Source organism: Lissotriton helveticus, chromosome 8 (assembly GCF_964261635.1).
Source record: "Lissotriton helveticus chromosome 8, aLisHel1.1, whole genome shotgun sequence".
In the NCBI taxonomy this organism is placed as follows: Eukaryota; Metazoa; Chordata; class Amphibia; order Caudata; family Salamandridae; genus Lissotriton; species Lissotriton helveticus.
This window is the reverse complement of record NC_136069.1, coordinates 1,394,899,270-1,395,187,627: the sequence shown is the minus strand read 5'-3', so window position 1 is coordinate 1,395,187,627 and position 288,358 is coordinate 1,394,899,270. Positions and strand designations below refer to the sequence as shown.

Here is a 288,358-nt window from a genome sequence, read left to right as displayed (position 1 = left end):
CATTAGGTAGGTGTGGTGTTGGACCGTGCAATATTTACATGATGAACTTTGACCAGTTAATGATATAGCTAGATGCCTTACCGTATGCGGTGCAGACATCTAGAAGGGTATCAATGGAGCGTGCAGGGGAGGCCATATATAATAGGATATTGTCAGCATATAGGGAGATACCATCTTCCCAAGTATCTGTCCATCTAAGGCCCCTTATCGTTGGCTCCCACCGTATCCAGGCCGCCAGTGGCTCTAGGACCAGCGCGAACAATAGGGACGATAAAGGGCAGCCCTGGCGCATACCTCTTTCTAGAGGAAAGTCAGCAGATATGTGGCCGTTTGAAGCCACATGCGCCATCGGTTTGGTATAGAGCAGCTGTACCCAGGAACAAAACTGTGGTCCAAATCCTAAATGACGTAATGTGGCGAATAAAAAGGGCCAGTGCACCGTATCAAATGTCATATGTGCATCCAATTACAGCACTACTGCCAGCTCTTGCAAATACTCTGAGCGCGCCAATACCCTGTGCAGCCTTCTGAGGTTCAGTGCCGTGCTCCTGCTCGGCATGCAGCCTGACTGGTCTGGATGTAGGAGTTTAATCAGATGTGGGGTTAGCCTGAGCGCCAGTATTTTGGCGAGGATTTTAGCCTCGGCATTTATAAGGGAGATAGGCCGATAGGAGGCAGAGACATCCGCCGGCTTGCCAGGTTTCAGGATAGCCACTATGGTGGTGGTTCGCTGGTCTAGCCTCTAGTGCCCGCACCTCTTCCGGGGACAACCTGGGCATATCGAGGTCTTGTATGTATGTCATAGCCTCATCTACTGAAATGGTGGAATGTGAGGTATATATTTTCTGGAAATGTCACGCCAGTGTCTGCACTATGGCGCGTGGGTCTGTCGAGGAATCCGCCCCCCCAGTATCAAGCCGTGCTATCCATCTGTTTCTCTTTTCCCGTTTATCTAACCAGGCCAATAATTTCCCCGCCTTGTCGCCGACGTCATATATTTTGTGTCGCTGGTTCAGTATGTGTTGCTTGGTCAGTTCTGTCAAATATCCTCTGTGTCGTTGCTGAGCAAGGTGTAAGGAGTGCGTCGTATCAGGGGTCGGGTCTCTACTATGCTGTACGTCTGCTGCGGTCAGGTCTGACTCTAGAGCTTGCAGCTCCCTTTGTCCCTCCCTCCTGTGAGTTGTGATGGATGCCAGAGCGTGTCCCCTGATGACCGTTTTAAATGCTTCCCACAATACAGTGGGGGAAGCAACAGGTCCTTTGTTTTCCTGAAAAAAAGTGTTTAGTCTCATCCTTGAGTCCCTTTCTTATCTTACGGATTTGCAGATATCCAGGGCGTATCGGGTAAACTCGTTTCCGTTGTTGCTGGTGAGTGGTATATATAAGCAATATAGGGGAATGGTCAGAAATACCTCTCGGTCTGATGTCCACACTGTCTACCTGGGAATGGCCACCCACTAAACGCAGGAAATAATCTATTCTTGTGAGGTTATTATGGACATTGGAGTAATAGGTGTATTGGCGCTCTGTGGGGTGGTATTTCCTCCATATATCTGTCAACCCTAGCGCTTCCATGAAGCTTCTAAGTCGTGTTGTGCCCGTCGGAGCTACGCGTGTAGGCAATCTGTCCATGGAATCGCTTGCTGCCATGTTAAAGTCCCCCCCCCAAAAGTAGTAGCCCTGGTGGCAACCCCAGCAAAATGGCACTGAGATCAGGGAAGGATATTGTGTGTAGTGCGGGTGGGATATAAACTGACACTACGTTTAGGGGTCTGCCCTCCCACAGCGCGTTTATTTCGGCAAATCTCCCAGCATTATCAGTTGTAACTTCTTTTACTATGAGGGGAAACTGTTTTTTAACTAGGATGCCCACCCCCCCTTGAGCATGACGTGAATTCTGAGTGTACCATCATTTTATAGCTCCACCTATCCATTGCTTTCGTGGACGTGCCCGTCAGGTGCGTCTCTTGCAGTAGTATTATCGCCAGGCCGACTTTTTTAATGTAGTGTAATACTAAACCTCGCTTGATTTTGTCACCCAGACCACGCACATTCCACGTGAGCACTGCAAGGGACGGTATCATGGTGGTTGGCCCTCCCGCTGCGTCATTCTGTATGTCGTCCCCCATTATGGTAGTCAGTAGATCCGATATTCCTAGTGATTCGTAAGAAAGTGTACCACCAGTGTGTCCCTGCGATCGCTAATACTGCATATCCTGCTTCATATATAACGAAAATATAACAAACACAACAAATCAAGAAACATTCCCAGCCCCCCCTCCCCCTCCCTGCCTCGCGGACCCCAACGTGCCCGCCACCCCAACTCAGCAAGGCTCAGGCATTTTTTTAAGACCAAATGGAACTATCAAATAAAAATTGACCAAAACTTGTGCATCCACATTACTTCAATGGCTTGATGGACTTCCTCTGGTAATAATGAGTATTCAAAGCAAGACATGCAAACTAATAGAATTGTCTCCTAATGAGGTGTTGAGAGGGAGAGCCATGCAAATTCCTACCATTCTGGCTCCTGCTCTTGTGAACTTCACAGATAATATGGTTCTGGAATACTGCATGGGGTTGGCTGATGTGGTACGTCCTATCATCAGGTCAATGCTTCTACTTCAGCTGAGAGAGAGTCTCCACTTCATGACCTGAACCCTGGTAATTGGGTTTGTAGTGTAGTTCCTATATTCCCAATAGGATCTGCGCACTGGAATAATATAAACAGCAGTGTAGACATAGGACTTAGGTCGACTAGGTCTCTACTGACTATATTAGACTTTATTAGTTTTGCCAGCTAGCTCAGAGGTCACTGGAAACTTTCTCAAGTAAACAAGGAGGAGTTTAACTTCCCTGGATAGACAAGAAGGGATTAGCTTCTGACAACCATGAACATGACAACTTTGCTCCCTCAGAATAAAGAGTGTATCTCTAGAGTCGTGTGAAAACAATAGACAATTATTTCACTCAGTCAATCGTGCGTACTTAGTTTCACCAGAGTGCAGAGAAATAGAGAGACGGGCGTTTTCAATAAAAGGTGTTATTTATTGAGCAGTCTTCTTTCTCATGCAAGAGAAATGAATTGCCACAATTGCAATACTTATCATAAAGTAAAGTGCGTACAGTAAAAGGAGTATTATGAAATAATACTGTAAAAGCATTGATATGGTTCCTTAGCCATATGATACTTAAAAATGGATAAAATATATACATACATAAAAACATTGACTAACGTACTCAACTGGTGCTTCTAATCTACGCCTACCCCGGTGTACCTGACCTAAGCCTAATACGTGGGAAGGAGTAAGTAATTTGCAGTTTAAGTTAAGTTGGGTTTTTGCCAAGGATCTGAATCAAGAATTCTCTTAAGGGTTTAGTCAGCTCCGTACCTTGGTTCTTAGAATGAAGGAGGTCTTGTATCTCTCTCTCAGGACTCGATATCCCAGCAACCCGCAAGGGTGGCTGGAAACACCGGAGCTGGATTTTCTCGGCTGGAGAAAAAGACAGCGTCTTCCTCAGTGCGTCAAAAGGGAGGGGCGGCTTCCTTCGGCTCCTCGCATCAGCTGGGCTTCCGGGCAAGTAGATAGCCGCTCTGCTCCAAACCACCGTGTGTTGGCTTAAGGCAGCGTTGGTATATTTATACCTGAAAGGTGCCGGGTTTGACGTAAGGTTGGACATAAGACGTCACCAAGAACTAACAGTTCTTTCTGACTCTAGGAGTTCTTGTGCAAATCAAAACAAGAGCAGGGGGATTTGCCGTGCTGCTGGAGGCTTGGTTTGTTTAAAGAACGCGTTGTACTTTCTAGGAGTCTAGGGGAGTAGCCTTGCTGTATTTGGACTGCATGGGCTATTACTAAATATGAATATGATTCTTATGCCTTTATAAGGATACTATTTAATATAACCAAATAAGGGCATAAATCGGGAATATCGAATTAGGGTCCTAGATAGAAACACAACACCCACTCCACGAATTAATGTCCATCATTACTAAAAACTAAGCAATATTAACATAATCGATGCATGTGTGTTTTCCAACCCACCCCAAAATACAAATTTCGCATTTGAAATGGTATATGGTAAATACACGAAAAATGAGTATTGGTACTGTACGCTTTTCAAGCAGTGTTATCATTCAGTTAAATGCGTATATATATCAGCTGAATGAATTGCAAAAATTACACATGAAATGGCTCTGAATACAGAAAAGAAGGTCGAGACCATTCCATCCCATATTTATACAATTGCTGTACATATGCTAGAGGCTGAGGTAAAATATTGTCTCTAGAGTTCCTAAAAAAGAAGCTCTGTTCTCTAAGAATAGTTCTACTTTAAGCAGAGTACTTTGTGCCTGAAAAAAAAAGGGTAAATATTTTGGAAGTTAGAAAAAATAATTTCGCTCTTAAGGGGAAAAAAATAGTTCCAATTGTTTTCAGTAGCTTGTGTTTATCAAAAAACTGAAGGCCGAATTCAGAGTTCAAGGAACGCTGTGTGCTCGTTGTTTTTAAAAGTTATTATTTTTGTTCCGGGGAGAACATCATTTCAGACAGGCTTGCAAAAAATTGGTCTACAACATCAGGTGAAAGTTCGACCAAGTTCGAAAATCCTGAAATTGTGCATATGTGAGAATGATTGCTATCATAGATGTCAGGATCAGCAATGCTCACAGAAGGTGGTACCTGTTTGGTGCTGCTTTCCTCTCGTACCTCACCGCCACCTACTCGTAGAGGTGAAGTCTCAACGAATGCCGTCATCAGAATAGGTAACCGCTGGGGACAACACGATGCATGAGTCGTTACCGGACCTTGCAAGGTATCTATTTCCATTGGTACTGCTGATGGTAGTGTAAGACAGACGTCCAACACGCATTCTCCTCCGCATAGCAGACATTGAAGTACAGGTAAGATGCAATCTTGCCAGATAGGTCTGAATGAAAGAAACCATGTTGCACTTAGATCTCTTAGCCGGGCTAATCTGAGGACTTTAGTGATGCGGTCCCGGTAGCGTATAGCTAGGATCGTTTCTCCCATCGTTGCTGGAGTTTTGTCTGTGGCTTGGCTTGCCATATCGGAGCAGAAGGATCAAAAATAAAATTCCTGCTACTAGTCCCAAAAGTAGAGGCAGACCGCTGAAGACAGAATGGACAAAATTCTGAAAGATGCCCAGAACTGTTTCAAAGGGTGTTAACAGTCCCGAAAAAATTGTCTTAAATACATGTGGGATGCCACTGGTATCAGACATGTTTAAAATTTGGCTTAACATTTCTACAAAATGTACGGGGCAATTTGTTGATAATAGGGAATGTATCTCTGCTGCTGTCCTTGCAACTTGCAGATCATAAGTCTCTTTGGACGAGGTTAAAGGCACAGTTGTCTGTAAAAGAATGGATTTTATTCTGCTTAAAGTATCAATTCGAATAGAAGAGATATTCAAATAAGGCCATATTGCCGCCTCCATGTCTGGATTGCTGTTTGGATACAATACTTGCATACAGCAAGTGACCATGGAACTAACGCTCACGAGATAGGCTTTTCCTGGCACCATGCCACAACAGCTGTGGTCACTTATTAGAACGTAGCTGCCGTTGGAAAGCTGTCTGAAAAATGGCTCTATCTGTGCTGCAGGAGTGCCGTGCAGGTGACATGAAAGGTTATTTGAAGACCCTTCGCAGGCTCCATGCAAGTTAATACCTTGACACAGGAGTGTACCGCTTAGTGATTTTTTACAATTGTTACCACTAAGAAATACCTCTTTTTTCCCTTCACTATAACATTTGTGTTTATAAGGTAAATTCCATGTTGACTTGATGTATCCTTTACCCAACCTTTCATACAGGCCTGCTGGTATATATTGTTGGCAATACTTAAACTGGAAAGTTGTTATTGGGATTGTAATCGTTCCATGTATTATCCATTCAATGACATGTCTTTCTGACATTGTCAATGGTAATCTCTCAAGTTTTTCAATGCTCAGAATCGTATAGTCTGCTCCTTTTTGTGCCAAACTGATTTGTTTATCAGTAAGGTTAAAGATAGAGAATAATGACGTTGTGTTGATTAAACGCCATGGCACGTAGCCTGAACGCAGATTTTGCAACGTCCAGCCAAGCTGTACAATAGAACGTAATTGGGACTGACCATGTTGTAACATTAGTAAGTCTTGCTCTATTATATTAATAGCAGATGATACAATGCTGTCCAGTTAATATATTCTGGAGGACAGAGTCGTTAACCCATTGTCCACTACAGAAAGTGATTTTTCCAAATTAATACGATCAATTTCTCGTATTTTTTCAGCTGTTTCAATTTGTGTTACCTTCCAAGCCTCGTTGTAAGCAGCGTATATACCGGCGTATATGAAACGTTTTTGACTCTGTTTGCGTGGTCCCAGTATGAAATCACGCAAGTCAGCACCGTCTTTAAGTAAAGTCAAGTGTTGCTTAATTTCAGCCAGTGTGGATTTCTGTAGCCATTCGAGGCAGAGTTTCCCTACACTGTATGTTGTAACTATCCCTGGATGTTGTCTCTGGGAGTATCTAGGGTCTGGCCTGGTCTGTTTAAACCCCTGTATTTTGTTCAGGACTCTATCTTGACAGTTATTTGTGTCTGTGGGCCAGATCAACCATTTTTGGTGTAAAATATGGGATACGTCTATCTCCACATCTGTAGTGCTATTATTATCAGGTATGGGCTCCGGAATAGACGGTTTATTTAAGTCTTTTATCTTGGCTAGACCAAGACAGGTTGTTTGCTGAATGGTGTCATTCAAGAATATTAATTGTTCTGGGATCATGCAGGCTCTAAATAATGCTTCTAAACCTTGGACCTGCCATTCTTTTGTACCCCAGATGGTTTTTGTTTCAATGTTGTTTTTCCAGAATTCAAAACCAAATGTAGTCATTTTTTCATAAAATGTTTCAGAATAAATCAATTTAGTATTTGTCAACATTGTTTTCATTCCTGTCTTATTTAACATTTTAAAATAGAACGTTTCTGCATCACTTGTGTTAAACCCTGAGAAATATGGGAATTTCTCATAAAATGTTTTCGAGCTGCCTTTAGGCGGTGTTGCACAATGTTCCCATTGGTTATAATTAAAAACATTTCTTGGTTGAGCAGTTATATGCAAATAGTGATGACCAAAATGATTATAACAATATAACTCTTCATAATTTGATGAACCCTGTAAATAATCATGTTCTGTGAATTTAGCTGACATTACTAAATCTGACATCATATTATTAATATTTTCAAAGTCCCAATCATCAGAAAAACTACTTGGTTTTACAAAGTCACTTAACGAAACCTTGAACTCGTGTGGATATTTCAAGAGCTCAATCGGGCCATAAATTTCATAATCCGTTTTGTCCCATGCTACCCCACCGGGTATTGGATTGGCTGTGATGTTCTCTGGTGACAGTTCTCTTTTTGTGATGTGAGAGGATGTGTGAGGCTTTAGGACCAAGTTGATGTTCTGGCTTGCTGTGTCCATTGTACTATAGGTTCCTTCAATGAATTTTCCCAAACAAAGAACCATGATGAGCCAAAGCAGGAGGAAAAGTACACCTAACACAATCCAAAATTCAATCCATGGAGAAATCTGATAGGTTTCTTTGAGTTGATGAAAGAGTTCATTTACTTTGTCTTTGAAAGTTATTGTTGCTGGCGTTTCTTCATGTTCACTTAGATCTTCAGAAAAGTCATCGAAATTGATGAAGTAGCCAGATACAGTTCTGTCAATTGTTGGAATTGCTTCCGGATTTTCATTTGTCTTTGGATTTTTCTTTGTTTCATTAGCATAGTTTGAGGCTACATCGTTGTAGACAGGTGTTTCTTGATGAACTGTTGCAATTTGGGTTTCAAGAGGCACAAGTTCCATGGCTTTGTTGCATAGTCCTTTTTTATTCACTGCAGGTTTATCAAATGTGATTAGTCTCTCAGTTTGAACCTCTTGGATTGTAGCAAGATTTGGTCTTCTACTATTTCTTGGGAGTCCACTGGGCCTACTACTTATTATTGGCCACATGATTTTGGTTTTACCATGTCGATGGATACAACTCGGTTCCTCCTTTTTACGAGCTATTCAACTTTTTTTCTCGAAAAATGAAACTAAAGAATATTTCTGATTCGAGCATATGGGATAATTTCTATTCACAGGAAACTAAATCATTAATTAGTGGCTGTTTCTCTCAACACTTATAGAAACATGGACTGCAATATAATATCAGAGAAGTGGAGTAGGATGTTAGGGACCAATATTACCCCGGCTGTAATTAGCTCATCTCTTCGTAATATTAATAATTTGGTCTCATCGTCAAGTTTAAGATTGCTGCAATTTAAAATAACCTGTATGCTTTACCATACCCCAGAAAGAATAACCAAATGGGCCTCGAATAGCATATATAGTGAACGAACTAAGTGCCCCAAATGTGCGTTGGTTGCCGCAGATTTGGTGCACATATTTTACACCTGCCCTAAACTTTCAGAGTTTTGGACATCTTTTCAGAATATAATAACACTGAAATTAGGGAATATACCCCCCTTAGATCTGCGTTAGTTATGTTAGACACTAATGGTAGGAATATCCAACACAAATCCTTATTTACTATTATGGTAACCTGCGCTAAACTTATAATTGCTCGCGCTTGGATCTCCCCTAAACCCCCACACATAATGGAATGGTGGTCTCTCCTTAATGAAATTCATAGTATGGAATTAGCGCTGGCTAGGCTTAGGGGTACTAAATCTCTAGCTAAATTCAATAAGATTTGGAGGTCTCATATTTTAGTTTAAAAAATCATGTTTAATCTAGATCATCATTGTCTTCTGTTTTATATGTGTCAAGATACATGTATATATTTTGTTTGGATCTAACAAGAATTTTGTCAAACGATCTAATGCCAACCTAACGTTAACCTTGTAGACGTCTTGATTATTTCTTCTAATTTGACTCATTTTTGTATACTGTTGGTTCTTGTGTTGCTAATAAAATTTTTTTTTTAAAAAAAAGGATATTTCAAGAGCTCAATCGGGCCATAATTTTCATAATCCGTTTTGTCCCATGCTACCCCACCGGGTATTGGATTGGCTGTGATGTTCTCTGGTGACAGTTCTCTTTTTGTGATGTGAGAGGATGTGTGAGGCTTTAGGACCAAGTTGATGTTCTGGATTGCTGTGTCCATTGTACTATAGGTTCCTTCAACGAATTTTCCCAAACAAAGAACCATGATGAGCCAAAGCAGGAGGAAAAGTACACCTAACACAATCCAAAATTCAATCCATGGAGAAATCAGATAGGTTTCTTTGAGTTGATGAAAGAGTTCATTTACTTTGTCTTTGAAAGTTATTGTTGCTGGCGTTTCTTCATGTTCACTTAGATCTTCAGAAAAGTCATCGAAATTGATGAAGTAGCCAGATGCAGTTCTGTCAATTGTTGGAATTACTTCCGGATTTTCATTTGTCTTTGGATTTTTCTTTGTTTCATTAGCATAGTCTGAGGCTACATCGTTGTAGACAGGTGTTTCTTGACGAACTGTTGCAATTTGGGTTTCAAGAGGCACAAGTTCCATGGCTTTGTTGCATAGTCCTTTTTTATTCACTGCAGGTTTATCAAATGTGATTAGTCTCTCAGTTTGAACCTCTTGGATTGTAGTAAGATTTGGTCTTCTACTATTTCTTGGGAGTCCACTGGGCCTACTACTTATTATTGGCCACATGATTGTGGTTTTACCAGGTAGATGGATCCTTTTTACCAGCAAGGGGCGGTAGTACAACTGATCTTGTTCCGCTGACAGCTAAGACAGGTACTGCTTTTCTGTAAGAAGGCCCAAATTCCTTCTTCACCGCGATCTTTTCTCTGACAAGATCCCCAATCTTTGGAATCCAGACAGGTCTTGCTGGGACAGGTGGGTTTTCTTCAGTGGCCATTGGCTTTAGCTTTATATTACTCAGACTTCTTCTTGTTTCATTTAAGTCCTGTAAAACAGCCAAACGGTTTTTGATATCAAAGGCTTTTTCTTCTACCACTGAAGTGTGACTATCTAAGTCCTGGATATGCATTCTAGTACCGAACAATAGTTCGTAGGGAGTGAGACCTTTTAGAGAATTTCTTGGCAGATTGTTAAGACTACGTTGGACACTTGTTAAATGTTTGACCCACCAATCACCCGAACCTAATACCCTCGCTGTTATAGATTGCTTTATGTCCTGGTTTTTTCTTTCCACTACCGCATTTCCCTCAGGATGGAAGGGACAAGAGTACCGCAATGCAATGCCCATGCTGGCCATGGCCTCCTTGTAAGCCCTAGAGCTAAACGCAGGACCCTGGTCAGAATGTAGCATGCCAATTGCGTATATGCCGATAAAGACTCGCAAATCTTTTATAACAGTTCTGGCGTCAGCCGAGCGCTGGGGCCCGCATTTTAAGTGAATCTAGTCTTAATATATATGAGATCGCGTTTCTCCTGCTGGATTTTTGCGTATAGATAGCCTTATGCTTTCTAATAGAGGTATCCAGGCACTAGTCTGGTCCGGTTCACGACTGCGATCTCGGTTGCAGTCTGGACAATCCTTTGCAAATTTGTAATGTTGCAAGTTCATCCCCGGCCACCAGTATTCTGATTGTAATTCTTTTAGAGATTTCACGATCTCTTGGTGCCTTAGACCCAATCCCATGTGTGCGTCTGCTATTAAAAAGACTCTCCTGTTCGTGTTTGGAATTACTCTGTCCCCCACTCCAGGGATTTGAGCAAAAGGAACGGAGTTTGCATCTATTATGTATGTATAATTGAGTGGATAGCCGAGAGGTAATGCTGCATAGTCGCTTTTTAATGAGGCTTTTGCCGCTAGCATAGTTTCTCCGTCTATGTATTTTTTAGAACACTTTTTTGTGGCTACGGAAGCCGGTTGGACCGCTTCCGCTGTGGCTCTGTTAGCCAATGAATTCCCTGCAACGTGAACGCCATCATGTTGATGACTCAGTGTATGTATCACGTGAGTCTTTTGTAGTTCTTTCTGCAAAAGAACTACCTGTTCCCAAAGCTTTTTATGCTTTATTCTGGCACCTGTGTCATCTTTGTAACCATTTTGAATCCAGGTCTGTATGTCATTATTGTAGGACTTGACGCAGAAATGCGAATCGCACACTATTAGTGTCGGGAATTCACGATCGGCATTTTCAAGCGCCATCTTTAAAGATCTTATTTCAGCTCGCTGAGTTGAACAGTTTCTGAGTGATTCAGTTTTGGTGACTATTGGTCTGAATTTACCAAAGCGCCAGCGACCTTTAACAATCGCGCATGCTGCGTCGTAGGATTTTTTCTCTACATCGTAGTGTTGTGCAAATCTGTCCATGTAGATTACACATGTGTATTGTTCGAGAGGCAGAATTTCGATTGCCAGAGGATATTTTTCTTCATATTCTATATTTTCTAGTTTTTTCATTTTCGGGTCAAAATAGTATTTCATGTCTTCTGCAGCAAGAGAATTTTCCATTGTATCTATTTTGGATCTAATGCCACTGCATTCAGATTGCGTGGGCTTGTTAATGCCTCAAGGGCTGATTCTGCTGTTAAAACAGTTATTCTTCTGCCTTGGGCTTGGGCTCTTTCTTTTGCAGTTTGAACCGCTATTAGAATTTTTTCAGTAGAACTGAATTTAATTTCAGCTTGTGTGTACAAACGTGATTTGTAAGCTATTGGTACCATTTCTCCCTCATGAGAGGTTAGGTATGTGAATCCGCATCTTCCTGCGATGACTCGGATTACAAGGTTGCGTATGTTTTTTCCGAGTTTGCAATTTTGTTTTAGCTAACATGTCTGTTTGCAATGATCTTAAAATTTCTGTGAGTCCAATTGATTGGTTTGAAATCAGGTTTTATTAATTCATAGAGAGGTTTAACCCTCTCTGCATAATTTAGAATGTATGTTCTTCCGGAATTCAGGAAACCTAGTATTGATTGTAAATTCTTCAGCGTTTTAGGTGCTTCGAGTACAGCACACTTCTCTAAGAAGTTATCTGCTAGGCTTTTGCCTTCACTTGATAATTCATATCCTAAAAACAGGACAGTTATATGGGCAATTCTTGACTTTTTAAAGTTGAATTTGTAACCCTCAGCTGCGAACCCAAGTATTATGGTGTTCACTCTTTTCAAGTGTGTCTCCAGGTCATCATCTGTGAGATAGATGTCATCGACATACGATAATGCTTCATCATCATATATTTGTAGTAACTCTGTCACTCTTGCTGAGAATAATCCTGGGCTATTCTTGAATCCCTGTGGGAGTCGACAGAAGTGTTTTTGCGACCCCATTATTGAGAAAGCGGTCAAATACCTGGTTTCAGGTGCAATTTTTTGACAAAAGAAGCCATTTGTCTAATGTCGTTTTATATATTTTGTCTAATGTCATTTTATATTTTTTGCGCACGATGTTATTCATTAGTGCTGCACTGTGTGAGTTTTGTACTGCAAATGTTTTGCAGCAGGAGTTTAGGTGTCTGTAGTCCAAAACTAGGCGATATGAATCATCCGGCTTGGAGACAGGAAACAAAGGATTGTTAATTTGTGAGGTGCATGTTTCAATCACCCCCTGATATTCAAGTTGATCTAAGATCTCCCTGACTTGCTTTTTAGCTTCTTGTTTAACTGGGTACTGCCTTTGTGCAGTGGGTTGATTTTTTAACTGGATTTTATGGTGAGGAGAATCCTCATCCCATCCTACATGATTTTTATACAATGCAGGAGCTTGAGCTACTGCCCATTTTCTTGCTAATGTGTATTTTTTATGAATCGGAATATGATTTGAGAAGGCAGGTATAATCATTTCTTCGCCATGAGGGCACTTCCTGACAAACTCTGGTGGCCAGTCTTTCTCAGCCAACAGGATGTCATAGCCTTTCGAAAGGTTATCCCAAAGGAGACCCCTTACTTTCCTAGTCTTGTCCCCCTCTATACGTAATGTTATTTTGTATATTTTATGGGGTTTGCTAACTCTGGTGTCTGCAGTTTCCACTTGAATGTACTCATTCGTGTCCACTGTCTCCAGAAGATTCATCAGGATCTTGCGAGCTATGGTCACTTCTGCTGCGCCGTCTAGCATTGTCTGGGCCCACTCTCCGTTTTTTTCAGTTGTGTCCTCAGTATCCTCGGCATGTTTTATTATTTTAATACTGGCTACCTTCTTTCTTGGAAATTGTAATTTTTTACTTTGATGAGCAAGTTCATTGTCTTTGGACTTGACGTGCTCTTCCTTGTGTTCTGACCGTCCTCTTCTTTCCGATTTCTGTGAGGAAGTCTGAAAAGATCGAGAGGGACGTGTATCAATATCTTGAAATCAGTCAGGTTTTCTCAATTTATCCCTATCTCTAAGGTTGTATCTTTTCTCAGAGGGCTCCCTCTGGGGAGACTTGCCACCTCGTTCTGGAGATCTATCTCTCAGTTGAGGAGACCTTCCTCTGGACTGGAATCGTTTTTCTCTGGGAGTGGATTGTTTATTTCCATCCCAACTCTTTTTAGGAGTGTTTATATTATTTTTAATAAATGTTTTTTCAGGATTTTCAAGTAGTTGGGGTTTTACTGGTTTTCCACCCAAACTATCTCTACCTAGTTCCTCATAGGATTTTTCTATGATTCTGGCAAGATCAAAAGGTTGTTCTGCTATATCTGTTTCTTTCAATTTCTGGCAGATCGCCACAGATGCTGCTTCTCCTTTTATGTTGGCTAATAATATAGCCGAGACCTGCTTGAAGTCTTTCAGTAATTTCATACCCAGAGTTAAAGCAGGTTCTGGACCGTATTCATTTTGAATCTGTCTTAGCACATCTGGTATTACCGCCATAGACGGAACACCATGTGTTTTTGTGTATATCGAAGCAAAGACTGTGCCCCAAGTGTCACAGTCCTCCACATGTGGTGTGATCCCCATTGGAAGACAGATAGTCAGAATTCTGTGTTTCTCAGTAGGTGTAGTATCAGGAAATACTGTCTCTATTTGAGTGATTTTTTTGTGCTAACCAGAATGGAATTTGTTCCCGTTTTGCAGGTATTTTGCCAATGGCTGATTGTATATTTTGTGGTGTGATTTTATTTGTGTTCCCCTGGTGAGGGGTGGTGTGTGGAATTTTTATTGCTGGTTGGACTGTTGAAGTCCGCATTACATATTGGACTAATTGTCTATGTATTTTAATTAGCAATTTTAGCTGAGTTAAAAGTTCCTGGTCTGACATTGTTTCAATGTCTGGATGTGGTGTGTAGCTGGCTAAAACCGGTCACGTGGCTCCTGGTCTACCTAGTGGAGCCTGGTGATGTGATTGTGATGTTTTAGGGCGCCATTAAACCAGAGCAGGTGCTCTTGGTAAGTTAGTGGGATTTCAACGTCCTCGAAAGGAGTATATTCATCCGGAGGTTCCCCTATTTTGTAATAGTGGAATTCGTGTGTCACAGCGTGTGCTGCTGGAAAATTTATCCATGAATAGAATACCTCTGTCTGACGATATTCATGGGCCTCTACCACGAATATGACTGTACCACCTCGTGGTGATAATCCATTTTCTATAAGTTTTTTAGTTATAGTTCTTCTTACATTTACCGGAATGATTATAGCATTCGGGTCTTCATCTTGGAGACTTGTGCCATCCGCTAGGCGTTGAGCTGCTAAAGCTTCTTTCTTCGTCACCTTCCGGCATTTTACTGACAGAACGTTATTTTTTTTTTGTTGCAGATCAAGTTTCAAGGGAAACAAAGATTAGGTGCACAATATTTTGGAACACTGTATCCTTCAACGTTGACTAAACCAAAAACTAATACATAGGAATCTCTTCCTACTAAGTTCCGGCGGATTTTAACCTTTTACCCACTCCAGACGTCTTTTGGAGTTTTTACGGGAAAAGGGGTCTGTGTGAAAAAGCACGACTGAGTTACTCTAATGTCTTGCGTTAAATTATCGCCTTACCAAACGTTGGGCACCATGTAGTGTAGTTCCTATATTCCCAATAGGCTCTGCGCATTGGAATAATATAAACAGCAGTGTAGACGTAGGACTGAGATCGACTAGGTCTCTACTGACTATATTAGACTTAATTAGTTTTGCCAGCTAGCTCAGAGGTCACTAGAAACATTCTCGAGTAAACAAGGAGGAGTTTAACTTCCCTGGATAGACAAGAAGGGATTAGCTTCTGACAAGCATAAACATGACAACTTTGCTCCCTCAGAATAAAGAGTGTATCTCTAGAGTCGTGTGAAAACAATAGACAATTATTTCACTCAGTCAATCGTGCGTACTTAGTTTCACCAGAGTGCAGAGAAATAGAGAGACGGGCGTTTTCAATAAAAGGTGTTATTTATTGAGCAGTCTTCTTTCTCATGCAAGAGAAATGAATTGCCACAATTGCAATACTTATCATAAAGTAAAGTGCATGCAGTAAAAGGAGTATTATGAAATTATACTGTAAAAGCATTGATATGGTTTCTTAGCCATATGATACTTAAAAATGGATAAAATATATACATACATAAAAACATTGACTAACGTACTCAACTGGTGCTTCTAATCTACGCCTGCCCCGGTGTACCTGACCTAAGCCTAATACGTGGGAAGGAGTAAGTAAGTTGCAGTTTAAGTTAAGTTGGGTTTTTGCCAAGGATCTGAATCAAGAATTCTCTTAAGGGTTTAGTCAGCTCCGTACCTTGGTTCTTAGAATGAAGGAGGTCTTGTATCTCTCTCTCAGGACTCGATATCCCAGCAACCCGCAAGGGTGGCTGGAAACACCGAAGCTGGATTTTCTCGGCTGGAGAAAAAGACAGCGTCTTCCTCAGTGCGTCAAAAGGGAGGGGCGGCTTCCTTTGGCTCCTCGCATCAGCTGGGCTTCCGGGCAAGTGGATAGCCGCTCTGCTCCAAACCACCGTGCGTTTGCTTAAGGCAACGTTGGTATATTTATACCTGAAAGGTGCTGGGTTTGACGTAAGATTGGACATAAGACGTCACCAAGAACTAACAGTTCTTTCTGACTCTAGGAGTTCTTCTGCAAATCAAAACAAGAGCAGGGGGATTTCCCGGGCTGCTGGAGGCTTGGTTTTTTAAAGAACGCGTTGTACTTTCTAGGAGTCTATGGGAGTAGCCTTGCTGTATTTGGACTGCATGGGCTATTACTAAATATGGATATGATTCTTATGCCTTTATAAGGATACTATTTATTATAACCACATAAGGGCATAAATCGGGAATATCGAATTAGGGTCCTAGATAGAAACACAACAGGTTCATAAGAAGAAGCACGTTCACAACTCATGCTTAGAAGGGCTTTTGAAGAGGCCCTTACAAAGTGATTCTTGTCACCAAAACTACTATGAAATGCGCTGGACTGCCGAACAGGATACATGCCTTTCATACCCAGAGTGTGAGATGAGAAGAGGAAGAAGCGGAGCCAACATCCACTAGCTCCTCAAGGCCATCTAGGTTTGAGATTTCTGAGGCATCCGTAGAGGGAGAAGAAGACCAATCTGAAACCTCGCAGTCCCCTAAAGCAGAACATCAACAGTAATGAGAGCAAAATGTCAGTACCACTATTACAGTCACGACTAAGACACCAGACTCTGGACTAAAACTATGCTTTTGCGGAGATAGCAAAAACTCATGGTCCACTGAGTCAAATCCATTTGCATCAATTACACATGAACAAGAGAGTGACGCAAAAAGAGGAAGTTCTGAAATCGAATCAGCTAAATCTGAGCCAGAATTAACCAATACATCACAGAATCGAACATTAATGGAAGAAGTCTGGATAAAGACTAGGCGAAAAAGACTGGTGATAGCTACTAAAAGACTAGAGAAAATTAGTTGGTAAGTGTTAGAAGTAATCACCAAGAAACAAGGTCAGAACTCAGTAACTTCTTTATTGGCCATCCACTCTCCTCAAACTGACTGTGCAAAACCAACATTCTAAGGCAGTCTCTCAAGGGAGAGCCCTCAGGGAAACAGGAAAAGGGGAGGGCAGGGTTGTACCAAGTGGGAAGAGAAAGGGAGAGAGAGATTATAACACACCTCCCTTATTTACCTAATTCAAAACACTGCTATATTTGACAACTTTATCACAACTCCACAACTGTCCATTCTCCAGAAGTACCTCATTGTTGAAGGTTTTGGCCACATGACAAGAAGGGTAAAATTTGCTTTGGCTGTGTAAGTCTTTTACACTCCTCTTGACCTGCACCATGTCACCTACCCTCCATTCAGGAGCTTTGACTCCATTCTTTTTATCGTACCACCTCTTGTACTTGCCTTGGAGACATTCCACCTTCTTACCAACCTCTTCGGGATTAGAACCCACAGCCCCACCATCACCCAACCACATGTGGTTCAACTAAGTGCAGGGTTCTCCTTTTCTGAGGGCAACAAACGGGGAAACCACTGACACAAGATTGGGTCAGGCGTGGTACGCCCATAAACAGTAACGGAAGGATGATTCTACCTCATGACCATTTACTATAGCTAACTGTAAGTGTTCTTGTATTAGTCTTTTGGCCCTCTCAACTAGGCCATTTGCCTTGGGGCAATAAAGCACAGTTTTTTCATGTTTGATGTTCAAATTTGTCAAAAAGTCCTACATCTGTTGCGATGTGAACTGTGCCCCATTGTCGGTGACCAGGGTAGATGGTATCACTTCCTTTGAGAAAACGTCCTTCAGAAAGTCTAGGACTGTTTTAGTGTTGGTGCAATGGACACATTTTTGTGTGATCCATTGGGCTGTGTAGTCCACCAACACCAGCATGAATTTTGTTGTACATCCCTAAGTTGTCCATGGGTCGAATTATGTCCATGGCAAGTTTACTCCATGGTTTGAGAGGTACTTTGACAGGAGACAATGAGGCTTTGCATGTGGTCTTAGATTTGTCACTTTTGGCACAACTGTGACAGTCCTTCACCTGTTGTTCTACCATAGTGTCCATCCTGGGGAACCAGAAATTCACTGTATTTCAGTTTTTGTCATGCTCTGCCCCAGGTAACCCTCTTGTGCCAATTTCACGATTCTCTTCCTCAGTCCTTCCGGAGGTACAATTCTATTCTGGCGGTACACTTTCTCTCCTATAGTGCTCAGTTCGAACCGGACTTCCCAGAAGTCTCTGATCTCTTCTTCGACTTCACTGTGCTTGCTGGGCCACCCTTCCACCATTATCTCCTTTAGCCTGCCTAACCCTCTATCTTCTTCCATGCCCTTTTCCCATTCTTCTTCCGTTAGGGCAGGGTCTGTTATGGCCATGATAGGACTATCTAGCATTTCCTCTGGTGGTTCCGCTTGCAACAGGTGTTCTGGACAGATTATCTGCAAATTTGTTATCACCACCTGGGACATACTCCACCTTGAAACAGATGTTTTCAAGGTCCAGCATCTATTTGCATATGCGGGGTGTACTGTGTTCCATGCCTTTGACAGTAAATATGAACATGAAGGGCTTGTGGGCAGTGCAGATTGTAAAACTTAAACCCCAAAGAAAGAACTTAATGTGTTTCACCACCCAGAAGCATGCCAGAGCCTCCTTCTCAATGACCGAGTAGTTACTCTCAGCCTTGGTAAGGTACCGGGAAGCAAAGGCAATTATCCTTTCCTCTTTGCCATCCCTTGGCAAAAGTGTAGCCCCCAGGCCCTTGTTGGAGAGAATGGTCTTTTTCCTGGGATCAAAGGTACCTAACGCTGGAGAATTGATAATTTCTTCTTTCAAGGTATCCACCATGCGCCTATGTTGGTTCTGCCGCTCAAACTCCTTTTTTTTTTTTTTTTTTTTTAGAAAGGTCCCGCAATTGTTTGCATTCCCCAGCAAAATTCTTAATGTACTTGGCCATGTATTCCAGTAACCCCAGAAAGGATTTGAACTCTTCCATATTCTTGGGGTATGGGGCGTCCCTCACTGCACTCTGCAAGGTGTGCTTTGTCCTAAGCCCTAAACCCATTCTCAGAAATGGAGTGCCCAAGGTAATCCACCGACGTCACTCGGATTTGACACTTGGATTTCTGCACAGTCAACCCCGCATCCATCAACTTCTTGAAAGACGTCCCTGAGTGTTTGGTCGTGGGCCTCAGTGGTTAGTCCGTACACCAGGATGTCTTCCTGAAAGCACATGGTATGATCCACATCCTTCAGGATTTGGTGCATGATCTTCTGGAAGACCGCTGCGGCGGATGCCTGGCCGAGCGGCCTCCTTTTGAACATGTATGCTGCGTGTGGGGTTATGAATGCAGTGAGTGGCCTAGAGTCGGGGTGGACATCTACTTGGTGGTAGGCCATGGAGAGATCGATGACACTAAAGTATTTCGCCTGTCCCATGGTACTGAGCATTTTGTTTATGTTAGGAAGTGGGTATCTTTGGACCCAAATGTTTTCGTTAAGACTCCCCAAGTCCCCACACAAATGAATACCTTCTACCAGGGCCTTGGACGCGATTACAATGGGTGCCAACCACTCAGATGTTTCAATAGGTTGTATGAGTCCCATACTGCACAATCTGTTCAATTACTCCTCGAAAGGCTTCCTTGTGCACGGTGGGTCTGGCATTGCTTTTGAGTTTGATCTTGTGCTGGAAATCATGGAGAAGGCCTAGTTTTCCCACAAATAATTTAGGGAACTACTCACATATACTAGTACCAGATTGGATGTCATCTGTCAAGAGCACTTGATCTTGGTTATTGGGATCCAGTATTATGCCTAGCTCTTTCTGGTGTTGCCATCCCAACAGATTAGATCCTGTCTCCACAATGTAAACCTTCCCCACTGTGCTCCTCTCCTTGAAGTCAATGTGCGTTTCTTTGATTCCAACAAGGGGTATGGGTTCTTTGGTGTAGCCTGTAGACGAGATGTCAGGTTTCTTTAATGTGATACCTCTTACCTGTCCATGCTCACAAAATCAGTATGGTTCAATAGAGTAAGCAGGGAACAGGAATCAGCATATATGGTAACAGCTTTTCTATTGTGCAGTACATCGCATTTGGGATAGATTACGTTTATACTTCCTATCATGTCCTTTAGCTGAAAGACATATTTCTTTTAATTGGGAATGACACATATAACATCCTTTACCCCCACCTTTTGGCATCACCTTCTCTGCACACTCTTGGGAAATGCCCCCTTCTGTTGCACTTCTTACATGTGACACTTTTGGCTGGGCATTGGGTATTGTTGGCTAAGTGATTGCTGCTGCCACACCTGAAACATCTAATATTCCTTTAATTTATTGGAGATTTGTCGTGCAAACCTTCCTTCCCCATGACTTTGCAATTTTTCACTTTTTTCTTAACTTTCCTGTACATTGGCTACAAGATCAGTAGATGATTTAATTTCTTTGATGCACTTGGCAATGTGTTCTACTGACTGAGCAATGGCAACTGCCTCCCCGAGGCTGGGGTTCTTGGCTAACAGTTTTTCCTGTATGCGCATGTTCTTCATGAAACGTACTAGCTGGTATCTTATAAGAGAATCTGTGAGGTTGCCAAAATCGAATAATTGGCTTAGACCCCTCAGTGCTGCAATGTAATTAGTTACTGTCTCTTGTTTCCCTTGCGACCTACAGAAGAACCTGTGGTGTTCTAACACCACGTTGATTTTGTCCTCAACATGCATTTCCAGTTTGAGCACGGTACTGGCAAAAATGTCTATTGCCTCTACTCCTCCTTCTCCCTCATTTTCAGGTTCAGGCAATGTTTCATACATTTTCTGCCCTTATACCTCCGAAATATGTATAAGGATATGCTGTTTTCACCGTAGTGAGAAACATCCCCCCCCCCACCCATGTCAATTAATTACGATTCAAACAATTTGACCAAGTCCTTCCAGCACATCTCAGGCTCTCCATTCCTATTTAGGAAAGACAGGGGTTGGCTCATGCTCGCCGCAGCCATCATCGTGCAGTAAGGGGAAATAGGCGCTGGCCAAAATCTTTTTAGATGGCAAGAATGGGCGGAAGTAGGCTGAGTTCACAGCAAAATTGACACAAATGTAGTCCCTAACAGTCACTGTGACCCCCAAGCACAAAAAACAAAGCAGAGAGGTCCTCCCCCTGGTTGACTTGAAAGAATTGACAACTTGAAGGTCGTAGGCTAGCATGCTCAGGCAGGCTCTACTACACCTAAACTACTGCACTTCCGATATTGTGAACTGCTAAGGAGGTAGAAGAGTACTCCCAGGGCAATGAGAGCTTATGTACGCACAAAATGCAGGCTCACCTCTCACTGACCAAGGTCTTGTGGGGTGGTGCTGTCCCACACTGGGCTGATTATTATGACCCGTTAACCCCAGGCATGTAAATCAGTGGTTGAGGTTGTATATGATGTTTCACAAATCACCAGATAACACATGCCAGGAAGCAGCCGTAGGAGTACGAAGAATAGCGGTAAAGCACTGATTCCTCACCAACAGTGAATTCAGTGAAGGTGAGTACGCCCCCTCCAGTTGGCTTCAATATGTTGACAGGGATGCGGCTCCGCCTGACACCTGCACACCGACAGGGAAGGCCACTGTGTGCACACGTCAGGAGAGATTGGTGTCTCCAACGTACACCATGCAAGAAGCTTGAGCTGAGAGGAATCGACAGGAAGGCTGAGGAGGATGACGATACCTCCTCAACCCACCTCCACTGAAGTAAAATCTTGCCCAGCACAAGAGGACAGGGTGTACACCACCAGACTCACCTGCTCTGAGGGGAACAAAGGGTCGGCTGACTGCTGCCGAAGCAAACTCCTCGCAGCATATGGCAATCCTGTCAGGCGCCAGAGGGTTCTGGTGCACAGCTGTTGAAATGTCTGTGGCGTGGCAAGAAATGCAGGATACATACAGTTGGGCAAAGAACAACCATGAGCTGTGAACCGGAGAGGTGGGAAAACTGTCCGGCAGCCAGGATCTCAGTACTCACAACAGTGATGGAGCGGAGAGGCTCAGGGCACGTTTTCTGAAGCAGGTGAACAGTGGGATTTCCAGACAAGGCAAGGAGCATATACCTCAATCACAGATGAGCGATTGGCACACTAACCACATGTGGAGCACCAAAGAAGCAATCCTCGATCGCACCGGTGAATGAAGGCAGGCAGGACCACACAATGGTATCACCTCCACTGCAGGTCAGTTCCATAGACTCAATGTTATTTGACTGCCTTCCTCTTCCCTGCGCACTCCCACAGCTGCAGATGGAGAGAGCACACAAAGGGGAAATGGCAAAAACTGCCCCCTACACAGTAGATCGTCGTCAGTGTTAGAAGTAATCACCAAGAAAGGAGGTAAGAACTCAGGCAATTCTTCTTTAATGGCCATCCACTGTCCTCAAACTGACAGTGTATCGTCAACATTCTAAGGCAGGCTCTCTAGGGGGAGTCCACTGGGAAACAGGGAAAGGGGTGGGCAAAGTTGTACCAAGTGGGGAGGGAAAGGGAGAGAGAGACATAACAGTAAGTTAGGATGTTAGGAAGTTAGGCAGGATGTACCCCATCAAGAATTCATGTTTATTGCAATGACGTTGAGCCGGTTTTGTATTGCAATGGCATGGAAAGACCCTAATCCTCCATCATTTCAACAATGGCTCTAAAAATTATTAGCTATTTATACACAGGAGAAAGCTCTGTACGAAAAAAAAAATGCGAGGGCAAGGCAGCTTGGTAAACGGGTTTGGGCCCCAATTGAAAAATGGAAATAAAAGCTAGATGATTAACTCAACAGGGGGGATAGAGATGCTTATTTAGATGGGATTATAGTTGGTTGTGCTGATATTGTTTAATCCCCACTTTGTATGTTTTTCTTCTTTAGATCTCTCAACCTTTCTTTTTTGAATATTATTTTCATATTATTTTTCTTTTTTAGCATCTTGTTGTTTGGTTTAAGATATTAAGTCTTAATTGAAGAATATTTGTTGTATTAGATATATATATCGAATTGATTAATTGTTTAAACAGTTTTTTTCTCTGATGAACAATACAAAAATATATATATATATATATATATATATATATATATATATATATATATATATATATATATATAAAACAGTAAGTTAGAGGAACATTAACTTCTGAATCCACAAGATACTGACAACCAGAGCCAAGCAAAAATAGCGAAGAAGAGGGAGTAAATTGCAAGTATTTGGGTTCTGATTGGACATACTTTGCCAGAACCGACATTGAATCTAACAAGTGTCTGACTGATATTGACGAACCTCCTTGTGCTCAAGACAAAATGAAAAGGGCTTAATTTGTGCAAACTGTTTGCAAAGTCAAAGGGGACAAATAGATAGATAGGTTAATGGTCAGAGGACTATAGAGCCATTAAGCCTCTGGTTGACATGGAATAAAACTCGTGGCAGATTCTGAGACAGGGGAGTGACAATAGGGTAGTTGTAGTTATTCATAAATCAGTTCAAAGCAGGTCAGTTGGTAAAGCCTCTATTGGCACAGCAAATATTCCAATACAGTGTACTTCAAAATGTCCAACATTCTATCGTGTTCAGCATATACATTTCAGAGCATCACTCCATTAGCATTTGGACTAGTTGTGGGACATTGCTTCTCTACTTTGATATTGTGAGTATATGATGAAATTCTTTATGCCTGTGACTGACTTGATTACTACTAACCAAACCATGCATGATTTAACATGCAAGATCAGTAAAGAGAAGAGTATTGTTTTGTGGATGAGCTAAACAAAAGAATAAGGCAAGGCAAAGAGAAAGAAAATACAAGAGTGAAGACAGATCTTGAAAAGGGGAGGCTTAAAGAAAATCTACAAGATCCACTCCTTGAGATTGTGTTGACCGCTTCAAGAAAGTAACTTTGTGCATGCTGAGCAGACAAGAAGGGATCAAGACTGTTAAAGTAGTCTGACAGAGCGAATGTGAGCACAGGTATTTACTTAAAGGAACCCTTTGCTGAACTAGAGGTAAGTATTAAATGTGTGTGGTAAGTCAGCTTACTTTCAGCTGCCACAAAATTGGGTAGGTAGTTGCTATGCAGCATTAGGTTTCCCCAGAATCAACCACACTAATGAGGTAAATTTACAGATTGATTGCTATATAAAACAAAGGAGACACCGCTTTATACAGATGCTTAGCGACATATTTGGAATACTAATACCATCTGTAAGAGTTACTTTAAATGATGTAAAGATCAAGAAATTATCAACCTTGGTGGACAGGCTTTTCACTAACACCGCATATGCACTACCTGATAGAATTGCTTGCTATGATTATTCAAAATAGACTTGCACTAGACATGCTTCTTGCAGAGGGAGCCGGAGTTTGCAAGGTAATTAATGCTAGAGAATGTTGTGCTTACATCCCTAGGATAGATAACCACCTTAACAGCTATGTTGCAAATGTGACTAATGTTATGCATGAATGAACTGAATTTGAAGAGTCAGGTGCCTGGGAAGGATTAGGCCCTGTATTTGGGTCTAAAGTAAAGGAATATGTGACATTACAATGCAGTTGTTAGACCGTGGTACGTTGCATCACAGTTCTTACAACGCAAGTCGTTACAACGATTTGCGCTGGACTTAGGAATAGTATGATTTACTATTCCAACTCCAGCCTATGTAACAGTAGGGAAGGTGTTGGACTAGTAAATACTATTCCTTAGTGTATAGCGCCATCCACCGCAAGTCGTAACGACTTGCATTGCAAGGATAGCAACATAAAACATAACACCGTGTAACAACCGCATTGTAAAGGTCGTTCATCAAAGAAAAGGGATTACCTAAAACAGGTGAATTATTAGGAAGTGTAGGCGGAAGAATACTAAAAATGCTTCTAACTCCTATTTTGGTTATACTAATCGGCATTGGATGTGTGCTTTTCTTTCTGCAAGGAATTTAATCAAATGGTGGATTATATTAGGGGATCAAGAAGCTGCCAATAACAAGAGGAAGGAAGTGAAAGAGACTTGATGTAAAGGTTAAAGAAAAACAAAGCAAACTCTCTGATACCATGGAGTATACCATGAAGGAGTTCAAAGAAAAGAATCCAAAACTGATGAAAGCTGTATTGTCATAAAGTCTTAGCTGTGATGATGTAGAATTAATCAGGGTGGGGATAGTGGGGGCTGCTTATTTGAATCATGGTGCTTAATGTATTAGAGATAAAGCTTATGCTAACATAAGCCAATTTCATGCTGTCTTCCATCTTGCCGCTGCTGTATTCTTTACAGTAATAAAGAAATGTGTGTGAGCTTTGCACTTAAGGACTGCGGGTTTACCATTCTTACTGAATGTGATGTACTTAATCAAGGACAATTTAGCTGTCCTAGTCTGCATTATATACTTTGTATCAACTCACGTTACCTGAATAGACTCTGAGAACCTCTGAATCGAATACATTAGTATTATGACAGAATCTTGAAATGTATTCTGTAGTAAAATATTTCTTCTTGCTTGTTCCCCATCGGTGCACATACTGGAAGCCATGTTCTTGTGTAGTGAATGTATGAAATCCTTTGTCTAAAGGCCTATAAAAAGGACCTGTGTTTTCACTGCTGAGAGCTTTACTTTTCACTTCTATAGAAATGAATCGATGCTGAATTTTCTACTGAACTTTAGCCAATTCAGTCAGTCAGTCAGTCAAAAAGCTTTATTCGTCCAAAAGTTGGCCATAAAATCACAGAGAATAAATACAGTCACAATTGATAACAGATAAAATGATCAAATCGACATATTCCCGCTACAGAATATATTAAAAACACAGCAGCAGTGATAAAAAATAAGTGTGGCCATACCAATTTCTGGAGAAGTTAAGGACTGAATATATTCTAAACCTTCTTTGTATGAACTAAAGGGCTTTTGCAGGAGAATAGGACATAAAAAACGAACCCTTAAAGGATGATACACAGTGCAAAATTGCATAAAGTGAGCGGTCGATTGACTTCAAACAGTATCAGGGACATTTAAAAGAAGAGGCAACCCATGAGCCAGCCAGAGGAAAAACAACTAAATGATGCATTACATTTAGCCTCAACCTAGTCAAGTAGAACCTGTGCTGTGGTTTGACAAACCATTTTAGGTATGGTTCAGTGCCAGAGACATTAGATATTTGCGTACAATTCATAATAGTACTTGATCCAAGAGACATTTGATCCACACCTCTTCACTATCTATGTCCTTAGTCTGTGATCCTATATTTTCAGGGAAGTTATATAGCATATTCAAATCTAGGGAGTCAAAGACTTTTTATTTAACCATAGGCCAGCCATGGGATGGCAATCCTATTATCAAGATTTAAACAGTCTTTCAGGACTTCCTTGGAGAAGCCAGCCCTCGGGGAGGTCCAAAGCTTTATCCACAAAAACAAAATTGCTATTGTATCAGTTCTTCTATAAAACCAAACCTCCCTTTTCGTGTGTGTGATAAAACTTTACGTGTATTTGGGTAAAGCTAAAAGTCTGGCTAAAAAATTGTTTTCTACCGTCTGTAATTTCTTAGAGGCTGTAAAACCCCACACTCCTACTCCATAAACAGCAAGAGATAGGCACTTACTAGTTTACAACTGGATCATTTCCTTAATCAGTTTGTGGCCTAGTTTTTTTGCAAATCTAAATATCGCATCACAGTCAGACCCCATCTTTAATATACCCTGATTAATGAAGGGTTTTCATGAACATTTTGCACTAATTGAAATACCCAGGTAGTTAAAATTGGATACTTTCACAACTGGTGTCCCACCAATAGAATGGTTTTTAGATTTTGTGCATTTAGGACTGCATGTCATTATATACGATAGTTCACCTTTAGACTTAAATTGGTCATAAAATCACTTAAACCATTAATAAGCTTTGGAGGTCATTTGCTGTTAGTCCCAAAATAACAGTATCATCCGCATATAAAAGAACCGGCACAGTGCGGAAGCCAATTCTAGGGAAGCTTTGTCAAGTGAATCAGTATAAAATAAAAACAAGGGAGGGGTCAAGTTATTTGTATTATGATTTATATGTTAACCTAATTGATGATCCAGCTTCTGCATTTCTGTTTTTGATTCCTTAATAAACATTGGCCTGTGCTTATCATTCGTATTGTGAATGGCACAGTTTTATTATGATGAGAGACTTTATAAGCTAGTGACGGGTCCAGTCATGAAAGTCGCACAGGAACTCTACTGCTCCAGGTCCAAGTAGTTGGCGTACCTTGGGTAAGCAAATGAGAGGTGGATTTGAGAAATTATTTAAATATGGGTAGTTATAGTTAGGGTTGCTTATCATAAACAAGGCATTTTTTGGTTTTGCCTACCCAGTGCTTGGTAAGTCTTTTGTATTTAATGTAAACAAATCTTAAAAGAGGCTTAGAACCAGCCCAATACTTACCGGAACTTACCATTCATTGATTCCAACGTTGCTCTAATTTACTTCATTCTCAATGCCCAGCACATCATCTGCACGTCGTGGCTGGAACTTGGACCAAGTACACCTCCCGGTCACTAGCCACTGGCTACTGGCCAGTGTCCTTCCACTACCAACTAACTCAGAAGGTGCTTTTGTTTAGCATTAATGAACAAGACCTCCATATGAGTGCTCATATTTGTCATCTACCTGCACCAGGACATTTAACAAGCCTGTGTTAAATCCTCTATCCCAGCTTCCTCCCCATGGCCCCGGTTACTTCTCCCATTGCTGCTCCTACACCCCCAATCCTGTGTGCCTTCTTTCGGTAGCATTGGTCAGCTGTCTCCACTTAATATTTCCCCCTTTTTGTATGCATTTTAGTTTAAACATGACCCAAAGGTATCAGAGTGGCCCACCCTGTCATGTAAACACACCACCCTCCACCGTAGTTTGAAACAACACAGGATTTAAGCCATCACATCCTCCTCCCTGCCCCCGACGTTCCTCGTGGCCACTACCCACCTCCCTCACATCTTTTTAATTTCCTTTAAGGGACCTTCATTTTTATTTACTTAATTTATTGGGAGCTTTTATGTAGTACAAACTCATCCCAAAGGTTTTGGTTTAATGCTTTAAATGAGCACTATAATATATATATATAAAATATATATAAAAAATAAAATATATAATGTAAGTAACATTATACAGGGACACATTTTTATTTTTAAAACATGTTGCACAGCAGCTCTGACTCAGCCAACGTTGTCTGCGTCTTATGGGTATTTGTTTTTTAACTTGAAGACATGATGTCTGAAGCGTTCGCACGAGTCTTTTTTTTGAGTGCTAAGGCCCTTTCACATTCTCAGTGGTCATTTGAGCAAAACATGAGGCTGGCCCATTCTCAGAATACGTGATCAACCAGACCACAGTGATATCCGTGCCGCAATCTGATGTATGGGGGCAGGAGGGGAACTACAGTGATTAAAGTAAGGGATTTAGACACAATTATCACAATTATCAATAAACTAAAGAACTACAAACAAAACACTTTCTGTGTGTACTACAAAACTTAAAGAAAGCATGATCTGATTAAGCACAATCAATCATTGAGCCGAATGGCTATCTGGGTGAATACCAGCCAAACATTAGACCCAATAGAGGCAACAAGACCACCTTGCTTAATGTTTAACCCTCTACCTTAACTTTCTGGACATTGGATGTCTGGTTTTGCTTATGTTGCTGTGCTCGTAAGCAGCCTTAACCCCTTCGGTGCTCAGGACGGCCCCCGGGGGCCACCCGAATCCCTCCCGCTCTCTATTTCAATTTCGCCCGCCCAGCACGAAAATTTAGCCAGTGCGCAAGGGGTTAAAAATCATAGACCACGGGGTCCATATTAAGAGAGTAGAGGAAGAGGTTGTAGTGTCAGAGTTTATAGCAGTAGAGTCCTCGATAGCACAACCCCAGACGTAGCATTCTTCACCGAAACCTGGACCAACACCACCTCGGGACCGGACATCGCCATCGCCATCCCCCAAGGATACAAGATCTCCAGGAAGGACCGCCCCATCCACCCAGAAGGAGGAATCGCCATCATCCACAAATCCAGCCTCCGCCTGAGCACACTCTCTGACGAGTCCACAGAACTGATGGAACACCTTCACTTCAAGATACTGGCCAGCCCCACCGCCGCCCTCCGAGGAACCCTCATCTACCGACCCCCTGGACCCCGCGGACCCTTCGCCAACTCCATTACGGACATTATCTCCCTGCAGGCCATCGCATCCACCAACTACACCCTGCTGGGAGACCTCAACTTCCACCTCGACAATCAACTGGACCCCAACACCACATCCCTCCTGGACAACCACCACAACATTGGACTCCGCCAGATCGTGACCGAGCCCACGCACTCAGCAGGACACACCCTCGACCCCCTCTTCACTACAGGAAACTCCATCACCTTCAGCCACACCACCGAACTCCCATGGACCGACCATCGTTGCGTCCACTTCACCTTCAGAACACCCACCATCCACAGACACCAGCACCTGCTTCCACAAAGAAACTGGACCAAAATCACTGATGACCAGCTCACCTCCTCACTCAACAACTCCACCCCAACCATCGCGGAAAACGACGACCCCAACACCGCAGCCCGAACCCTGCATAGATGGATCTCGGACAGCACCAACAGCATAGCCCCCCTCAAGAAAAACAACAATACCCGTGCCAAGAAAGCCAGATGGTTTACCACCGAACTTCGAGAGTCCATGCGCACATGCCGCCGCCTCGAAAAGGCCTGGAGAAACACCAAATCCACAGAAGCCTACAACAACTTCAGAGCCGCCACCAACGCCCACCATCAACTCATCAGAGAAACAAGGAAAAAAGTGATTGAAGACAGAATCTCCACCCACGCACACAACAGCAAAGAACTCTTCAGCATCATCAAGGAGTTCGCCCAACCCACCAGCGAGTCTACCGACATCCCTCCCTCACAAGACCTCTGCGACAAACTCAGCATCTTTTTCCACCACAAAATCAAGAGCATCTACGACAACTTCGACGAAGACAACCAACACACTGAACCCTCACCAACCACCCCCGACACCCGGAAACCAGCGATTGATGACTGGACAGCACTCACCACCGAAGACACACTGAAGACAATGAAGTCAATCCACTCAGGGGCCCCCACAGACCCCTGCCCCCACCACATCTTCAACAGAGCCGCCAACACCATCGCACCCATGCTCCGCCAAACCATCAACCGCTCCCTGGCGACCGCCTCATTCCCCGACGACTGGAAACACGCCGAGGTCAACCCCCTCCTAAAGAAACCCTCAGCGGACCCCACCGACCTCAAAAACTACAGACCCATCTCCCTGCTCCCGTTCCCAGCGAAAGTCATCGAGAAAGCCATCAACAGCCAACTCGCCACATTCATTGAAGAACACAACATCCTCGACTCCTCCCAATCCGGCTTCAGAAAAAACCACAGTACGGAAACCACCCTCCTCGCCGCAACAGACGACATCCGCACCTTACTGGACAAAGGAGAAACAGTAGCCCTCATCCTCCTCGACCTATCAGCTGCGTTCGACACAGTCTCCCACCGCACCCTAATACGCAGACTCTACGATGCAGGAATCCAGGACAAGGCCCTCGACTGGATCTGCTCCTTCCTCTCCAGCAGGACGCAGCGGGTCAGACTCCCCCCTTTCCTCTCGGACCCCACACCTATCACCTGCGGAGTCCCCCAGGGCTCCTCCCTCAGCCCGACGCTCTTCAACGTCTACATGGCTCCACTTGCCCCCATCGTCAGAACCTACGGACTCAACATCGTGTCATATGCAGACGACACCCAGCTCATCCTCTCCCTATCCAACGAGCCCAACACCGCCAGACGCAACTTTCGAGAAGGCATGGAAGCCGTCGCCAAATGGATGAAAAACAGCTGCCTACAACTAAACACCAACAAAACAGAAGTACTCATCATGGGCCCAAACCCCGACGCCTGGAGTGACACCTGGTGGCCCACCGCCCTCGGAAACCCGCCAACCCCCACAGACCACGCACGCAACCTGGGAATCATCCTGGACTCCAAGCTCAAAATGGACCGCCAGATCAACTCTGTCTCATCTTCCTGCTTCCACACCCTCCGCCTCCTTCGTAAGACCTTCAAATGGATCCCCCTCGAACACCGAAAGACAGTCACTCACGCCCTGGTCACCAGCAGACTCGACTACGGCAACGCACTCTACGCCGGAATAAACAAAAACCTCATCCGCAAGCTACAGAACATCCAGAACGCCGCCGCAAGACTGGTCCTCAACCTGCCAAAACACTGCCACATCTCCCAGCACCTGCGCACACTCCACTGGCTCCCCGTCGAGGCGAGAATCACCTTTAAGATGCTCACCCACGCACACAAGGCCCTCCACGGCACCGGACCAGCATACCTGAACAGCCGACTCAAATTCCACGCACCCCAAAGGACCCTACGATCAGCCCAGCTTTCCTACGCTGTGGTCCCCCGCACCAGAAAGACCAGATCGGGAGGCCGCTCCTTCTCCTTCCTCGCGGCCAAAGCATGGAACGCCCTTCCGCTCCACCTCAGACAGACAACATTGCTCCCCATCTTCGCAAGAAACCTCAAAACCTGGCTCTTCGACAGACCCCCTCCTTGATGGAATGGAACCTGCACCCCCCCAACCCCCCCCCACCCCTAGCGCCTTGAGACCCTTACGGGTGAGTAGTCGCGCTTTAACAAACTCCTGATTGATTGATTGATTGATATAAACAGGCAGTTTACATTATTTCTACAAAAAAGGGATTCAGAGGTGGAGAAGAGTGGCTGCATGTCAACTCTAGAAGAGGTTACCAATGGGGTGAGTCAGATGCCAAGCTTGTTACTCTTACTTTTTAATGCCCCTCCGTGGTCTTTGGTCAACCGTAGGATAAAATTCTTCCTCTACACAAGGATTACCCAGGTGGTGCATAAACCTTTCGAGCCAGAAGAATAGTGGATGACATTTTCAGGTTAAAACCAAAAGGTATTGGGGTGCTTTACATGAGCACCACTTAAATTACACTGGGGCATTTTCATTTGTAAAACACGTTGCACAGCAGCACTAGCTGCTGTATAATGTGGCTTCAAGTTTTATTAAAAAGCACTATGACGTGGCCGGAGTTGACCACATCATAAGGTTTTTAAGCCATGTTGCACAGCAGCTCGCACTACTAACTGTCTAACTAAACATCAACAAAACAAATAGAATTTTCAAAGGAAAAAACCTATGACTTTGCCAATGCTAGTTTGGTTTGCTAATTACTTTTGCGCCCTTTGACAAATCTTCACAAAACTTTCCTAAAAAATGCAAATTTTCTTCAGCTCTGTTGGGATCATCTATCAAGTGGGTTCTGCTACAGCAGCGGCCACTCCATTAGGGTGGAAGAGCGCTGTCCCTTGCTCCGCCATCACCAGCAAATAAAACGATTATAAAACAGGTTTTAAAACCATTTTATTATAGTTTTATTTTAATCCCCTGGACCAGCACCCAGGACTCTGACGAGTTTTGGGGGCAGGTCCAGGTGATGACAATGTGGTGGGGGAGTGGCGTGCACTCACTTCACTGCGCATGAGGGTTTCGCTGGCCGTCTCAGCTGGACATTGCCGCCGTGCCAATGGAAGCCGTGGGGAAGAGCTGAGCACCGAAAGGAACCGCCGGGGAGTGGACTACAATTTCCATCTCCCCCAGCCACCGATTCCTGCTTCCGCCAGCCCTCCCTCCCCACCTCAAATAGTGCATCGCGCACCTGAGTCTTTATACTCACCGCCTGTTGCTGCTGACCTATGGGGGTCCACAGGAAGAGCTGGACATTGCCACCATGCCAAGGGAAGCCGTGGGTAAGGGCCGTGCACCGAGACGCACTGCCAGAGAGTGGACTACAATTTCCATCTCCCCCGGCCACCGGTTTCTGCTTCCTGCTTCCGTCCGCCCTCCCCACCTCAAATAGCGCATCACGCACCCGAGTCTTTGTACTCACCTGCCTGTTTGCTGTTGACCTGAGGGGGTCCGTGGGAAGAGCTAGACATCACTGCTGTGCCAAGGGAAGCTGTGGGGAAGAGCCGTGCACCGAGAGGCACCGCTGGGGAGTGGACTACAATTCCCATTTCCGCCGGCCACTGGTTCCAGCTTCCGCCCGCCCTCTCCACCTCAAATAGCGCATCACGCACCTGAGTCTTTGTACTCACCTGCCTGTTTGCTGTTGACCTGAGGTGGTCCGCCGGAAGAGCTGGACCTTGCCACAGTGCCAAGGGAAGCCGTGGGGAAGAGCTGTGCACCGCCGGGAAGTGGACTACAATTCCCCTCCCCACCAGCCAGTGGTTCCTGCTTCCTGCTTCCGTCCACCCTCCCCACCTCAAATAGCACATCGCACACCCGTGGCACAGAACGTGTGCTGGGACACGCCCTGGTCAAGGGCGGGCCCGTCCATGCCTGTGTGAATCCGGAAGAGGCTGGGCCCCCCCCTAACTCCTGCTACTCCGGCTACTCGGGGACTTAAAAAATAAGGACTCGGAGCTGCCTCAAATAACCATTGGAGCAGGGGACACCAAAGATGGGTACGCGCAAAGCTGCATCACAAGTAACAGGGGGCGCAATCACAATCGCAAACACTCTTGACTCCTTCTTAGTTAGGGCCGCAAGTGCCCTATCACACAAAATTGAGCTTACAGAGCGCCGGTTATCATTTGAGGAAGGTAAAAGATCTGGGCCACTATCATCATCTCTTTTGCTCCCCAGACCCAACTAATAGATGAGCCTGATCTCAGAGCTACCCCTAATTCGTCCGCAACTGTGATATTGATCGCGCCACCCCAAAGAGATTCCCCCAGGTCCAATGAGTCAATTATTATACCAGTGGTCAAGAGGAAGCGGAATGTAGTGAAACAGCATCCCAGAATGACATGGATCACATGAGCAAACAAGACCCGCCAGGACGCAACAATATCAACAGCGCTCCCTGTGGGGAAAAATTTTATGTCAGGGGTATGTGAGGACATGATACTTAAATTGGAACAGATGGTCAGTTCCTTACTTAATCCCATAAACTGTAGACTGGGTAAAAATGAGGAAAAGATAGAGCTCCTTATTAATGGGTGCGTTTCTTCCACCACGGGAGGCCCTCTTATGTGTTCATCCCACCCTCTTATAGTTGAAAGCGCACCCAGGCTTTCGGGGGATCCAGCAGGGAACTCAGATGGGAGAGAAAGAAACTTAAGGCTGGTTACCCAGGCCCCTTGCTCAGATACTACGTTACCACCTACAACTTCAGCATATTCCCTCCCCTCCACTTCTCCCTCTGCGTACAGACATAATCAACACTGTATAACTACAAAACACAACATCCAACCGGGTTACCAAAGTCAATGTACCAACATTGGGAGGTGGAGAAGGGTGGGGCCGGGAAGAAGCACAACCTCAGAGAATATGCTGGTAGGCCCTAGACTTATCCCCCGCAGCGCTCCCTTACGTTTTAGTTCTGGCCAATTTCCCCCCTTTAAACAGGGGCCAAAGGGTAAATACGGAGCAGTTACTGAATAAAGTTGTATATTGGTTCAATATCAATCTTAAAAGTCAAGGCCAGTGGGGCACTAGCTTGGATAAACAGATAATACTGGCTAGAAGGGTGGGTTGGGTGGGCCCTTCTCCCAAAGATATCAATGGAGACTGTGTTGTTGTCAATTTTAACAACCAGTACGTTGTAAGAAGCCTGTTGAGAGCCTTTACAGACCTCCCTTTGATCAATACGCAGATCTCTGTTTATCCCTTAGGGAGATTTTACAGTGCCATACCACGCCCGCCCCCACGTAGTTTGAGATTGCTGAGTAGTCCCCCGGGCCCTCCTTTCTTCCCATTATGGGATCCCTTTGGCCCTTTCAGACTAAGGCAAAGACTTGAGACATACAATAGATTCACCCCCCTGTACGATCTTGAGGCCTGCGACGGGCTACTCGAAGAATCAGGATTTTTAACCTCCACTAACGAGCACTCCTACACTTCTGTCGCACATTTCCCTAGAGGCCAAACAAAATCACCTAGGGGGACACTAGACGATAATTTATCTACTAGTAACACCCAGGAGCATCGTCTCCAGTAAACCAGAGGGCTAAACAAAAGAGGGGGATATATTTATCCACGTGGAATGTGGCAAGCCTTGCATCAAAGCTGGACAAGGAGAAGTGGTTAGCGCTATGGCAGGACTGAGACCTAATTTGTCTTCAGGAGACGTGGGCCTTGGACCCAATATTAATAAATGGTTATCGATCCTTCCAAACCTTTGCAGTTCCCTCCCTGGCTGGCAGACCGAAAGGGGGTCTAGTAACCTTAATTTCAAACACGCTATCTATTAAGGTTATTAAAAATGAAAACCCCTCGCCGTATTTTGTATCTTTTGACCCTTGAAGGAGGTCGCCACCAGTGTTGGATATTAATAAATTACTATAATAGCAATTTTGGCGACAGCATGGGGCTGATATAGACTCACTGGACATAGAACTTTAGAAATTCACAAGGTCTTTTTTGTGCAAAGAACTCCATGTCATATGTTTAGGTTACTTTAACTCCCAACCATGCCCTAACTCATAGGGCACGGTATGTGGCTTGGTTGACATGGAGGGAGACCCATTAGTCCATTTAATACACCATATTTATGGGAACACTTTAAATAGGTTCTTAGCCTCAAGGAATTTGGAAATATATAACAAAGTAGACGTGGGAGGTTTGGAAAAAACTTTCTTTCGGGTCCTTCTAATTCCACACTAGATTTTATAGTTGCAACCACTAACTGCCGGGGACATCTTTACCACAAAGACACCATATCATCAAACTTTAGTGACAATTAAGCATTATTACTTGAGTTTTCTGGACATGAAATCCTCCCCCGCCAAGTAGAGAGGGCCACAAACCAATTCTGGCCAGGCTAAACGGCTACCAGCTAAAATGGGGTAATATAGACAAGACCAAAATTATCCAGGAAGTTACGACTAATAAACTGAATCTGATCACATATTGTTTGGACTTGGCTACTCAATCAGATATTCTTTTTAAAAAAAATATTTCTATTGGTATATTTCACGCTTACAACATATATTGCTCAACGCTTTTGTTTAAACAGGGGTCCCAGCGCATGTGGCTTAGCTGCTGGTTGTATAGTTATTCCGTGGGACATATATGCCTGAGCGTCCCTGCCTCTCTACCGTACAACATATAACATAAAACATATACCCATTGGCGCTTGCTAATTAATAATTTCATGAAATCCTTCAGGAAATAAAACTAGCAGTGTTTGGGAGTAAAACTAACATGGTAAGACCGGAAACACAATGGTTCAACAAGACTTGTACCTTGGCCCTAAAGAACCTTCGTGGGGCCCTGAAAGCATTGCCCAGAAACCAACCACAGATCAAGGAGTTGCAATTGGTCTATAAGGGAGCTTGTAAAACACGGGAAGCCGAGCTAAAAGATGAGGCATGGGAAAACCTGGCTAAAGCTGCATCCCATAGTGGCAGGGATTTTTGGAAGACGGTGGATGGAGACACATGGTGGACACATTTTGCTGTGATTTTTGGAAGCTTGATTTCCCTAGAGGATGAACCCCACATCCCTCAGTGACCCCCCAAGCATATAACCTTTAACCTGGAGGAAATCCCCCTTGCACTCAACAAATGCAGCCGTGCCAAAGCACCAGGGCCGGATGGGGCCCGATCGATTTCTTCCTAGAACACCAAGACCTATAGGCCCCTTTGCTAACCAACATATTTAACGAAATCTCCAAGTCTGGCCCACCTCCATCATGGAGACCAGCATTATAGTGCCAATATATAAAAAAAAGGGGGCAAATCAAATGCCCAGAATTATCGCCCTATTTCCCTTCTGGATTCCAACGCAGAACTTCTGGGGCGTGTTTTACTTAATAAGTAAGAAGACTGGGCAAGAGAAAACAACGTCTTGATGCCTTCACAATATGGATTCCAGAAGGGTAGAGGCACTATTGGCCAATGTCTAAACTTAAGCTTGATTATCTCCAACTATACTAAAAAGAAGAAAGGGAATATATACATGGCCGTGATGGGCATTGATCCCAGGCTGATCGTTGTTATACGGCAAATGTATTCAGAGGCAACAGCCTCAGTCCGTTATGGAAGGGACAGGGAGTGCACCAGATTATTTGGGATTATGAGGAGTCAGGCAAGGTTGCGTCCTCGCCCATTTCTTATTTTCACTTTATACAAACGGAGTGGAAGGAGTCTTGAAACATTACCAACCCTGGCTTACGTGGACAACGCCGCCCTGATAGCCAGGACAGGTGTAGCATTGCAATGCCTAGTTGACACCTATGTAGGCTTTATGTCATCTATGGACCTTAAGGCCAATGAGTCAAAAACATTCATCTTAGTCTCAGGGCTACCACCACCAAAAAAATTCTGTTGTTCCACACTGGAACTCGAAAATTAGCTGTTGAGGAGACCTTCTCATACCTAGGGATTTTTTTTACATCAGACAAACCTGGTCTCACATGGTGGGTAGTAGAGCCCAAACATTGGAGCGCACTATGGCGGCAGTCGCTGGTTTTGTTAAAAAACTTGGTTCAAAACCCCTAACAATAAAAAAGATCTTCATTGCTAAAACAATCTCGGCAGCTACTTATGGGGCAGGGGTTTGGGGCACAGCACTAACTGACTCCTTACAGAAGCTGGAGATTTTTTTTTTTTTTAAAGGATGGCCTCCCTTCCTCCCTTTTTCATTCTCAAATCATGTCACTCACTAAGAACTGGATATACCCTATGTGTCTGACATGGTGAGAGTGGCACTGATCATGCTGTGGCACTCAGTATGGAATAGGGACACAGAGGAGCCTAACCAGACTATCATATTAAATTGCCTCTCACTGGACAAAGCTCATACGATCCCCTGGTTAGAGTACGTTTAAATGACTTTGTACTCACTAGGAGTCCCTGATCTGTACGTAAACCCCATCTCATGTACCGGGTTTCCTAAGAAGAGGTTAAAGGCACTATTTTGGCATACCTTGCATTTGAAAGGGAGGAGTCCCAGAAGCTAAAAACTACTGTGAAGACCTATTACTCGATTCCACTAGTGCCTGATGATGAATATTTTTATCTGGATGCTGTAAGGAATCTGCAGCCTAGGTTTATTCTTTTAAGGTTCTGCTTTAAATTTAATCTCTTTAATGCTAGGCTTTCCCTCAAAACAATACACTCATAGTGACATGAAAACCTGCCCATGCAATAATCAGCCCAGTCCAACCTTCACCTTTCCTTCTTTTGCCATTTTTTAAGGAGCAGAGAGCCAGATAATTATACCTCTTTTAACGCAGTAGAGTTTTAAGCAGTGCCACGTCGCCCTGTTCTATCTTAAGAAGCTTTATGATCCTTTTGTATGTTTCTGTGTAGCCTCATTTCTTTGGGCAGTTAAACGAAGGAGATGTTTATTAGAAATAGAAAGCTATGTCAACACTTAGCCTTTAACCCATTTTGCCTCTTTGAACACAATATTATGGCATTTTGGGGTTTGCACATTACCTATGCTTATTTTCTGGCCTTTTTAAACTGTTAGTTTTTAATAACTCTAATTTAAATTCACCAGTTTTTAAACTTCTGTATCTATGAGCTAACTGGAAACCTGCAGAGCAGCATCTACCTTTGTATTATGTCCCTTGCACAAATAATATATGCCTGAGACCAATGCCTGTTGATCGTTCACAGCAGTAAACTAGATTCCCGCAGGTAACAAAAAACTGTAGAGGTAAGCACAATAGTGCTTACCACATGGAGGTCCACTTAGGTGATCCAAGGGCTAAAATTAATTGATTTCACTGGAAATTACCAATTGGATAAGCAAACGCTGGCTAACCAAATGGGAGGCCTTTTTTTCCCTTTTTAGCGCTTGGACGCCTCAGGGCAGCAATTCGCGCTTTACAAAACGCATTTTCATTTCATTTCATTTCATGATCCACGTGGCGAGACACGTACCTGTGTTGGGAGTGAGTAGGAAGGCGATAAAGAAAGTAAACGGACCACGGGTAGTGTGCCTATCGGAGCATTCCGATTGGCCCAGGGAGGATTTCTTCCCTTGGCCCATCTCGATACCACTGGAGCATGCACTCTAATTGGCTGCCAGCAACATGAGAAAAATGTTGCTGGCAGCTATTAGAGGACTCCGGGTCTTATCCCCCTGTCCTGAAGTTTAAAAGAAAAAATTGCATAAAGGGGCCAAGTGGCAGCGTGACTTAGATGGACAACCTTGGGGCCAAATAAAAAAGATATAGTACATTTTCCTACAATCCTGCAGGAGTCCAACGGGATCGCGGTAAAATAATAAATACATTCTGACTGCCAATTTTCAATATTTATATCGGGAGGGGGTGTCAGTAGGGCCTCCGTCCTCAAACTATTAAGGGTCTCCTATCCGCTAGAGCCAAGTATATTTAAGGAGCGGAGGCCAGTGGTGGCCCCCGGAACCCCATCCGCTAGGGTCAACTCTCTGAGTCTACATAGGCCCCCTGGGGCCCCATCCCACTGGGCTAAATGCAAAAACAGGAAAGGGGGTAGCACAACCACCTACCCAAGACTTAAAAAGATATTGGGGACCCCACATCACAGGGCCATAACATTAAAAGGGAGGGGTTTCACAGCCCCCTCACTGAGCCATTAATGGCCCCAGGGACCCCATCTCCAGAGGCCGGCTCACTTACTGTGTCTTAGGGAGCCCAACCCTGGACACAGTAGTTACACTGCCCACTCTACTGCCGGCAGTGAAGCATGTGTTTGCTCCCGTCTGGCAGGACCATTTTTAAATTTCCTGCCAAACATGAGAAAACACTAAGGGCCCAATTACGATGCCGGTCAGACTCCTGTTGCGGTGAAGTAACAGGTCAACAGTTGGTCAGTGGTCCCAACTGCCAAATTAGGATGCCACCACCGAGGAGGTGGGCGGAAATATGCCTTTTTGCATTGAGGCTTGTGCTGCAGCCCAGAAGAGGGCCGCAGCACAAGCCCCAAAGCCAAAAGGCATTTTTAAACATTCCTGCACCATGTGCAAGGCACAGGCTTCATAGCAGAGGCCGGAGGGAAAGGAGCCCTGCTAGGTGCCTCCAAAGTCAGTTTCCGACAGCCTTTTAATAGCGTTTGGACAGCCATTGAAAGGCCATCAGAAAGGGCCATCAAAATCTCTATGGCAGTGCCTGAGCAGGCACCGTCCTCGTTGTATGGATTACATTCTGACCACTGGGCGGACAGGCTCTTTGAGCCCATTGGAACTGCAGCAGTCGGTCCCTCACCCATGCAGTCGGACTGGCCGCATTGTAATGCGGATGTCTGACCGCTGCTTCAGATGTTTGTGGGACTGACACGACATGCAATTGGTGTTGGTCCCACTGACATTGTAATGAATATCTAAGTCTGCTCCCAGCTGGCGGGAGATTTAAGGATGCTCCTGACGGCTGGGAGCAAACTTGTGTTCTATTCGCCTGCCCGCACTGGTACTCAAGAGAAGGGCTGTTGCCCTGAGCACCATGACACATAAGGAGCGCCGACCCCTTATTGGTACTGCTCGCAACCCCTATATGCCAGGTGGGAGGCACAGAGAAAATTGAAGACCATCGACCTGATGCATCACTGTGACTAGATAAGGGCTGCCGTCCTGTGCAGTGCTTGTGCCATGAAGGGGGTGTCACCCTGTGTGTCACTGTTCACAACCACCGGTATGCCAGGAGGGCAACCGTGGTGAAGGGAAAGGCCTGTCACCCCAAGGAAACATGCAGCCATGAAAAAGGATTGGTCCGTAACCAGAGGAAGAAGAGCAACAATTCCACTGCCCAAACCCAGGGGCACCCAAGACCTGCTGTCAGATTCTGGAAGCCTTACAGTGTGACTGGAGGAGCACCATGGAAGCCTGCCGCCCCGACCACACCACTGCTGATCTAACATCCAGTGACCCTACAGGTCAGGATCAGATATGCAAGCTTAGATGACAATGCTTCATTACCAAAGGGCACGAGCCAACAAACATAATTTTTACTGATTTGTTTCTATAATTGCCACTTGTCCTGTGTGTAGCACCCGAGGGCACCTACTAAATATAGTAAGAAATCTACACATGTAAGATAAGAAATGAGTAGTTACTTTTAAAGTGCAAAAAACGACATAAGGCATCTTAGTCCATAATTGACTGACAACATTGGATAAAATAGAAAGGTAATCAATAAAATCGATGAATTGTAGTGTGCTAAGGATAAAATAGTCTCGTCCTCAGTGCAGCCAGCCTGAATGGTGCTGAGGATGAGACCAGCTCATCCTTAGCCCTCAAGGAGGTAGGAGCCTTCTTAAACATGGAATGAGCCTCTATTTTGTGGAGGTCAAGACAAAGTGCATTTGAATTCATATCTTTCTTTATCCTGATTGAATTCCTCAAGCCTTTCTGGTGAAATCTGAATACTGTCAGGAGAAAATTGCAGCGTATGGTTATATATGACTTAATTGATGGAGTAATTTGAGGCTTCATGGTGGAAACGGTTTAATCTTTTTGAGAGGTAATGTGAGGGTGTCATCAGCTGCGCTTAGGAGAGTGTTATTCTAATGGAAACTTTTATTAAAAAAGTATGCGCTATGTACAGTCAGATTGCGTACTGCTAAAAATATACTTTTGTTATACTTTTTAAAATAAGGAGTTGCATATTCACAGTCACAGTATGACCTTCAGGCACAATAAATACACATGTCACTATTCCCCAGTGCACCAACCAGGATTCAGTTGTGATGAAGCAAGGTTTAAAAAAAACATAATATATGACACATTTACAGATTTAAGCTAAAAGTGTACATTGCGCTTGGTTCCTGATAGTGACGTTTGCGAGGCCCCTGTCACAAGAGAAAGAGGTTCCAGTATATACCCTCTCTCCTTTTTTTGGAAATCCTGATGTAAATCGTTAATTGAAGTCTTTTCCACGTTAAATAGCAACAGAAGAAACTTCGTATTGAAACTCTTTGAGTGAAGCATATTTAGAAAAGTCAAACGGCACAGGATATCCGTGGGAGTCACACTACACAGATACCGCCACCCTTGGTGGAGAAGAGTGGAGCCTAATAGTTGGACAAAAAGAAATGGGGTCCAACATCAGTTTAGGCAGAGAATAGCCAGACCTATACACTGGACAATAAATGTACGGCAGACAGAACAACACACACGTCAGCTGCAGTGAACTGCAAGCCAGGGAAGCACTTCTACATGCTGGCATAAAGATAACGTCTAGATTCCCCAATATTCACTTGTGACATATCGACACGTTACTGTGTACATCACTATACATAATTAAGGCCCTGAAGAAGATGGATATTAATTACTAGATCCATCGAAACGTAACGTAACATCCCAGAACTCAGCACAAAACTTGAGGAAAGCAATTATCCCCTCTGTATTTGCTCTTTTGTGCTTGATTAGTGGTTCAAGGGGGTGTGTCTGATTGCTGAAGTGAGAATGTGGCATGATTGTGGAACGCTTTTGTGGATGGGATATGTCTGAAGGGGAAGAGATGTGTTGTATCAAATGAAAATATCAATTAATAGAAGCTGTACAGAACAATGTCTATCATGTTGAGATGACAAGATGCTAAAGTGTTTGAAGATATCTATCGAGAAATGTACAAGCAAGCAACTATTGAAAATATTTTTGTAAATCATGTCATGTTGAAAGAGGTATAAATATATATTTTTGTAACTAATACTTTAAAAAAACAACAACAAAAATGAATTTTTATTATAAAAAATAAATAAACAAATGAAATCTAAATTTGTCATATGTGTTGAGAGATACATTTCTTGGTTAGTTGCCCTATATTCTCCAAGTAGAAATGAGAATACACTAGTAAAAGGAATATAGGTCAGGTGGGAGATTGTCCTAGTGACTATATTTACATTGCCGCGTTAAACACAGGAATGCTCGAAATTGAGATAAGTGTAGTGGAAGCACTGTAAAAGAGTGCTTTGAAATGAAAAATGAAGAAACATATACACAACACAATACCGATACATTTAAAAGAGTTGCACTCATAAGAATACTTATAAAAATGTTGTTTATTGGCATTTGCTGATGAAATAATGTGCTATTGATAAAATGGCCTAGTGTTTCTATTGATTTCAATTAGAATGCGTCATGTAGAAAAGTCGGTGCAAAACTGAAAATACTAGTTAGGAACTTGAAATTTAAACTGATAGCACTAGTGATTCTATAGTTTATAAAAAGTTCAAAACGATTTTTGTAATATGAACTTTAAAAATGATAAACTCATGTGAAAGTGGAGGAAGATTGTAGTACGCTATTTTTACACCTAGGCTTTTTCAAGTGATAATACTTGATAAAAGTTCTACTATATTTTCTATAAAAACGATTTTTTGCATTATATTTGATATTAATTTAGAGCTTATTTCATTTAAAATGTGCTCTTTCTCTAATGCCGACTCATTCATTGGCCTAATGCAATGGTTATTTTGCAGTTTAGTAAACTGCTGCCTTATTTGTTCAATTACATGTGAAACACTCAATGTTCCTAAATGTTTCTTTAACATTCACAGTGAAATGGTCTTGTGGGAACCAGCTTTCCAGCTGCTACTAAAGGCCTAAACTTGTCACTGTCTCACTCACCTGCACATCCAGTTAGTTCTGCCCGAAGGATGGGATGATAATTCGCACCCTCTCTTACACCTCAATCCCCACTGCACAGCTGACAGCGATATGCAGTAGAGAAAGAAGCCCAAGGGAAGGGGGAAGTGGATAAAATAACAAAAGAGAAACACTGCTCCTCTTGATACTCTGGACTCTTCCTATCACTCTGCCTTCATCATTTTAGAGCGAGGAACGTCTTGTTTGTGGAGCGATGTCTTTAGCAGAAGAAATGAAAATAGAATAACCATTACTTATCTGCCTGTGTTTGTAAAAAGCACTACACAATTAACACAAAGCAGTTACACAAGTCACATCAAGAACAGTCTAGGTATTAATGTACCTCTCTCATCTGGCGTTTTCAACGTCACCAGATAGGGCGCTTCAGGGAAGATATATTAGTCTCTTTCCTAAAGAAACTTGAACAAAAGAAAAAGAAAACACATAAAACTAACCATACAGTCTACATGACAAAGTTCTGAACCTTAAATGTCTCTGTTCTTTGCTTACTTTTCTTATCACCCTGATAAGATGTCCAATAATAAAATATCACATATGAATTAACTATATTCACAAAGTCATATCGCTTCCAAGGCAATACCCAGCAAATGAGTTATAAAGGACTGTTCAAAGTCACTTATCCACAGTCTTGTAATGTCTCTTCCAAACTCTGTTAGAACGTGTTTCACGCTGTCTTCAAATCCACATTCGCTTTGTGACAAATTGTGCTTTGCGCTTTTTTTTTTTAAATCAGGATAATGTACTTACAATTAGATGTCCTCTTATTCGGAGCTTTAAATTTTACCGTTCTTTTGGTTTCTTTTCTGTTTTGCAGGGTGCAGGAATCGTTTCCGGGTCTCCAGAGGACGGGAGCCGGAAGGAACAAGCCAAAAAAGGAAGAGGGAGTCTGTAGCCGAAAGACGCAGGGAAGATAATGTGGTCGGGGACCTAGGAGCTTCCTCGCCGAGGATCGCTGCAGGGGAAGTCACCAGGTAAGTTTCACACGACCGCAGAAGCTGGATTGCAGGTGAGCCGAGCCGGAAAACCGAAGACGAACACAAGCGCAGACTTGTTTTCTGCGCTGCCTTTTATAAGCGCTCAAGGGTGGGGTCAGGTTTCTGCACGTGTAAACGGCGGAGGAAAGCTCTCCGTTTACACGTGAGGCACAGCTTTACCTAAACAGGATTATGGCTGCTGTTTGAGCCTTGGGACCAGGTGCCATACAAAGAGTGAGCAAGAAAAGGAACATGATGTTTGCTCATTAAATACAAAAGCATCCATTTAAAGGATGTGCTGTGGATCGTCTAAAACAAAACATAATATATGTACTCCTACTGTGCATAAGTACATGAACAAGAATAAATAATAAAATAATAGTACATGATACATGCCTAATTAATGAGCGGTAAAAGGACAAGCTCTTTGCCGATAACATACCCTAACAGTCGCTCCCCTCAAAGGCTCCACCACAGGCCGTGGTTTAGTTGGGTTAGCAATATAAAAACGTCTAAGAAGTCTCGGGGCATGCACATGAGATGCTGGTTCCCATGAGTTTTCGGTGTCATCATAACCTTTCCACGCAATCAAGTAATACAAATGTCCTCTCAGCCTTTTTGCGTCCAAAATGCGTCTCACTTCATACTCTAAATGGCCTTGTATTGGGATTGGTGGAGGGCGTGGTTCAGGTCTGGTTTGAGGGTTATAGGGTTTAAGCAAGGACAGGTGAAAGGTTGAATGTACTGGGAAGTCAGACAAGTCAAGTTTTACTGTCACCGGGTTAATAAGTGCTGTGACGGTGAATGGTCCTACAAATCTGGGTTGCAATTTACGAGGTCCATCAATATTCAAATTCTTTGTAGAGAGCCAGACTTTATCCCTTACCTGGTAAACAGGAGCCTCTGTTCTATGCTTATCTGCTTGTTTTTTCATTCTAGTCTTGTACAGAACGAGGTGTTTCTTGGCAGTTTCTTGGATGTTTGATAGAGACTGTAATCGTTCAGTAACTTGCTCTTGGATGATATCCTTGCATGAAGAAGAATGGCATGCAATGTGTTGCCGAGTGTGTAGTATTGTTATAGACAAATCCTACCACAGGTAATGCTTCTACCCAATTGTCAGTGAATTCAGTCATGAGACACCTTAGCATTTGCAACAACGTCTGGTTTAACTTTTCAGATTGTCCATCAGTTTCTGGGTGAAACTCTGACGACAATGCTGCCTCTACCTTTAACTTTTTACACAAGGTTTTCCAAAATTTGGAATTAAACTGACTCACTCGATCTGACACTATCTTACTCGGCAATCCATGCAAGTGTATCACTTCTTTAATGAAAATGTCTGCAAATTCTACGGAAGTTGGTAACTTTTGTAAGGGGACAAAATTAGCCAACTTAGACAAGTAATTAATCACTACCAAAATAGTTGTGCACTTATTTACTGGTGGTAGGCCTACCATAAAATCTACACTGTTGGTGTGCCAAGGGGAGCTTGGAATGGGCATAGGTTGTAAAAGTCCTGCAGGGGCCTTATGCAAGGTTTTTTGGCGAGCACATGTAGGACAAGCTAACACATATTCCTTGATGTCTTTTTCCATTGTTGACCACCAGAAGTGTTTACGAATGTTTGCTAAAGTTTTCTCCCACCCTGGATGACCTGCTAAAGCTGCTGAATGATGCCACTGCAGTAACTGGTTTTGTAATTCTATGGTAGGGACATACAATAAAGACTTATGGTAAAACAGCCCTTGTTGAATGGTGTTGTGTGTATCTTTCAACCAGTCTTGTACTTGTACCTGTAAATGCTCTTCATATAGTGTTTGAAGAAAGTCTTATTGGAGGGTTGGTGCTACAATTTTTTGAAGGGGTATTATCGGTGGTGGATTCTCTTTTCCTGAACTCAACTCGGTGGTGTGCCCATACCTAGAAAGTATATCTGATTGGATCTGTTGAGTACCAGGCCTGTAAGTGATTACAAAGTCAAATGTGCTAAAAAAATGTAACCATCGCATTTGACGCAGGGTCAAAGCCTTTACCGAACTAAAAAACTGTAGATTCTTGTGGTTACTAAAAATAGTGACTGGGAATTTCGCACCCAACAGATGATGTCTCCACTCTGTAAAGGCTGCTTTTATTGCCAGAAGTTCTCTTTCTGCCATAGTGTAGTTCTGTTCGGCAGGTAGCAATTTTTTAGAATAAAAGGCTATTGGGAGTAGTTGACCATCCTTTGGATCTCTTTGAGAAAGAAACCCACCCACTGCTACTTGGGAGGCATCTGCTTCCACGAAAAATGGAAGATCAGGATGCTTTAACACCGGGGCTGATGTAAATTTTTGTTTCATTAACAGAAAAGCCTGTTCAGCTTGTGTATTCCAATCAAAGGATTGTCCCTTCTGCAATAACTTAGTGATGGCTGCCATAGTGTCTGCAAAATGTGTAATAAACCTTCTATAGAAGTTTGCAAACCCTAAAAATGTCTGCACTTCCTTAACAGAAGTGGGTGCTGGCCAATCATTGATTGCTTTTACCTTTTTGTCGTCCATTATGATACCTTGAGGGGATAGACGATACCCTAAAAAGTCCACTGTGTTGGAATTGAACACACATTTTTCTAATTTGGCAAAGAGACGGTGTTCTTGTAATTGTGCTAAAACTGCCCTTAATTGTTGTAGGTGTTCTTCTTGATTTTGTGAATAAATAAGGATATCATCAATGTAGACAATAACGCACACATCCCAAAATTTGTGTAAGACCTCATTGACAAAAAATTGGAATGCCGCAGGTGCATTACACAAACCAAACGGCATTACTGTATATTCAAACAGACCGAACTTAGTCTTAAAGGCTGTCTTCCAGTCATCATTCTCCTTCACCCTTACCAAATGGTATGCGCCTCTCAGATCTAATTTGGTATACACTGTGGAATGCCGTAATTGGTCTAAGAGGACCGGTATTAACGGAAGCGGGTATTTATTCTTTATGGTGGCTTTATTAAGTCCTCTATAGTCGATGCAAGCGCGCAACAAACCATCCAGTTTCGGAATAAAAAAAGAGGAGAGGAGATGGGAGAGGTTGAGTGACGAATAAAGCCAGAGTGTAACAAGTCATCCAGATATGTTCGTAAGTATTTTGTCTCTTGCTCAGTGAGAGCATACACTCTACTGTTAGGTAACGGAGCTCCAGGTATGAGATCTATCCGACGATCGTATGTCCTATGCGGAGGCAATACACTAGCCTTAACAGGGTCAAAGACATCCTTATAGTCAAGATATTCTGGAGGGACTGGGACTTCTGCTGATATACTAGTTGACGCACAGTGTACTACTGTTGAAAATTCTTCTACTGCCTCTTGATAACAGCCAGATTTACAGTAAACTGAATCCAAGGTTATTGTTCTGGTTACCCAATTTATTTTTGGGTTGTGTGTAACTAACCAGGGTACACCTAATATCAAACCAAACGTTGGAGTGTCTATCAGGTCAAAATTTATCGTTTCCGTATGACCGTTCTGACAAACCATGATGATTGGACCAGTCTCTTGAGTGATTAAGCCCGAGGTTAGTTCTGAACAATCAACTGCACAAACAGTTTCCGGACATTTTTTCTGCTGTAAAGGCAAACCTAGAGTTCTGGCCAGCTTATTGTCTACAAAATTGCCAGTGGCGCCAGAATCAAGCAAGACAGGTAAAGTATGTCTAAGTTGGGTAATTATTATTAACACAACCTGGGTGAAAAAATGTCGTGGAATATGAGGGACAATGTAAGCTACATGATTTGAGGTCTGCTTCCAATTTTTCCTCGAACAAGGGACCTCCTTCTTTATCGAGGTTACTCGTTTTTTGCATCAGGAGAAGTGACCTGTATGGTATTTATTTTCTGGGGCACTTTAGGTTTAATAGGACAGTCTTTAGCAACATGTCCAGGTTTTCCACAATAAAGACATAACAGGAGTTTCCTCCTTCTGTCTTTCTCTTCCTTGGTCAAAGGTGCTCTAATGGTGCCAATCTGCATGGGCTCAGGATCAGGCAATCTGCTTTCTACTTCCTTCTTATCATGTTTTAAAACAGTAAACCGTATATCTGTTTTTACCTTGTCTCCTTTCCTTTCTCCTAACCTGTGTTCTAACTTTACAACTAAATCCACAAAATCGGAGTAGTCAGTAGGAAGATCCACAATGTGCGCTAGAGCGTCCTTAAGATCATCTCTCAACCCCTTGTAAAACAAGGACGTACGTTTTTCTTCAGGCCATTGTGTCTCAGTGAGTAAGCGGTTAAATGCTGTAAGGTAGGTTAGTAAATCTTTATTGCCCTGCTTTAAATTCAGCAGTTCATTGTCACTACCCTGCATGTATGTATGTTTAGCAAATAGTTTAGTCATGAAGGATGTTATCGTCCCTGTCCACGTATGGGATAGACCAATTAGCCGCTGTGCAACCTAAATAAGAAAGGACAAAAGCCACTTTAGTGGCATCATTAGGAAACTGCTGTGGTTTACAAACAAAATGCAATTGGCATTGATTTAAAAACAAATGGAACTTGTTACTGTCCCCATAAAAGCGCTCTGGTGCTGCTTAGGGTACCGCTTGGGGTACAGTCACCGTCATTTCCACAGGGGACGGTTCGGAATTGGTATCTTTAGATCTGGCGCCTAATTTACTAGACTCTCTAGAACTAGAGAGAAAAGATTTTCCCCAAGGATTATCTCGAGGCTTATACCATTCTAAATCTTGTCTTAGGGACATGTTTTCATGTTTTAACTCCTTAACTTCCATTTTTAATTGTTGCAAAAGAGCGGTTAATGTCTTATTTTCTATTGTATCCTCATCTAATGCTTGCGCCATATCTTGCACAAAGATTGTTTCTGGGTCTCCTCTAACGTCCATCGTTCGAGCAGAACTGATGTGTTGTGGGCTTGTGTTTCTGTCACTGTCTCACTCACCTGCACATCCAGTTAGTTCTGCCCGAAGGATGGGATGATAATTCGCACCCTCTCTTACACCTCAATCCCCACTGCACAGCTGACAGCGATATGCAGTAGAGAAAGAAGCCCAAGAGAAGGGGGAAGTGGATAAAATAACAAAAGAGAAACATTACTCCTCTTGATACTCTGTACTCTTCCTATCACTCTGCCTTCATCATTTTGGAGCGAGGAACGTCTTGTTTGTGGAGCGATGTCTTTAGCACAAGAAATGAAAATAGAATAACCATTACTGATCTGCCTGTATTTGTAAAAAGCACTACACAATTAACACAAGGCAGTTACACAAGTCACATCAAGAACAGTCTAGGTATTAATGTACCCCTCTCATCTGGCGTTTTCAACGTCACCAGATAGGGCGCTTTAAGGAAGATATAATAGTCTCTTTCCTAAAGAAACGAACAAAAGAAAAAGAAAAACACATAAAACTAACCATACAGTCTACATGACAAAGTTCTGAACCTTAAATGTCTCTGTTCTTTGCTTACTTTTCTTATCACCCTAATAAGATGTCCAATAATAAAATATCACATATGAATTAACTGTATTCACAAAGTCATATTGCTTCCAAGGCAATAACCAGCAAATGAGTAATAAAGGACTGTTCAAAGTCACTTATCCACAGTCTTGTATCTCTTCCAAACTCTGTTAGAACGTGTTTCACGCTGCCTTGAAATCCACATTCGCTTTGTGACAAATTGTGCTTTGCGCTTTTTTTTAAAATCAGGATAATGTACTTCCAATTAGAAGTCCTCCTATTCGGAGCTTTATATTTTACAGTTCTTTTGTTTTCTTTTCTGTTTTGCAGGGTGCAGGAATCGTTTCCGGGTCTCCAGAGGACGGGAGCCGGAAGGAACAAGCCGAAAAAGGAAGAAGGAGTCTGTAGCCAAAAGACGCAGGGAAGATAATGTCGTCGGGGACCCAGGAGCTGCCTCGCCGAGGATCGCTGCAGGGGAAGTCACCAGGTAAGTTTCACACGACCGCAGAAGCTGGATCGCAGGTGAGCCAAGCCGGAAAACCGAAGATGAACACAAGCGCAGACTTGTTTTCCGCGCTGCCTTTTATAAGCGCTCAAGGGTGAGGTCAGGTTTCTGCACGTGTAAACGGCGGAGGAAAGCTTTCCGTTTACACGTGAGGCACAGCTTTACCTAAACAGGATTATGGATGCTGTTTGAGCCTTGGGACCAGGTGCCATACAAAGAGTGAGCAAGAAAAGGAACATGATGTTTGCTCATTAAATACAAAAGCATGCATTTAAAGGATGTGCTGTGGATCGTCTAAAAGAAAACATAATATATGTACTTCTACTGTGCATAAGTACATGAACAAGAATCAATAATAAAATAATAATACATGATACATGCCTAATTAATGAGTGGTAAAAGGACAAGCTCTTTGCCGAAAACATACCCTAACAAAACGTTGTAACCTTTTTCCCATTGTAAGGCCTATGTGGACTTTATGGAACAATACAGTTTATTGAAGACCATGATGCCAATTACACAGCTATTCGCCTACAACCAATGGCCGGCAGAAAGATGAGCATATGTAAGATAGTGCACAGATGTTTGCCTTCAACCCCGAGGCCAGCAGCGAGGAACAGCCATTTTAAAAACATTATAAACAAAAGGAAAATAACCAATCCAATGCCCTCTCCCTCCTCCCTTCCCAGCTCCTCTGCATCTAGCCTAAACACCATTACACATGTGTCCAGGGCACATCTCTCGTTTCTCATGACTAGCAAGGGAATCCATCTTGTAGTTGCAAATGTCCTAGGTAACATTCTGTGAATCGAAGCACATAACAGTCTTCCATCAGAAGTGTGATGCTACATCACTAGAACGTTTACAGATACTTTATAAAAGAAGAAACCCCAAGTGAGTGGCAACGAAAAAACACTTGATTTTTGCTTCTTGATGAACAGGCACTATTCTGATTTTTCCTACTTTGAGATCAGAACGTTGTGCTGATCGAGATCGATTCTTGATGATTTTCGAGAATCATCTTTTACTTTGTGAGCTGTTAGACAAATGAGCAATACTTCTGCCCTTGATGGTAGTGGGACTCTAACTCTGTGAATTGATTTATTTGATAATCATTCTTTGAAGCTTGGTCTAAATGTTTAGCATTATATTGCAAGCTGTGATAATTTTGACCGGATTACTTAAGAGTGCTGATTGACATGAATTTTGCACCTTTAATAGAATAACCAAATTAATTTGATATCGTCTGTGCCTTATTGAGTCTAGGTGCTTCTTCCATTGAAGCTGTGCTATTTTTCTCATGATTGAAATGTGCTGTAGGGAGAATCAGCAAGCTATACATAATATCATGATCTGCTGCTTTTATTCTGTGTAGCTGTAGCAGAACTTTTGGTCTGCATAATTCTAGTATGACAACTTCTTTAGGAGGTTGGGCCTTCCTATTGCAATACTTTATTTCTACAGCTTGGTTTTGAGAGTGGTATACTTAAACCTGATTTCAAATCAGGTTAGATGTCACCTCATTGGACAGCTAACATGATGTTTTGGTGACCCTAATTTCCACCCCTCCTATCGGTGGAGAAAGATTCATCAGAAGATTATTGCCTCTGTGTTAAATGGAAATGCTGGAGATTGTCTAATCGTAAAAGGCCCAGTACGGTTAGAGTTGTAAGGAGAATAAGAGTTCAGAAAACTTTTACCACACTTGCGCTACAATAGTTGTGCGATTGTCATGTTACACACACCGACATCTGTAATGATCTCATTAGCCAACTGAGTTTTGATCACATAAAAGAATGCATTTCCTACCGATTTCTTCAACTTGTTTTTTTCTTTTATTTTAAGGTGCATGCGTTATATTCTATATGTATTCACCTGTATGTGAATGGCCAACAAAATAGCTGCACATTATTTTGTTCTGTTTTAGCCACTGCTCTGGCCCTGCACCCACTGTGAAACGTAAGCTCTCAAATGTATAATGGTACTATACACTATGTAAAGACTTGAAATGAGAATATCTAAAAATTACGGAGTGTTTGCTTAATCAATTCTTTATTTGGGAAACAAAATATATATATAAATAATCATAATGCTCGCATTAATTTGGGAAAACAGAACGTTTAACAATGACACAGAAGAGACGTAGAAAGCAAGAATGGGTGGGGGTTAATTTTTGGGTAAAGTAGTGCAATACAAGAAAACTATAAAATAAATCTGATTTAATCATTTTCCGTAGCGTTTCTTTCCTTTAAACTTCCTATACGTTTGGTCATATGTTCCGGCATTCTCGCGCCTTTTCTTCTCCACACTGCTGTCACTTTCATTTTTACTGACTTGCAGCTTCCTTTTCCTTTTGCGATTGTTGTGGGCAAGTGGTTGGAATTCATGTCCTCTCTGGGTTTGATGCACAGTAGAAGTAGGCCCGCCTACAATATCGAGAGCCGCATTTGTGTAAGGGGGCGTGGGCCACATGGCAGAAGGCTGTGGTACCATCTGGAGATAAGGCTGTTGGGCCACTGTCCCGCAATGAGGAGTAAAACCAGTTTTATCCTAAAGCAGAAAAAAATGATAACGTTTGTATCTGAAAAACAGTTTAAATAAAAACACTGAAATATGATTATGAAGAAAAACAATATCTCCATCCCTTTAAGCCATTGTCATTTACATTTACCCAGGTCGTTTGTAACATTGTTCAGTATGCAACAGTAAAACATACTGTGTGCATAATGTAAACATACATTTGAAAATACCACAATATTTAAAGTACAGTAAATAACTGGAGCTAGGCGTCACAAAAACATTGACATGGTGAACAGCGCTTGCTTTTCATTTTTAAACTTACACTTTTTACATGGACATTTGGATTTTCAGGCATAAATGGGGAAAGAGGGACATCTATGAGAGTTGCATATTGGCATAATAAGAAGTAATATGTAGTGGAAGCGGGTGAAATGCAATGCGGCATACAGGGAAAGGGGCAAATTTACATTTAAAGTTGTTTGTAGTAAAATATTGATGCAAGTAGACCAAAGCGATTCAGGGTGGTGGCAGGAAGGCGGGAAACTAGAGCCAAATTTCGGGGGAGGCTGAAAAATATTTCGGGGGGGGGGGGGGGGCTAATTATTCAAAACCTAGACAAGAGTGGCTGTAAAAAGGGGTGAACACACAACAAAAGCCTCATTTACAACTAAAAGCCTCATTTACAACTAAATGGTCTTCTAAAGACCTGTTAAGTACTCCGCTCTGGCTGCAATTAGATGCTCACCAGGCCGCGAAGCTGTCTTCACCCGGGCTGACACACATGACGGGCGGGCGGGGGAGGGGGGAGGGCAGAGGGCTGAAGCCCCGTGAGCCCAATGGGTGTTGCGTGCCTGGTGGCAGGAAAGATCACTAAAATTAAAGGTGAGTTGATAAACTAGGAATAGAGCCACTAAAATAATGCGATTCTGCATCCGCTGTGTTTTCCACATAATTATGGATTTACTATACTTGCCACATAATTCACTATCTGCTACATAATTTGCTCTTTTCAACAAAACAATGGCTTCTAACTGGAAACAGAACAAAATGTTACACAAAATCAACACACCTTTGCCACACCATAGTAATCTTTTGGTTTGAAATTATAGTTTTCAGGTGTAAACTGGTACTAAGATGAAACAATAGAGTTTTGGGAAGGTTCCGTTGTCTGGCCTAGGGCGCCCATGAGTAATAAAGAGATGCAAGAGAAGAAATACAAATCATTCAGGGTAGCACTTAGAATCCTCTTCCTTCATGCTCACTGATGTGTATAGCTGCAAGGTCAGTAGCCAGAGTACCAGTGCATTATCTCTAAGATTATGAAGATAGTTTAGGGAATTCAGAAAGCACAACATTGATGGCTGGAATGCCTGCAAAAGTCTCAACTAATTAAACCAGAATTATTTGCTTGCTATGCCATTTCAAACTCTGACCAGCCATATGCAAATAAGCCTTGATCATACTCCAATAGGAGCGTGCCAGCCGAAAAGGCCATATAAGGTGCCTTCTGAACAGGAAAACAAGCAATTCCAGACCAGGTCTGACAAGGTCATGCCTCATCAGTGAGGTATAGCCTTATTTGTGTAGCACAGTAAGCACAGAACATGTGTCTGGGCATAACTGTTGCAGAACAGAGTGGCTGCACTTGTTGTTCAGAGTGGCATACTACAGAAATGTTGTTGCCTCTGACTGCCTATTCATGGCCACCTGAAAGAGAATACAATTATCTTACCGAGAAACCCTCAAGGATGTGGGGCGTAAGTGTATTATGTTATTCATTACAAGACTTGACTTTTTGGCATCCCTGATGCTTTGTGATATTGACCCTCCCCAAGATCGACTGAGCTTATGCAGCCACATTTATTGCAGCTTAGCACCAGGATGCTCCTTTGGGAGTGGCAGTGTGTTCTACTGTACAAGTATACCATACATTCCCACTGCTGAATATAGGGAGGGGGCATGAGTCAAAAGAGAAAAGCAACCTCCTCCCTCAGCAATGGTAATAAATAGCATATTAATTAATATGCCTCTGCTTATGTGGTTTATGCCATAATGTTCTTCCATGGGCTATGGTTAAAAACCTAGCTATTGAAGTAGAGTTGGAGCACAATCTCATTGTATAGGCTATATTGTGAGTCAATAGTTACCTAGGGTCTGATCTAATTGAAGAACCAGTATTAAAGAAATGGGATCTGACCTTTGCACCATAATCATAAATGCCTTAACTTTAACTTATTGAAACACTAGCTTCGGAAAAATGCTTAACAGGACACATTTATTTCCACTTGCAAGGCATAAGTATAATTATATTATATATATTATATTGCAACCTGATGAAGATAGAGGGACATATAGCGACAGCAACTTGGCATACAATAGCATATATTCTGATGGCTTTCTGGCACAGATATTATGATGGAACATTAAATAACATGGGGAGCGTTATTTGATGTATATCATGGTATTATGTCTACAGTCATAGGACCCTTAGTACTCAATTACTTCAATAATCACAGATTAAAGGTTTGGGTGAAATGGAGATCCAACTATGGACTAATGGACACCATATGTGAATTTGCATGTACAGATATTCCCTCCTAACACTCCATCACACCACATAGTGATCACAGCATGTTTATCTACTAGAGGAGCCCTTCATAAGAAAAGGAGGTCTTCTCAAAGGCTGGGCGAATTCCACAAGATAGCGGACACTGGGATGATCTGAAACTGTCAAGTGGGTCCTCCTACTCCAGGAACACCCTCACTGGAAAGTGGATTGTTGCGCATGGTAGTTTCATCATACTCAAACCTTCATTGTATATGCCGTTCCCTTATCAATGAAATTATCTTCAGGAACACACAGCAGAGACTATTGTTCCAAGCAGCACACAAGGGGTCTGCTTTCTCCAAGGACCGATGTAGGATGAGGACATCGCTGATTTGTAAGGTAAGGACCAATCTACACCAAAGCAATGATGGGTTACACAGAAATTGGTTAAATTTTCAAGTTCCTTGAAGTCCTTTACCAATGGGTGAGTAGCGTCTCATCTTGTCATGTCAGGGTCGCCAGCACACAACATCCCTCGAGTAAAACAAAGCCAGATTGAAAGATTGAAGCACCAACTGATAAGAACTCAGATGACAAGTATCGCTTATCAAGAGAGCTGGAGAAGATGAGTATGTCATCCAGTTGGATATTACTAAAGAGTGTAGCAAATCCCCCCAAAATATAATTAATGAAGTGTTGGAAAGCTGCAAGGGCGTTAGAGAAAGCAAAGGGCATCAGTAAATATTCAAAATGCTAATAATGGTTTTTGAAGAAGATTTTCCATTCATCTTCTTTGTGGATGTGGAAAAGATTAGATGCTCCTCCTAAATCATGCTCTGTAAAAATGTTGGCACCTTGGAGTTGGTCTAGCAATCAAACAGAGATCTCATTTAATATGCAATAGCTAATTCACAATAGTTTAAGTAAGGCTGGTACTCTCCTCCAGGTTGCAGGATAAAAAGGTAGGACATCCTGCAGGAAAAGTGGAATGACTTATAAATCTCTTATTAATATTTCCCCCAAGATATTCTTTCAGAACCTGATCTTTGGTATTTATTGGATAAATGTGTCCACAAGGAATCTTCGCCTTTGCCTGAAGCCAATGGTTCAACTGTAGGATCTGCTTGCAGGTAATGTATACGCTCCTTTCTTATTGACAGTATCATAATAACCTCTATAAGACTCCAGGATTTGAGAGGTTCAGTTCTTGTCATAGCCAAACATGCTCCTTGCAAAAACAACAAGGTGATGGATGGAATGCTTGAATTGATCTCAGCCACTTTAACGTATTCAGGCTGCTTTCTCTGACTTAATTCCAGAATCAGTTAAACATTGATACACCAATGAAGAGGGCGTTAGCTCTAGCGCCTGCATTTTACCGCAATTATGTTGGGTGGGATGAGGAGTTTCCTCATGACAAAATCCCATTAGAAATCAGTTTCTCAACCACAGAGACAGTACCTAATAAAGCTAAAAAACAAGTTAGGGAAATCCTAGAACAACTTGAATACCAGGGTGTAGTAGAACATTGCACCTTGTGCATGAATAATCCCTTGTTTCTGGCAATGAAACCGTACAATTCATACCGTCTAGTCTTAGGCTACAGACATTTGAAACACTTACGGATGGACATTTGTAGTACAGAATGCACACAAAGCTGCACTAATGAAAAACATTGTGTGGAAAAAATACAACACAACATTAGATATCCAAAATGGATTTTTCTGCCAGAATATACCACCTGGAAGCAGATATCTGACTGCACTCTCACAGGTAGTTTCACAGCATACATTACCTCAAGGGTATAAAGAACAACCCTGACCTGTTCTCAACCAGGTTAACAGATTACTTTAACATTTTGAAGAGGAGGCATTGTCCCGAGTAGATTAAATTTATCTGACGGATGATGAATTAATGGAACACTTGGCTAAAGTGAACCACATAATTCTTCGCTCACCTGGGTTACAAATTTAAATAAAAAACTGCCCTCCTCAATGCCCTGTTTCTTGTCAAGTGAAGGAAAAAGCCTAGCTGTAAAAAAAAAATTGAAAATGTGAGCCTGCTCCAACCTCCTACGACTCTGAAAAGACTACAATCCATTTTAAGATTCCTAAATTTTGGCAGAACATACATTTTGATTTACGCAGAAACACCATTCTACGACTTGATCAGACTTGATTTTATAATCAACCATCAGACACAGGAACACACAAACATTTTACGTCTCGTACAAGCTGATATGATTGCTTCCAAACATTTGCACACATGTGTAAACACAACTAATCTGGTGATCTGCATAGTCGCTCAACCCACTGGGTACACCTAGATCACTTTTGATTAGGTGATACAGTACCCATTGCATATAAATCACATTTGTACACAAATGCTGAAATGCATTTTGCACCCCTTGAGAAAATTCTCAGAGCAGTACAGACTGTGGTAGCGAAAGAGCACTAGCTCAGTATAAGGGAATAATTATTGTTACCCCTGTAATGACCGTAGAGGCCCGTTACTAAAGCAAGTGTTCAAACGCTTTACATCCAAGATGGATTCAATGAGCTAACTAACTCTCTCACTGTCACAGATAAAGACTACAGATTTGATTCTACATTATAAACACAAGCATTCCAGCGGTACCAACAAGAATATCTTCAGACTGAATGAAATAATGACTCTAGATTGATAAGATTAGATCATCTCTATTGCCTGATTTGTTCAGCCTGCCGTAGGGAAAAGACGCCAATATTCTTCGGCATACGCAATCGGAAAGGGGCACATGCATGACGGAAAGTTCCGTCCTGAACAAACACACACACATAGTCCCTAGGGGATTGTACAGTGCAGCTGGCCAAAGTCCAAGCCCTAATACTGGTGCTTCAAAGTATGGATGTCGAATTCCCCACACTTAGTGTGCGAATCATACCATGTGCGAATAATACCACTGTGTCCAGTCCAATAATGAATACCTTTACTATTTGGCCAGAATGGATTTGGAGATTCCAAGGGCTGCACAATCAAGCACAAGCTTCATCAACGTGTTGGCGTTCACGTTGAAGGGAGTTCCATGGCTGATGAAGCCGCTAGGGAGAACAGTCCGCACTGCTGCTGTTCCTGCAATCACTCCTTCTAGTACAAGATTAGACAGAGACATAATAGAGGCTGTCAATGCTGCTGAAAGGCTTTCCACTCAATTACTCCTGCAAGTTAGATGTACAAAACATTCCATCTGCTCAGATTCCAGGAGTGGGGTAGAGAGTAATACCAACCACTGATCGCAGATTGGGACTGATACTAGTCGCATATGAGGGGCTGGGTTCGCAAACACAGGGGTTCCTGCTACAGCCTCACTACTGAAGCAGCACTATTGGTGGCCAGGTGTAGCAAAATAGACCAAGGACTTTGTCCTTGAATGTGACATCTGTCAAAAGAAGAAAGGCTCAACCACAGCACGTCCACCTCAGACACCTCTATTGAACTCAGACAAACCTCCGACATTTGTTTATTTGGATCACTGCAGCCCCTTACACTCAGATGGGGCTTAAAAGTACATCTTGGTGACAGTGGATTCATGCTCTAGATTCCTGTAGGTTTGGCTTCAGCGCTCAGCTGACGCTCAAACTGTTTTAAAGGATTTGCGAGTCTTTATCAGGACATAAGAAATTGGCACACTACATTCTAACCGGGGCCTGCCGTTAAGCTCTTGGGCTTCCAAAGAAGCCATGGGAAAAGTGCTGTCTTCCTCCCTTAAAATCCAGAGGCAAAGTTGTTAGTTGGGTGGAAAAACCGTGACTTAAAGCAGTCCTTGACAGCAAGGGTATTAGGCTTGGGTGGCTGCTGGGTCAACCACCTATATGGGGTCTAGTAGGCATTTAATAACATGCCAAGAAAATCCTCGAGGGAACGTCTTCCTTATGAACTCCTGTTTGGTGTGAGAATGTGGGCACCAGACCTCAATAATGTCAGTGCAGTGGTGGCGGAATCACCATCTGACATCAATGAATGTTTGGCTGTTTTACAGGAACTCAATGAATTCCGGGGCACTCAAAACAACATCCAAGTAAAACGCATCACCACTGGAGGAGTGAAGGTCATACCGGCAAGAGCTACCAGAGTCCCAAAAAGATTGGGAACCTGGTCACAGAAACAATTGTGGACCAGAAAGAATTTGGGCCATCTTACAGAGTACCTGTAACTGTCCCTGTCCTGGCTGTCAAATGTACTAGAACTGTACTTCTTCTGCCCCTTTCGGTCACAGAGACAAAAGGTTTACCTCCTTTGATCTGATCAAACCACACTATGTGGCCGATTGTCAACAGTAGGCCGCGTGGGCTCCCGAGTTGCTGCCGCACTCCTCTCACTACCGTTTAGGAAGTTCAGATGGAAGTTTTAATAACTACGGAGATTTCCCTCTCCAAAGAGAAGGTGTAAACGACAATGAATTATTACTTCTTCCTGTTGAAACAACTATAACTGTACAATCAACGAGTAGAGCAATCTCAATTCTAAAAATTGATGACGTCTATGTGAAAATGCCACAGATCGATTCATCTCCCAGTTCTACAAAACCTGCTGAGCTGCCAAAAATGGACCAGTCGGCGTCTGGCTACTTCGTGCATTATGATGACTTCTCATTGGATTCAAGTGAACCTGAGCTGCGACCATCTCCTTTCAAGCTACGAGTGTATGCCCTCTATCTTTGAAAAGGGAGGTCTCCTCACAATCCGTTAGGGGACGAGGAGAAAAACAAATGTGACAAATGACAAGAAGTCCCTAGTTGGCCTATAGATCAGGCAGAGAGGGAGATTCCTCAGTTAGAATGACAAGGGGTGAAGGGGAGGGAGGGGGAAGCTAATTAGCCAGCAGATGCCATAACCACATGAAAAATAAATCACAGATATTGAGGGAAAATTATAAAAACACAATTCAAACCACAAAGTGTATGTACTTGTACAAATTTTTAATTCACGATATACAAAAGTTAATATACAATACCAGTTTAAAAAAACATAAAAATGTACTTGTAAATGTACATGGGTGCAAAAGAATAATTTAAAAACACAAGAACACAAGTTGTCGACGCAGCGTTTCGGTTTCTATGATTTTGACCTTCATCAGGACAGGGTTTCTAGAAGAAGAAACATCTTATTTAGAAAAGGTTCTATTACATTTTAATCATCAGTTTGTTCACACATTATTAACATTAAAAGACCCATATTATCTGGCATGATTGCTTGACAAGTACAGTGTCACATTTTTCCTTTAACATAGGTGGGCACATTTCCGCCTCTTTTATTAAACATGTGGTATGGTCTTGGGGGGAAACCAGGGGGGAGGGAACCCTTGGAAGGCTAGGGTTTATAGAATATTACACAAACCCAGTGATTGAAGTAGGGGTAACACATGACTAATAATGTGTTGTGGCCAGTTTTTTAATAATTACTGGAGCAAGTGGTGGTTTACGAATTAACTGCCGTTACAAAAAAACCCATAATGATGCAGTTGTACCAGTACCTTTGGAAAGGGAAGACAGGATCCTCTCTATTGGGTTCTGTATACGTGTTGTTGCATCCAAACTTTTGGAGGCACGTTCCCTTGAGTGATGCGGTAGTTCTAAAAAGAATATTTGTATTTATCATCTCAGGTCATCATAGGGTTTACTGCTACGGTATTAAGACAACCTGAAGAATTACCTTTACAGTTAGTCTTATTGGTGTATCCTTTGGTTCTATTCACCAATGAGATGGTTCAAGTGTGAACTCTGTAGTGGCTATCTTCATCAATTAGATAGTCTCTGTCGGAGCCCTGTGTTGTGGCAGAGAACGGATAGATATACTGTATGATCTCTCTAGTAATATCTCGAGAATTTCTAATAGGAACAGTATGTTCGATTACCTTAAAAGAATTCGGTATTCCTGGTATACGTGTCGATATAAAACGTTACTCAGGTTGATCAGATGGATCTCTTTAGAGGTTACTCTCTTCAATTAGTAATGCTCTGTCGGAGTCCAAAGGCGTCCACTGTATTGGGAGAAGCCATATATACACTATTTAATTAATCCTGGTTTGGAATGATTTAACATGTCTATAGTACTGAACTTTTATTCTAATTACCTTATTTCTTTATGGAATGAAGTGGGAGAGTGCAGGTAGCCACCGATAATTCATTAGTCACTGGTCATTTCTGGAGAGAGGGTGATGGACACCAATTTAATGATTTAAACACTGTTTATATTCGCTTACAGGTAAGATAAGAGTCTTACCTGTAAGCGAATATAAACAGTGTTTAAATCATTAAATTGGTGTCCATCACCCTCTCTCCAGAAATGACCAGTGACTAATGAATTATCGGTGGCTACCTGCACTCTCCCACTTCATTCCATAAAGAAATAAGGTAATTAGAATAAAAGTTCAGTACTATAGACATGTTAAATCATTCCAAACCAGGATTAATTAAATAGTGTATATATGGCTTCTCCCAATACAGTGGACGCCTTTGGACTCCGACAGAGCATTACTAATTGAAGAGAGTAACCTCTAAAGAGATCCATCTGATCAACCTGAGTAACGTTTTATATCGACACGTATACCAGGAATACCGAATTCTTTTAAGGTAATCGAACATACTGTTCCTATTAGAAATTCTCGAGATATTACTAGAGAGATCATACAGTATATCTATCCGTTCTCTGCCACAACACAGGGCTCCGACAGAGACTATCTAATTGATGAAGATAGCCACTACAGAGTTCACACTTGAACCATCTCATTGGTGAATAGAACCAAAGGATACACCAATAAGACTAACTGTAAAGGTAATTCTTCAGGTTGTCTTAATACCGTAGCAGTAAACCCTATGATGACCTGAGATGATAAATACAAATATTCTTTTTAGAACTACCGCATCACTCAAGGGAACGTGCCTCCAAAAGTTTGGATGCAACAACACGTATACAGAACCCAATAGAGAGGATCCTGTCTTCCCTTTCCAAAGGTACTGGTACAACTGCATCATTATGGGTTTTTTTGTAACGGCAGTTAATTCGTAAACCACCACTTGCTCCAGTAATTATTAAAAAACTGGCCACAACACATTATTAGTCATGTGTTACCCCTACTTCAATCACTGGGTTTGTGTAATATTCTATAAACCCTAGCCTTCCAAGGGTTCCCTCCCCCCTGGTTTCCCCCCAAGACCATACCACATGTTTAATAAAAGAGGCGGAAATGTGCCCACCTATGTTAAAGGAAAAATGTGACACTGTACTTGTCAAGCAATCATGCCAGATAATATGGGTCTTTTAATGTTAATAATGTGTGAACAAACTGATGATTAAAATGTAATAGAACCTTTTCTAAATAAGATGTTTCTTCTTCTAGAAACCCTGTCCTGATGAAGGTCAAAATCATAGAAACCGAAACGCTGCGTCGACAACTTGTGTTCTTGTGTTTTTAAATTATTCTTTTGCACCCATGTACATTTACAAGTACATTTTTATGTTTTTTTAAACTGGTATTGTATATTAACTTTTGTATATCGTGAATTAAAAATTTGTACAAGTACATACACTTTGTGGTTTGAATTGTGTTTTTATAATTTTCCCTCAATATCTGTGATTTATTTTTCATGTGGTTATGGCATCTGCTGGCTAATTAGCTTCCCCCTCCCTCCCCTTCACCCCTTGTCATTCTAACTGAGGAATCTCCCTCTCTGCCTGATCTATAGGCCAACTAGGGACTTCTTGTCATTTGTCACATTTGCCCTCTATCTTTGACTGAAAAAGACATGCTTTGTTGCTCCTTGGTTACATATCTCAAATACAATTGGATTACTTTTACTGTTCCTTTGGATTTGTTTGGTAACAGTCTTTTTCCTACTTCTGAACAGACATTATCTGCCAGGACGCTCTGCAGTACAACTTGTGAACTTGGTTCTGAAACCTCAAGCATCATTGCACCGTGAGCTTAGGGTCCTGTCCCTGGTGAACATTAAAGCAGATCTAGTTCCGGAAGGAATAGTATGGGACAGGGTATGGTATGATGCGTATGGTCCTACTGAACAGTTATAAATTCCATATTTCTTTAAAATTTTGTTAAATGATATCAACTCTAGTACTTTCTCTGATGATTGGGACCTTGAGACTGCACAAATTGTAGGACGGCACATCTAACTTTGGCGACATGTCCAGTTATCAACATTATAGTCACCATTTCTTACACAAAGCTAGTATCCTATGCACTGTTTACAATTAAACTCAATGGGAGCACTTCCAAACACCACCAAAAGGTAGTTCAAAAACATTTGCATAAACGTTTGCTTATTTTTCAGGTTTTGACATCAGTCACTGCCTCTTATTATACGCTTGCACCTTTACCTGCAAAGAAAAATATGCTAAACACCAAGCTGATATAATCTGCTTCCTTTATTTCCCAACTGTCTGTAGAAGGTTTCGACTTTTGGAAGAACACCATGGACACAAATTTTGTGGGGAACAAAATATTGGCACGGTCAGGGAACTGAGCCCTTATTTTGAGCGTGCCTCATACAACATCAAATGATTTTTCTGAATAAAACAGTGCAACAAACTTCCTGTCTTGGTATAGCCAAGATAAAGCATTTGAACACACCAGTGTGGATATATTAGATCCCATGATATGTAATGGTTCTTTTATTTCATCAGACCTCAATTGGAAGAGATGGGTGGTTTGGCCTTTGGACACTAATAGGTGCCAATCTAGATTCCTGGGTAACACCGAAGGGTTTAGTATCAATAGGCCTGATCACCATTATGTACAAACAGAACACTCTGGGGTGGTGACATCATAAAGTGTTGGGAAGTAGTGCCTTGATTGGACAAAAACCTCAACACTTTCTCAGGTGAATCAACACTTCTTTCTGATGACATGGATCTCAGGAATTTTCTATTAGTTCCCCGGAACCCATGTCAAAAACGCTTCTTGTATGGAATATATGAGCTGCTGAAAATTTCTCAACAGGAAGCTGGTATTTTTGATCTGCTGCAAGAAGGTCCACCGAAAATAGTCGCTAGTACAAAAAGAAGAATCGCTGCAACCGTATCAAATAAACACACGGTTGTTCGTGACCAACTGCGAAAAGGTACAAAGAATATTGTCACGAGTGTAAAGAAAACTATTATATGTCAACCGCAGTGGTGTCCTTCACTAAATCAGCAAGCTGTAATGTCCGTTAGTGAGGCACTTGATTGTGGAGTGGTGAAAAAGCAAAAAAAGGCCTGACCATGATACGTCTGTCGCCTTCTATGGCCACGAGCAACTGTGTGTTTATCTGATACGGTTGCAGCGATACTTCTGTTTGTACTAGCGACTATTTTCTGTGGGCCTTCTAGCAGCAGATCACGAATACCAGTGTACATTTCACCTCAGTGGGTGTATTGGGAAAGCCAGACCCAATATATGAACGCTTTGAGTTGACACCAGGTTTTCAATCACACTAGTTGTCCGTTGTGTAGTGGATCTTCTGCCTACAACACTGATTCTGTGCCTTGAGAAAGTCTGAGTACAGATGTGTACAAATGAAATACATGTTGGCTTCTTTGCTAGTTGGGAATTTCTTTAACATCAATAAAAATAATTTTTCAATGGAAGGTGTGTGTGGATTACCTCTTAAGCCCTGCACAGGATTGGATAAATTATACTCGCCTTATGATTATATGAATCAAATATCTTAGATTATGATGAACAAATGTCCAATACATCTATTTTGGATTTATTTACATTAATATGGGTGTGCTGTATTAGCTTTCTTTTCGAAAATTGGAGTTGTTAATTGTACAGCCATGTAGTAAGAAGTCTTGTAATAAACAAACCACTTATTAGTACTAGGGCTATTGCCATTCAATGTTGAGCCTAGCAGTTTCCTAGTTTCTTTGGGCAGTTACATAAAGAGCGCCCTCCTCCTACACAATAGAGACAGTCCTATTTATCTTTTTCTCTGTCTCTCATTCTCAATTTATCAATTTGCATGGGTTCCTCCTGAGATGTTACATGAGGAGATTCGGGACTCCATTCTTTTGGATTAATCTGAAAAACATTTTGGTGTTCTTAATATTTCTGTTAAGATTCTATCTACACCTATAAATCACTCAATTCATTCAAAGCTTCATGGCAATTTACACCCGAGCTGGAGAATCTTTCAATTCTTCTCAAATGCAATAATAGACAGCAACAGCACCTTCCCTTACCCATCCAGGCTATCTCAACCAACAATTGATATCTGAAACCAAATCGCAGTGGCCTTGCTTAATCGTTAATAACTCCACAAAAGCACCCTATTTGGCTTGCCTCTTGCTAAATATAGTCTTAAAATCTTTCAGAAACAAGCTGTAATTCTGAAGGCAAGAATATTTATTGACCAAAGGGATAGCTGCAGCCGACACATGACAAAATAAGAGACTTTGCCTAGACAAGTCGTAAATACTGTGGGCAGGAAAAGAAATGTAGGGGACACTGGGTACTGAATGTAGAAAAGATGTGAGGATCACCACCATATTTCTCTGACGGGGCCATTCCTCTATTGCTACTATATCCTGCACCACCAAGCCCACTCATTCCACCGCCCAGGGACAAGATATTTCTGATAGCTGTGGGGGAAATAGAAGTGGTGGTGGTAGTACTGGTTTGGAAAGCTGAGGTGCTTCATTCATCTTGAATTTTATTAATGGCCTGATCCACTGCCTATAATAGACTCACCTCTAGCCCCATGAGGACCACTATGATATGGCGTGGCAAATCGTCATAAGTTGAGGCTCATTGTGGTTTCTCAGGAGAGAAGATAATCTGCCTCTCTCCCTAAGACAGGACACCGTTGATGTGACTTGGAACACTCATGAAGAGAACAGTACCTCAGATTGACCTGTAACACTCATGAAGTGAATACGAGCGCAAGGAAAAGAGGCATCAGGCAGCATAAACATAGGTGATGTCCTTATGGCAATGCAGCTCAGCATGTCACCAGACTTCACACAGAACCAGTAGACCTTTGGGTTTCTGTATTGAAAGTATAAAATACATTACAATCAGATCAATAATAATCATTCACTCCAAAGCCCAAAACTAAAGATTTGTGCTTACAAGGATTGGGTAAGGGAAGTGCTGTAACTATCCCCCCAGCTACCAGTATGTAGCAAGAAGATGGGCAAGGGGGAGGGCATCAGTCAAGAGGGAGTTCTGCCTTGGAATCTTCAGTAAATTAGTCAAAGCAATTGAGGATCGCCAGCCAGAGACTAGCACAGGACTATTTTTTATTTATTTTATTCGATTTATATAGCGCGTTATAACCCAGGGGTCTCTAAGCGCTTGTCCGGTAAGCACAGCAGAAATCCTAAAAGGGCCCTTCCCTGGAGTTATAGCCCACCCCAGGCCTTCTGGAAAAGAACGGTTTTCAACTTCTTCCGGAAGGACAACAAATTAGGTTCCTTACGCAGATCCGCCGGTAGATTATTCCAAACTGCTGGGAGGGTATTAGAGATGGCCCGACCACCCATTGTCGCCAGTCTGAAGCGTGGTTGGAAAAGAAGGGTTGCTTCCGCAGATCTTAGCGCCCTACCCGGTTTGTATGGAATCAGGCGGGTCTTAATATATCTTGGTGCCTTGCCATAGAGCGATTTATGTGCAATACATAACCCCTTGAAGAGCACCCTCTGTCTTACTGGGAGCCAGTGCAGCTCGCGCATAAGTGGGGACACATGCGTGCTCCTGGGTTTCTTATGAATAAGCTTAGCGGCGTCATTCATCATCACCTGAAGTTTGTCCAAGAGTTTTTGGGGCAATCCTAAATAAAGCGAATTGCCATAGTCCAACCTTGCTAATATCATTGCGGACACTGCTCGTCTCAAGGTGGAATAGGACAATAGTGGAGCAATTTTCCTAAGTTGCCGGAGCAGGCCAACACAGGTTCCTACCACCGTGGTGATTTGCTTCCGCATGGAAAGTTTATCATCCACATGGATGCCTAGGCTTTTTACTGCTACTGCTGGCTCCGGGGGCGGCCCAAGTTCCCTAGGCCAGAACCCGTCGTGCCATGGATTGCCAGCGATGGTAATAGGTAGAACCTCCGTCTTGTCCGGGTTGATTTTTAAGGAGTTCAGCGACATCCAATTCGCTGTATGCTTGAGAATAGTTTGCAGATTTGCTGACGCCCCAGGAGCATTATCCATTTGGATAACGATTTGAGTGTCGTCAGCGTAGTTATAAACCTGACAATCCATTTGATTAAGGAGTGAAATCAATGGTTGGAGGTATATATTAAATAACAGGGGCGACAAAGCCGACCCCTGTGGCACTCCACAGGAAATTGGTGTTGCATTGGAGAGCAATTCTCCCAGCTGAACTCTTTGTGTCCTCCCTTGTAGGAAAGAAGCAAACCAGGCGTGGGCTGTGCCCTGGATGCCGAAGTCCCTCAGCCGCGACAAAAGTTGTTTATAACACACGGTGTCAAACGCCGCGGAGAGGTCTAGCAGCACCAGGGCACCAGGTATCTTCTTGTCTGCCCTATTCCTGAGCTCATCCACAATTGACAGCATGACCAGTTCCGTGCTATGATTCGCACGGAACCCCGATTGATTTGGTTCCAACAGATCGTTCCTTTCTAGATGGTCAGAAAGATCGGACAGAACATGCTGTTCCAGCACTTTGGCGAGGAAAGGGATCTGGGAAATAGGCCTAAAGTTTTTTAGGCATTTCACATCAGCCCCCCGTTTTTTTAGCAGAGGGATCAACCTTGCCTCCTTAAAGGCTAAGGGAACCTTGCCTAATGCTAAGGATGAGTCCAAGAGAGTCAAAACCTCCTCTTCTATTCCTGGCATAGCCAGTTTGAATACTTCAGGGGGACAGGGATCAGCCTGGGAGCCGGACTTAACTCGCCCCATAAGCAGGGACAGTTCTTCTTTCGTGATGGGAGGAAGAATGTCCAGAGATTTGTCCACCAACTTCTTAGTCGACGTAGACTGTGGGGGGCAGGCATGTATGGGAGTACAGGCAATTTCCGAAATAAGGTCTTTAATTTTGCTAGTGAAGAAGTTCTGAAACCTCTGACAGTCCTCTAAAGTGAACTCCGGCCTTTGTTCTTTTACTTTCCTGAGTTCATTTAGGACTTGAAAGATTTCTTTCTGAGGGTCTTTGGCTGTAATGATCCTTTCCTCATAGAAATCCGCCTTCCTAGCTATTATTGCCCGTTTATAATTCGCTAATTCTAGCATGTAAAGACTTCTCGCCTTAGTATCGTAGGCTCTGCGCCAAGCTCTCTCCGTCTTGCGTAGAGCTCTCTTCTTCTCCCTTAAAGAGTCATTGTACCAGGGAGACCCTGGGCCTCTGTTTACTAAATTGACCCTGCGTGCTGGCGCCACATAGTCGGCCGCCCTTCGAAGTCTAACATCTAGATTACTACAAAGAGCATCAGGATTCTCATCTTGACGGTTCTGAGATGGATTAGCTAAGAGATGTGCCACCATTTTGTCTCCATTGATGTTCTTCCATTTCCTCACCAACCTCTGGCCTTCTACAGGTTTTGTTTTTTGTGGGTTCATCAGGAGATCTCCCTTCAGTAGATGGTGATCCGACCAAACACACGGTCGCGTGATCGTTGCTCCCTGTACCGGTAGTGACGTCCACACCAGATCAAGCGTGTGACCTTTCACATGTGTCGGCCCCTTTACTTGTTGGGTTAGACCTAACGATAATAATGCCTCATCAATGTGGCTAGCCTGCCCTTCTCTTGGGGTAGTTTCCCAATGATAATTAAAGTCTCCCAAAATGACCAAATTATCATATCTCGAGCGCAGGTCCTGCACTAATTTCAAAAATAGGTCCGGGAACTCCGGCATAGCCCAAGGAGGACGATACACTACCAGGACAGTCAAGCAATCTGTCCCCAGTCTAAGTTTAACACCTAGAACCTCCGCCCCACCCAAATTTTCTGCTAAGATTGTTTCTCCCCGCATGCGATCAGCAAAGAAAAGTGCCACCCCTCCACCTCTTTTCTCCCCCGCTCTATTACAGTGTAGGACCGAGAAATTTGCCGGTAAGGCAGCCACAAGATCCGGTAGCGAGGAATCCTCCAGCCATGTCTCCGTAATTCCCAGCCATCAAACTCTCCGTCTTGCAACAATGAGAACACCTCTCCATTATGTTTTTGGAGGGAACGGGTGTTTAACAACCCATAATGTACAACCGTCGCTTTATGGGCAAAAGGAAAGGACTACAAGGAAACAAAGGAATAGAGGAAATTGGTAGAACCCTGCTTAAGAGGAAACTATCTGCAGAGGGAACAGGGTTAACAGAAAACACAAAAACCCTGACTGCTGTCCTTTTAACTGGCACCCATAGCCAGGGAGGCGAAAGCAGTTGTTGAGTCCACTGACCTGAGCTTTGCAGGCCCAGCTATAAAAGCCATCCTAGTCTCCACTTCCCTGTCTCCCAGAGCTTCCAGATGTGTGAATGTTTGTGCCACTGCTGTAATATGCTAGGGCATTAGAGAAACATCCTAATTTGCTGCAGGTGTTTTTCACTAAACCGGACCCCTGGGGAAAATCATGAGTCCGAAGCTTATTCTGGACACCTCTTGTCTCGGACACCTCAGGCAGACATTGTAACTGTGACACCATTGCTATTAGGTTGTATGATGAGTGCTATACCAACCAACAAATATAAGCTTCTTTCTAAGGTGGGTTTATGCTTATGCACAATCTTGGGTAAGGGTGCTCCAGCAGGTCTAAATCTATGTGGGCACCACAGGTGTAGACTTGCTTTGGAGAAAGCCACAGTCCCACCGTTTCCACTTGCTGGAACTTGTGTAGCTAGAACACGTTTCCTGTGTTCCCTGTCTACCTAGAACAAGTTTCCTGTGTATGAGTACCAATTCTTTTTCTATATTTCTTCCCTATTACAGTAAATTATAGCAGTCAGAATATGTCTGAACATGGACGACCCCCCGTTCTTCATAGCGTGTGCTGAAAGGAAATCACAAAGTAAGCATGTGATATTAAAATGCTGCTAGCAGGGCATGATCAAACATTTACTAGAGTATGTGCATGGCAGCTGTCAAATGGAGCACTGGCATGCTGCAAAGCAGGTGATCTGTACATAGTGCCTGTAAGAATTCGGGTTGTTGGTTGACTGAGGTGTAAGCCCTGGTCAATCGCCAACCACAGTCCTTGTCAGGGTAAGTCACAAGCAAACCCTAAATTGACCTCTGCTCATCTCCCTGGCAGCATGGCACAGAGCAGTCAGGCTTAACTTAGAGACATAATGTAAAGTATTCGTGCAACACTTCAAACAGTAAAAAAGTGAAAATCCACCACAAAAGGAGCCCACAACAGATTTTGAAATATACAATAGGTGTTAATAAATTAAACAAGACCAAAATGACAAAAATCTAATGAATAGAACTGGAGATATTTAATTTTAACGATTGTAGTGAAAAAAGTACCAAAAGGTACCAAGTGCCAATTGGGGAGATCCAGTTGTGCCAGACCAGAACAAAGTCACAAGTTTAGGCCAACCATGATGGAGTGCAGACCGGCTAGAGGGACCCAGTTAGGCCAGCTGAAATATCTTCAATCCTGTTTGCAGAAGGTTGCATGGATCCATGACGAAGATGCGCTGTGTAGCCAAAGCGATAATCCGGGTCAGATATGTGGTGAGGCTGCGGTGCAAGGTAGTGTTGCGTCAATGCCAAGGATCCCGTCAACAGGGCTTGGGATGTGAAGTTCCACATCGGGGATGTGGCGGGAAGTTGGCAAAGTGTTGGTTCTGAGGGGCTGCGATGCGGAGCCCACCGTCATTGACGGAACTGCTGTCGACTAGAGATGTGAGGACCTGGGTTGGCATGCATCACTGGGCGATGTGTCAGTTCCGAGGATTGCAGTAGACGATGCAGGTCTTTGCAACGGGTACCATCCATGCTGCAGCGGCGATGCATCAGTTCTGTTCAGGGATGTGCTACTCAACCAAGTCAATGCATTGGTTCTGCTCGGGAAAGCGTCGCTTAGCAAAGAAGATGCATAGTTTCTGGCAAGCATCGTAGGCCCACTTCCCAGGGTCCAGGACTAGGGGTCACCATGTGTCAGAGTAGATTCACAGATGGCAGGTGCATGGTGATTGGAAGCCTATTTTGTCACTGAGGCTACAGATCAGGAGGCCAGACAGCTACCACTGGGAGTCACTTTCGCTTCTGGGTTCAAGAGATGCAGGTCTAGTCCTCACCAAGGCAAGAGGTCCCCAAGTCAACACAGCAAAACAACTGTGCATTCCAGCAGAGTGGCAGTCCTTCAGCAGCACAGCAGCCCTTCCTCTCAGAGTATCCACAGGTCCAGAAGTGTACTATGGTGGTGGTGTCTGAGGTCCTTTTATACACAGTGGTGTCTTAGAGAGTCTTGTTGAGTTAAATGTATTACTTACGAAAAGCACACATTTGGATTGTCTCATGCAAGTAACATGATTGCAGATCATGTGGTGGCATGACAATGCAAATGTGTGCTTTTCCGAAGTAATCCATTTACCTCTACAGGACCGTCTAAGGAACAGAGTGGCCCATCTTGCATTGATGGCTTTGTCTAGGGATACTCTTGTATGTATAGGTGTGACAACTCTCTCCACACAATACAAAGGTGTACTTCTTCAGAATAATTTGTTTACCCCACAGGAACTGTCTGACTAACCGAGTGGCCCAGCATCCATTGTAGACTCTGTCTTGAAGTATTCTTGCAGCTATTGCTTGCAGGAGGCTTTATTGAATGTCCCAAGATTCCATGGTTTCTAGGAAACTTTAGTCAGACAACCCCTGTTCTGATAAGACCTGAACACTAACAGTTTGAAATGTTGACATCCTCTCCCTAAGTTGCTTTCAAAACATGTTATGATTTGTCAGGAGATAATATAAATGAACAGAATCTTGGGATCTGGTCAGTGTCTTGTTCTATGTTGTATATATATTTGTTAATTTGTCGGAGTACAGAGTCCTCTTCACTAATTTGGATACATACTGAAATGTATATTAAACTTATACTAAAAATTTGAAAGTCATCATGATAGAAGATATTGCGTCCTGTACCCTTTTTTCAATAACATTGACTATGATACAAGTTCCTAATTGAGTTTTCACCCTTTCAAAGCAAAACTATAAGTGTTTGGCTTATTACTTTGGGGAACTTAGGCAGTATTCCCCAGCAACCCCTAAATATTCTCTGCTGATGATGAAGGAATCCCGAAATACTGGTGTCTAGAGATACAATTTCGAAAGACGACATTTGCTGAAGAATAATATGAACTTTGAGTGAAAAGCTGAACCACAACTACCAAGACGCTATGGGGTAATGGCGCACTTACATGCAAGCAGTGCGTTCCTACCCACTTTCACTGAGGCTCTTGTGAGCCGTCCCTAAGTTGACAAGCTTTGGATCGCCTGCTCGCTATAATTGGATTATACCTAAGAAAATTGCCAGCTCGTCCAAGATCTTAGGCATCTTCTTACTTATTGTGGCATACTAGCGCATGGTAGTTAAAATAAATATATTAAACTTTTTTTGTGTTGATCAGATATTATTGCGGACAAGAACGAGAGCAAAAGGGGGTGTCCTGTCACCACGATTCCTGAGAGGGTTAAGAGTGTTGTGTTCTGGGGTCTCTAATCACTTGTTCATCTGTGAGTGAGTAGGGGGGGCAAGTGAGACACTATAATCAGTCAGTGACAGGCTCATGGGTACCAAGATAGTAGGATGACTCAAGACCCTGCCTACTATGGTTCCATGGTCCCAAGCACAGTTCTGTGACTTCGCAGAATCCCTGCAACATGGCGCCGCCAACGTTTGCTCTGGTATTAATTTGCGGGACCTCCGAGTAGTGCTTATGCCAGTCCACAATACCCTTGCACCTTTTCCCAGAGATGTCCATGTGTGGGGGTTTTGCAGCCTTCCACACAGTACTTCAAAACAACTCTTCAACCTTGCATCATTGTTTAACATCTCCAACCATTTAGAAGGTGAAACATTTTAAATCCTATTACTGCTGGTATCACAGAGGTCAGTAGCAGCCTAAAGAACACTCTTGCATCATCAACATCCTCACATTCACACCGAGATTAGGATTAACACTGAAAAGATATCCTAATAATTTTGTACTCAACCTAGCAATTCCAGCTGTGGTTTTTATCTAAGCTTTTCTATTCAAAATGTTAACTAGTTGGTGACGATCAGTGCATAGCATGAACACTTTGTCCCACACAAGGAAACAACATTTAATAACAGCCCACTTAAATGTTAGTAACTCTTTTTCTTTGACTGAGCATCTGGTATCTAGCCATCTGACCTTGAATGGCTGCCAAGCCTTTATCACTTTCTTCTTGGGACAAACCACACCAGCCTAGACATTTTCTTCAAAATTCCCTCAATGGTACCTAATTACAAGCAAACCCATGCATGAATTATTATTTTTTCTAAACAAATTTGATTAAAGATTTCAGATCATCTTACATACATTCTTGTAAATTTAGTGTGGCTGTGCAAAGCCCACATATATGGTAGTAACATTCGTACAGAAGCGATATATCAGATCCTACAGTTGTGCACATTCATATAAGCAGCCTTCTTCACTAATTTACTAGCTCTCACCCCTGAGGCGGAAAGCCGGGGGACAGCGTGTGACGCTTTTAAGCATTCTTTTTTTAAACATTGTGCACTATCGTGTATTTTATCCTGCATCTGTGTAGTACTCTGTGTGGCACATTGTAACTGTCTGGTGCTCTGTGCTAGCCCAGCCTTACCTTTCTGTTCTCCTCTCCCAGCGCAGCGCAGCGCAGCAGACTACGTGCTGACGCTGCGGGAGAGACTCGCTAGATCCGCCATACTGGAGGGAGGAAAGGGTTGCAGTCCAGTTGCTGGCCGCATCCCGCCCTCCCTGAGTACTTAAGCCGCATTTTAGTGCGAGCGCGCACACTAATTTACTAGCTCTCACCCCTGAGGCGGAAAGCCGGGGGACAGCGTGTGACGCTTTTAAGCATTCTTTTTTTAAACTTTGTGTACTATCGTGTATTTTATCCTGCATCTGTGTAGTACTCTGTGTGGCACATTGTAACTGTCTGGTGCTCTGTGCTAGCCCAGCCTTACCTTTCTGTTCTCCTCTCCCAGCGCAGCACAGCAGACTACGTGCTGACGCTGCGGGAGAGACTCGCTAGATCCGCCATACTGGAGGGAGGAAAGGGTTGCGGTCCAGTTGCTGGCCGCATCCCACCCTCCTCCACACTGGATAAAAGGACACAGTCTTCCTGTCCGTGCAGCGGGCGGGTGCAGCGGGCGTGCCGGCGGTGCGCCGAAGGCACGCCAAAGGCAAGCCCATCTGTGCCCGTCCAGGGCCGGAAGGGGCTAGGGGCCCAATTCTCTGCTCAAATTACCACTGATGCCCTGAAACCGGTCAGTTATTCCAAAGACCAGTTAATAAGTCTCCGCCCTCCCACCCAGTGAGCCTGTAGTCATACGCTGAACGTTGATAGCTTACCCCTGATTTGTGAGACTTGCCGGTACAACCCAGTTAATAACACCACTGTAGAGGGTAAGTCAGAGTCTTTGAACATGCTACTGATTAACTGTCGCTCTCTTAGGAAGCATAAGCTGGATATTTATGACCTCGAGGTGGAAAAACAACCAGATGCACTCTTCCTGACCGAGACTTGGCTGGATGCAGAGTCCAATCCAGATATATTGGAAGCACTCCCGCAGGATTATGGGATAATAAGACTACACCGGGTCAAACAGAGGTGAGGCGGTATTGCCATTATTCATAAACTGGATTTGTCATGCACTTTAGAGACAGTATTAATTAAAGAATGTGAAGCTGCTCTATTTACTATAAAATACCGCCATAACAGGGCTATTAATGGCTACTTGATTTATCGTCCGCCAGGTAGGACGTCGCCTTTTTTGGACAGGCTGATGGAAGTAATTGCCCATCCTGCACTACGGTATAATAAGTTCCTCATTTTGGGTGACCTCAATTTTCATATTGAGGATGAAAACGACAAGGAAGCTCTAAGTTTACTTGCATCTTTAAAAATGTTCAATCTTAACATTCAATCCCTGATTCCTACCCATAAAGCAGGTCATCTGTTGGACCCGATCTTTGCCAATTGGGAGGGGGTGGCGGTGCAACCCCCCAGTAAGGTACTATGGTCAGACCATTTTCTGGTGGAGTTCACCATCCATGGGGAGTCCAAACTATTGTTTAGTACCAAACCGATGGTATGTAAACGTAGGCAATGGGGGAAAATTAAGCAGGACGAGTTAGAGCTGGCTCTAAAAAGAGGCAGCCCCCACTAAAAGATAGTGTAGACGAAGCTTGGACAGACTATGAAAAGTAGCTGTCAGGAACTTTAGATGAAACTGCCCCGTGGACTACCAAGGCCCCAGCGAGGTGCTCGAAAACAGCTCAGTGGTTCAATACTGACTTAAAAGCATTTAAAACGGAATGCAAAAAGTTGGAGCGCATTTGGCGCAGTAAATATGAGGAGGTGGCTAGACTCAATTATAAAAAGAGTATAAAGAGTTATCATAAACTGATTAGATCTACTAAGCGCAACTTCTTAAAGAACAGAATTGAATTGGCTGAGAACTCTACTAAAGAACTCTGTTATTTACAAAGAACTCACCTCATTGGAGAGAACTATAGCTCCTGATCTGCACTCTACAGATATGTGTGAAGCTGTTGCTGATTTTTTTGTGCAGAAAGTGGACAATATATATAAAACCTTTCCAGAGGTACTGGTAGAACCCCTTAGGGACACCTCCACCAGTAGTGAGAGGACTACCAACGGGTGCCTTAATCAGTTTGTGGTGCCCAACACTAGGGAGTTGCTGAATATTATCCGCAGCATTAAATCTGGCTCCCCTAAGGATGTGGCTCGCCCCAACGTCCTCAGGAATAAAGCCGAGCTTCTGGCGACTCATATAGGCCTCATGGCGAAACAGTCTTTTCTAACAAGCCACATATCCCAAGACTGGAAAATATCGCAGGTCATTCCCCTAAAAAAAAAAAAACATCTGAGTGCTGCGCAGTTGGATAACTATCGCCCTATATCGCTGCTGCCTTTCTGTGCTAAGGTGGTGGAAAAGATAGTTAACAAGCAGCTCTCTGAATATTTGGATAGCGGACTGCATCTGCATCCCTCGCAGTCAGGATTTAGAGCGCACCACTTGACTGAATCGGCCCTCCTCTTCTCCACCGAGCTATTAAGGAGCAGAGTTGATGAGGGGAAGACAGCCGCGCTCCTTTTACTAGATCTGAGCGCGGCATTTGACATCGTCTCCCACCCCCTGCTGCTCTCTCGTCTCAGCGAGGCTGGCAGCGAGGGTCTGGCTCACGAGTGGATGCGTTCATTCTTGGCGAACAGGCAATTCCAAGTCTATTGTCCTCCTTTTAAATCCAAAGTGCGTTCGCTCAGACACGGGGTGCCTCAGGGCTCAATTTTGAGCCCGACTTTGTTTAATCTATATATGGCACCCCTGGCCAAGCTGGTTGCGGCGTACGGGGTTGAGATAGTGTCATATGCTGATGACACCCAGCTGGTAGTGACACTGTCTCAGCCTCCGGAGGAGGCCTCAGCCAATTTCACAGCCTGTCTGAGCGGATTAGCTGGATGGATGAATACTAATTGCTTACGCCTCAGCGCTAACAAAACTGAACTTTTGGTGTTGGGGAAATCTCCATCCATTTGGTCATCGGCATGGTGGCCTAAAGAACTTGGCACCATCCCTAAACCATTGGAACAGGTTAAAAATTTAGGGGTCAAACTGGACGAGACTCTATCCTTTGAACACCACACTAGAGGGATAGCAGGGAAATGCTATGGGATTCTTAAGATCTTACGCAAGACCCTGGACTCTCTCCCTGCTAATAGCAGGAAAACGTTAATCCATACTCTGGTGACGCCCCACCTCGACTATAGTAAAGCCTTATACTTAGGTCTGAGTAGGAAAGGCCTGCATAGGCTTCAATGTGTCCAAAACGCGGCAGCTAGACTGGCTCTTAACCTCTCGGGAAGATCTTCAGGGAAACAAGCTTTAGTGCAATTCCATTGGCTCCCTATACGGGAGCGCATCATCTTTAAAAGCATGTGTATGACTCATCGCATTGCTTATGAGAGAGGTCCCATCTATCTACAAAAGCTACTTACCAAGTACCACCCCAATCGTCTTTTACGATCTCAGGGCCGTATGCTCTTTCAGGTGCCCAGAATCCAGCGGATGGGTGGACGGTCATTCAACTATTTGGCCAGCAAACAGTGGAATGACCTCCCCATTAAGCTCCAGATGGAGCCATCTGAAGGAAGCTTTAGGCGCAAATTGAAAACTTACCTCTTTCCCAAATCTTGAGATCCTCTTGCCCTTTCCTTCAGTGGCTTTTCTTTCTCTGGGGTTTTGTGCTAGTAATTAGTTTTAAAGCGCGGGGACACACTGTTGCCTAGTGTAACCAGGCGCTATACAAAAGGTGTTATTATTTGGCTCCTAACTATTGTCTTTTCTCCTGGGCTATTCGGCCTAAAGATGTAGTCTGTTCCACTCCCTCCCTTTCAACCCATGCATTAATGTTGGGTAAAATTCACACAAACCAAGATAAGATTTGGGTTTGTTTCTCTGATGATTTGGCTGAGGTATGCAAAAACAACAGTTGATGGACAGAATGTAGAACAATGTCATACATTCACCCCAGTACAGAGATACATGGCGATATGCAAATCAGCCTTGACCCTGTGCCTCATGGGAACAGTCCAGCCCGAACTGCCAAGCCATGTCTTTCCTGGACCGGAATCAAGCATCCTAGGACCGGTTTCTGGCTATCAGCCGTCTTCAGCCAGGATAGCTTGACTCCAGTGGTGTGGAGAGCATGGGACTCACGTCTGAGCATACCCATCCCACTCGGGGTGACAAATGCAAAAACAACAGTTGATGGACAGAATGCAGAACAATGTCATACATTCACCCCAGTACAGAGATCTGGGCCTAAATCCATCTTTTTTTGCACTCCACACCACCCCAGTTCAGACATGGCGATATGCAAATTAGCCTTGACCCTGTGCCTCATGGGAACAGTCCAGCCCGAACTGCCAAGCCATGTCTTTCCTGGACGGGAATCAAGCATCCTAGGACCGGTATCTGGCTATCCGCCGTCTTCAGCCAGGATAGCTTGACTCCAGTGGTGTGGAGAGCATGGGACTCACGTCTGAGCATAACCATCCCACTCGGGGTGACAAATGCAAAAACAACAGTTGATGGACAGAATGTAGAACAATGTCATACAATCACCCCAGTACAGAGATCTGGGCCTAAATCCATCGTTTCTTTGCACTCCACACCACCCCAGTTAAGACATGGCGATATGCAAATCAGCCTTGACCCTGTGCCTCATGGGAACAGTCCAGCCCGAACTGCCAAACCATGTCTTTCCTGGACCGGAATCCAGCATCCTAGGACCGGTTTCTGGCTATCAGCCGTCTTCAGCCAGGATAGCTTGACTCCAGTGGTGGACTCTGGAGTCAAGCTATCCTGGTCCACAATACCCTTGCACCTTTTCCCAGAGATGTCCATGTGTGGGGGTTTTGCAGCCTTCCACACAGTACTTCAAAACAACTCGGAATAATCCTGGCTGAAGACGGCTGATAGCCAGAAACCGGTACTAGGATTCTTGATTCTGGTCCAGGAAAGACATGGCTTGGCAGTTCGGGCTGGACTGTTCCCATGAGGCACAGGGTCAAGGCTGATTTGCATATCGCCATGTCTGAACTGGGGTGGTGTGGAGTGCAAAAAAACGATGGATTTAGGCCCAGATCTCTGTACTGGGGTGAGTGTATTACATTGTTCTACATTCTGTCCATCAACTGTTGTTTTTGCATTTGGCTGAGGTATGGCATCCTTCAAATTCAGTAATGAGGGGGGTTGAATTCCCTTAACAGCCTAATAGTCTCATCAATGTATTCTTTCCAAAGTCATACTTATCCTTGCTAAGCGTTGCTACAGCCTTGTTCAGAGTCATCAGCACCTTTTGAAGTATGTGGTCATGGTAAGTCTTAACTGATCAAGTAGATTACCTTGAATTGTGACCAAACACCTAGATTCTCAAATAGGTTAGAAGCTAACCTCTGAAAAACTGATGTGGCAGCAAGTCTGAACAGCCGGTGACAATATTGGTATAGACCAGCTGCAGTAATAAAAGCCATAAGGTGGAACCCATCTTTAGGAAGCTCAATCTGATATGTAGATTGCATGACAAGTTTGAAAAATTGGTCCACTTATTCCACAAATCTTCAATCTGAGAAAATGAAAAGTTATCCACCCAAACAGCTTGATTAACTGATTTCAGGTCAAGGCAAACCCCTAAACTCCCATTTTAATTTCATACTGCCACTAAGGTAGCAGCACATAATGCAGAGTTGATGGGCTCAATTATATCATCCTTGACCACAGATTTGAAGGCACAGGACACATACTTTGGCACATCTAAAGGTGCATTTCACAGATGTTTTACAGGAATACAATTATCCTTTTCCTTAACAGTATTGGTGCCCCCTTACAAATGTCCAACTTAATAGAAATAGCTTCATGAAAAGTATCCAAAATATTGCAACTTTCATTCAGGAGTCTATGATTACGGACATGTAGGTCTTTCTCAGTAGTAACAAGCTCATCTGTGCAATGTTTCTTGACTAAGGTAGGTAAGACTTGCTGCTGTGCACCAGGTTTCAACGAATTTTAATTGTTCCTAGTTATAGTCATTCTAAAATATCAATTAATTTTTCAGCAACATATACTTTGCCTTCAGTCCCATTATTCTGCAATAACATTTCTGTAACAAAGTATTCCAGCATATTAGTTGCCTAAACGTCTCATGGCCTAGAATGTGAATCTCTAGGTAATAGGCAGATCCAAAGATTTAGGCCACTTACAAAAAAGGTGGTGTCATTATTGAAATGTTGAAACTAGAATCTAGAAGATTTAACTGAACACCATCAATGGAAACATTAACACCTATACACTATTTAATCATCATCTAGATCAGCAATATCAGTGTCACCGTGATTGGGAATCGACTTGTTGCATTCCTCAATGGGTGTCTGTGAAGATTAAAAAACTAAGGTGTCAATGGCTTAAAACACATCAGTCTTCTCCTTACAAACAAAAGCAAAATGTCCTCTACAAGCACAATGTTTACAATAAACTTTTAAGACTGGGCATTTTTATAAAATTCGTCAAATGTTAAGTACTTCTGCATCTATAAAAAATTGCTTCTTTCAATTTTGTTGGTATTTGCTATCTGGCTATGTTTCTACTCTCGTAGCTCATCAACATTCACACTGCTACCAGATTATAATACTTCAGTACCAGAGCGCAATTCTTTAGCATATATTTTAGTACATTCTACACTTTTGGCTATCTCAATAGCCACAGCCAACCTTGGATTCTTGAAGCCTAAAAATTCTTCCAGTACTCTCGTCATTACTCCTGTTAGTTAGCTGGTCTCCTTTGAATTCAACAGCTTCTGTGATTAACTCAAGGGGCAACCCAAGAAGAAGTGCAGCAATGTATTAATCAATAGATTCATTGGGTTGCTGTTCCCAGGAAAATAATTTGTCTCGATCCACGACAAAGCTTGATTGAGTATAACCTCAAATCACGGTATTTGATAGCAACCTGAAATTCATCAAGGTCTTCGACTGCTGCTTCATGGGCTGATTCTTTTGATTGAGGAACAGGGGGTAAATCCTGAAATCCAGCTTACTCTTCAAACCTATCCACCATCAGGTATTTTTTCTTTCTTTCTTTCAGGATGAAACCTTAAGCCATCAATACAGGACTGTACTGGCCATAGTGGGCATCAGGCACTTTCCCAAGAGGCTGGAAGGGTGAGAGCCAGTTTTGCAAAGTGAGAGCAGGATTTTTGTTACCGGGGGACGGTTTTGCAGCCTTTCTGAAATATCGGCCCACAATAACAAAAGCAGCAGTGCTTTACACTTGCACCCCTTCCCATCCCCCACTCCTGCCCTCTCCCTGGGTGGGGGAGGAGGGCTGGTCCTACACAATTGCAAGGGCTGCTTTGGGTTATTGAAGAAAGAAAACCATACACTCAATTTAATAGGTGGCTCTCCCTTGTATGGTTCCTATAGTGATACTGGGTAACTGTTCCCAAAATTGTGCAAAGAACGAAAAGCAGTATACAATATTTCTTTAAATACTTTCCAACTTTGCAGTAAGAACATCAGAATAATCATTTGCTTAAACTGATTGGAATAGTGGAGAGTTTTGGTAAAGTACGAAATAAAGAACATGAATAAACCAATTTGCTGTGAACGAAAAACAAAATGCTAGTATAAACACAGCTATCAAGCGGACTAGAAAAAGCTAAATGAGTAGAAGGAAGCAATCACGAAACCAGACTGATATACAAAAATATCTCTGGTTAATGAAGAAGCATTGAACAGACGGCAGCTCAAACAAATCACCATCAGAGCCAATATGCAATGGAAGAAATGAGGTGGGCAGGCAGAGGAAATGCATCTGACAGGCACATCAACAGGCACCAACTTATAAGAGCGTTGCAATCAAAGGATCCAAAGAGTTGGCTGGGACATCAATGAATGCAAATTGGTGTTGGCTGAGCTATCAGTAACGCAGAAGAACTACTCCATCAAGGTAACTTGACAGAACTGGAGCTGAGATGAGGGAACCACCGGTTAGTTGCGATGGCAGGTAGTCAGGAATGACGATAAAACAGCACAATCAAGCAAAGCAGGTGCCATAGGGATTGTGGGACCAGGAATTGTTTGTTGCCAACTTAATGTAATGATCATACCAAGAATGAGCTCTGATTCACAGGCATCGTTTATTCCTCATTCCAAAGGTAGTCCTCTCAATAACGACATAGCGGGCAGTTTATCCTTCTATTACCTCGCAAAGCAAGCCACTAGTCCCCAGTGTGATACAGAAAAGGGGGTGGTGATGAACAGAGTGTCTGAATTAAGCAGACCACTCTTACCCAGTCCAAAGATCAGGGCTTGATCCATCACCGTTATTTATCTCACTGCCCCATCCCAGCTCAGAACCTGGCTATATGCAAATTAGTCTGTCCCTGGCCCAGTGCATCATGGGAACAGGGCAGACCAAACTACCTAGCCAATTCTTCACCAGAAAGGAGACAAGCTACCGGGGACCGGTTTCTGGCATTTCAGCCTCTTCGGCCCAGCTTGCTTGAATCCTGATGGAGCAGTGAGAAAGGGACTCATGTCTGAGTATACCCTGCCACACCTATAGTGGCCAAAAACGATACAGAAAAGGGGGTGGTGATGAACAGAGTGTCTGAATTAAGCAGACCACTCTTACCCAGTCCAAAGATCAGGGCTTGATCCATCACCGTTATTTATCTCACTGCCCCATCCCAGCTCAGAACCTGGCTATATGCAAATTAGTCTGTCCCTGGCCCAGTGCATCATGGGAACAGGGCAGACCAAACTACCAAGCCAATTCTTCACCAGAAAGGAGACAAGCTACCGGGGACCGGTTTCTGGCATTTCAGCCTCTTCGGCCCGGCTTGCTTGAATCCTGATGGAGCAGTGAGAAAGGGACTCATGTCTGAGTATACCCTGCCACACCTATAGTGGCCAAAAACGATACAGAAAAGGGGGTGGTGATGAACAGAGTGTCTGAATTAAGCAGACCACTCTTACCCAGTCCAAAGATCAGGGCTTGATCCATCACCGTTATTTATCTCACTGCCCCATCCCAGCTCAGAACCTGGCTATATGCAAATTAGTCTGTCCCTGGCCCAGTGCATCATGGGAACAGGGCAGACCAAACTACCAAGCCAATTCTTCACCAGAAAGGAGACAAGCTACCGGGGACCGGTTTCTGGCATTTCAGCCTCTTCGGCCCGGCTTGCTTGAATCCTGATGGAGCAGTGAGAAAGGGACTCATGTCTGAGTATACCCTGCCACACCTATAGTGGCCAAAAACGATACAGAAAAGGGGGTGGTGATGAACAGAGTGTCTGAATTAAGCAGACCACTCTTACCCAGTCCAAAGATCAGGGCTTGATCCATCACCGTTATTTATCTCACTGCCCCATCCCAGCTCAGAACCTGGCTATATGCAAATTAGTCTGTCCCTGGCCCAGTGCATCATGGGAACAGGGCAGACCAAACTACCAAGCCAATTCTTCACCAGAAAGGAGACAAGCTACCGGGGACCGGTTTCTGGCATTTCAGCCTCTTCGGCCCGGCTTGCTTGAATCCTGATGGAGCAGTGAGAAAGGGACTCATGTCTGAGTATACCCTGCCACACCTATAGTGGCCAAAAACGATACAGAAAAGGGGGTGGTGATGAACAGAGTGTCTGAATTAAGCAGACCACTCTTACCCAGTCCAAAGATCAGGGCTTGATCCATCACCGTTATTTATCTCACTGCCCCATCCCAGCTCAGAACCTGGCTATATGCAAATGAGTCTGTCCCTGGCCCAGTGCATCATGGGAACAGGGCAGACCAAACTACCAAGCCAATTCTTCACCAGAAAGGAGACAAGCTACCGGGGACCGGTTTCTGGCATTTCAGCCTCTTCGGCCCGGCTTGCTTGAATCCTGATGGAGCAGTGAGAAAGGGACTCATGTCTGAGTATACCCTGCCACACCTATAGTGGCCAAAAACGATACAGAAAAGGGGGTGGTGATGAACAGAGTGTCTGAATTAAGCAGACCACTCTAACCCAGTCCAAAGATCAGGGCTTGATCCATCACCGTTATTTATCTCACTGCCCCATCCCAGCTCAGAACCTGGCTATATGCAAATTAGTCTGTCCCTGGCCCAGTGCATCATGGGAACAGGGCAGACCAAACTACCAAGCCAATTCTTCACCAGAAAGGAGACAAGCTACCGGGGACCGGTTTCTGGCATTTCAGCCTCTTCGGCCCGGCTTGCTTGAATCCTGATGGAGCAGTGAGAAAGGGACTCATGTCTGAGTATACCCTGCCACACCTATAGTGGCCAAAAACGATACAGAAAAGGGGGTGGTGATGAACAGAGTGTCTGAATTAAGCAGACCACTCTTACCCAGTCCAAAGATCAGGGCTTGATTCATCACCGTTATCTATCTCACTCCCCCATCCCAGCTCAGAACCTGGCTATATGCAAATTAGTCTGTCCCTGGCCCAGTGCATCATGGGAACAGGGCAGACCAAACTACCAAGCCAATTCTTCACCAGAAAGGAGACAAGCTACCGGGGACCGGTTTCTGGCATTTCAGCCTCTTCGGCCCGGCTTGCTAGAATCCTGATGGAGCAGTGAGAGTGTGGATTTGGGTAAATGTTCTAACCCAGACTAGTGCCCTGTGATAACTGGCAATAGTACAAGTGGCAACAATAAACAGCAACTCATTGCAAACACTTGTGGCTCACTACGATAGCTGCTGTGTGGCCTGGGGCAGTTTGGTTTGGGGGCATTAAAATGCTCTTGCTTACCTACCATAGGCCCTTCTTGTTCTCGTCGTATTTGGACCATTTGCACTACTAGCGTAAATTGCCTGGCCACTAACATTCTGCACAGATCTGGACTCTGCATCCTGGGAAGCCTAGCTAGGCTCTTCAGACATTGGCCTCCATCACACATGCAATCGATTGCAATGTCCTTTCCACGAATGTAAGCTCAAGCCCCAAATTACATTGTCTGTCGGCAGAGAGCTAGTAATACATATCCAATTTGGAACTGCAGGGCAAGAGTAATCCCAAGATGAAAAGTTTAGATGTAGGAGCATGGTAGGTCTAGAGTCTCCGCAATGGTGCAGCTAGCCAGAGGTCGGGCACAGTTTATCAGCACCCAGAGTAACAGTTTTAAAGAAAACACAATTGACCTCACCATTGACATATTGATGAATATCAGACTTGAAGTACAACATTTTAATGTAATTACGCGAACACAATACGTGTGATACTTAGCTGGGCCACAGACACAATCAAAGCAGCGAAATGTATGCCTGAACTCTCTCCCTCAGTTAAATAAATGAGAAAGGCAGGTGAAGAAAAGTCACTGAAGGGGGTCACCTGGTATGAGGGGTTCTGTGCTTGGAAAATCTGTGCTCCAGACCCCTAATCTGCTAATGGCAGACAAGCCACGAGGCTTCAAGAATGGCTATAGGCCCCACCATTACTTTTCTTACAGATTTCCAGGATGTGCAGGTCTAGTACAACATTATGCTTGCTACCTCTTTTGTTAGTCCCTCCAAAAGTTGTTTACTGCATCTAAAAATAAGGGTTGGGTCATCATAAAAGCCAACAAATCCTCAACCAGCTAAAGAAATTATACTTAAATGTCGGTTTAAATATTTCTGAAGTGTAAAGAAACTGGTCCCTTTTTTTATTCCTTCACCTATGATGAAGAGAAAAATATACTGAAAATCGACTATATTATTTGATTTTTGACACACACATCTTAATGAAGTGTACCCTGCACTATATGGGCCTGATTTGTCACTGTACTTTTGACTAACTTTTCGAATTTTTAGCATTCACAACATGCACTTTGTAGCAACAAAACTAAAAATAGTACACATTTTATTATAAAATATTTAATAGCCTATGTGAATTTAAAAAATAATGTAACAATAAATGTTACATTTGTAAACATTGGAACACTGTAACCAGTTATGGTTACATTATTTTTTAAATTCAAAATAGTTTACATATTTTATTATTAAATAATAAATATGTATTATTTTATATATTTCTAACATTAACTCATTTGTTTATATTTTTAAATATTTAATTTAACATTAGTACCTAAGGGGTCCCTACCTCCATTTTTTTTTCCAATGGGAGGGTTATGCAATACCAGTGATTGTTTATGTGTAGTGCTGGACTTAGTACAAAATTGTAAGTTACCATAAAAGTGTAAGTTATAAAAGTGTAAGTTATTACAAAAGTTCAGATTGTGAATACTGAAAAGTAGTAAACGTACTAAAAACTGTAAACTTAAATCAAAGTGTAAGTTATCTTTGTGAATCAGGCCCTATGTGTGGGGACAATGGGCCCACATCCATGTTCAACCAAGAGTGTCTTAGCAGTCGTATGCAGGTGTGAAATGTATTGTTCTCTGCAGCATATGTCCTAACTGTGTTTACAACTTAGAAACTTAACATTTGCAATGAAAACAGACTTACCACTCCTTGGAAAAAGAAAGGGGGTGGGTAGAAATAGGGAGCGTCATGTGTTCCATAGATAGGCGGAAACGCAAAATTGTCAGACGGCCATTCATTACTGTGGAAGCAAGGAACATGTAAAATATTCTTTTAAAGGTTCAACAGGCAGTATAAATAATACGGTCTTCGTACAATTAAATTGGTCTTATAGCTAAAACAGAATGCTCTATCCATCTGCTTAGCACAACAAACACAAGCAAAATAAGTTTTATATTTTTAACTCAGTCTACTACAGATGCTGAGAAATGTGCTCACTTTCATGCTGTGCACTAGACAAAAAAATTCTGGACTTTCTCCAATTGGAAAATGGCTACATACTTAGCTAGATTTACTTATGATTAACAGAGAAAATGTGCTGCTGCCAAGGGGTTACAGATTTCCAAACACAAGCTTATGAAGACTTCCAACAACTACAAAGGGCCTGATTTCGATGTCGAGCGGCAAGCCTCCAACAGTCTGTCGGAGGCTTTCTGCCGGACATCGAGTGTTTCCCTCCAACTGCCGTATTATGATGAAAGAGGTCGGAGGAAATCCTGCTGGGGGATTCCACTTCTCTTCTGATGTGGTAACCGAGCCCGTTGGAAGAGAAGCAGAATTGTAATCCGCCTCGGCTCTACCATCAGGATTACAATGGCGGTTGCCAACAGCCTTTCCTTGTTGGTCTTTCCGACATGGAAAGGCTGTCAGAAAGTGAGTTTGGTGCCCGCCTAAACATCCCTGCACCTTGTGGCAGGCACTGTGAGGTGCCTCCCAGACGGGACAGGCCTGGTTCCAAACATCCAAATTACTATGGCAGCTTGTGTTGCAGGGCTTTTTCGCCCGCCTCACAAGCTGCCAAGTTAAAATGGATGTTTCAGACTGCCCTATGGGCGGTCACATCCAAATTGCGAGGTCAGAACCACTGACCTATGTTCGAGCAGTTCTTAACTGCTACAGTACACCTACTCTGTGGCAAACCAAGGAACATCACACAAAGCAAACAGTAGAAACCAGACCCTTGGAATGGTGCCATCTGCAGGCATATCAGATTTTGTTATATACACCCAGAGATTTTGGCTGCTGCAAACAACTGAAATAGGTGTGAAAGTATGGGGAAATGAGGAATTGCCAGGGGAAATATGACCTGAAATTACCAATTTCATCAGTAATTCTTTATTTCTTAGTGAACCTGCAGGGTTCAACTTCTAACAGGCAGTATTTTTCACACCACCATTGCTACTGGTACTACTATATCGAGAACTCTTGGGATGTCGAAATTCTAGCCTATTAGGATGAGATATTTACCTGGTCCAGTACTACCACCAGATTCAGAGCTTTTCTACTCAGAATGAGGAGCATGTGTACAGATTCCCATAATCAGTTTTCCCAGTCCCAATTCTCTATGCTTTTCTTTAAAAGGTAAACAGGGAAAATTACTCCTTCTGTATTGTGTCCTACACAATTTATGTGCAAATTCCTGTTTCTGCATGAATTAGGATCATAAAGGCAGTCTAGAAAGGGGCCCATACTTGTTTGTTGCAATGAAACTGTAGTAGGTTGGTGTTTTGCTCAAATACCTTGATAATCCAAATCTTATTCTGCAGTTCAGGAAAGGCGCCAGATCACAGTTGTATATTGGCAGCAATAGCTGTCCGCGGTATAAGAACTGGTCAACAGTACATTAGACCATATTTGATGTTCGCACCATATTGCACCACACAAGGCAGCTATACAAAAAACAAACTCATCTGATGATTGGTAAAAGATGGGAAACATATATAATGCATGTATTGTACTGCAACATATATAGAGCGTATTACCTCTATCTGGGATACTGAAATGCTTGCCTACATGGGCAGGATGTTGCACCGTGTAAGGTGTGGGGTTGGAAGGGTGTCGTCTTTGCTTTTGAAGTAATTCCTTGTCATGTCTGAAGACTACTGAGGTGCAGGAATCCTGCTATGGGATGCAACACTTAGCAGTGAGGTGGATGAAGAGGTATGAAGGACAGATGCACTATTTATGGTTTTCAGTAAGCGGACAGCAGATTTCTTTATGGTATTTCTTGTGATCCTATTCCACTTAGCTGGACACTGCACTGCGGTCTTCAATCAGAGACATTTTGTTTACATGTTTAAGGCTCAGCATATTCATAGCTGGACAGGGAAATGGTGGGGAGAACTCCTGGGATGGATGTGTTACCATCATCTCATATTTGATTGTCATTGGGGGACATCTGATTTGCTCACTTACCCGCCGTGAGGGCAACGGCCGATGCAGTTCTGTCCAGGGGAGCGCCGTGAGGGGAACGGCTGAATCGCACAACGCCTACTGACACCGGGGAGACTGAACCACAACCCCCAGGTGCCCCGGCGGCCGAGTCGCGTCCCTGACGCCACCTTCGCGCCCGGAGGCGCCTGATAAGCGAGGAGCGCCGAGCGGTCAGGGGGACATCTGATTTGCTCACTTACCCGCCGTGAGGGCAACGGCCGATGCAGTTCTGTCCAGGGGAGCGCCGTGAGGGGAACGGCTGAATCGCACAACGCCTACTGACACCGGGGAGACTGAACCACAACCCCCAGGTGCCCCGGCTGCCGAGTCGCGTCCCTGACGACACCTTCGCGCCCGGAGGTGCCGGATAAGCGAGGAACGCCTCTCGCCACGCGAGTCGCGCGCGGGAGTGCCCGGGGCAAAGCCCGGGCAAAGGGCGGGCCCTCTACGGCCCTCAGAGGACATAAGAGGACGGGACGGGCCACCCCACCTGACTTATTCCAAGGAGAAGGTATAGAGACGCTTCTTACTATCGGACTTCTACTGTACAGCTTTTGTTGCTTTATCGGATTTTGCTTACTAGTCATGTCCATCTGGGAGGAGCTCAATGCCATGTGTGGCACTAAATATGTCCCGGATTCATCAGCCCCCCCTACTATGGGCAGTGACTTTGACAATTTAAATGGTACTCCGCGGGACGTACCTCTACCCTCAAATAAAGATCACACTCAAGCAAATGCACTGCCCTGGGGTTCCATTACTAAAAGGAAGCATGATGGGGAAAATGTTAACGAGAACCAATCTAAAATTCAATAATTGTGCACCTGCCTTACATCTTCCCCCTCTAACCCAATCACATCAATGGTGGATAAGGCTGTGGATAGAATAGATGATCCTGTATCGCCCCTTCAAATGACTTTACTGGCTCAGTTCAAGCAACTGTTAATATCTGCCATATCACCTCTGGTTATAAAAATTCATGACCTGGGGGACAGGCTGACCAGCATTGAAAAAATACTTAAAAGGGATTCTCCACCAACCAATAAATTAGCAACACTATTTGCCCTAATCCTCCCATCAACCCTGAAAAGTCTAAGCCCATTACATGTAAGAATACCCAAACTCAATTACCGCCTCTTAATACATCTACCTCAACTGGCTCCAAAGTAACATTAAAACCTGCGCTAATAACTCACAAAGTGGCCAGAGCCGCTCTAGAAAGAACGCCACGTATTAATTTACCTCCCGAAGCCGCCCCATATGTGACTGTCCTCTCTGGGGCCCATGCACTCAGCCAGGGGAAACACGAAACTCATCAGGACCTGCTAAATAAGGTTATTTTTTGGCTACAGAACAATAGACCTTTGCCATCTGATTTAGATGGTGGAATCCTGAGCGTCAGGAGGGTGGGGTTGCTAGGTATGCTGCCGAAACACATATCGGGGGACTTGGTGCTAATCAAATTTAAGAATAGGAACATCGTCCCCTACTTACGATTTTGCCAGCCCAAAGAAGGAGATGGCTCCATCGGCGTTTGGGACTTGCATGATTTCTACCCGAGCTTCCTACACACTCCATTACCAATCAATCAATCAATCATAGCATTTGTATAGGGCGCTACTCACCCGGAAGGGTCTCAAGGCGCTTGGGGGAGGGGGTCCGCTACTGCTCGAACAGCCAGGTCTTGAGTTGTTTCCAGAAGGCGAGATGGTCCTGTGTCAGCCGGAGGTGGATGGGGAGGGAGTTCCATGTCTTGGCTGCCAGGTAGGAGAAAAATCTTCCTCCGGCGGTGGCTCTTCGGATGCGTAGTACGGCGGCGAGGGCGAGGCTTGTAGAGCGTAGCTGGCGGGTGGGTGTGTAGAAGGTCAGGCGGTCGTTGAGGTACTTGTGGCCCAGGTCGTGGAGAGACTTGTGTGCGTGGGTAAGGAGCCTGAACGTGATCCTTTTGCTGACGGGGAGCCAGTGCAGGTCCCTCAGGTGGCCGGAGATGTGGCTGCGTCGGGGGATGTCCAAGATGAGTCGGGCGGAGGCGTTTTGTATGCGCTGGAGTCTTTTCTGTAGTTTGGCTGTGGTTCCCGCGTAGAGCGTGTTCCCGTAATCCAGTCGGCTAGTGACGAGTGCCTGGGTTACCGTCTTCCTGGTTTCAGTCGGGATCCAGCGGAAGATCTTTCGGAGCATGCGCAGGGTGTTGAAGCACGACGAGGAGACGGCGTTGACTTGTCTGGTCATCGAGAGGGAGGAGTCCAGGATGAAGCCCAGGTTGCGTGCGTGGTCTGTTGGCTTCGGAGCGGTGCCCAGGGCGGGAGGCCACCAGGAGTCGTCCCAGGCGGAGGGCGATGGTCCCAGGATGAGGACTTCCATCTTGTCTGAGTTCAGTCTCAGGCGGCTGTTCTTCATCCACTCGGCGACGTCTTTCATCCCTTCGTGTAGGCTGGTTCTGGCGGTGGCGGGGTCATTGGTGAGGGAGAGGATCAGCTGGGTGTCGTCGGCGTAGGAGATGATGTTGAGGTTGTGTTGGCGTGCGATGGCTGCGAGAGGTCTCATGTAGATGTTGAAGAGAGTTGGGCTGAGCGATGATCCTTGCGGTACGCCGCAGATTACTTTGGTGGCCTCGGATCGGAACGGGGGGAGGCGGACTCTTTGTGTTCTTCCGGCGAGGAACGAGATGATCCACTCCAGTGCCTTTTCTTGGATACCGATGTTGCTGAGGCGTTGAACTAGGGTGCGGTGGCAGACAGTGTCGAACGCTGCAGAGAGGTCCAGGAGGATGAGGGCCGCTGTTTCCCCGTTGTCGAGCAGGGCTCGGATGTCGTCGGTGGCTGCGATGAGGGCGGCCTCGGTGCTGTGGTTGGCTCGGAAACCGGACTGCGAGGGGTCGAGGGATCCGTTCTTCTCGAGGAAGGCTGCAAGCGGTCTGTTGACGGTCTTCTCGATGACTTTGGCAGGAAATGGGAGGAGCGAGATGGGGCGGAAGTTCTTGAGGTTGGTGGGGTCCGCTGTTGGTTTCTTCAGTAGGGCGTTTGGCATGTTTCCAGCTCTCCAGGAAGGTGGCGGTGTTGAAGGAGGAGTTGATGACGTCCCGGAGTTGGGGTGCGATGATGGAGTCGGCCTTGTTAAAGACGTGGTGGGGGCAGCGGTCGATCGGAGATCCGGAGTGGATGGTGTTACCAAGAGTAATGACAAAGAAATACAACTCCTGGAGAAAGGGATCCTGTGCACCTTGTGCCACTAACCCTCTAGCCTCTAATAGATTCGAACCTCTGTTTAAAAATTGAATTTTGGGAGAACCATTTATAAAGAGGCAACACACGAGTTTTAGTCCAATTGACACGGTATTATGTACCTAGCAAGCAAACTGTTGACATAGGTTTGCTTGATGTTTTTCCCCTGAACTTTAAGCTATTTTGTGGCACTGTATGCATGACCCTTTTTGTTTCAAGAGATGTCCTACTTGATAAAGAAATGAAATGTTTTATATTGATTAGTTGACCCGTCACACCTATTTAATCCTGTTTTAATAATTGATATTAACCGTGTAATGAATTGTTAAGGTATTTATTAATGTACTGTTGTTGCTTTTATGATTTTTAAACTAAAATCGAATAAAGCTAATCTGATTGGTATACATTGACTGTCAGTATGCCTGAGATCGTCATTGTGAGATGTAAAAGAAGTGGTCACAGTATATAGATAGTCGGGACCTGAAGCGGTAGACTAGATTAGAATACTCCAATTTGCCAGCACTATGTAGCAGATTTTTTTAGTTATTTCATGCCTGTTTAATTGGTGATGGCTGTTTTACGGCCTGGTAAAGTACTGATTAATGGATAATACCCTCAGCAGATAATGTCTTAAGCAAGCGCAACAGGATCTAGTAGTGTAGGTCTTGCAGCATATATTTGATAAGTTGTATTCTGTGTACGGTTGCGTTTAGGTATAGACAGGTGGAATAGTCAAGTTTAGAGCTTTATGAGCATGAGACAGCTTGTAGCTTTTGTTGGTATCCAAGGTAAGGGAAGATGTGACATAGTAGTCTCATTGGCTCACATGCATCAAAGCAAAAGAACTGTCGCAAATGGGCAGATTCTCAGAATCTGCCCCTTTGCGACTAGTATTTTAGCATTTGGGATGCATCATCCCAAATGCAAAAATCGCAATTTAAGTAAATCGCTAAATTGCGATTACTTAAATTGTGATTGCATTTAAGGAATCTCAAATTGACATTCCTTAAATGCAATGTATTAAAGTAAAAAAATAGCGAATTTGCTAATAGGGGGAGCGAATTACCATGAAGTTGAACTTCATGGTAATTTGCAAAAACTTCCATTTTACACACACACACATGCCGCCCTTGGGGCATGTGTGTTTGCAAGATGTACTCATATGCAGATTTCAGGGGTGCAACAGAGTTTCCTTTTGACACCCTGGTACCCCTGAAATTGCATTCTCAATTTGCGATTCTCTAATTGAGAATCGCAAATTGAGAATGTCTTCCCATTCATTCCTATGGGCCTCTAGGCCCATGGGAATGAATGGGGAGGTATTCCTTAATTGCGACTCGTAATTTGCGAGTCACAATTAAGGAATGTTTAGACATCACTAGTTTTTTAAGTGATTTCTACATTTATTTATTTAAATTATTTAAAATATTTATAGAGCGCGGCTGTCACCTGGCAGGTATCCTGGCGCTAGTAACTACTCCTGAGATTTTCAGGCGAGAGGGTGAACTAAGGGCAAGCGGACTCAGAGCTAGAACTTAGAGGGGAAGAGCCATGTTTTGATTCGCTTCCTGAAGGGTAGAAGGTGAGGGATTTGACGAATATCGGCAGGCAGACTGTTCCAAAACTTGGCCGCAGCTACTCTGAAGGATCTTCCTCCTATCCTGGCCTTCTTGCATCTGGGTACTTTAACAAGGCAAGCGGTTGCGGACCTAAGTGTTCTGGTGGGAATATACCACGAGAACAGACGTTGGAGAGGTCTAGGTCCTACACCGTGTAGGGCCTTGAAGACCAGGCAAAGAACTTTGAAGGCAATACGTTGCTTCAAAGGAAGCCAGTGCAGCTCGGCCAAGGCAGCGGTGGTCGAGGATCTCCTGGTCCAGCCAAGAGCCAGTTTGGCTGCAGCTGATTGAACTCGTTGGAGTCTGTCCAGCAATGTCGCAGGGGATTCAAACAGGAGGGCATTACAGTAGTCAAGGCGACTGAGAACAGTACACCTGACTATCAATGCTCGGGCTGAAGGTGGTAATAGAGGCAGGATTTTGCGCAGTGAGCGCATAAGGGCTGAGCAGGTGGCGACTGTTCTTGAAACCTGCGTTTCCATGCTCAGTTGGTGATTTAGCATGACGCCCAAATTGCGAACACTGGTAACAGGTAGCGGATTGTTAGTATTTTCCAGGGGCCAAAACTCAGCAGGCAGAGGGCGGGATATGCGGCTCGCGGGACAGAACAGAACCTCGGTGTTCGAGGAGTTAAACTGGAGGGAGTTCCGGTGTAACCAGCCTGCGGTGTCTCTTAGGCAGTTATGGAAGGCTTCTAAAGAGATGGAATCTTCGCCCTCCCAAGAGAAAAGGAGCTGGGTATCGTCCGCATAGTTTACTGTAGTCATATTGTGCGATTTAATTAAAGTGACCAGTGGTTTCAAGTAAACATTGAAAAGAATCGGACTGATGGAGGAGCCCTGGGGAACACCGTGAGGGACAGGAGAGAAAACCGATTGGAAAGGGGGGAGGGATACAGCCTGTTTTCTGTCACTGAGATAGGAATGAAACCAGAGCAGGGCCGTGCCATCGATCCCTGCCTCTCTCAGCCTCTCAAGCAAGGTCCCATGATTGACAGTGTCGAATGCGGCAGACAGGTCTAATAAGATCAAGGCCACAGCTTGGCCCCTGTCTGCACGCATTCGAAGCTCTTCCATGGCAGTGAGCACTGCAGTTTCAGTGCCATGGGCTGGGCGAAAACCAAATTGGAATTCGTCCAGAACGTGATGTTGCTCGAGGTGGGTTGAGAGGCAATTGCTGACCCAACGTTCAAGCACCTTCGCCGGAAATGGCAGAAGTGATATGGGGCGGAAGTTGGACAGGCATTCTGGGTTCAGCGTAGGTTTCTTTAGTAGCGGAGTGATGAGCGCTTGCTTCCATGGGATAGGGACGAAACCACAGCTAAGAGATTGATTGCAAATCATCCGAAGGGTATGGAATAACTCGTGCCTGCATGCTTTCCAGATTTTCGGGGGTAAAGGGTCAAGGGGAGATCCCGAGGTGATGGCTAGTGCCAATTTCTCAAAATCTGCTTGAGAAATGAAGGGGAAAGCCAGGAGACTGTTCATCGGAGGGCACAGTGACCTCGGAGAGTCATGCATAGCCTTTTGCTATTCCTTATTAGCGAATCTTATTTTTTGCTGATAAGGAATGGCATGGTTTATGCATGTGCCAGTTAGTGTAGAAGGTGCTACTTGATACCTTGTTGAGATGCGGTGTCAAGGATAGTTCTAAATCAATTGTTAGCCCTAGTTTCTTATTTCACTTAGGGCCAGATGTCCGACCCGCCAATTAGTGAGTCGCAAATTACGTTGCATTTGAGACTCGCAATTTGCAACTCGCTAATTGGGATGCACAACAGTGTCTGAGACACTGCTTGGGATTCCCAATAGGGTCGCAAATTGCATGCCTCATTCATATTAATCAGGCTGTCGTAATTTGAAACCTCTTTGGTAATGGCTGGCACTCCCAGAGATAGTGGCCTGCTGGGGTCAGCAGACCTCCATGGCTGGGACTGCTTTTAAACAAAGCAGGTATTTTTAATTAAATGCAGCCCGTTTTCCTTAAAGAAAAAGGGGATGCATTAAAAAAATTAAAATGAAACTTTTCAGTTTCATTTTTTTAAGGGCAGGTAGTGGCATTTGCCCGTGCATTCAAAAAGGGGTCCCCAGGGGACCACTTCGCAAACGGGAAGGGGTCCCTTGGGGACCCCTTCCTGTTTGCGAGAGCTTTACCACCCTTCAGAGAAGGGGGATAAACTGCAAGTGTTCTGCAACTTTAATTGCAGTCGCAAAATATTCTTACATAGCTTAAGGAGTCGCTATTATGGAGGGAACGTCCTTGGAACGCCCCTTCTTAAGAGTCGCTACTCCTATTTTGCGATTTGCGACTCACAAAATAGGATTAGTACATGAGCGACAAGTTTTTTGCGGGCGTAAATGGGTCTAAAACCCATTTGCACACGCAAAAAACCTTTGAACATCTGGCCCCTAATGTCGCTGGAGGGGCCTTAATTTGCAAGGGCCCTATGTTTGGTAGGCTTTTTTTGCCATTGTCCACAGGTCTTGATCTCGGTCTTTGCCATGTTGAGCATTAGGTTGTAACTCACCATCCATGTATTTATTGCATGAAGGCATTCATCAAGTTCGGTTTTATAGAAGTCTTCTAGCCCATCCATTTTAACAATGATTTAAATATCATCTGCATAGTTTGAACAGAAAAGGCTGAATGGTTTAATAAGGTTTAGTAAGGGAGTTAGGCAGATGTTGGATGAAAGTGGGTGTATGATGGCCCACTGAAAGACAATTGTCTTTCTCTGAGCTAAGAAGCAATCCATTTTAAAGCATATTCACAAGTCCTGATATGATGGTCTTTGTAGTAGAGTATGGTGGACAAATGCCACTGAACAGTCCAAAAGCAGTAGGGAATCCATTGCATTATTGTCCACTGTGAGTTTTAGGTCATCTTAAATGGATATGCCTGTTCTGAAGCCGGACTCCTGGTCTGACAATCAAGGCTTTGTCTTCATAAATTTGGAAAGTTTAGTAAACACTAGTCTTTCTAACATTTTACCTATAAATGGGCAATTTGATATTGGTTTATAGTTTGCTGGGTCTTATTCATCAAGGTTTTTCTTTTTGAGGAGTGGTCTAATATAGGACATTTTCAGTTCAGGTAGGGACAACCCTAGTCCAAGAACTTGTTGAGTAAGGTTCTAGCTACCACCCCTACACCGGTTGTGCTAAAGCTATCTTTAACAATTTATGGAGGTACGTGGCCTGAAGGTGATCCTGGTGGTCTGCTTGCAATATTAATGTTGAGGAACTCCTATTTCTGGTTGAAAGCATTTAGCGGTGAACATTTGATTTGGTTTCTTTTTTTGCCACTGGGTCATATGTTGGAGTGATGTTATTTGTGTCTCCTTAAAGTAATTTTTTTAAAACATTTTTCAGATCAATGCCAAGGCGATTCTGTCGAAGTTGGCTTCCAATTATAGTGTTTTTGTGATTTAGTCCGCTGGATTGCAGAATTCTTCTAGAATCTTGTAGAGTTCCTTAGAGCAGGAAGTCTGCTTCAACTATCCATGTGGAACAGTGCTCTCCTTGCGTGGCTCAAATGGATTTTCTGTAGGCTTCTCTATACTTGCGTAATAGGAGGTTGTATTTTTCATCTTTGGGTTTTCTCCATTTCCGTTGCAATCAATCAATCAATCAGTACACTTACCCGTGAGGGTCTCAAGGCACTGGGGGGGGGGCTGCTACTGCTCAAACAGCAAGGTCTTGAGGAGTCTCCTGAAGGCCAGCAGGTTCTGCGTCTGTCGTAGGCAGATGGGGAGGGTGTTCCAGGTTTTTGTGGCGATGTGAGAGAACGATCTGCCGTAGGCGGTCGCTCAGCAAATGCGGGGGACGGTGCCAAGGGGGAGGTCAGTGGAGCGAAACTGGCTGTTCGGGGTGTAGAAGGTGAGTCGTTTATTGAGGTACGTTGGTCTGGTGTTGTGGAAAGCTTTGTGAGCATGGGTGAGAAGCTTGAAGGTGATCCTCTTTTGACGGAGAGCCAGTGCAGGTCTTTCAGGTGGGCTGTGATGTGGCTGTGGTGGACGATGTTGAGGATGAGGCATGCAGAGGCATTCTGTATGCGTTGTAGTAATTTCTGGAGTTTAGCTGAGGTTCCTGCGTAGAGAGCGTTGCAGTAGTCCAGTCTGCTGCTGACGAGGGCCTGGGCGACTGTCCTTCTGGTACCGGTGTGGATCCATCTGTTGATCTTGTGGATGATGTGAAGGGTGTTGAAGCAGGAGGAGGAGACGGCGTTCACTTGCTGGGTCATTGACAATAGGGAGTCCAGGATGACTCCCAGGTTGCATGAATGGTTAGGGGGCATCGGTGCAGCTCCCAGTGTGGCCGGCCACTATGAGTCATCCCAGGTGGAAGGGGTGGATCAGATGATGAGGACCTCCTTGTCAGAGTTCAGTTTCAGGCGGCTGTTCGTCATCCATTCAGCAATGGCCTTCATTCCTTCGTGGAGGTTGGATTTGACGGTGGTGGGGGTCTTGGTGAGGAAGAGGATCAGCTGGGTGTCATCAGCATATGAGACGGTGTTGAAGTCGTGTGATCTGGCAATGTTGGCGAGTGGTGCCATGTAGATGTTAAAGAGTGTCGGGCTGAGGGATGATCCTTGGGGTACGCCGCAGATGATCTTGGTGTCTTTAGAGCGGAATGGGGGGAGGCGGACACTCTGGGCTCTGCCGGTGAGGAAGGAGGAGGTCCAGTCCAGTGCTTTGTTGCCGATCCCTGCGTTGTGGAGGCATGTGCGGAGGGTGTGGTGGCAGACAGTGTCAAAGGCGGCCGAGAGGTCCAGGAGGATGAGGGCTGCGGTTTCTCCTTTGTCCATCAAGGCCCTAATGTCGTCTGTGGTGGCGATGAGCGCTGTTTCAGTGCTGTGATTGCTGCTGAATCCGGATTGGGATGGGTCCAGGATGTTGTTCTTTTCGAGGAAGGAGGTCAGTTGCCTGTTGACGATCTTCTCGATGACTTTCGCCGGGAACGGGAGGAGGGAGATGGGCTGGAAGTTCTTGATGTCCTTGAGGTCAGTTTTGGGTTTCTTGAGTAGGGCGCTGATCTCAGCGTGCTTCCAGCTCTCCAGAAAGGTGGCGGTCTCGAAGGAGCTGTTGATGATCTTGCGGAGATGGGGTGCGATTGTGGAGCTTGCTTTGTTGAAGATGCGGTGCGGGCAGGGGTCGGATGGTGAACCTGAGTGTATGGTGCTCATGATTTTGATGGTGTCTTCATCGTAGACGTGGGTCCAGGAAAGCAGGGGGTCGAGGTGTCAGGGAGGCGGTGAGTCTGAGGTGTCTGTGTCTGTCGGGGGGGCGGGGGCCTGGTTGCTGAAGCGGTCGTGGATGTCTGTGATCTTGCGGAGTCGCAGAGGTCTTGTGATGGTGGGATGTCGTTGGAGTTGGAGCTGGGGTTGGAGAGTTCCTTCACGGCATTGAAGGGCTCTTTACTGGTGTGTGCATTGCTGTCTATGCGCTCTTTGAAGGAGGTCCTTTTGGCGGTTCGGATGAGTTGATGGTGTCTGCGGATGGTGCTCTTGTAGGCTGTGTTGCTGTTGGGTCTCTGTCCGTGGTGCCACTTCTTCTCGAGCCTACGTCAGGCCTGCTTGGATGCCTGGAGGTCGGCAGTAAACCAGATGGCTTTTCTGTTGGTGCGTCTGTTTGAGGGTTTCTTGATAGGGGCAAGAATGTTGGCGCAGTTGTCGATCCATTGCCTGAGGTTGAGGGCGGCGGAGTCGGTGTTGGTAGGTTCCGTTGGTGGGTTTCAGGCGAGGGTGGTGACTAGCTCGTCTTTGGTGACTTTGCTCCAGCTGCGATGGGGGGCCCGTTGTGTGTGGTGGTGCGTGGTCGGCTTCTCAAAGGTCAAGTGGAAGCAGCGGTGGTAGGTCCAGTGGAGTTCGGTGTTGTGGCTGAAGGTGACGTGGTTGCTGGCTGAGAAGATGGGGTCTAGCGTGTGTCTGGCGGAGTCGGTGGGTGTTGTGATGAGCTGTTTGAGTCCGAGGTTGGCAAGGTTGTTGAGGTTGTTGAGCAGGTTGGTGGAGTTGCTGTCATTGGTGTTCTCGAGGTGGAAGTTCAGGTCTCCGAGGAGGATGTAGTCCGTGGACGGAAGTGCATGCGTGCTGACGAAGTTGGCAATGGAGTTGCTGAACTGCGCCCGGGGGGTCTGTAGATGAGGGTTCCTCTGAGGGTGGTGTTGGGGTCGGTGTGGATCTGGAAGTGCAGGTGTTCGGCAGTGATAAGCGCGTCGTCGGTGCTAGTCAAGATTCTGAGGGTATTTCTGTGGACGATGGTGATTCCTCCTCCTGTTCCGTTGGTGTGGTCCCTGCGGGTGATCTTGTAGCCGTCAGGGATGGCTATGGCGATGTCGGATGCCAAGGAGGGGTTCATCCAGGTCTCCGTCAAGAAGGCGACGCCTGGGGAGGTGGAGTCGAGTAGTCGAGCAATAAGTGGAGTTGTGTTTCCATTCCTTTGATGTATTTGCTAATCACTTTGTATGTGGTTAACCCTGGATTTTGTATTGGTTTGTCTAATGCAGTGGAGATCCAATTGTAGAAAGTGTGTAGTTCTTGAGGTTGCATTTTGTTGGGGCTCTTTCAAGGAGCAAGGTGAGTGTTTGGAAGTCTATTTTATTTCTTTTGTGTGGATAAGTGTTTGTTAGTGCCTTTGAAGAGCTGCTGTTTTTGAGGATAGGTGTGTTGACCTGTATGTAATAAAGCTATTAGCTCCCCCAGTAACTTGGAGTGACATCTGTCACTGTGGCCTGTCACCGGGGAGAAAATAGGACATCCAACATGCGCCCAGCAAAGTTAGGTAGGCCAGGAACAATTTGCTGGAGACCTAAAGGTTGTTTGCAGTTACATTTTTCTTGTCAAACCGCATGTTGAGGTCTCCTACAATGAGAAGGTTTGGGTGTTTCAGATGGCTCTTGGTAACTGTTTCATCTTTAAAGTTTACTTTGCTAAATTGTGGTCTATATATCAAGATGAACGAATAAGAAGGAATGCAGGAGAGTTGGAGAAGGGTGATATCTTGTCAGCATGGATTGTCAGCTGTCAATGGTGAAGTTTTTTATATGTCTTATTGTTACAGATTTGTTTTTTTATGGATGACCAATAGGCATCCTCTAATTTTCCAAATACAGTTTTTGATGAAGATGCCAAATTAAAGTAGAATGTCTTTGTGGCATGTGGATGTGGCGTCTTCAGTGAGCCAGGTTTCTGTAATGAAGGTGAGGTCTGGCGGGTTTGGGGAGTAGATCAAATATGTTGAAGCAGTTATTTCTTGTGGATCTTGTGTTGAAGAGTAAGCGTTTTAGTTGTTGTTATCTCCTTACTTGATGTGACAGGGGCTTAAGGGGGAGGTGTAATCTAGTATGGAAGGAGGAATAGAGGCATGAGGGTATACTAGAGTGTGTGGGTAGTCTGGTTAAAGCTTTCAGTGGAATTAGAGATACTGCAGCTGCTGCGTTTGGTGATTTGAAGGGTTGTTGATTTGTTGTTAATAATGCCATAAGGGTGATGTGCAGGGCTAAGTAGAAGTCATGTTCACCCTGGGAATGTATATGAGGATATGTGCTTAGAATAGATAGTGTTTAGGGGTTAGTAGTACATATAGATTAGGATTGTACAAATAAGTGGTTGGTTGCTTATGTGCAAGTGATACTTACATCAAATTAAGAAGATAGGTTAAAGATTGCTGCATGAAAGATTGCACTTGGCACGATAAATTGAGGTTTCACTGGGCTCCATTAATACTAATAGTGATGTTAAATACTGCAAGTACCAGAATTTATTTATTTTATAACACTTATAAGGCGCACAGCTACCCACAAAGGGTTTCCCGGCGCCGAACCAGCCAAACACAAAACACATCTGGAGAGAGGACAGTCAAGCACTTATTTGTCGAACAACCAGGTTTTTACGCTTTTTCTGAATTTCATATAACTTTCCTCCTTGCGTATATGAATGGGCAGTGTGTTCCACAAAATTGGGCCCAGATAGGAGAAAGATCTCCCGCCCATTCTGGCCCGTTTAAACCTCGGAATCGCAAAGTTCGCAGCTGTACCCGAACGAAGACTGCGATTGGGGAGGTAGGGCTTAGCAAGGTCCTGTAGGTATTTGGGAGCAGTGCCAGCTTTGATTTTGAATAGATAGTTCAGGGTTTTAAAACGAATCCGGTTTTCAACCCTGAGCCAATGCAGGTCCCTAAGATGTTTAGTGATCCCAGCGGATCTCGGGATTCTGCAAAGCAATCTGGCAGCAGCGTTTTGCACCAGTTGCAGACGTTTTATTACTGCTTTGTTTGAGCCCAGGTACAAGATGTTACCGTAATCAAGCCGAGATGTCACTAAGGCATTGACTACGGTCTTCTGGGTAGATGATGGTACCATCCAGACAATTTTGCGTAGCCATTTAAGAATGGCAAAACATATGCCTGCCACTTTATTGGCTTGCTGAGTCATAGATAAATTGTCATCTATGATGACCCCAAGGTTTCTAACCTGAGAGGCTGGAGGTGGAAGTTTACCTAATGATGATGGCCAGTGGGGATTGATGGAGCGAGATAGAAAACAAAATTTTGTTTAAACTCGTGAAGTCACATTTCCATAACATGAATAATAATATTAATGATTTGTGATATGTCGTGCTAATACAACTTAGATTAAACTTTACACATGGGGGGATTAACATGTGTGCTCATAAGCGTGCATAATTGTTGCATCTTTTTGTTCGTGCAAAATAATAAAATAATGTATTGTTTTCGTTTTTTGTCATTACTAACTGCTGCAAACTTAAAAGAAGCATGTGCTTGTTTTGCTTTTCCTTGTCTGTGTGATGTCATTTCTACTATTCTAGGTGCACATAAGTCTCATGGATTAATGAAGACTGGTAGATATAAACGCTGCTTTATTTGTTTGCATTTGCTAGGTAACATTAGATTAATCGGGTGGGTTAATTAATTAGTAAATCCTGGGGTGGATACAGAATCTACATTATTTCTTACATTAATACTTTTCTTGTGTTTGTTTTATACTAGAAAACATAAGTTGCCTGCTTTTGGGCCTAGTTTACTCGAGCTACAAAAAGCTGAATTTTACTTCTGCAAAAGTCACGAGACGCCCATTCTGAAATAAAATGTTCGTCAAAAGCTGCGTTCACAAAGCAAAAACTGACGTGTTATCATCATTCTGTCGGACATGGCCAAGGTCGAAAAAGAACATTTTGTCAGCCCTTAACTTGGCATCCGCGGAAGTCAATTGGAAGCAGTGAGAACATTAATGTACATTTGTTGCAATCTTAGGAAGCTCCTGGTTGCATTCAGAAAAGACAATGGTCCTTAAGAAAAGTGACCTAATGGAACTTTTGAAATATGGGTGACATGTCACTTGTCACTCTCAGCCAATGGGACGTCGAAGATTTCTGAAAACTTTCCTTTGCGTAGTTTAGTTAGCGTAGAAAGGTATAAAAAGTCATGCCCCTAGGGATGGGCTGGCTGCTGCTTTCTGACTTTCCGATGAGGGTGAAGTGCTGTCGGACTTTGCGTGGAGCACGTAAGAATCCTCAAAGAACTTTTCTTTAATTTCTATCTATTTAGCTTAGTTAGGGACTTAGGTTTTAGAAATGCTAAATTTTAAACACTCACTTTAACTTTGATTCACTTGCTTAAATTATATTTTTCTCATGTTTCATTACAATCATGCTTGCTTCAATGCTAATAAATAACTTTTATAAAACTATCAATTAAAATACCATAATTTAGTAAATAAAATCTTACTTTTGACAAACAAGCTGGTCTTGGTTATTCAGAGGTGCAGGTTACTATTAGCTAGATCACGTCGCCTATGGTGGTCGTTTAAATAATTAGGATTTATTCTAATGACAATTCTTTCCGCAGATGTATAAAACTGTATATAGTTTGTAGATAATATGTATATAAATTTAATCTGACCACCTGATTCAGTAGGCCCAAAATATGTCAGGTTTATAAATGGGTCCATAATTTAGTATAGAATTTATAGGATATGTTATTGGGTAGCGTTGTTTATGATATATTTTCTATAGGCCGCTGGATCAATTCTCTGGTAGCAGAAATTGATGGTTGCTAAGGGTAACCAAGGTAATATGTTGGTTGCTAAGGGTTACTAAAGCGTTATGGTATGGAAATAGGATCGATGTTTTAACACATGTTAAGTTAGTTTTTCGTGCTATCTGTAAGCTATACCGGTATAGATTGTGTGGCGAGAAATTAGTCACGCAAGCCATCTGTTCTGTTTGTAGTGATATCGCCGAGTATCACAAGAGGTATCGCCGTGTACCATAGTGTTGTCGCCGAGCAGCACAGTTTTAGGGCTAGGTGTGAATCTTGAAAAGTGAGGGTTTTCTAAGAAATTAGAGCAGCATGAGAATAGGGACAAAGCGCCTTCCATAAAACTCACTGTGATAAGAGTATTAGTTATATCCGAGCTTGAGTGAAGGGTAAATTAGCGTCGGTGCATGATTATCTATAAACAGGTTAGAGTCCTGTACGGGTACATGTTTCATATCTATAAACAGGTGAGAGCCCTGTACGGATAACGTCGTTATTTTGCTAACGGTGCATGATTTCTATAAACAGGTGAGAGTCCTGTACGGATTTCATGTGTGTTTGAAATTAGGGAATTTTCCGTGTGAAAGTGCGAGTTTGATTTGTATTTTATGTTCAAGTGGAACTCTTAGAACTGTCACTTCGCGGTGCGTTCAGAGCAAAGCGAGTTCATAATTATACGTGTTAGAAGGGTGGGGTAAGGGTTACTCTACTGACAATTGGATATTATCCTTAGTGTGAATAGCGCCGTCTATTCCGAAGTGTGGATACTTGAATGTATGTAAACTATCCTAAATAGTGAAACGAACAGATGATGTCCTTATAGTCATTGTTAAGAATTAATTTACACTGAAAAGTGTTCTTAAAATGGCGCTGTGAAAAGATTTTGTGAAGGAAGGGTAAGCGCCGGGAGTGAGAAACGAGAAACCGCAGCTGCTGTGTACGTCACAGAGCCGCGCTGGGATTGGGTGACCTACGTCACAAGCTATATTCTGATTGGCTCTTGAGTCTCTGACGACCTGTAAGCTGATTGGTCCTTCAGAAAAACTCCAATTTTATTGGTTGAGCAGAAAAGTGACGTAGCCCAACTATCATTGGCTTGTTGGTGTGTTTCGCGCACGGGTTGGTTGTTTTGCGGAACATCCCGGAAATATTTTACGAACGATTTTGTGAATTAGATTTAACTCTTAAAAATGAGTTATCATTTTAAACATGTTGAGAAAAAGCCAACATTATTTCAGAAGTTTAAGAATTTATTTACACCTGATAAGAAAATTGAAACGCGAGGTGGTAAACTACTTCATAAGTATAAAACACCTGCAGCGTATATGGAAGGTGAATATGGATATCATACTGTCTTATGGTTCGATAGTTGGAAACGCTATACTAAGAACGACGGTGTTTTAACTTGGCCTGATGATGGTTCATTTAATGTAAAAGTCTTGAGAAATTTACGAGAGAAAATGAATGCTCTTGTTCCAAAACCGAGACCAACTCAATTTGAAGCTTTAGTTGAGTGGGAAGATGAGATGTATCAATTACAAAGAGAAGCTAGTGGAATTAAAAGACCTTCTAAAAATCCACCTTGGAGAAGAGAAACTCATGAAGATAGATTGCGAATGTGGAGACAAGGAAACATGAGTGAAGGATTGTATTTAATTCAGGAAATGGTAATGGGTACTCCTACAGGGAAATCTATGGAAAGTGAATCTGAGGATGCAGTTATGGAAGAAATATATACAACTGCTAGAAAGAATCAGCCTTTGAGACCTCCTAGATCATGGTCTACTCCGGTGGTTTCTACTGAAACTTCACCGAGTGCACCTCCAATTAATGAAGCTCCTAAACTTTATCCAAATAATTGTGAAATCATTGAAACTCCTAGAAGACCAGAATTCGAGAATGCTCGAAATGAAGGTAGACATTTTACAATGGCTCCAAGGGCAAGAGAAGCTCCAAAAGATTATACAAGAGAGGCAAGAAATGTTGAAGATGTTGATTATAATGAATATTTAAGATCTAAAGAAGAATTAATAAAAAGAATGACAAAAGGCATGGAAGCTGTGACAGTTCCAGTAACGATTGGTCCTGTTCAGCCTGTATTTGACCAAAAGGAAACAAACAAAACAGGATTAACTATTCCTTTAAATACAGAAATTCAAAAGGCTGCTGAAAAATTTTATTCAGACTTATCTGAAATAAACTCTTCTAAATCGAGAATGCCTGATTTAACCTTTAATGAGGATTTATCTCCAAAAACACCAATGGGTGCTATATCAGATATAGGGAGTCCTGAAATCAGGGTAACCACACCAAAACTTGATGTGGCTAAATTAAAAGCGAATATCGAAGAATTAATAATCGGAACAATTGGTCCAGATAGTTTAAATTACTATCGAGATGATGAACTACTGTTCATTTGCAAAAGCATACAATGGAAAACAAAAAATAAATATGATCAACTAGAGGATCTAGCAGCAGAACTTGAAATTGATGTGAGCAAACAAAAGAATTTTGCGAAACATTACAGATTAGACTTTTCAGAAAGTGACATTGAGAGTTTGAACTCAATGGGAAGAATAGTACATATAAAAGATTTGATTGTTTATATCAAAAAGCTAGGAGAACTGAATAAGTGGAGAGTGAAATGGACGAAAAAGAAGGAAGATGAAAGATTGGAAAAATTGTCAAAACAATTTCCAATGAGAGAAATTGCAGGTGGAGGATATGTTCATGTCCCTTGGTCGAGACAGGACATTCTGTTATTTACAAATGACTTTCCAAAATTGAGGGAAAAACCAGTTGAGTGGTACAGGCAAGTCGATAGATTTATCAAAGTGTCAAAAGTTCTGTGGATTGATTTAGATGGATTTTTTGATATTGTAGTTCCATCAGATCTTTGGACAGAATGTAAAATATCAATTAGTTGGCCAAAAACAGAACCTGAGCGAATCAAAGAAACAGGTGCTCCAAATCCACTTGTAATGGATTTTTATGAAAAAGTGATTGTTTGGATGAAAAACAAAATTCCACCCAAAGAAGTCGATTGGGTTAAAATAGAAAGGACAGAACAGGAAACAAAAGAATCAGTTCATTCTTTTTATGAAAGACTACTGTTAATCTTTAAACAATACAGTGGTTATGAAAAACTAGATGAAAAAGATATGAGTCATTTTGTCTATAGATTTGTTTATGGACTAAAACCTGAAATTGGAGAAATGATCAGAAATAGCATTGTAGGATGGCAATCACTATCTGTAGATGATATTCTAAGAAAGGCTAAGTATTGCAGTGATGAAATAGAAGTAAAACAGAAAAAGCTCAAGGAGAAAGCCATGTGGGCTCAGGTAAAAGTGGCTGAGCAACAAATTGCCAGCATGGGTAATAAAAACACTAATTTTGTTCAAACTGGAAATACAAACCAAATACAAGGAAAGTTTAAAAGTAATAATTTCCCAAAGAAATTTAGCCCAAAGATTGAGGAGTTGAAACAAAGATTACCTTGTTTTAATTGTGGCGAAATTGGACATTGGAGAGACGAGTGTCCTCATCCTCCTAAAAACTTAAAGAATCCCTTATTGAATCCACAGATGCAGAATGGTGTTGACCTGCAGCGACAGCTACAGATGCAACAGGGGTTAAACGAATTAAATATTCAGCGACAGTTGCAGCAACAGCAACAACAACAGGTGAATAATCATCAAGACCAATTGCCACAACCACCTTTTCCGAATTGTGGGGGAGTTCAAAAATATAATCCAAACGTGGGATTTCAGGGAAGTGAACAGGTAATAAAACCACAAAAACAGCAAAAGCAGCAAAGAGTTCAAATGCAAAATGCTTCACAACAGTTTTTATTAACAGAAAGTCAAGACAGCGATTCTGATGATTATTGCTGACGGTGCCCGAGAGAGGAGGAAGAGTGTGTTGTTGGAGCCACTCTTGAGGTTGACCAGTCAGGTCCTTTTGTAAACGGGAAAGTTAATGATGTAGACATCACTTTTCTAGTGGACACTGGTGCTACCCGTTCTACTGTTAGATCAGTGGAAATTGAAAACCTACCTCTCTCTGGGGATACCATCCAAGTTGTCGGAGTAAGTAATCAGCAAATTAAAACTGACTTAACTGATCCAGTACCAGTTGAAATTGGAAATTACAGAGACAAACACAGATTTGTGGTTTGTAATAGTAGTCCAGTGAATCTATTGGGCAGAGACATCCTATGTAAAATGAATTGTAGAATATATTGTTCTCCTGATGGAGTTGAGTTACAAACAATGGAGGAAGATGGTTTATACAGAATGACAATGATGATGATGGAAGCAGAAGAAACAAAATTGTTTCCTGCATTTGAAGAAAAGGATTTACCTGAAGAACTCAAGGAAACAGTGAAATCTGAAATATGGGATTTTACTGGGAACGAGATGGGTCTAATGAAAAATGTAGATCCAGTAAAAATTACATTGAAACAGGGAATAGAATTTCCTAACATTCCACAGTATAAAATGAAAACAGAAACAATTGAAGGTATTACACCTATAATTGAAAAATTAATCAAACAAGGCGTATTAAAAGAAATGGAGAGCAGTCCTTGTAATTCACCAATTATGGGAGTTAAAAAGTCTAATGGAACATTTAGAATCGTACAAGATTTGAGAAAGGTTAATCAAATTGTTGTTCCATGTTGTCCTGTGGTTCCAAATCCAGCAGTAATTTTATTCCAGATTCCACATGATGCTGAATGGTATACAGTCATTGACCTTTGCAATGCATTCTTTACTGTTCCCTTACATCCAGACAGTTACGAAATCTTTGCTTTCAGATTCCAAGGTAAGACCCTCGGATGGTCAAGAATCCCTCAGGGCTATACAGAAAGTCCTTCAATCTTTAATGAATTGTAAAAAAGATCATTAGAAGACCTAGACTTACCTGGTAGGTCTACGCTAGTGCAGTATATTGATGATTTGTTAATAGCTGCAAAGACAAGAGAAAATTGTGTGACAGACACAATAATTCTGTTAAATCGCCTTGCAGTAGAAGGACAAAGTGTCCCCAGCAAAACTACAGTTTTGCAAACAAGAAGTAAAATATCTTGGTCACAGAATTGCAAAGGGAAAAAGACAAGTAACAATAGAGAGAATAAAAATGATTCAAGCAATGTTACCACCAAGAACACAGAGACAGGTCAGAATGTTCTTGGGAATGGTTGGTTACTGTCGTCAATGGATAAGTGGATTTTCAGTAATTGCAAAACCATTACAAAGACTGACAAAGTCAGATGTAAAAGATCCAATTATTCTCAATGATGCTGAGATGGATTCTTTTGAAAACCTGAAAAAGAGCTTATGTCAAGCTCCTGCTTTAGGTATGCCAAATTATGAGAAAGATTTCGAACTGTATTGCAGTGAGAGAGAAGGATGTGCATTATCTGTGTTGATTCAGAGACATGGAAATCTAAAGAAACCTATTGCATACTTTTCTGCAGTTCTTGATCCAATTGCAAAAGCATTACCAGGTTGTTTAAAAGCAGTTGCAGCTACAAGTATCAGCCTAGAACAAAGTGAGGGGATCATTATGGGATTTCCTGTGAAAGTTTTTGTGCCTCATTCAGTAGAAATATTACTGACAAGAGGTAAGACTCAGCATTTAACAAGTAGCAGATTGACAAAGTATGAGAAAATCATACTAGGAGCAGATAATGTTTCAATTTCAAGATGTTTAAATCTGAATCCTTCTACATTACTGCCTGATTCTGAAATTGTTGATGACATTGAAACAGAACATGAATGTTTAGATGTCATGGAATTCTGCACTAAACCAAGAAAAGACATCAAAGACAGACCTTTGTCTGAATCGGATTTTGTCTACTTTGTAGATGGCTCATGCTTAAGATCCGAAGGAGGTGTCTTAAAAGCTTCATATTCAGTTTGTACAGTCACAGATGTCGAAGAAGCATCATGTCTTGAAGGAGTTCGTTCAGCACAAGTGGCTGAATTAATTGCTTTAATTCGTGCATGTGAAATATCAAAGGATATAAGAGTTACCATCATTACTGATAGTCAGTATGGGTACGGAGTTGTGCATGATTATGGACAACTCTGGTCACAGAGAGGATACATGACATCAGCAGGATCACCAATTAAAAACGCAGTTTTCATTAGGAGATTAATTGAAGCAATACAATTGCCAAAAGAAATCGCCATTGTTAAGTGTGCAGCGCACACTAGAGGAATTGATTATATTTCCAAGGGAAATGCCTTCGCAGATGAAACAGCTAAATACTGCGCAAGGAAAAATTATTCTTACAATCGGGAGAGGAGTAAAGAAACTGATTCAAATTCATTAATGCTAACAACAGTTGTAGAAACATGGCATGAAATTAGAGATTTACAAAATGAAGCAGATGATGAAGAAAAAGACTTGTGGTTAAGATCAGATTGTAGACCACGTGAAGAAGATGGAGTGTGGGTTTACAAAGATGGCAGAGTAGTTTTACCAAATTGCTTGATTGCTGACATGGCCAGATTATATCATGGTCCAGCACATTTAGGAAGAGATTCTATGGTTAGACTTTTCAGAGAAACATGGTTCAATACTAAGTTTAGAACTATTGCAGAATCTTTTTGTCAAAGGTGTTTGTCATGCCAACAAATGAATCCAAATAGAAAATCAGTGGTGGGAACAGGAATAATTGGTCGAGAGGGTGGTCCCTTTACCAGGTTACAAATGGATTTCATTGAAATGCCCTTACACAATTGTTTGAAATATGTGCTCGTAATTGTTTGCTTGTTTTCAAGATGGGTAGAGGCTTTCCCTACACGACATTGTGATTCAATTACAGTAGCAAAACTAATGCTCAGAGAAATCATCCCAAGGTACGGTTTTCCAGTCACTATTGAGAGTGATGGAGGAAGCCATTTTGATAACAAACTGATGAAGTTAATTTGCGAAGCTTTGAGCATTGAGCAGAAAATACACTGTGCATACAGACCAGAGGCATCAGGGGTGGTTGAACAAATTAATGGAACAATTAAAAACAGAATTGGAAAAATGTGTCTTGAAACAGGTGTAAAGTGGACTGATGCTCTTCCACTTGTTTTGATGTCATTAAGAAGTACACCAGATAAAAAGACAGGTTTGAGTCCTCATGAAATTTTAATGGGAAGAGTTATGAGGCAAGCTTTTGTACCTGTAGGTAAATTGTTGAGCATAAATGACAGTGCTATTTTAGATTACTGTAAAAGGTTATCTGATATGGTAACTTCTGTGTCTAATCAGGTGGGAACTGAAGCACAATCAGATGAAAAGGTTTTGACACATGATCTGAGACCTGGCGATTGGGTCAGAACGAAAGTACATCGGAGAAGGAATTGTCTAGCTCCTAGATGGCAGAAGCCTAGGCAGATAATTTTGATCACTACTAATGCTGTAAAGTGCAGAGGATTGAAACGCTGGATTCATCCTAGTCATACTATTCCGGTACCAACTCCTGAGAGTTCTGATGTTGAAAGTGATACCACAGATGATTCTGATTCTGAAGCAGAAGGCGAAACAGAAGGTGAAATAAATCCAGATTCTGAAGATCGACAAGAAAGTCGACATCTGGAAACTGTGCCAGTGAATGGAAATTTGACAAGAAAAGACTTGGAAATCATTGAAATAGATTCTGAAGGTGAAGAGAATCTGTTAAAGGGAAAGATAACTGAGGATTCGGTTGTCTCTATCGAAGACAAAGAAGCAGAACAAAAAGAAGTTTCAGACCAGGAGAGTATCGAAAGGCAGAGAACAAACTCTGAAGTAAGGAACAGAAATCCGAAATCTGGGAAGTTGGGGGTAATTGAAGAAGAGGAGGAAGACGAATTACCGAGTACCAGTGATGGAAAACAAAGTGAAGTTCCTGAAGGAGTGAAATTGCCGAATAGAGAAGTTCCTGAGTCAATTGAAATTTCAGACTACGAAACTGAAGAAAGTGACGTGGATGGTGAAAGTGAAAACAGAAAGAAAAGGACTTGGAAGTCAGAATCAAATAATTCTGAACCAAAAAAGAAGTACGTGAGAAAAGCAGACTACTGGCCTGGTGGAAGATTGAGAGTCAGATTGATCAAGAAACCAAAAGAACAAGTTGAAGAAATCAGTAGTCAAAAGAGTCCTGGAAAAGAAGTTGGAGTTGGAAGGAAAATTGAAGTGATATCAAGAAAAGGGAAAAGAATAGTAAGACCAAACCAAAAATACAAGTCTCCTGAGTGGACTTACTTAGTAATTCCACCTGTTATTGACATATATGATAGTAGTGAAGAAGAAAACGAAATCCAAGAAATTAGTGACAATGATTGAAGTACAGAAATATTAAATTGGCAAAAGGCTGAAGAAAATTTGTTAGTAGACACAAGGTCGAAGAAAAACTGTTTAGTTGAAGAAAACTTATGTATGACATAAGGTCGAAGAAATCTTGTTTAGGGTTTTAAAAAATAAATAAATAAATAAATAAATATTTTAAAAGGGGGGTGTAAATATAAATTTAGAATTTTAAAATTTTGTTTTATTTTGAGGCTAAAATTAACCAAAAATGCCTTATGTTAAGGAGAGCACTTCAAAGTGTTCTGTTTTTAAAAGATGCTGTAAGATGACTCTGGTGTGTCTGCTCATTTTAATTCTGCTCTGGTTGGTTTTAGCTGTGATTATCCCTTTGGAGATGAATAGAGAATTACACAAAGTTAACATAACAAGCAAAGCTCTGGTTAGCCAAACTAAACATAGTGCGTCTGCAAAAGTTATTGATCATCAGCCTAATATTCATCAAGATAAATCAATTAGTGATTTTTCAAGTAATACATTCACAAAGCTATTGAGTGAATATGTTAAGGTAATGGATGCAAAAGACTGCTACGTCTGCGTTAAGTTACCTGCTTCTGTTTCTGAGGGAGTAACATATAATATGCTTCCTCTCACTTATGCTGTAACATGTAGTGTGTTAACTAGTTTATTTTATCAAACTGGACGTTTAGAATATTATTATTCAAATTATGATGAAATTTTTGCAAATATTAAGATTGAAAATGCTTTAAATAAGCATAAGAAAGCAAAGCAAATGAGAGAATTTTTCCTTGTTACTAACGAACTTACTTATGAGTATGCTTATAAAAATAATCTAACTTGCAAATTAAGTGCTGAAGGAAAGAAATTTTTGAATATGGTTGAGGAGAGAAGAGCAATTTATAAGAGGAATGAATTAGTTAAGCAGACTAAGTCTAATTTCTGGCAGAAAGAGGATGAGAAGTTAAATGGCAAAATGCTCGAAAATATTGCAATTCACATAGACAAACCAGTTAGTGGAAAGCTTTGCATCAGAAGAGATAATACACTTTTTGATAATTATTTTGTAGGTGCAAGTAACTGTGAAGATACTTATCAGATTTTGGGAGGTTGGGGATTCAAAGGTGGAAAGGATCCAATATTTCCTGGGATTTATTTTGTTTGTGGTGACAAAGCCTACTACAACCTTCCAGACCACTGGTATGGAACTTGTTATGTGGGAATTGTTTTTCCTAAAGTGTTTCATGTTGACAGAGATTCAGAAGGATTGTTTAAAATTCATAATTATGTAAATAGAGTTAAAAGAGAAACTTTTACTGAAGTTCTGGGAGATATTTTTCAAGCAGTGATACCTTTTGTTGGTATAACCCTAAATGCAGGGAGAATCAGAAAATTGTCCACTATAGTTGATAGATTATCAACTGACACAGCTGATGGGTTTCAATTAGTAAATGTTGAAGTTATTGCAATTAGATCCATGGTAATTCAAGATCGCCTTGCTTTAGATATACTCCTAGCAAAAGAGGGAGGAGTCTGTGGCATTTTACATGTACAACATTGTTGTACATATATACCTGATGAAAGTAAGAATATTGAAATGTACATCAAGAATATTACACAAATGCATTCAGAGATAATTCCTTTAGAAGAAGAAGATTTTACAGGGAAACTTTCAAAAAGGTTTCAAGCAATTAAAAATTGGTTTCACGATATTGGAAGTTCAATTCTTGGCAAGATTTTGGCACCTTTGATTATAATAATATTCATTTTTATTTTGACCAAAATAGGTTGTTTGTTACATAAAAGAAAGAAGCAGTTGAAAGAAAAGAAAAGAATCTATAAACTTAGAAAAGAAGAAGAAAGGGAGATCGAATTACAGGAGTTACATAGAGAGCGTTATGCTAATTCCAAAGATTATGCAGAAACAGATTTTTAGGATTACTGATACAAATGAATTTGAATCGATTTCTCGGAAGTTTAAATTATCAAAATTTTGGGTGCTGGTGTGGTGATTTGTTAATCACCAGATGAGGGAGTTGATGGAGCGAGATAGAAAACAAAATTTTGTTTAAACTCGTGAAGTCACATTTCCATAACATGAATAATAATATTAATGATTTGTGATATGTCGTGCTAATACAACTTAGATTAAACTTTACACGTGGGGGGATTAACATGTGTGCTCATAAACGTGCATAATTGTTGCATCTTTTTGTTCGTGCAAAATAATAAAATAATTTATTGTTTTCGTTTTTTGTCATTACTAACTGCTGCAAACTTAAAAGAAGCATGTGCTTGTTTTGCTTTTCCTTGTCTGTGTGATGTCATTTCTACTATTCTAGGTGCACATAAGTCTCATGGATTAATGAAGACTGGTAGATATAAACGCTGCTTTATTTGTTTGCATTTGCTAGGTAACATTAGATTAATCGGGTGGGTTAATTAATTAGTAAATCCTGGGGTGGATACAGAATCTACATTATTTCTTACATTAATACTTTTCTTGTGTTTGTTTTATACTAGAAAACATAAGTTGCCTGCTTTTGGGCCTAGTTTACTCGAGCTACAAAAAGCTGAATTTTACTTCTGCAAAAGTCACGAGACGCCCATTCTGAAATAAAATGTTCGTCAAAAGCTGCGTTCACAAAGCAAAGACTGACGTGTTATCATCATTCTGTCGGACATGGCCAAGGTCGAAAAAGAACATTTTGTCAGCCCTTAACTTGGCATCCGCGGAAGTCAATTGGAAGCAGTGAGAACATTAATGTACATTTGTTGCAATCTTAGGAAGCTCCTGGTTGCATTCAGAAAAGACAATGGTCCTTAAGAAAAGTGACCTAATGGAACTTTTGAAATATGGGTGACATGTCACTTGTCACTCTCAGCCAATGGGACGTCGAAGATTTCTGAAAACTTTCCTTTGCGTAGTTTAGTTAGCGTAGAAAGGTATAAAAAGTCATGCCCCTAGGGATGGGCTGGCTGCTGCTTTCTGACTTTCCGATGAGGGTGAAGTGCTGTCGGACTTTGCGTGGAGCACGTAAGAATCCTCAAAGAACTTTTCTTTAATTTCTATCTATTTAGCTTAGTTAGGGACTTACGTTTTAGAAATGCTAAATTTTAAACACTCACTTTAACTTTGATTCACTTGCTTAAATTATATTTTTCTCATGTTTCATTACAATCATGCTTGCTTCAATGCTAATAAATAACTTTTATAAAACTATCAATTAAAATACCATAATTTAGTAAATAAAATCTTACTTTTGACAAACAAGCTGGTCTTGGTTATTCAGAGGTGCAGGTTACTATTAGCTAGATCACGTCGCCTATGGTGGTCGTTTAAATAATTAGGATTTATTCTAATGACAATTCTTTCCGCAGATGTATAAAACTGTATATAGTTTGTAGATAATATGTATATAAATTTAATCTGACCACCTGATTCAGTAGGCCCAAAATATGTCAGGTTTATAAATGGGTCCATAATTTAGTATAGAATTTATAGGATATGTTATTGGGTAGCGTTGTTTATGATATATTTTCTATAGGCCGCTGGATCAGGATCACTCCAGAGGTCTTTGCTGTTCCCTAAAAGAAGGACCTCTGTTTTCTCCCCATTTAATTTAAGTTGGTTGGCTGACATCCAACTAAATATTTCCTGAAGGCCTATTTTTAATGCAGATGGAGCAGATGATTCAGATTTGGAGAGTGAAAACAGAATTTGCGAATCATCTGCGTAGGCCATCAAAATGAGATCAAAATTTTCTGCCAGATTGGCCAACGGTCGCAGGTACAAATTAAAAAACAAAGGGCTCAGGATCGATCCCTGTGGCACACCATGAGGAGAATAAAATACCTCAGAGCATGCCTCCGAAGAAGAGATCTGGAAAGTGCGGAGGGATAAGTATGATCTAATCCACTCCAGTGCTTTGCCCTCGACACCATTCTCCCCCAGCCTGCCAAGCAGTATGGAGTGAGAAATGGTGTTGAAGGCCACACTTAGATCCAACAAGACCAATGCAACTGTTTGACCATCGTCCATAAGCTCCCTGATCTTTTCTGTGACCCCGAGCAGGGCCGTCTCGGTGGAATAACCGGTCCTAAACCCAGATTGGGACGAATGAAGAAGTTCGTTTTTTTCCACATAAGCTGAGAGTGCCTTATGAATATGCCTCTCTAAAATTTTAGAAAAGGCAGGCAATAATGAAATTGGACGATAGTTGGCCAATATCATAGGGTCTGCGGCCGGCTTTTTAAGTAAAGGAGTGACCATAGCATGTTTCCATAGAGTAGGAACTGTGGCCTGCTCTATGGAGGCATTCAGTATCTCTGCTATGGAAATCATGGCGGAATCCTCTAAATTGCTTATAATACTGATAGGAATAGGGTCACGAGGGGAACCAGATTTGATCGATTTTAGTGATTCCTTCAGTGTATCCAGATTAATAGGAGGCCAGGCTTCAAGATGACAATTTCCTCTGGGGACTTGGGGGATTTTATCTTGCTTGTATGTAATTGTGCTGTCCTTTTTTATATTAGAGACAATGTTCTCAATCTTTCCGGTGAGAAAAAAAGCCAAGTCCTGGCATTGCTGGGTATTGAGAGGAGTAGGTTCCGCTCTTGATTTCTCACCAGCCAGCTCTTTAACAGTATTGAACAGAGTCTGAGATTTATTTATAGCCATGTTAATAGTGGTGGTAACATAACATGCTTTAGCTTTTATGCATGCTGAATGATAGCTATTTCTGGCCTTTCGGTAGACTTCCTTTTGATGAAGTTCATAGTTTTTACGCCACTGCCTCTCCAGAGTCTTACATGTAGATTTTTCTTTTTTAAGAGCTTCTGTGAACCAGGGGGCTGGAGGGCGATGTACTTTTCCCTTGCAACGGGATAGGGGCAGGCAGGTATCCACTGCACCAGTTAACCATATTTGTGTAGACTCTGCTATGCTTTCCATATCTCCATCTAAACATGGATGACCCTTCTTCAAAGCATTATTGAGATCCTCCACGTTTAGAGATTTCCAATTTCTCCTAAGAGATTCTGAAGGAATCGTAACAGGACATTTAGTGGGTTTAAGTGAAATAGCAAAACGTAATAAAAAATGGTCTGACCAAAGAATAGGAGTAGTATTGAGCCATGAAAGTTCTTTCATATTTGATATAATAGGGTCCAACAAGTGTCCAGCTTTGTGAGTTGGTCCCCTATTACGCAAAGTCATATCTAAAACCATGAAGTCGTCTATTAAGTTTTTGCAGGTCTTGTTATTTACATCTCCTAGATGAAGATTCAAATCTCCAAGTACAGTGAAATTTTGAGCATTCAGATGTTGGGGTAAGATAAAATTTACCAGATTATCTGACCAAGAGGGATTATTGACTGGCGGTCGATAGATCAGTAAACCAGAGAAGGTAAAATTAGGACTGAGGGCAATTTTGAATGATGCCGCTTCACAATTAGGAATGTCTGCAGGTTCAAAATTGCACACAAAATCTCTACTGTGAATAATCGCAATACCCCCTCCTGTTTGGCCTACCCGATCCCTCCTTACTATAGCATAGCTCGGGGGGAGGGCAGTTGCAACGTCTGGGCCTGATCCATCATGAAGCCAGGTCTCAGTTAGGAATACGGCGATGGGCTTTTTTTCATTCAAAAGATGAAAAATATCTAATTTGTGTTGTGGAAGTGAGCGACAGTTTACCAAGTAGAAACTGAAATTGTTAATACTCTCTCCCTGTTGGTAAGGTTTGAAAACAGTGCCCTGGGGGGTGTCAGAATAGGGCTGATAGTTAGTCAGAGAAAGGGTGCATTCAGGGCATTTTTGTATGCTAGCAAATAGCGGGTTCAAGGTTATGCAGTTAGCATGGCTATTGGGGCGTAACGCCCTAAGTTGGGCACCTGTTAACATACCTGATAAGGAGGGGCTAAGATTTGTGCCCTATGTCCCGGCCTGGCCCGGACGGGCACAGATGGGCTGACTCTGGCTGGACTCCGGCGAAGACAAGGCGCGTCCGCTAGAACGCGTCCGCTATCGCGGAGAAGGACTGTTTCCTTTTATCCCTGAGACTAGAGCGCTCTCACCGCTCGGTCCCGCCCTAAGATGGCCGCCACTGAATCCCTGTAGCTCGGTGCCTTGCCCTAAATCGGCAGGTATCGAGCGCGTGTGTGCTGCAGTAGATGCGAGTAAGAAACAAGTGTGCTAATTGCAAAATTCTAAGTTTAAAATGCACAGGTACAACAAGTTAACACAATTCAATTTTAAAATTATTTTAGTTCGATTAAAATCGGCTTTCCAATCTCCTCTAACAAAGTGTCTGAGCAGTAAGGTGACACACTGCCAAGTGCTCGCTAGTTCAGAATGCACCGGAGCCTCACTCTAGTGAAAACACCACCCGAACACTTAACACATGTTAAATATGTCCTGTTAGCAAGACTTCAATTAACCATATTTTTCACAACGTATTATCACAGCCTTTACCGACACCTAATTAATGTACTGCAGGCACCCAAATGCGTATGTGGTCCAACCAATACCGCCAACACTCTCAAATACGCTAACAAAACAATGCTAGGCACTACTGTGGCAGCAAGAATCTTGCTGTCAGTTTACAAGTGGTAAAATGCATGATTTATAAAGCAGACGCAGCAGCAAGGGATAATGTAGAGGTACACAAATGCATGATGACACAGATAGAGCAGGTGTTATATATGCAAGACTCCGCAACAATGCCACAGCAAGAAGTTATGGTGCAAGGTTAACACAGAGCAACTGGGACCTTGCAGGTGCAGCAGAAATTGAAGTTTGAGTGAAAAAGGTGTGGCCTAAAAGAAAGGTGGGCTTAAAGTGCTGACCAAACGATCATCAGTACAAAGTTCATAGGTCGCACGCTACTCCACCATTACAGCGTGTGTACCCCAGGAGCATCATGGTAGATGTTGTTTTATCAAAGCGGGTGCGCTTAACAAAGTTCCGAAGTGTGATGCATGGTTGCAGGCCAACTCTGGACACGGGTGTTTCTGGATTTTTGTCCTTCATCAGCAGAGTGTAGGATGAGTGTCAGGGGTTGCTGTGCAGGCTGCCAAAGTGTTATCAGGTATGGTACCTCTCCAGGCGCGTAGGGCGTTAACCTGAGCTCGTCAGCTCGAAGGCTCAAGGGAGCCGTAGTTACGTACAAAGTTCATAGGTCGCACGCTACTCCACCATTACAGCGTGTGTACCCCAGGAGCATCATGGTAGATGTTGTTTTATCAAAGCGGGTGCGCTTAACAAAGTTCCGAAGTGTGATGCATGGTTGCAGGCCAACTCTGGACACCGGTGTTTCTGGATTTTTGTCCTTCATCAGCAGAGTGTAGGATGAGTGTCAGGGGTTGCTGTGCAGGCTGCCAAAGTGTTATCAGGTATGGTACCTCTCCAGGCGCGTAGGGCGTTAACCTGAGCTCGTCAGCTCGAAGGCTCAAGGGAGCCGTAGTTACGTACAAAGTTCATAGGTCGCACGCTACTCCACCATTACAGCGTGTGTACCCCAGGAGCATCATGGTAGATGTTGTTTTATCAAAGCGGGTGCGCTTAACAAAGTTCCGAAGTGTGATGCATGGTTGCAGGCCAACTCTGGACACCGGTGTTTCTGGATTTTTGTCCTTCATCAGCAGAGTGTAGGATAAGTGTCAGGGGTTGCTGTGCAGGCTGCCAAAGTGTTATCAGGTATGGTACCTCTCCAGGCGCGTAGGGCGTTAACCTGAGCTCGTCAGCTCGAAGGCTCAAGGGAGCCGTAATTACGTACAAAGTTCATAGGTCGCACGCTACTCCACCATTACAGCGTGTGTACCCCAGGAGCATCATGGTAGATGTTGTTTTATCAAAGCGGGTGCGCTTAACAAAGTTCCGAAGTGTGATGCATGGTTGCAGGCCAACTCTGGACACCGGTGTTTCTGGATTTTTGTCCTTCATCAGCAGAGTGTAGGATGAGTGTCAGGGGTTGCTGTGCAGGCTGCCAAAGTGTTATCAGGTATGGTACCTCTCCAGGCGCGTAGGGCGTTAACCTGAGCTCGTCAGCTCGAAGGCTCAAGGGAGCCGTAGTTACGTACGAAGTTCATAGGTCACACGCTACTCCACCATTACAGCGTGTGTACCCCAGGAGCATCATGGTAGATGTTGTTTTATCAAAGCGGGTGCGCTTAACAAAGTTCCGAAGTGTGATGCATGGTTGCAGGCCAACTCTGGACACCGGTGTTTCTGGATTTTTGTCCTTCATCAGCAGAGTGTAGGATGAGTGTCAGGGGTTGCTGTGCAGGCTGCCATCAGTGTTGGACTATTGCAGATTATGAGAGGCCAAGTAAGGAGAAACACTTGTCTCTGCCCTTTTTTAGTGTTAATAGGAAAGCTAAAGAGTCTAAAGTGGGGGAATGCAAGATGTGGGTAAGTGCGTTCATTCCTGTCCTTTAGGTTCTTGGGGGTTTCATGCTTAAGCATCTGTGTAGCAGGGAGAAAATGTCATACTGATTTCAGGGATGGAGAGGTCAAGATTAGAAGCCAGTGAACTGTTCCGAGGGGTTAGAGAGAAGCTTAATTTTCATCCTTTCGAGCCTTTGGATTTTGTTGTTGGGAAGGCCTGCACAAAGTCTCCACATTTACTATGGAAATATCTACAAAGAAACATATCAGATTTAACAGCGCAGGTGTAGTCTCTTCATGGAATGCACAAACATGGTTGTGAATCAGAGGTCAATCCATATAAATGCTACAGAACTGAGTCTTTAAAGTTATGACTTAGTCCCAACCCATTTAATTTCAATGCATGAAACACTGGTGAGAGTTCAACAGTTCCTGGCCTTACTTGGAATTTGATGTTCAGATGTGATGAGCACATGCCCAGAAGTCTTCAGATGGCTGCAGGGGCTCCCCCAACTTCTTCGGATTCTCTAAGTAATTCTGCTGCTCGGCAGCTGCCTTCGATCTATCTAGGGATTCTACCACTGGTGTGTAAGTGGATTAATGTGGAGAACATCTTTTGGGGGGCAGGGGGGGGAGTTTGGGAATATCGTATCAGGCGCTTATAAATAAGTATCCCAGCCAACGGTTGCTTGTAGGTTTTAAGAGAAAACTCGAGATACCATTAAAGTCTAATGTGTATAAAAAAATGGCTATTGAGCAATCAGAAACTATGCAAGGAAATTACTGTTTCAAAGAACCAGAGTTTCACCCTTGATCAGCTGGAGCATGTAATGCTAAAATCTACACAATGTTTACACATTTGTATGCATTTTCTCTCAATGCAAGGGAATAAGCAGGAGACCATGTATTAAAACAGAATCTCAAAGATAATGACTAATGAACAGTTACCAGGGTCTTCTTGTGGGAAGTCCTCAATAGTGTTAAGCAAGTAACAAAAGAGGAGCTGACTTCAATAGTTTTTAAACATCCTCACTTTGTTGTACCACCCTCAGAACGAAGCTAAGCTTTACTAAAAGTTCAGTAAATGTGTAGTATAAAATATGGAGGTACATGTCCACATCACACTTGAAATGTATGTAAACATCACTAAGATTTTAGTGGTCTTCGAACTGATATAAATTCCACATAGCAAATAGTTATTTATTAAAATGCGAAAGGGCACGATGACAAATAGGAGTTATAGCATTTTCATATGCATGTATATGGGTAAGATCATCTTCTCAAGCTGCAAGAAACCCCAGGTGATGGTTGCTTGCAGCTTCAGAACACTTATGTGGATTGTGACAATAGCATTCAGATGACTTGAAGGATAAATGGGTGTTCGAAATGGGGGTCTCTAGTTGACAATGCTTTGCACCTTTGTCCAAGTAGGGACCCTTCTTCCTAGTCAGGATAAGGGGGATACACTTCTAAGGTAACCCCTGCTCACCCTCTTGGTAGCTCGGCACGAGCAGAAAGGCTTATCTCAGAGGCAGTGTGTAAAGCATTTGTGTACACATACAGAAATACAGTGAAAACACTACAAATGGACACCACACCAGTTTGGGGAAATAAGTATCTTTATCTAAACCAAAACAAGACCAAAACGACACAAATACAGTAATCAAAATAGGATATTCAAATGGTAGAAACAGTTCTGTTCAAAGCAAATTGCAGATGCAACACTTTTCACACAAAGTACCTTGGATGCGCCACGTCCACAAACAAAAAGGGTCGCAGGGAAGGTGATGCGTCGGTTTCTTACACACAGGGAAGGTGATGCATCGGTTCCTTGCTCCGGGGGAGGTGATGCGTCGGTTCCTTACTGCTGCACAGGAAGGTGATGCGTCGGTTCCTTACCAGAGAGGAGGTGATGCATCAGTTTCTTACTGTGTGGGGAGCTGATGCGCCGGTGTCTTATCGCGTCCCTCAGCGATGCGACAGACCCGGTGCCTCGATGCCATGCGTGACAGCTTCGGGACAATACGATGGTTAGTGCAGCCACACAGCAGGGCCCACGTCGGAATCGGTGCCGTGATCTCGGCCTTCGCAGATCAGTGCACTCAATACGGCGTGCGGCAATTCCTCGAGCCGCGGGTATGTGCTGCGTCAAATTCTTCGGTGATGCATCGGAAACAAGGGCGGATGCGTATGCTTCTCTTACTTGCATTGCTTTTCCAGTTCCCAACAACAGGAACAACCTCCAGAGGCCCAGAACAGCAGCAGGCACCTCCTGGCAGTACAGAACTCCCAGCAAGGAAAATCAGGGGAGCTGGGGGTGAAGTCTTTGTATCCCTGAGACTTCAAAAACAGGCAGCAAGCTCAACTTCAAGCCCTTTGAGATCTTCCTCAAGCAGGGGACACAGCAAAGTCATTGTGCTTTCTTGGCAGAAACAGCTACTGCAGGCCAACCCCAGACAGCACACAGAAAAGGGACGGTACCTCTAAGTTTCTCCAGCTCTTTTCCTTGGCAAAGGTTCCCCTTGAATTCCAGAAATGATCTAAAGTTCATGGATCTGGGCCCCAATCTTTATAGCACAAAATCAATCATTCTCTGGAGGCACAGAAGTTCTTTGCCCAGCCAAAACTAGTCTGTCCTCTCTGGTGCAGCTTCCTGGCAGGAGGTGGAGACAGTATTGTCAAAGGCAGACCAGGCCCATTCAGGTTTGAAAGAAATGTCCTCCTCCTAATCTGAATGCATCCCGGGTCTAATCAACCCAGCTTTGACTCGCCCTGAAAAGGCAGGGCACACTTATCCCTCTTCCCCCCCCAAGTGGCTGTCTGAACAGAATACACATCCCCAGCCCTGCCACTCCAAAGCCAGACAGTTAATCCACAAACCAGCAGAGGCACACAGGATGGCTAAGCAGGAAAATACCTACTTTCTAAAAGTGGTATTTTCAAACACAGAATGTAAAAATCATCCTCACTAAAAGATGCATCTTTACATTCTGAGTTCAGGCATACTAAACTTTATCTTCCCATCTTGTCCCAATGGGAAATTAGATTTATAACATGTTATAAATGAACTCCCTTTCTATCCTATGAGACAAATAGCCTTTCAATAGTGAAGAATTAAATTGGCAGTATTTTACCATCAGGACATGCTACACACGTCAGGGCATGTCCTACCTTTCACATACACTGTACCCTGCCCAAAGGGGTACCTTGGGCCTATCGCAGGGGTGACTCGCATGTAAGAAAAGGGAAGGTTGGGGCCTGGCAAGTGGGTGCACATGCCAGGTCGACATGGCAGTACCAAACTGTGCACAGACACTGCAGTGGCGGGTCCGAGTTACATTTACATGCAGCTTATGTGGGTGGCACAATCAATGCTGCAGGCCCACTAGAAGCATTTGATTTACAGGCCCTGAGCACACGCAGTGCACTGTACTAGGGCCTGACTAGTAAATCAAATATACCAATCATGGAATCACCAATCCATAACAAAAATTTACAGAGAGCACTTGTACTTTGGCACTGAACAGCAGTGGCAAAGTGCCTTAAGCATCTAGACCAGCAAAACAAAGTCCAACAATCAGCAAAATCACAGGAGGCAAAGGCAAAAAATACAGAGGAAAACCACTGCAATGTTGCCAGGTCTAACAATGGGTGACCTGAACTTAGGTTCGGGAAGGCCGGGAGATCCACTTCAAAGTCAGGTTAGCACCACTTACACTCCCTTGGACATTTGTGATTTCTGGGTCTGTCCCAACACTCTTGGCTCCAGAGCTTCTTCCTACCACTTGTCTCTCTGCATTGGTCAAGCGATCGTTCCCCTCTCTCAGCAGGCCAGCAGCTCCAATGCTCAAAGGCAGATCCAAAGTTCCCTCTCGGCAATCTTGCAGGCTTCAGGTGATGTTGCCTCACCTCTGGAAAGCAGACTGTATAAGACAACTGTCCTAGGTCTTAGGATTTCTTCCAGTACTCTGCCGAGTACACCTCATAGGTCACTAAATGCAATGGAACCCAATGGAAAGGTTTAGTTCACATTTGTATAGTTATTTTGCAGACATTGAATATGGATCTCACTATCAAAGCCCACAATGTGGTTTGGGGCAGTCCTCTTCTTTGTGTTTTCGAAGTGTTTTTCTGCAGTGCAGCTCTTCTCATCAGGTAGCTCAAAGGCGTGTCTCCAACTGAAGCACCCCCAACAGCAGCACAATGAAGTGTGAAGATTTACTTATGGGTGTCAACAGCTCTTTTGGATGTAGCACTTGGGGGAAGACAAAAGGGTAGGCCATGCCTGAAAGAATCTATTTACACCTGAAGAGAATGAACACCTCCCCCTACCGACTATTAGACTTCATGGCAGTGCTCAACAAGAGATCTCTATGGCAGGTCCTCCAGTGAATAGTTACAGTTTTATTTCTAAAATAGCCCTGCCTCACCCTCCCTCACTTGAGATTCTGGGCTATTCCTTCTAACCCAGGAATACCAGCAATACATTTCCTTGTCTGAGGAGGCTATACCATAACCTCCATCTTGTGCTGTGTTTTACCGGGGACATTCAAAATAGATTTGATTGGGCTGTTCACAGGCAGGCAGACAGACACGATGTCTGCACAGGTTCTGGCCACTACATTCAATCAGATCTTTACACGAGTGGGGCCAGTAGGCACTACACTCTTACTAATCAGGAAAAAGGGAGATTTAAGATTATTAATTTGAACAAATACAGTACGTTGCTACCACCTCCTAATATATATTTCCCAGGAAACAGACAGCAGTCTCCTGTCAGCTCAGGGGTATGCATGGTGCACTTCTCTGGAACTGAAACACAGTGCCAAGCTGTGGGTCTTACAACTAACAGGATCGCCTGGGCCACAGCATGCACACATGATTGGTCTGTGCACTTAGGTCAAAAGAAATTCTGTCTATCAGATATTATGCGTTACAGCAAACAAATGATGGACGGAATGCTGACCATGCAAACATTCTTCCCCAGTCAAAAGATCTGGGTTAAAGCCATTGTTCTTTTGCCCACTACGCCACCCCAGTTTGGACCCAGCCATATGCAAATCAGTCTTGACCCTGTGCCCCATGGGAACAGTCCAGACCGAACTGCCAGGCCAGGTCCTCCCTGGACTGGAAACAAGCATCCTGGGACCAGTTTCAGGGTATGTCACCCGTCATCAGCCAGACTAGCTTGCCTCCAGTGGCATAGTGAGCAAGGGACCCACGTCTGGGCATACCCATCCCACTTAGGGTGAAAAGTGTTACAGCAAACAACTGATGGACAGAATGCTGACAATGCAACCATTCTCCCCCAGTTAAAAGATCTAGGTTAAATTCATCGTTCTTTTCCCACTATGCACACCCCAGTTTGGACCCAGCCATATGCAAACCAATCTTGACCGTGTGCCCCAGGGGAACAGTCCAGACCAAACTGCCAGGCCAGGTCCTTCCTGGACCGGAAATAAGCATCCTGGGACCGGTTTCAGGGTATGTCACCCTTCTTCAGCCAGACTAGCTTGAATCCAGTGTCACAGAGAGCAAGGGACCCACGTCTGGGCATACCTATCCCGCTTAGGGTGAAAAGTGTTACAGCAAACAAATGATGGACAGAATGCTGACAATGCAAACATTCTCCCCCAGTTAAAAGATCTAGGTTAAATCCATCGTTCTTTTCCCACTATGCACACCCCAGTTTGGACCCAGCCATATGCAAACCAGTCTTGACCCTGTGCCCCATGGGAACAGTCCAGACCGAACTGCCAGGCCAGGTCCTCCCTGGACCGGAAATAAGCATCCTGGGACCGGTTTCAGGGTATGTCAACCTTCTTCAGCCAGACTAGCTTGAATCCAGTGGCACAGTGAGCAAGGGACCCTCGTCTGGGCATACCTATCCCGCTTAGGGTGAAAAGTGTTACAGCAAACAAATGATGGACAGAATGCTGACAATGCAAACATTTCCCCCCAGTCAAAAGATCTGGGTTAAATCCATCGTTCTTTTCCCACTATGCCACCCCAGTTTGGACCCAGCCATATGCAAACCAGTCTTGACCCTGTGCCCCATGGGAACAGTCCAGACCGAACTGCCAGGCCAGGTCCTCCATGGACCGGAAACAAGCATCCTGGGACCGTTTTCAGGGTATGTCACCCTTCTTCAGCCAGACTAGCTTGAATCCAGTGGCACAGTGAACAAGGGACCCACGTCTGAGCATACCCATCCCACTTAGGGCGAAAAGTGTTACGGCAAACAAATGATCGATGGAATGCTGATAATGTAAACATTCTTCCCCCAGTCATAAGATCTGGATTAAATCCATCTTTCTTTTGCCACTACGCCCCAGTTTGGACCCAGCCATATGCAAATCAGTCTTGAACCTGTGCCCAACTAACAGGATCCCCTGGGCCACAGCATGCACACATGATTGGTCTGTGCACTAGGTCAAAAAAATGTCATCAGATATTATGCAACAGGAGTACTCGGGGGAAGAAACAGCATGTTCACGTTACCATGCAGGGTGCCAATCCCATGTCAACAGATGCCTCACCAAGATCTGCCTATCTGGAACCTTACTCCAACATTGAAGATGTCCAAGTTTATCTGTATTTATGTGCTGAAGTTTAAGTCTGTGTTTCACAGTGAAGCAAAGTCTTTGTAAGGAGACAGGCCATCACAGCACTTTGGGATCGTCACTGTTCATTGCCATTAAACACTTGATTGGCTTGTGATCTGCTGGAACCACATTGTTGGTGCTAAACAAGTGAGCTCAGAACCATCTGAAAGTCCAAAACACTTGATATGCAATTCTTCTCTGTGACTGCCCATATGTATTCTATTAGTAGCAGTCAGCAGCTGAATTGCTGGCTCTGGGTAGCATGTGTATTTTGACAACAAAAAACTACTATCCATCCATGTAAACAGAAGAGTAAGATGGAGGTAGTGGTATATCATTATTTTAACTTAATTCTGGTTCACAGAACCATAAAATTACATAAAAGCAGCGGCACAATAAAACACATTACAACTCTATAATAAGTTAATAACATTCAAAATAAAAACAAGATATATACAAATGTAAGGTGCAGAGTCATTTTCGTGGTAAAATAATTGCATATTAACCAATAGTGAGCGCATCTCTATGTACATCTTGCAAAAACTCAGAGGTCTGCTATATCTGCTAACAAGATGTGCTTAGCCAGGGTTAATCAGGGGTTGTCTACATAAAGTGCATAGTGCATGTTTGAGAGGTAAAACATATTATTTATTATTTATTTATTTATTACATTTATAAAGCGCGCTATCACCTAGCAGGCATCCTGGCACTGGGAAACGTGGTTCAAGGGGGAGCGAGTTAAAAGAACAGGGACTGGCCACTACGTACTGGTAAACAGCCAGGTTTTTACCATTTTTCTATATGGAAGGAGCTCTCTGAGTTGCCCGATATTCCAGGGGAGGCTGTTCCATAATTTAGCAGCTGCCACCCCAAAAGATCTGCCCCCCAATCTGACCTTATGAAACCTTGGAACCTTCACTAATCTTGCTGACGAGGAGCGCAGTCTTCTTCTCGGGATGTACCAAGTGAATTTTTTGCGCATATGCACAGGTCCTGTCCCGTGGAGGGCTTTAAAAACAAGGCAGGGAGACTTAAAAAGAACTCTCTGTCATATGGCAATCAGAATTTCTGGTTTAGTTGGAATTATCCTAAAAATCACATTATCATGTGACAAGAGTTTAAAATTAATCGAAACCATTTGTAAAAATCTAATTTCAGCATTGTATCAAAATATAATATTAATTGAACTGTCAATCAATAGGACACAGTATAATCTACAAACATTAAAAATTGAATCCTCTCTTTTTAAATAGCTCATGGCAAGTACAAATCTACTAACACCAAATACAATTAATCATGAGCTATCTGTTTCCAGTTTTCTTAGGGCCTCCAAAACTTTCCTAGACATCAACCACATGCACAGCGGTTTTATCCATTTCCTTCTGAAGCTAGCATAATCTGGGCAGAAAAATAAAATATGTGCTATATCTTCCTCAGCATCTAACGAGCATAAGGTGCATTTAGATTCCTTCCCTGCTGCTTGGTTAGATGACCACTTGACTATAAGTGACTTAATCAGGAGGGTTTCATAACGAAATTTCAAATAGAGGATATTAGCTACTTCATTTGGAATTTCATCCAAGAGAGGTTCAAAACTTGGTGTCAATTTAAAAATAGGAATTGTGTGGTGAGTCTTCCCATTGTACAATCTAACTGGGCCTTGTTCTAGATAAAATTCCAATATATGCACTTCAACTCATTTTTCGAATCTGCAGTCAGCGAGCTAGGAGCTGTCCAGAATCTATTCAAACCCGACTTGAGAAGCCAGTTTTGCAGGTGGCTAAACAAAGGAAGAGCAAGTTACCCATCATGTTCCAATAACTCTCTCAAACCTTGTCTGTATGATTTTAATTCTTCTGTAACCCAAACTCTAGCTCAGTATAGCAGAGGTCTCTAAGTGTCGCTTAATGCTCCAACCTCTTGATGCCAATGTCATAAAACAAGGGGATCGAAGGAGTATTTTGGGGAAGAGATGTTAGCATCACTTCATTTTCCCCCAACATTAATGGATTCAGGTTTTCCCCGCCCCATAGTTCAGACCCATAAAGGGCTGCTGCTTGGGCTCTATGTCTATGGACCACCAATGCCGGCAAAATTGCCTTGATCTCAGAGGCTTGTTGTTTTTGACAATTGGTATGGTGTTTTGGAGTAGGCCTTATTTATATGTGGTTTCCATGACAATTTTGAGTCAATTATCATGTCAAGATAAGTAAAGTTAGTTACAAGCTCTAATTGCATGCAATCTATCACTATTTCATTTTTTAAACATTTGTGGGGGCCAGAACACAGCCCGGTCTCACTCCTCTCACACTCCTCTCATAACAGGAATAGCCTCTGTGAGTCCCCCCCAACCCCTACTTTGTCCCCGAATGCACTTTGACAGCGGTATCTTGGTGGAGCCGAACTATCTATATAAGGATCTCCTGTGGTACTCCCCATCGTAAAGATTCCAAAGGGAGATCTCTTGGTATCAAATCGAACGCAGTTTTCAAATCTATAAATGCAACATACAAGTGCCCAGCCTTTAGTTTGATGTACTTCCAAGCTATGCCTGATAGTCCTGAAGCCCGCCTGACAGGGTGAGAGGATGTCTTTCTCTATTGTCCACTCATTTAATTTGTTCAGCACCTGTTTCGCATAAACTTTTTGGAGGGTGCCTATTTTATGGGCCTAAAATTGGTTGGATCATCTTTACTGCCCTTCTTGTGGATGGGGGCAATTTCTGCCCCCTTCAATGTTTCTGGAATGGGCGCCCCCGAGTTACATAAAAGATTAACATATGGTACACATATTTCTGGGTCATGCTTCAAGAGATCCCCTGGTATTTTGGCTGGTCCTGGAGCTTATCCAAATTTGATAGTATCCATAGCTAATCTAGTGTTTTCTTTGCTAAACTGAAGGGTCAGCATTAATAAGTTATGGTATAGAAAAATTAACACAAGGCACAGAGGTCCTTGAATACAGACCAGAAAAGTGTCTGTACCAAGTGCTTGGGTCTAGATAATGTTCTGTGTAAGTCCTGCCCTTTTTGTTTCCATGTGCAATTATTCTCCAAAAGTAGGACTGATCTTTTGTTCTAGCTGCAGGGCAAGCCTAAATAGTATCATCCCAGCTCTTTGATGCTCTCTTTTGTATCCTTTTTATATATTTTTTATATTCTATCCTTAGTTGCCTAATTTGTACCATATTCTTAGTATTAAGAACCACTAGTAGTCCTCCTTTAGCTAAAGAGCGTTCCTTGTTGTAACAAGGGGTGCTGGACTTGCTCTTAATTTCTGGATTTTGAGCTGGTTATTTGGGGTTTTGTCAGAAAAGCCTTTATGCGGTCAGCCAAACGACGGTGAATTTGTGCTATGGGTATAGAGACCGGGCGTACATCACTATAAGGGGTAAGGGCATCACAGAAAGCATTATAGTTGCAGCCAAGGGGTTCAGTTTTATCAATAATATCAATAATAGTGAACCATTTGACTGATTTGGAGTTGTTGCGGATAGACAATTGTGAGGGCATGTATTCTATGTCAGTGTTATATGTGCCAATCAGACTCCCTGTCATAGATAAACATAGTGGAAGGTGATCATTTTCTTCTCTATTGTCCACCCTAAAGTCATTTATGTATCCTGAGTAACCTGTGTTCAGCATAATATAGGGCCAGATGTACGACCCGTTTTTGCATGCACAAACCCTACAGGGCCATGTAAAAACGCAATTTAGTGAGTCGCAATTTATTTGCGACTTGCTAAATATCGTTTCTAACTCGCAATTAGGAAGGGGCGTTTCAAGGGCATCCCTTCCTAATTGAGACTCTGATCCCTATGTATGACTCTTTTGAGACCGCAATTGTGGTTGCAAAACAGCCCCAATTTACCACCTAATGCAGTCGCAAATGGATGGGGTCCCTAAGGGACCCCTTCCCCTTTGCAAATGCATGCGAAAATATTTTTTTGAAGGACTTTAAGGAAAACGGGCTGCATTTAAAAAAAGCCGATTTAAAAGCAGTCCCAGACATGGTGGTCTGTTGAGGCCACCATCCCTAGGAGGGCCAGCCATTCTCAATGGGGTCCCAAAATGCGAGTGCCTCCTAAATATTAATGAGCCTCGTATTTTGCTACCCCATTTGAAATCGCTAACAGTGTTTCTGACACTGTTGTACATTTAGAATTGCGACTCGCAAATTGCAACTCGATATTTTTCGCAATTTGTGAGTCACAATTCCAAATGGTCGTACATTGGCCCATAGTCTATTCTAGATTTGGTTGTACCCCTTTTAAAGGTATGGGAGCATAGGCTATCTGAGGGGAACCAACCATTACATGCCCTCAGCCCTCGTTCCATAGTAAAGTGGACTAGTTGCATGGCCGCTGTTGATTGTTTACAACCCCAATATGGGTTAAAATCTGCAAATAAAGTCTCCCCCCCCCCCAAGAAAGCAAATTCATCTGGCTCTGTAAGTTCAAAACCCCCATCTAACAGATGTACCAAAGGTGATTCTATATAGAGTAATCTCGGTCTAATATAGGTATTAAAAATACATAAGTTTCTTGCCCAATTACAGATTGAGGTTGGTGCACTTCAAATTTTTACATAGGTACTATCGCACGCCGCTGTCACTGCATCTCATGGGCGTAAGAGAAGACGCTACATGCTGGAAGTGCGGCTGCGCTGATGCATCCTTCTTGCATGTGGCGTGGAGCTGCCCTAAACTTGAGGAGTATTGGTCCGGCATTTTCGCTGCCATTAATAAAATCCTGCACAGAACTGACGAGCCATCCCCACTTCTGGGACTGCTGGGATATGTTCAGGACACTTTACCCAGACATAGGAAATTACATGCGCTCTTGCTCCTCTATGCCAAGAGACAGGTGGCGGTGCACTGGGGGCGTGGGGTATTGCCTACATTTGCTGCGTGGATACGGGATGTAACATATGGAAGCGCGCAACTTGAGCATTACTGGGAGACGATGCCCACAGCTTCCAGACCCAGGACATATGGGAGCCATTCATGCAGTGGTCGCGAGAGAATGCAGATTCCCCCGCTTCTGGGCACTCGCCTGCAGGAGAGGTCTCTGATGATATGGGTTGAACATCTCTGGTACTGTGCTTCGGACCGCGTGTTGTGGTGTGATCTGCGTATGACTGTACTCCATGGGTGTAAGTTGAGACTGACGTTGCCTTGATTGAACCTTTATGCTGATGTAACTTCACATTTTGCAGTATCCCTCCCCTCGACAGATGGTCCCTTGTATGTGTCTGCTTCACCCCTCCTCCCCCGAACAGTTGTGTACTGCCTGTCCGGTGTGCTCCCTGCTGCTGTCTGCACAGCCGCAATATGGCGTCTTGCCCGGATGCACAGATCCTTCCACACTAGTATTGATATGCCTGTTTGATACTCTGCCTCTGCACCTGAGTTGGTTTTGTTGTTGTTGTTAGGGGGGGGGAAAGAAAAGGGTCTGTAGATCTCGACTGATCCGCACTGATGGATTTCTACATCACAATGCCTGTATACATGCACTGTTGCCTTGTTAATACTTTTCATTCGATGGCATGCTATGTGTCTATTGACCCCAAAACTGTAAGACAAGCTGCTTTGCTATTGTTGTATATGTTTACGACATGCTGCACACCGCCATATATATGGATGCTGCATTGTACATAGAGAGGTTTGTCACTGTGCTCATGATACAACTCATTCTAATAGCGGCCAGCCTCCGGGTTGTTGGCGTGACGCTGTGTACCTTTACCAATCTCTAATAAACGTCTTACCAAAAAAAATAAAAAATACATACGTTTCTTGGAATAGGTAGAGGTCGAATTTCCCTATATATTTCTGCGAATGCGGGTCTAAAAATGTTTGTTTTAACCCAGCTACATCCCAAGATATCATCATAACATTTTGTGGAGATACCGCGAGATTCGGGTCAAGAGTATGTTCGACTTGCATATTGTTATTGGCCATGGTACCAGATGGTGTTCTATTGGGTACATGGGTTTCTTGTGTCTCCAGTTGGTCAGCCACTATAGGGAAAATCACAACTTCTAAATTGTTTTGCATGGATTCACTCTTATCATTAATATTATCCCACCTAGCCAGCCAGTCTATTGATTCCAGATTGTCAGAATCCGGACAGGAATGTACAGGGTAGCAAGGCTACTGATTTGTGTCTTGGTTATTGTTCTTCTCAAGGTTAATTTTGTGTAACTTAAATCTTATTCTAGATTTTATTGAAGAGTGTGTGCATAGGTCCAAGGCAATAAAGCCATCTACAATGCATTTAAATTGGAGAGTTAGTTGTATGTCATCCAGATTCCCAGTTTTAGACCGAAGACGTCCAGCTTTAATTATGTCAGGTCTTATAATGGATAAACATTGGCGCATAATCCAATGTATCATTTTGTTATTTAAAGAGTCATTGTCTTCTCTAACACCCTGTTTTAACTTGGGAACATTTGTCATGAATACATTGTAGGCTCATTTCTTGTGCTAGTTGTAATATGTAGTGTGTTGCTGAGAAAGGGGGGGGGGTCTGATGTCTCTGTTTGGCTGAAGTTTTATCAATCCCCCAACGGCACGAATTACACATTAATGTTTACAGATAGATATGCATAAATCAGCAACTAAAACTGTAGCATGCTTCAAGAAGGCAGACCGTTGTTGCAGGTTTATACTCAGAGAAGGGGGTTTTAAGGTTAAAAACACATAATTCTATTGATAAGAATGTGTACGAACCAGGAAAGCATTGGCTCTTTCAAAGAATAGTCATGGTTCAAAATTAGTACTACTTAAATTTTTTACTTGTTTAACAATATTTAATAAAAATTGCATTTTCACTACCTCAGAAATCATTTTAATTTCCAACTTCCAAACAGAAAAAATATTGCAGCTTTACAGGCTTATCTGGAGTCCTGAATTGCAAATAGACCAAAGAGGATCTGATGTGAACAGTTTGTGTGGTGCTAATTAAAACAACTTTGATCTCTGCGATATAATCTCAGAAGGATATATTCCCACATTTCGGGAAGGCAGAGGTGTAGGTTAGTCAGTGTCTTTCAGGGGGCGTGAATCTTAAAGTTCCCAATTAAAAAGCAATCGGCCACAGGGTGAATGTGAGGTGATAAAGGTTCGGGATGGACTATTACCATGAGGAGCAGGTAAGTACTGATTCGGTGGACCTCTGAGGCTAATTTAGAGTTTAACAGAACGGTATTCCATTGCAATGGTGATGGAGCCTGTCTGCCGAAATCAAAGTTTGCCTGCCACATTTTCAGTCGAGCGAATCACAAGTTTTTTGTAGATTATGTGCAAAATTTACTCCATTGGTGTAAATCTTCCCTCAGCTGCCCAAAGAATAGGTGTTGTTTGAAGTCGGCAATCTGACGGTCCACTCTGTTAGGTATGGATGTCAGATGACTTTTTTTTGTTTGTTTTTTCCTGTCCATCATGGCCAGGTATATCCTGGAAATGACTGACAGTAAAAAAAAAACCACCTTGGGAGTACACTCCATGGTGTAAGGATCGTTACTTTTTTTTATTTTTCAGAAACAAAGTCCTCCTTTGGGCATTTGTTTTTGAAAAATGAAAAGCTCTGGAAAGGTTTGATGCCCAGCCGTCATGTTTGACAGATCTGCCCATTTAACTGCTGCTACATTGACAGGAACGGCCATGAAGGCAGTTCCTACCAATGTACAGAGATATCCGCTGGGCTGGTGGATGTTTCTAAATTTTGTGGGTGGAGTAAAGGCAGTAAGGATCTCCCCCACCCTGTCAGTCTTTACTCTGTCTGCTAAATCCAAAATCAGGCTCTTTATCTAGACCGTCACAATGAATGAAAAACATTGGTTTTAAATACTACTCGGAGTGTTTGCCAGTAGTTTTACTATTTGCAAGCATTTGTTCCATCTCATTTTGGGTCCTTGATTGCCAGTAGTATGCCCAGGACCCTGAGACTATGTAATCCAAACCGCATGCAGTTTCTTGGGGGAGGAGGGGGAGTGGTGGAAGAAATTCTAGGCAGGGAAACCGAGACACGGATCGGTGGATCTGACTGCTCAGAAGAAAGAGCCCTCACACACCAAATGGGTGTCATGTTTCATCATCAGGCAGCTGCCATTGAGCCGGTGCTGCAATGCCCAATGGGCCCCTAGTGGGGTTCATAGCCATAGGTCTTTTGAGCGCGAGATGCCGATGTGAGTGTAGGGTGGAGGTGCTCTAGATGTAGATTGGTGCAATGTGAATTATGAATTTAAAAATTGCTAAGAGATACCTAATTAAGTTTAATCGGTGGGTTCCCTTGTTATGAATAAAAGGCAATGGGTTGCTGAATGTGGAAGTAATGGTCTTATCCAGCTCATAAAATAGTGTGTGTGTGTAGGCCACCATGTTTCTTGCATCAAGTGTCGCTGTGGAGCTGTGCAATTCTTCAGGACCGACAAATAAAACCTAAACTAATTGTGATGGGGAGATGTGTAGCATTAGCAAAAATGATCCTAATCACACAACCAAATCCTCACAGTAAAGTATACTTGGGAATGTCTGAAATCCAAATAAGAACAACAACAAAATGTACTTCAGTACAGTAATATACGATGAAGATACATAACGGGTGTTCACTAGTCACAACTTTAAGAAGTGGGAAAAATCATGCCACAGTGCATATCTGTGTATGTGCCGAGTGGCATGACAGGCACACATTAAAAGAAGCAAGTGACACACAAATGAGGAGATGTAGAAATCACAACATGGATAAAATACCAATTTAGCGATGGCCACACGGGGAGGCAACAGGTGATGTGTCACACATAGTGCACTGAATGTATGCATGCCAAAAATGGTGCAGCTTAATAACGAGACATGGGGCATCACATTAATAGAGGCACTGGGAATGCAGTGACCGAAGTGATATGTTCAAATCTCTGGGGAAGATACCATTAAGTGTGGCTGCCATCTTGGAACGGGGCAAAGGATGAAGATTCTTAATGTATCCAAGAGCTGGCTCTGGTAGGTGGGGGAGTGGCTGCATTGGGAGGCAACAGGTGCTTGTCCCATACATGACATGTACTCTGGATGCAGTTAGCCGGGATAAGTCAATATTAAACCAATTGTTGATCTCACGCATGGTGATGCCAGAGGCTTGGGGGGGCCCAAATGACTCAATGAAAACATTTCAAGGTTCATTATAAAACACATGGGCAAACGGGGGAAGGTAGGCAACAGGACTAGGGGGGGTCCTCAGTCACAAGGGTTGTGTGGGCAGGCCAGGCATGGGCCCAAGGGTCAAGGAAGACAGGTTGTAGATGAGTTGCCCACTTCACTCCAGAATATTTCAACATTCAGGGCAGTTAAATGGGTGGCCAAACTGAAAATTCAATTTTTCGTGTTACAATTGCTGTTTAGAGCCAGGAGGGGTATGGTTAGGGGCTATTTCCTTGGTGGGTCCAGTGAGATCACACATGAACACGAACAGCAGGGATGATGTCATGTCACAGGAGGTAGGTCCCACATAAATGTTTTGGAGGGTGTCTATTTTTATGGGCCTATAATTGGTCGGATCATCTTTACTGCCCTTCTTGTGGATGGGGGCAATTTCTGCCCCCTTCAATGTTTCTGGAATGGGCGCCCCTGAGTTACTTAAAAGATTAACATATGGTACACATATTTCTGGGTCATGCTTCAAGAGATCCCCCGGTATTTTGGCTGGTCCTGGAGCTTATCCAAATTTGATAGTGCCCATAGCTATTCTATGATTTTCAAGGGTCTGGTGGTTATGCCTATGTAGCATAGGGTGCAGGACACAGGTGATCATATAAATTTAATTTTTCGTGTTACAATTGGTGTTTTGGAGCCAGGAGGGGTACGGTTAAGGGCTATTTCCTTGGTGGGTCCAGTGAGATTACACATGCACATGAACAGCAGGGATGATGTCATGTCACAGGAGGTAGGTCCCACAGGGAGCATGATGCTAAGCGAATGGCCCTCCGTCGCCTGGAATGTATAATCATATCTTTGGAACCTGAGACTGTCCTACTTTTCCAAGCCTACTACTGCCAATGTTCGTAAAATCTAAAAAGTAGTAAATATGTATCCATTAAGTAGTTCTCCTATTGGTGCAGATTTGGTACTTTTTTGGCAAACCCGTCTTAAATATATTTGAGTCTGAGATCCCAACAATGAACATGTTAAACCGACCGACACAGACCTAGAAGACTGGCCTCAGGGTCACCATACCCAACTATCCAGGCAAACAAGGATACCCTGCCAAGTCTAAAATATGCTAAGTTTTTTGTTTTATTTAAAGACAATCAGTTGTTGCATACTGGAGCAGCGAACTAGATGTTCCTGTCCTTAAACAGGACTCCCGTTTCAAAGTTATGAAGGTCAGAACCACATTGTAAATATGAACAGAAATCTTATTTGCTGGAGCCAATTCTTAAAAAGCTGCAGGTGATGCATCACTATGCCTAGTATGAGCTGATCAAACACAAATAAATGCAGTAGTCAGCTCCTTTAACTGTTAATTCAGTCCTTTGAGAACTAAGCAGTGGTGTTGAAACTAAGACTCTTTGCAGGTCTCCAGGAGTTCACACTCAAATACGTACAGGACACTCATTCCTTGACACATTGGTCAGCAGAATGCAAGCGGATGGAAAGATGAAATGTGGAGGCAGACTACCTTCAGTCTGATTTTTACCAAACTTTCCTCCTAAAAGATTGTATCTGCTTCCTCCTCACAGTGAATTCTATATGATATATGGATGAAAAATAAAATTTGCACGTGCAGTTGTCGTCTCTGTAAAACTACCTACTATAAAGGTATCTATATCTTCTATGTTCTAAAAGGGAGCAATATGATTAGAATGTGTAACTTGGAATGTGTACAGTGTTTGCTTTAGCATTTGTGCTAAGGCAGTTGATAGATTAGCTTTTCACTAGCAAATCGGTTACTTGCGGCAACGTTAGCTCCTTCCGGAGTGGCATTTCTTAAATTCCACAATGGCAATGCGGAACCCATGTGATGTAATATGGAGAACACCTCAACATGGAGATCTGTTGAGTAAGAGGAGACTTTGGAAAAAGTGTTGCAGAGAAAATTATATCCCAGAGGGGTGAAAAGATTGCATGCAAGCATCTTTTTCAAAGTCTAAAGAGCATCAAAGAGTGGTGCAGGAGTTGTAGGCGTTCGTTAAGGCCGATTTAAGCCGCAAAGGTGGTGAGTGCTGAACTGCGTTTGTGTTCCACCGTGAAAGAAAATGCGCTTGGGCCTCGCTGCGCCTCTTATTCCATCCCTCCCGTTGGTGGGGAGGATTGTTCATTCATCATCGCATTCTCCACCGCCTGTAGAAATAATAGGCTTGTGCTGCATTGGTGATACGTCACGTTCATGCAACAAGCTCCACTACACATAGAGACAACAGGAGTCTGATGCATATTAACAAGCTCTATTGACTGCTGAAAGCAACATCACATCACTCAGCCATTTTGGCAAGATGGAATAATATACCTGGAAGTCTATTGCAAAAACAGAGAATAGAAATAAATACACTATTTGACATCAGATAAATTAAGTGATGGCCTGAACCGATGAGGAGAAGGTGTTGAAAAGTTCCCGGTGATGGGCACATCTGCGCCGATTACCACTCTCTTTAACAGCCTATCTACAGTTGTAGGCACACTAAATTTGAAGAAGTTTGGATACATTTTGTAATATTTAGATTTACTTTAGTACATGGTGTAAAATGATGAGTTTTGGTTTTGTAGTTTAATGGTTATGTGGGATGATGTTCTATGAGAAACTCACATATTGTATATAAGATTAGTTAAACACAGTGTTGGTTTGTAACACTGGAAGAGAGATAACCCCCAATCCTGAAACAACGCAACCTATAAGAGTATTACCTCAAAAGAAAAAGCTGAACATTGCTCCATCCCCATTTTTTTAGTAGTCCTCGGTAGCAACAGTGAGGTGGAGCAAATGGACAAAGAAGTTTGGGCAGTATGCCAAGACATGTGGAACACGTTTGAGTGTGGAACAGAAGTACTCTTTACTGATGCATTTTCTAGGAGGTGATTGGCAGGACATTTTGAAAAATCTACCAGTGTTAAACGCAAATGATCAAAGGGATTTGAATGAATATGAGTCCTGTTTATTAAAAATGGATTGACATTATCTTACAAGGGTAAGTACTATATGGAGAGGTATCAATTTGGGTTACGGACACAAGGTGAGGAAGAGATGGTTGAGGAATATTTCACCACTCTCAGGCAATTGGCAGCAAAGTGGAAGTTTGGGGCAACAGTGGAAGAAAGGATCCAGGACCAATTTGTGTTGAAATGTGTAAGTGATAAAATCAGGGTATAGCTTTGGTTAAAAGATGAACCGCCTTTAGAGGAAGTGATCATGATATCCCAAAAAGTGGAACAAATGCTCAAATGTGTGTCTGATTACACAATTCCAAAGATAAACGCAGTATGGTGACTGAAAAACTTGAGGAAGTCGTATGTAAAGTCAAAAGGAAAGAACCTGTAAAAGACACATGCATGAAGTTCACTGGAGAATGTTTTAAATGCGGTGGACGTGGCTACAGGGTAAATGCAAACGAGTGCCAGGCATTCAATTTATATTGCAATGTCTGTGGAAAAAAGGGTAGTTTTTCAAATCGTAGCAGAAATAGAATATAGAAAGATCAGAGGAAAGACATTAAAGAGTTTTCAAAAGAAATTGTATTGCAGATGATAAGTCTAGAGAAAGTGAGGAGCATCCCAAAGAGCTGGCGAAAGAAGATGAAGTAGTGTTTCTCATGAGATTTGACTCAAGTTCACACCTTACTGTCATTTCTAAAAAACGTATTAATATATTTTTGAAAAAACACTAATGTAGTAATATGCTTCTTATGTAATGCATCTCCCTTGCCCTGGTCTCTGCCTGATGCTCTAGCTATTTGATGTCATTTGGAATGTTATGGATGTTTGTACTTGAAGGGGAAGCAGTTGGAGAAGATGGGCTGAACAGCCAGGAGGCTGCTCCTGGTGGGGCTTATATTAAGGCTTACATTGGAACTTACTAAGCTGTAACCTAATGAATAAAATACCATCTACAAGAGCTGTGTACAAGACTTCATTGATTTCTACATTGGCGACGATTTAAAAAGGAGAAGAACTTACACATGGAGAAAAGAAGAATATTTGGCAGCTACTGGAGCTGAAGGTACTAATATTACTAAAGACATTGAACTATTTAAGCTATCTGGCACCTGCCTCACCAGTGACCCTGACAACGGTCACCCTAAATAATTCTAGGTGCCAGATCCTGTGTATGAGACTGTAAAGTGTATCTGCAGTCCTGTTTTAAAACTGTGAAGCTCAATGAAGAGGTATATGCTAAATCAACCTCAAATTGTGATTAATGCTGAATGGGTATGGAGTGCTGTGTTGAAATAGACTGTGATGTAGTGATGTCGGGGGCACACATCGAGCCCCGGTAGGGGCAAAGGTCATGCCCCGGTGTTGAATGCTGACAAGACTCCAGTGTGCCCTGATGAGAAGTGGCTGCACATGGTAGAAAAAAATTGGGGGCGGATTTTGATCACATGCTTTTAAAGAATTATCATGCCCCGCTGTTAAAAATGTGACAGACAACAAATGTGGAGAAAACTGCAGTCAACACCAATTTACAGTTTCAGCTGTGAGCAATGATCTATTAACTGATGACGTCAAGTTAAACTGCAGTCAGCCCCATGGTCCATGGTATTGAAATGGAATTGCAAGAAGGCCCCAGTTTGTTGTTGTGTCTGTGTGCTCTGTAGCTGACCTGGATTGCCATCAGAGTTAATTTTGTGAGTCAAGTACTGGTGATAAAGATGATTCTAATGTGAGGGTTGCCATGAGCATTGCTGCCTGAAGATCGTCACAGGTACTGTCATTTACACTAATTGAAAACTACATATTACCGAGAATGTCGCTTTGGAAAACTTAGAACTAGTGCAACACCGCCATATTCTGGCTATGGAGCGCAATTGCACCAAGAAAAGGAAGAAAGGAGAATTCAGAAATGGAACAGGAATGAAATATTGCTATAAGGAGTTAGAGTGTGGGTCAAAGGAGATAAGAAACCCAAAACTGTACTGTGTGAGATGATTGTTAAGTATTAAATCACCCACTCGTTTGTTGTGGTGCATGTGATGACGGCTAAGTCACTTAGTGACACTGCATTTGAATTTGGTGATATATGCCAATGTTATGTACATCTGCTTTTGATTTGCAACGTGTCATATTCTAAATTGATACTCAATGTGATTTTCATTTTACAGTATTATTATAGGGAGGTGGATTCCCCCTTTACAATTATTTGGGAGGTTACTGCGAATGTATGGTTCATAGGGAGGTGGATTCCCCCTTTACAACTATTTGGGAGGTTACTGCGAGTGTGTGGTTTATAGGGAGGTGGATTCCCCCTTTACAATTATTTGGGAGGTTACTGCAAGTGTGTGGTTTATATGGAGGTGGATTCCCCTGTTACAAATATTTGGGAGGTTACTGCGAGTCTGTGGTTTATAGGGAGGTGGATTCCCCCTTTACATTTATTTGGGAGGTTACTGTGAGTGTGTGGCAATAGGAAGGTGGATTACCCCTTGGGAGGTTACTGTGTGTGGTGGTTTATAGGGAGGTGGATTCCCCCTTTACGAGGAGGTATGTGTTCTCTTATTGGGAGGCTACTGTGTTTTAATACGTGTGTGGTCCTGCAATAGTATGCAGATGGAACATTATATTATGTGCATTAGAGGATATGTACATTTTCCTGGTCCTGCAATAGTATGCAGTAGAGGGTGTTCTTGGTAAGTGGACAGTATATTATAGTGTGTACAGTAGAGGGTGTATAGTATTCCCTAGTCCTGCCATTTGTTTAAGTTTACGACTTCTATATTACTACTTTATTACTTACATTACTATTACTACATTTACTATGTCATTCTTATCATTATTATTACATAGAGAAGGCTGTCTTACTGTTTATTACTCACATTATTACTATTGCATCGTTATTATTATTACATAGGGAAGGCTAATATATTTTTTGACATTACTATTTTCTCATTATTGCATTACTTTTACATTATTATTATTACATAAGGAGAGTTTGGCTCATGTTATTATGGTGTTCTTTTACGTTTACTTCTGAAATGTTTATCTTCTCTTCCTATGTTTATATATGTGTATACTATTTCATTTTGTTAAATATTATAAAGGGGAAGATGTGTAGTAATCTGCTTCTTATGTAATGCATCTCCCTTGCCCTGGTTCTCTGCCTGATGCTCTAGCCACATGATGTCATTTGGAATGTTATGGATGTTTGTACTTGAAGGGGGAGCAGTTGGAGAAGATGGGCTGAGCAGCCAGGATGCTGCTACTGGTGGGGCTTATATTAAGGCTTACATTGGAACTTACTAAGCTGTAACTTAATGAATAAAATACCATCTACAAGAGCTGTGTACAAGACTTCATTGATTTCTACAACTAAGTTGGGTAAAATGTATGTGGTTCTCTTAGGTAGGATATGGAGAACAACCCATAAAAATGTTGGGGCATTTTGAATCATGCCTTGAGTTGGGAAGGAGATTCAATCAATCAATCAGTAAGGACTTGTAGAGCGTGTCTAATCACCTATGAGGGTATTCAGGTGCTGTGTTCCTGCTGCTATCAGTTGAATAGCCCATTTCTAAATCCTGTGAGTGAGGATGCTGTTCGGAGATAAAGGGGAAGATTGTTCAAAGTCTTGGCGGGGAGGTAGGAAAAGGAGCAACATCCGCTGTAGCTTTGATGAATGCAAGGATAATCAGTAAGATGTTTCCATGAAAGGGTATGATCTATTAAGTTGACCACATCAGAGTTTGTTAGGTGTGGTTCTTAACCCAGATGCCAAACCACAGGTACAAATTCAAGTTGCTGAACACAAAAGCAGGTGATTCAGTGTCCGAATTTCCTGATTTATTCAATAATTCCTTAGGCTGTATGACAGCAACAGATTAAAGAAGGGTGTGATCCTAGATACTCCTAAAGTAAGACAAATTCCTTTGGGGCTAAAGAAACAGGCAGGTATATGGTGATTTGAGAAGATAGGTAGAGTCAGTTGTCATAGATAGTTGTGGAACTACTGAGTGGGTGGCTCCCATAGTTGTGGCTAAAAAACAAAATGGAGATTTGAGTTTATGTATAGAACTGAGAGCATTAAATCAAGAAGTAGTAGTGGGCACATTTCCTCTCCCAAACGGAGAAGAAATCATTTCAACTTTGGGGGGGGGGCAAAAGTTTTCATAATGCTTGATCTCAGCTCAGCGTTTCACCAAGTTGATGTAGATAGAATGTCGCAAGAACTCACAGCTTTTAGAAAGCCCATGGGAACTTTAAAATTTAATAGAATGCCTTTTGGCCTGGTGTCAGCTGCTTCAGGCTACCAGTATATAATTACCGAGTTTTAAAGGATATAAGTGGTGTACAGTGTACCAGGATGATGTGTTAGTTTTTGGTAACGCCATGGAAAAACATGTTACTAGAGTTTATTTAGTACTGAGGAGATTAATGGAAGCTGGATTGACATTGAAGAAGGATAAGTGTCGATTTGAGGTGAATGAAGTCAGTTATATAGGGCCCACCACCGATAGCAAATGCCATTTATGTATAGAACAGTTGGAGATAGTCCCACACATCCTTTTTGCATGTCCCACTTATAAGGATCCATCGGGTCAAATGGTTAAAACCTTTATGTACTAATCTGGGAACAAGGTCTAGTGCTACAGCGCTAAGAATATTGAAGTCAAATAACAATAAGATCTGTGTGATATCCATCGCCAAAATTTTAAGTTGGATGTGGCGAATCCACGCCAAAGTCCTAAAGATGTTGGCGACAACGCAAAGTAGTAGCTCAGTAAGTAGAAGTTACTATTGTTCTGACAGGCCCCAGACAACCCCTGGTAAAAATCAGCCCAACACCTAGTCGTAATTACAAACAGGTTAGCCGTATCAATGGCTAATTGTAGTGACTTAGTCCCGTTTAGGAATTTACGCATTTGATAGTTATGGTCACAAAATCCCATACGTATCCCTCCCTTTGTTCCAAAGGCTGGAGTATTATTTTCTTTTATCATCATGACTTTTTTTTACATAGAATTGAGTTATCTGCAAATTCAATTGTAATATAAGAAGACTAAGTACACAATAGTTTTACGAGTTACTTTTTTACTGATAATTTTTATATCTTTTATGATCTCACACAAACCATTTTTATGCTATTGTATAATGATAACCGCTGAGGCCTTAATGAATGTCTCACTTTTTCAAATGGTGTTCTTTTTTTTCTTCATATATATCGCAAATGTCTTATGACCCGTATAATCGAACTAAAGATTATGAACTGATCAGGTATATAGGGCATCTATCAGCAAAACACACAAGGTGATGGATGGAATGTTGCACATTGGCCATGTCTGAACTGGGGTGGAGTGGTGAGCAAAATAACGATGGATTTAACCCAGATCTGTGACTGGGGGTGAATGTTTTGCCAATGTGCAACATTCCCTCCATCACCTTGTGTGTTTTGCTGTTCGCCCTATGTGGGAAGGGTATACCCAGACATGGGTCCCGTGCTCACTACGCCACTGGAGTCAAGCTATCCTGGCTGATGACGGCTGATAGCTAGAAACCGGTCCTAGAATGCCGGATACTGGTTCAGGGAAGACATGGCTTAGCAGTTCGCGCTGGACTGTTCCCATGAGGATCAGGGTCAAGACTGATTTCCATATGGCCATGTCTGAACTGGGGTGGCGTGGTGAGCAAAATAATGGATTTAACCCAGATCTGTGACTGGGGGTGAATGTTTTGCCAATGTGCAACATTCCGTCCATCACCTTGTGTGTTTTGATATAGGGCATCTACAACAGGTGAAGGAGTTAAATCCAAACAGGAAATGGTAGACACTATAATAAAGTGAAAGGAACCGAAGTCTAAAGAAGGAATAAGTTAATTTCTTGGGATGGTGGAATATTATGGAAGATTCATAAAAAAAACTAGCAGAAAAATCCATGAACTTAAGATCTTTGTTAACGAAAGGCAATTAATATGAGTGGAGCTCTTTATATCAATTATAGTTGGACTCATGAGTTGAGACATGCACCCTGTTTACAGTCTTTACATCCCAGGTGAAGAGACATGCATTGTGACTGGATTAAAACTGCCCCAAAATCTTTAGAGCTGGCATCAAAGATGTTAAGGCACCGAAAGATTGATTGCTTGTTCCTCCAGGTCTTTCATGGAATCTGAGAAGAATTATTCCGTAATAGAAAGGGAAACTTTAGCAATTTTTCGACTTTAAAGAAGTTCCATTATTACGTGTGGAGCACAGTGTTTGGTGTTAACACTGATCACAAGCCTTTGGTAGAGGTTTTCAAGAAAAAAAAATAGATTTTAGATCTGCAAGAATCAAGTGATGGGTTATAGCTCTTCAGGAATTTGTTTTCTCTGTATAGTATATTCCAGGGCTAAAACATTTATCAAAAGATTGCCTTTCCTGCTCAAGAGTCAAGATTATTGTATGGAAGATGTGGTAGAAGAAGAAGAGGAGGATGCATGCGAGATAACGTATGTAAAAACAGACGATGGATGGAATAGTAATTTCATCAATGACTTAACTAAAACAGAAGTTACAAAAGCATTACAAAATGGTAAGTTTGAGAACATGAAAAAAATTGGTCTTTAATAAATTATGAGCTGTCCATAAACAGAGACATGTTGTTCCACCTACTAGTTTGAGGAGAAGACTCAAAGCAAGCACATGTAGAACATCTGGGGATAGTATAAAACCAAGAAATGTTTGCAAACCAATTTGTGGTGGCCAGGATGGATTTAGGAATTGAAACAGATGTTGGGGAGTGTGTAGAATGCAAGGTTAGTAACAAAATATGAAAAGCTCATTAAATGCCCCTGGCATGTAGAAAGTTGCCAAGTCATCCATGGGAAGATGTGTCAACTGATATTTTGGGGCTTATACATGGAGAACATCAAACAACTTATCTAGTGGTGTTTTTTTCAAATTTGTTAAAATACCTTTTTTTGAGAGTAAGAGAAAAAGACAAGCAGTGCAGTAAGTATAGGGCAGCTAAAAAAAATACATATTCATCTAATTCATCAATCTACAAATATACAACACCTATTCCACATAGCAGCAGGAAGCAATATTATTTTTGTCTGCAATGAGTATGCATAAATCCAGCACTAGGCTCTGATGAGGCACATTACGTTCTTACACCAAAGGTAAATAATTGCCTTACCCTACAGCAAATAGAGAGCTGGACGAATAATCCGCCCACATAGCCTTAAATCTACAAATTCGCATATGCCTCCTCAAACTGGTAGATCCGGGCCAACTTAGTAAGCCACTGATCTGTTGACAGAACCTTTGAATACTTCCAGTTCTGCAGTACTAAAGACCTGGCTGTTGGTATTGCAATATAGATAAAGTACTGCTGATATTTCGATATATGGGGCCCCACATACAAAAAGCCAAATAAAACCAAGGATCTTGATGGAAGGATAGGTAATGACATGTAGTGGCTGATACTCCTAAAAACCTCCTCCAAAAAATTCTGTACTGTAGTGCATGAATAAAATATATGTACCCATCCACCCGATCCATACGCCTTACATCAAAAACATTTATCTGGAGATGAAGGAAACATGCCAACCTAGATAAAAACACCATTCTTTTAAAGTTGGCAGTTCTTTGGGATTTGTGCCCAAATTCACACACTAGCTGCCATTCTTTAAGATAAAACCTGCAGCCCCTATCTTGGAAAATCATAGGAAGCAACACCCCCACACATTTAATATTCATACTTTGACGAATCAGGCAGTACAAGTTTCCTATACCACCCACTTACTTATCATTGCTACATCTTGATATGGTTTTCGCTGTACCATTAATCATCATATAATTATTTTTAAGGAAACTATTTGGATAACACTAAGCCATAGTGCTTAAATGTGGCTCCCCAATTGCTGTAATAGCAGTTCCCATGTTATCAAGTTGTTAAGAATATAAAAGACCCCTAGCTTCCGAAAGCCTAGATCGCTCCAGGACTGGAGGGTCCCTTGAGAGAGCTGCAGACCCCAGAACAGGCAGTCTTGGAAAGAAGAAAGTGCATGGGATACTGGTACATTGATTGCCTTGAAAAATATATGGGTGCATGAAACCATTGTCGTTAAAACATGATATATCGTTTTCTTAGACAGTTTTATTGTCTGAAGAAAAACAAGTAGTTTAATTGTGCTTTCTTTTAGCATATGATTTAAAAGAAAATGATCATACTTTGAAGGTGTTGCTGCTAATTGTATTGACTGATTAACCAAAGCTGCCTGGTAATATGTAGGAAAGGTGGTAGTGCTAACCCTCCGTGCTCTGTAACTAGTTGACGGTGGAAAGTTTTACCCAAGCTTGTTTTTTTGCCCATAGAAACTGGCAAATAATTGTATCTAGTTCCATAAAGTATGTATTCAGCACTCTCAGAGGAAGATTAAAAAACAAAAATCTAAACAGGGGAGTACTGACATTTTGACTAAAGAAACTCGACCCAGCAGTGACAGAGGGAAAAGCGTCCAGCTCTCTAATAACCTTTTTACTTTTTTGAGGGTATTCCCATTGTATAGGTGGAACAACTGTGTATAATTTCTTGTTAAATATAACCAAAGATATCTTTAAGGCCATTGTGGTGAAATCTGCATCCCTGATGGGAGCTGGGCATCTGCAGTGTTAAACAGCAGCAGCTATGATTTCGACTGGTTGACTTTGTACCCACCTAAAACTGTGAAAGTCTGATTTCCATCCAGCACTGTCTGTATATTTGCACACTCTGCTTTAAGGTATAAAATGATATCATCCGCAAAAAGTTAAATTTTTACCATCCCCCTTATAGGGGCTAATATTGAAGTGTTAGAATGGATTTTCATTGCAAGTGGCTCAATAAAAAGAGAAAGAACAGGAGTGGGAATAATAGGCAACCCTGACGGGTGCCCCATCTAATCTCGACCTCACCCACCTGCTCTGTATTAATAATTATCTTTGCTTCAGCCCCCTTATATACTTCCCTTAACATTGTTATCAATTGGGATGGGAAACCAAACTTCCCCAAAATATAAAATAGGGTCTGCCAGTCGAAAAGTTCAAACAGCTTTTCTGCGTCCATGATTAAAATTGCAGCCTTGTCCATGTTGACTGACAAATGGTCTATAGCCTGAAAGAAAAATAGGGTATTAGCAGCCATTGATCTGCCAGGCAGGAAACCTGTTTGATCAGCATAGACCACTTGTTGAGCACTTGGAGCAATCCTATTTGCCCAGACTTTCATAAAAAGCTTATAATCTGAATCTAATAAGCTTATTGGGCGATATGAATGTAGGTCACATGGATCTTTATTTTTTATTAAAGAATACTCATCACCACTGCCTCCTTAAATCTTTTGGAGATCGGAATCCTCCCCTAATTTGGGTGAGCAGCAATGTTAAAAATGGGGAAAGATCTGTAAAAACACTATATACTTCCACAAGAATACCGTCGCTTCCACTAGCCTTAGCACGAACCATAACTTTTAGTGTTTCCGCGTGTTCTGCAGCCTCTATGGGCTTATTGAAGGCTATACTATTATCCCTAGTGATCTAACTGCTGTGGGTCAATAGGCTGAAATTCAGCCTAGATTTGTTTAAAATGACAAGGAAATATTTCAGTTATCTTGTTCTTATCTTCCACTATGCTTGCAGAGAGAGGGTCTCTTGTTTGTGTAATCATTGGACTGTTCTGCTGCATTTTAGTAGACCATGCTAAAGGTTTACCTACATGCTGGCTTTCTTCGTACGTTTTCTGTTGATATGCCCTACTCCCTGTAGTATCTTCTGGAATAAAAAATATTCTTAATTGATCCTTTGCTCTCACCAATTCTTGCTTCAATGCCTTATCATCATAGTCTCTTGAGATTGCAAACTTACATTTATTCCTATCCCGTTCTACAGTGTTTTGTAACATTTCTATCTCTTTCACCTCTGCTTATTCAGCCTAGCTTTATAAGAAATAACCTGACCCCAAAAAGAGGCCTTAAAAGCTTCCCATACCATAAAACTTGGGGCAGTATTAATGCTATCCTTAAAACAGCTGTATAAATGTATGCATTTCTGCAATCGAAATGTGGTCCATAAGCAGATATTTATCGAACTACCATCTGGGATTTTCCACTGAGTTGTGGCTGCTATTCTGACTAGTGAGTCTATAGAGTGGTCTGCAAAAGAATTGGTAAAAATCTTCGACTGTCCTCTTCCTAAGAGCTTACCCACCAGGTAGAAATCCAAGCATGAAGGTGTTTTAAACCTTACAGAGTTACATGTATACTGGGAGAGGACCATGTGATCTGGTCGCCATGGATCTAGGAAGGCAAAGTCCTTCTTTATGATCTTAATAAAATTTGAAGCCTTTGGTTTTAATTGTTGCTCTGTCTTATTTGAGGTATCTAATCATAAATCTTGTATAAAGTTGAAGTACCCTCCATAACTACAGAACCTTGAGCATTTATTAGCAGATCATAGATCTGCACTAAGGTTTTAGTATCATTGTAAACTGAGCCACAATAGTTAAAAAAAACTAAGTAGGACCCCAGCAACTTTGACCTCAATCCAGATCTATCTCGCTTCCTCATCCCCTCTCACCTTTCTCATCTCCCAGTCCAACGTATTTGCAAATAAAATACCTACTCCCTGAGCTTCCACCTTGGCTGAAGCAAAATACGCTTGAGAAAACTTCCTTTGCAATGACAATTTGAGGGTAACAGACTTAAAATGCATTTCCTGCAGAAATAGTACCTCAGGAGAGAAAGATACAAGCCATTTAACAGTGCCCCACTTTTACGCACATTTAAGAGACCATTTACATTACATGATATTATCTTTATCCTTTGTGCAGTTTCATCAGTTTGAACCTACCCCCACTCATTATGCAATTTGTTTTCCCGACCTCCTTGTTGCCTTTGATATGATCTTCCAACCGTTGGGTCCCTGAACTTGATCCTTAACCCTTCTTTCCAACATTGCCAGGCTGAGCAATTACCCCAGACTTCAACTCATGCTCTTAAAGCTTACCTCTTCCCAAACTGCTTTCAGCTTGCTCTTTTTTATCTGCAAAGCCCTAGTACTCATCCCAACCGCTCCTGGCCACCTCCCTTGCCCCATCTGAAGAGGGGGAATAGCCCTTAACTCTCCTCCTCAGCTCTCGCCAAAAAACATTTTGATGCCTTAACCTGGCGCATGCCCACACGCTTAGGATCCCACCCCCTCCGTAAAGTTCATTTATCACTTTTCACCATCATTGAGGTCGCCTTAAAGTGCTACGTGCTTGTGCCTCAAGGGGACTCTTGGTTCTCCTCATGCCAGCTAGCTATTACCCATCTGTGCATTGGCAGGCATAAAGTTCAAACGTCAAAGTGCTGACTGTTGGACTTGGCCCTTTTAGCAGGGTCTCCTGTTGTTGGCTATTTTATGACTTTGGGCACTTTACCACTGCTGATCAGTGCTAAATTGCATTTGCTCTCCCTATTGTAAATTGATGTGTGGATTAGTGATTCCATGATTGGTTTGTTTGGTTCAGACCCTAGTACAGTGCACTGAGTGTGCCCAGGGCTTGTAAATACAAATGCTGCTGGTTGGCTTGCAGCACTGGTTGTGCCACCCACAGAAGCAGCCTTGTAAAACGTGTCTAAGGTCTGCCATTACAGAGCCTGTGTGCAGTCTGGTACTGTCATGTTGACTGGGCAAGTGCACCCACTTGCCAGTCCCTAAACCTTTCCTTTTCTTCATATCAGGCACCCCAATGGTAGGCCCAAGGGCAGGGTGCATTGCAAGTATAAGGTCGGACATGCCCTGGTGTGTGTGGCATGTCCTAATAGGGAATTACATCCATTTTCGTTTTTCACTATTGCAAGGCTACTTGTTCTCCATAGGCCAGAATTATTACATCTTATAATCCTAAATGACTCTCAGGGAACATGGTAGAAATTCGAGTTTAGTATGCCTGGACTCAGAATGATAAAATGCATCTTTTAGCGAGGTTGGTTTTTAACATTCTGGGTTTGAAAATACCACTTTTAGAAAGTAGGTATTTTCTAGACAAACTTTCCAAGCCTGCCTCTGCTATGTTGTGTATTCCTTGTCTGGAAATTGTGAGTGACAGGGCTGGGGGATCCCAGACACAGAATGAGTCAGCCCAGTGGTGAATAGAGAGCTCTGCATCTAGATGGAAGGGAGGAGTTGCACCTGGGACCTGAATAGACTGTGCCTGCCCCCCACAGTGCTGGCTCCACCCCCTGTGGTGCATCTGATGTCTCTGCCCTGCACTGTGAAAGGAGAGAAGGAATCATGTCAACAAAGTGCTGCAGGGCTGAGCCTTTCCTCCACAATGCTGGCTCCACATCCTGTGGGGCGTCAGAGGTTTCTACTCTGCACTGTGAAAGGGAAGAAAGAGTCATGTACACAGAGTGCTCCAGAACTAGTTTGGACTGGGCAAAGGCCCCTCTGCCCTCAGAGGACAAAGGATTTTCGGGTATAAATATTGGGACCCTGAACCCAAGAAATTAGATCACTTTTGGACAACAAGAAGAAACCTTTGCTGAGGAGTGGAACCAGAAGAAACTGAGGAGAGACTATCCCGAAGCTCAAGTGCTGCTTGGGGGATTGGCCTGCAGCGGTTGCCTGACTGCCAAAGAAAGGAGAAAGAACTTTGTGAAGAATCTCTAAGGGCTTGGAACAGAGCTTGCCTCCTTCTGAAGTCTCAGGGACAACAAACTTCAAACCCCAGCTCCCCAGTGTTCTTTGGAAGTGCATGCTGCTGTTTTGGGGCCTTCTGAGGGACTGCGTGTCGCAAGGAGCTGGAAGCGCGACTCAACGAGGAAGAAGCGTGTCGCCGTCTCTGCAGCTGCCGTCACATCGTGAATGTTGGCGCTGTAGCACTCGTATTGCACCGCATCGAGAAAAGCGCCTCACATCCCCGTAGAAGTGTGCCATCATCGGAGCTGCTGCCGTCGCATCGTGGATGTCGACGATGTAGTTGTCGCATTGTGTGGAAGCTTCTCGCAACGTTGGAGAAGAGTGTCGCAGCCGAGGCTGTTGCCGTCGCATCGCTGAACAAGGGTGTCGCCGCTGCAGCTGACGCATAGAATCGAGACTTCTCGTATCATCAGAGAAGCGTGCCGCATCTGGAAGATCTTCACGTCTTTATTTCTTTGCACCAGAACTTTGCCGCATTTCTATCGCTGCAACATTGCTTGTTTTTTTTTGGTGTTTTTTTTTCTTTCACCCTATTCTGCCCTTGCGTGACATTCACTGTATCTACACAATCTTCCTGGTTTTCCGCAAGGAGGTATACAGAAGTTACACGATTTCGAAGCTATGTGTCAACTACTACATCTATGCTTATTTTCACAGCCTTGAGGAAGTCACTGTGGGACGAAACGCACGTTGGCTGTTTCTCATTCTACTTAATAAAGAAGTGGAACTTTGAAAACATCACAGGATTCATCTTTTGTTAAAGAGAATTATTTTTTATAAAACCTTGGTTGTGGTGCAATTGAGGGAATAATTTCCTTCCTTTGATATCTGTTAACAAATAAATATTTGTAACAAATGAACGAGATCCGTTCTTTTACATGATTACTGCGACAGAAATTTTCACTCATCGTCTTGGTTTTGTCTTAGCTTTAAAGACTTATCTGTGAATTTGTCCTTATGAACGATTAGAGTGCCGGGGTATCTGTTTTGTATATTCTTTGAACAATTCACTGTGTGTTTTGTAACTATCGATACTCTAGGTAGTGGGGTATCCTACCCTGAGTGGCACCTACCAGACTTTTGGTATATTGTTCGACCCAAGTGATATACAATCTAAATGTACCTGTATCTGACAATTGTGCTGTGAAGTGCGACAGTGTAACCACCACTACCTTGTGTGCCCTTTTATCGCTGAACAAGGGTGTCGCCGCTGCAGCTGACGCATAGAATCGAGACTTCTCGCATCATCGGAGAAGCGTGCCGCATCTGGAAGATCTTCACATCTTTCTTTCTTTGCACCAGAACTTTGCCGCATTTCTATCGCTGCAACATTGCTTGCTATTTTAGTATTGTGGATTTTTGTCGTTTGTGGTCTTGTGTTTAAGTCTATATAAAGAATACTTATTTTTAATATACAACTGTGTGGTGTCCATCCGTAGTGTTGTCACTGGGATACTGTATGTGGTCAAAAATGCTTTACACACTGCCTCTGAGATAAGCCTGTCTGCTCGTGCCAAGCTACCAAGGGGGTGAGCAGGGGTTATTTTAGGAGAGTATCACCTTACCCTTACTAGAGGCAAGGATCCCTATTTGTCACAAGTACCTACCTGTGCCAACTAGAGACCCCAAAATCTAACACTGACAATTTGAAAAAAGTGCTTTTGCAGACAAAAAGACAGCTACTGATTTGTGTCTATCATATAGATAATATTGTCATTGTAGCTGATCAAGAGCATAAAATGCTGCAATCTAGCAGTATTATACATTCTTACCACTTTCTTAACATCGTACTATAACTTCTTCTTACGCACTGTACACAAAAGAAAACAGAAGCAGGTAAGAAACCTAGTTTTAATCTTTACAATGGAGCTACAATGCAGCCGTTGATCTATGACTGAATTTGGGTCTATAGAAAAGATGCTGCTGTTTCTAAAATGCAGAAGTATATAAAGCGCAAAAGTACATAAAGTGCGAAAGTCGAAGTGCTGCTCTCCAAAAAGTGCAAAAATATTTATAAGTGCAGAAATGCATAAAAATGCAGCAATCTAGCAGTATTATACATTCTTACCACTTTCTTATCAACATAAAATAACTTGGCCTAATGTGTTGTTCAAGATTTTTTTTTTTTTTTAATTAACAAAAAAAAACTACTTTTAGTCTAGAAGATGGAGCTACAAAGCAGCCATTGGTCGATGACTGAATACTGTTCTATAGAAAAGAAAAGATACTGCGCTCTACAAAGTGCAAAAATATAGAAGCGCAAAAGAGCATAAAGTGCAAAATTCAAAGTGCAGACAATTACAAAAAAGTGCATGAGCAAACAAAAAGACGGCACCTAATTTGCACCTGCCATCTAGGTAGTACTTATCAGTGGATTACTTTATAACCGAGCAATTCGCTTTTTAGCTGGTTAAGGACATAGTAATGCTGCAGTCAGTAATACATATCCTTACCACTTTCTCAAAATCATACTATAACTTCTCCTTATGTGGTGTACAAAAAACCCTGATTAGAAACGAAAAGCAGGACCTGATATACACCCCTTGCAAATGGGCCAGATTCGAATTGCCGTGCTAGCAGTGGAGTCACAAACTGTTTCTTTACCTAAACCCTGGTCCTCTGACTGATCATTTACTTCCTCCAATGATTGTTTATAATTTCTCACAAATAAGGGACAGTCCTTATAGTTCTTCTCAGCCATGCTTGCCCCTTGTCCAGTGATCGCCCCAGGTCCGGTGCCCGCTGAGGCTATTACCGACTTTCCATTACCCCTGGTATGTTGTGGACATGTAGTAGTACCATGGTAATCTATTCCCAGCATAATCCAAGTACTTACAGACTCAAGAGGTGAGACAGATTCAGACACCGAATCCCCCCGGTAGCAGCTGGATCCAAGGCAGATCCTGACATAACCCAGAGCAGGAGAAGAGGACATACTTATCAACAGGGCTGGGGAGAGCTGCTCCGTTTATCCACTAGACCCCCTTTCTTTGCAGAATTCTTCTCCCTCCTTACCGCAAGGATACATGTTTGTGCAGCTTGTCTGTTTGCCCTCTGTTTTACCAAAAACGGACTCAAAGCTGGAGCTGAAACACATGCTGCAACTCCTGCACCCCTCAAAACTATTTGCCGCATGCCTTTGCCCACTCAACTTACTGGAGGTTATCTGAAATTAAACCTTCGGTGACCATAGTTATCCAGGAGTGAATGGTTGTTTAGGCTTTTTAAAGCCTGTAGATTTTAAACTGACTGGGCTGGTGGCTGCTATCAATTAAGAAAAATAAAGTGGAATGGCCTATTCAGGCACCCTCCGCAAGGCAGGGTTGGTCTACTGCTGCGATTTCTCAACCTCCTTACCTAGGCAAGGCACCTGGCTGCTTCCCCCGCTCCCTCTGCTCCCCATCATGATCTGTCCAAGCAGCATGGGTTCGGTCCTGGCAGGATCGAGGGCTGGCTATGCTCTGCCAAAAAATCATGCCCCCGACCTCCTTGTGTCTAGGGCACCAGTTCCGGCTATCCTGACACCGAAGCGATTATGCGGCCGGCGGCTCAAGGTGCATGTAACCTAACGAGGGGGTGGGGCTGTAGCATGCTAGCCGCAACGCATCGTGCTCACCCTTGCGACCATCGATTCACATTTGCTCTTTTTCTCATGCTTATTTAGTGGTGTTGATGGGTAGAAATTAGTAATGTTAGAGACATTTCATCTGCTAGTATTATAAAAGATTTTCAATAAATACTCCGAAGAGAGCTTTCTGAAGTTTATTTTGTCTGATAACGGACCTCGATTTTTCTCAAAAGAAATAAATGCTTATTTTGTATCTTGTGGCATTTGTCATAAAAAGAGTTCAATTTATCTTCCTGAAACAAACAGAGCTATTGAGAGATTTCATTAAACTCTAAGAAAACCTTCAATTAGCTAGTAGTAATTCTCTTGATTGGATAGAACTAAAACAACAAAAATCACAGCATATCACTTATCTCCTCATTCATCAATGGGGAAGAGCCCTTTTGAACTATGTAAAAGAAGATCTAACACTATTTTATGGCCCAGATGGGTGGATTGGAACAAAGGTGTCAAGTTTAATGAGACTGAAGAATGAAGAGATCGGGTGATAGGGATTCAAAAACAATGAAACAGAAATGTTGATGTGAAGAAAAACATCAAAATTATAGCTTCTGTTGGCCTTGCAAAGTGTTCAATGTTTGCAAAAGCTCAAAACTTTTTATCAAGTTATTCAGGAACGCTGTGTAGACAGCAGATGGAAGAATCTGGAACTAGAGTGGAGTTTCTAGATTCTCAGAAGAATTACACTTCTATGACAGATGTGAGATGTCATCAGGAGGTAGGAATGAACTCTCCCATAAGCAATGATTTAACCGCATGCGCGCTAGCGGTTTTCCCCGCTGCGATTTTAAAAAAACCCGCGTTACGTGACGAGCTCAGCTCGTCATCTGCGTAGCGCAGGTTACGCCCATGACGAGCTGAGCTCGTCATGAGCGTAGAAGGGGTTAAACAGTGAATCAAAGAAAACAATATTGGAAAAGGTTATCTTAAAGACTATGTTACAAATTAATAGGAAATTAGTCACATATCCCCCCAGACTCCTGTCTGGAGGCAACTATTGTAGTATTTCTTAACCCCTTCGACGCTCATGACGAGCTCAGCTCGTCATGGAGTTTCCATTGATTTCAATGGAAATTACATGGAGGAATATCAGGTACCTTAGCATCCAAGTGGTTAAGAAAGGTAAAAAAGACACGGAAATAGGGTCTTATAGACCTATTTCTCTATTAAACACCGATAGTAAGATCTATTCTAAGCTGCTTGCCATCAGGCTCAATGATCTTATGCCGAGCCTGGTCTCAAAAACCCAACACGGGTTTATTAAACAGAGACACTACAGATCATGTTAAAAGGATCGTTTCCATGCTAGACTGGTCACAGGTAACAAATTCCCCTGTGGCGGTGGCCCTGTTAGACGCAGAAAAAGCATTTGACAGGGTCACATGGTGTTTTTTGTGGACAGTCCTGGCATGGAAAGGATTCCCACAAGAATTCATCACCTCGGTACAGTCTCTATACGCACGGCCTAGGGCTGCTATCCGTATCTCTGGTATGTTATCCGGTAATATTACAATAGCTAGGGGAACGAGACAAGGATGTCCATGTTCCCCCTTGCTATTTGCCCTACATATAGAACCATTTCTAAAGTACCTGGAAAATAATCCCGAAATAGACCCGGTTGTGATACATAATAAGTCATATAAGGTATTGGCATACGCGGATGATATCGCAATTACTACATCCAATATAAGAACTGCCCTCCCTGGAATAATTTCAGCTGCGGAAAATTTCGGGACGTTTTCAGGGTATAAATTAAACGTCAATAAAACCCAATTGATTCATTCAGAAGCAGGCCGACCCAGTGATATGATTTTTGAAACAGATGCAGTTTATTTGGGTATTAAAATCTCTCCTAAGGTAGAAGAGATAGTACATCTAAATTTGGATCCAACTATTGCTTCAGCAAATCGGACATTAGAAAGGATTAACAATCTACACTTATCATTATACGGGCGTTCTAATGTTTTAAAAATGCTTATATTCCCGAAATTTTTATATATTTTTCGCACTATTCCTTTACTTATCCCAACTGTGTTTTTTTCTCGAATTGACAGATTGTGCTCTAGGTTCCTATGGAGTTATCACCGATCGAGGAGAGCGCTTAAATGGTGCATGCTATCGAGGCTGAAAGGCGGCTGGAGTGTGCCTAACTTTCGTTTGTATCACTGGGTAACTCTTCTGAAATATATGGGTCCTTTATTTTTTCAAGAAGATCCAACGGAAGATTTTGCCACACCGTCTATATACGAGATGGTGATGGGCATACAGGCAAAGCAATGTTTAGTTCGCATAATCAAACCAAGTTATTACAAGAAAACAAGGTTCAAAATAATGATAGCAGCATTCGAAATGTAGAGGAAGATAAAGAGGAGAATAGGGTTATATCAAAAAAGAAGAAAGAAATACACTGTTCCCCAAACGAAAAAACTGGTGCTGCAATGTCTAACCGGCACCCATAAAGGGGCTCTTTCTCAGAGATCTTCTGTTCCTGCCAGTTGGTGCATGTGGATATGAGGGCTTCAGGGGATGTGTAGACGTGTGTGCAAAAATGTGGTGAGTTAAAAAAGGTTGGTAAATCCACGGCACATTTTATTGGTGTGGCTCACCACCTTACTAAAAACAGTGAGGCGAAAAAACACTCTGGTGCAATGATTCAGCAGTGTTAGATCAACCTAAAGGTCAACATGTTTCATGCTGTAAAAGCAATTTATCAGGACCAACAGTGGATAAGTGCTACACAGGCAAATACTACCTTCTACTAGAAGTAGGGATACAGGCCTAGGGGTCCTGCTCAATCTAGGTGGGACCTACGAGAGGGCAACATGAATAGTAAAGGATTAACTTTCCAGGTGCTCTCAAGTTAACAGGTGGTCACAACCGCTTGGTTACAGTATCATGTGCAGTGAGCCGGGGGCTGGAAACTACCCGCTCAAATCAATACAATAGTTGAAGCAATAAAAATTAAATTAAGATTAAAATTAAAAGAGGCAGCAGGTATGGCTGACTGTAGGTTAAAATGTAAATAGCAACACTAGTAGGGGTTACAGGGTAGTAGTTAAAAAGATCTCACCCTAGGTCACATCATTGACACTTACTGGATTGGTGATATTGCAATATTGGTTAGTCCTGGCGATAATCACACACTTTCCAAGATGGCCACCACCTTTTTCCTAGGCACACATTCGTTACACTGTGCTTCCTTGCATTACTAGCCACGCCTACGAGTCCGCGCGGCATTCACGTACACATTCACGTACTCCTTGCCGGCGTCGCTAGGGCTGATGGGAGTTTGGGCGCGTTGAGTTAAAAGCTTTGGAACGCAAACACCTAACCGCCCCGGCTTCTTCCTGACCCTGACGTGCGGGTAGGTTTAAGGTGTGATCCGATCGACGGACATGTAAGTGAACGCCCGTAGTGTATGGGCTCCAGCGCCTTGTGACGTGTGACCTGTGCCATGTTGCATACTGAACATTACCTCGCCATTGAGGTTGACGTCCGAGGTTCCTTATCGACGCAGCTAGCCATCCAACCATGGTTTGTGTAGATTTGTTAGTAATGTCCCCGTACTGCATTATTATCACAAACACGCAGTCTCACAACCTACGGTAACGCTGTTGGAGGGATCTCTAGCCTCCGGAGGTAACAATGGTCCTCCCTACTGGTTTGGTATGTGTTTGGGACAAGATGAATCATATTCTCTTACTACTATGCACTTACCTCCCCTCCCCCTTTAGGTACCAACCTTCGTGGTGCCAGCACATCTAAGAAGACCGGTGAAGCCCACCTGGGTCTTAGTAGGGTGAGATCTTTTTAACTACTACCCTGTAACCCCTACTAGTGTTGCTATTTAAATTTTAACCTACAGTCAGCCGTATCTACTGCCTCTTTTAATTTTAATCTTAATTTAATTTTTATTGCTTCAACTATTGTATTGATTTGAGCGGGTAGTTTCCAGCCCCCGGCTCACTGCACATGATACTGTAACCAAGCGGTTTGACCACCTGTTAACTTGAGAGCACCTGGAAAGTTAATCCTTTACTATTCATGTCGCCCTGTCTTAGGTCCCACCCAGATTGAGCAGGACCCCTAGGCCTGTATCTCTTCCTCTAGTAGAAGGTAGTATTTGCCCCTTCGTCTCTGTGTAGCACTTATCCATTGTTGGTCCTGATTAATTGCTTTTACAGCATGAAACATGTTGACCTTTAGGTTGATCTAACACTGCTGGATCATTGCACCAGAGTGTTTTTTCGCTTCACTGTTTTTAGTAAGGTGGTGAACCACACCAATAAAATGTGACGTGGATTTACCAACCTTTTTTAACTCACCACATTTTTGCACACACATCTACACATCCCCTGAAGCCCTCATACCCACATGCACCAACTGGCAGGAACAGAAGATCTTAGAGAAAGAGCCCCTGTATGGGTGCCCGTTAGACATTGCAGCTCCAGTCTAACGAGGAGCAAAAACCCATATGATGAAGCATGACACCTAGCTTGCTGGGTGTGTGAGGGTTTTCAGTTTCGAAAGGGGATTCCCCCCTTTTCCATTAAACGCTGCTCCCCCTTTGCTTGGTTACCTAGTTTCACTACCTTTTTTCGTCTGGGGAACAGTGTATTTCTTTTTTGATATAGTTCACGGGCTTATACACTGGACCCCGTTAAAAATTGCCCTGTTTAGCTCCCTCCATTTGTTTACCGAGAATAGTGTTATGTCACAACTTAAATTTTTACACACCTCTTCACAATTGTTCCCTATTCCCAGCGGTATTCAGAGACCAGGTGATGAGGAAATGGGAGCGGGCTGGAATTTGCAGGCTGGGAGATCTTTTTCAAAGGGAGCAGTTAGTCACCTTTGATTATTTACAGTCTAAATATAAAATACCTCGCTAGGACTTTTTTAAATTTCTGCAGGTCCGTAGTTTCTTGGAGCAGAAGAAAGCACATGATATGATTGCATCTAACAGAATAGAACTTCTGGAAGCTATTAAAAGAAGATCGAAGTTGGGGCCGTTATATCAATTGCTCTTAGATAAAATAGAGGATGACTTATCGGTATGGGAGACTAGATGGCAAAATAAATTAGAGTCGCCCTCAATTAAGCTGGATAGAATAATTGAGTTATCTATGAATGTTTTATTTAATGGTCCCTTGAAGAGCCAGCACTTTATGTCTATGTTTAATTTATATTATACTCCGGAAAAAATGGCAAAATGGCATTCTCCGAGAGGTAATAAGTGCAATCGATATGGGTTAGTGGCAGCAGATGCACCTCATATGTTTTTCTTGTGTCCTAAATTGTATTCTTTTATTCGGGATATTGAATATTTTCTGAAACATAGCCTAGATATTGAAGTACAATTATCTGTCGAATTCGTGATTTTAGGCTCCCAAGAAACCTTGCTTAGATCGGGGAAAGAGGCCGAGGCAGGATTTATTTTTATTTGTATGTCCGTCCTTCGACTCTGTATCACAACACAATGGATAGACGTGGAGCCCCCTACGTTTAATAACTGGCTACCTAGATTATTGTCCATATATCATCTTGAGACCGCGGTCTATAAATCTAAGGGCAAGAGAAAGAAAACGCTGGGTTAAAAAATGTGGGCACCAATCACTAATTGGATATGAGCATGTTATATTTTGTCAGCATGTAAATCCATGTCTAGTCGAATTTCATCTGGATAATGTATTATGATCGATTGTCTTCCGGTGCTTATTTTTGTTTTTGTTCATGTGTGTTTTCTTTTTTCTTGCTTGTATAACTAATATGTCTGTCCGCTAATAAGAAAATCTCAATAAAAAATAAAAATAAAAAAAGGAAATTAGTCACATGCATTTGTTCTGTTTGGTTATGAGATAGGAATATTCTGTATATAAATTGCTGGTTCAAGTTGTTATAAAATATGTGCATTTAGTTTAAATGTATATTACTTCAAGTTATTAAAAAGAGAGGAGTCTGATGCTATAACTTCTAGGTTCTGAAAGGGAACAATATGGATTAGAATGTATAGCTTGGAATGTGTACAGCGTTCATTTTAGCAGTTGCATTGAGGCAGTTGATGGATGAGGTGTTCACTAATAAACCTGTTACTTACTGCAACGTTTGGCTCACCCTGGAGTGCTATTTCTTGAATTCCACAGTAAACTTAACTTAAGAGTACTAAAATAAACAAACGTATCACTAATAACAATTCATCCCTTCCCAGAATTATTTTCACTTTTCAAACAGGCGATATATTTCATCTCTGTCGATATTAAATACTTCTGTTTGTACATATGAACTATGTATGAATGAGTGTCCAGAATTCAATCAATATGAAGGAATCAACTAACAGTGCTATTCAACTGAAAGGTAAAGCCAATAGGACATTTTTGGGTGGTAATTTAATAACATGGTTTCCAAATTCGTTTCCAGATGAATTGTATAGAAATGATAGCCTTGTAGTTAACATATACCTGTAGATGGAAGGGTCTTGGCTTGTGCTGTTCCCTATACCCTGGTAAGGGCTAGTCAGGTCTGTCAAGTGTGAGCTTCCTGCAAACCAAAAGAAAAAAATATTGCTAAGGTTAGTCTTCACTTTCCGTTTTTGCTTATGTTAAAGTATTCTACGACACTAACGAGCAAGAGTACTAATATGAATCACAAAATGGCATTTAAAAACACTCTCCAACATGTGAACAGTCCATATATTATACAAAATCGGAGATGGAAACTTTGTAACTATGACTAGCCTGATTAGTTTACAGGTATTTTTTTTTAACTTGAAAAACCTTGGGCCTGTTTGAGGAATCTACAAGAAATATCCCAAAAACATATTTAGCTGCTTGAGTGTGAGTTTAATCAGGGGATGTTTAGTGTCGAAATATCCATGGGTAAAGGTTATGCAGGTTCAACGATTTTAGTTCTCATTCAAATTACCAGGCCAGTTTTACCCGTACAGTACCCCAGAAACAACTGGACAGATTGCCTCTCATCTTGAAATACTGAGGCGAAAGCCTAGTCTATCGTAAGCTTCTTTTTTTTAATCTGGGTGAATCCAACTAGTTATAATTAAATGACACTAAAATGAACAAAATTCCAATGAGGGGAAAATAGAGATATTCTTTTTTTAAATTTTAAGGAGGAAAAGTGACATGAAGCATCAAGTGCCAATGATAGTCAATGGTCATGTTAGACCGGGAACCCAGGCGCAATTGGACGTTGACCACGATGGAATAAAGTTCGAATACACCAACCAGGTTCTTCCTGGTCAAAGATTTTACTTTTAGACTTCAGTCACAATCCACCATAGGAGTATACTTCTGTCGTGTAGTTCCCAACTTCCCAATAGGAACTGTGCATTTGCTGGGCAAAAACATAGGGATGGTGCCAGACTGATTTCATGCACCCCCACAAGATATGTAGTCCTAGAGACCAGCTAGCTCTCAATGCCACCATATACTTCCTAGATGTAGACAGGTAGGAATGAGTTTGGAAAACACAGAACATGACAACACTGAGCCTCCCCAGGGATCATGGCAACAGATCTAAAACCCTTTTGCTCAGTCACTCATGTTCTCTTTCTCACAAAGAATTGTACAAGGAATACACAGAAGGCATTTGTCAGTACTTATTGAAACATCATGATTCTTGTATACAACATATGTGCTGCAATGTTCAATAGACAGAAGCAGATAAATCTAATTAGTAATATAAGAATAATGAACAGAATGAACAGTTCCACATCTTGCTAAAACAAAGTATATATGAGAGCATACAACACAATATCTAGATAGCGTACTCCTACTATGCGTTCCCTAAGTGTCTAGGGTGTGTGTGCATTGTGACACACTTTTGCATTTCACGCACACAAATGTGTCTCAAAAGTCATTGTGTGAAATAAATAAAACATTTAAGTTTCTCTCCCAGCAACAAACTAAGACACATGACACCCACTCCTCAGATATATGTAGACTATAATGCTATCCAATCATAAGAAACTATGACAATAGTGTCACAATATATGCATATAAAAATTTAATATAAAATGTAATCTAAAAAATCTATTAAAAAGGCGATCATACAGTTTTGATGCCAAAGCAAATAGAAAGCCACCATTTACTATCGGCTGGTAAAGAATCATTCAGGGTCTACGTATCTCCCCTATATTTTTTCAAATTGGGGAGATTGTTCATTTACTTTATATGTGTTTTTTTTCCCATATGTGGCAATCATACACAGGTCCTCCAACCATTTTTTATGTGATTCATCTTTGTAGTCTTCCAGTAGAAAGGTAGACCATTCTTAGCTATTAATAAAGCAGTGGCAAGCCATCGTTTCACATAGTGGTTCGATACAGGTAGATCCGACATATCATGTAGTAGTTAAAGTTCAGCACCATTAATGCCCATTGTCATTGAGTTCCAAACAGAAATCCACTAAGAATCAAGAGTCTTGGATTGCCATATTATTTATACAATGTCAGAGTTCATGGTTTCACATCTCCAGCACTTGGAGTTTGGCGGCATGTGCTTCGAACAATCTGGTTCGTAACCAATACCTTCACTAGAGGGCTTTAAAGTAGCTACATTTTAGACTTGGCTCACGTATGTATTTGTTGTGTTTCTCCATTATTTGTTCCCCATCATCTTTTTCTGTCGATTGCTAACCATGTGTTCCACAAATCATATTATGCTTTAGCATGGTCTCTAGAAAACGTATAAATATTTCTGAAAATGGGGGATTCAGTTAGTGTGTTCTTGTTTATCTTTAACATCTGTCTAATACGGTGATAAAATTAGAGAGAACTCCAATTTTGTGAAAGAAGTAAAGTGAAGTTCAATTAGATTACTTACTAAAGCCTATGGATTTAATTCTCCACTCTTTACATATGGACCATTCACTTTCCTTGTCGCTAATCCGTAGTGATGCATTTTCCATATCAGCGCCTTAGAATATATGGACCTGAATACTTTCAACATTTTGTGTGCTTTATTCCAGGAGTAGTGGGAGGAATGTACTATTGTGTTATGCTCTGCCTGTATTTGCAGTTGTTTTGTTTATAAGCCATTTTGGTCACCTTTTGATTTCAAAATATGTTGCTCAGTATTTACCCATGTCAGAGTTTTTTCTTGTGTCTTAAGACCATATTTTGCATTGGACAACTGATAAGCCAGCTGGTATAACTCTATATGTGGGAGCTACAGTCAGCCAGCTGCATTAGACATGTGCAATTGTACAGCATTCAACCTCATTGGTATCCCTTCAATAAGAAAGTCTTAATGTTATTTTCAATCTGCTGTAACAGATCTGTTGCTGGTAGTGATAGAGGAATGATTCTGAATACAACAATTAAGCATGGATGTTATGTTCCTCACAATTATCTATAAATTACACACCAGTTTGGACCAATTTTATAATTGTGTGGCCATTTCCTACATTAAAAGTATGATATTGTCTAAATCATATCGTCTAAGCCTCTGTTTAGGTAGACACCCAAGTACTTAAGGGGTGAGTATGTCTATTTAAATAGTATATTTCCTTCGCAATGTCTTATCGCAATTCAATTCTGTAAAAAAACTTTAACCATTTAGGAAGTTGTATTACTATTTTATAAAGGTCAATGTGACATTATTGCAAATACGTAATTGATACCTGCTCACATTTTCATATTCCTTTTAGTATTGTCATTTAATATGTTTAAACAACATTACATGCAAGTCTTTGTGCACAAGACCTTATATCTTAAATACAAATGTCTTCCAGTCATAATTACAGCTTACCAATTTGGTACTGAAGCTTAATGGGTCGTCCATACAAACGGATTTCATTGAGAAGGGCTATAGCATACGGCACAGAGTCGGTGTGCTTAAAGCAGACAAATCCAAATGACTTGGGTTTTCCCTCTTTATCCTTGCATAGTCTTACTTTGGTTAGAGGTCCAGCCTGAAAGAAGTTCCAAGGTAAAGGAGACAGTCATTCCTCAATGCATATTTTTTTTAAATAAAATGTACATTACAGATAAGCTAGATACCTTACAGTAAAAATAAATCTCATGATGAGCACTTCTTCACAGCTAAACAACAAATATACTGTGTTTAGTTCAGAGCCAGACTTCTATGAAGCTCTCCATATTGCAAGTCTCTCCTTGCAATTGACAAGCAGCACTTTCTTACCCGGAAGTAGCTGAAGATCAGACTGATGGTTGTGAGGTGCATATACCTCTCACAAGTTTGCTCTTGATGCTTTTTCAAGTGGGCACTGTTTCCTATGTTTAAAAAGGGACTGACGTGATTATGAACAAGTACAAGGATTTTATCAACTGGGTATGCAGGGTCATTTTGCAACAAACATTGAAACAACAGTAGATCTGGCTACTTTACAGTGGATGTTGCTGCTGGGATACATTGGTAGTCAAAGGCCAGTATTCATAACCACAAGAATCTGTGTATTTAACAGTTGTGTAGTCTTAAACATTTAGTGTTACTATTCTTGTCAAACTAGGTCAGGAGAGTCCTCTCCGATTGGCTGGTGCAGGATTCGTTTCAGATCACCAACAGCAACAATAATCTCCAGAATCTAATTCCTCACCCCATGGACCTTCCTGACATATCTCCTCTTATTTGCACATCAGAATTTCATCGCCATGCATTGCTGATGATGCAATAGACAGATCCATAACTAATTTGTGAATTTCAATCAGTCCATAAAAGTAATGAGGCAGGAGCCTTAACATTTCTTCTTGCCTGACGAAAGCAATTGGAAGAGATGGGTAGCAAAGAAAGCGTGATGTAACAAGAGCCATTATGAACAGAAGGAAAAGCAAGTGAAGAAGCAGAAAAAGGGAGAGTTTCTAAAATGGGAAGAGAAGAGGACAATATTGAACAACATTTAACTAGCAGAATCAGCACCGGCCCCACTTGGTGTGCAAGTCAGCAATTCAGTTTTACTCACAACTGTCAAAGGATTTTCCCATTCTTGATCAGGGACGAGCTCAAAGGGATCACCAGGCATGGTTGAGAAAGAGCTGTGAGCGATGGTTTCACAAATATGATAATAATTCCTTTAGGGTCCTTAACTACATAGGCTGGGGGCATCGTTGAAGCTATTTTTGTGGGTGCCTTTAGCTTTCAGAAGCATCTTTATTGGTAAAGATTTGAAGGAGAGGTAGACAGTCTGTTAACTTATAGTACCCTATTCTCTTTCTGAATTGCACTCCCAATGTTATCTGAGGATCAAGTTGCAAGAGGTGGCATTTTCATGCAAATGTTTCTTCCAAACACGAGTTCAGCAAGGGAAACACATATTGTACCATATGGAGTGTTTCTTCACTCATACAGAGTCTGACAGAAAGTTGGAGAGAGTAGCTAGTGCGTGTCCATGGCTATCTGAAGCACTTTTTCGAAGGTAGCCCTGAAATGTGCAACTAACCACTTAGCTTGAGGCCCAAGTGGTGTCATTTTCCAATGCTTAATTTCCAGTCCTGCGGCAAACTCATTAAACTTGACTTCACAAAAGATGTGACCATTGTCTGACTTTGTGACTACTCATGAAATGCAAAAAACAGAGACAATATTGTTGAGTTCTAGGATGCCCACATCAGACATGGTTCTTGAAACAACAATCACCTCAGAAAAGCATGAGAACTAATCAGAGGCTATGGCAGGTATTGTCCTGTTGCAACATGCTCAAATAAATAGATTGCTACATCATTCCACACGTTAGTTGAAATTGCAACATTTGGCAAGGGTCCACACAAAAACCTTTGTCTAGACTCTAGCATACTTTCTTTATCACCAATTCATTAAACAAAGGGAACCACACTTTCTCATTACAGTGTCTTGGAGGCTTCCATGCTGCAATTACTTAGTACGTCAGATCAACCTTATGATCTTTTTGAGAGTAAGGAATAATCAAGTATGTTTATCTTAGTATTAGTCCTTTGTAATGTTGTTAAGGAAATCCATTCCTAACATGCAGAATAAGCCTTGTGGTCTTGTAGATAGCTTTCTCAATGTGATTTGTATGTGCATGCTAGAAACCTCTGTCTTGGTGTTTCAAGAAGGTGAGCTACTGCACATAGCATATGATTATTCAGTGATGCATAGATTACGTCTCTTTTCCTCAGTGCACTTGGTTTTGACTGCCGAGGTATTTCGCAGCCACTGATGTGCTCTGTGAAATGGCCAGAGGAAACCTGGAAACAAAGTTAGGGTGGTTTTTGTTCTTACTAAGGGGATGATGTTTTTTAAACTTTAAATCTGGTCAACAAATTGCTCATCTCTCTCTCCTGAATAGCATTTTAATGTTGGAGTTCGTAAATACAGTGAGTAACTTTTTGTGATAACTGTAAAGGAGTTCCCATACAAGAGCAGATACAAGTGCTTGCAGGACCATACTACAAGCCTTCCCTTATAGACCTGTTCCAGGACCATTAGGCTACTACTGGCATAAACAACTACTAGACATGGGGCTTTAGGGTCAGTGTTTCTGTGTCAAAATGGCTCTTAGACCAGTATGACTAGCATCACTAACCAATTCATTGGTTAGAGAAAGGTAAAAGTTCTCAGCTTCTGTGAATTTAGCACAAATGCTTCCAAATGGAGTTGGCATTTCTTGGGCCATTTAAGAACACACAACGTTTGTGTCAGATCTGGCAACGGTGCACCGCCTGCTACAAAATCATGTGTTCACCATGAGCAGTAACTGGCTAATCACAGGAATGAAAGAAGGAGAGCTACATTTTCTGGCAGAGGGGGCAGTGATAGGGCAGAGATCTTGTTTGGGCCAGACTGCATGTTTTGTTGTGAAAAGATGTGGACATAGAATTTCAAAGAGTTTGTCAAAAAGTGTAATTTTGCATTTTTAAGTTTGAGATGGGTGTTGTGAAGGGCTTGGCAGACTTTAATAAGGGTTTAGCTGTCTTCTTCATTTAACTTGATGAAGTATAGGGCATTGCTAACTTAGTTAAGGCAGTTGGGTATTCCTTGGATAAAATGCCTAATTTCTTCCTTTAACACTTCAGGAGCAGATGAGATGCCAAACATGAGACACCTGTATCAAAACAGAACGCAGTGCTAGAAATAGCTGTATACCTGATTTTCTTATAGTTCATCTTGGGGATAGATACTCTTCATTCAAATCCAAATGAAAGAACATGTAGGCTCCGTGAGGTGATGTCCCAAATAAGGAGAGAAGACAAGAGGTTGTAGGCTTGTGAAGGTCTTTATTTAAGCTCCATATATCCAGACCTCATCCTACAACAGACAAAGGTAAACTGCCTTTGTACTCAAACAGTAACATTCCTAGATGGAACCTAGGAATGTAGCTCCATAGTAACAACCCTGAGGTAATGGAAGAACAAGCTTACATCACGAAGAGGATACATAATAAGGGAACAAGAATACCACATCTCCCATTTTTTACTTACAAAAGTAACAAAATACAAAGAAAAAAAAACAAGAAGAAAAATGAACTAATTACATATGTTAACAACCCAAATGCACACAAAACGTGCACCGAAACCACCCAAAAACTCACACACTGCAATCTCTTAAACAAAGGGGTACTTTCTTCTCCCTACTAGGTCTCCCTTGCACGGGACATGGACAATCCACAGGAGAAGTAGATGTAGATTGCACAGTAGAAGAATTCTCCTCAACACATTTAAAAGGAAATATAACAATCCTTTTGAGGTTCCATACCCTGCGATCTTGTGTTCTTACAGCATTACCCAGAAGTTTGATGACTTTAATTGGTTGCCAAAATTTTGACTTGCCAATCCTTCTTTCAGGGAGTCTCACTCTAACCCAGTCTCCGACTTGAATGAGAGTTTTCTTCATGGCTTTTCTTACATCAAAATCATGCTTTCTTTTCTCCATTATTAGTATCTCGCGATCTTTCCTTCCTACAGTGCGGTCAATCACACCCCCAACTTCAATTCTTCTAGAAGTAACCCATAGGGGATTGACCTGAGTGCTAGCCACTCTTCCTTTAAACAGCGTAAAAGGGAGAAGACTGAGGGGTAAACCTTTTTCTTGACAGCTTCCTCCCAGTAATAACTAGAGACAACAGCCAATTGCATAGTCTCCTTGAGAACTTTCACAAACCTTTCCACAACACCATTGCATTCCGGATGATGTAAGGCAGCGCGCTTATGTATAATCCCCCTCTTACTCAAAAATTCTTCCACAGCACAGGAGGTAAATTGTAACACATCTGTTAAAACGGAAGCTGGCAACCCCTCACTAGAAAAAAGATCATCTAAGAAACTAATCACAGAGGATGAGTCTACTGAATTGATAAATCTAATAGCAGGCCATCTGGAAAACATATCAACACACACTAAAACATAGTGATCATGAGTTCTGACTTTCACTGGACCCAGGATGTCCACAGCAATATCAATCCAAGGACCCTGAGCTTGCTGTCTTATGACCATGGGTTGAGTCCTACACTTAAGACCCTTGTCACTGTTGGCACATTGTGAACAAGAGAGTACCAATCGTTCAATCTGAACATCCATAGCTGGCTACCAATATGCTTCTCTGAATCTTGCTTTTGTTTTGTCTATACCCATATGACTAGAATGAGCGCTCTCAACAAGTTTGTCACGCAAATCTGAAAGAACTACAAGCCTATTTCCTCTGAAGAGCAAATCATTCAAACATGATAGTTCTTCCTTCACAAACCAAAACCCTTTAATTTGATCATCACAATCACGCTTCTCACACCAACCATCCCTTAAATAGACAATGACCTTCTGTAAAATTGAGTCATTCATCAGACTAGTTTTCCATTCACTTTCTGACACCACACCTTCAGTCACTACACACACTTTTAGATCTTCCCCAAAATCTTCACTCATAAGACAGTCATCGTCACTTCTGTCTGTAGCTGCACCACTGATTCTAGACAGACAATCCGCCAAAATGTTTCTGGTACCAGGTAAGTAAGAGACATGAAATTCAAAATCTTGCAGAGTGACAACCCATTTTCTAATTCTATGAGAAACACAATCAATACCTTTTTTTCCAAAACCTATTTTAGAGGTTTGTGATCTAAGACCACTTAAAAATGTGTGCCCCAAAGAAATTTTTTGAGCTTACGAACTGCCCAGTAGACAGCTAAAGATTCTTTTTCTACAACAGAGTAGTTGCACTCTGCACCTCTAAGTGGCCCAGAAATAAATAAAATAGTGTTGTCCGTGTGTGCACCAGGTTGCAGGAGAACAGCACCAAGTCCCTTGGAACTGGCGTCAGTTATGACAAACGACTCTTTTGTAGGATCAAAACTAGCTAAACTAGGAGCTTTGTTCAAGCAATTCTTGATAAGATCAAACTCATCACAACAAGATTTGTCCCAAACAAATTCACATCCTTTTCTAAGTAGGACTCTCATTTTTTCAGTTTTTTTAGCAAAATTAGGGACAAATTTATTATAAAACTCTGCCATTCCCAGAAATTTAACGAGTTCATCCTTATTCGCAGGATAGGGAAGATTGGAGATAGCTTCAACAAGAGAAGGTTTGGGTTTAATACCTGAGCTAGATACCAAGTGCCCCAGATATTCGATTTCATTGACATTAATTCTACATTTATCTAACCTGAGGGTGAGTCCTGCACTTTGCAATTTGGACAAGACCTCTCAATCTAGAATCATGCTCTTGTAAATTTACCCCATGAAATAGTACGTCGTCTTGGTAGACTTTAACACCTTTGATACCAGGCAAAAAAAATGTCATCACCCTTTGGAACATAGATGCAGCTGATATAAGGCCAAAAGGCATCCTGAGAAATGTATAAGTTCCGAATGGAGTGATGAAAGTAGTCAGGTCTTGGCACGAGGGATGAAGTTTGACCTGGTGGTAGGCCGATGAGAGGTCCAACGTGGAAAAATGAGCGGCACCATCCAAAGAGGACAACATTTCAGTAATGTTAGGAGTGGATAGCGGTCAACCACAACTGCTTTGTTGAGCTCTCTGAGGTCAATGCATAATCTTGCCTTTCCGTTGGCTTTACGGGGCATAACCACCGGAGAAACCCATTCAATGGCTTCAACCTCTTGAATAATGCCATTCTTTAGTAGTTTGTCTAATTCAACTTTAATTTTATCTTTAACTAACAAAGGTACATTTCTAACCTTCGCCACCCTGGGCACAGAATCTTGCTTCAACTTAATCATGTGTGCATAATTCTTAAGACAACCTAGAGTATTATCAAACACTGCTGGAAATTTCGTAATCCACATATTGTGATCAGAGACAGAAGCCACAGAAGGAGGTTCTCTTAAACGAACGGAAGGAGATTCATTAGGGTCTAGATATACACCAAGATCACGTTGATGAGACCAACTGATTAGAGAATCTCCTTTCATGGATAAATATATCTTTCCTGCTGTAATTCTTCCTTTAAAGTCTATTGTGCCCATAAAGTATCCCAACAAATTGATCACTTCTCCGCTATAACCTCTTGGAACAATGTCCGGTTTAAATAGCTTTACTTTCCTAGACAATTTTCATTCATAAAATGTTTTAGGAACAAGAGTAATCTTAGCTCCCGAGTCAAATAACATTTCTAAAGACTCATCATTCACCAGAACATGTTCGATGGGACCTTCAGATTTCTGATTTTTAATCTCTCAAACTAACGGATCATCTTCATTTTGGTCATAAATATCTACCTCCTGCACATGTTTTAGATTTTTGTTTGATCTGCAGCATTTTGAAAAATGTCCCTTCCTCTTACAGATAGAACATACAATTTTCCAACCAGGCCAATCCTTAAAATTAGCAACATGATCAGAGTTCCCACAACGGAAACATTTTACAGTGAAAGATTTAACATTTGTATATGGCCTTGTAGATTTAGACAACACAGAAGAGTTTTGCGGATTTCCTTTGTGTGATCTGTCTCCTGAAGAGGCTTTAACCTCTTTAACATCAGTGGAAACACTCTTATGACTCTCAGTATCTTTGCGAATGGCATCCACACAGGCTTTGGAGTGTTCATGCATTTTCATTGTGGTAAGCAACTCTTGAAGTGTAGGATTATCCTTTTGCCAAAGACTGTCCTTTGCTTTATCCATAGAACAGCCTAGCATGAGCTGGTCCCTTAGTCTTTCATCCAGACTGCCAGCGAAAGAGCATGTTGAGGCAAGCTGACGTAGAGCTGTAACTTATTGCTCAACAGACTCTTCGTTCCTTTGCTTTCTTTTCCCAAAGTGATAGCGTTCTAAAATCATACTCACTTTGTGAAGGTAATGCAGGTCCATCTTTTTTATGCAGATTTCATATTCATTGAGAGAGCTAGATTCACTATCAGGAAGATCTGGTAGGTGCTCAAAAACTTCCAGACCTTCCGAACCCAGGCAATGTTGAAAAAGGGAAGACTTTCTTGCTGCACTTAGAGATGTACCACAAACTCTTGCATAGTTAGAGAATACCTTCTTCCATTTAATCCAGGATATGGGAGGATCACCAGGAGTAGAAAGGAAAAACGGAGGCGCAGTAACGTTTTGCATTTTAACAGAAAAGAAAACAGTAAAAGACAATATATATATATATATATATATATATATATATATATATATATATATATATATATATATATATATATATATATATATATATTACCTACTGGCGGTCGCCAGTAGGTATATATAGTTAGGATTTTTTCTCTATGGGTTTTTTGAAAATTCTATGTCTAATAACTTTGGCGTTTGTGGACGGAATTGGCTGAAATTTTCAGGAAAATGGCACATTTTGTTTCTGAGCAGCCCCTGAAAATTTTGGGGGGGTTCGTCAAGGGGGGGCCGAGAAAAAAGGGGGGTCCCAAAACGCGTTTTTCCCATGTTAATTTCCATAGGGCGGTTGGCCTCACTTTTAGCCCGAACGGCTGAATGGATTTGCACGAAACTTGGCAAAATTGTAGGGACTGGTAGCCCGATGTGCCTTTTGTAGGTCTCAATATATGTGCTTCAGTGGATTTTGAGAAATTAATGTTCAAAAAAAGATATATATCTGTAACAGCGGACTGGGCAGCGCTCCGCTACGCGTACTTTTCGCGCAACGGAGCTTTGTGAAGCGAAGCTGATTGGTTCTCCGGCGTCTGTCAACATTCCAAACAGTCCGTAGCGGCCGCCATCTTGTCTCTCGGTAGGATCGAGAGACAAGAGGAGGCCAAAGCGAAGGGGCAAATGACCATAAGGGGGCATAGTACATTGTCGCTCACCCCCTAGGTTTGATGTGGAGGTTTTAAAAGGGCCCCGCGGGGCAAAAAAAAATAAAAATAATAATAATCGAACAGCTGAATGGATTTGCACGAAACTTGGCAAAATTGTAGGGACTGGTAGCCCGATGTGCCTTTGCTAGGTCTCAATATATGTGCTTCAGTGCATTTTGAGAAATTAACGTTCAGAAACAAGATATATATCTGTAACAGCGCTCCGCTTCGCGGAGATAAAATTATATGTGTATTACCTAGCTGTTGCTAACACCAGTTAGCGACGGCTAGTAGAAGATAGCGACCATCTTGGGCCCCACTTTGCATGTGAGTGATATTTATCACTAATGACATGCAAAGTGGGCATGCCAAGATGTTAGCGACTGGAAACAGTCGCTAACATCGCTATCTCCTATTATCAACTTTTGGAAATATTCGAGATAAGGGCGAATATCTCCAAAAGCTACCACCTGCCCTGAGCAGTTCTTAGCCATGTTATCCAATGGGAGGTGGATAACATGGCTAAGAGCATTAGCTCGGTAATGCATGAATATCGCTGAGTTTTCAGCGATATTAATGCATTGCGGTCGTTTTTTATCGTATTTCCGATAAACCTTGATAATAGCAAGGTTTATCTGCGATAATTTCTGACGGTAAAAAAATCGTTGCTAAGCATCGTTAGGGATAAATATCGCTTAACTTTGGTAATATGCCCCAACGTCTGTTAACGTTCGATTCGAAGGAAATCAGGAAGTGTTGAAAAACATTGTCTGCGCCATCTTGTCTTTTTTCAAATGCCACACTTTTGTCGTGCACGGCAGCCATTTTAGATGCCTTGACCAGACCCACTCTGTGCACGCTGTCGATCCTTAGCATGGCTCCCCACCCTCGCAAGCATCTCCCCCAGGCAGTGGTCACCCCCGCTCTCTGTCTTATGCATGGGTAATAAACCTCCCCCATCTGCGCTGCTGTTCCCTGAGAATCACACCCTGTGCCCGCCCGACACCTCCCTTTCGCCCTATTCACTACCGCACCCTCTGACACTCCTTTTCCTCTGTGTCCGATTGTCCAGGCTGGTCCTAGGGTATCAGCTAGCCCTGCAGATGTAGTTTATGGCCACAGCTGTAAAGAATCACCCCTCTTCAAAGGAGTTATAGTAGATCAAGGCCCACACTCGATGAGATCCGTCACAGCAGAAGCGTTGCTATTATCTGAAAACCATCCTGTATTGTGATTGGGGAGGGGACCGAGCCTGAAGCGGAAGATTCCAGGGATGACTGTTTGTACATCAAAGTTTTTACAATTATGTGTCACATTAAAAATATATAGCACTCCGACAAAGTAGTAAGATTATAAAACTTTAATCATTTATAAATATATACAAGAAAACAAAAATAGTAATAACATATAAACATTTTTAGGGAAAAACAACGAAGTAGCGGTCGGCTGTGCGAATAGTCCCAACGCAGCACAACGTCCAGATTTCCGGCGTGGGGCGTCGCGGGGGGTGGGTCATCAGTAGCAAACTGTTGTGCGAATAGTTCCAAGGCAGCAGAACGCGCCGAAATCTAGATGACACGAAAGTGATGTCTAGTAAGTTGCCACCCAGCAAATAACGGCATGGGGCGTCGCGGGGGGTGGGTCATCAGTAGCAAACTGTTGCGCGAATAGTTCCAAGGCAGCAGAACGATGGCACCAAGGTGATGTCCAGTAAGTTGCCGCACTGGTTTTGGTATCCTACAATGCTGCTCCGAATAACGGCGTGGAGCGCCCCGGGGGAGGCGGCGTGAACGGGCCTCTCCAGGTGGAGTGTCATCTGTTGTAGTGGGGCGCCCCTTTACCGTTTCAGTTGCCATTCCGTCCGTTTTTGGTCCACTGTGTCAAAAGCCGCAATTCAGCTGAGTTGCGCCCACTCTTGCGGTGCAGCGATAGGCGGCTGTCACAGGACTCTCAAAATGGCGGCAGGCTGTTTCTTTTTTGGGCCTGGTCCACTGAAATGGCCCTGGGACACCTTGGAAATCGGACGCTTGTCTGCTAGGTCTTGGACCCCATTCTCGAAAGCGTCCCCTCCGCCTTGAGAATTCATCAAAAGTTTTGGGGGCTCCGACTCCTGCAGGCTTCTGGTGGGGAGCGGCTGCCATGATTGCTCGCGGAATGACCACGACTGAGCTACGAGATGGTGGTGCTTTCATGCTGACGCCAGCTTCAGTCTGAAACATCCAGAAACAAGGTGGGGCTTTCATCGTGGGAAAAAAAAAAGTTTTCATCCTATGAAAAGTGTTGTTTTTAGGTCACATGATCAAGCCTTCCATCATTAGGAAACCAAAAGTAAAGTGAACCAATGAAAAGTTTTATAAACAAGTCACATGACCTGTTATGCGGCATAGGGTGTAAAATGCGGAGAAAATACGTTGGCACGTGAGGCGGCGTCAGGAAACCAAAAGTGAAATGAACCAATGAAAAGTGTTATTACCAAGTCACATGACTTGCTGTGTTTACGTTAAGCGCTTTGCAGGGCCTCCCGGTTTGCTTCCAGAAACCTGCGCTTTGCGACTCGCTTCGCGTACCAGTTCGCTAACGTAGCACGTCATATGACGTATCACGCGACAACGTGAAACGTCATGCGGACGGGAGGCGTCACGATGTTGTTTTCTAACGCGGCACTTGCGGTAAAGAAACGTTTACCGGCTCGCGGTCTATTTCGCGGCATCAAGGTCAGCTAACGGGAAGCTTCCCGATTCGCGAAGCGGGAACGAAGAAAAAAAAATATTTAAAAAAAAAATTATTCATCAACATATAAAATATATTTTTGGATTTAAAGAAGAATACATTTTACAGCTACAGATATTAGCTGTTAAAAAACCAATGAAATTCACAGAAAAAACCATAGGTTATAGACCATATATAGTTAGGAATTAGCATTTACAAAACCTTGAAAATTCACTGAAAAAACCATAGGTTATAGACCATATATAGTTAGGAATTAGCATTTAGAAAACCTTATTTTACTCACACAAAACCATTGAAATTCCATATATAGTTAGTTGCACTAACTATATATCGCGCACCCGCAATCCACTGCTGATGATGTCACATATTACATCATTCAGGACATGGTCAGTGACATCACTGATGACATCACTGATGACATCTCAAATGACATCACTGATGACATCATCTAGTGTCTGTGTGTTTTTGTAAAGTTTAAATACGTTTTACATATTGAAGAATGAGTGGATGTATGGAAAACTGAGTGTGTGTGTGGCTGGCTGGGAGGTGTGTGACTCTGTGCATATCAATGTGTACTTGTATCAGTGATTGTATAAGAGAGTAAGTATGTGTTAGTATATGTGTGAAAAGTATGGTGTTCTGTGTTTAACTATAGATGAGGAAATCGAAGTGTGATTGATTCTTCACAGGACTGACTAGGTGTATGAGTGCATATGATAGTGTTCTAATAATAACTGACTGTATGTATGAGTAATTGTATGGGTGAATGAGTGAATGTGTGTGTAGACGTACGAATCAGTGAGTGCGTATGTAGTAACTGGTATTGGTGTGTCATGATGTCATCAGTGATGTCATTTGAGATGTCATCAGTGATGTCATTTCAGATGTCATTAGTGATGTCATCAGTGATGTCACTGAAGTATGGTGTTCTGTGTTTAACTGTATAGATGAAGAAATGGAAGTGTGATTGATTATTTACAGGACTGACTTGGTGTGTGAGTAACTCCATGGATGAGTGGCAGTGTGTGACTGTCTGCATAGGTGTATGAGTGCATATGATAGTGTTGTAATAATGAGTGACTGTATGTATGAGTGATTGTATGGGTGAATGAGTGAATGTGTGTGTAGACGTAGGAATCAGTGAGTGCGTATGTAGTAACTGGTATTGGTGTGTCATGATGTCATCAGTGATGTCATTTGAGATGTCATCAGTGATGTCATCAGTGATGTCATTTGAGATGTCATCAGTGATGTCATCAGTGATGTCACTGACCATGTCATGAATGATGTAATATGTGACATCATCAGCAGTGGATTGCGGGTGCGCGATATATAGTTAGTGCAACTAACTATATATGGAATTTCAATGGTTTTGTGTGAGTAAAATAAGGTTTTCTAAATGCTAATTCCTAACTATATATGGTCTATAACCTATGGTTTTTTCAGTGAATTTTCAAGGTTTTGTAAATACTAATTCCTAACTATATATGGTCTATAACCTATGGTTTTTTCTGTGAATATATATATATGTATATATATTACCTACTGGCGGTCGCCAGTAGGAATATATAGTTAGGATTTTTTCTCTATGGGATTTTTGAAAATTCTATGTCTAATAACTTTGGCGTTTGTGGACGGAATTGGCTGAAATTTTCAGGAAAATGGAACATTTTGTTTCTGAGCAGCCCCCGAAAATTTGGGGGGGTTTCGTGAAGGGGGGGCCGAGAAAAAAGGGGGGTCCCAAAACGTGTTTTTAACATTGAGTTTTCCATAGGGCGGTTGGCCTCACTTTTAGCCCGAACGGCTGAATGGATTTTCAAGAAACTTGGCAAAATTGTAGATATTGTTTGCCCGATGTGCCTTTGCTAGGTCTCAAGATATGTGGTCCTGTGAATTTTGAGTAAATTAGGTTTAAAAAAAGATATATATCTAGAGCCGCGCCCGGTACGCGTACCGGGGAGCGCTTCAGGCGCGCCACGCGACTTGCGCACGGCAAGCTGATTGGTTCTCGGGTGTCTGTAAACATTCGAAACAGTCCGCAGCGGCCGCCATCTTGTGTCTCGGTGGGATTGAGACACAAGAGGTGGCAAGAATCAAAGGGGGGAAATTAGCAAAAGGGGGCAGGGTACACCCCCCTGACCCCCTACTTTTGATGTGGGGGCCATAAAAGGCTCCCGCGGGTGGAAAAAAAAAAAAAAAAAAAAACGATTTTCGCGGGGGGGGAGCGCCCGGTACGCGCACCGGGGAGCTTACGGGGGAGCGTACCATGGAGATTAAAAATGACAGACTTAAAAAAAAAAAAAAAAAGCTTCTTTTTATAAATTGGAGGTAGTTCTGAAAAGAACTTTTTTTTTGATTTTGTTGTTTTATATATTTTTTTTGTTTTTGTTGTTTTATATTTTTTTTAGATTTTTGTCAAGGGAAAAACAAAAACAGGGATTGCAAAACTGCTCAACAGGAGCAAAAAAATGTGAAAATTTAGGGACTGGCAGAGCAGCGGTGTTGCTGCTTCTTTAGGGCAATCAGTTCAACACTCTGCTCCCCATAGCTGAGCAGTTCGTCACACTCCGTGCACAAAAATTTGATGCCTGCAAACACCGGCTGAATGTTAGGGACCATTCTTCCACGGGGTGGTCCCGAAGGTGTTGCTCCACCAGTGGAGGTGCTGCCGCCATCTGTTGGTACATTCCGTGCCAGCTCTCTCACACTCTCCCTGGCAAAGTTGTTAGGGTGTCTTCTTTTCACATGCCTGATCAAATTAGCATTCCCAAAACTATATTTTTTCAGAGGATTGCCTCTGGATAAACTACTCCCACATATTTTGCAGGTTACTTTGGGAGCGTTGACTTTTTTCTGTCCTTCAGGGATGTCGTAAAATTTCCAGATGAAATGGGTTTTTTTCTTTTGCTGAGGAGGGTCCTCATCTAAAAATCCATCTGAATCACTGCTGGATGACTCTCTTACAGCCATTGCTGGAGATCAGAAAAGTAGGAGATAGAGTAGACAGAACAGCTCTTGCTCTCTCCAAGTACAAAGCAATAGTGAGAGAAATGGGTGGGTTTCACACAATTTGGAAAATAAAAAGTTCTGAACCAATGAAAAGTGTTATTTTAAAGTCACATGGTTTGACGCGCTTACGCTACGCGCCCCGGGGCGCGCCCCGGGCGTGTATCGTAAGCGCATCGGGGCGCTTACGTTGCGCGATCGTATGCGCTTCCGGGTGCGCTTACGCGGTGCGTCATAAGACGCATCTCGCGGCTACGCGATACGTGTCTTATGACGCAAGGCGTGGCGGCTACGCGATACGTCACGATGTTGTTTTCGTTCGCGGCAATAGCGCTTCCGGGACGCGTATTTGTACGCGCCCCGGGGCGCGCCGCAAGATAGCGCTTACCCGTGCGTTCACCTGTCCGCGCCCCGGGAGCTTACAAAAAAAAAGTATTAAAAAAAAAATTATTAATAAACATATAAAATATATGTTTGGATTTAAAGAAGAATACATTTTACAGCTACAGATATTAGCTTTTAAAAAACCAATGAAATTCACTGAAAAAACCATAGGTTATAGACCATATATAGTTAGGAATTAGCATTTACAAAACCTTGAAAATTCACTGAAAAAACCATAGGTTATAGACCATATATAGTTAGGAATTAGCATTTAAAAAACCTTATTTTACTCACACAAAACCATTGAAATTCCATATATAGTTAGTTGTACTAACTATATTTATCGCTCACCCGCAATCCACTGCTGATGATGTCACATATTACATCATTCATGACATGGTCAGTGACATCACTGATGACATCACTGATGACATCTCAAATGACATCACTGATGACATCACTGATGACATCACTGATGACATCTCATTTGACATTACTCATGACATCATTCATGTGATGATACGATGAACCTCTTCAGACTCTAATATAACCTTAGATACACTCAGTGTAAACAGACACTCACAGTCTTGCAAAGAATCAATCACACCTCCATTTCCTCAACTATATAGTTAAACACACCTTACTTATTGAAACATATAATAACACATATTTACTCTATACAAGTTCACAATAATCCATACAGCCACTCACACATTCACTGGCTCTTATGCACAGTTATTTATATATGTCAACTACCACATGTACTGTGTTTTACATATGTACTTACTTTGACATGTAGCACTGAGATATCCATTCACTCACCAATACACTCATGCACACAGTAAACCGCCCATACAGCTGTTTCCACATGCACTTTTGAAGCCATACATCTAGTGAATCAACTTCTCACACATCTATGCACAGAGTCATTCACCTCCCAGACACCCACACACACACTCAGTCTCCCATACAAATACTTGGCCAACTAATCAATAACCCATATAGTTAGCTAATGATCAACAATTGCATCAGATTACAAAACAACAGACACAATGGTGCACAATTTAAAATAGTTTAGTCACTAACCCATGCACTCAGTGAGACACATTTAATCCCTCACTTATACAGTCAGTCATGCACCTACTAAATACATCATCCAGACACTTATACATCCACTCATTCTTCAATATATAAGACATATTTTAACTTTACAGAAACATACAGTCACTGGATGTTATCATCAGTGATGTCATCAGTGATGTCATCAGTGATGTCATTTGAGATGTCATCAGTGATGTCATCAGTGATGTCACTGACCATGTCATGAATGATGTAATATGTGACATCATCAGCAGTGGATTGCGGGTGCGCGATATATATAGTTAGTACAACTAACTATATATGGAATTTCAATGGTTTTGTGTGAGTAAAATAAGGTTTTTTAAATGCTAATTCCTAACTATATATGGTCTATAACCTATGGTTTTTTCAGTGAAAATATATATATATATATATATATATATATATATATATACACACACACATATATATATATATATATATATATATATTTATATTAACTGCAGCAAATAATGTATACTATTATAATCAAATGTGAAAACAAGTTATGCCACTACAAGAGCTAACAGATAAAAGATAACAGTGCTGTTGAAACAACTGTAAATAGCTTCAAGAGGCTCAGATAAAAATAATTGCAAAGGCTAATCAGCATAAATGTTAAGGCTGTGCTGATCAGCCTATTTGTATCATGATCAACATACTTGGATTGTGCTAACAAGAAAGAAATAATTTTAGAGGTTGTTCCAATTAGTGTAAATGTAAAGGCTGTGCTGATCAGCGAAATATCCAAGTAAAGTTTACTAATTAGATCAGCAAGGAGTAAACAAGCTGTGCTGATCAGCGTTAAATAATGTAGGAAACTGAATTATAGAATTGTAAAATGTGAAAGCTGTGCTGATCAGCGTGAGGTAACCAAGTTGTGCCAATCAGCGCTAAATACAAAGGCGTGAGGTAACCAAATTGTGCCAATCAGCGCTAAATACAAAGGAGACCTGCTTCGGGATGATTAGAAGTCTGAATATGCTGTGCAGGTCAGCGTGTAGATGCTTGAAAGAAGAACAAGCATGTGCAATGCAATAAGTCTCGCATTATGAAAGTTTGAGCTATTGGTCTTGTAAATGACAATTTTTTTATTTATGTGTTGGTTTTGAAAATAGCTAAATTAATAGCTTTGTCATGTACAATGCCAATAGTTATAACTTTCGCAAATGTGACACATATAGCATTTGTAATGCAACATGTTTTGTACTTACGTGACTTAGATGTATTGATATTACAAATAACAATGGCTTTTAATTTGTTTAAATAATTAATACTTAAATAAAAGTGATTGTAATTTATAATGGCAATAGCTTAAACTTTTGTAAATAACTTTTGTGAAGAAAATGTTCAGTGTATTTTATTGTGACAAAAATCCAAGAACAGAAGTGAAATATTAACATCTTTTTTGTGACATTTGTAATACAGCTTGAAACATTGAGAGAACATATTTGAACCAGTTGTAGTTGAATGGTTGCACAGATTGATGCTGTGATGGCGCGGAGTGATGGTGTGGTGACGACGAGTGATGCTGTGGCGTTCAGTGATGCAGTGGTAGCGCATAGTGATGTTGTGGTGCCCCTGAGTGATGCTGTGGTGGCCCTGAGGGATGCTGTGGTGGCCCTGAGGGATGCTGTGGTGGCCCTGAGGGATGCTGTGGTGGCCCTGAGGGATGCTGTGGTGGCCCTGAGGGATGCTGTGGTGGCCCTGAGGGATGCTGTGGTGGCCCTGAGGGATGCTGTGGTGGCCCTGAGGGATGCTGTGGTGGCCCTGAGGGATGGTGTGGTGGCCCTGAGGGATGCTGTGGTGGCCCTGAGGGATGCTGTGGTGGCCCTGAGGGATGCTGTGGTGGCCCTGAGGGATGCTGTGGTGGCCCTGAGGGATGCTGTGGTGGCCCTGAGGGATGCTGTGGTGGCCCTGAGGGATGCTGTGGTGGCCCTGAGGGATGCTGTGGTGGCCCTGAGGGATGCTGTGGTGGCCCTGAGGGATGCTGTGGAGGCCCTGAGGGATGCTGTGGAGGCCCTGAGGGATGCTGTGGAGGCCCTGAGTGACGCTGTGGAGGCCCTGAGTGACGCTGTGGAGGCCCTGAGTGACGCTGTGGAGGCACTGAGTGACGCTGTGGAGGCCCTGAGTGATGCTGTGGAGGCCCTGAGTGACGCTGTGGAGGCCCTAAATGACGCTGTGGAGGTGACGCTGTGGAGGCCCTGAGTGACGCTGTGGAGGCCCTGAGTGACGCTGTGGAGGCCCTGAGTGACGCTGTGGAGGCCCTGAGTGACGCTGTGGAGGCCCTGAGTGACGCTGTGGAGGCCCTGAGTGACGCTGTGGTGGCACAGAATGACGCTGTGGTGGCACAGAATGACGCTGTGGTGGCACAGAATGACGCTGTGGTAGCACATAGTGATGCTGTGGTGTTCCAGAGTGATGCTGTGGTGTTCCAGAGTGATGCAGTGGTGTTCCAGAGTGATGCAGTGGTGTTCCAGAGTGATGCAGTGGTGTTCCAGAGTGATGCAGTGGTGTTCCAGAGTGATGCAGTGGTGTTCCAGAGTGATGCTGTGGTGTTCCAGAGTGATGCTGTGGTGTTCTACGGTGGTGGTGCTGACTGATACGGTGGTGGTGCTGACTGATACGGAGTTGGTGCTGACTGATACGGTGGTGGCACCGAGTTATGTTGTGGTGCTGGTGAGTTATGATGTGGTGCTGCTGAGTTATGTTGTGGTGCTGTTGAGTTATGATGTGGTGCTGCTGAGTGATGCTGGGGTGGCGCTGCTGAGTGATGCTGGGGTGGCGTTGCTGAGTGATGCTGGGGTGGCGCTGCTGAGTGATGCTGGGGTGGCGCTGCTGAGTGATGCTGGGGTGGCGCTGAGTGATGCTGTGGTGGCGCTGAGTGATGCTGGGGTGGCGCTGAGTGATGCTGGGGTGGCGCTGAGTGATGCTGGGGTGGCGCTGAGTGATGCTGGGGTGGCGCTGAGTGATGCTGGGGTGGCGCTGAGTGATGCTGGGGTGGCGCTGAGTGATGCTGGGGTGGCGCTGAGTGATGCTGGGGTGGCGCTGAGTGATGCAGGGGTGGCGCTGAGTGATGCAGGGGTGGCGCTGAGTGATGCTGGGGTGGCGCTGAGTGATGCTGGGGTGGCGCTGAGTGATGCTGGGGTGGCGCTGAGTGATGCTGGGGTGGCGCTGAGTGATGCTGGGGTGGCGCTGAGTGATGCTGGGGTGGCGCTGAGTGATGCTGGGGTGGCGCTGAGTGATGCTGGGGTGGCGCTGAGTGATGCTGGGGTAGCGCTGAGTGATGCTGGGGTAGCGCTGAGTGATGCTGGGGTAGCGCTGAGTGATGCTGGGGTAGCGCTGAGTGATGATGTGGTGATGCTGAGTGATGCTGGAGTAGCGCTGAGTGATGCTGGAGTAGCGCTGAGTGATGCTGGAGTAGCGCTGAGTGATGCTGGGGTAGCGCTGAGTGATGCTGGGGTTGCGCTGAGTGATGCTGGGGTAGCGCTGAGTGATGCTGGGGTAGCGCTGAGTGATGATGTGGTGATGCTGAGTGATGCTGGGGTGGCGCTGAGTGATGCTGGGGTGGCGCTGAGTGATGCTGTGGTGGTGCTGAGTGGTGCTGAGTGGTGCTGGGGTGGTGCTGAGTGATGCTGGGGTGGCGCTGAGTGATGCTGGGGTGGTGCTGAGTGGTGCTGGGGTGGCGCTGAGTGGTGCTGGGGTGGCGCTGAGTGGTGCTGGGGTGGCGTTGAGTGGTGCTGGGATGGCGCTGAGTGGTGCTGGGGTGGCGCTGAGTGGTGCTGGGGTGGCGCTGAGTGGTGCTGGGGTGGCGCTGAGTGGTGCTGGGGTGGCGCTGAGTGGTGCTGGGGTGGCGCTGAGTGGTGCTGGGGTGGCGCTGAGTGGTGCTGGGGTGGCGCTGAGTGGTGCTGGGGTGGTGCAGAGTAATGCTGTGGTGGTGCTGAGTAATGCTGTGGTGGTGCTGAGTGGTGCTGTGGTGGTGCTGAGTGATAATGTGGTGGTGCTAAGTGGTGCTGTGGTGGTGCTGAGTGGTGCTGTGGTGGTGCTGAGTGATGCTGTGGTGGTGCTGAGTGATGCCAGGGTGGCGCTGAGTGATGCCAGGGTGGCGCTGAGTGATGCTGTGGTGGTGCTGAGTGGTGCGGTGGTGGTGCTGAGTGGTGCTGTTGTGGTGCTGAGCGGTGCTGGGGCGGCGCTGAAGGTGCTGACTGGTGCTGTGGTGGTGCTGAGTGATAATGTGGTGGTGCTGTGGTGGTGCTGAGTGGTGCTGCTGAGTGGTGCTGAGTGATAATGTGGTGGTGCTGAGTGATAATGTGGTGGTGCTGAGTGATGCTGGGGTAGCGCTGAGTGATGCTGGGGTAGCGCTGAGTGATGCTGGGGTAGCGCGGAGTGATGCCGGGGTGGTGCTGAGTGGTGCTGTGGTGGTGCTGAGGTGGTGCTGAGTGATGCTGGGGTGGTGCGGAGTGGTGCTGAGTGGTGCTGTGGTGGTGCCGAGTGATGCTGTGGTGGTGCCGAGTGATGGTGTGGTGGTGCTGAGTGATGCTGTGGTGGTGCTGAGTGATAATGTGGTGGTGCTGAGTGATAATGTGGTGGTGCTGAGTGATAATGTGGTGGTGCTGAGTGATAATGTGGTGGTGCTGAGTGGTGCTGAGTGATGCTGTGGTGGTGCTGAGGTGGCGCTGAGTGATGCTGTGGTGGTACTGAGTGGTGCTGTGGTGGTGCTGAGTGGTGCTGTGGTGGTGCTGAGTGGCGCTGTGGTGGTGCTGAGGTGTGCTGTGGTGGTGCTGAGTGGTGCCGAGTGATAATGTGGTGGTGCCGAGTGATAATGTGGTGGTGCTGAGTGATAATGTGTTGGTGCTGAGTGGTGCTGAGTGATAATGTGGTGGTGTTGAGTGGTGCTATTGTGGTGCTGAGTGGTGCTGTGGTGGTGCTGTGGTGGTGCTGTGGTGGTGCTGAGTGATAATGTGGTGGTGCCGAGTGATAATGTGGCGGTGCTGAGTGATAATGTGGCGGTGCCGAGTGATGCTGGGGTAGCGCTGAGTGATGCTGGGGTAGCGCCTAGTGATAATGTGGTGATGCTGAGTGATGCTGTGGTAGTGCTGAGTGATGCTGGGGTGGCGACGAGTGATGCTTTGGCATTCAGTAATGTACCCAGAGAAAGCATCTTTCTGCCGTTCGGGTGAAGTGTTAAAAGGAGACCTCATACTCACAGGTTCGTACTTCACCACATGGGGATTGTTTGTGTGTGTGTGTTTGTCTGGTGCATATCTGTAGTGTGAGTGTAGTATGTGTGGGGTGCAAATGTGTTGTTTATGTATGTGTGCGCGCAGTGTGATTTGTGTGGGGTGTGTGCAGTGTGCAATGTGTATATGTATGTGGTGTGTATGTCTGTTCACTATGGTGTGTGTGCAGATAGGTTGAGGGGACTGTGAGGGAGGGAGTCATAAGTTGCAGAAGCGTTTGTTTCCTTCTGTGTCTCGGGACGCGGTGTCAGGGAGAAGGCTACAGGATGGCTGAGTTAAACTTCAACAAGTTTGTGTAACAGTAACACTTGTCACGCACCACTTAGAAATGAGGTGTGAAGCGCTACATAAAACTCGTAGAACACGCTGTGGAGCGACAGAGAATGGAGACGCCAAGGATTACTGAGACCATTACGAGATTTGTGAAAACTGGTGGCTCATATTGATTAAACATCCACTTTGTACCGATTTTATTTAATCATACGCACAAATGTATGGATTTAAAATTGACATCTCCAAATAGGTGGAGAAATCCCAAACCTAAGAGCATGCCATCAACATTGACATCGCAAGCAAACAACTGCATATGAAATTATGCTCAAGTCCCAAGTACCTGCCCCTTTGAAATGACGACCTCCGCGGCTGCAAAGTTAGGCAAATTATTAATGCTTGATAATTTCAGCCTACAAAACAAGAGATTGCATAAAAGATTGGTACAGGGCAGGTGCTGGCACACCATGTTCAAGTCCAGGCGGGGCAGGTGAGGAGCAAAAGTGGACATTATCGACTGCACGGAGAGGCGACAGGCAGAGGCCACGCGCGGCGGACATCAAAGGAAGGGTGGGAGGGGAAAAAATGCATTAGCGAGCGAGAAAAGCCAGAAACACCAGGGGGGCGGGGAAGCAGAGTGATAATGTGGTGGTGCAGAGTGATAATGTGGTGGTGCCGAGTGATGCTGGGGTAGCGCTGAGTGATGCAGGGGTAGCGCTGAGTGATGCAGGGGTAGCGCTAAGTGATGATGTGGTGCTGAATAATGCTGGGGTGGTGCTGAATAATGCTGGGGTGGCGCTGAGTAATACTCGGGTGGCGCTGAGTGGTGCTGTTGTGGTGCTGAGTAGTGCTGGGGTGATGTTGAGTGATGCTGGGGTGGTGCTGAGGGATGCTGGGGTGGCCCTGAGGGATGCTGTGGTGGCCCTGAGGGATGCTGTGGTGGCCCTGAGGGATGCTGTGGTGGCCCTGAGGGATGCTGTGGTGGCCCTGAGGGATGCTGTGGTGGCCCTGAGGGATGCTGTGGTGGCCCTGAGGGATGCTGTGGTGGCCCTGAGGGATGCTGTGGTGGCCCTGAGGGATGCTGTGGTGGCCCTGAGGGATGCTGTGGTGGCCCTGAGGGATGCTGTGGAGGCCCTGAGGGACGCTGTGGAGGCCCTGAGGGACGCTGTGGAGGCCCTGAGTGACGCTGTGGAGGCCCTGAGTGACGCTGTGGAGGCACTGAGTGACGCTGTGGAGGCACTGAGTGACGCTGTGGAGGCCCTGAGTGACGCTGTGGAGGTGACGCTGTGGAGGCCCTGAGTGACGCTGTGGAGGCCCTGAGTGACGCTGTGGAGGCCCTGAGTGACGCTGTGGAGGCCCTGAGTGACGCTGTGGAGGCCCTGAGTGACGCTGTGGTGGCACAGAATGACGCTGTGGTGGCACAGAATGACGCTGTGGTAGCACATAGTGATGCTGTGGTGTTCCAGAGGGATGCTGTGGTGTTCCAGAGTGATGCAGTGGTGTTCCAGAGTGATGCTGTGGTGTTCTACGGTGGTGGTGCTGACTGATACGGTGGTGGTGCTGACTGATACGGAGGTGGTGCTGACTGATACGGTGGTGGCACCGAGTTATGTTGTGGTGCTGCTGAGTTATGATGTGGTGCTGCTGAGTTATGTTGTGGTGCTGTTGAGTTATGATGTGGTGCTGCTGAGTGATGCTGGGGTGGCGCTGCTGAGTGATGCTGGGGTGGCGCTGCTGAGTGATGCTGGGGTGGCGCTGAGTGATGCTGGGGTGGCTCTGAGTGATGCTGGGGTGGCGCTGAGTGATGCTGGGGTGGCACTGAGTGATGCTGGGGTGGCGCTGAGTGATGCTGGGGTGGCGCTGAGTGATGCTGGGGTGGCGCTGAGTGATGCTGGGGTGGCGCTGAGTGATGCTGGGGTGGCGCTGAGTGATGCTGGGGTGGCGCTGAGTGATGCTGGGGTGGCGCTGAGTGATGCTGGGGTGGCTCTGAGTGATGCTGGGGTGGCGCTGAGTGATGCTGGGGTGGCGCTGAGTGATGCTGGGGTGGCGCTGAGTGATGCTGGGGTGGCGCTGAGTGATGCTGGGGTGGCGCTGAGTGATGCTGGAGTGGCGCTGAGTGATGCTGGGGTGGCGCTGAGTGATGCTGGGGTGGCGCTGAGTGATGCTGGGGTGGCGCTGAGTGATGCTGGGGTAGCGCTGAGTGATGCTGGGGTAGCGCTGAGTGATGCTGGGGTAGCGCTGAGTGATGCTGGGGTAGCGCTGAGTGATGCTGGGGTAGCGCTGAGTGATGCTGGGGTAGCGCTGAGTGATGCTGGGGTAGCGCTGAGTGATGCTGGGGTAGCGCTGAGTGATGCTGGGGTAGCGCTGAGTGATGCTGGGGTAGCGCTGAGTGATGCTGGGGTAGCGCTGAGTGATGCTGGGGTAGCGCTGAGTGATGCTGGGGTAGCGCTGAGTGATGCTGGGGTAGCGCTGAGTGATGATGTGGTGATGCTGAGTGATGCTGGAGTAGCGCTGAGTGATGCTGGAGTAGCGCTGAGTGGTGCTGGGGTGGTGCGGAGTAATGCTGTGGTGGTGCTGAGTAATGCTGTGGTGGTGCTGAGTGGTGCTGTGGTGGTGCTGAGTGGTGCTGTGGTGGTGCTGAGTGATAATGTGGTGGTGCTAAGTGGTGCTGTGGTGGTGCTGAGTGATGCTGTGGTGGTGCTGAGTGATGCCAGGGTGGCGCTGAGTGATGCCAGGGTGGCGCTGAGTGGTGCGGTGGTGGTGCTGAGTGGTGCTGTTGTCGTGCTGAGCGGTGCTGGGGCGGCGCTGAAGGTGCTGACTGGTGCTGTGGTGGTGCTGAGTGATAATGTGGTGGTGCTGTGGTGGTGCTGAGTGGTGCTGTGGTGGTGCTGAGTGGTGCTGAGTGATAATGTGGTGGTGCTGAGTGATAATGTGGTGGTGCTGAGTGATGCTGGGGTAGCGCTGAGTGATGCTGGGGTAGTGCTGAGTGATGCTGGGGTAGCGCGGAGTGATGCCGGGGTGGTGCTGAGTGGTGCTGTGGTGGTGCTGAGGTGGTGCTGAGTGATGCTGGGGTGGTGCGGAGTGGTGCTGTGGTGGTGCTGAGTGGTGCTGTGGTGGTGCCGAGTGATGCTGTGGTGGTGCCGAGTGATGCTGTGGTGGTGCCGAGTGATGGTGTGGTGGTGCTGAGTGATAATGTGGTGGTGCTGAGTGATAATGTGGTGGTGCTGAGTGGTGCTGAGTGATGCTGTGGTGGTGCTGAGGTGGCGCTGAGTGATGCTGTGGTGGTACTGAGTGATGCTGTGGTGGTACTGAGTGGTGCTGTGGTGGTGCTGAGTGGTGCTGTGGTGGTGCTGAGTGGCGCTGTGGTGGTGCTGAGGTGTGCTGTGGTGGTGCTGAGTGGTGCCGAGTGATAATGTGGTGGTGCCGAGTGATAATGTGGTGGTGCTGAGTGATAATGTGTTGGTGCTGAGTGGTGCTGAGTGATAATGTGGTGGTGTTGAGTGGTGCTATTGTGGTGCTGAGTGGTGCTGTGGTGGTGCTGAGTGGTGCTGTGGTGGTGCTGAGTGATAATGTGGTGGTGCCGAGTGATAATGTGGCGGTGCTGAGTGATAATGTGGCGGTGCCGAGTGATGCTGGGGTAGCGCTGAGTGATGCTGGGGTAGCGCCTAGTAATAATGTGGTGATGCTGAGTGATGCTGTGGTAGTGCTGAATGATGCTGGGGTGGCGACGAGTGATGCTTTGGCATTCAGTAATGTACCCAGAGAAAGCATCTTTCTGCCGTTCGGGTGAAGTGTTAAAAGGAGACCTCATACTCACAGGTTCGTACTTCACCACATGGGGATTGTTTGTGTGTGTGTGTTTGTCTGGTGCATATCTGTAGTGTGAGTGTAGTATGTGTGGGGTGCAAATGTGTTGTTTATGTATGTGTGCGCGCAGTGTGATTTGTGTGGGGTGTGTGCAGTGTGCAATGTGTATATGTATGTGGTGTGTATGTCTGTTCACTATGGTGTGTGTGCAGATAGGTGGAGGGGACTGTGAGGGAGGGAGTCATAAGTTGCAGAAGCGTTTGTTTCCTTCTGTGTCTCGGGACGCGGTGTCAGGGAGAAGGCTACAGGATGGCTGAGTTAAACTTCAACAAGTTTGTGTAACAGTAACACTTGTCACGCACCACTTAGAAATGAGGTGTGAAGCGCTACATAAAACTCGTAGAACACGCTGTGGAGCGACAGAGAATGGAGACGCCAAGGATTACTGAGACCATTACGAGATTTGTGAAAACTGGTGGCTCATATTGATTAAACATCCACTTTGTACCGATTTTATTTAATCATACGCACAAATGTATGGATTTAAAATTGACATCTCCAAATAGGTGGAGAAATCCCAAACCTAAGAGCATGCCATCAACATTGACATCGCAAGCAAACAACTGCATATGAAATTATGCTCAAGTCCCAAGTACCTGCCCCTTTGAAATGACGACCTCCGCGGCTGCAAAGTTAGGCAAATTATTAATGCTTGATAATTTCAGCCTACAAAACAAGAGATTGCATAAAAGATTGGTACAGGGCAGGTGCTGGCACACCATGTTCAAGTCCAGGCGGGGCAGGTGAGGAGCAAAAGTGGACATTATCGACTGCACGGAGAGGCGACAGGCAGAGGCCACGCGCGGCGGACATCAAAGGAAGGGTGGGAGGGGAAAAAATGCATTAGCGAGCGAGAAAAGCCAGAAACACCAGGGGGGCGGGGAAGCAGAGTGATAATGTGGTGGTGCAGAGTGATAATGTGGTGGTGCCGAGTGATGCTGGGGTGGCGCTGAGTGATGCTGGGGTAGCGCTGAGTGATGCAGGGGTAGCGCTGAGTGATGCTGGGGTAGCGCTAAGTGATGATGTGGTGCTGAATAATGCTGGGGTGGTGCTGAATAATGCTGGGGTGGCGCTGAGTAATACTCGGGTGGCGCTGAGTGGTGCTGTTGTGGTGCTGAGTAGTGCTGGGGTGATGTTGAGTGATGCTGGGGTGGTGCTGAGTGATGCTGGGGTGGCGCTGAGTGATGCTGGGGTGGTGCTGAGTGGTGCTGGGGTGGAGCTGAGTAATACTGTGGTGGTGCTGAGTGGTGCTGCTGAGTGATAATGTGGTGGTGCTGAGTGATAATGTGGTGGTGCTGAGTGATGCTGTGGTGGTGCTGAGTGGTGCCGGGGTGGCGCTGAGTGGTGCCGGGGTGGCGCTGAGTGGTGCCGGGGTGGTGCTGGGGTGGTGCTGAGTGATGCTGGGGTGGCGCTGAGTGATGCTGGGGTGGTGCGGAATGGTGCTGGGGTGGTGCCGAGTGGTGCTGTGGTGGTGCCGGGTGGTGCTGTGGTGGTGCCGAGTGGTGCTGTGGTGGTGCCAAGTGGTGCTGTGGTGGTGCCGAGTGGTGCTGTGGTGGTGCCGAGTGGTGCTGTGGTGGTGCCGAGTGGTGCTGTGGTGGTGCCGAGTGATGCTGTGGTGGTGCCGAGTGATGCTGTGGTGGTGCCGAGTGATAATGTGGTGGTGCCGAGTGGTGCTGTGGTGGTGCTGAGTGATAATGTGGTGGTGCTGAGTGATAATGTGGTGGTGCTGAGTGGTGCTGAGTGATGCTTTGGTGGTGCTGAGTGGTGCTGGGGTGGTGCTGGGGTGGTGCTGGGGTGGTGCTGAGTGGTGCTGGGGTGGCGCTGAGTGGTGCTGTGGTGGTGCTGAGTGGCGCTGTGGTGGTGCTGAGTGATAATGTGGTGGTGTTGAGTGGTAATGTTTTGGTGCTTAGTGGTGCTGTGGTGGTGCTGAGTGATAATGTGGTGGTGTTGAGTGGTGCTATTGTGGTGCTGAGTGGTGCTGTGGTGGTGCTGAGTGGTGCTGTGGTGGTGCTGAGTGGTTCTGTGGTGGTGCTGAGTGGTTCTGTGGCGGTGCTGAGTGATAATGTGGCGGTGCTGAGTGATAATGTGGCGGTGCTGAGTGATAATGTGGCGGTGCCGAGTGATAATGTGGTGGTGCCGAGTGATAATGTGGTGGTGCTGAGTGATGCTGGGGTAGCGCTGAGTGATGCTGGGGTAGCGCTGAGTGATGCTGTGGTGCTGAATAATGCTGGGGTGGTGCTGAATAATGCAGGGGTGGCGCTGAGTAATGCTGGGGTGGCGCTGAGTAATGCTGGGGTGGCGCTGAGTGGTGCTGTTGTGGTGCTGAGTAGTGCTGGGGTGATGTTGAGTGATGCTGGGGTGGCGCTGAGTGATGCTGGGGTGGCGCTGAGTGATGCTGGGGTGGCGCTGAGTGATGCAGGGGTGGAGCTGAGTAATGCTGTGGTGGTGCCGAGTGGTGCTGCTGAGTGATAATGTGGTGGTGCTGAGTGATAATGTGGTGGTGCTGAGTGATAATGTGGTGGTGCTGAGTGGTGCTGTGGTGGTGCTGTGGTGGTGCTGTGGTGGTGCTGAGTGATGCTGTGGTGGTGCTGAGTGATAATGTGGTGGTGCTGAGTGGTGCTGTGGTGGTGCTGAGTGATGCTGTGGTGGTGCTGAGTGATGCTGTGGTGGTGCTGAGTGATGCTGTGGTGGTGCTGAGTGATGCCTGGGTGGCGCTGAGTGATGCCTGGGTGGCGCTGAGTGATGCCTGGGTGGCGCTGAGTGATGCCGGGGTGGTGCGAAGTGATGCCGGGGTGGTGCTGAGGTGGTGCTGAGTGATGCTGGGGTGGCGCTGAGTGATGCTGGGGTGGCGCTGAGTGATGCTGGGGTGGCGCTGAGTGATGCTGGGGTGGCGCTGAGTGATGCAGGGGTGGAGCTGAGTAATGCTGTGGTGGTGCCGAGTGGTGCTGCTGAGTGATAATGTGGTGGTGCTGAGTGATAATGTGGTGGTGCTGAGTGATAATGTGGTGGTGCTGAGTGGTGCTGTGGTGGTGCTGTGGTGATGCTGAGTGATGCTGTGGTGGTGCTGAGTGATGCTGTGGTGGTGCTGAGTGGTGCCGGGGTGGCGCTGAGTGATGCCGGGCTGGTGCTAAGTGATGCCGGGGTGGTGCTGAGGTGGTGCTGAGTGATGCTGGGGTGGCGCTGAGTGATGCTGGGGTGGTGCGGAGTGGTGCTGTGGTGGTGCTGTGGTCGTGCCGAGTGATGGTGTGGTGGTGCCGAGTGATGGTGTGGTGGTGCTGAGTGATGGTGTGGTGGTGCTGAGTGATGCTGTGGTGGTGCTGAGTGATAATGTGGTGGTGCTGAGTGATAATGTGGTGGTGCTGAGTGATAATGTGGTGGTGCTGAGTGGTGCTGACTGATGCTGTGGTGGTGCTGAGTGGTGCTGGGGTGGCGCTGAGTGATGCTGGGGTGGTGCGGAGTGGTGCTGTGGTGGTGCTGTGGTCGTGCCGAGTGATGGTGTGGTGGTGCCGAGTGATGGTGTGGTGGTGCTGAGTGATGGTGTGGTGGTGCTGAGTGATAATGTGGTGGTGCTGAGTGGTGCTGACTGATGCTGTGGTGGTGCTGAGTGGTGCTGGGGTGGCGTTGAGTGATGCTGTGGTGGTACTGAGTGGTGCTGTGGTGGTACTGAGTGGTGCTGTGGTGGTGCTGAGTGGCGCTGTGGTGGTGCTAAGTGATAATGTGGTGGTGTTGAGTGGTGCTATGGTGGTGCTGAGTGGTGCTGCTGAGTGGTGCTGTGGTGGTGCTGAGTGATGATGTGGTGCTGAATAATGCTTGGGTGGTGCTGAATAATGCTGGGGTGGCGCTGAGTAATGCTGGGGTGGCGCCGAGTAATGCTGGGGTGGCGCTGAGTGGTGCTGTTGTGGTGCTGAGTAGTGCTGGGGTGATGTTGAGTGATGCTGTGGTGGTACTGAGTGGTGCTGTGGTGGTACTGAGTGGTGCTGTGGTGGTGCTGAGTGGCGCTGTGGTGGTGCTAAGTGATAATGTGGTGGTGTTGAGTGGTGCTATGGTGGTGCTGAGTGGTGCTGCTGAGTGGTGCTGTGGTGGTGCCGAGTGATGCTGTGGTGGTGCCGAGTGATGGTGTGGTGGTGCTGAGTGATGCTGTGGTGGTGCTGAGTGATAATGTGGTGGTGCTGAGTGATAATGTGGTGGTGCTGAGTGATAATGTGGTGGTGCTGAGTGATAATGTGGTGGTGCTGAGTGGTGCTGAGTGATGCTGTGGTGGTGCTGAGGTGGCGCTGAGTGATGCTGTGGTGGTACTGAGTGGTGCTGTGGTGGTGCTGAGTGGTGCTGTGGTGGTGCTGAGTGGCGCTGTGGTGGTGCTGAGGTGTGCTGTGGTGGTGCTGAGTGGTGCCGAGTGATAATGTGGTGGTGCCGAGTGATAATGTGGTGGTGCTGAGTGATAATGTGTTGGTGCTGAGTGGTGCTGAGTGATAATGTGGTGGTGTTGAGTGGTGCTATTGTGGTGCTGAGTGGTGCTGTGGTGGTGCTGTGGTGGTGCTGTGGTGGTGCTGAGTGATAATGTGGTGGTGCCGAGTGATAATGTGGCGGTGCTGAGTGATAATGTGGCGGTGCCGAGTGATGCTGGGGTAGCGCTGAGTGATGCTGGGGTAGCGCCTAGTGATAATGTGGTGATGCTGAGTGATGCTGTGGTAGTGCTGAGTGATGCTGGGGTGGCGACGAGTGATGCTTTGGCATTCAGTAATGTACCCAGAGAAAGCATCTTTCTGCCGTTCGGGTGAAGTGTTAAAAGGAGACCTCATACTCACAGGTTCGTACTTCACCACATGGGGATTGTTTGTGTGTGTGTGTTTGTCTGGTGCATATCTGTAGTGTGAGTGTAGTATGTGTGGGGTGCAAATGTGTTGTTTATGTATGTGTGCGCGCAGTGTGATTTGTGTGGGGTGTGTGCAGTGTGCAATGTGTATATGTATGTGGTGTGTATGTCTGTTCACTATGGTGTGTGTGCAGATAGGTTGAGGGGACTGTGAGGGAGGGAGTCATAAGTTGCAGAAGCGTTTGTTTCCTTCTGTGTCTCGGGACGCGGTGTCAGGGAGAAGGCTACAGGATGGCTGAGTTAAACTTCAACAAGTTTGTGTAACAGTAACACTTGTCACGCACCACTTAGAAATGAGGTGTGAAGCGCTACATAAAACTCGTAGAACACGCTGTGGAGCGACAGAGAATGGAGACGCCAAGGATTACTGAGACCATTACGAGATTTGTGAAAACTGGTGGCTCATATTGATTAAACATCCACTTTGTACCGATTTTATTTAATCATACGCACAAATGTATGGATTTAAAATTGACATCTCCAAATAGGTGGAGAAATCCCAAACCTAAGAGCATGCCATCAACATTGACATCGCAAGCAAACAACTGCATATGAAATTATGCTCAAGTCCCAAGTACCTGCCCCTTTGAAATGACGACCTCCGCGGCTGCAAAGTTAGGCAAATTATTAATGCTTGATAATTTCAGCCTACAAAACAAGAGATTGCATAAAAGATTGGTACAGGGCAGGTGCTGGCACACCATGTTCAAGTCCAGGCGGGGCAGGTGAGGAGCAAAAGTGGACATTATCGACTGCACGGAGAGGCGACAGGCAGAGGCCACGCGCGGCGGACATCAAAGGAAGGGTGGGAGGGGAAAAAATGCATTAGCGAGCGAGAAAAGCCAGAAACACCAGGGGGGCGGGGAAGCAGAGTGATAATGTGGTGGTGCAGAGTGATAATGTGGTGGTGCCGAGTGATGCTGGGGTAGCGCTGAGTGATGCAGGGGTAGCGCTGAGTGATGCAGGGGTAGCGCTAAGTGATGATGTGGTGCTGAATAATGCTGGGGTGGTGCTGAATAATGCTGGGGTGGCGCTGAGTAATACTCGGGTGGCGCTGAGTGGTGCTGTTGTGGTGCTGAGTAGTGCTGGGGTGATGTTGAGTGATGCTGGGGTGGTGCTGAGGGATGCTGGGGTGGCCCTGAGGGATGCTGTGGTGGCCCTGAGGGATGCTGTGGTGGCCCTGAGGGATGCTGTGGTGGCCCTGAGGGATGCTGTGGTGGCCCTGAGGGATGCTGTGGTGGCCCTGAGGGATGCTGTGGTGGCCCTGAGGGATGCTGTGGTGGCCCTGAGGGATGCTGTGGTGGCCCTGAGGGATGCTGTGGTGGCCCTGAGGGATGCTGTGGTGGCCCTGAGGGATGCTGTGGAGGCCCTGAGGGACGCTGTGGAGGCCCTGAGGGACGCTGTGGAGGCCCTGAGTGACGCTGTGGAGGCCCTGAGTGACGCTGTGGAGGCACTGAGTGACGCTGTGGAGGCACTGAGTGACGCTGTGGAGGCCCTGAGTGACGCTGTGGAGGTGACGCTGTGGAGGCCCTGAGTGACGCTGTGGAGGCCCTGAGTGACGCTGTGGAGGCCCTGAGTGACGCTGTGGAGGCCCTGAGTGACGCTGTGGAGGCCCTGAGTGACGCTGTGGTGGCACAGAATGACGCTGTGGTGGCACAGAATGACGCTGTGGTAGCACATAGTGATGCTGTGGTGTTCCAGAGGGATGCTGTGGTGTTCCAGAGTGATGCAGTGGTGTTCCAGAGTGATGCTGTGGTGTTCTACGGTGGTGGTGCTGACTGATACGGTGGTGGTGCTGACTGATACGGAGGTGGTGCTGACTGATACGGTGGTGGCACCGAGTTATGTTGTGGTGCTGCTGAGTTATGATGTGGTGCTGCTGAGTTATGTTGTGGTGCTGTTGAGTTATGATGTGGTGCTGCTGAGTGATGCTGGGGTGGCGCTGCTGAGTGATGCTGGGGTGGCGCTGCTGAGTGATGCTGGGGTGGCGCTGAGTGATGCTGGGGTGGCTCTGAGTGATGCTGGGGTGGCGCTGAGTGATGCTGGGGTGGCACTGAGTGATGCTGGGGTGGCGCTGAGTGATGCTGGGGTGGCGCTGAGTGATGCTGGGGTGGCGCTGAGTGATGCTGGGGTGGCGCTGAGTGATGCTGGGGTGGCGCTGAGTGATGCTGGGGTGGCGCTGAGTGATGCTGGGGTGGCGCTGAGTGATGCTGGGGTGGCTCTGAGTGATGCTGGGGTGGCGCTGAGTGATGCTGGGGTGGCGCTGAGTGATGCTGGGGTGGCGCTGAGTGATGCTGGGGTGGCGCTGAGTGATGCTGGGGTGGCGCTGAGTGATGCTGGAGTGGCGCTGAGTGATGCTGGGGTGGCGCTGAGTGATGCTGGGGTGGCGCTGAGTGATGCTGGGGTGGCGCTGAGTGATGCTGGGGTAGCGCTGAGTGATGCTGGGGTAGCGCTGAGTGATGCTGGGGTAGCGCTGAGTGATGCTGGGGTAGCGCTGAGTGATGCTGGGGTAGCGCTGAGTGATGCTGGGGTAGCGCTGAGTGATGCTGGGGTAGCGCTGAGTGATGCTGGGGTAGCGCTGAGTGATGCTGGGGTAGCGCTGAGTGATGCTGGGGTAGCGCTGAGTGATGCTGGGGTAGCGCTGAGTGATGCTGGGGTAGCGCTGAGTGATGCTGGGGTAGCGCTGAGTGATGCTGGGGTAGCGCTGAGTGATGATGTGGTGATGCTGAGTGATGCTGGAGTAGCGCTGAGTGATGCTGGAGTAGCGCTGAGTGGTGCTGGGGTGGTGCGGAGTAATGCTGTGGTGGTGCTGAGTAATGCTGTGGTGGTGCTGAGTGGTGCTGTGGTGGTGCTGAGTGGTGCTGTGGTGGTGCTGAGTGATAATGTGGTGGTGCTAAGTGGTGCTGTGGTGGTGCTGAGTGATGCTGTGGTGGTGCTGAGTGATGCCAGGGTGGCGCTGAGTGATGCCAGGGTGGCGCTGAGTGGTGCGGTGGTGGTGCTGAGTGGTGCTGTTGTCGTGCTGAGCGGTGCTGGGGCGGCGCTGAAGGTGCTGACTGGTGCTGTGGTGGTGCTGAGTGATAATGTGGTGGTGCTGTGGTGGTGCTGAGTGGTGCTGTGGTGGTGCTGAGTGGTGCTGAGTGATAATGTGGTGGTGCTGAGTGATAATGTGGTGGTGCTGAGTGATGCTGGGGTAGCGCTGAGTGATGCTGGGGTAGTGCTGAGTGATGCTGGGGTAGCGCGGAGTGATGCCGGGGTGGTGCTGAGTGGTGCTGTGGTGGTGCTGAGGTGGTGCTGAGTGATGCTGGGGTGGTGCGGAGTGGTGCTGTGGTGGTGCTGAGTGGTGCTGTGGTGGTGCCGAGTGATGCTGTGGTGGTGCCGAGTGATGCTGTGGTGGTGCCGAGTGATGGTGTGGTGGTGCTGAGTGATAATGTGGTGGTGCTGAGTGATAATGTGGTGGTGCTGAGTGGTGCTGAGTGATGCTGTGGTGGTGCTGAGGTGGCGCTGAGTGATGCTGTGGTGGTACTGAGTGATGCTGTGGTGGTACTGAGTGGTGCTGTGGTGGTGCTGAGTGGTGCTGTGGTGGTGCTGAGTGGCGCTGTGGTGGTGCTGAGGTGTGCTGTGGTGGTGCTGAGTGGTGCCGAGTGATAATGTGGTGGTGCCGAGTGATAATGTGGTGGTGCTGAGTGATAATGTGTTGGTGCTGAGTGGTGCTGAGTGATAATGTGGTGGTGTTGAGTGGTGCTATTGTGGTGCTGAGTGGTGCTGTGGTGGTGCTGAGTGGTGCTGTGGTGGTGCTGAGTGATAATGTGGTGGTGCCGAGTGATAATGTGGCGGTGCTGAGTGATAATGTGGCGGTGCCGAGTGATGCTGGGGTAGCGCTGAGTGATGCTGGGGTAGCGCCTAGTAATAATGTGGTGATGCTGAGTGATGCTGTGGTAGTGCTGAATGATGCTGGGGTGGCGACGAGTGATGCTTTGGCATTCAGTAATGTACCCAGAGAAAGCATCTTTCTGCCGTTCGGGTGAAGTGTTAAAAGGAGACCTCATACTCACAGGTTCGTACTTCACCACATGGGGATTGTTTGTGTGTGTGTGTTTGTCTGGTGCATATCTGTAGTGTGAGTGTAGTATGTGTGGGGTGCAAATGTGTTGTTTATGTATGTGTGCGCGCAGTGTGATTTGTGTGGGGTGTGTGCAGTGTGCAATGTGTATATGTATGTGGTGTGTATGTCTGTTCACTATGGTGTGTGTGCAGATAGGTGGAGGGGACTGTGAGGGAGGGAGTCATAAGTTGCAGAAGCGTTTGTTTCCTTCTGTGTCTCGGGACGCGGTGTCAGGGAGAAGGCTACAGGATGGCTGAGTTAAACTTCAACAAGTTTGTGTAACAGTAACACTTGTCACGCACCACTTAGAAATGAGGTGTGAAGCGCTACATAAAACTCGTAGAACACGCTGTGGAGCGACAGAGAATGGAGACGCCAAGGATTACTGAGACCATTACGAGATTTGTGAAAACTGGTGGCTCATATTGATTAAACATCCACTTTGTACCGATTTTATTTAATCATACGCACAAATGTATGGATTTAAAATTGACATCTCCAAATAGGTGGAGAAATCCCAAACCTAAGAGCATGCCATCAACATTGACATCGCAAGCAAACAACTGCATATGAAATTATGCTCAAGTCCCAAGTACCTGCCCCTTTGAAATGACGACCTCCGCGGCTGCAAAGTTAGGCAAATTATTAATGCTTGATAATTTCAGCCTACAAAACAAGAGATTGCATAAAAGATTGGTACAGGGCAGGTGCTGGCACACCATGTTCAAGTCCAGGCGGGGCAGGTGAGGAGCAAAAGTGGACATTATCGACTGCACGGAGAGGCGACAGGCAGAGGCCACGCGCGGCGGACATCAAAGGAAGGGTGGGAGGGGAAAAAATGCATTAGCGAGCGAGAAAAGCCAGAAACACCAGGGGGGCGGGGAAGCAGAGTGATAATGTGGTGGTGCAGAGTGATAATGTGGTGGTGCCGAGTGATGCTGGGGTGGCGCTGAGTGATGCTGGGGTAGCGCTGAGTGATGCAGGGGTAGCGCTGAGTGATGCTGGGGTAGCGCTAAGTGATGATGTGGTGCTGAATAATGCTGGGGTGGTGCTGAATAATGCTGGGGTGGCGCTGAGTAATACTCGGGTGGCGCTGAGTGGTGCTGTTGTGGTGCTGAGTAGTGCTGGGGTGATGTTGAGTGATGCTGGGGTGGTGCTGAGTGATGCTGGGGTGGCGCTGAGTGATGCTGGGGTGGTGCTGAGTGGTGCTGGGGTGGAGCTGAGTAATACTGTGGTGGTGCTGAGTGGTGCTGCTGAGTGATAATGTGGTGGTGCTGAGTGATAATGTGGTGGTGCTGAGTGATGCTGTGGTGGTGCTGAGTGGTGCCGGGGTGGCGCTGAGTGGTGCCGGGGTGGCGCTGAGTGGTGCCGGGGTGGTGCTGGGGTGGTGCTGAGTGATGCTGGGGTGGCGCTGAGTGATGCTGGGGTGGTGCGGAATGGTGCTGGGGTGGTGCCGAGTGGTGCTGTGGTGGTGCCGGGTGGTGCTGTGGTGGTGCCGAGTGGTGCTGTGGTGGTGCCAAGTGGTGCTGTGGTGGTGCCGAGTGGTGCTGTGGTGGTGCCGAGTGGTGCTGTGGTGGTGCCGAGTGGTGCTGTGGTGGTGCCGAGTGATGCTGTGGTGGTGCCGAGTGATGCTGTGGTGGTGCCGAGTGATAATGTGGTGGTGCCGAGTGGTGCTGTGGTGGTGCTGAGTGATAATGTGGTGGTGCTGAGTGATAATGTGGTGGTGCTGAGTGGTGCTGAGTGATGCTTTGGTGGTGCTGAGTGGTGCTGGGGTGGTGCTGGGGTGGTGCTGGGGTGGTGCTGAGTGGTGCTGGGGTGGCGCTGAGTGGTGCTGTGGTGGTGCTGAGTGGCGCTGTGGTGGTGCTGAGTGATAATGTGGTGGTGTTGAGTGGTAATGTTTTGGTGCTTAGTGGTGCTGTGGTGGTGCTGAGTGATAATGTGGTGGTGTTGAGTGGTGCTATTGTGGTGCTGAGTGGTGCTGTGGTGGTGCTGAGTGGTGCTGTGGTGGTGCTGAGTGGTTCTGTGGTGGTGCTGAGTGGTTCTGTGGCGGTGCTGAGTGATAATGTGGCGGTGCTGAGTGATAATGTGGCGGTGCTGAGTGATAATGTGGCGGTGCCGAGTGATAATGTGGTGGTGCCGAGTGATAATGTGGTGGTGCTGAGTGATGCTGGGGTAGCGCTGAGTGATGCTGGGGTAGCGCTGAGTGATGCTGTGGTGCTGAATAATGCTGGGGTGGTGCTGAATAATGCAGGGGTGGCGCTGAGTAATGCTGGGGTGGCGCTGAGTAATGCTGGGGTGGCGCTGAGTGGTGCTGTTGTGGTGCTGAGTAGTGCTGGGGTGATGTTGAGTGATGCTGGGGTGGCGCTGAGTGATGCTGGGGTGGCGCTGAGTGATGCTGGGGTGGCGCTGAGTGATGCAGGGGTGGAGCTGAGTAATGCTGTGGTGGTGCCGAGTGGTGCTGCTGAGTGATAATGTGGTGGTGCTGAGTGATAATGTGGTGGTGCTGAGTGATAATGTGGTGGTGCTGAGTGGTGCTGTGGTGGTGCTGTGGTGGTGCTGTGGTGGTGCTGAGTGATGCTGTGGTGGTGCTGAGTGATAATGTGGTGGTGCTGAGTGGTGCTGTGGTGGTGCTGAGTGATGCTGTGGTGGTGCTGAGTGATGCTGTGGTGGTGCTGAGTGATGCTGTGGTGGTGCTGAGTGATGCCTGGGTGGCGCTGAGTGATGCCTGGGTGGCGCTGAGTGATGCCTGGGTGGCGCTGAGTGATGCCGGGGTGGTGCGAAGTGATGCCGGGGTGGTGCTGAGGTGGTGCTGAGTGATGCTGGGGTGGCGCTGAGTGATGCTGGGGTGGCGCTGAGTGATGCTGGGGTGGCGCTGAGTGATGCTGGGGTGGCGCTGAGTGATGCAGGGGTGGAGCTGAGTAATGCTGTGGTGGTGCCGAGTGGTGCTGCTGAGTGATAATGTGGTGGTGCTGAGTGATAATGTGGTGGTGCTGAGTGATAATGTGGTGGTGCTGAGTGGTGCTGTGGTGGTGCTGTGGTGATGCTGAGTGATGCTGTGGTGGTGCTGAGTGATGCTGTGGTGGTGCTGAGTGGTGCCGGGGTGGCGCTGAGTGATGCCGGGCTGGTGCTAAGTGATGCCGGGGTGGTGCTGAGGTGGTGCTGAGTGATGCTGGGGTGGCGCTGAGTGATGCTGGGGTGGTGCGGAGTGGTGCTGTGGTGGTGCTGTGGTCGTGCCGAGTGATGGTGTGGTGGTGCCGAGTGATGGTGTGGTGGTGCTGAGTGATGGTGTGGTGGTGCTGAGTGATGCTGTGGTGGTGCTGAGTGATAATGTGGTGGTGCTGAGTGATAATGTGGTGGTGCTGAGTGATAATGTGGTGGTGCTGAGTGGTGCTGACTGATGCTGTGGTGGTGCTGAGTGGTGCTGGGGTGGCGCTGAGTGATGCTGGGGTGGTGCGGAGTGGTGCTGTGGTGGTGCTGTGGTCGTGCCGAGTGATGGTGTGGTGGTGCCGAGTGATGGTGTGGTGGTGCTGAGTGATGGTGTGGTGGTGCTGAGTGATAATGTGGTGGTGCTGAGTGGTGCTGACTGATGCTGTGGTGGTGCTGAGTGGTGCTGGGGTGGCGTTGAGTGATGCTGTGGTGGTACTGAGTGGTGCTGTGGTGGTACTGAGTGGTGCTGTGGTGGTGCTGAGTGGCGCTGTGGTGGTGCTAAGTGATAATGTGGTGGTGTTGAGTGGTGCTATGGTGGTGCTGAGTGGTGCTGCTGAGTGGTGCTGTGGTGGTGCTGAGTGATGATGTGGTGCTGAATAATGCTTGGGTGGTGCTGAATAATGCTGGGGTGGCGCTGAGTAATGCTGGGGTGGCGCCGAGTAATGCTGGGGTGGCGCTGAGTGGTGCTGTTGTGGTGCTGAGTAGTGCTGGGGTGATGTTGAGTGATGCTGTGGTGGTACTGAGTGGTGCTGTGGTGGTACTGAGTGGTGCTGTGGTGGTGCTGAGTGGCGCTGTGGTGGTGCTAAGTGATAATGTGGTGGTGTTGAGTGGTGCTATGGTGGTGCTGAGTGGTGCTGCTGAGTGGTGCTGTGGTGGTGCTGAGTGATGATGTGGTGCTGAATAATGCTTGGGTGGTGCTGAATAATGCTGGGGTGGCGCTGAGTAATGCTGGGGTGGCGCTGAGTAATGCTGGGGTGGCGCTGAGTGGTGCTGTTGTGGTGCTGAGTAGTGCTGGGGTGATGTTGAGTGATGCTGGGGTGGCGCTGAGTGATGCTGGGGTGGCGCTGAGTGATGCTGGGGTGGCGCTGAGTAATGCAGGGGTGGAGCTGAGTAATGCTGTGGTGCTGCTGAGTGATAATGTGGTGGTGCTGAGTGATAATGTGGTGGTCCTGAGTGATAATGTGGTGGTGCTGTGGTGGTGCTGTGGTGGTGCTGAGTGATGCTGTGGTGGTGCTGAGTGATGCTGTGGTGGTGCTGAGTGATGCTGTGGTGGTGCTGAGTGATGCCTGGGTGGTGCTGAGTGATGCCTGGGTGGCGCTGAGTGATGCCGGGGTGGTGCTAAGTGATGCCGGGGTGGTGCTGAGGGTGTGCTGAGTGATGCTGGGGTGGCGCTGAGTGATGCTGGGGTGGTGCGGAGTGGTGCTGTGGTGGTGCTGAGTGGTGCTGTGGTGGTGCCGAGTGATGCTGTGGTGGTGCTGAGTGGTGCTGTGGTGGTGCTGAGTGATAATGTGGTGGTGCTGAGTGATAATGTGGTGGTGCTGAGTGGTGCTGACTGATGCTGTGGTGGTGCTGAGTGGTGCTGGGGTGGCGCTGAGTGATGCTGTGGTGGTACTGAATGGTGTTGTGGTGGTGCTGAGTGGCGCTGTGGTGGTGCTGAGTGATAATGTGGTGGTGTTGAGTGGTGCTATGGTGGTGCTGAGTGGTGCTGTGGTGGTGCTGAGTGGTGCTGTGGTGGTGCTGAGTGGTGCTGAGTGATAATGTGGTGGTGCTGAGTGATAATGTGGTGGTGCTGAGTGGTGCTGTGGTGGTGCTGAGTGATGATGTGGTGGTGTTGAGTGGTGCTATGGTGGTGCTGAGTGGTGCTGTGGTGGTGCTGAGTGGTGCTGTGGTGGTGCTGAGTGATAATGTGGCGGTGCTGAGTAATAATGTGGCAGTGCTGAGTGATAATGTGGTGGTGCTGAGTGATGATGTGGTGATGCTGAGTGATGCTGTGGTAGTGCTGAGTGATGCTGGGTTGGCGACGAGTGATGTTGTGGCATTCAGTAATGTAGCCAGAGAAAGCATCTTTCTGCGGTTCGGGTGAAGTGTTATAAGGAGACCTCATACTCACAGGTTCGTACTTCACCACATGGGGATTGTTTGTGTGTGTGTGTGTGTGTTTGTCTGGTGCATATCTGTAGTGTGAGTGTAGTATGTGTGCGGTGCAAATGTGTTGTTTATGTATGTGTGCGCGCAGTGTGATTTGTGTGGGGTGTGTGCAGTGTGCAATGTGTATATGTATGTGGTGTGTATGTCTGTTCACTATGGTGTGTGTGCAGATAGGTGGAGGGGACTGTGGGGGAGGGAGTCATAAGTTGCAGAAGCGTTTGTTTCCTTCTGTATCTCGGGACGCGGTATCAGGGAGAAGGCTGCAGGATGGCTGAGTTAAACTTCAACAAATTTGTGTAACAGTAACACTTGTCACGCACCACTTAGAAATGAGGTGTGAAGCGCTACATAAATCTCGTAGAACACGCTGTGGAGTGACAGAGAATGGAGACGCCAAGGATTACTGAGACCATTACGAGATTTGTGAAAACTGGTGGCTCATATTGATTAAACATCCACTTTGTACCGATTTTATTTAATCATACGCACAAATGTATGGATTTAAAATTGACATCTCCAAATAGGTGGAGAAATCCCAAACCTAAGAGCATGCCATCAACATTGACATCTCAAGCAAACAACTGCATATGAAATTATGCTCAAGTCCCAAGTACCTGCCCCTTTGAAATGACGAACTCCGCGGCTGCGAAGTTGGGCAAATTATTAATGCTCGATAATTTCAGCCTACAAAACAAGAGATTGCATAAAAGATTGGTACAGGGCAGGTGCTGGCACACCATGTTCACGTCCAGGCGGGGCAGGTGAGGAGCAAAAGTGGACATTATCGACTGCACAGAGAGGCGACAGGCAGAGGCCACGCGCGGCGGACATCAAAGGAAGGGTGGGAGGGCAAAAAATGCATTAGCGAGCGATAAAAGCCAGAAACACAAGGGGGGCAGGGAAGTAGAGTGATAATGTGGTGGTGCCGAGTGATGCTGGGGTGGCGCCGAGTGATGCTGGGGTGGCGCTGAGTGATGCTGGGGTGGCGCTGAGTGATGCTGGGGTGGCGCTGAGTGATGCTGGGGTGGCGCTGAGTGATGCTGCGGTAGCGCTGAGTGATGCTGGGGTAGCGCTGAGCAGGGCCGGACTGGGAACCAAAACCGGTCCTGGCAAAGTGCTCCGCCGGCCCCTAGCCCCCCGGGCGGGAGGGGGGCGAGCGCTTTGCCAGGGCCGCTTTTCAGCCGATTTTGTTACAGGGCCGATTTTGCAGCTATGCTGCAAAAACGGCTCTGCAACAAAAACGGCCCCCAGGACCCAAAACCGGCCCCCACACTTGCAGCCGACCGGGGGATTGCCCGGTGCCCACAACGGCCAGTCCGGGCCTGCCGCTGAGTGATGCTGGGGTGGCGCTGAGTGATGCAGGGGTGGCGCTGAGTGATGCTAGGGTGGCGCTGAGTGATGCTGGGGTGGCGCTGAGTGATGCTGGGGTGGCGCTGAGTGATGCTGGGGTGGCGCTGAGTGATGCTGGGGTGGCGCTGAGTGATGCTGGGGTGGCGCTGAGTGATGCTGGGGTGGCGCTGAGTGATGCTAGGGTGGCGCTGAGTGATGCTAGGGTGGCGCTGAGTGATGCTAGGGTGGCGCTGAGTGATGCTGGGGTGGCGCTGAGTGATGCTGGGGTGGCGCTGAGTGATGCTGGGGTAGCGCTGAGTGATGCTGGGGTAGCGCTGAGTGATGCTGGGGTAGTGCTGAGTGATGATGTGATGATGCTGAGTGATGCTGGGGTGGTGCTGAGTAATGCTGGGGTGTCGCTGAGTAATGCTGGGGTGTCGCTGAGTAATGCTGGGGTGGCGCTGAGTGGTGCTGTTGTGGTGCTGAGTGGTGCTGGGGTGGCGCTGAGTGATGCTGGGGTGGCGCTGAGTGAAGCTGGGGTGGCGCTGAGTGATGCTGGGGTGGTGCTGAGTGGTGCTGGGGTGGAGCTGAGTAATGCTGTGGTGGTGCTGAGTGGTGCTGTGGTGGTGCTGAGTAATGCTGTGGTGGTGCTGAGTGATAATGTGGTGGTGCTGAGTGATATGTTGTGATTCTGGGTGGTGCTGTGGTGGTGCTGAGTGATGCTGTGCTGGTGCTGAGTGGTGCCGGGGTTGCGCTGAGTGATGCTGTGGTGGTGCTGAATGGTGCTGTGGTGGTGCTGCTGAGTGGTGCTGTGGTGGTGCTGAGTGGTGCTGTGGTGGTGCTGAGTGGTGCTGGGGTGGCGCTGAAGGAGCTGAGTGGTGCGGTGGTGGTGCGGAGTGATAATGTGGTGGTGCTGAGTGGTGCTGTGGTGGTGCTGAGTGGTGCTGTGGTGGTGCTGAGTGGTGCTGTGGTGGTGCTGAGTGGTGCTGAGTGGCGCTGTGGTGGTGCTGAGTGATAATGTGGTGGTGTTGAGTGGTGCTATGGTGGTGCTGAGTGGTGCTGTGGTGGGGCTGAGTGGTGCTGTGGTGGGGCTGAGTGGTGCTGAGTGATAATGTGGTGGTGCTGAGTGATAATGTGGTGGTGCTGAGTGGTGCTGTGGTGGGGCTGAGTGATGATGTGGTTGTGTTGAGTGGTGCTATGGTGGTGCTGAGTGGTGCTGAGTGGTGCTGTGGTGTTGCTGAGTGGTGCTGTGGTGGTGCTGAGTGGTGCTGTGGTGGTGCTGAGTGGTGCTGTGTGATAATGTGGTGGTGCTGAGTGATAATGTGGTGGTGCTGAGTGGTGCTGTGGTGGTGCTGAGTGATGATGTGGTGGTGTTGAGTGGTGCTATGGTGGTGCTGAGTGGTGCTGTGGTCGTGCTGAGTGGTGCTGTGGTGGTGCTGAGTGATAATGTGGCGGTGCTGAGTAATAATGTGGCGGCGCTGAGTGATAATGTGGTGGTGCTGAGTGATAATGTGGTGGTGCTGAGTGATGCTGGGGTAGCGCTGTGTGATGCTGGGGTAGCGCTGAGTGATGCTGGGGTAGCGCTGAGTGATGCTGGGGTAGCGCTGAGTGATGATGTGTTGATGCTGAGTGATGCAGAGGTAGTGCTGAGTGATGCTGGGGTGGCGACGAGTGATGTTGTGGCATTCAGTAATGTACCCAGAGAAAGCATCTTTCTGCCGTTCGGGTGAAGTGTTAAAAGGAGACCTCATACTCACAGGTTCGTACTTCACCACATGGGGATTGTTTGTGTGTGTGTGTGTGTGTTTGTCTGGTGCATATCTGCAGTGTGAGTGTAGTATGTGTGCGGTGCAAATGTGTTGTTTATGTATGTGTGCGTGCAGTGTGATTTGTGTGGGGTGTGTGCAGTGTGCAATGTGTATATGTATGTGGTGTGTATGTCTGTTCACTATGGTGTGTGTGCAGATAGGTGGAGGGGACTGTGGGGGAGGGAGTCATAAGTTATTATTATTATTATTGAAACAGTTTTGTATAGCGCGTAGTTACCCTTGAGCATCCCAGCGCTTCACCAAACATAGTAGCAGATCTAGAAAAAAGAGGAGCAGAACAGTCTAGCAAAAGAGAAAAGTTTTCAGTTGTTTACGAAAACGCAAAAGGCAGAAGCGTTTGTTTCCTTCTGTGTCTCGGGACGCGGTGTCAGGGAGAAGGCTACAGGATGGCTGAGTTAAACTTCAACAAATTTGTGTAACAGTAACTAACACTAGTCACGCACCACTTAGAAATGAGGTGTGAAGCGTTACATAAAACTCGTAGAACACGCTGTGGAGCGACAGAGAATGGAGACGCCAAGGATTACTGAGACCATTACGAGATTTGTGAAAACTGGTGGCTCATATTGATTAAACATCCACTTTGTACCGATTTTATTTAATTATACGCACAAATGTATGGATTTAAAATTGACATCTCCATATAGGTGGAGAAATCCCAAACCTAAGAGCATGCCATCAACATTGACATCTCAAGCAAACAACTGCATATGAAATTATGCTCAAGTCCTTAGTACCTGCCCCTTTGAAATGACGACCTCTGCGGCTGCGAAGTTAGGCAAATTATTAATGCTCGATAATTTCAGCCTACAAAACAAGAGATTGCATAAAAGATTGGTACAGGGCAGGTGCTGGCACACCATGTTCACGTCCAGGCGGGGCAGGTGAGGAGCAAAAGTGGACATTATCGACTGCACGGAGAGGCGACAGGCAGAGGCCACGCGCGGCGGACATCAAAGGAAGGGTGGGAGGGGGAAAAATGCATTAGCGAGCAATAAAAGCCAGGAACACAAGGGGGGGCGGGGAAGTAGAGTGATAATGTGGTGGTGCCGAGTGATAATGTGGTGGCGCTGAGTGATGCTGGGGTAGCGCTGAGTGATGCTGGGGTGGCGCTGAGTGATGCTGGGGTGGCGCTGAGTGATGCTGGGGTGGCGCTGAGTGATGCTGGGGTGGCGCTGAGTGATGCTGGGGCGGCGCTGAGTGATGCTGGGGAGGCGCTGAGTGATGATGTGGTGATGTGGTGATGCTGAGTGATGCTGGGGTGGTGCTGAGTAATGCTGGGGTGGCGCTGAGTAATGCTGGGGTGGCGCTGAGTGGTGCTGTTGTGGTGCTGAGTGGTGCTGGGGTGATGCTGAGTGATGCTGGGGTGGCGCTGGAGTGGCGCTGAGTGGTGCTGGGGTGGTGCTGAGTGGTGCTGGGGTGGAGCTGAGTGATGCTGTGGTGGTGCTGAGTGGTGCTGAGTGATAATGTGGTGGTGCTGAGTGATAATGTGGTGGTGCTGAGTGATAATGTGGTGGTGCTGAGTAATAATGTGGTGGCGATGAGTGATGCTGTGGTGGTGCTGAGTGGTGCCGGGGTGGCGCTGAGTGATGCTGTGGTGGTGCTGAATGGTGCTGTGGTGGTGCTGAGTGGTGCTGTGGTGGTGCTGAGTGGTGCTGGGGTGGCGCTGAAGGTGCTGAGTGGTGCTGTGGTGGTGCGGAGTGATAATGTGGTGGTGCTGAGTGGTGCTGTGGTGGTGCTGAGTGATAATGTGGTGGTGCTGAATGATAATGTGGTGGTGCAGAGTGATGCTCGGGTAGCGCTGAGTGATGATCGGGTAGCACTGAGTGATGATCGGGTAGCACTGAGTGATGATCGGGTAGCGCTGAGTGATGATCGGGTAGCGCTGAGTGATGATCGGGTAGCGCTGAGTGATGATGCGGAGTGATGCTGTGGTGGTGCTGAGTGATGCTGTGGTGGCGATGAGTGATGCTGTGGTGGCGATGAGTGGTGCTGTGGTGGTGCTGAGTGGTGCTGCTGAATGGTGCTGGGGTGGCGCTAAGTGATGCTGGGGTGGCGCTGAGTGATGCTGGGGTGGTGCTGAGTGGTGCTGGGGTGGTGCTGAGTGGTGCTGAGTGATGCTGTGGTGGTGCGGAGTGATGCTGTGGTGGTGCTGAGTGGTGCTGGGGTGGCGCTGAGTGATGCTCTGGTGGTGCTGAGTGGTGCTGTGGTGGTGCTGAGTGGTGCTGTGGTGGTGCTGAGTGGTGCTGTGGTGGTGCTGATTGGTGCTGAGTGATAATCTGGTGGTGCGGAGTGATAATGTAGCGGTGCTGTGGTGGTGCTGAGTGATAATGTGGTGGTGCTGAGTGGTGCTATGGTGGTGCTGAGTGGTGCTGTGGTGGTGCTGAGTGGTGCTGTGGTGGTGCTGTGGTGGTGCTGAGTGATAATGTGGTGGTGCTGAGTGATAATGTGGTGGTGCTGAGTGATAATGTGGTGGTGCTGAGTGATAATGTGGTGGTGGTGCTGAGTGATAATGTGGTGGTGCTGAGTGATAATGTGGTGGTGCTGAGTGATGATGTGGTGGTGCTCAGTGATGCTGGGGTAGCGCTGAGTGATGATGTGGTGATGCTGAGTGATGCTGTGGTAGTGCTGAGTGATGCTGGGGTGGCGACGAGTGGTGCTGTGGCATTCAGTAATGTACCCAGAGAAAGCATCTTTCTGCCGTTCGGGTGAAGTGTTAAAAGGAGACCTCATACTCACAGGTTCGTACTTCACCACATGGCGATTGTTTGTGTGTGTATGTGTTTGTCTGGTACATATCTGTAGTGTGAGTGTAGTATGTGTGCGGTGCAAATGTGTTGTTTATGTATGTACGCGCGCAGTGTGATTTGTGTGAGGTGTGTGCAGTGTGCAATGTGTATATGTATGTGGTGTGTATGTCTGTTCACTATGGTGTGTGTGCCGATAGTCGGAGGGGACTGTGGGGGAGGGAGTCATAAGTTGCAGAAGCGTTTGTTTCCTTCTGTGTCTCGGGACGCGGTGTCAGGGAGAAGACTACAGGATGGCTGAGTTAAACTTTAACAAATTTGTGCAACAGTAACACTTGTCACGCACCACTTAGAAATGAGGTGTGAAGCGCTACATAAAACCCATAGAACACGCTGTGGAGCGACAGAGAATGGAGACGCCGAGGTTTACTGAGACCATTACGAGATTTGTGAAAACTGGTGGCTCATATTGATTAAACATCCACTTTGTACCGATTTTATTTAATCATACGCACAAATGTATGGATTTAAAATTGACATCTCCAAATAGGTGGAGAAATCCCAAACCTAAGAGCATGCCATCAACATTAACATCTCAAGCAAACAACTGCATATGAAATTATGCTCCAGTCCAAAGTACCTGCCCCTTTGAAATGACGACCTCCGCGGCTGCGAAGTTAGGCAAATTATTAATGCTCGATGATTTAAACCTACAAAACAAGAGATTGCATAAAAGATTGGTACAGGGCAGGTGCTGGCACACCATGTTCACGTCCAGGCGGGGCAGGTGAGGAGCAAAAGTGGAAATTATCGGCTGCACGGAGAGGCGACAGGCAGAGGCCACGCGCGGCGGACATCAAAGGAAGGTTGGGAGGGGAAAAAACGCATTAGCGAGCGAGAAAAGCCAGAAACACCAGGGGGGCGGGGAAGTAGATTGCCTTCAAGCTTTCAAGCCTTTAAAGACAAATGCCAGTGGGTCGCGCACCTCATGCACTGTCGGAATTACAAAAGCTCTCGCGTTTGAAGTGGCCAGAGAGTGGGAGGGAGGAAAGGAGCATATGGGGATGGGGTGTGAGTGAGGGGGAGCAGAAGCCTTTGATGGTGGTGTGCGAGGCCAAGCGCGCGCCTGGGGAAGCTTCATGCTCGAGTGCCCAACATGCATTGTAGCAAATCTGCTGGTTTAAGAGACTTTGGTTCAGATGTAATAGGTTTGAGTATAAATACTCGACCTAAAAATAACAGCTTGCACTTACCACCTTGTACACAACGGAAGTGGAGCAAGGTAGGCTTTATCGTTGACACTTTCAAATCCTATGACATGTGAAAACGATAATGTGAAATCACCGAATACACTGGAAGAAGACAGAGTGTAAGACTATGCCTTACACTCACGTAGAACGCTGTATACTCATCCAAAATGGCTGCCGTTACGTTCCCCTTTGACGTGAAGATCACGTACAGGAAACAAAGGTAGGAGCGACGTGATGAGGTGACATAAGTGAAGCGCGGTGAAGTCAGGCTGGGTCAGGCTGTTCTGTTGCTAGGCAACGGTGGGCGAATAAAGTACTGTCCTAACGCCAACCAGGCCCAGCCACTGCAGAGCGCCAAAGACAGTTGCAGAGCCTCACTCAGAGGCTGAGACAGGCGCAAAGGAGGCTCAAGGAAGGCTCAGCACCGCGAGCGAGGAAAGATGGTCTGAAGATTGCCAAAAAGACTCCGCCGCCAAACAGTGTCGAAGATCAATGCGGAGTCTTGCACAGTGACGGAGACAGGCACAAAGAAGACCCAGCAGTGCTCCACAAACAAAGAAAGACTTCAAGCGCTGCCAGGAAAGCAGGACAGGAACACTGCGCAGATGAAGTCGGAGGAAACAGAACTAGACAGGTAGGTTTGTTGAAAAATCTAGTTGAGTTGAGGTCTGTAGAGCAGGGTTAGTTCTCCTAGTCGTCAAAATGAGGTGATGTCCCAAATAAGGAGAGAAGACAAGAGGTTGTAGGCTTGTGAAGAAGGTCTTTATTTAAGCTCCATATATCCAGACCTCATCCTCCAACAGACAAAGGTAAACTGCCTTTGTATTCCAACAGTAACATTCCTAGATGGAACCTAGGAATGTAGCTCCATAGTAACAACCCTGAGGTAATGGAAGAATAAGCTTACATCATGAAGAGGATACATAATAAGGGAAGAAGAATACCATACTCCGTTTAACTGTTACTTCGTGACTTTCTGGTGCCATGTGTCTGAAAAGTTAGGTTTGGCTTGCCTTCAGCTTGTCGTTTGGGTACAGAAACACTGGGCAAGACCCACAGAAGTACCCCTTCCGGAGGTTAAATAATGTTTTCCTTGAGAAGGTTACATAGCTCTATTCCTCAACTTGCTTTAGCATGCTAAATGGAAATCAAAAAGTGTTGGGTCACAGGCTTGACAGTTTCATCTCAGTGAAACCTGATTTGTCTGTCCTTGAGTTTATCTATACCATGGAAGAGAGCTGGAAAAGCTGGTACACATCAACAAGCTCTATTGCCAACAACGTATCAATTGTTTCATTGCAAACTTTTCTAAATTTAATTTTTAAATAATTTTATTGGCATTTTTGGTTTCATATACATCATGACATGCTACAGGAACCAAGTCACTGTTCTGTACATATTCAAAACGACTGGTTCAGCCCACCTTTCAACTACAGTCTTGAAACTCAGCGACACCTGATGCTGGTAACTGCTTCAATGGCATATGTCAATGTCCAAGGAATGCAAACAATAAACAAGTTGAGAGCAGCCTACAGAGGCACCAGAGGGATTTCTTGGAGCAACAGGCATAAATATGCACGTCAGTTGGTAGAAGATCTAAATTGTAAGGGTAAGTGTATATTGTCATGGTCAGTCACAATGTTGGTGGCATCTGTGGCCACTGCCTCGTCTCACCGACTTAAAGAGCATTGTAACTGGAAGCTAGATGTGATGCAACCAGTGAAACCAGCGCTGTGGTGTAATCGAGGTTGGGGCTCACTTAGTGTAGGCGGCAGGCAGTGCCGGCATTAGGAATGTTTTTCTTGCAGTTGCTGCCGGTTTGGAAGCAGAGTAGCATGTTGGATTGATATGTCCCACAGTATAGAGAAAGAATTACAGGAAACAGATACGATTTGGGAGCAGCTGTTGTTTAAAAGCGTCCACATCAATTATGGCTTTTTTCGATTATAAGATAATGAACTGACACCACTGAGTTGTCCCACATGTCACATACATTTGAAGCTTCGATCACAATATAAGATTTGAATCAACGTTTCTGGACATCAGTTCCTGTGGAACTACTCCACACCACAATTAAGAGCCAAAATACCAAGTCCAAGTCCTGAAGAAAATCCCAGATTTGTTAGGGATTTGAAACGCGTTGGCTTTGAGTATGGGGGACTGTTGATGGGGTGTGTCATGAGAAATGTTAAATAATATTTCCCTCAGTAGCTTCTGACAACACCCACCAGTAGGTTAGATATCCCCATCCTCTCACGGCAGGACAGGAAACATGTGTTTTGAAAATGAGTAACTGTCCGTCTGGTGTTAATATGAATGTTTAATTTCAGGCTAGCACACATGAGTTATTGATGTTTTTCTTGTGATTACTGATTTGTTGTTATTATTTGTTTGCAAAAACGTTCCATATATTATTACTATTTCTCACAAAACATAAAAAATGTTTGCACTATGGAAATGTTGAACATAGTTCTATTTCAAACGTTTTTGAATTGTGCAATTTACTAATGTGGTGTTTCTTTGAAAAGACATGCTCTATTGATTTATGAATGTCTGTTGATATATCAAAAATAAGCGAAATAAAGCTTAAACACTTTGGAATTAATGGTCTAAGGTTTATCACAACTCTAATCAAAATAACCCCCCCAGACATTCTGTTTGCTTATTTCAATTTTCTTGCAGTTGCAGCGCAGCAAACACCTCCAGTGGCCCAGAACTGGCATAGGCACCACATGGCAGGTTCAGGACTCCCAGCAATGAAGTCCAGGTGTTGTAGGTGAAGTCTTTGGTGACCCTGAGACTTCAATCAGGAAGCAAGCACACACAAGCCCTTGAAGTTCAACATTCATTGCGGAGAAACAAAAATAACACCAAAATTCCGCAAATGAGGAATAACAGCAGCGGGAAACCCTGAAAGGAGGGAATGAATAAAAGCTGGCATTACTCCAAAGAGTGATTCGAAAGAACTGACTAAGTTGAAACCCACAACTGTAAAAAAGTGTGCAAGGCTGACAGCAGTGGATGCATTAAAAATGCAATGGACTAATTTGCTGTAATGGGAGGTTAGTGTTTAACAAGGACTGTATATCAGTGAATGCCTTTTTGACTTGTAATTCAAAGGTTTCTCTAGCAGATGCAACTCCTTTTTTAAACAAAAGCACTTTGACCCTGCTTACCATGTTACAAATCAGCCTTCAAAGTTGGAATGGAAGGCCGCAATGAACTATCTACACCCCCTTGAGGGGGTGTGGGGGTGGGAATAGGACGTTGTTACAGCAGGTCACAATCTGGGAAACCGATGAAATGTATGGAATCCCAGCGTGCATCCCACAGCAGTCTTGCTCATTTAACCTTAAATAACTTCCATTTGAAACAACCGTAATTAGTGGGAGTAAAGTAGTGGGCGGTATGCCTTGGAGATAGCAGGTGACATTTTCTACCAAAACATTGCATGTGGGTTGATTGGTAATTTGTTTGTAGATGAGTGAATGTCCAACAGTAGAATTGCATTCCTTTCCAGTAATAAAGACCTCTTTGTTGGCACGTTTACAGCGGTAAGAAAATGGGAGTGACCATAATTCATGAATGAATCTGCCTCCTACAGGCTTGAAATATTCCATGCAACCTGTGAATTGAAATGTTAACAATGGCAATGCCATGTATTAACCTTACAGCGGAAGGTGTTTCTGCTATAGTGGAAGGAAGCTGTACTAACTTCAAGATGTAACATTTTGTAGGTTACGTCGTTTTTTCGACAAGAGCCGTTGTTTATGTTTCAGATTGAAAGGTACGAATAGGTTGCTGGAATTAAAGTAATGCCAAGGGACACAACCATTTTTAAGGGTCTGAAGGGTCCAGCTCAACTGCATGTTGGACCTAAGCGGATTCTTTGCATGGTAAAAGGTAGACATGTACGTTTGCATGATATCGATAACAGATGACACAATGTTATTCAGATTGTAAATGCAAGAAGACAAAGTATTAATACCATTATCAACAGCAAGCACTTATACAAATTATTTGGATCAATTTGTCTTAAACGTGCAGCAGCTTCCATTTGTAATGATTTCCAAATTTCAGTATATGTAGCATAAATGAAATCTTTTTTGAACGTGTACACTGAGGACCCAATAGAAAATCGGATAGGTCCATGTCCTACAATAGGAGATTAAGATGTGGTTTCGCTGCAGATAGTGTAGAGTGCTCTAACCATTGTTGACAAAACTTCCCCATTGAATAGTTCGTGACAATTCCGGAGTGTTGGGATTAGGAATAACAAGGGTCATATCTGCTAGCTTTAAACCTTGGTATGGAATTAAAAAAAAATGCTTGACAACCATTTATGTCCAGCGGCCACAATAACCACCCATGAGGATCTGGAAGTGTGGCATTAAATGCACCATTTTGCAACAAACTGTTGAGCTGTTCTCAGTGTGATTCATAAACTGTTGCCAATTTTCAAGCTGGGCGATGGAAGGAATAAAGGGTGCATTAATTTCTTTAATCTTAGTAAATCTGAGACATGTGGTCTGTTGAACACATTTGGGATGGGGCTAAACAGGCTTGAAACCAGTTTCCATCCCCTGAATTTGTCACGGTTTGGTACCCCAAATTGACTTCATGTATCCTTCAAATAATCAAAGCCCTTAAAAGCCAACTGTGTAACAAACAAGTACGAATATATGAGGTTAGTTTGTGTAAGCATGTATTTGTTTGGTGGTGCAGCAATTAGTGTGAAATCAAACAATGGTAGGCCTGACAAGTCATATCCTGTATAATATGTAAATGTATCTTAGTATGCTTTAGCACTCCCTTGTGCGGGAGTTGGCCAATGTTCCTATTGTGTGTAATTAAAAAGTGTGCATTTAACATAAGCTTGATGCAAATAATGATGTTCGTAATGGTGATTCCAGAGCATTTCAGAATAGTTATCAGGGTGCAAGTCGCCTAGTTTGAAAACAGTATAATACTCCAGATCAGACAGCATGGAGTTTACTGTTTCAACATCTCAATCATCAGAATGTAACCCATGTACTATTGATAGAGCAAGAATTTGCATGCTACGCAACTTGCTTGAGTCATGAACCTCGAATCTGTCATAACCCGGTAACAAAATTTGTATGTTGTACTAATTTCCCTTTATTTTTGAATGTGCATGTATCTTAGGGACGCTTGCCTATGTGTTTTACTAATACGATTAAATTGTGTTCTAAAAATGGCCGCCGTTTAGAATATTGCTTCTGCGCATGCGTTAGTCACACTCACGTGACGTAATTGTTATTTTGGAGGGAAAGGGTGCGCATGCGTAATAGCCACAAGATGGCTGCTGGTGTAATAACATGGTGAAGCTTGTGCAGATGCTCTCGTGTTATTGTGTATTGCACTAAACCATAACTGCATAGTATATTTTTATAGTGATAAATCATAAGTACACAATCATGTTATGTAGTTTATTCATTTATTTCTATGTTTTAATTTGTTTTCGCTTACTTTTCATGTACCGTGATAAACGGGGGGTCCGAATGGGTCAAGAGCCATCTTGAAGGTCTCTTCCGCGCATGACCGCGCAGCCCAGGGAGCAATAGCCTTGAGCGGTGGAACTCAGCCAGCTGGCAGCCACAGACAAGATGCTCCTGAGAAAGCCACCTCTGACCCAGGAGGATGGAGAAATTGTGTTCCTAACTTGCTACATTGTAAATTCTCTATTGTATTCTGTGTTACTTGCCTGTGGGAAACCTAAACTGGCTAGGCGGTACCTTAGAATGTAAATCAGGCCTTAGAAAAGTCTGTTCTGATTGGTGTGTTAACCTAGCCTACTTTGGGACCAATCGAAATTGGGGATTCTGACACTTTGCAACATTGGGGGGTGGTACACTGACCCGAAAACAGTATATCTAGCCTAGGTTTAGCTATAGAATTTGTCCGACTTGTCTGAATAGCTGACCTGTCACTGACCCAACGCACTCAATAGGTGACTGAATACAGAGGTGCTGCGGAGCACTCTGTCCGAATTTGACCATAGACTTTTAAAGGTTTTACTAAACCTTAAGTGCTGGCGGAGCACTTTTGCTGGGGAGTTCGCTAACCCAATCGGGGTTCTGACTGATAGCTGCAGAGTGGGTGGAGCGCAGGCGTTGCTTCCGAACTGCGGGTGCTGGTCGTGCCTTGGTGGTCCTGTCCTGATCCTTATCTGGGTTTCCTGTCTTGTCCTGGGGTGTCCATTCTGCACCTGCTGTCCCATGGATGACTGCTATTCCTTGGGGTATTTCCTGTCCTTGACTGATCCGTGGCCAGGGTTGGTTTTCACACCATTCTAGGTAAATATATAGATAGGGCTGAAACTCTATTCTGCACCTTTCTATTTTCTGTCTTTGCTTCAATAAAGACATACCTTTGCACATGTTATAATTTTCCATGCTTTTCGCAGTCTACCATGTGAAAACCTATTGCATTTTTCATAGCATGTTCCTATGTTACCCTACCTTTTAGAAGCACATTATTTCCATACTGTCTATGAATTATAAATGTGGTTTATAATTTCCTCCTGAACTCTGATTTGAAGTAACGTTATTAGAGTCATAGCGTGTTCCACTTTACCCTTTATAGTTTGTTTAAGGATTCCAAACGTTCCCACTTATATTCATGTAATATGTCCAAATAGTATAATTTAGTACGTGCATAAAACCTGCCCAATTGATAGATGTCCAATCTTGAATTCAAAATTTTCTCTACTTAGTATGTTCACTGTTTCACTATTTTAGAAACCTTAATGATTGACCTTACACTTTTTCTTGTATGGTTACGTGCTTTTTGTTATCTTGATTATTGATTGCCTTTTAACTGTAAATCTAATGCTCGCAGATATTGATTACTAGATAAAACCTTTAAAACTTTTCAGTTGTCCGTGGTCATTTTATGAAAGTCAAAGGTATTTTAAAGTTGGGTTTGTATTTTGCCTGCCTTTCTTCACAGCTAGCTCCCTGATCCATTGTGGTCATAGGTACCCGTAACGGTGGATGGTAAGTCGGGTACACTAGAATACAACAGGAAGGAATTAGGGTGATGATGGTAGATTGTGAGGTCGCCTGATTAATGTATATGGTGAATTGAAATTTATGGGCCCGAAAACTATATGGTGAAAATTATTGGTCAGGTGACCCCCGATCTCTATCAGTATTTCTGGTAGCAGAGGAGATGGTTAGGGACTAGTTAAAGTTAGGTAGGACTAGTTAAGCTAGATAAGTTAGATGCTGCTAAGTAGCAAACCTTGTTGCTGCTAAGACGGTAGGCAGTTCGGGTGAATTGATCGCTCACTTGAAATGTTTGCTTTGAAAAATTATGAAATGTTTTAAAATTGTTATTCTTGTTATTATACTGTTATATGTATTTATCCATTCATTAGTAAAACGTCTTAAGTGTTGTTGGGAATCCCCGGGGAATTGAATAGCGAGTGGTGAAGAGAATCCACTTGCTTTGAGGTCACTTACTCCAGGAAGGTTAGTGCAGGTTAGGTAGAACTGGAAGCACTAACTACGGTTTCTCTGAATGTATGTTTGAATAAATGTTAGCAACGAGGTTCATTGGCAAAATTCCTATTGTGGCATAACCTAGTGAGGGTCACACCGGAAAAGTAGCAGGTTCATCAGAGCTTGGGTGAAAGCAAAGGGGCTCGCTGGTGAAACTTTAGACTTGAATATATCCTGGAAAGGTGGATGAGTCTAGGGAAGTAGCAGGTTCTTCAATGCTTGTGTGAAGGGTAGGCAGAAGAGATCTACCCGTAGCGTGTGAAAAGTAAATGGAAGTAGTTTACTTGCAGTGAAACAAATCTTTCCTGTCTAGACACTAGAGTACAGTGGCGAATGTGTATTCGTTGTAAAATAACCAAGCACTAGCACTTTAGAAAGAAATAAAGTTTCCGTTACCTTGTAAAGGAGGGAGTCAGTCGCGAAGCTGCTCTGACGTCACTCCGTGCCGCGCTGGGATTGGTAGACGCAGCGGGTGTGTAGCGGAGCTGGAATTGTAAAGGAGGGGTGAGTGCCGAAGCGTGAGAACCTGTCTCGCGAAAGGCCGCGCACCCATTGGTCGAGAATATTTGAATTCGTGCATTTCATTGGTCGCACGAAAATAAGAAACGCACTAGGATTGGGAGCGACTTGTAAACAAAGCCGCTCGCAGAAGTCGTATGTGGCATTCGTACAGACCGCATACTAGACCTGATCCACGGCATATGGGATTTGGGAACGATCAGTGGAAAGGTGTTAAAAACAACATTATGTACGGAAATAAAAGGAAAGTGTCCCTTGTAAAGAAAGTAAAGAACTACTTCAAAAAGGACAAACCAATTAAAACCAGAGAAGGTGTTGTCATTCCGCCACCAAATACTCCCGCATCTTTCATGCTGTTTGACAAAGGGTACCATACCTGCGTATGGTTGGAAAATTGGGTGGAGTACACCAAGGATGACGGAGTATTGGCTTTTCCGTTAGACGGTACATTTAATGGCAGAATTTTATTTAATTTGAGAACCCGAATGAATGACTTACATCCCAGACCTAGATTAACGCAGTATGAAGCACTAGAATTGTGGGAGATTGAAGCTTTTGAAAGGGATAAGCCACGAATGGATAAAGGGTTAACTAAATTTTATCCGAAACTGAAACAAGAGACCCGTGACAAAAAGATGAAGCAGTGGAGACAGAATATGATTGTAGAGGGACTGTTTCCAATGATGCCAGCAGGGGGCCCTCCTGCAGGGGAAAAGGAGACAGAAAAGTGTAAGCATTGGGTGCCTATTGGAGAGTCGGATGATGAATTGTTAGATGACCTGTTTTTAAGAAGTCCACCTCCTTATAATGAAGGACACCGACCTTCTAGTGAAGGGGATAATTCTCGAAGACCTCAGCCCCAGGAAGTGGCCAGATCTGCCAGTGTGGGAGGGGGTTGCTTCATGCCTCCCTATACCGAGAGTTTAGGTCCCATAGATGCAAGGGATAATTATCCCAGAATGCCAGCTAGTGGGGACGCAAGATACTCCCGGGAAAGAGACTTTTGCCCTAGATCTCCCTATGAAGGTGAGGCAAGACCATCCGGTTCAGGCATACCGTTCCTAAACCCTCCATATGAGGAGGAAACCAGATCTCTAGGTACAGGTACTTTGCACCCTAGACCTAGTTATGGTGAAAGACCCAGAGAGACACCTCCCACTGCCCCGAGTTGTGCTCCAACTTTAACCCCACAAGTATTACACGACAATTCCGTCGAAAGGATATTGGAGGACAGAGAACGAGAAGCACTAGCTAAGCAGAGAGCTGAGATAGTTCAGAGGATTTCTCAGTTAAATGCAAGTCCTGAGTCTTTAACAATTCCGGTTACTATTGGACCAGTGGTTCCCTTGTATGGGGACCGACAGGGAAGTCCGAGAACTCCAGTTATTACCCCAGTTGTAGCCCAACCGAGATCAGAGCCCTTAATTATAGACGTGTGAGTCTGAAGTGTCGCTAATGGATCTGCCCAATAGGGAACCAGGAAAAAGGATGCAGAAAAGACATAATCCTTTTAATGTGAGGGAGATTCAAATGGAATCAACTTCAGGTACTAAGAGCGTCACGGTAGTAACTCCTGAAGAAATTGAGAGATGGAGTCGAGAATTAGAAAAACAAACTCTTCAGTCAAAACCTCTAGATCTCTACAAACTGAGAGTAGAAATAGAAGAACTAATGGCAGGAAATGTAGGATTAGATCGATTAACTACCTACACAGAAGAAGAGCTGTTGTTTATCTGCAAGAGCCTTACTCGAAATACCAGGGTACTCCATGAAAAACTAACTGACACTGCAGCTAGTATGGGAATAGATATCTCGAAATCAAAACCTTTGCAAAAGCCGTACAGAGCAGATTTCTCAGACAAGGATCTGGAAAACCTGAACATGTCAGGGAAGAAGGCACAGGTCAAGGAGTTATTGACAGTATTACAGAAATGGGGAGATGTGGACAGATGGAAAGCCAGGTGGGCCAAAAAGAAAGATGAGGCTAGATCTAAACAAGTGACTCCTCAGTTCGTTCTAAAAGAAGCTGATAAACCAGAACAGTTATGTCCTATGCGTGAAGTGCCAGGTGGAAAATATGTACATGTTCCATGGTCCAGACAGGATATTGTGTCCTTTACAAATGATTTCCCAAAATTACGAGAGAAGCCTGTGGACTGGTACAGGCAGGTGGAAAGGTTTGTAAAGGTTCAAAAATGCCTGTGGAAAGATTTGGATGGGTTATTTGACATCGTAGTTCCGGTAGACTTATGGACCGAGTGTAAAAAAGCCATAGCATGGCCTAGTGAGGAATACCCGAGGGACTCTAGAACAGGGGAACCCTCTAAAGAAGTGATGAGAAAATATGATCAAGTAATTCAACATTTAAAGCTAAAAGTGCCCGCAAAAGAAACTGATTGGACAAAAATAGATAGAACCACGCAGGAAAGGGACGAGACCGTGCACTCCTTTTATGAGAGACTGTTACAGGTGTTTAAAACATACAGTGGTATAGATAACACCGAGATGAAGGACATGACCCACTTCATTTACAGGTTTGTAAACGGTTTAAGACCCGAAATTTGTCAGTGGATAAAAGATAACAAAATCTGTTGGCAGTCCAAGAAAATCGACGAGGTCCTACGGTATGCAAAATACTGTGAGGACGAGATGGCAGACAAGGAAAAGGCCCTCAAGGAAAAAGTGATGTGGGCACAGGTAAAGCTCGCAGAACAACAGGAAAAGCAATTCAGTAAATTGAGTAAAAGTACCCAAAATCAAGGCCCTGGGGGTGGGGGAAAGCCAAAAGTAAAAATGAGCAGAGAAGAAGCAAAAAAGAAATTCCCTTGCCACCAGTGCGGGGAAATTGGGCATTGGCGAGACGAGTGTCCGTATTTACAGAATGATAATACCCAAACCCCTGATTTAATTCCACAGACGCAGAATGAAAGACCAAGAAAGACCCAGCAGCAGGTAAAAACAATCCAAGTGCCCCGAGCGCCAAAACCTAGTTTTAAGGGAAAATCACCGCAGGGTGACGACATAGAAATCTGGGGAGGTAATGAGAACAGAAATGCAGCAACTTCGCAGTATTTGTTAAATGATACTTTTCTCTGTGACGACGAGTACTGACGGGGCCTTAGAGGGGAGGACAAGGAGTGTGTACTTTGCGCCTCCTTGCCGGTAGACCAGTCAGGGCCATACACTGAAGGAAAGGTTAATGGAAATGACGTCACCTTTATGTTGGACACTGGTGCTACCCGTTCTACTGTGAGAACAGCGGACGTTCCAAACCTACCCCTCTCGGGAGAAGCAATCCAGGTAGTAGGTGTATCTAATCAATTGATTAGTACCCCAGTTACTGAGCCCATGGAGATTTCAATAGGGAACTTTAAAGAAATGCATAGATTTGTCGTTTGTGACACCAGTCCAGTAAACTTACTGGGACGTGATTTGTTGTGCAAAATGAACTGTACTATCTTTTGCACACCAAAAGGCGTTGAAATTCAGACCCCAGACGAAGATGGCATCTATAAATTAATGTTAATCAGACCTGACTCAGAGATTAAACGACTGACTGTACAAGACTTACCCGAAGAACTTCAAAAGACAGTGAAATCCGAAGTATGGGACTTTACTGGAAAGGATGTAGGATTAATGGCAAATGTAGATCCCATAAAAATAGCTATGAAAGAAAATGCAGTTTACCCTAATACCAAGCCTTACAGAATGAGTGCCGAAGTGAGAGCAGGAGTTGCCATTGAAATACAGAAATTGTTAGAAGCAAACATCATACAAGAAGTGATGAGCAGCCCTTGTAATTCTCCCATAATTGGAATTAAGAAACCTAGTGGCAAGTACCGAGTAGTGCAGGACCTGAGAAAGGTAAACAAAATAGTTGTTCCTTGCTGTCCTACTGTCCCAAACCCCGCAGTGATCCTGTATCAAATTCCTTGGGATGCTGAGTGGTTCACTGTGATTGACCTATGTCATGCATTCTTTTCGATCCCATTACATCCAGATAGCAAATTTCTTTTCTCATTTGCTTTCAACAGTCACGTGTACGTTTGGAACAGGGTCCCCCAAGGGTACACAGAAAGCCCCTCTATCTTTAATCAGATCCTGAAAAAATGCCTCGAATCTTTAGTCCTACCTGGAAAGTCTGTTTTGGTACAATATATAGATGACCTTTTGGTGGCGTCTAAAAGTCATAGGGATTGTGTGATTGACACCATTGCCTTGCTGAATCACTTAGGTGAAAAGGGACATGAAGTGGCCCCTGAAAAATTGCAGTTCTGTTCCAAATCAGTGAAATATCTGGGACACCAGATAGAAAAAGGCATCAGAAAAGTCACTTCAGAGAGAGTCAGTATAATTCAAAAGATGCAGTTACCCCGTACTCAGAAAGAGATCAGAATGTTTCTTGGGGTTGTAGGATACTGCAGGCAATGGATTGTGGGATTCGCAGTCCTAGCAAAGCCTTTGATAAATATGACCAAGAAAGGAGCAAAGGACCCAGTTGAATGGGATGATGAAAGTTTGACAGCATTCACTAAATTGCGAGACTGCCTGTGTACAGCTCCTGCTTTAGGAATGCCTGACTATTCTAAGGAGTTTGCCCTGTTCTGTGACACACGAGACAATTGTGCATTGTCAGTCCTAACCCAGGAGCATGGGTTGATTAGACGCCCAGTGGCATATTTTTCTGCCACTTTGGATCCAGTGGCTGCTGGATTACCTGGATGTCTGAAAGCAGTAGCTGCCACTTGCACAAGCCTAGAGCAGAGTGAATCCATTGTAATGGGACATCCTGTAACTGTGTATGTCCCACATGCAGTTGTAATTTTACTGACACGAACAAAGACCCAGTATCTCACACCTAGTCGGCTGACTAAATACGAGAGGATTCTCGTGGGTGCTGCAAATGTAGTTATTACTCGATGTAATATACTGAACCCAGCCACCCTACTCCCGGACTCAATGGTTGTAGAAGACCAAGGAGCAAACGAGCATGACTGCATTGACTTGACAGAATTCAGTACCAAACCCCGCCCAGACATTAAAGAAACACCTTTGCCTGTACATGATGAACAATGGTTTGTGGATGGCTCATGTATGAGACACGAACTTGTAGGCCTAAGCGCTGCTTATGCTGTAGTCTCTTTAACCAGCATTAAAGAAGCATCATGTTTATTTGGAGTAAAGTCTGCACAAGTAGCCGAATTGATAGCATTGATAAGAGCTTGCAAATTGGGGAAGGACAAAAAATAACAGTGTATACTGACAGTCAGTACTGTTATGGGGTTGTGCATGACTTTGGCCAATTATGGCTACAAAGAGAATTCCTGACTTCATCAGGTACTCCCATCCTAAATGGAGGGGTTGTACAAAATTTACTGGAAGCTATCCAATTACCAAAAGAATTGGCAGTAGTCAAATGTGTTGCCCATAAAAGAGGCCTTGACGCTGTATCTTTGGGAAATGATTTTGCTGATCGAGTGGCAAAACAATGTGCTATGGATCGCATGTCAATAAATATCAGACTGGGAGGGACTGGAAACAGCTGCCAACTTATGATGTTTGAAGAAGTACCTACCTGGGATGAAGTGAGAGAATGGCAGCATGCTGTGCCTTGGGAAGAGAAAGAGAAGTGGAAGGAACTTGGTTGTCGACCAAGGAGTGAGGATGGTGTCATTGTGGGCCCAAAGGGTATGCCTGTGTTACCTAGACACCTGCTCTCCTCTATGGCAAGATTGATACATGGAAGTTCACACACTGGTAGGGATGCCATGGTTCTGGTGTTTCAACAGACCTGGTTTAATCCGAAGTTCAGGAAGGTAGCAGAATCACTCTGCCAGAGGTGCCTGACATGCCAACAGTTCAACGCTGGTAAAAGAACAGTAGTTGAATTGGGGAAAATTGGGAGATCAGGGGGTCCCTTTGTAAGAATTCAAATTGACTTCATCACCATGCCTCGTTGTGAGGGAAAAAGATATGTCCTTGTCATTGTCTGCCTGTTTTCAAAATGGGTGGAAGCTTACCCTGCCCCACAGAATGATGCCATAACAGTAGCCAAACTGTTACTGAAAGAATTGATACCTAGGTTCGGGGTTCCAGTCATGATTGATTCAGATAGAGGCGGACATTTTCAGAATGAGATACTGGCTCAGCTCTGTAAAACATTTGGAATTACACAAAAGCTGCACTGTGCACATCGTCCAGAGGCTTCTGGAGTAGTCGAGCAAATAAATGGCACTATAAAATCGAGATTAGCAAAAATGTGTGATTCTACTGGCATGAATTGGATTACTGCCTTGCCTCTTGTTCTGATGGGACTCAGAAGTATTCCAGATCGGAAAACAGGCTTGAGCCCCCATGAAATCCTGATGGGAAGAGTGATGAGACAAGCATGGGTACCAGGATACAAACTGTTAAGCATTACTGATGATTTGGTGCTTGAATACTGCAAGCAACTGGGTGACCAAGTGCGTTCTATCTCTCGCCAGATTGGGGAAGACGCCGTCGCCAACCCGACAACTCCAGTTCACAAATTGGTTCCTGGTGACTGGGTTAGAATCAAGAAGCATACTCGTTCGAGTTGCCTTGAACCAAGGTGGGGAGAAAAACGCCAGATAATACTGGTGACCACGACAGCAGTGAAGTGTGCAGGCGTTCCCAAGCGGATCCATGCCAGCCATACACAGAAAGTAGTTCCAGACGAGGAACCTGGAGCTGAAGGTTGTCCAGCTGAGGGGTCTGCAGACACCGGTCCTGAAGTAGCTGATGACGAACAACCGAGCACCAGCCAAGATGATTGGATATCCATAATCAACTTAACTGAAGAACCAATAAGAACAAGAGAGCGAACCCAAGAAGATAGAGAGTGGAATAGAGAGGAAGAAATAGGCACAGGCGAAGACCCTCAGATCATTGAGATTCACATCAAATCTGAGGACGAAGAGGGAGGTCAGACAGGGACAGAACAAGTGACCGATACTCCTCCACTGACTCCTGAAATTGAAAAGGGACAGACTAGAACTAGTACAAAAGTTCGAGCAGAAGAAAATCAAGAGATCGAAGTGCTTGAACAGGATCAGATAGAATTAGAAGAACGTGTTCAGGACACAGAAACAGAGACATTCGAAAGCCAAAATCAAAACTCACCTGAACAAGGCCAGCTTAGTAACCAGGCAGAAGAAATAGATACAAGACCTGGGATTAGTCAGATAGGAAGGGAAGAGACAGAGACAGAAGTGCCACAAACAAACGAAAATAAAAGAGCATTAGAAGAAAGCCAAAACACAGTGCCAACTAAAAGACTCAAGAAAAAGAAAAATATTGAACCAGGATTTATTAAGAAACTAAGACTGAGAATAAAAACAGTAGAAGAAAAACTTGCAGAAAGAAGAAAAAGTCCTCGAATTTCAGAACAAGCTGGAGAAAGCTCCAAAAGAAGGAGTGATCGAATAAAAAGACTGAACGAGAAATACCAAGATCCTGAATGGACATTTTTAATTTTGGAGGATTTTGAGATTCTTGATTTAACTGACGAAAGTGACGGAGAACCGATTGCTGATCAGTCTACAGAAGAGGAAGACGAATTAACCTGAAGTTGCACAAAATAAGCTAACTGTGCAAAGTTACAGAGAGGGGTTGAGAAATCTTCTTCTGAACGAAAATGTCTGATTCAGACGTGAATGGAAGGCCTAGACGCAGTTGTTGCAAAACATGCTGCAAAGTATGTATATGTAGTATAGCTATAGTGATAATAATTTGGATAGGACTAACAGTTTTCATTCCTTTTATGGTAAGCAAAAATACTAATATTGACCCTACTCAAACTGTGACCACTGACACTGAAGAACTGACAACACGAAGTGTAGAAAGAAGTGAAAAAGCACTCAGACAAACAAAACGTGACTTAGAAGCATCAGATGAGGAAGGACTACATTATCATGGAGTTAGAAACCAGACACAGTTAAATGTTTTCGCTAATCTTTTAGTGCACTATGTAGAAACTATGGAAATAGAAGACTGCTATGTCTGCATGAAGCTACCTACTTCTGTAGCTGAAGGCGTGACTTATCATCACCTACTTTTGACCTATGGAATTTCCTGTAGCATATTAGCTAGTTTATTTTACAAAAGAGGATTGTTACAGTACTACTATTCAAATTCAGACGTGATATTTTCTGAACTTCCTATACGCGGAAATCTGAATCCTGTACATACCAAAAGTGACGTTACACGTTATATGGGAGAATACTTTCTGACTATAGGTACCATAGACTTAAATGAAGCACACAGAGACAACTTGACCTGTTCTTTACATGAACAAGAAAAAATATTTTTGAACATGGCAGAGAAAAGAAGGGAGAGTTTCCAAAGAAAGGCAAATGACAAGAGACAGAAAACTCCTAAGTGGGCTGAAAATATGGAAGGCACCTCAAATGGTGGGAGTGGTCCTGCTCTGTTGCTGGATTTCGAAAGGAAAGGGAAACTTTGTCTTCATCGCGAGAAGACTAGTTATTATAATAACATTTTCATTGGTTCCAGTCAATGTGAACACAATTACAAGGTAATTGGAGGTTGGGGTTTCAAAAATGGGTCAGAACCTGTGTTTCCCGGAATTTATTATATATGTGGAAACAAGGCTTATTTCAAATTGCCGGATCACTGGTATGGAAGCTGCTACTTTGGCATTGTTTTCCCGAAAATATACCATGTGAAAGAAATTGCTGGAAGCAATGAAAACACTAATGGCTTAGTGCATAGTAGAAGAGAAAGCGTAGGTAAAATAATGGGTAGTATTTTTAGTGCACTGATACCTGGAGTGGGAGTGGTTCTGAATACACACAGAATTTGCAAATTATCCACAATAGTGGATGTGTTGTCTACTGACACAGCTCATGGATTCCTGCTGGTCAATACCGAAATGGTTGCGATCAGATCAATGGTTTTGCAGAACAGACTTGCGCTAGACACCTTATTAGCAAAAGAGGGCGGAGTCTGCCGGAAGTTGAAGGCGCAACATTGTTGCACTTACATACCGGACAAAAGTGTACAGATCAAAAGATATGTGAAAAACATTACTAATTTGGAAAAAGAACTCAAACCACTGGAGGTTGACAGTGCCTGGAAGAGACTTGTCGATGGTCTCTCCAATGTAGGTCATTGGTTTGCCAATTTAGGTAGAAATTTATTGTTTAAGGTACTGATGCCAATTGGAGTGATGGGTCTCCTCATACTCCTCATATTCATCTGTTGCAAATGTCGCAAACACACAAAGAAGTACACGGTGGATAGAAGGGGTTTGAAGCGGAGTGTGGATGAGCTTGAATTGGAAGAGATGAATAATCAGATTTACAAAAAGGTGAAAAATTCTCACCCTGATAAAGATGTGATAGAGAAATTGAATCGCTTGTTGGAAGAGATTGAGATGCATAAGGTGTGAGAAAAAGTTGGCATCTAGTTCCATTTTGTTTGTGATGATAGTAAATATCATCAAAGAGGGGATTGATAGAGCAAGAATTTGCATGCTACGCTACTTGCTTGAGTCATGAACCTCGAATCTGTCATAACCCGGTAACAAAATTTGTATGTTGTACTAATTTCCCTTTATTTTTGAATGTGCATGTATCTTAGGGACGCTTGCCTATGTGTTTTACTAATACGATTAAATTGTGTTCTAAAAATGGCCGCCGTTTAGAATATTGCTTCTGCGCATGCGTTAGTCACACTCACGTGACGTGACGTAATTGTTATTTTGGAGGGAAAGGGTGCGCATGCGTAATAGCCACAAGATGGCTGCTGGTGTAATAACATGGTGAAGCTTGTGCAGATGCTCTCGTGTTATTGTGTATTGCACTAAACCATAACTGCATAGTATATTTTTATAGTGATAAATCATAAGTACACAATCATGTTATGTAGTTTATTCATTTATTTCTATGTTTTCGCTTACTTTTCATGTACCGTGATAAACGGGGGGTCCGAATGGGTCAAGAGCCATCTTGAAGGTCTCTTCCGCGCATGACCGCGCAGCCCAGGGAGCAATAGCCTTGAGCGGTGGAACTCAGCCAGCTGGCAGCCACAGACAAGATGCTCCTGAGAAAGCCACCTCTGACCCAGGAGGATGGAGAAATTGTGTTCCTAACTTGCTACATTGTAAATTCTCTATTGTATTCTGTGTTACTTGCCTGTGGGAAACCTAAACTGGCTAGGCGGTACCTTAGAATGTAAATCAGGCCTTAGAAAAGTCTGTTCTGATTGGTGTGTTAACCTAGCCTACTTTGGGACCAATCGAAATTGGGGATTCTGACACTTTGCAACATTGGGGGGTGGTACACTGACCCGAAAACAGTATATCTAGCCTAGGTTTAGCTATAGAATTTGTCCGACTTGTCTGAATAGCTGACCTGTCACTGACCCAACGCACTCAATAGGTGACTGAATACAGAGGTGCTGCGGAGCACTCTGTCCGAATTTGACCATAGACTTTTAAAGGTTTTACTAAACCTTAAGTGCTGGCGGAGCACTTTTGCTGGGGAGTTCGCTAACCCAATCGGGGTTCTGACTGATAGCTGCAGAGAGGGTGGAGCGCAGGCGTTGCTTCCGAACTGCGGGTGCTGGTCGTGCCTTGGTGGTCCTGTCCTGATCCTTATCTGGGTTTCCTGTCTTGTCCTGGGGTGTTCATTCTGCACCTGCTGTCCCATTGATGACTGCTATTCCTTGGGGTATTTCCTGTCCTTGACTGATCCGTGGCCAGGGTTGGTTTTCACACCATTCTAGGTAAATATATAGATAGGGCTGAAACTCTATTCTGCACCTTTCTATTTTCTGTCTTTGCTTCAATAAAGACATACCTTTGCACATGTTATAATTTTCCATGCTTTTCGCAGTCTACCATATGAAAACCTATTGCATTTTTCATAGCATGTTCCTATGTTACCCTACCTTTTAGAAGCACATTATTTCCATACTGTCTATGAATTATAAATGTGGTTTATAATTTCCTCCTGAACTCTGATTTGAAGTAACGTTATTAGAGTCATAGCGTGTTCCACTTTACCCTTTATAGTTTGTTTAAGGATTCCAAAAGTTCCCACTTATATTCATGTAATATGTCCAAATAGTATAATTTAGTACGTGCATAAAACCTGCCCAATTGATAGATGTCCATTCTTGAATTCAAAATTTTCTCTACTTAGTATGTTCACTGTTTCACTATTTTAGAAACCTTAATGATTGCCCTTACACTTTTTCTTGTATGGTTACGTGCTTTTTGTTATCTTGATTATTGATTGCCTTTTAACTGTAAATCTAATGCTCGCAGATATTGATTACTAGATAAAACCTTTAAAACTTTTCAGTTGTCCGTGGTCATTTTATGAAAGTCAAAGGTATTTTAAAGTTGGGTTTGTATTTTGCCTGCCTTTCTTCACAGCTAGCTCCCTGATCCATTGTGGTCATAGGTACCCGTAACGGTGGATGGTAAGTCGGGTACACTAGAATACAACAGGAAGGAATTAGGGTGCTGATGGTAGATTGTGAGGTCGCCTGATTAATGTGTATGGTGAATTGAAATTTATGGGCCCGAAAACTATAAGGTGAAAATTATTGGTCAGGTGACCCCCGATCTCCATCACTATTACATCCCCCATAGAAACTTTTCACACATATGGTATCTGCAGGATCTCCGTAGGGCTGAATAGGCCATAAGTAACTTTATCCCAAAAATTCCAGCTGGTAGTGGAACAGCTGAAATGTTCACGAGGGACAAGTCTCTTTTTAGCTTAAGTGAAAAAGAGTGGAGGCCACAATCCTGTTGGCCAGTTCTGTAGCAGAGTGTTCAGGAAGAAAGTGGCCATTAATCAGCTGGGGAGAAATCTCTTCCGTGGAGCTCACTAGCTGTCGAGGAAATTTCCTGTATAGTAGCAAGAGGAGTTAAGGAACTACCAATGGCTCCTGTGGCCTACCCTTAAGAATCAGCCACATGATGTAACTTAATGTAATTAATAGAGATAAGCCGATTGTCTTTGGAACCAGGAAGGGGTGGCAAGATTACAGTTCTTGTACTTTGAATGCCAAGGTCTGGCACTGGTGCTCAGAATGATGGTCCGAATGCCTCCACGCCACTTTTTCTTTCGAACGAACCCCCAATTCTAGGAATCCAGCCAGGAGGTTCCGGTTTCTCCTCGATTGCTGCAGTGGTAGATGTCTTGAACTGCTTGTCACGTCAAAGGGTGTGGCTTGTGCCACAATGTCTGGGCTGACAAAGTGGGGAACGTACATGGTGATGCCAGAAAGGGCCTTACATTGGGTGTGGCCACCCATAGATCTTTTAGGGAGGTTGTTCAAAACTCGCTGAACCCCATAAAAATGGTGGATCCAACTACGCTCTGTGCCTAATACTATAGCTGTTAAGAACTGCCTTAAGTTACGGTTCATTCTCTCCACAACTGAATTGCCCTCTGGCCTATATGGTGAAGAATAATGCACCTTTACACCCAGGGAAGCCATAGTATCCAGATAAGCTTTATAAACAAAATCCAGGCTCTGGTCTGAGTAGAAATGTACTGCATGCAAGTGTCCTGATAAAGACTGGCATGTCTTTAATAACAGTGCGAGCGTGAACCGAAAACTGTGGCCAAACCCAGAGGAATCTGGCACAAGAATCCACTGCAAATCAGATAAATTTGAATGAAGTATCCGAAATAAGAGGACTACAATGATAATTTCTAATAAGCCTTTTGGGTATTTTTTTTTTTAACAGGACTGCATCCAAGGGAAGGATGCAGTGTATTTAAAAGTTAGGACATGTACTTTGGTAGCGAAAAACTGTGAAATCAGTTTTTCACTACTGCCAGGCCTGTCTCTCCCATATATTCAAGTACAAAAGAGGAACCAGGAGAGGACAATGTTTAACGGGGTCCAAAGTATGCGTCCAACCAATTGTAATCAAAAATAAATACTTAGTTCCCCAGACTAGAAGAAAGGAAAGGGGCGGGAAGAGGTGTATGGAGAGGGGAGAGAATCAGGGAACAGGGTGTTCCCTTGTTGGAACTAGGGGACCTCACACACCCAGAAACCTAGGTGTCATGCTTCATCATTGGTCTCCTGCTCCTCGTCAGACTGGCGCTGCAATGTCTGACGGGCGCCGTAGGCGCTCTTTGTTGGAGATCTTCTGTTCCAGCCAGTTTTTGCGTGCGTGTGAGGGGTCTGGTGTAGGTGTAGTCGTGAGTGAAAGGTGAGGTTAAAATTAGGTGAGTCAATCCACAATAAACTTTATTTGGGGTGGCTGGCTCCCTAGTTTAAAAGGGTGGGAGGTGAGGAAGGGACTGTATAGACTACAGTAAACTTGCTCAACCCTCTAAGAAGGTCGACATGTTTCATGCCTATGTGGCAATTCTTCAGGACCTCAAGTGTTGGGTACTACACAGTGAAAAATAAACAATTGAAAATTAATAAAAATTCTGAATACAACCTCATTGGGTCAATCAAGGAGCAAGCCAGCAGGTCTTGCTCTGGAGGGGAACCTAGAAGAGACAAGTGGAAGGGTTGTAATCTCGGGGAGTAGTGTGCATTATCCTTCCATAACTAGGTTCCAAACAAATACTCCATACACCATCCAGCATCGGTCTTCAGTGTGGCACCTCAATCACACAGTATATTAACAATGCGATTGACTTAATACTTATTTTAAGTGTAATTTCCCATTAGGATGGAGCAGAAAGAAAATTGGAGCTTGGCGTCTCTGGACTCACAATTTAAAAAACACATATTTTAGTACAGTTGGTTTTTAAATTTCAGTTCAGAAAACGCCACTTTTAGAAAGTTGGCATTTTCTTACTTTAACCATCCTGTGCCTCTGCCTGTGTCTGAATACACCGTCTGGGTCAGGGTGACAGCTGGGTTTTGTATATTCCCTCTAGACAGTCACCCAAAGGGAGTTGCGGTGTCACATTTACATCCTGATTGTCCATCACCAGGCTGATGGGCCTTCCTGAGGTAGACTGGGAGTGAGGAGCTGACACTTACACCTGAATAGGGCTGTGCCTGTCCCTACACAAAAAGCTGCATGCCCACCTGTGGTGCGTTTGGAGTCAGGCCAAGAAAGGCAGGAACCTTCTGATCTTCAAAGGCCTCTATGATGTCTCGCAAACAACAAAGGCACATTTAAGAATAAGCACTGGACCTCTGACACCATATACCTAGAACTCTACTGAAACCAAGGACATTCTGCCAGGAAGAAGGCATGTTGCGCTGCCAGGAGGGACTGCCACTCTGCAACTGCATTGCTATGTTGGCCTAACGCTCGCTGTGTGCGTTGCTGTAGGAGTTACTGCCACTTTGCTAACTGCTTTGCTGTGTTGGCCTGCTGCTTCTTGCCTGGAGTAAGAAGGACTGGGCAGTCTCTATACCCTTGAAACTATAGTTCTCCTAAGGCTTGGTGGCTTGCCCCCTGTTGTCGCAGTCTCAGGGCCATCAAAGACTTTGCTGTGCTTTTCCTTCACTACTACTGAGGCCCATTCTGGGAGAACCAACACCTGCTTTGTGAGATCAAGTTCTCTATGTTTGTGAAAGTCTGCACTACTTGATCGCCACCTGGGATCAGCGCGTTGTGTTCTTCACATCACTTAAACCAGAGTCAGCGATGCCTGATCACCAGCTGGGGCTCAGCGCAGTGTGTGCTTTGCATCACTTGCACCAGAATTGGCGCTACCCGATCACCAGTGAGGACACATCGCTCTATGTTCTTCGCATCAGCCAGACCCGCTCGCGGAGTCCTAAGTGATGGTAGTGCGTCAACTGCAACCTCCCACCTTCCGGCTTAGAAGCATTGCTGAAAAACAAAATGACCCATTCCCCATCCTGGCAGAAGGTTGCCACAGTGCTGCACGAGTACGGCCTAGCATGGACCCGGCACTATCCTGAGGATGGCAAGCACTGCTTGTAAGATCAGTACCAAGGCCATCACCAACAGCAGCTCATGTTCCACTCGCTCGGAGGAAAGTACTGTAAAGTTAGGACTCATGCAGTCCTAGTAACTGCACACTTGCTTGGGGCAGTTCACATTGTTAGGTGCAATGATTCCAAGGAGTCCTCTTATGGATCTTGTTCATACTAGTACCTGTGGAGTCAAGCCTCTCAGGCCCTTGCATCCGCACTGATTAATGTTTCCCTGCAGGGCTCTTACCCAGTAAAGCCCAGTCCTGGGGGATCTTAATTAATTTACACACAAACAATTTTCCAATGTTCCTATTGTTAAGCACATGTTTTTATTGCATATTCTTTTACAAATACTCATAACTTAAGAAGTGCCAGTTTGATATTTGTAATTTTTGTCTTGTATTTATCAGATAAGTATTCTTAATTTTTCTAAACTGGCGTGGAGTCCTTTTTTATGGTGATTTTACTGTGTTACTGTAATGAATGCGTTGCAAAAATACTTTACAGGTTGTGGCTTAAGTTAAGCCGGACTGCTCTGTTCAAAAGCTATCAGAGGATGAGCACATGTTAGATTTTACCCTGACTAGAGTGGAGGTCCCAACTTGGACAGGGAGCATACCTCTGCAAACTAGATACCCCATTTCTAACAATGTGAAACCAAGTTTCCATTGAAGGAGACAGTAAATGTTCCTGGGCAATATTCCAGTGCTGTATTGGTCTTCCTTGGAGTGCGCTCATTTACAGAAAGAGATCTTGGTCAAGGACTTGGGAGAGTCCATGGTCCAGCTTCAAGTGGGTAAAACCTCTGTGATCAAGTCGCAATCCAGCAGAAATATTTAAAGGATTTAACCCTTCTAACTAGCCTTAAGCTTGCACAGCATAATCAACATGTCCCTGGAATGTGTACTGAACCTTTCCAAGTCCACTATCACAGTACTGCTGAATCCCAGTAAAACATTCTGCTAATATTTAGAGCCATCTCTCTAGTTAATATTGAAACTAATTTGCTGATGAAGTCTCTGGGTAATTGACTGAGAGGAGTTGTTCACTGTGCATGATGATGAAACTGGCTTTTTGACTACGCAAAATACATTTCACGCTATCAGGCAACTCCATAATGCCTTGGCCCTGCTCACAGACTAAAGGGTCGCCATGTAACCCTGCTTGGTGATTTTGAGTAGGTCTTTGATTTAGTGGGATGGGACTTCTTATTGGCAGTTTTTATAAAGATGGGTTTTGATGCATATTCCATCCACTCCATACTCAGCCACTGGCCTGAGTGCAAGTCAGTGGGGTCTCGGTACAAGCCAATGTAGTTATTCAAAGAACATTTCATTGGACAGGAAATATAGCAAGAATGCACATGGTCAACACTTCTATTTACCTGGCTACTGGGCCGCTAGCTCAGTGTCTTCATGCTGATGGTGAGTTCCACAGTTTCAACTGGGCTCCTGGGCTGGAAAACAATGTTTGGCCTTAGGCAACGCAGGGATGTGGAATTCCTATAGCCCGACGCCCAGGAAATATTGTTTGGGGTCAAGGGCAACACGTTTTAAAGTGTATTTTGTCCTTGGGACAAGTAGGCCCAACCCCCTGCAGCACAAACCCTTTGGCTGCCAGTTTGCAGTACCACATTAAGGATCAGGGAAGGGTACTGCCTGTGGTTTAGTTAATATTTGTGTGCAGGTGTTAATGCTGTTCAAACTTGTATTGATGGTTAATTAATTTAAAGCCTTTATTATTAGGGAGAGCGCTCTAAGTAAATGTACGCTCTGACTGCACTACAGACAGTGGTTCCAGTATGAAAATGTGTACACAAGGTTTCAAAGTTTAGCAATATGAGGCTATGCATGATGCTCACAGAATGCTCTCTGATTAGATGCAAATATTTGCAGAAGCTAGAAAGCAAGATTAATGTTTATTTGCTTTCAATATAAAATGTTCCTAAAAAATGAAAGTAGGAAAATAACATTTTGCTAAACTACTGTAAAATTTCAGGTACCATTTCTTTGCAGCATCATTTAGTAAAATGTGTTGATGCATGCTAGTATTTCCCAAAAATATTCATATTGGAAAATTCGTGTAACCAGTTTCAATAAGATTATGGGAAACAAAAATAAACAAGCCTTGGCAAAGCCAGTAGGTCTGACATTGGTGGTCAGCTTTTTAGTTTTGGCAATGCGTGACTTGTTTTGGCATGGCTTTTGTAAAACCTTATTGATGTGAGAGCTGCCGGGCCCTCACCATTATAACAAACATTGGCAAATGCAAAAATTGTTTTTGGTCTCAAAGAGCACACACTGCCACTGAACAAAACTACTTTGTGTACCGAAATGCTCTTTGTGAAATAGCAGAATGCGGTCACTCACAGTGAAGCCAGTCAATTCAGAGAGAGAATTTTAATAAACACAAAAGGTCATGGTTAACGCCAGACCAAATTAGGGGCCCAATTATTAAAGAAAGTCTCAAAAGTGCACCTTTGGTATATGGCTTTCGTGAATTCACAAGAATTTACATTAGTAGGGCAAGAAATCGTACTTCTACAAAATATTTGTGAACCGCATTTTAGCATGAGCAAATATGCATGTGTAGATTTGCTCATGTGAAAACCTGGATGTTTGAAAGTTAATTTTCCCTCCAACTACTTTTTTTCCAACTCTGAAAGAAGGCTTACGTATGCCACTCTCAGGAGTAATATTCCAACATTTCTAAGTATAGGAAAGATTAGAGAAGATTTGTTGAAAACCCTAAAACACGCATGTTAGTAGGTTTGTACAGACTGAATAGGGCATTCCAAGCCTGGTACTACTGCTTACCACCATCTTCAGTCCCAGTATGTGGAACTGCGGAAACGTGGCAACATAAAATGACTACTAGTATTCAAACACTACTAGGGGATATGCCCTGGCATAATCAGAGAGGCTATATAAGAGCTCTTATAAAATGAGATTGCTGCCATAATCTGTGGCAGCACAACATGGCACCAAAGGGACAAGTAGATTTTGTTACAAGACAAGTAGATTTATGAAACCACCTGCCCCATGGACAAATAGATATTTTAATAAATTCCACACCCCTGTACACAGATGTTGTTTTATTTTTCCACAGTGACCTCAAAGCCCTATCCATCAAACAATGTGGCTACTGGGTCTGTTTTGGTCTGCTCTCCACGCTTATAGTGAACTGGAATGAGTAGGTCATGTATCCAGTGTGGAGGTCAATGGTGGATTTGCAATGGGCTCCAGAGCTAGGTTTGGAAACACAAGCTTTCATGTATTTGTGCTTCCAACATCACAGAAACCCCCGATATATGGCAAGGGAATATCATCCGGATGATGGATGCGTTGGGAATCATTACAGCCACTGAATCCTCATCATTTATCCATCATGGTACGCACAGCAATGATTAAAATGGTTTTGTTCACTAAGCTACTATATCCCCTTCAGAACTCTCCACTTCACATAACCAGCTTCTTCCTGTGCAGGGTATGGGCAGCTCTCTGTAGCATATATTGGGGAGGCAATATTCCTGGGTCTCTATGGCCAAATCTGCTAAGGAGCATCAGGAGACAGGGTTAGATACTATGGACATCCTGATGTACTACTGTACCTATAACCTACTCGTTACAGAATGGCTGTTTGGCTCACTATATAACAGAGGCTCACAGAGAATGGAGAGGATCACTGTGGAAGAGGTCAACCCACTACATTACTTATTCAGTGAGAAGCTTCCCAAATATGCACCCTATCCATGCAAGTAGCGATCAAGATCAGGGAGTGACACTGTGCTATTCAATAGGATCATAAGGTGACAAGTGAGGTTACACTGTAGGTTAGGATACTTCTTCTGCAGGTGAAAGCTCTTCTGGGATTTTCCCAGTGGGATACTATTGGCTTCTCCTAGGATAAAGAGGTTGTACACCAAACCAGACTCCTCTGCCGACCCACAGCACAAGCTTGAACGTCACAAATCCCAGTCATTTAGGAACTTGGAACTAAGACATGACACCTCCCCATACTCACAGGGTCAGAATGAGATTCATCAAGCCAGATTTTAGAAACAAAAAGGGCTCACCAGAGAGCAACATTTTGTTTCCAATTTGCAGATGATTTACCATCCATACGTCCAACTCTTTTCCAGCCTTGGAGACAGAGGTGGGGACTCTAAAGCATCCTTATAGTCTGCTTGTGTGAAAGTCACCCAGACAAGTGGCTATTTTATCCAATTTTCAAGTGCTCTAATACAGCTATCTTCAGAGTGTACTACTTCCCAAAACAGGCTCTGGCAACGAGGAGCTCCAACTTACTTTCAGTGTTACTCAGTGGTAATTGGTGGGGGGTGAGAGACTTTGTCCATACGATCTGGAGCTGCCCGGTCCCTGAAACATTTTTGGTCGGTATCACTAGGGCCATATCAGAAGCATTGGGCTAACCTGTGACACCTTCCCTTAAGTCAGCATTGTTTTGCCTTTTTGGAGACGTGAATGCTAATTTAGCTACAAAATATCTATTCACCTGAATTTAGAACCCATTCAGAGAGACATTGTCCAGAACTGGTGGCTGTTTCCGGAGAGTGAATGTATGCATTGTCTTCAAAAAGACTATAAATGAGGCTCAGGATGCTCACAAACATTCTAGAACCAGGGGTCTTTGGCAGTTTCAATTTTGAATCATGTAGAAAGATTACTTGGTTAGGATATTTGATCTAAACATACTCAATGATTGGGGGGGGGGTTTAATTTCAGTCACTAACTTAATACTAACTGGCTATGCTCTGTCAACGGTTTCAGTAATTTAAAATTGATCTCAACCTCTGGTAGCTGTAGTATATTGTGGATAGCTTAGATAAAGCATTCATAAGTACCAAAGCAGTTAAAAAGTTGAAAACACAACACAATAAAAATCCCACTCAAGTTGATCATAGAGACAAAAATGTAATAATCAAAATCACACCAAAGTGACAAAAATCCAATACGGGAACCAGAGATGTGATTTTTTATAAATGTGAGTGAAAATAGCTCCAAAATGTCCAAAGGAGCATAAGATTTTAAATGTATCACTGACTGTGTTGATAGTAGTCACAAAAATGTAATAAAAACAAGTTTGACAAAAAGTGCAAAGGCCCCAATGGTAATGAATGATGGCAGTAGATCCGGATGTAGTTGCAATTTGAGGTTGAGTGAGATGGAGCATGGGTTTGGTACTATAAACAGAATAAAGTGACTGGGAATAATAAAGGTTCAGCACACACACTCCCGACTCTGATAATGCTCAATAAACAGCGAGTGGTTCCTAAATAAAACGAAGAAGAATCAAGATAACACCATTTGTGTACCTTAGAGTTTGCCAGGTGAAAAAAGGGTATTTTAATTGTTGGGAGCAAAAACCCTCACCCACCCAGAAGTGTGGCATGATTCATCACTGGACTAGCTCCTCATTATTCCAGCACTGGAATGCCTATGGGTGCCTATGTAAAGGCTCTTTGCCGGATATCTATTTGCGTGTCGCATAGAGTTCAAAATGGATTTCATATCCTACAAAAACTCAATACTAACAAAAGACTTCTGAGCTACATCAAAGGACTGTGGGAGTCCTCTGTAGATATTGGGAGTGAAAGAACGTTGGGAGTGAAAGAACAAGCGGAGGAGGGTATCACATCAACCTTGCTTACCCAATCCCTACTCAAATCGGGTACCTTGGGACTAGTGAGATCTTCAGCCACTCATGGATATTTCCAAGTACGGAAAGAATACCTTTACATCTCGACCATATCCAGTAGCCAAAATGCGGCCAATCACCCACCAATTCTACTTCCATCCCTTATCTTTAGACATTGCCAGCGACCTAAATTCAAAAGGGTCAGTTCAGCACTATCCTGATTACAATGTTAGGAATTACTTATTGGTCTCAAAATTATTTTATCAATACAGTCATAATATATGTGTAACACATCAAAACAATCTTCTTGGGACAAGATGATCAAATCGAAGATATTTTGTATGTGATTTTCTTTTTATTCGTATTCAAACGTCAAAACCAGCCAGCTAACACGTGTTTCGTTGGTATAAAGTCCGTACCAAGACTTCCTCAAGGCTGTAGACATAAAAACAATACATGAATCAAAACAGAGGTTATAACCCCTGCAGGACATCAGATCATGCTGAAACATGTCATGAACCAGAAACTTAAGAAAAGTTCCAGCTAAAAAGAAATGCACCCGAAAATGTGAAGAGAACAACTTGATGTTGGAAAAGAAGAAAACCCATAGAAAAATAATAGGTTTTAGTCAAAATGAAATGTGAGCACTGAGAATTCCTTACGATGTAAGTAGGACCCAAGAGGCCCTGAAATGTATATAAAAGTATCGAAATTCAAGGACTAATGGCCAGATGTAGGTCGGTCTGTAACGGCCGAAAATCAGTATTTTTGGCTGTTACCGACCGGTATTCAAGAATTGACATGTAGGGGCACAATTTTACAGAAATCGGTAAATTTACCGATTCGGTACATTTACTGATTCTGTAAAATACCGAATCGGTATTTTTACCGATTCGGTAAATCCCAGATGTAGGTGGGACTCTTCAGAGTCCCAAAGACCCTACAAATTCGGTATTTTAACACACAATCCAATTGGGTGTTAAAATACCGAATTCAGGTGTGCATGCACATCTGTGCATGCACACCTAGCCATGTGACAGACAGACATTCCCTTAGGGCATGTCTGTGTGCCACATGGCGCATATGCCTATTTTTGGGGTGCCAGAGGGTGTCAAAGTGACACCCCCTGCACCCTTGCCAAATTCGGTATTTACCGATTCTGTAATTACAGAATCGGTATTGCCCATTGATTCCTATAGGCATTGAAGCCCATAGGAATCAATGGGCAATACCGATTCGGTATTTACAGAATCGGTAAATACCGAATCTTAAAGATTCGGTATTTACAGAATCTGTAATACCTACATCTCCCCCTTCATATTTACCGACTCTTAAATACCGAATCGGTAAAATTCGGTATTTAAGAGTCGGTAAATATGAATTACCTACATCTGGCCCTATGTGTCCAAAATTGAAGTCTATTCAAGAAAAAATTATTAACCAAAAGGAAAATACATCCTGAAAGCAGCAAGTAAGTAATAAGTAAAGTATCATCTCAGTGAACCTAAAGCATGCAGTTTAGGGACAAGTTCAAACAATAAAACCCACCTACAATATGTTAGGATCGAACAAGCCGCTTGAGATTGTGGTATAATAACCTCAAAGATTGTGTCAGTCACTGCAGGATGTGGACATAGTAGCAAGCAAGAAAATATTTACGTCAGCCAGTCCTAAACATGAACAAAGTAAAGGCAAAAGTAAGTAAATTATGATCTCGTACCAGATGGGAATAACCTCAACGAGATTTGGATTCTCCAAAGCACAAGGTTAAATTAAAAAGGGGTGAGTAGTAAGTAAAATCCTAACATAAAGCGGTGTCGTATATAAAACCTAATGGTGCCTGGATAGCAAAATCCAAGGCCAGGAAGAAGAGTGGTAATCTAGTTCCCAGCAAATCAATATTTAGAGGCTGATCGAGAATATCATCTATTTGGCATACATACAAAGAATATTATCATTGTATGTGCTCACCCGGTCTGAAATATAATGCTGGAACAAATTCTTAATTGCCGTTTGAGGATTAGTTCACTTTGCAATGGCCGACTTTGGTCCTCAAGAGGTGTCTCTACAATATAAATGTTAATAAGGTAAGCCGTACATCCACTCATTTAGAGTAATAAAATCAAACTGCTCCTCCATAACACCTCCAATTATGTAAAAAAGTTGAAACTGCTCAGTATAAAGGATTGATAAGCCTAGTGTACAGATCGGAAATAAAGTATATTTAAATTGGTGATGCTATTAGAATTGGGGTGTTGCTTTGTGTCCAGAGTGCATACCCAGAATGTAAAAATATCTACACATATTAAGCCTGCATGAAGCCAACACATCATAGACTAGCAGCCACATAGAGTAGGTGGCGCTAACCTCAATTAAAAGGAGGACACAATATATCCATCATAGTCTTGAACACAAATGACGCCACCAGGTACTAATTTGAAGGGGGCGGCCTGACTGTTGAGTACGAGAGAAAGCAAAACCCAGAAATACATAATAAGTAAGACCTGCTAAGTATAGCTTAATGTTAAAAGAACCCTTAAGGTTAGCACATATCTTGTTTCTAGTGCCGATAAAAACACTCACCCGCTAATTATGGAAATATGGATGTAGTAGAGACCAGGATCCCAGCATCTGTAATCTATAAGGAATTGGTATAAATAAAGTTGTTGAAAACTAACTATGCTGGGTGAACGTGCTAAGCTTGCTGAAAGGAGGTGTAGCCCCCCCAGGTATCGCTGAGATTACCTATCCCGTTTGATAGCTTTCTGCCCGTCTGGTGACGTGAATAACGGACCGCTCGCTACTTGTAGTAATAGAGGTAAGGTTAATGTATAGACAACAACATCCGTAATCTGAACAGAAAACGAATACAGAAATATTAGAAAACTGACTCACGGCATAATAATGTTATTCTTAGATGTAAATAAAGTATAACCCCCCCAGATGATGTTGGGATCACTTACCCTAAGTGGTAGCATCCTGCACGCATGATAACGCGACTGGAGGAACGCTAGTGAACCGCCGCCATCTTAAATACAACATTGCTAAGCCGTATAACAACACATGCCAGCGACCTACCCAGTCTCCACGGTCATAAAGGCAGTTGTGCAAATCAGGTGATCAGTATTTAAACCAGAAGTCTCAACTCCTCTCTGATTACATAAGCATGGTCACGAGACCACATCATGATATCCTGGTCATATCAGGCACACTTAGTGTTGTGCCACTCCTTACACGTCATGTTGGGAGAAGAAGCTCAATTAATTGTAAATCGTCATTTTAACCTGGCAAGTGAGCCCCATTGGCAGGATGAAGTATATAACAAGCATTAAAAATGCAATAGGTCTCGCCTTTGATTAAGTTAAAGCTATTTGCTTTGCTAATGGTATTGTATAGCAAAGCGAATGGCTTTAACTTAATAAAGGGTGAGACCTATTGCATTTGTAATTTCTACTGTCTACCTCGTGTACGTTTTCCCATCTGTTGTGCTTGTTACCTGTGCTCTTCCGCTTCTGCCCTCGTATGCTTCTCCCCCACAGTTTGTTACTTTTTGTCTGGGAGCTTCTACCCCCCAAACATCCCATGTTTTGCGCTTTCATTTCTTTCTTCTGCTTGCCAAAACCTCCATGTTTGTTCTCCCCTCCCACGGCCCCCTGCTGCTGCCTTCTCTTGGCGTTGCCTCACACTCTCTTTAACCTACGTCGCCCTGGTTTCTTTCCCCAAATCTTTTACCATATACGGCAACTGTCAAAATCAATATGCCTGTCTACACTCAGGATATAAAATGGAGCATAACCTTTAAACTGTCACTTTACAGGCCCAGTTCTTCATGGGTAAGCAGCCTTCTCACTACTGCCTCTGCCGCCACTTAGTAACAGTAAAACAGTGTTGATTAACAAAGATAAAATGCATATTTGCAGTTGTTGCCACTCCTAACATAATTAAAATGCACAGATTGATAGAAAGCACCCCACTCCATTTGTGCTAACTTTTTTTATTTTTTGTTTACCCATTCAACTTGGGTCCATAAATAGAAAAAAAGGCACTCATGTAATTTTTTTAGGCGCATGTATTCTTGGTGTGCGCACCTACAAAATGACATGCAGGTCGCTCGAGTTTTTCTTTCTTTTTTAAAAGCCATACTGCTCAGTATTGGTGGTCTGTTCAACACAGCTTGAACCACTGGCAAAGGCAATAGGTCCGGAAGGCGAGACCTATTGGCTTCGCCAATGCTTGTTTTTTTGTTGCTGATGGCACGCAGCCTCGGCAAAAGGATTGGCAAAGCCAGTGCAATAACTGCCACCCACTACCTGAGATAAAGAGGGATTCACGATAAGTTGCCTTGATGAACATAAGCCACCACTCATCAATAAATGTGAAATGGTAATTGTTTCCATTATCTCATTTTGAAATTAGCATCGTTTTAGAAGAAGACATTATTTATGAGCCCAAGGAATAAAAAATAATCCAATTTAGTGAAAAAGACTTGCTAATCTTTAACGCAAAAACATCTAATAGACGGGCAAATTCACAAAAGCATTTGACTTTTTGAAAGTCGTACTCCTGGAGTACAACTTCACGTAGTCATAAAGGCCCTCGTGAGTTGGCCCTATAGTTTGGAAAGTAGGAGTGTATGAAAAATAGGTTTCAGGTAAGCAAGAAGAACGCACCAAAACTGAAGAAAATAATTTAGGGCCATCGAAAATATTATGGTGGTGCCAATTGACAAAGGCGTTTGAGTACTTGAAGTAGTACTACTTTACGTTCCTATACATGTTTGTCTGAATTGACCCTACAAACTAGGCTAGTTTTTCCATTTTATGAAACTAAAGATCAGGCGATTGTAAATTTCAAACTGGCTTCTACCGGAACAGTCAGCTGACAGACACTGCCTCTGACCGTGTAGCCTTGAGGGACTGCTAGATAATATAATGGTGTGTGTCCTTGGAGGGATTTCAGCTAGATTTACTCCAAAAGCTTGTGGCTTTGCTGGATTTGTTTTAAGGCCCAATAATGTGTGTCTGTGTTGGTTAAGGAGGGGATACAGGTATCTGAGGGTTGTCTTGAACCCTTCTTGGATTTCGGGTACTGCCCAATGTTTCAACGGTGTGTGTCGGCCTTCGTGGTCCCAGAGAGGCTGATTGTGTTTGCCCGCGTGTATCGATTAGTTTACTGATTAACGGATGCAGAGGGGTTTAACCTCTGTTCTAAGCTGCGCATTTCACCACAAACACTTTAAAGAAACATAAAACTTGTTTGTGTCATACTGCCGGTCTGTTCACAGTGGCTTTTTCAGGCTAAAGCGGAGCCGTAGGGAGTCTGTAAATGGTGTCTCGCGCTTGGCCTGCAAGCCAGTCAGCAGTTGCAAATTACAACGCTGAGTTTTTCGGTTGTTCACTAACAAGTCACATGCCGGGCAAGGGTTTTTGATGGATGGTTGAATTCAAGTTGCTGCAGTGCTACTAAAAACAAGCCGTGAGCGTGCACACTCCCGAACTTCCAGTTTCGGGATGTGCACGCTCACGGCTATCGTGAGGCGGGAGCGGTGGCAGCAGGAGTGGCGGCGGGTGGCAGCAGAAGTCAGGAGTGGCGGCTAAGGCCGCTGATGCGGTAAGTGGGGCATAGTGGGGTGGCGGTGTGTGTGTATGTGTGTCTGTGTGACTGTGTGGGTGTGCGTGTGCGCGTCTGTCTGCGCGTCTGTCTGTGTGTTTGTGTGTGTGTCTGCGTGTATGCGTGTGTGCTCGACCTAAAAAGTTCAAAAGTACCGGGTGAGATAACTGGCAGCTGCTTACCTTCCGCGTAGTGTAGGACAACGATAAGCACCTCCTGCGCGCTAGAGTCTGGGTATATTAGTTTGCTGGGGAAAACAAGTCGGCCTGGAGCAGAGAACAGCGGGACGCGGGAGTGCATGAGCGTGACGCCGTGAGCGTGCACGTTAGCGTTCCCTGCGGCTCCTGCCAGTGGCGGCCCTGCAAAGCTAGAAGCGCGTTCAGGGAGGCAGACCTGGAGACAGACCTGAGCTCGTGCCCATACTAGAATCGGCTCGTGCACAGGTCTGTCTCCAGGTCTGCCTCCCTTGGAGGCAAACACGGCGGCTATAAGTCTCGTTGGCGGCAGCGCTTTGCGCTGCAACGCCAGCGAGACCTAAAAAGGAGGACATGCACTGGTGTGTTTTACAAGTCCTGATGGTGAATACTGCTAGTTTTGTGTTTTCCTATTTCCAGGACTATATCTGCTATAGGGTAACATGGGATTGCCTTGAAATATCTTTTAAGTGAAATTTCCCATTGGGAGCAGATAGAGATATGGAGTTTGGGTCTCTGAACTCACATTTTTTAAATACATGTTTTGGTGAAGTTGGTTTTTAAATTTGTGTTTAAAAATGTTGCTTTTAGAAAGTGGTCATGTTCTTGCTTAACCTTTCTGTACCTCTGTATATCGGTGGAAAACACGTCTAGGTTGGCGGACAGTTGGGCTCTTGTGCATTCACTCTACACAGCCACACAAAGGGAGCCGAGGTGTACCTTGCATATCCTGATGACCCACCGCCAGGCTGATGGGCCTTACTGAGCTAGAGTGGTGGGAAGAGTTGTCACTGACACCTGAATACAACTGCACCTGTCCTCACACAAAGCTGTCTCAACCCCCCTGTAGTGTGCCTGGAGCCAGATCAGGGAAAGGCAGGGTCTTGTGCTCTACAAAGATTTCTCTTTGAAGTTTGCCTTCTTTAAAAGGCAGAAAGATGTAGAAGTATTGGACCTCTGACACCCAAAAATCTGAACACTTCTGGACTGAGGACATTCTGCCAGGGAGAAGAGCTGGATGCTGTAGGAGGGACTGTCACTCTGCCCGTTGCTTTCTTTTGCTGGCCTGCTGCTCGCAGCTTCTGTCCTGGGAGTGAAAGGACTGGACTTTGTTTTCTGTATCCTGCTTATAAGGTCCTCCAAATGCTTGTGCATGCTTGCCTCCTGTCAAGGACATTAAAGACTTCCCCTACCAGTGCCTGGGCTCTTCTGCTGGGAGCCCTGACTAGCCAATTGGTGGCAAATGTAGTTCCTGGGCCCTTGGAAGTGTAACCTGGTGAGAAAATCCACACATTGACTCTCAGCACCACTTTTCACGACGCATAACCTATTGCGGCTGAAAAAAATAAAAAAAATAAAATCGCTGTAGCGTGACTTGTGTCACCGATGTCTGTGGCACCTGCGATGGCTGAACGTGCACGTTTCACCGGCTCACACTGCTTTCTGTATATAAACGGAAGCCTTCTGCCAGTTCATCCTTGCACTTGAACTTGGCAGAAGGGATTCTACGAGCCGTGTGATGCCGGGCATTTTTTCTTTCAAGGTAAAATTCGGAAATCACTTGCAAAACGACAAGCGTTACTTTGGCAGCTTTTAAACGATATTAATTCACATTCTATCCCCTTAACTTGCAGGTCGTGACAGATTAATTCTGATGACCATGTTATCATTAATTCACGGTTTTAAATACCGGTGAGGACTTCACAAGGTGGGCCCTCACGAGTGGATTTTAGCTCACTACTATGTGAGTGCATAATCAGAGTAACCACATACATTGCGCCAGATTGCAGAATTGAATGCATTTTAATTTTATAATTGGTTTTCCACAGAAAACCCTGACAGAGCTACTAAGTACTCATCGTCCAGTGTTATACCCGAGATGCCTGTGTGGCACCAGGATTAGGTCAGTAATATATTGTCACTCATTTCTCTCTCGAATTGGGTATTAGGCGCCAATTAACGCACAGTTGATCTTTCACCTCTAGGTTGCCCCCCACCCCTCCTTCGTCCTGAAGAAGACTTGCAGTGGAGGTATAAGTCACCCTCTATGCACAAGATGAGTCGAAACGTCGACACACCACACCCACCCGCCTGTATCACATCCCATCCCCTTCGCTTGATGTTGCATTTATGCATTTACAAAAAAACTATAATTTTTATTATAAATAATCTGTTTGGGACAGGCCTTTCTGTACTGGTCTCTTTACCAGCCCATTGCCAAAGCATTAAAAATGTATAAACTCTGAATATTTGCGACTATTCACTTTTTCCTACCCATCACAAGCACGCCCATTCTTCTCCCCTCCCTTGAGCAACCATTGTACCTTCCTTTGTCAAATTAATTTTGATCAGTTTCAAGTATATGAAAATAAATATACTGAACTTAATTTTTGGGGGCTTTCGTGTTCTACATTGACTGTATGTTTTGAACAATGCTATCTTAGACAGCAGGGTATGTTGTTGCGTTCATTTTTTGTATTTTTTTTACCAGTGTTCGACTTCTCTAAGCTACACACACATGATAAACTATAATGTACTCTTGTCTAAAAGCAGTCATGGACCACTTGTTTCATTACCCCATTGTACCCAGGTCTTGTGGCGATTATTGGGTTACCCCATTATTTTGTAATATTCACCCTATGTACTGCATAGCCACTTCAGAGGAACCAGTGGGATACGCTTCCTTTTAGACCCCCTTGCCGCTCATTAGTCGCCAGTAATGGACAACGACTTTTTTCTTTTTCCTTTTCCTTCCCCACCTTTGGTCTCAATCGAACAGAATGCAGTGGCAACACCCTGCCCACCCGTTCTAGAGACTCATGGAACATTGTCTCCTACATATCCCAGTATGTATTCACTCGTGTTTATTCTACATACTTAGCAACTCTCCACTCCAATTTTTATAGACGCTAGTATAGAGCGTGTGCTTTCTGTTTCAATGTGTGTATGTCCAGTTTGTCATTGTTTCCACAGGTCACAGCAATAATGGTTAAATATACGACTAGGGCTAATGACACTATAGTCACCTTGTGGTACATTTTTTCTTACAGGTAACACGTGTTTGACCATAAGGAGGCGCAATTTTGTAATGAATTGCGTTTTCTCTTTTCAGATTAGCTTTTAGAATACCAATTGGTATTGTATAAAGTGCAAGATCATTTGCATTTTTCACATTCCTGTATATATCACTAACTTCACTTCATTGATAGCAACATAGTAAGTACTGAAGGGATCAGTTTCAGTCCTGATGAAGAAGCCCTGATGCTTCGAAACATGTTGACTTGATTAGGAGTATCCGCACATTACACGCAGGACATCTCCGACCCACTGTTTTTAATAGTACCAGCCCCACTGACCTATAAAAGTTTTTTAGTCCATGGGGCTAGGTCGTTTTTAATTCACCTTTTGCATTCACTCTTGACCCTTCCTCTCACTACCCCTACACCACACATAGTACTGAAAGATCAGTGCTCTCATGCAGTAGCAGGTCATAGCATGCCCCGTCCCGAAGCGGGGCGGAAGATCCCTATGATGAAGCATGACACCACGGACCCTTTTGGTGTGTGAGGGGTATTTAAGCAAACACTGTGTCTGTCCAACCAATGTAGGAAACACACCTTTTTTGACATAGTGAGAAACTCAATTGATAGAACCCCCTTTACGGGTGGATCCTTGTGTTTTATTATACATCCGTAAAATAGCACGATACCCAAGACCAATTTGACTGCACAAACGGCAGCAGATTTACTCTATTGTAAAAGCCTATTTGGGTACAAAATTCACAGTTACCTTAAAATGTCCCCAGGAGCAGCTTACAAAAACTGTTCACCTCCGTAATATTTAATAAACATTTAATTCATTAGCACAAATATTGCTGCAAATATGATTTTGCTAAAAGCTTATGTTCTCTGGCTTAAGCCTGGGAGGTTGGTAACCCAGTTATCTCAGGCTCCCTTTGCTTATGTAACAGCAATGAACTCTTCCACTTCTACTGATTAGGTGTGAAGTACCACTCCAGGAAGAATAAAGGGATCTGACCTCCAGCAGGCCTCTAAAAGAAATGCAGGTTGAGGTTAATTAGAGAGCATCCACTCCTAGTTATAGTGGATTACGAAAAAAAGAGGAGGGACAGGGACAAGGTATGGGCAGGAACTCTCAGTCTATCATGTTTACTATAAACATGACATCTCTGGTGTAAGGCTCAACTGGTATGGTTGCCTGCTCCCAGCGAAGTTGTAATCAGTCACCAGAGGAGGATTCCTGGGCTTAGAACAAGACTGTTTTGGTTTTCAAGGGAGTTTCTTCATTGTAGTACAACTGCCACTAGGAGAGAGTGTACAGCTTCAGAGAAGTCCTAGCACTCTCCATTTTGAAAGACCTCTAAGGGATGTTTTTCCAGAATGGATTTACAGTAATCAGAAGAACTAGAATAAGGGCTACTTGGCATATATAAGCTTTCTGGGACTACGTTCATATCCTCTTACCAATCAATTGCTAACAGCAACTATAAAAGCCACCAGCAACTCAGAACACACCTGGTGAAAATTCAAACCAGAAGGACTGCATCTGCCTGTGGAGAACACTGGGGCGTGGCTTGGAACCAAAGAACTGGAAGTGCTTTTCAAGTATCAAACCAGTTGGCTTCCTGTGGTCACTCAGCGGTGCTGGAACCCTGGCTGAAATGAATGGTGAAGCTGGCTGTGATTGCACTCTGTGTCCAGGTACACTGAAGACAGCCCTTGAAGTCTGGAGAGTGACCAGAATAAAGAATGGCAGCATTTAGGAAATGCTTAGAAAAAACAGGACACAGTTCAGTGATTGCACTAGAAACGCACAAGCTCAGCTAGAGGGATTTCATGGTCGATCCCAGTCTATGCTTATTTTGAGTGAGAAAAGAAACAAGAGGGACAGCGCGTAAAAGTGGTCCAGTCTTGTAGAGCCCTGCCTGGCTGCACCCATCAACCTCGTCCTGCTAGAGAAATTTGAGCTCCATAATTTCTTCAAAGTTTTGAAGGTAAAACTCGAGAGGGGGAAAAAGCATCAATGTGGTTCCACTGGTGAAGCGACCTCAGTAATTGTTTTTAAGTTTGTCCTGCCCAGGAGCTTTAGGTGCCTAAACCCAAGACTTAAATTGGATCCTAGAATTCATTGTATCTGACTTCATGGGAACTTTGCTGACCAAGCATCCTACGTTGCACCACTATAATACTTTGACTTCCATAATTTCCTCTAAGACAGTATGTAAATTTGTAGACCGAAGTATATCACTAGGCTATATCCAACCTGCATTCCAAATCAGTCATACTGAAAAATGCGCCTAGTACCTGGTTATCAACACACATTGATTTACATTGGTTCTTTATGACAAGTATACTGTAATAATTTTACATCCTAAATATTTCTACTTTCCCCAAAATTTGTTTGACAATGATATTGTATTTTCTGACTTTAATGCCGTTTTGTGCTGATTAAATACTTTATTTATTTATTTGGAGTTTTATATAGCACTTACAAGACCCGGGGGTATCAGATAGCGCTTTACAGCATACATGAATAGAAAACATAAACATTAGAATACAGTGAGTAGCATCTAGAGTACTGGAGGTCAAAAAGATTGAGGTCATTGGCCAGATGCACAGAGATGACGGTTGAGGAGAAATTCTGTTAGTTGTCTCTTGAAGAGCATGAAGGAGGGATTCCTCCTAATGTGGGTAGGAAGAGAATTACAGATTTTTGGGGCATTCCCAGAGAAAGAGCGGGAGAGGGCTTTTTGTTTATGTCTTTTTGGGGGGATTAAGAGGAGCGAGTCGGAGCTTCTTAGGTTTCTTGATTGCCCAGCTTTTGTGAGTTTGGCCGCGAGGTAGTCAGGTCTGCCTGTGTGTAAGGCTTTATGGGTGAGAGGAAGTTTTGAAGACGCAGCGTGCTTCGCTGGGTAGCCATTTTATCGCCTGTAATGCAGGGGTGATGTGGTCGTATTTCCTGGTACCTGTGACCCTTCTTGCTGCTGCATTTAGGGTGGCTCTCATGGTGGCTATGTGTGTTTTAGCTGTACCCGTTAGTGTGGCATGACCATAGTCAAGTCTGGACAGAACTACAGATTGGGTTGCGATTTTTAGGTCATTGTGGGGTATGAAAGGTTTGATTTTGTTGAGGAGTTTTAGGTTGAAGAGGGCGCCTTTTGCTGTGGATTTGATGTGGGAGCTCATGTTGAGACTTCGGTCTAGAGGCCTTCCATATTGAATTAACTGAGTTTGCTGGAGTGAGTTTGCAATTCAGGGAGTCAAGGTTGTTTATCCATTCTTGGATCTGAGGGGGTTGTTGGTGATTGGAGAAGACAAGGATTTCGTTTTTTTCTTGGCTGAGTTCGAGGTGGTTGAGAGTTAGCCAGTTTTCTACTTTTGAAAGAGTGGAGTTGAGACGGAGGATGTCATTGAAGGAGGAGATCTCGAGGTACAGCTGGGTGTCGTCAACATAGAGGTGGTAGGTGATGCTTGCTTGTTTTAGAATGGTAGTGAGTCGTTCCATGTAAATGTTGAAGAGTGGGGGAGAGGACTGAGCCTTGAGGGACACCTCGAGTTGAGGGGGAGGTGTCGGACATTGAGTTTTTGACTTTTATGAGTTGGGAGTGGTTATGTAGAAACGAGGAGAACCATTTTAGGACATTGCCATCTGATCCGACACGTTTTTGTAGAGCGTCTAAGAGTAGGTTGTGATCAACCGTGTCAAAAGTAGCTGATAGGTCGAGGAGGACAAGTAGGCACCATCTGTTGGAGTCAAGGGAGTTGTGAATGTCATTGGTAATGCTCAGTATAGCTGTTTCTGTGCTTCATCCCTTTCTGAACCCGGATTGGTGCAAGTAGGTTGTTAGATTCCAAGTGTTGGTTCAGTTGGGAGAGAACACATTTCTCCAGGATTTTGGCTAGGAAAGGAAGGTTGGTGATGGGCCTAAAGTTTTTGAGGTCATTCGGGTCAGCATCAGTTTTTTTTAGAAGGGGGGTAACTTGGCCTTGTTTGAGGCAGTCGGGCATCAGTCTGTTGATTAGGGAGCTGTTGATAATCTTTGTTCACAGTGGGGTTAGGGTAAGGTTGAGGTTCTTTGCTAAGGAAGCGGGTAGAGGGTCTGCGTAGTGGATGGAGGGTTTGGAGTTGGCAATCACATTGGAAATGCCCTCTTCGGAGAGAGGATTGAAGTCTTTCCACCGCTTGGGGGAAGATGGGGGACTAGGGTGAGGGGTGATTTTGGGGGTCGACAGAGGAGCGGTCTCGGCTTCTGGGAGCATGTTGAGAGCTGGGGATGGTAAGGTTTCATTAAGGGTGAGGATTTGCCGTGTTGGGATTGAGGATGGGGGTCTAGGGAGAGCTCGATATTGGAGATTTTGTCATTGAAGAATTTGGCCAGGTTGTTACACTGAAGTTTGGAGGCAGGGGGGGTTAGCTTTGGTGGGCTTCGAGGTCTGTTTCTGGATGATGTTGAAAAGTTCTTTGGGACAGTTTTTGGCTTTGTCTAGTGCATTCCAGAAGAAGGGGGCTTTCTCCTTGATTATGTGTTTTTTGTAGTTACTGCATTCTTTCCCGAGTTGGGAGAGGTTGGTTGTGGATGGGTTCCCTCTCCAGAGTCTCTCAGCGGCTCTTACTTTTCTTCGTTCGGAGTTTAGGTCATCATTGAACCAGGCTCGGGAGGGAATATCTCTGACTCTTTTCAGTTTCAGGGGGGCTAGTTGGTCAAGAGCAGTTGTCATTGTCCTGTTGTACAGTGTAGTGAGCTCAACCGTGTTGAGGTTGTCTGTACAGGTAGGGAGCAGTGATGTTATGGTTTCTTGAAGGGCAGGGAGGGGGATGTCCTTGAAGTTTCTGCTCCTTTGATGGGTAGTTTGTGTTTTGATTGGTGGAGCTACTATTTGATTGATGCTGAATATAGTGATGTGGTGGTCTTACCAGTCGATTGGGAGAATGTTATTGATGGTTATAGTTTCGCTTTTGGCTATGATTGCATCTAGGGTAGAGCTCTTGTTGTGGGTTTGACCCTTGCAGTGTTGGGTGAGCTCATTTGTGAGAAGGAGTTCATTTAGTGACTGTATGACAGTGTCCTTCTTGTTATTCCAGGGGTGGTTGAAGTCACCCAGGATGATGTTGTCGGAGATTGCTAGGGAGCACTGTGTTAGTAGGTCGGATATTTGTTCACTGAAAGCTGGAGAATTTCCTGGGGGGTGGTAGATGAAATGGCATTTTGTTACTTTGTTGTTTTGACGGGTTATGTTGTGTTGAAGAATGAGAAGGAGTGGGTTTTAATTTGGACTATATTGATGTTGTTTTTATGGATGATGGCAATGCCGCCACCGCGTTGGTCTATGCTGTCTTTTTTAATGATGGAGAAGCCAGGGGGGACTAGGAGGTCAAGGAGCGGGTATGATGTTTCATTGAGCCAGCTATCGGTGAGGAACGTGATGTCAGTGTTGTGACTCAGTATGGCATCAGCCAGCTCTATTGCGTGCTTGGCTGCGGATCTGCAGCTTATAAGCATGCATTTTACCTTGCCGCAGTTGGAATGGATTTAGGAGGAGGGGGAACTTGGGGAATGGTTGTGCGTTGGGAGGGAAGTCTTGTGGGCCTAGGTTGGTTGTTGTCTCTACCTATTCCGGTGATTACCTGGATGTTGGAAGGGGGGGGGTTTCTCTGGGGTTGTAGGTTTTAGCAAGTGTCATTGCCTCTCTCAGAGACATCTCAGGGTTCGTTCTTCTTGGTCTGAGAGATTAGGTGTTGCGGTGGGAGGAGCGCCAGCTGGTCATCTGGGGAATAGGCTGTTGAGGTGGCTCACTGGTGTTTATGAGGGAGGGAGTATTGAGGGTTTGGCGGGTAAGGAGGGCGCGGTGGTGTTGAGTAGGATTTTGTTAATGCCTGCGGGATTATGTTGATTTGGCTGTGGAGAAGGGATAGGTTTTCAGTTATGGTTATGAGGTGAGTCGGGGTCATAGATAAGAGGGAGGTGAGTTTTTTTTCTGTTTGTGTGAGGCACTCCGTTATTACCTCCATTGTCTCTGGGTTAGGGGTAGGGGAGGGGTGGGTTTGGGGGGCATATTCAACTGAGGCTGTCGGTTGGGATAGGAGGTTTGAGGGTTGTTAAGGGGAGGGGAGGGGTTGGGGCAGATTAGGTTGAGGGTGTAGGTTGGGACCGGAGGGTCGAGGGTTGGGAGGGTTAGGGGAAGTGGAGAGGCATGCGTCTTCTGATAGGCGGTGGTGGGGTGGATTGTGGAGGGTGTTTCTCGAGAGTACTGGTGTAGTTTTGTCTGTGGGTTGGGTGTTGGTTAGGTTACGTGCATTACTCTGAGTAAAAGGCTTTTACTTTGTGCCATAGCTACCAAGGATGGGCCCAGGTGTTCTCATTCAAAAAGGATTCACCTAAATGACTTGGTGGGAATTTAGATCTTGCTCTGCCTCAGTTAATGATCGAGGATCTTAAAACCTACTCATAGTGGAGGGTGGCAATGATCAACTCATCGCAGACATTTGACAGCCAGTTACAGGACACAGCACAAGCATGTTCATCCTAGAACTTCCATATAGTTTGTCATAACCGGTAGTCCTCACTCCAATCAGAACATGACTGTGTAAAATTCATGTACCACTGGTGGTTTTTTTTTTTAAGGGAAACCATATGCACAGTTAATCATGTGCTACTGAAGACACAGACAGAGCATGCAGAAACAGGTAGTTCCGCTCCAGATTGTAGTTATTCTTCCCTGCCGAAGGGATAACCTGTAAACTGTTGTATTGGCCATCAGCAGCAGAGACCCTACAGATGTCTGGTGTGCTGGGGGGAGAATCAAATTATGCTTCCCAGTTAATTATTGCCCAAGTAGTACCTGAAAATCATCGCAGTCCATGTTGTTCTGGACATCACTTTGCAACAAAATAGCCTTGGATTGGGTAATCTGGGAGCAAATCACATTGCTCTATCTTTTGGAAAACTCAGGATGATGGACTCTATCCTATTTGGAGGAGCGTTTAAAGCGAGAATCATATTTCCAAAAAACAGTGGTTCTCATCGGCATCATTGTATCTCAAGAGCTTTACAATTTCAACAGCAACATTAGCTGCAAACAATTAATGTGTTCACAAAAAGTAATAATAACTAGACCATCACTCAGTTTCACCAATTTAGTGATATTTTATAGCCCGTTACTGCAATATACATTAGTTAAAAAGATTAAGTGCACTGTGTTGCATGTGAACGAAGAACCACCCAACAGAAGTATCAACAATTTCTACAACACCCAACTAAAAGAAAAGGGTTCCCTGGACAACAAACAACCATGTACACTAAGTAAGTCCAATGATTTAGGAGAATGCAAGACTGTTCTTAAATTAGGCTTTTGTATGCTTGTTTGTATGCTTCATGTCAACGATATTCCATCCTGCTATGAATGTAGGGTCTTATAAGGATCAAAGAATAAAGGGGCATCTTGGGGGGGGGGGGGGTATTCACTCCTTTAGAATATGAAAGAATATGTAGAGATGGTCAAGTATAATTCATAAAATAATTAAGGTGGCACTGCACCTTATTACGTAGCCTTTGCTATAATTACTGATCAGCAAAAATCACACCAGCGTGAGACACCAATTAGCGCCATGAAAGGGTAAAAATACTCACTCAAGGATCCAGTAAGTACTCCCACACTATGTTATTAAAGACTACTGGTCCACCTGTAGTGCCATTACCTGGACACCAAAATTTTGCAACTGGCTCCATGTCACCTCAACTGTTTACATACTGACTTGGACAGAATCCCTGTCCATTTCAGATTGTGAATGTGTGTGCTACTTCAACTGTATTTACTGGATTATAAACCACCAGAGATTAAACCAACTGTGTTCTTTACCTTTCAATAGAGAGCCTCTAAGAGTCTAGGGCCGAGGGAGACCTACTCTAACCAACTTGAAAGATTTAAGTATTCAGTATGCACCTCTGCCCGGTTAAGTGACTAGTAAACCTGACATTTCACATAGGCAACCAAACCCATCTCCCATAGCATGACTTGACCATAGGGTCTCGTGTTACCACGTAAGAGTTACATCACCTCATGCAATAATCCGCAACTGCTTGACTAACTACCTTAGGAGCCTTAACTATATACCACGGCTGGATTTACCACTAAACAAAATTAGCCCGTGATTAGAGCATCAAGAGAAAGGGGGGCACCACAGACATTTTCCACTGCCGGATTTACCATGGGTCATTGGTGCAAAACTGCAAATTGTGCAGCTGAACGGAACAAAAATAAAAAATTATGTTTTGCAGTTTACTATTGTTTATATTTTGAGTTCGATCTATATGAACACACCAAAATATTTTTTGTGATTAGGGCCGTTAAAGGTCTTAGTCCTGCTGTATACAATACAATTACTCGGTTGTCCCATTGGAAGATAAGCGAGACAACAAAGTCAACAACGTTTCCACCAATAATTTGCACACAACTTCCATCCATGCATGATATTAAAACCAGCACAGGTGCAACCTAAAATATTTCGCTTTTGTTCAAAGTGTGTGTGGAGGGGGGAGAAAGGGATATGTAAGATGGGTAACATCCAATAAAATGAACCAACTATAGACGGCGATATAGAGTACATATGGTATATATGACCGCCCACAGACCTCAAATTGCCCCGTGTCGACCTTGTTTTTTTTTCCTATTGCATCTTGGTATTTGTAGTACTAAAAGAGATCTGTGGGTAAAAGACAACACGAACATAGGTAAAGCCACAAGTACAGAGCATGAAAATACTTAAGATTACTATGCCCGCGACCCTTTTTAATAATCCTTCAAAATACTACTGAACCTGCAGGAAGAGCTCGAACAGCGTTTCCTCCTTTACTTTGCAGTCTAAATTGCCCACATATATGGTCCTGTCTGCTTCTTCCTGTTGGCTGTTCATAGTGAAACACATCCCTGGGCACCTTCGCGCATCTCTAGATGTCTCCAAGCTGTGCAACTACTTTCGCGGTGATCACTGCAGGGGAAAGTAACCAGGGCCTAGCCACGGGTAATCACCGAGTGTGGTTGCCACGACACAGCCATAAAGGAAGGACTCAGCATAGAACTGGATGCGACAACATGCTGTTGAAAGCGACGAAGGACAATCCGCTCAAGAATTCCGAGAGAGAAAATGATACAGAGTTTCAATAAAGATCTGCTGTGGTAACATTTTGAAAGATGGAGAATAAATAAAACATTCACGCAGATAGTGCTACTGGAATACAAGCTGTGTGATTTACAGCGTTTCCCTGAGAAAGCTCTACCTATAAAAACGTGTAGTTAAACTTACTGTTTATGTTAATGCAGAGTGAAACTTCTGTATGTAAACGAGAATCTTAAAGTGTATGTTTTTAGCAACTGATGTGATCGATACAGTTTTAAAGGCACCAAAACCATTTTGCTTCATTTCCACAAAGATCAATACCCAACAACTTTCGAGAGCTGGTTCCTCATACTATCAGGCACCCCATGTTACTTAATACTTCCCAGATCATGAATACAAGAGAATCGAAAATACTCTAGGATTGTTGAAGAATAATTTTCAGTTCTATTAAGGAAACGGGATGATTATGCATTCCCTTGCTTAAAGTTTTTTGGAGCAGCCATGTAAGTCGCAAACAACAAATTCTATGTCAGGGCTGGAGGCTCCGATTATGCTTCTCATTTCTTTACTAGAAATCTCAGCAGCCAATCAGAAAACAGTAAAAACAAAATAACACTACAATACCCATGAGCATACTGGGTATCACCTAACAACCATAGAGTAATCCCTATAAAAGTTCCACAAGAGTATACCATATCCTCTTTCTTTGCTGCTCCGCAGCCAGTTTAGTGCTTTCACACTATTACTTACTTGAATGTGTTTTTGCTGATCGTTGCATTCATGACTGTTTTTGTGTGCCTTATCACTCCTGTTGCCGCGTGGCATCTGTGGTGCTTTATTTGTCTTAGATTAGGCGCACTGGCGTCTCCGCTTTCATTTCTATGTGTCGTGTTTCTCTTGCCTTATCGTGGCATGTGAAGCTCATTGTTTTTCTTTCGCTGCTCCGACGTCTCCGTTGGTCATTTGGTTTTGGGAGCGTGTGCTCACCTCCCGGGCTCGGGCGCTTTGCGCCGGCGTTGTTTCTTACAGTGGAGCGGGAGTGCGGGGCTCGAGGACACGCGTACTGTTAACGCGCTGTTCTCTTTCTAATGTGCACAGTCAGCCGTTCTGCGCATGTCTGGTGGCCATTTTCTTTGTTTTTACCGGTGTATTTGCCGATATTTCATTTCAGGAGCGGGGGAGCAGCGCAGCAATTGCTCTATTGCCCACAAGCCTGTCACAGCCCTACCCTATGCCCAAAGGACCTAATTACGGCTTTGGGCTGTATAATTTGCATAGGCTTTGCCTACAGTGGTTGTTGGCAAGCCCTTCCTCCACTTTTAATTTGCATATATTTTCACAGTTCCTTTGTAGCTGTGTTGTTGGCTTGCCAGGGGTTTTTCTCCACTCTCCCCTATTTTCTGCCTGTGGCAGTTTCTTTATTTACGCTGTTTCCTTCCTCCAGTGGGCAATATTTACACTTTTAGAATTGGTTGAGGCACTTGATGTGGGTGTCCAACATTCCGTTAATAAAGCGCTGGTCTGCGCTATTGAGCCTTTAAAGCGCCATCTAATTTCATATGCTTTATAACAGTGCTGGCTGCCTTCTTCTGATCGTTCTTCCTCGTCCTCTACAAAGGCTGCAAATCTTCATAAATCGGATTTTGCTAAATTGGCCAAGGCTTTCTCTGCTGAGGATTCCTATGTTCAGTCCTCCAAAGATATTTCCGTTTCCCATTCTCGCCAGCGTGACGATGGGGACACTCCTTCTGGCACTTATTCTGACCATGATGTTTCTCCGCCTCTTGCAAAAAAGGCTTGTAAAGAGCATTTTGTTGATGCACCCACTCACCCACAACTCCTTACTTTTGACCCTAATGTAATGTAAAAAGAATTTGTAGAGCGCATAAATCACCCGAAGGTCTCAGAGCGCTAGCAGATACCTCAGTACAGATACAAAGAGCAGGACTATGGGTTGGTTGCCAGAAAGAGCCAGATTTTTAAGAGCTTACGGAACCTTAGATGGTTAGGTTCTGTCCTGATCTGGAGGGGCAGGGAGTTCCAGGCTTCGGGTGCTGTTTTACTAAAGGCCATATCGCCATTTCTGACAGTACGTACCCTGGGGACCGTCAGAAGTGACTTGCTGGAGGATCTGAGAGATCTTACCGGATTGTGAGGTTTGAGCTTTTGTTGTATGTATGTTGGTCCGTGTCCATTGATGGTTTTGTGGACTAGGCAGCATAACTTAAATTTTATGCGCTTCTTTATTGGGAGCCAGTGCAAGGTTTTTAGGCAGGGCAGAGATGGGGTGCGCGGGGGGAGATTAAGCACCAGTCTTGCAGCAGTATTTTGCAGAACCTGCAAACGGGCCAGGAGAGTGGTGTTAGTTGAGGACAATAGTGAGTTCCCATAGTCTATCCGACTGACAATGAGTCCCTGCACAATGGGCATGCGAGATGGAAGAGGGATCCATTTAAAGATCTTCCTCAAACTACGCATAAGGCCGAAGCAGGTGTGGACTACTTTGTTGACATGTTCAGTCATAGATAGCTTGTTATCAATTATCATCCCGAGATTTCTAACTGAGGATTTAGGGGATGGGCAGGGACCGAGGGAGACTGGCCACCATTCAGCAGACCAGATCTTATCGGCCTTTCCAAAGAGCACAATCTCTGTTTTGCTGGCGTTCAGCATCAGGAAGTTCTCTGTCATCCAGTTTTGTACATCTACCATGCAGTTTTTAAACCTCAGTTTGATTTCGTCTGGATCCTGGTTGATTGTGATTAGTATCTGGGTGTCATCTGCGTAGGACACGGTTCTGAAACCGTGTGCTCGGATAACCTTTGCAAGGGGGGAGACATAAAGGTTAAAAAGGGTGGGGCTTAAAATTGACCCCTGAGGGACACCCTTGTCGTTGGTATAAAAGCTGGAGGAGTGGAAGCCAACTTGGACCATAGACCGTCTGTTGGTAAGCTAGCTTTTTATCCATAGTAGCGCAGAGCCTTCGACACCAGCCTCTGCAAGACGCTCTAGAAGAATGTGATGCGAGATGGTGTCGAAGGCTGCGGACAGGTCGAGTAGGACAAGTAAGGCAGACTGATTGGAATCCGGAGTCATTCTGACATTGTCAACAATCTCGAGCAGGGCAGTTTCGGTGCTATGGAATGCCCTGAACCCCGACTGTGATGGATCCTAAAGCCTGTTAGACTCCTGGTGGGTAATAAGTTGCTTATTTATTAGAGATTCCATGACTTTGCCAAATAGAGGCAGAAGGGAGATGGGTCGGTAGTTTGAGAGTAATTTTGCATCGGCTGTTGTTTTTTTTAGGATTGGCCATATTATCGCCTCCTTCCATTGCAGGGGGACAGAAGAATGCAGGAGGGACTGATTGAGAACTTTAGTTAGGTCGCAGACCAAGACAGGGGCAATTTTTGCTAGGATTTGAGGGGAGGCTGGATCTCCCAGGGCTCCTGACTTCATTTTGTACAGGGTTGACTCCACCTCCATTTCAGAGCAGGTTGAAAATTCCCTAAGATTGTTGATATGGTTAATTGGGTCCCTGTGGCAGTTGATGGGTGGCGGGATGGACTGTGACAGGGGGGAAACTTGGGGGAAAAGTTTGTGAATGTCATTAATTTTTTCATGGAAATACAAGGCTATGGAGTCAACCCATTCTTTTGACTCATTGGGTGGTTGCTGACAGGCAGATGGATTGGTGAACTCTTTTACTATTTTATATAGCTCTCTCTGAGAGTTAGCTGCTTGGGAAATCCTATTTCCTAGGTATACTTTTTTGGCCATGGCAATTTCTTTCATGTAGGACCTGTGCGCTGTCTTATAGTGATGCCTATCATTAGCGTCTTTGGTTTGACGCCATTTCCTTTCCGCTGTCCTGACCAGGTGTTTGGTCTTTTCCAGATCAGGGGTGAACCACGGAGAGATCTTGGAAGGAGGCCTGGATATTCGGGCTGGGGCTATATAGTCTAGCGCTCGGGAGATGGCGGAGACAAGATCGGTCGCTGCACTGTTAGGGTTGGTATTACTAGTGATGATGGGAGAGGAAAAATGGGTGGCAAAGGAATTTAGGGTGATTTTGTTCCATGGTCTGCTCAGCATTTCTTGGGTGATTTTATGGGGTTCAATGCAGAGACCGGTGATAGAGAATGTTATTACGAAGTGATCCGTCCAAGGCACAGGAGAGATCTGATTGATTTCTACTTTGGTCGAGTTAGTACATATGAGATCAAGTGTATGACCATCTGTTGGACCTGGCCCTTTTTGGCAGGTTCACCCCGAAACTTTTTTTTTGCTTTTTCCTAGCCTGTTTCTGGAACCTGATGTTGGTGATTTTAGGCCTCTGCGCACTTTTTCACTGTGGTACAGTGTAAAGTGCTTGAGCTCTCTGTGTATGTGTGGTGATTGACCTGCCCTCCCATAGGAATGAATGGGGAATATGTATGCCCATGGTAGTTCCTGATGTGTGGGGAGTGCAAGGTCGAGTTTGATATGTGCGAACTCGTGAGATTGAATGCTGCGTAATGGTGTATGCGGCATGATGGTGTCTAGTCCAGAAGTGCCACTTTTAGAAGTTGGCATATTTGTGTAATTTGTGCCTGGCATGTGATTGGCTGGTGAGCCTGGCCCAGAGTGCCTGGGCCTGTTTGTGGATTGACTGTCTGGTTTGAGGGTGACAGGGGCTGCAGAGCCCCCAGGAGGTTGTCTGAGTCAGCCCGTGGATGAAAGGCAGCATCAGCTGCCTGGGAAGTGGGAGGAGATAGCACCTGATAGTGAATGAGGCTGTGCCTGCCTGCCACAATGCTGGCTCCACCTCCCCGCTGGGCGACTGTCACCTCTGTCCCTGATACTGAAAGAAAGAAGGAAGCCAGGAAGCCCAAGGGCTCCAGCAACACCCAAGAACTGGTTTAGTCCGGGTTCAGGGCCCACTTGCACAAAGACTTCAAAGGCTTTTCTCTGTATAAGAAGGGGCTGTGTCCCCTTCCAAAATGTTCTTGTTTCTGACTTGAATCTACCAGGGGCGGGCGCTGCCCAGCCCCTGGATGCCTAGAGGACTTCTGGGGGACCCCTCTGCCTTGCCTGGGCTGATGGGGGGACTTTGCTTTGCCCTGGGATCCTTTGGACCTTCTTCCTATCCCCTCAGGACTTTGCTGGACTTTTCCTGATTCCCCCTAGCGCCCGGGAGCGCTTTATTTTTATTTGGACCTTCTTTTTGCCTGCTAGCGCTTGGGAGCGCTTGACTTGTAGTTTTTAGCTCCTGAAAGCGCTTGCATGTTGTCCCTAGCGCTTAGGGGCGCTTGATTTGTCTTTATAACGCTGGGGAGCGCTTTTTGCTTTGTTTCCGCGCTTCCCCGCCCCACATTTTGCGTGGGGAATGGCAGGTGCCCACCCTGCGTTGTGCGGCTCTTAGTCCTTTGATCCACGTGGCCGGTGCCCACCCGGCATTTGCCCCGCGGCCATGCCGCTAGTCTTGACTTTTTGATTCACCTCGAGGGAGCCCACCCCTCGGTGAAGTGATTCCCCGCCTGCCTGCCTAAGCGGGGCCGCTGCGCTGCCCGCAGCGACCCGGAAGTGGTTGGCCGGCCAGCCAATTGCAGCGCGGCCGGCCGGAAGTCCCGCCCCCGCAGCCCGAGAGAGAGGAAGGGCGGCTGGGAGAAGAGGCGGAGAGGAGTGATGGCCGCCCGGGGCTCCCGTGATCTGGAGGGAGCCCCAGGAAGAGAAGCGGTAGCGCGGCCTGTTGCCGGGCTCCCGTGTGCTGAGGGAGCACCGGGTTGAGGAGCAGAACCTGTGTCCGCGAGAGGAGGCCGGCGGCGAAGAAGAGACCGGCGCATCAAGACTCCCGGTGAGTGGGGCTCCATTGAGATGGCCGAGGGGGGGCGTCGGGGCACATTGCCGGTGCCCGCCCCCTCTTTCAGCAGTTTGAGCAGCCATGTGGGGGCCGGGCAGAGTGGGACAGATCTGTTTTCGCTCCCCGTGGGAGCAGAAGAAGCCCAGGGGTGCCGGTTAAGAGGTACAGAGTCAGGGCAGCCCCGATTGGCAGCGGGTCACCCCAACGTTGTAGAGCCCCGAGAGGCTCCCTGAGGGAAGGTGTGTTTCCCGAGCCCAGATGGCTCCAACGACGGGGCCATAATTATTTAAGAGCCTGTGTGGCTCCAACGAGCGGGAGCAGTTGTGCGAGACCCTCGAGGGTCCCGAGGGGCATTTGTAGTTTGAGTCCTGAGAGGCTCCCTGCCCACATGATTGTTTTTAGAGTCCCCCCGAGGGGCTTGGGGCATATTTGTTTAAGAGCCTGTGTGGCTCCAACGTTTGGCTATGTGCAGTTTCAGAGCCTGTGTGGCTCCAGCAGGGGGCGCAGTTTGCGCCAAAGGGTCAGTGAGGGCCCTGTCGCAGTTTTTGATGTTCACGGGTGCCCAGCAAGTAGTGGGGACCTGCACCGTTTAGGCCCCTGACATTGAGACACAGGGCGTCTTAGCCCCAACAAGGCCAGTTGGCCTAGGGACTGCCACAGCTGGTGGCTTATGTAGGTTTTGCGCAATTGTATGGTTATTGCACCTCTGAATGTGTTTTCTTGCATCATGTGTTATTCCTGCACCTCTGAATGTTTTTAGACATCATGTGATTTTTGCGCCATTGTATTGTTCTGGTACCTCTGAATGTATTTTTATTGCATCATGTGCTTTGTTCTTAACACCGCTGAATGTGTAGGTTTATGCATCATGTGTTTCCCTTTACTACTCCTCTGAATGTATATTTATGCATCATGGGTAATGTGTTCCTTCCTAGACCCCTAAATGCTGTGTGATACTTAGGTGGTTGTCCGTACACCTCTGAATGTTTTTAGGCATCACGTGTCTTCCTTTACTACTCCTCTGAATGTGTTTCATGCATCATGGGTAAGGTGTTCTTGTTTATACCCCTAAATGTATTTTATTCTTAGGTGGTTGTTCTTTCTAATACAGGTGGTCCTAGTGAGGTCTTGGTTCCCTGCGTGACATTCTCCTAAGGTGTTTAGGGTTGCGTAGGTGGTACTTACCTGTTCCCAGTAGTTACTGGATGTGATTTATAACTGTTATTTTGTTTTATACTTATTCTAATTTCTGACAGTATTTCTATTTCTAAAAGTGTTGATTCTGACAGTGGCCCATGTGGCCCTGTCCTGTAAATAATCCCTTATGAATATTGCCCGTGCCAGTTGGCACAATGTACATGTGTGATTTCTATCTGATGTGGTTTTGACAATACAGAAGTTATTTTTATATAACCTTGTGTGGAGTTCCTTTTGTGATGTGCCTAGGATGTTGTTGCTGTTGTGGGCTGGCGCAAATGCTTTACACATTGCCTCCGAGTTTAGCCTCACTGCTCGTGCCAAGCTACCAAGGGGGTGAGCAGGGGTTATCTTGGCGTGTGACTCCCTCGCCCTGACTAGAATGGTGGTTTCTGCCAAGCTTTGGCGTCAGCCTTAGCCTACCAGAAATAGCCAGTTCTAACACCAGCATTGTGCGTAGGGCCGGTCGGCAATAAACAAAGTCCTAGAGAAGTCAGATTGGTGACTAGATCTCTGGTATGGGGGTCGCAAATTTATTCCATTTGATAGTTAAAATCCCCTAATAGCAGGAAATTCCCTGCGACCAGGGAGTAGGGAGCAATAGCTTCTACAAGCTTGTTTACAAAGTGGGTTTTTACTCCTGGAGGTCTGTAAATGAGGGCCACTTTCCACGACTCATTATTTCCGAGGGTCAGGGTAACAATGCACAAATCACCCCAAGTCTCTATGTAGGAGTCATGGGAATGGAGCTTGATGGTAGATTTATATATGATGGCAATGCCCCCTCCTTTTTTGTACCATCCCGGTCAAGCCTATATAATTTATAGTTAGGAGGCAAGGCAATAGATATATCTGGGGTGGAGGACTCTTGCAGCCAGGTCTCCGTGATGAATAATATATCTGGATTGTCTGAGTCAAGGAGCGACCAGATTTCTAAGGCGTGTTTGGGTAGCGATCTCGCATTGTAGTACATGCATGTAAGGTTTGTCTGAGGTTGGGGACCGATTATGCTGTTATGATATTTTACACGTTTGGCTTTGTTTGCATTACTCCTGGTGCGGTTACTGGGTAACTGAGGTGTTTTGTTAGTATTGCCGGCTATGTTTAGGGAGTGAATCTTCTGGTTTGTATATCGTAAGATGCCCATTAGAGAGGCAAACCCAGGGGGAATATGGAGCTATAGATAGAAGATAAAAAGAACACGGTACCTGGCATCTGGTATCGGTCGGGAGCGGACGGGCGCAGACTGGCTTGCTTTCGGCGTGCCGCTGTGCGCGTCCGCTAGGCGCACTGGTTAATGAAGTGAAAGTGGGCGGGACCGCAGCAGTGTGAGAACGCAGCTAGAGCGCTACCCCTGATAGATCCAGGTAGTGAGGGTGCCTAGAAAGATGGTGTTTGACCCCTCCGCTCAAACGGCACTGGCCGCGGCGGACGGGCTAAGGTTCGCCATTGATACAGATGAATTGATTGGTTGGGCTCAGATAGCCAAATGTCATCTGGGTAACGCCAATTGTTCCATGTCCTGCGAACGCAGGCGTTCTGTTCTTTTGAAATTGGATCCAAAATTGGCAGGATTGTCCTCTTCTGAGTCTGGGCCGTTAGCTCAGGGTATACTTTTTGGGCAACCTTTCCTCAAATAATTAACCAAATTTGTTTTCACTTTCAGTGGACTCGATAAAGGTCAGTCCTCCCTTAGATGAGCTTTTCGCCCGGTTTTTGGACGGGCCAGACGATATAGGGGACGATCGTTTGGCCGCGGTTTTTTAACCAAGGCGCCCAGCGTGGCTCTCAGTCCCATCGTGGAGGTTATCAGGACTCTGGATATAACAATAAATCCTCCTTCTCCCCCACTCGCAAAGGTCGCAACCAGTTCAAAAAAGGATGTCATGGTGGCAATCAAGGAAGACATCACGATTCCTCAGCTTCAGGTGAGCTTGATCTCAGTTTCATAAGTTTTGTTGGGGGGCAGGGTTCAGTTTTTTCTCCCCATTTGGCTACTGATCTCGAATGATGCATTGGTGTTGGACACTGTGAAGGGTTACAAGATAGAGTTCTTCAGTCTTCCCATTCAGCCTCATTCTCCATTGCCCTTAGTTTTTTCCCTTCAAGATCAAGCTGTCATTTCTGCAGAAATAGACTCTCTTCTAAAAAAAAAAAGGGGGACATAGTTTGGACCACCTGCCATCCTCAGGGCTTCTCCAGAAACGTCTATCTGGTTCAGAAAAAAGGGGGTGGTTCCAGACTAGTTCTCAACCTCAAGGACTTCAATGGCTGGGTTGTTTACCGACACTTCAAGATGGAGGGCATCCATCTTCTGCGGGACCTCCTTCAGGAAGGGGACTGGATGGTCCACCTAGATCTGAAGGATGCATATCTGTCGATTCCCATTTTCGGTCCCTATCGTCGTTTGCTGCAGTTCCAATGGCAGGGAATCTGGTTCGAGTACAAAGTTCTCCCTTTCGGCCTCTCGTCAGCACCTTGGTGCTTCACGAAGCTCCTGAGGCCTGTCGTGGAATCTCTGAGAGCCCGAGGTGTTCGTCTGATAATTTATTTGGACGATATTCTCATCAAGGCTCACTGCCCTTGCCTGTTAGTGACTCATTTGGAGTGGTCATTAGATCTTGTACAGTCACTCGGAGTTCTAGTGAATCCACAGAAGTCAGTTTTCATCCCGTCTCAGTCGATGGAGTTCCTGGGTTTTCTAGTTAATTCCCTCACTTGCCAACTCCTCTTGCCCTCTCAGAAGATCAGATCTATCAAGAGGGAGTTGAGATTGATTTCACACAAACAGATTGTATCATTGAGGTCTGCAGCTCGAATAGTCGGCCTGCTAGTTTCCTCGATCCAAGCTATATTTCCGTGTCCTCTCCATTACCGAGCACTTCAGCAAATCAAAATCCACCATCTCCAGAAAGGCCTAAAATATTCGGATCAGATTCCTCTTTTGGAGGAGGCGAGGTGGGAGATGTTGTGGTGGTTAGAACACATGGAGTCTTGGAATGGTCGAGCCCTGATCGGTATGTCTCTGGAAGTGGTAATAGAGTCCGACGCCAGTCGGTGGGGATGGAGTGCCCATTGCGGTCAGGTAACTATGGGGGGCCGGTGGTCCCAGGACGAATTGTCTCTCCATATCAATTATCTGGAGCTTCTGGCAGGGTCATTTGCAATTCTTTGACTGTCTCCGCGCATGACAAACTGTTGCATACTTCTCCACATGGACAATGTGTCAGCGGTTTGGTATGTCAACAAGTTAGGGGGAACGAGGCCCAATATTCTAGCAGAAATCTGCAAGGATTTCTGGCACTTTTGTCTTCAGAGAAACATCACAGTGATTGCGGAATATCTTCCGGGGTGCAACAATCTGATTGCAGATTGGAACTCTCGTCACCTCCGAGATTTCAGCGTTTGGAGGGTTCATCCTCGTGTATTCTCGCTTTTAGGGTCCGTGCCAGATCGACCTGTGCCTCTCGCCTCAACAGGCAGCTTCCAGTGTTTTTCAGTTGGTGCCCGGATCCGGAGGCTCTGGCCACGGATGCATTTCCGCAGGACTGCCCGTCTCATCTGTGTTAAGCCTTTCCCCCGTTTGTGATGATCCCCAGGGTCTTAGCACGCATGTAGCATTATCAGTCGGAATTGATTCTGATCCCTCCTCTTTGGAGGGCTCAGGCTTGGTGCCCGGTTCTTCTGGCGATGATTTGTGCAGTGCCGCTCCTTCTTCCCCAGCGTTGAAATCTGTTGCTGGACCATCTCAACAACCTGCATCCACTGATAGAGTCCGGTCAACTCCTTCTAGTTGAATGGCGGGTTTCGGGGATCGCTGGAAAATCCCAGGCCTTTCGCGAGACGCTACCAGATTTATCAGCGAGGCTTGGTCTCCCAACACACACAAATGTTATTCCACTGCCTGGAAGCGATGGTGTAGTTGGTGCAATCAACGGGAGGTGGATCCTGCTTCAGCAGATCTCTCTTTGATTGTGAATTTTCTTGCATCGATTGCTTCTTCTGGTCTTGCTTATAGGACGGTTAATAATTTTCGTTCTGACATTTCTGCAGCCCATATAACGATCAATGACAAACCTGCTGATGAGCATCCTTTGGTGTGCAAATTACTCGGGGGTATCAGGTTGGTAAAACCGCCTCGCCCAAAATACGTTGATTTATGGGATGTTTCTGCTGTTTTGCGATTCTTGGAGGCTTGGCCCTCCAATGCTAATCTATCCCGCAAATAGCTTTCGGCAAAACTAACTATGTTATTATGTTTGGTTTCTTGTAAGCGAGTTTCTGATATCCGTGCTCTGGATCTTGCAGGTTGTAGCTTTTTACCAGAAGGTGTCACTTTTGCTATCTCCAGTAGCACTAATTGTAATACTACCTCTGTTTCTTACCCGAGTTTTCCTAATAATCCAAAAATTTGTGTAGTACAATGTATCAAGGATTATGAGATAAGTACTGCTGAGTTTCGACAGGATATGAATGGTCAATTTTTGATTGCTCTGCAAAAACCTTTTCGCCCGGTCACCCCAGCTATGTTAGCAAAATCGGTGAGATGGCTCATGGGTGAGGCAGGTATTGCTGTTACAAAATTTGGAACAAGGGGTGGTGATGGACAGAGTCTCTGAATTAAGCAGAATACTCTCACCCAGTCAAGAGATCAGGGCTAGATCCAACACCGTTTTTTAGCTCATTGCACCATCCCAGTTTCAGAACCTGGCTGTATGCAAATTAGTCTGTCCTTGGCCCAGTGCATTCAGAGACTCTGTCCCTCACCACCCCTTGTTGTAAATATTTTTGTCCACCCTAAGCGTGGAAGGGTATACTCAGACATTAGTCCCTTGCTCATTGCACCATCAGGATTCAAGCAAGTCGGGCCGAAGACGGCTGTAATGCCAGAAACCGGTCCCCGGAAGCTTGTTTCCTTCCCAGTGTAAGAATTGGCTTTTGTAGTTTGGTTTGCCCTGTTCCCATCATGCACTGGGACAGGAACAGACTAATTTGCATACAGCCAGGTTCTGAAACTGGGATGGTGCAATGAGCTAAAAAACGGTGTTGGATCTAGCCCTGATCTTTTGACTGGGTGAGAGTATTCTGCTTAATTCAGAGACTCTGTCACTCACCACCCCTTGTTGTAAATATGTTACAAAATTTGGTGCACATTCAGCTCGTGGAGCTATGGCTTCCAAAGCTTTTTCTATGGGAGTGAGTTTAATGGACATTCTGAAGGCAGCTGATTGGTCAACTGATTCTATGTTTAAGACTTTTTATTATAAACGGATTGTGGATATTGCATCTGTAGTGGTGGCGCAGCTTTGAACAATCGTAATCGGAGCCTCCGGTCCTGACATAGAATTAAAAATTTGCGAACATACGTGACAAGAATTTTCAATTCTATTAAGGACACAGGGGTGAGGATTATCCCACCCATTTTCTGTATTTCATATGATTGTTTGCATTATCTGCCTTTATTACATATGTATATTTTATACTATGGATCTATTCCTTGTTTTTTCCCTCCCCATTTTTACTGTATTTTCTCTGCCATGAGGGAATGGTGTATTACGACTCTGTATTTCCTTGCAGGTTCTGACTCTAAGTGAGGCGCTGAACTCTGTCTCCATGGACTGTATTATGGATACCTACAGGTTCTGTTTTTTCTGCCGATACAAGCATCAAGTCTTCTGTTTCCAGCCCGTTGGTCTGCTGTTCCAGTGATCGAGCTGCTTTATTTTTCGAAGTTCTTCACAAATGTTGGACTGTGTTTCTTCACTTTAACTGTTGTACTTACCAAAGAAAGAGGTTGTGGTATTCTCTTGTGGAACTTTTATAGGGATTACTCTATGGTTGTCAGGTGATACCCAGTATGCTCATGGGTATTGTAGTGTTATTTTATTTTTACTGTTTTCGAATTGGCTGCTGAGATTTCTAGTAAAGAAATGAGAAGCATAATCCTCTCCTCCGTGTCCTTAATAGAATTGAAAATTCTTGTCACGTATGTTCGCAAATTTTTAATTGTGAGCCTAGTAAACTAAGAAAGCATAGCTCCCAAGTATCCCAGATCCATGTATATGCTCCAGTCAAGGTTTTTTCTTTGAATTCTGGGACTTGTAGTTGGTGTAGCAGCTTTAATGAAAATGCATAACTGTATTAACAGGCTATGATTAGCCTAACAAATGTGAGATATTTTACTGAGTAACTATGTTTATTTTAACATTAATAATGTAGGCCTCAATTTCAAAATGATTGTTGCTGCCTTTTGCCAACATTTTCCTATGTGCAGTAATCTCTCTATCCTTTTTCCAACATGCACTCAGCACACAATTTTTAAATTGCAAATGTTTTGAAACACTATGACATTCTCTCATGTACAACATCATGCTTTGTTCTCAAGAATTCACCTATCAAGCCCACATATGATTCTCATGCGAAATTAACTTTGATTTGTAGCAGGTCTTGTACTAATCTTAAAGTGTCACAGGAGAACTGGGAATAGGAACTGCATTGCAAAAGGCTGTGGGATAGTGCTGAGACGTGATTTGAAGCAGTATTATTCTTTCTTTAATATGACTGGGAGGGGTATTTGGGCGTTTGCACATTTACGTCAAATGTATACAGCTTACTGTATTTTATCCTATAAAATGAGCCAGAAAATGTTGGGTTGTATTTCCCTTGCTCTTTAGCAGGCAATACTCTGTCGGACTGTCTCTGATTTACTGCCTATTCACTAAGCTGCATTATACTTTCTTCCGCTATTTCATGATTTGCATTTTATTCTGAGCTTCATACTTTTATATGACAAATGATTGACTGACTGACTATTTGCCTTGCTTTTAATTTCTTTACTACCTTTAAACCTTTAATAAACATTCATGGTTTTCATGTTAATACTTGTCAGTCTTTGTTTACAAAAAAAAGGAAAAATGTAAACAGATTTTATTGATTTTTCAACTGATACAATCAAGCAAATCTTAGAAAGTATTAGGATTGTACTTTGCCCCGCTATGCATAAGGAAACAGGTAACCACAATAATCCCAATGTTTCCGACTTCAATTGTCCAGCATTCTCGCTTGTGCAATGGGAAAATATTATTAGACGTATCAAGAGAGAGAGAGAGGACTAGATAGCTAGTCCAAGTCCCGTGGGTTTGTATGTATCAACAAAGAAGACTAGCTACATATGACTTTATGGGTTGGACTCTGACTAGTTTTGTCAGTTGACACCTTGTTGGTGTGTTCATGAAGCCCTCACCCACCAACCTGGTTGGTCGCATGCTTCATCATCCGGCCCACCCAGTGACACCTAATGTGTCCCGGGTGTGCTACAACGCCTGATTACAGCGGAGCTGGTATATTACTGAGAGTGCAGTGTTGGGGTTTAGTGATGTGACAATTAAAACGCCTTGGCGGGGGTCCCAGTACCCAAGGGTAAATTACATTTTAATACCTGGGCCACCGTCGGCAGTTAAAAATAAGGCAAGAGGATGTTTGGTGGTGAGTTACGACCTCCTACATCCATTATCGGTCGACATGTTTCATCCAGTGCCTCAGGATTAATATGGCTTTCCTCAGGACCTATTAAAAAAGTGCTGGTGCAAGTTAAAAAGGGTGATTGGTGTAATACAGACTATGTGTTACAATCGCTAAGGTGTTTTTCTAGGTGTGAGAGGGGGATTCCCTTCTCATGCATATGCTGAGAATTAGCAGCCAATGCTTCCTGGAGTGAAGCGACAAGGGGTTGACCAGTCTTTCTGATCAGAGCCTGCCGTGTACCTGTGGCGCCGTCTCTCTTAGGAAGTCGCAGCAGCACCCGAGACAGGAGCCGCAAACTCGGATTGCTGCCTCCTTGGTCTGCCATGTTCCTTAGATGCCCCGCCATCCATTTTGTGAACCACTGCAACTGCACAGCATGATAATAGGCCTCAAAGTCTGGCACTGCAAACCCTCCCTCCGCTCTAGGCCTCGTCATGGTAGTGAGCGCCATCCTTTGTCTTCCAGGAAACCTGTGACCATTGTGTTGAGCTGGACAAATAGTCTAGGTGGCCCTCCAGCAGATCCCCGTGGGCATGATATATTGCAGTACCCAAATAAGGCAAGCATCTATCCTCATGTCACACCTTCCATCTCCGGTAGCCCAACCCTGTCCGATTGCTTCAGGAAGAGGCATGACTTGGCCCAGTTCACCTTAAGCCCTGCTACTCTCTCCAGGACACTCAAGAGCTCTTTGGCCATCTGAAGAGCCTCCCCTGGATTGGCTAGAAACATCAGTAAGTCATCTGCATACAATGCTATATATTGAAGCTTTCCCGTCACTTCCAACCCCTGATAATAGCAACCTGATCTAGCATGTGCTGCCAAGGGCTCCATTGCCAGGGTAAACAATAAAGGCGACAGTGGGCAGCCTTGTCACGTTCTCCAGCCCACCATACAGGCATCCAAGATCAGCCCTCCTGTCCTGAACCTAGCAGTAGAATTCTTATACAATAGAGCTGTCCATTCCACAAAGCGTTCTCCCAGCCCAAACACCCTCATAACCCTGAAACGATATGGCCACTCGAGGCTATCAAAAGCTTTCTCGATGTCAACTGGCAGAATACACGCCTCCTCCTTCTGATATGTGTCCGCTTCTATCCTGGCTTGGATAAATCCCACCTGATCGGTGTGTACTAGCATCGACATATGCAAAACCGGGCGGGTGGCCAATACACAACTTAGTATTTTATAATCCAAACTGAGCATAGTGAGCGGGCGATAACAAGCAGTGAGATCCCAAGCAGGCTTGCCGGGCTTAAGAAGGGAAATGATTACCGCCTCTCTTGTTGTAGCAGGCAGACAGCCTTTCTGTTATACAACGCCACTAGCTGTGGAGCCAAACTATCTACATACGTTGAGTAAAACTCTATTGGTAACCCATCTGTCCCCCGGTGTCTTATTCCTAGCCATATGTTTAATGACCCCCTCACTTCCCCAATCTCGACATCCCTGCCTAGAGCCTCTGCTGCCTCTGCATCTACACTTGGAAGCTCCACAGCCCCTATGAACTCCACTATCTCCTCTTCTCCTGGAGCTAGCCTACTAAGATATAAGGCAGTGTAGTATTCTAAAAACTGGGCATTAATATCTTGATGGCGATAATAAACCTCGTCTTCCCGACTTTGAAGATCAAGTACCGCCACCCCCTACGTGCTGGGTTAGCCAACAAAGCTAACAGCGCCCCAGATTTGTCTCTCTCAGCATGGGCCCGGGCAGTGTAAGCCTTGTAGTCAACACAATGCAGCCGTTCTACTTGTGTTGCCATTGCTTCTCGAGCCGTGAGAAGGTCTGCCTGCTTGTCTATTCCCTCTGGCTCGGAGCTGCTGTTCCGCTCTTTGCACATCTTGTAAAAGGACCTTTCGTACCCCCACCACTTCCCCAATGCAGTGCCCCCTAATAACAGACTTAAAAGCATCCCCCTCAATGAGTGGGCTTGTCACCGTATTGGCATTGGTTAAAAAGTAATACTCAATAGCGGTTCCCACAGTGGTCCGAAACACCCGATCTTCCAATGCTTCCGGTCATAAGCTCCAAGCAGGTATTTTAGGGCTAACACGAATCCAGTCTAATGTCACTAGCAGCGGGTTATGAGCAGAAATCGTTCTGACCAGGTATTCACTCATCCAAATCCCCCCATGCACATCCGGATAGCACAGGATCGCTTCCAACCTAACATGCAGTTCATGTAATGCAGAAAAGAAAGAATAATCCCATTCCCCTGGGTGTTGGCCCCTCCAAGTTTCAGTCAACCCCCACCTTTGCTACTAATTATGTGTGGCCTCTGCAATTCTATGTATGGGAGCATCTGGGAGTGGTGGGTGAGAATGGTCCAAGCTGACGTCAGTAACACAATTAAAGTCACCCCCTAGCAGTACCGATCCTGTTAACACCGAAGCTAGCGTCGGTGAGAGTTGAGCTAGAAATGTAGGTTGCTCTATGTAAGGGGCATACACACTCCCAATCGTTATGTCCCGTCCATCTAATCACCGTCCATCTAATCACCTTGAAATTACTATAAACCACCCCTCCGGTTCTATTATTTGTCTGGTACGTTAGAAAGGGACTCGCCCTCGCACCCAGACCAGTGTTCCCCTCACGTAGGCTGAATCAGTAGTATAAAACACCTGCACCCTCCACCTGAGCTGGAATGTAGCTCCTTCCTTCTGCGAAAAGTGAGTCTCCTGCAAAAGGGCTATCTGCACCCCGCTCCTGACCAGGTACGCATGAATTTTATGGCGGCGCAACATGGTGTGCATCCCCCTAATGTTCCAAGATAGACATATAAGGCCTACGGCGGATCCCATTGTGACGATCGTGTCATATCCCTAGCAGCTTCCCCTAAAGTGACATGCCTGGCTTCATATAAAATCCCCTGAACAGTAAGAACACACCAACTCCCCCTCCCCAGGACAGGTACAAACAAACAAGTTCCAATTCACACTGGAACGTGTGAACAGAAAGTCACTGAAAGTGGTGGGGTGTGAAGCTGACCTTACTGGACCCAGATCTCCACCGGGCAATACCCCAACATCTTGACTCGGCAGCCAAACCCAATGACCATATTAGTATCTTCAAGCGGCTTCTATGACGTCTGAATCGCAGCATAAGCTGAACAGTAGAACTGTCTGATGTACAACCTGGGGTGCTTTTGTCAGGCTATTTTATCAGCTGTTTAAGGAGTGACATCCAGGAGATCAGTCTCCGAATCCTCGTTAGTGCTGCCTGGTTGCGAGCTTTCGGATCTGTCCATGTCGGGGGCACTTTTGGTCAATCCGGGGCTAGCGCCTCCATTGCTAAGTTCCACAATCGCCTGCAGGGCCTTGTGCCACTCCCGTCTGCATTCTTTAGGAGAAGGAGCTCTCACAGGCTGCTGAGTTTTGGTCGGAGTCCGCCAGGTCAAGACCGGTGATGGAGTGCGAGTCTCTCTGTGCTGACGGGCCTCTAACAACTCCCATGCCTCATGCGGGGTAGTGAAAAAGTGCGTCTCTGACTTGTCGACAACCAGGAGGCGCGCCGGAAATGGCATGGCATATGGGATTTGGAATTGTCGCAGTTTCTGCTTGAAGACCATAAAGAAAGCACGTTGACGCTGCACTTCCCTGGTGAAATCCAGGAATATCATCACTCTATTATTCACAATCTGTAGGTCCCGTTTCTTTTGGGCTTGTTGCAGTATGTTGTCTCGATCCCGATATTGAAGAAGTCGCATCACGAGCAGTCGAGGAGGGGCTCCAAGTTTGGGCACCCTGGTCGGGACTGTGAGCATATTCAAGTGCATAAAAGGGGCTGGGGCCACCTCTTCCTTAAGCCAGGTATCGCACCGCATCGTCCTCTTGTTCCCGTTCCAGAACCCCCACAATGCATACATTATTTCTGCATGACCGGCCTTCACTGCCCTCCGCTCTCGCTTCTAGCACCTTGACCTTGGCCTCCACGAGGGCCTTTGTAATGTGGAAACTGTGTCCGGGATCTCTGCAAACGTTTTTTCGTTTAAGTCCACTCTCAGGTTAAGCTTGCAGTGGTCATCTTTCAGCAGGTTGAACTCTGACCCTATTGAGTCTATCTTTGCTTCCAGAACTTCCCTTGAGGAGGTGATGGCCTGCATAATGTCCGCTAGGGTCGGCCCCTCAGGGAACCTCATCCCTGCTGTCTCATCTTCATCGTCAGTTTGATAACCTGTGGCCTTTCTGGGCACTTTTCCCATTGTTAGAGGCCCGTACCCAGCCAGTAGTCGACACCGAGTGGTGCCACCATTTAGCACTGATCACTTGCAGCGTTATCCGCGCAGGAGTAGGACGGGTCTTAGAGCCCGGTGACAGTCATAAGTATTTCTCACCTTCAGGGCTCCTTCTAGTGTACTCTGCCCTCTCGAGTCCCACTCCCCAAGAGGGTCCCCAGGTAGAGCGCAGAGTCTCGGTGCCTGCCGTCTCCACAGCCCCTCACCGCTTGCAAGGTTCATCCAGTGAGTATCCCAGGAGCGCTCCATCCAGGCACATTGGCCTCTGTAGCGCCTCGCACTCCAGGTCTGTGTCTTCCTGGGACAATGATAAGGCTTTGCCTCAATCGCCTTAAAGCAGGGATGGAGCTTAGCAGTAGAATGACTTGCACCAGCTAGACCATCTCATGAGCCCCAGTGGATCACTGTGGTGCAGTCGGGTACTGTAAGGACAGCATCCCTCCTAGTCCACCCTTGGAATATCGCAGCGGACTCCCGTCCTTCACAGTCTGCCTGGACACTGCGCAAGGAGCTGATAGCCTCTTCTCAGCCCCCGTAGTTGCCGCCTAGTTCTCCCCAGGGACAAAGTCTGGCAGAGCGGTCACAGTGCTAGCGCCTCACCTCACAGCGCTGCAGCTCAGCTTAAGAGCCTTAGTCTCAGGGGCTCCCGGTGTGCCAGATATGCCAACCCCTTTGCTTCCCAGTGTTCTCTGCCTTCACTCCTCCAGCCCACAGCTCGACTTTGCTGCTGTTAGGGCCCGTCTCTGCAGCCCACAGCCGCCATCTTGTGTCGTAGGAGCAGAGCCGCTAGGATCGGGAGTCCGCGCCGCTCCAATCTGACCCCGGGGCCGATGGTACAGTTGCTCTTCTGGGTGGAGCTGTATGCTACACTCCTGCAGGTCTGGTCTCGCACGGGGAGCAGTTAGCGCAGTCAGCTGGCCTCCTTCGATGTCAGAGGCTGCCCCTCGAATCTGCGGTCGCCATCTTGGGACTCTGCATACGCCGCACAGTTGGGGATATAACAGCAATTTCAATGCTGCGTAGCCACCAAAAATTGCTGCCTGCAGCCCGGTGTAATCTCCAGCCATTCCACCACCTGGATAGAGGTACGGGCCTCAGTCTGTAGCCAGGATCACTGCAGTTGGGGGGAAGCCACAGATGGAGCTCCGGAGTCCGCTTCACCTCACATCGGCGCCTAGCCATGCCTCCCCTTTGTTTTGAAACCAAATGTGCTTTACATTAGATTCTGAAAAGTTATTTGATATTGAATTTACACATGGACAAAGTCCAGTTGTGGAGCAACAAAATACTAAGGGGAATTCACACTGCTCCCGGTTCATCAGTAGCACTGAAGATTAAAAAATCAGGATAAAAGTGCTACATAAAATATCAGGTAGCAGAGGATGGTTACAGACTGGACTTAGAAGGGTACTCCTGGATCTGGATAGGTTAACTGGATTTGGAAGAACATTTATGGTTCAGCAAATTAGCTTCCATTACAAAATTGTCTCTGATTCCTCTACACACTTGAACTCCAAAGGTCCCGTTCGGATAAATGGTAGCATTCCGCTCTTCCTAAAGCTGATCTGTGAATGAAGGAAAAATTAGTAGAAGGAGGATTATTCGTCATGTTACAGTGTGTTGTTGAAAGCATGTAGTGCACCTTTTGAGCAATGCATTGTGGGATTTGTAGTTTAGGTTTCGATGCCAAGGCAAAATGTATGGAGATGCAGGCTGTGAGCACTTTGGTTATGAAACTTTGAGTTGTTGAACTGCAGGGACTTTGGTTATTGGGATTTTAATGCTTTGGTCCTATTTTTAAACTATATTTATGATGTCCAAATCATATTTTGTGTTGCAATGAAGGTGATGTGGGATTTTCAGGTGTTCACACTTGCTAATTGAATGCACTTATAGTGATTCATATATTAATTGCTTTAAATTGCAAAAATGTATGCTTTCTGCATTATTTTTGAGTGTATATGCAGTGTCCAAGAGGGCTTTACATTGATCAAGAAATTGCGACTGTTCATTCATGTTTTTGGATACATTTATTGCTATTCATACGCTTATTGCTAAGGTTTAAAGTCTGGTTATTGGATTTCGTAGAAGTTCCAAGATCTTGATATATAAATTTATTGTTGATACTTGCCTGCTAAGGTGAAGTGTCAATTGTGAGGGGCAACATTCACACCACAATAGAGTTTTACTACATGACTAATTATGAATGTGTATTCATTTTAGCTGGTGTTGTTTACTTCTTAATGAATAGTTCCTGCCATTACTATCTCTTGCCCACAGAAGAACCACTGTTCAAGCGTTGATAGGCTCTCGCTTGGATTATGCCAATGTGCTCTACCTTGGCCTCCCGGAATTCCTTCTATCTCGTTTGCAAACAGTGCAAAACTCTGCTGCGCGAGCGATTTTCGGTCTTCATCGGAGATCCAGTGCAAGAGACCTTTTAAAGGCTCTCCATTGGCTTCCAATTCGGAAACGTATCATCTTCAAACCTCTTACTCTTGCCTTTAAAGCACTGCATGGCATAGGTGCCAAATACATTAGGAAAAGATTGGACTTTTATCTTCCATCTCGGTCGCTCAGGTCGTCTTCCCAGGCCTTGGCTTCTGTCCCGGTAATCAGACGAGCTCGTATTGGAGGTCGCTCCTTCAAACGTTTGGCACCACAACTGTGGAATGCCTTGCCTATGTCTTTGAGGAAGAATGGCAATCTCTTAGCCTTTAGGAAGGACCTCAAGACATGGCTTTTTGTACAGTAAGCTTACCTTCCTCTCCCGCTCCGTACCTCTTTGGGTTATTAGCGCCGGGACACTCTTTTGAGTAGCTGAGCGCTATATAAATCTTATATTAACATAACATAACATAACATATCAACGGAAGTAGGCTACCACTTGTCAAGAACCAGCTTTTTCTGTTTGTGCGTTTCTTTATAAAAGATAGAATTTTTGTTTCCCTGTTTAAGTATAGCAGACAAAGGCTATTGTTTTTACTTGTTCATGTGCATAATCACAAAGTAACTTGTGCTGTGTATCATGCTGTGGTCCGGGATCGTGGCATTTGGTGTCACACCGAGATTGGGTAGTTGTTTACAAAGTTGTGACTCCTTATCCTGTTTGTAAGGGAGAAAAAAACACGACCTGAAGGTATGCCTCCCTATGACTAGTTGGCTCATTGGAAAGTGGAACTCAATTGAGCAAGCATGAAGTGAAGCTATGATTAATGGTGTGGGTATTTACCACAATATTGTGCGAGAGAATGAAAGGGAGGTAAGGGACAAAAAAGAGACCCAGACCAAAGAACAGCAGGCAGAAAGAGACACAGAAACAAGTGAGGATGAAGAAGAAGGATTCTTTGATCTAATAACTTTAAGACCATCTCCATATCAGGTTGTGCCCCCTCCTGAGTCATCAGCACCACATAGGCCAGAGACAGGAAGATCAGAGGACCAGTGCAACTGAGAATCAAAGTGTATCCATTGGCCAAGTGCACCTTCAGAAGAAGCATCTCCATTTATGTCAGGTCCATCCCCCAGTGCAACTGCCGCACCTACAGTTGCTGCTGTTGCATATGTAAAATCAAAGCCTCACCACAGAGAGCCAGCACTGAAGGAAATGTATGCATTCAAATTAAGGGTAGAATTCAAACAGATCTTGAAGGATACAATTGATCCGGAGAGATTGAACAATGACAATGAGGCAGAGTTGTGATATCTCAACAAAGAAGTTGCTAGGGAGGCCCATGAGATGCATAAGAAATTGGCAGAATTGACTGAGGAATACAATATTAATCTAAATAAGAAGAAACACAAGCAAACACAAATTCAGAAAGGTAATGACCAATGAGGAGATCAAAGACTTGAGTGTACTAAGTTTAAAGGTGCACATTAAAACAATTAATGAAATGCACAAAGTAAAGTGGAAAATTAAACAGATTCAAGGGCAAGTGGTCGAAGACAGAAGGGGCTGAAGAAAGAAAAAGACAGTAGGCAGAGATGAAGGAGATGCGAGTCTGAGTGTGTCTGAGGCTGCAGTGACTGCCCTTTGAGATAATGCATGGAGGAGCTGATATGCAAGTGCCTTGGAGTAAATCTGATCTTTTATTTACAAAGAACTTCCCAAGCTGAGAGAGGAACCATGGAAATGGTACAAAAAGGTAGAGATGATTGTGACTTTGTCAAAGGTGCTTTGAGAAGATCTGAATACGTTGTTTGAGGTTGCTGCTCTAAGGGATATGTGCATTGAGTGCATGGGAGACATAAATTAGGGCACACAATAGTGTACTAGAACATCCCACAGTGGTTTATCTCCTGATGTTATGACAAAAAGTATGTGAGCCGCTAGGCGCGGCAGTGCCACAAAATCGACAGAGGCGTCCCGCTGCACTGGAGCCTTGCTCACTGCCACAGAGTGTTTTTCCCTGGTGTTTTCCTGTTGCTGGAACTTTGGCAGCATCACTAGGGTGAGAACCACATCTCCCAGCTATCTCAGACGTGACGTTAGCCCCTAGGGGTCAGAGCACTATAAAATTGACAGAGGCGTCCCGCAGAGCGGGCCCTCGTTCACTGCCACAGAGTGTTTTGCCCTGCTGGATTCCTGCTGCAGAGACTTTGGTTGCTGTAGTGCTAGGGGCACTCCCATGTATTGAAACCACATGATGACCTTTGACTACCGTTATTTTAATTGAATTTTGGGGCCCGATGTAGGTAATCCCGATTTACCTACTCTTAAATACCGAATCGGTATGATTCGGTATTTAAGAGTAGGTAAATCGGGATGTAGGTAATTTTACTTTTGAAATTACCGAATCGGAATGATTTGGTAATTACCGAATCAGTATTTTCCGATTCGGTAATTGCCATTGATTTCTATGGGCCTTGAGGCCCATAGGAATCAATGCCAATTACCGAATCGGTAAATACCGATTCGGTAAAATTACCGAATTTGAAAGGGGGACAGGATGTCACTTTGACACCCTGTTGCACCCCTCAATTGTGCATGGGTGCACAAGTTGCTGACATACATGCCCTTAGGGCATGTATGTCTGCAACATGGCACATTTTTTAAAGCAAAAAAAAATGCTTTTTGAAGGGTTTTCATTATTTACCACCAACTTCTAGTTGGTGGTAAATAACGAATTCTTTAACCGTTGTAGCAGTGATTACAGTGCTACCTACATGTTAAATTACAGAATTGGTCATTTTACAAATTCGGTATTTTACCGAATCGGAAAAATTACAGATTCGGTAAAATTACAGATTCTGTAATTTAACATGCCCCTACATCTCAATATCCAAATACCGGTCGGAAACGGACGAAAATCGGTATTTTCGGTTGTTTCCGACCGGTATTTGCCTACCTACATCGGGCCCTTGGTGTTTTATTTTACCCTATTTGGAATGTACGACATCATGTTCCCTGCATATGCCTTTTTCTTTGAAGGTTTCTTTCGTGTCTCTTTGTAGTTTTAAAGTGGGAGAGCTTTCACAGAGCAGAACAGCCTTGCCAGGAACAGAACATGTTTGATGTGCACTTGAAAGCATGAGAGAGAGAGAGAGAGAGATGTGGAATGTACCTCTTGGTCTTGAAGTGGAGTGTTATAAGCAGTGGTGCTCAAATGTGAATTATGTTGTACATTGGGAGAGGAACTGTGCAGTGCTATAGGAAGTGGTGCACAAACAGTGGAGTAGCTAGGGGGGGCGAGGGTGGCGGTACGCCCCAGGGCGGCACTATTGTGGGGGCGACGGCCTGTGGCGGCAGCCTTTATAATTTATTTGGGGACACTCACTGTACAGTGTCAGTGTCCCCAAATATATTATAAAGGCCGCCACCCCCACTGGGGCCCGAGCACGGAAGAGCAAGCCCACCTGATCGCAAATCATGCTGCCTGCAGTGCAGCATGCGCAAGGTACGTACCTAATTTGTGGTTGTGGTGGATTCCGTCCCAGGGCCGTCAATCATGTAGCGCGCGAAAGCGCTACCAATGACGGCCCTGGGCATAAAGTTTGGTCAGCCCTTGCATTGCACTGAAAAGTAGCGCGGCAGTGACGCAGTCGCCTCTTTTCCGGTGTTCAGGCAGCACAAGGATTTTGCTGCAGACATTAGGATGATCTTCTGCTCACGGCGATTCGTGTCGGGTCCATCAGCCCAGGAGAGCAGACGAACAGTTGCGTCGCCACGCTTCGATTCCAGATAGTTAAGTTGTTTCAGGTGAGCTGTGACTTCCATGCCCACACCTGGGACGCCCCGGTGTAATTTCTACATACCACCTGGCCTAATAGGGAGGCCTGCTTTACTTAAGTTGCTCTCCCGATCATAGTCATTCACCCCGAAATTAGGGGACGTACACTTGTTGGTTTTAATGTAAGCGACTATTTCTTTTGAGAAGGACTCAAAAACATTCTGGCAGATATTGAGCCAAGTAGTCGCCAAAGATCGAGTTAAGCAACTCAAATCTTCTATTCAGGCCAGGCAATGAGAAGAACATTTCAAATTATTGTTCCATGTTCAGTGTCTGTCGCAACCACAGACAGCCCAGTTCAAAAATCTTGCAGTACATTTGGCAGCTTTTGAGATGATGAACTTATTGGTGTGCTATTGGAATGTTTTGTGCAGACGTATTTCCTTTCTTCTCACACTGCCACACCTGGGTATTATTGGAGTTAAGCTTCAGCCGAAGATGTAGAATCGCCGAGATTTCCAGCTGTCCCAGAGTTGCTCTGAAGTAGCAACATCTTGATTAACTCATGTGAGAAAGAAGGGAAAATGAGAAGGGGAGGTGGAGAGGAGAAAAGGAGTGCTTGTTCTCGAGAGGTTGCATTGGGAAAACATGGGATGGACTCGCATCAGACTAAGCGGGTGATTTTTGCGTTATTAGATCTCCCCCTTAGTGAGTTGCAGCAGTAGTTAACGGCGTTAGCTAATTATGCCCAAGAAAGAATTAAATACAAAAGTTAAACAAAGTAATCGGCATTGGAGCAGAAGTCTTACATTCTCATTGCGGGCAGATAAACAACAAACTCCATAGGTGTGTAAGAGCTATCAGGGCTTTAAGTGGGATGAAAAAACTGGGGGTAGGGGGTCTCTGAAAGGGACGTGGGCGTGGCCAGTGTAATTAAGGGCGTGGCTTAAAACACATAAGATAAATATCTGTGTTTAGCATAGTGTACCACCCGACTTGTATTTTGTGGTTTCTGTCATTGTATTCAGATGTGATACAACAAGTAACATCATACCTACAACAAGTCAGGACTATTGGCTTTGTCAGTGGTTGTTAGTTGCATAAGATAAATAGGCAGCAACTATGGCTTATATATAGTATTGAAAAATCTTACATTTAAAGCCCTGGTGACACCACAACAATGTTGCTGCTCCTGAGTTTCAAAAAGAGAAAGCAAATCTAAAGAGAAAATGACTCTCTTTACAGGATTTCCCTTCCCCTACAATGCTCACCTTGCATGCCGTCATGCTGTAATTTCTCCAATAGTGAGAAGTGAGTGCTTTTGCCAGGGCACAAACCAGAACCAGATAGAGACCCGTTTCGAGGCCCCCTTTTAAAAACTGCCGGTGCTCAGCATCGGTGAGACCCGGCCCACTTAAAGCCCTGAGAGCTATCAATATTTACAAATTACAATAACCAATACTTTTCCTTAGTCCTCTCATGCCCAATGTCACTTAGCTAAGGAAAGTTTTGTTTGGTGTGGTATTTTTCAGTTTTTAAAAACTTTATATACTAGAGACTTTTTATTTCTTTTAAAGGTGCTCTCACAAAAAATACTGTCTCTAGTGCTCTACACAAGTGAAAATCAAATTCCTATTTTCTTAGCCAATTCAGAAAAAGTGGAATTGTACCTCTGGAAATGATTTCTGACCTTAAAAAAACAACGCTGATCAAGGCTATTCAATATGAAATAAGTTTCCTCTAAATAGGATATAGACACCAGATAGAACACCGAAGAGAAGCAAACTGGGAAGAGCTGTGTAATGATGTTAATTTGAAGTTTTCTTTATCAAACATATGCCTCTGTTGCTAGATTTCCTCAGATTGACAGAGAATAATCGTAAATGAACTGTGTAGTAGAGCAGTAATGAAATCCTGGCTAATGTTTCTCGTAAAATGAATTGGCAAGAAGTGTGACGCTCCTCCTGTATCAGACACAGAGAATATAGTTGCTTATTTGCCTGTTTAGGATGAATTGAGATATTTATAAGAGCAGAACTTGATGCAGAGTTAGTAAATGTTATATGGCTTTTAAATTGGTGGGCTTGCAATTGGAGAATATATATGGTTGAAATGTAAAAATATTAAACATGTCTTCTCTAATACTAGATCTTTCATAGATTCACATGGTTGAATTAGTCGCCATTGTCATGCCTGGAACTCTTGGTAAACAATGTTAACATAACAGTGTACATTATGACTCAATAACATTGGGAGACACTGATACAAGTGCGGAGCGTGAGCAGGGGGAAGCATTGGACTCACAAGTTTCACCCAATAGTGAACACTTGTCGGATCTGACTGAACCTGACGGTAGTCCCTTTGAACAGGCCTAGCATCAGACTTGGGTCTGAAAATTCCCCCCTCACACATGCACATTGTGTAGTAGTAACGTGTACGACAGAGGAAGGGTTTGTGTTCTTCTTTTCCTCACGAAGTTGAGAGTACACATTTGGCTCCCCTGTCTACACTCTGCACCCATCACACCTACCTAAATGAAACTGCCTGTATCAACTGTAACTATGCTGCAATATCAGTTCTCTGTATGTTTTGTTGATGGAAAGCTAAATAATCAAATTAAAAGAAACACTCAACAGAAAATTGCAAATACTCGGGGTGCTGTGCGCAGCCCTCTAGAACTGCGAGTTCAGATAGTTAACACTTACTTGCACTAGTTAATAGACCAATGAAAAACTAGCATTCCAATGATACACGTGAGAAATATTTGGGACCGAAATATGACTGAGGTGAGATTCAAAATTCGACTCAGAGACATAAGCTCACAATCACAGGGCTGCGGATGCCATGGGCGGCAATCTGAGGGAAAGCCCCGGGTGCCACAACCTCTAGCTACGCCTCTGTGCACAAATGTGCATTGTGTTATACTTTGGGAAGTATTATGAAGTTCTTATTATTGGATTTGACATGCCTTCATGCCATCTTGAATCCAGACTCTGTGTAGCTTGAGCTCTGCGCACAAGCAGGCCCCCAGATTATTATTGTTTAAGTTATTCACGTTCAAGGTTGTTTTGCTTTTGGAGATTGTTGACTGTACTGCTGGAGACTTTTGTAAGCTTTGTTAAGATAAAAGCTGGAACACATGAGAGTGCAGAAGGAACATGAGAAGTCTTTTTCCTTTGGAATGCTTGCATGGAGAGTGGCCAACTCCAGTAAGTGTCATTGGCACAAAGGATGGCCTCTTGGAACCTTTTAGTGTGCTTTAAGATTATAAAGCTGGGGTTTGTTGACTTGGAAACTGGGATTTGGGCATGAACAACAGTGCAGGAACCTGGTTTGCTGAGGCTCTTAACCCTGGCTGTGAATCCCCCAGTCTGAAGTGGGCTAAGATACAGTGTTTGCAGCCGGAGAGATGTTTTATTCTTTGAGGATTGACTTTGTAATGTGTGAGTGTCTGTGTGCACATCCAAGTCTTCACGATTGTAATCATCTGATACAGTGTTTCCCAAACTGTGGTCCGTGGACCCCCAGGGGTCCGTGACACATCCCCAGGGGGTCCGTAGACAACAGTTTTAAAAGCATGGAAACGTTTCTTGTATAATTAGCAGCCTTCCAGCAACAATAAAAGTGTCAAGAGAATGCCAGTGATTAATGTACCTGCTGGAGCTGAGGAGAGTTTTGTTCAGTGGCAGCTTTGATTGAACTAATGTAGCACAGAGGGTTAATGTGCCCACTGTGGAGTAGTGTGGCTCACTGGTTAGAGGCGGCAGACCTGAGAGCAGAAGTCAGCCTGGGACCAGGGTTCAATTCCCGACGCGGCAGGGTCGTGGACCTTGGTCAGCGGACTCGATAATTCTCGCTTCGGTGCTTACTCTAATCAGGGGGTCCACTCGGCAACTCTGGGCATTAGCTTGCCTAATCTCCACAACGGCCCCACCAATTCCGGGGATGCCTGGCTCCACTTTGGGGACTCCCAGCAAGGGACCATCCCACAGGGAAAGCCAGGACGGGTTCCCCAGAGTTATACAGCGCCGGGACGCCCCGTTGCTGGGGCAGCTGTGCGCTTTACAAGTATACTACATTTACATTTACTACATTTACTGCAAAGAGCGTGTATCATGCATCTTAAAAAGCAGTATTTTATGCACATAGGTTCGTGGTTACTGCTTTTGTCAGAGAAATTCTTTTGTTACTGTGCACTTCATAAGTGACAATCATAATCTTGGCGAAGGACCTATAAACTGTCATCAAGAGCTGCTTGCAAACTGCATGGTACCAGTTATTAACTTATATTTTTTCCCAGTTATTCATTAACCTGATGCTGCTAAAAAGATTTATTTGGGTGGAAATGCATTTTTAATGTTAAAGTCAGTGCTAGCCACTGTGTTATGTTCTGAATCCTGAGTTTGTCCTTTTCCAGACCAAGCACTCTTTAAATATTTTATATACACACTGATTTACATGTATGATTCAATGTCTCTATATATGTGTGTGATGTAAAGTGCTCTGACATCCTACAATGTTATGAGAGATGCTATAAAACAAATGAAATACATGTGACAGAGGGGCTATTACTTCAATATAAAATACTAAGTGCCAGATGTACGATCTGTTTTTATATGCGCGAACGGGTTCGCGAACCCGTTTATGCATGCAAAAACCTATTGAGCCATGTCCATAGCCTATTTTGCGAGTCGCAATTTGTTTGCGACTAGCTAAATAGGTTTTGCAACTTGCTATTTGGA

General features: G+C 44.3%; 1 protein-coding gene across 2 annotated transcripts; it reads right to left on the bottom strand.

The window, feature by feature from the left end:
- Window positions 1-52,568: 52,568 nt before the first annotated feature.
- On the bottom strand, window positions 52,569-258,625 carry RBM11 (RNA binding motif protein 11). Of its 2 annotated transcripts, none has more exons than XM_078656210.1 (5): window positions 258,344-258,625; window positions 165,531-165,693; window positions 162,225-162,303; window positions 86,810-86,906; window positions 52,569-53,078 (listed from the first exon to the last, which is right to left on the bottom strand). In XM_078656210.1, exons 1-5 carry the CDS (start codon window positions 258,449-258,451, stop codon window positions 52,752-52,754), a joined length of 774 nt encoding a protein of 257 aa, XP_078512336.1. In that variant the 5' UTR covers window positions 258,452-258,625; the 3' UTR covers window positions 52,569-52,751. The 2 variants fall into 2 exon arrangements, with proteins under 2 accessions (XP_078512336.1, XP_078512337.1); XM_078656211.1 differs by lacking the exon at window positions 258,344-258,625 and adding an exon at window positions 165,924-165,990.
- Window positions 258,626-288,358: the final 29,733 nt, after the last annotated feature.

What these genes read in the sequence shown, in the direction of transcription:
- RBM11 (XM_078656210.1), bottom strand. Translation starts at nt 258,451, where the DNA reads ATGTGTTTCACTATGAACAGCCAACAGGAAGAAGCAGACAGGACCATA. An exon ending in TAAGCTTCAGTACCAAATTG is followed by an intron (nt 162,304 to 165,530) that starts GTAAGCTGTAAT and finishes TTTGGTTTGCAG; the next exon opens with GAAGCTCACACTTGACAGAC. An exon ending in CTTTCTTTTTCCAAGGAGTG is followed by an intron (nt 53,079 to 86,809) that starts GTAAGTCTGTTT and finishes TTTCTGCTTTAG; the next exon opens with GATAAAACTGGTTTTACTCC.